Source organism: Ranitomeya variabilis, chromosome 1 (assembly GCF_051348905.1).
Source record: "Ranitomeya variabilis isolate aRanVar5 chromosome 1, aRanVar5.hap1, whole genome shotgun sequence".
NCBI classification, from domain to species: Eukaryota; Metazoa; Chordata; class Amphibia; order Anura; family Dendrobatidae; genus Ranitomeya; species Ranitomeya variabilis.
The window spans coordinates 552463651-552752008 of NC_135232.1; the positions used below are offsets into that span (position 1 = coordinate 552463651).

A 288358-nucleotide genomic window follows, 5' to 3' on the forward strand; every position below is an offset into this window, starting at 1 on the left:
AGGTGAACAGAGAAAGTGAAGCACACAAGTCCAGTACCACCAGTGACCACCGGGGGAGCCCAAAAACCAAATTCACAACAGTACCCCCCCCTCAAGGAGGGGGCACCGAACCCTCACAAGAACCACCAGGGCGATCAGGATGAGCCCTATGAAAGGCACGGACCAAATCAGAGGCATGAACATCAGAGGCTGTCACCCAAGAATTATCCTCCTGACCGTAGCCCTTCCACTTGACCAGATACTGAAGTTTCCGTCTGGAAACACGGGAGTCCAAGATCTTCTCCACAACATACTCCAATTCACCCTCAACCAACACCGGAGCGGGAGGCTCAACGGAAGGCACAACCGGTACCTCATACCTGCGCAATAATGACCGATGGAAGACATTATGGATAGAAAAAGATGCTGGGAGGTCCAATCGAAAGGACACGGGGTTAAGAATCTCCAAAATCTTATACGGGCCGATGAACCGAGGCTTAAACTTAGGAGAAGAAACCCTCATAGGGACAAAACGAGAAGACAACCACACCAAGTTCCCAACACGAAGACGAGGACCAACACGACGACGGCGGTTAGCAAAATGCCGAGTCTTTTCCTGGGACAACTCCAAATTGTCCACCACCTGTCCCCAAATCCGATGCAACCTATCCACCACAGTATCCACTCCAGGACAATCCGAAGACTCCACCTGACCGGAAGAAAAACGAGGATGAAACCCCGAATTGCAAAAGAAAGGAGAAACCAAAGTGGCAGAACTAGCCCGATTATTGAGGGCAAACTCCGCCAACGGCAAAAAGGCAACCCAGTCATCCTGATCTGCAGACACAAAACACTTCAAATAAGTCTCCAAGGTCTGATTAGTTCGCTCAGTCTGGCCATTAGTCTGAGGATGGAACGCAGACGAAAAAGACAAATCAATGCCCATCCTAGCACAGAACGCCCGCCAAAATCTAGACACGAACTGGGTCCCCCTGTCAGAAACGATATTCTCCGGAATACCATGCAAGCGAACCACATTTTGAAAAAACAGAGGAACCAACTCGGATGAGGAAGGCAACTTAGGCAAGGGCACCAAATGAACCATCTTTGAAAAACGGTCACACACCACCCAGATGACAGACATTTTCTGAGAAACAGGGAGATCAGAAATAAAATCCATAGAGATGTGAGTCCAAGGCCTCTTCGGAATAGGCAAAGATAACAACAATCCGCTAGCCCGAGAACAACAAGGTTTGGCCCGAGCACAAACATCACAAGACTGCACAAAAACTCGTACATCTCGAGACAGGGAAGGCCACCAGAAGGACCTAGCCACCAAATCCCTGGTACCAAAGATCCCGGGATGACCTGCCAACACAGAAGAATGAACCTCCGAGATGACTCTACTGGTCCAATCATCAGGAACAAACAGTCTACCAGGCGGGCAACGATCAGGTCTATCCGCCTGAAACTCCTGCAAAGCCCGTCGCAGGTCTGGGGAAACAGCAGATAATATCACCCCATCCTTAAGGATACCTGTAGGTTCAGAATCACCAGGGGAATCAGGCTCAAAACTCCTAGAAAGGGCATCCGCCTTCACATTTTTAGAACCTGGTAAGTATGAGACCACAAAATTAAACCGAGAGAAAAACAACGACCAGCGCGCCTGTCTAGGATTCAGGCGCCTGGCAGACTCAAGATAAATCAAATTCTTGTGATCGGTCAATACCACCACCTGATGTCTAGCCCCCTCAAGCCAATGACGCCACTCCTCAAAAGCCCACTTCATAGCCAAAAGCTCCCGATTACCAATATCATAATTTCGCTCGGCGGGCGAAAATTTTCGAGAAAAGAACGCACAAGGTCTCATCACGGAGCAGTCGGAACTTTTCTGCGACAAGACCGCCCCAGCTCCGATCTCGGAAGCATCGACCTCAACCTGAAAAGGAAGAGTAACATCAGGCTGACGCAACACAGGGGCGGAAGAAAAGCGGCGCTTAAGCTCCCGAAAGGCCTCCACAGCAGCAGGGGACCAATCAGCAACATCAGCACCCTTTTTGGTCAAATCAGTCAAAGGTTTAGCAACATCAGAAAAACCAGTTATAAATCGACGATAAAAATTAGCAAAGCCCAAAAATTTCTGAAGGCTCTTAAGAGAAGAAGGTTGCGTCCAATCACAAATAGCCCGAACCTTGACAGGATCCATCTCAATGGAAGAGGGGGAAAAAATGTACCCCAAAAAAGAAATCTTTTGAACCCCAAAAATACACTTAGAACCCTTCACACACAAGGAATTAGCCCGCAAAACCTGAAAAACCCTCCTGACCTGTTGGACATGAGAATCCCAGTCATCCGAAAAAATCAAAATATCATCCAGATACACGATCATAAATTTATCCAAATATTCACGGAAAATGTCATGCATAAAGGACTGAAAGACTGAAGGGGCATTTGAAAGACCAAAAGGCATTACTAAATACTCAAAATGGCCCTCGGGCGTATTAAATGCGGTTTTCCACTCATCCCCCTGCTTAATTCGCACCAAATTATACGCCCCACGGAGATCAATCTTAGAGAACCACTTAGCCCCCTTTATTCAAGCAAACAAATCAGTAAGCAGTGGCAGAGGATACTGATATTTGACTGTAATTTTATTCAAGAGTCGATAATCAATACACGGCCTCAAAGAGCCATCTTTTTTAGATACAAAGAAAAAACCGGCTCCTAAGGGAGATGAAGAAGGACGAATATGTCCCTTTTCCAGGGACTCCTTAATATATTCTCGCATAGCAGCATGTTCAGGTACAGATAGATTAAATAAACGACCCTTTGGAAATTTACTGCCCGGAATCAGATCTATGGCACAATCGCAATCTCTGTGAGGAGGTAGTGAACCAAGCTTAGGCTCCTCAAAAACATCACGATAATCAGATAAAAATTCCGGAATCTCAGAGGGAATAGATGACGAAATGGAAACCAAAGGTACGTCCCCATGAGCCCCCTGACATCCCCAACTTAACACAGACATTGCTTTCCAGTCAAGGACTGGGTTATGAGATTGTAACCATGGTAATCCGAGCACCAAAACGTCATGTAGATTGTACAACACAAGGAAGCGAATCATCTCCTGATGGTCTGGATTCATACGCATAGTCACTTGTGTCCAGTATTGTGGTTTATTACTAGCCAATGGTGTAGAGTCAATACCCTTCAGAGGTATAGGAACTTCCAGAGGCTCTAGATCAAACCCACAGCGCCTGGCAAAGGACCAATCCATTAGACTCAAAGCGGCGCCAGAGTCGACATAGGCATCCGCGGTAATTGACGATAATGAACAAATCAAGGTCACAGACAGAATAAACTTAGACTGTAAAGTGCCAATTGAAATAGACTTATCAGCCTTTTTTGTACGTTTAGAGCATGCTGATATAACATGAGTTGAATCACCACAATAGAAGCACAACCCATTTTTTTGCCTAAAATTCTGCCGTTCGCTTCTGGACAGAATTCTATCACATTGCATATTTTCTGCAGCCTTCTCAGAAGACACCGCCAAATGGTGCACAGGTTTGCGCTCCCGCAAACGCCGATCAATCTGAATAGCCATTGTCATGGACTCATTCAGACCTGTAGGTGCAGGGAACCCCACCATAACATCTTTAATGGCATCAGAGAGACCCTCTCTGAAATTCGCCGCCAGGGCGCACTCATTCCACTGAGTAAGCACAGACCATTTACGAAATTTTTGGCAGTATATTTCAGCTTCATCTTGCCCTTGAGATAGGGCCATCAAGGCTTTTTCAGCCTGAATCTCTAAGTTAGGTTCCTCATAAAGCAACCCCAAAGCCAGAAAAAACGCATCCACATTGAGCAACGCAGGATCCCCGGGTGCCAATGCAAATGCCCAGTCTTGAGGGTCACCCCGCAGCAAGGAAATTACTATCCTAACCTGCTGTGCGGGATCTCCAGCGGAGCGAGATCTCAGGGAAAGAAATAATTTACAATTATTTTTGAAATTCAGGAAACGAGATCTATCCCCGGAGAAAAATTCTGGTATAGGAATTCTAGGTTCAGATATAGGAGCATGAATAACAAAATCCTGTAAATTTTGAACCTTCGTAGCAAGATTATTCAAACCTGTAGCCAAACTCTGAGCATCCATTTTAATCAGGTGAGATCAGAGCCATTCAAGGATTAGAAGGAGAGAGAGAGACAAAGGCTGCAATTAGAGCAGAAATGCAACTAAGTCAACTATAGAGCAAGCTCAGAGGGAAAAAAAAAAAAAAAATCTGCAGACTTCTTTTTCTCTCCTTTCTTCTGCCAACGGTTTTAACCCTTAGTCCGGCCATACTGTCATGGTTTCCAATGGCAAGGGGACGTCAGAGAACATAAATAACAAAACAGCTCTTGGGTGATGGAATCTCGAGCTGACCGTGAGCTAAACCTATCACACAACTAACAGTGGCCGGGTGACGTACCTACGTTTTATCCCTAGACGCCCAGCGCCAGCCGGAGGACTAACTAACCCTAATAGAGGAAAAGACAGACCTGGCTTACCTCTAGGGAAATTTCCCCAAAAAGGAGACAGAAGCCCCCCTCATATATTGACGGTGAGTTCAGAGGAAAAGACATACGCAGTATGAAGGTAGGTTCAGCAAAGCGAGGTCCGCTTACTAGATAGCAAGAAGATACAATAGGGAACTTCACGGTCAGCTGAAAACCCTATTAAAATACCATCCCGAAATTACTTTAAGACTCATGTGTCAACTCATGACACCGGAGTGGCAATTTCGGCCCACAAGAGCTTCCAGCTACAGAAAAATAACATAACTGTGAACTGGAACAAAAATGCAAAACAAACTTAGGACTAAGAGTCCAACTTAGCTGATAGTAGTCTAGAAGCAGGAACATGCAACAGAAAGGCTCTGGTTACATTGATGGCCGGCACTAGAATAACTGAGCAGCAAGGCTAAATAGGATACTCCCATATCCTGATGGAAACAGGTGAACAGAGAAAGTGAAGCACACAAGTCCAGTACCACCAGTGACCACCGGGGGAGCCCAAAAACCAAATTCACAACAACCACCGCACCATGACCAGACCACATATTAAAACCACAGTGATCGAATAATATCACATACAAGGAACAAATACCGCTACACCATGTCAAGACCACATATTACCACCACTTGGTGACCAAATAGCACATACAAGGGAGGACAAATACCGCAACACCATTTACAGACCACATATTACCACCACATAGTGACTGAATACTACAATACTGATCAGTAATAAAAAAAACAACACAATACTATCACCATAAGTGCCAGTATTCACAGGAGATCTGTATTTAGTATGCAGTGTCTGTGTAGAGGTTATACAGCGATCACTGGTGACATTATACACAGGACCTCTGTACATAGTATACAGTGTATAGTGTCAGTGCATAGGTAACACTGACTCACCAGTGACGTCTCTAGGTGAAGTCCTTCATCCTTCATCCAGCACAGACCGCCATCATTTCCAGTGTGTCCAACATATTACCCCCAGTGTGTCCAGCAATCTGCCTCAGTGTGTCCAGCATTGCCCCCAGACAGTTTGTCCAGCAATCTGCCCCAGTGTGTCCAGCATTGCCCCCAGGCAGTGTGTCCAGCAATCTGCCCCAGTGTGTCCAGCATATTACCCCAGTGTGTCCAGCAATCTGCCCCAGTATGTCCAGCATATTGCCCCAGTGTGACCAGCAATCTGCCCCAGTGTCTGACTCCAGCATATTGCCCCCAGTGTGTCCAGCAATCTGCCCCAGTGTGTCCAGCATTGCCCCCAGACAGTGTGTCCAGCAATCTGCCCCAGTGTGTCCAGCAATCTGCCCCACTATGTCCAGCATATTGACCCAGTGTCCAGCAATCTGCCCCAGTGTGTCCAGCATTGCCCCCAGACAGTGTGTCCACCAGCAATCTGCCACAGTGTCTCCAGCATTGCCCCCAGACAGTGTGTCCAGCAATCTGCCCCAGTGTGTCCAGCATTGCCCCCAGACAGTGTGTCCACCAGCAATCTGCCACAGTGTCTCCAGCATTGCCCCCAGACAGTGTGTCCAGCAATCTGCCCCAGTGTGTCCAGCATTGCCCCCAGACAGTGTGTCCAGCAATCTGCCCCAGTGTATCCAGCATATTACCCCAATGTGTCCAGCAATCTGCCCCAGTATGTCCAGCATATTGCCCCAGTGTGTCCAGCAATCTGCCCCAGTGTCTGACTCCAGCATATTGCCCCCAGTGTGTCCAGCAATCTGCCACAGTGTGTCCAGAATTGCCCCCAGTGTGTCCAGCAATCTGCCCCAGTGTGTCCAGCAATCTGACCCACTATGTCCAGCATATTGCCCCAGTGGCCAGCAATCTGCCCCAGTGTGTCCAGCATTGCCCCCAGACAGTGTGTCCACCAGCAATCTGCCCCAGTGTGTCCAGCATTGCCCCCAGGCAGTGTGTCCAGCAATCTGCCCCAGTGTGTCCAGCATATTACCCCAGTGTGTCCAGCAATCTGCCCCAGTATGTCCAGCATATTGCCCCAGTGTGACCAGCAATCTGCCCCAGTGTCTGACTCCAGCATATTGCCCACAGTGTGTCCAGCAATCTGCCCCAGTGTGTCCAGCATTGCCCCCAGACAGTGTGTCCAGCAATCTGCCCCAGTGTGTCCAGCAATCTGCCCCACTATGTCCAGCATATTGACCCAGTGTCCAGCAATCTGCCCCAGTGTGTCCAGCATTGCCCCCAGACAGTGTGTCCACCAGCAATCTGCCACAGTGTCTCCAGCATTGCCCCCAGACAGTGTGTCCAGCAATCTGCCCCAGTGTGTCCAGCATTGCCCCCAGACAGTGTGTCCACCAGCAATCTGCCACAGTGTCTCCAGCATTGCCCCCAGACAGTGTGTCCAGCAATCTGCCCCAGTGTGTCCAGCATTGCCCCCAGACAGTGTGTCCAGCAATCTGCCCCAGTGTATCCAGCATATTACCCCAATGTGTCCAGCAATCTGCCCCAGTATGTCCAGCATATTGCCCCAGTGTGTCCAGCAATCTGCCCCAGTGTCTGACTCCAGCATATTGCCCCCAGTGTGTCCAGCAATCTGCCACAGTGTGTCCAGAATTGCCCCCAGTGTGTCCAGCAATCTGCCCCAGTGTGTCCAGCAATCTGCCCCACTATGTCCAGCATATTGCCCCAGTGGCCAGCAATCTGCCCCAGTGTGTCCAGCATTGCCCCCAGACAGTGTGTCCACCAGCAATCTGCCCCAGTGTGTCCAGCATTGCCCCCAGGCAGTGTGTCCAGCAATCTGCCCCAGTGTGTCCAGCATATTACCCCAGTGTGTCCAGCAATCTGCCCCAGTATGTCCAGCATATTGCCCCAGTGTGACCAGCAATCTGCCCCAGTGTCTGACTCCAGCATATTGCCCACAGTGTGTCCAGCAATCTGCCCCAGTGTGTCCAGCATTGCCCCCAGACAGTGTGTCCAGCAATCTGCCCCAGTGTGTCCAGCAATCTGCCCCACTATGTCCAGCATATTGACCCAGTGTCCAGCAATCTGCCCCAGTGTGTCCAGCATTGCCCCCAGACAGTGTGTCCACCAGCAATCTGCCACAGTGTCTCCAGCATTGCCCCCAGACAGTGTGTCCAGCAATCTGCCCCAGTGTGTCCAGCATTGCCCCCAGACAGTGTGTCCACCAGCAATCTGCCACAGTGTCTCCAGCATTGCCCCCAGACAGTGTGTCCAGCAATCTGCCCCAGTGTGTCCAGCATTGCCCCCAGACAGTGTGTCCAGCAATCTGCCCCAGTGTATCCAGCATATTACCCCAATGTGTCCAGCAATCTGCCCCAGTATGTCCAGCATATTGCCCCAGTGTGTCCAGCAATCTGCCCCAGTGTCTGACTCCAGCATATTGCCCCCAGTGTGTCCAGCAATCTGCCACAGTGTGTCCAGAATTGCCCCCAGTGTGTCCAGCAATCTGCCCCAGTGTGTCCAGCAATCTGCCCCACTATGTCCAGCATATTGCCCCAGTGGCCAGCAATCTGCCCCAGTGTGTCCAGCATTGCCCCCAGACAGTGTGTCCACCAGCAATCTGCCCCAGTGTCTCCAGCATTGCCCCCAGACAGTGTGTCCACCAGCAATCTGCCTGTTGTGAACTCTGTTTTCAGGCTCCCTCTTGTGGTCACAGGTGGTATTGTGTGACTTTTGTTTTGGGCTCCCCCTGGTGGCTTTGTTTGTTATCCTGCGGGTCTGTGGCTGATCAGCTGCCTCGTTATTCACTTGGGAGTTTCCTATTTAGCTCTGTTTCACTTCCACTTGTTGCCGGCTGTCAATGTATTCAGTGCTATTCTGAATACTCCTGATTATCTTCGGTTTCAGTCTCTTCAGGAGAAGCTAAGTTCTGTTTAATTATTTTTTGCTCATCAGTCTGCAATATGATTTCTGTGTATGATGAGTTTAGTCCAGTTTGCTAATATGTGATTTCTTGCTCTGGTTTGCTCTGGGATACAGAGTTGCTTCCCTCGCACCGTTAGTTGGTGCGGGGGCTCGAGCAATCTCTGCGTGGATATTTTGAATAGGGTATTTAATTGACCGCACAGTTCCCTTTCTATTTTCTGCTATCTAGTGTTAGCGGGCCTCATTTGCTAAATCTAATTTCATCTCTGCGTTTGTGCTTTCCCCTTAACTCACCGTTAATATTTGTGGGGGGCTATTCTATATCTTTGGGGTCATTTCACTGAGGCAAGTGAGGACTTTCGTTCCCTCTAGGAATAGTCAGTTTCTCAGGCCGTGACGAGACGTCTAGGATTTTCAGGTAACGTTCCACGGCTGCCTATAGTTGTTTGCGGATAGGATCAGGTTGCGGTCAATTCAGTTACCACTTCCCAGAGTTTGTAGTCGGTTTAGTTACTTAGCTAGTCCTACTTGCGATCCTTGCCACTAGGATCATAACATCTGCCCCGGTGTGTCCAGAATTGCCCCCAGACAGTGTGTCCAGCAATATGCCCCAGTGTGTCCAGCATTGCCCCCAGACAGTGTGTCCACCAGCAATCTGCCCCAGTGTGTCCGGCATTGCCCCCAGACAGTGTGTCCAGCAATCTGCCACAGTGTGTCCAGCATTGCCCCCAGTCTGTCCAGCAATCTGCCCCAGTGTGTCCAGCATTGCCCCCAGACAGTGTGTCCACCAGCAATCTGCCCCAGTGTGTCCAGCACTGCCCCCAGACAGTGTATCCAGAAATCTGCCCCAGTGACTCCAGCATTGCCCCCAGTGTGTCCAGCAATCTGCCCCAGTGTGTCCAGCATTGCCCCCAGTGTGTCCAGCAATCTTCCCCAGTATCTCCAGCATTGCCCCCAGTGTGTCCGACTCCAGCAATCTGCCCCATTGTCTCCAGCAATCTGCCCCAGTGTCTCCAGCATTGCCCCAGTGTGTCCAGCAATCTGCCCCAGTGTGTCCAGCATTGTGGCCTGCCCGGGCCCCCCGGATTTCCATTAGCAAAAAAAAACCAAAAAAAAACGAGTTCTCCTCACCTGACCTGTGCGCTCCAGTGGCGAGCGCCCTCCAGCAGCGCGCACTCGCCAGCGACTGACAATGACGTCAGACGCCGGTGACATGTGCGCTGCGCCTGCGGCTGACTTCAGCTGCCAGCGTCCAATTGGCTGGCGGCTGTTGCTAACTACTGATGTGCGGGCGTGCGCCCGCACGTCAATAGGTGAAACTGCCGCAGCGCCGGTAGGGGCCCGGTGAACAGATGAAACGGGGCCCGATGCGGGCCCCCTCTCTGCACACCGGGTCCATATGCCAGTCAGGGCAGTAATGCCCTGACTGGCGGCATGCAATCTGAGCGGTAGCCGAGGGCCCCCCCACACCGCTGGGCCCTGGGCTACCGCCCAGATTGACCCTATTATAATCCGCCCCTGACTGTACAGGTTATACAGGGATCACCAGTGACATTATACACAGGAGCTCTGTATATAGTATACAATGTATAGTGTCAGTGTGCAGGTAACAAATGTAAGAATAATGGTGTGCACTCGAGTCAAGGACACGGAGGTGCTGGTGAAACGGACCGTGTGGTCTTAGTCAATCATGTAGAGAAATTCACCGCACACTCATTTTTTATGATGCAAAAAAAGGGTTTGTGCCAAATTTATTTAAACACGATATACAGAAGATTGCCACATTGATACTTGTAGAGAGAACCCAACGTTTCGACCCTCCCGGGTCTTATTCATGGGGTTGCTAGAAGGGTAAAAACAACAGTATAAACAACAGATTGTCATATAACAATATTCTATACAATGATAACAAAATAACATAAGGAAAAAATAAAGAAACAAAAAACAAAACAACACCAAAAAATTACGAGTAAGATTAAATAAGGCAGCCAGAGGTGGTGAGGGACTAACAATAGGAAGCAACGAAGATCAGCATCTGACAATATGTTAGGTCGGGTAAGGTATAGTAGGTAAAAATACATTTTCATTACCTCAAATCCTTGGTATATATATATATATATATATACACAAAACAGTGGCAGTGGTAAAGGATAAGTAAACGATCCCTTCCAGGCATAACCTGTCATTATGATAAGATATTAATTATAATAAACTGTATGGATGAACAGTATATATAGAAAAAGGAATATTGCTAATGTAGTAGGGAAAAGGACAAGAACCCCTAGTGGTCAAAGGAGAATGTATTGGGTATGTTATTCAAGTCCCCATAGTAGCGGTCATGTACACGGTGTGATAGGACATATAGGTAAGGTCCCATAGGGTGTGACCCTGAATAGAGGAAACAGGAGAGGGGTCCTACTATATAGGGCAGTAAGGTGTCTACTGGTACAAGACTGGTCCCATAAAGTGCGTCCAAGATAGTCAAAATATAGAGTATGGTGAAATGCATAGCAGAAGGAAGGGGGAGAAACAAAGGGGGGGGAAAAAAAAACAAAACCATATAGTACCTTGTTGTAGGGCCAGATATAGTTTCTGTGTCCTAGGTAGATGGAGCCTGTTTGTGAGGGCCGTCGCAATATGGAGTGGCCTGTCAGTTGAAAGGTTTATAAATATAAGTAAAGTGCATGGCGACTGACTAGGGAAGGAGGAGAGGGGGGACTGTAAGCGGCTGCAGTACCTGTATAGGCTCGTGTCGTGCTTGCTGTTAGCGGCGCTCCCGCGCCTTGCTGTGGAAGTGAAGTGGGGAAGAGCTGGTGTGCGTCCTAGAAATACCGCCGCACCGGAAGTGTGTACTCCCGGACCGGAAGTGGCGCGGTGTAAACCGCGCATGCGCGATCGGCGCTGTTACACTAGTGTGGGCAAAACCTGCCCAATGAAGGGAGTGTAGGAGCGCTGTGTCCGGCGCAATGGGAAAGCGTTTGTATAGTAAAAAGAGGAGGATACAAAGCGCCTGCCTTGTAGATGGTTAGTTGGAGGGTGGATGACATCTGATATGGGAATGGTAGTAGTAAGTCCAGAAGATGGGGGGTGGACATGTATGGGCAGCTAGTTATCAGAATGTAGGTGGAGTATGAAACAGAATAGGATGTTGAAAAAAATGGCAAAAAATAAAAAATAAAAAATAAAAAAGAATAATGAAATAAAAAATAAAAAATCTGAATAAAAAATGGGGGAAAAAAGACCGCAATATGGAGGACTCACCTACTGAGTTGTGGACTCAACGTGTCTGGAAGGAAAAAGTAGAAAGAGTTAAAGTCACATTATAATAGCCAGTCTATTTCCCTATTGAGACCCTTAGGGGTTAGAGTCTCAAGTTTGTGAATCCAGAATGTTTCCCTAAGTTTCAATTGGCGGACATGATCACCCCCTCTCCTGGGTCTGCGTACCTGTTCAATAACTTGGTATTTCAATTGGGCCACTGTGTGTCTCATTTTGATAAAGTGTGCAGGGATAGGTAGCCACTAGCCAGGTTTTACTACAGCGGATGGTCGACTTATGGCTGGCTATTCGGTCCTTTACGTGTTGGGTTGTTTCACCTACGTATAGGAGGCCGCATGGGCACTTTATAACGTAGATGACAAAGTTGGAGTTGCACGTGTGGTATCCCCGGATGGGGTATGATTTGCCTGTTCTTGGATGTGTGACACAGTCGGATTTAGTTACATTCGAACAAGAGGCACAGTTGAGGCAGGGGAATGTCCCTTGTCGGCGTGGGGCAAGTACACTCTGATTCCCGGTGGAGCGCATACTGCCGATGTCCGCTCGGACTAGTTTGTCTTTAATGTTGGGGGCCCTCCTATTACACATGAGGGGTGGTGTTGTAAAGCTCGCGATATGGGGGTAAGCTTTCCCTAAAAGAGGCCAATGTTTTTTAATGACAGTTTCTATTTTGGGCATAAAGGGGTGAAAAGTGTGAACAAAAGGTACCCTATCTTTGGTGGAGTTTCTCGGAGCTGGTGATTGTGGTTGGAGGACCCGTGATTTTTCTTGATCAAGCAGACGCTGAGGGTAGTTTCTTTCCCTGAATTTTTCTGACATGGTGTCTAAACGTAAAGGGAGTGTGGCTGGGTCGGACACAATCCTGGCTACCCTGGTGAATTGGGAACGGGGAAGGCTGTTACGTGTGGCTTTTGGATGGCTGCTAGAGTAGTGTAGGAGGCTGTTACAGTCTGTTGGTTTAGAGTATAGATCAGTTGAGAGGTGGCCCTCATTGTCCTTCTGTATTAGAGTATCTAGAAAGGAAATCCTCCTGGTGTCATATTGGATAGTGAATTGGAGTTCGGGGTAGATAGAGTTGAGGGTCTGATGGAATGTCTGAAGTATGTCAATTGGTCCGGTCCAAACGAAGAAGATGTCATCTATGTAGCGAAGATAGTGTTTGACATATTGTTTGTACCTATCGTCTGTGTAGATAAAGCTTTCCTCAAATGAGTTCATGTACGCATTTGCATACGCCGGTGCGACGTTAGAGCCCATTGCAGTCCCCTGGCGCTGTACATAGTAGGTATCCTCATAGAGGAAGAAATTTTCGTACAGGACTAGTTTTAGCAAATCAATACAGAGACGTACGGAATTGGTGGGTCTGTCCGAATTTTCAAGTAATAGTTTGGATGCTGTAATGACTTTCTCATGGGTAATAGATGTATATAGACTATTGACGTCCATGGTGACCAAAAAACTATCCGGAGGTACGGTGTCATGTTGTCTAATTAAACTGAGAAAATGGCCCGTATCCAATACAAAGGATTTAGTAGTTTTGATCAATGGTGTGAGGATTTTTTCTAGAAAAACAGCAAAGGGTGAGAGGATAGAGTCTGTCGATGCCACTATGGGGCGACCGGGGGGGTTAGAGAGGGATTTATGTATTTTAGGAAGGACATAAAATACTGGGGTTATTGGATGGGGAATAGAGAGGAACTTGGCCGTTTGTTGGTCAATAGTGTCATTATCAAGGTAGGTATTGATGACAGACTGGATTTTTTTGCGGACTTCTGAAGTAGGGTCTCTAGGGATGATACTATAGGTACCAGTGTCAGACAGTTGGCGTCGTATCTCGGTGGAGTATAGTGTGTGATCCATGATGACTATAGCCCCGCCCTTGTCTGCTGGCTTAATGACAATGGACCAATTGTTTTGTAATGAGATAAGAGCCTGTTTCTCTGAAGATGATAGGTTTGTACGTGTAGGGAATAGACCTAGGCGTTGTTGGTGGGATAAATCCTTAACCTCCCTGTCTATAAAAGAAATAAATGTTTCGATGGCATGAAAAGTCTGTGGAGGATTGAAGGAACTGGGGTTCCTCAATCCCAATGATGCGAGGGGGATTTCCGCAACAGAGACGTCCCCGCTAGGAGACACTCTGTTCTCGGAACTTCCCGCCAAAGTCCCAAAGTGAGTCTTCAGTCTCACCAGACGATAGAGTCTCTGTAAATCCCTCTCCAGCTGGAAATTGTCCCAGATGGGGGTGGGGCAAAATGATAGTCCTTTCTGTAGCAAGTTGAGTTCCGCAGGGGAGAGCGTATAACCTGAAATATTAACAACTAGGTTAGGTGTCTTACCTGTGACCGGGTTGCCATTCTTCCTCGATCTTCTTGTTGGTCGATACGCTGGTATCCTCCCCTGCGGCCTTTCGGTAAAAAACGTGATCTGTTTGAACCGGTTGATGAGTCGCTTTCCGCACTGAAGGAGCCTGTTTTGCGTTGATATGGACGGCGCCAAGAATTGTTGCCTGTAGTATCGCTCCATCTGTAAACCCTGTTGTGGGTATAGTCGTCGTTGTCACGTTGAAACTTCTGGCGTTTTTTGTCCTCTAGAAACTTCTGGTGGTCCGCGAGGATTCTATCTGTTTTTTCTTTAAGATTGGTCCAGTCCGTTGAGGCCAAGGTTGAAGATAGTTGGGTTTCGATGGCTCGAATGCTGTCCTTAGTTTCAGCAATTGCTTTTTGCAAAAATTCAATAGTCAAAATAATAACATTATTATTTTGACTATTGAATTTTTGCAAAAAGCAATTGCAGAAACTAAGGACAGCATTCGAGCCATCGAAACCCAACTATCTTCAACCTTGGCCTCAACGGACTGGACCAATCTTAAAGAAAAAACAGATAGAATCCTCGCGGACCACCAGAAGTTTCTAGAGGACAAAAAACGCCAGAAGTTTCAACGTGACAACGACGACTATACCCACAACAGGGTTTACAGATGGAGCGATACTACAGGCAACAATTCTTGGCGCCGTCCATATCAACGCAAAACAGGCTCCTTCAGTGCGGAAAGCGACTCATCAACCGGTTCAAACAGATCACGTTTTTTACCGAAAGGCCGCAGGGGAGGATACCAGCGTATCGACCAACAAGAAGATCGAGGAAGAATGGCAACCCGGTCACAGGTAAGACACCTAACCTAGTTGTTAATATTTCAGGTTATACGCTCTCCCCTGCGGAACTCAACTTGCTACAGAAAGGACTATCATTTTGCCCCACCCCCATCTGGGACAATTTCCAGCTGGAGAGGGATTTACAGAGACTCTATCGTCTGGTGAGACTGAAGACTCACTTTGGGACTTTGGCGGGAAGTTCCGAGAACAGAGTGTCTCCTAGCGGGGACGTCTCTGTTGCGGAAATCCCCCTCGCATCATTGGGATTGAGGAACCCCAGTTCCTTCAATCCTCCACAGACTTTTCATGCCGTCGAAACATTTATTTCTTTTATAGACAGGGAGGTTAAGGATTTATCCCACCAACAACGCCTAGGTCTATTCCCTACACGTACAAACCTATCATCTTCAGAGAAACAGGCTCTTATCTCATTACAAAACAATAGGTCCATTGTCATTAAGCCAGCAGACAAGGGCGGGGCTATAGTCATCATGGATCACACACTATACTCCACCGAGATACGACGCCAACTGTCTGACACTGGTACCTATAGTATCATCCCTAGAGACCCTACTTCAGAAGTCCGCAAAAAAAAATCCAGTCTGTCATCAATACCTACCTTGATAATGACACTATTGACCAACAAACGGCCAAGTTCCTCTCTAATCCCCATCCAATAACCCCAGTATTTTATGTCCTTCCTAAAATACATAAATCCCTCTCTAACCCCCCCGGTCGCCCCATAGTGGCATCGACGGACTCTATCCTCTCACCCTTGGCTGTTTTTCTAGAAAAAATCCTCACACCATTGATCAAAACTACTAAATCCTTTGTATTGGATACGGGCCATTTTCTCAGTTTAATTAGACAACATGACACCGTACCTCCGGATAGTTTTTTGGTCACCATGGACGTCAATAGTCTATATACATCTATTACCCATGAGAAAGGCATTACAGCATCCAAACTATTACTTGAAAATTCGGACAGACCCACCAATTCCGTACGTCTCTGTATTGATTTGCTAAAACTAGTCCTGTACGAAAATTTCTTCCTCTATGAGGATACCTACTATGTACAGCGCCAGGGGACTGCGATGGGCTCTAACGTCGCACCGGCGTATGCAAATGCGTACATGAACTCATTTGAGGAAAGCTTTATCTACACAGACGATAGGTACAAACAATATGTCAAACACTATCTTCGCTACATAGATGACATCTTCTTCGTTTGGACCGGACCAATTGACATACTTCAGACATTCCATCAGACCCTCAACTCTATCTACCCCGAACTCCAATTCACTATCCAATATGACACCAGGAGGATTTCCTTTCTAGATACTCTAATACAGAAGGACAATGAGGGCCACCTCTCGACTGATCTATACTCTAAACCAACAGACTGTAACAGCCTCCTACACTACTCTAGCAGCCATCCAAAAGCCACACGTAACAGCCTTCCCCGTTCCCAATTCACCAGGGTAGCCAGGATTGTGTCCGACCCAGCCACACTCCCTTTACGTTTAGACACCATGTCAGAAAAATTCAGGGAAAGAAACTACCCTTAGCGTCTGCTTGATCAAGAAAAATCACGGGTCCTCCAACCACAATCACCAGCTCCGAGAAACTCCACCAAAGATAGGGTACCTTTTGTTCACACTTTTCACCCCTTTATGCCCAAAATAGAAACTGTCATTAAAAAACATTGGCCTCTTTTAGGGAAAGCTTACCCCCATATCGCGAGCTTTACAACACCACCCCTCATGTGTAATAGGAGGGCCCCCAACATTAAAGACAAACTAGTCCGAGCGGACATCGGCAGTATGCGCTCCACCGGGAATCAGAGTGTACTTGCCCCACGCCGACAAGGGACATTCCCCTGCCTCAACTGTGCCTCTTGTTCGAATGTAACTAAATCCGACTGTGTCACACATCCAAGAACAGGCAAATCATACCCCATCCGGGGATACCACACGTGCAACTCCAACTTTGTCATCTACGTTATAAAGTGCCCATGCGGCCTCCTATACGTAGGTGAAACAACCCAACACGTAAAGGACCGAATAGCCAGCCATAAGTCGACCATCCGCTGTAGTAAAACCTGGCTACCTATCCCTGCACACTTTATCAAAATGAGACACACAGTGGCCCAATTGAAATACCAAGTTATTGAACAGGTACGCAGACCCAGGAGAGGGGGTGATCATGTCCGCCAATTGAAACTTAGGGAAACATTCTGGATTCACAAACTTGAGACTCTAACTCCTAAGGGTCTCAATAGGGAAATAGACTGGCTATTATAATGTGACTTTAACTCTTTCTACTTTTTCCTTCCAGACACGTTGAGTCCACAACTCAGTAGGTGAGTCCTCCATATTGCGGTCTTTTTTCCCCCATTTTTTATTCAGATTTTTTATTTTTTATTTCATTATTCTTTTTTATTTTTTATTTTTTGCCATTTTTTTCAACATCCTATTCTGTTTCATACTCCACCTACATTCTGATAACTGGCTGCCCATACATGTCCACCCCCCATCTTCTGGACTTACTACTACCATTCCCATATCAGATGTCATCCACCCTCCAACTAACCATCTACAAGGCAGGCGCTTTGTATCCTCCTCTTTTTACTATACAAACGCTTTCCCATTGCGCCGGACACAGCGCTCCTACACTCCCTTCATTGGGCAGGTTTTGCCCACACTAGCGTAACAGCGCCGATCGCGCATGCGCGGTTTACACCGCGCCACTTCCGGTCCGGGAGTACACACTTCCGGTGCGGCGGTATTTCTAGGACGCACACCAGCTCTTCCCCACTTCACTTCCACAGCAAGGCGCGGGAGCGCCGCTAACAGCAAGCACGACACGAGCCTATACAGGTACTGCAGCCGCTTACAGTCCCCCCTCTCCTCCTTCCCTAGTCAGTCGCCATGCACTTTACTTATATTTATAAACCTTTCAACTGACAGGCCACTCCATATTGCGACGGCCCTCACAAACAGGCTCCATCTACCTAGGACACAGAAACTATATCTGGCCCTACAACAAGGTACTATATGGGTTTTTTTTTTTTTTCCCCCCCCTTTGTTTCTCCCCCTTCCTTCTGCTATGCATTTCACCATACTCTATATTTTGACTATCTTGGACGCACTTTATGGGACCAGTCTTGTACCAGTAGACACCTTACTGCCCTATATAGTAGGACCCCTCTCCTGTTTCCTCTATTCAGGGTCACACCCTATGGGACCTTACCTATATGGCCTATCACACCGTGTACATGACCGCTACTATGGGGACTTGAATAACATACCCAATACATTCTCCTTTGACCACTAGGGGTTCTTGTCCTTTTCCCTACTACATTAGCAATATTCCTTTTTCTATATATACTGTTCATCCATACAGTTTATTATAATTAATATCTTATCATAATGACAGGTTATGCCTGGAAGGGATCGTTTACTTATCCTTTACCACTGCCACTGTTTTGTATATATATATATATATACCAAGGATTTGAGGTAATGAAAATGTATTTTTACCTACTATACCTTACCCGACCTAACATATTGTCAGATGCTGATCTTCGTTGCTTCCTATTGTTAGTCCCTCACCACCTCTGGCTGCCTTATTTAATCTTACTCGTAATTTTTTGGTGTTGTTTTGTTTTTTGTTTCTTTATTTTTTCCTTATGTTATTTTGTTATCATTGTATAGAATATTGTTATATGACAATCTGTTGTTTATACTGTTGTTTTTACCCTTCTAGCAACCCCATGAATAAGACCCGGGAGGGTCGAAACGTTGGGTTCTCTCTACAAGTATCAATGTGGCAATCTTCTGTATATCGTGTTTAAATAAATTTGGCACAAACCCTTTTTTTGCATCATAAAAAATGAGTGTGCGGTGAATTTCTCTACATGATTGACTAAGACCACACGGTCCGTTTCACCAGCACCTCCGTGTCCTTGACTCGAGTGCACACCATTATTCTTACATTTATGACTTATTGCTTGGTGTAGCACCAGTCTACCAGATGACATCCGACATCTTTGCATACGATGCTGCAACCAGCTCCAGCATCTTATCCCAAGTTACGAACTCGAGTGAGTTCCTGAAAACCCCTTCTCATGAACTAAGAACGAGGGACTACGAGAAGGAGCAACGAAAGTTAGTCTCTTATGACCTACACAGTATCACTCTAGCGGAATATCACAAACAGGGCAAGATCCCGAGGGGTCTTAGGTGCAGCTTACGCCCTACACTTTTTTCTGATAACCCCGATTTTTGCGATAAATATAAGAGAATACTAAACAAGTGCTCTTTGGACATTATTATTTTGACTATTGAATTTTTGCAAAAAGCAATTGCAGAAACTAAGGACAGCATTCGAGCCATCGAAACCCAACTATCTTCAACCTTGGCCTCAACGGACTGGACCAATCTTAAAGAAAAAACAGATAGAATCCTCGCGGACCACCAGAAGTTTCTAGAGGACAAAAAACGCCAGAAGTTTCAACGTGACAACGACGACTATACCCACAACAGGGTTCACAGATGGAGCGATACTACAGGCAACAATTCTTGGCGCCGTCCATATCAACGCAAAACAGGCTCCTTCAGTGCGGAAAGCGACTCATCAACCGGTTCAAACAGATCACGTTTTTTACCGAAAGGCCGCAGGGGAGGATACCAGCATATCGACCAACAAGAAGATCGAGGAAGAATGGCAACCCGGTCACAGGTAAGACACCTAACCTAGTTGTTAATATTTCAGGTTATACGCTCTATCCCGGCGGAACTCAACTTGCTACAGAAAGGACTATCATTTTGCCCCACCCCCATCTGGGACAATTTCCAGCTGGAGAGGGATTTACAGAGACTCTATCGTCTGGTGAGACTGAAGACTCACTTTGGGACTTTGGCGGGAAGTTCCGAGAACAGAGTGTCTCCTAGCGGGGACGTCTCTGTTGCGGAAATCCCCCTCGCATCATTGGGATTGAGGAACCCCAGTTCCTTCAATCCTCCACAGACTTTTCATGCCGTCGAAACATTTATTTCTTTTATAGACAGGGAGGTTAAGGATTTATCCCACCAACAACGCCTAGGTCTATTCCCTACACGTACAAACCTATCATCTTCAGAGAAACAGGCTCTTATCTCATTACAAAACAATAGGTCCATTGTCATTAAGCCAGCAGACAAGGGCGGGGCTATAGTCATCATGGATCACACACTATACTCCACCGAGATACGACGCCAACTGTCTGACACTGGTACCTATAGTATCATCCCTAGAGACCCTACTTCAGAAGTCCGCAAAAAAATCCAGTCTGTCATCAATACCTACCTTGATAATGACACTATTGACCAACAAACGGCCAAGTTCCTCTCTAATCCCCATCCAATAACCCCAGTATTTTATGTCCTTCCTAAAATACATAAATCCCTCTCTAACCCCCCCGGTCGCCCCATAGTGGCATCGACGGACTCTATCCTCTCACCCTTGGCTGTTTTTCTAGAAAAAATCCTCACACCATTGATCAAAACTACTAAATCCTTTGTATTGGATACGGGCCATTTTCTCAGTTTAATTAGACAACATGACACCGTACCTCCGGATAGTTTTTTGGTCACCATGGACGTCAATAGTCTATATACATCTATTACCCATGAGAAAGGCATTACAGCATCCAAACTATTACTTGAAAATTCAGACAGACCCACCAATTCCGTACGTCTCTGTATTGATTTGCTAAAACTAGTCCTGTACGAAAATTTCTTCCTCTATGAGGATACCTACTATGTACAGCACCAGGGGACTGCGATGGGCTCTAACGTCGCACCGGCGTATGCAAATGCGTACATGAACTCATTTGAGGAAAGCTTTATCTACACAGACGATAGGTACAAACAATATGTCAAACACTATCTTTGCTACATAGATGACATCTTCTTCGTTTGGACCGGACCAATTGACATACTTCAGACATTCCATCAGACCCTCAACTCTATCTACCCCGAACTCCAATTCACTATCCAATATGACACCAGGAGGATTTCCTTTCTAGATACTCTAATACAGAAGGACAATGAGGGCCACCTCTCGACTGATCTATACTCTAAACCAACAGACTGTAACAGCCTCCTACACTACTCTAGCAGCCATCCAAAAGCCACACGTAACAGCCTTCCCCGTTCCCAATTCACCAGGGTAGCCAGGATTGTGTCCGACCCAGCCACACTCCCTTTACGTTTAGACACCATGTCAGAAAAATTCAGGGAAAGAAACTACCCTCAGCGTCTGCTTGATCAAGAAAAATCACGGGTCCTCCAACCACAATCACCAGCTCCGAGAAACTCCACCAAAGATAGGGTACCTTTTGTTCACACTTTTCACCCCTTTATGCCCAAAATAGAAACTGTCATTAAAAAACATTGGCCTCTTTTAGGGAAAGCTTACCCCCATATCGCGAGCTTTACAACACCACCCCTCATGTGTAATAGGAGGGCCCCCAACATTAAAGACAAACTAGTCCGAGCGGACATCGGCAGTATGCGCTCCACCGGGAATCAGAGTGTACTTGCCCCACGCCGACAAGGGACATTCCCCTGCCTCAACTGTGCCTCTTGTTCGAATGTAACTAAATCCGACTGTGTCACACATCCAAGAACAGGCAAATCATACCCCATCCGGGGATACCACACGTGCAACTCCAACTTTGTCATCTACATTATAAAGTGCCCATGCGGCCTCCTATACGTAGGTGAAACAACCCAACACGTAAAGGACCGAATAGCCAGCCATAAGTCGACCATCCGCTGTAGTAAAACCTGGCTACCTATCCCTGCACACTTTATCAAAATGAGACACACAGTGGCCCAATTGAAATACCAAGTTATTGAACAGGTACGCAGACCCAGGAGAGGGGGTGATCATGTCCGCCAATTGAAACTTAGGGAAACATTCTGGATTCACAAACTTGAGACTCTAACCCCTAAGGGTCTCAATAGGGAAATAGACTGGCTATTATAATGTGACTTTAACTCTTTCTACTTTTTCCTTCCAGACACGTTGAGTCCACAACTCAGTAGGTGAGTCCTCCATATTGCGGTCTTTTTTCCCCCATTTTTTATTCAGATTTTTTATTTTTTATTTCATTATTCTTTTTTATTTTTTATTTTTTGCCATTTTTTTCAACATCCTATTCTGTTTCATACTCCACCTACATTCTGATAACTGGCTGCCCATACATGTCCACCCCCCATCTTCTGGACTTACTACTACCATTCCCATATCAGATGTCATCCACCCTCCAACTAACCATCTACAAGGCAGGCGCTTTGTATCCTCCTCTTTTTACTATACAAACGCTTTCCCATTGCGCCGGACACAGCGCTCCTACACTCCCTTCATTGGGCAGGTTTTGCCCACACTAGCGTAACAGCGCCGATCGCGCATGCGCGGTTTACACCGCGCCACTTCCGGTCCGGGAGTACACACTTCCGGTGCGGCGGTATTTCTAGGACGCACACCAGCTCTTCCCCACTTCACTTCCACAGCAAGGCGCGGGAGCGCCGCTAACAGCAAGCACGACACGAGCCTATACAGGTACTGCAGCCGCTTACAGTCCCCCCTCTCCTCCTTCCCTAGTCAGTCGCCATGCACTTTACTTATATTTATAAACCTTTCAACTGACAGGCCACTCCATATTGCGACGGCCCTCACAAACAGGCTCCATCTACCTAGGACACAGAAACTATATCTGGCCCTACAACAAGGTACTATATGGGGTTTTTTTTTTTTCCCCCCCTTTGTTTCTCCCCCTTCCTTCTGCTATGCATTTCACCATACTCTATATTTTGACTATCTTGGACGCACTTTATGGGACCAGTCTTGTACCAGTAGACACCTTACTGCCCTATATAGTAGGACCCCTCTCCTGTTTCCTCTATTCAGGGTCACACCCTATGGGACCTTACCTATATGTCCTATCACACCGTGTACATGACCGCTACTATGGGGACTTGAATAACATACCCAATACATTCTCCTTTGACCACTAGGGGTTCTTGTCCTTTTCCCTACTACATTAGCAATATTCCTTTTTCTATATATACTGTTCATACATACAGTTTATTATAATTAATATCTTATCATAATGACAGGTTATGCCTGGAAGGGATCGTTTACTTATCCTTTACCACTGCCACTGTTTTGTATATATATATATATATACCAAGGATTTGAGGTAATGAAAATGTATTTTTACCTACTATACCTTACCCGACCTAACATATTGTCAGATGCTGATCTTCGTTGCTTCCTATTGTTAGTCCCTCACCACCTCTGGCTGCCTTATTTAATCTTACTCGTAATTTTTTGGTGTTGTTTTGTTTTTTGTTTCTTTATTTTTTCCTTATGTTATTTTGTTATCATTGTATAGAATATTGTTATATGACAATCTGTTGTTTATACTGTTGTTTTTACCCTTCTAGCAACCCCATGAATAAGACCCGGGAGGGTCGAAACGTTGGGTTCTCTCTACAAGTATCAATGTGGCAATCTTCTGTATATCGTGTTTAAATAAATTTGGCACAAACCCTTTTTTTGCATCATAAAAAATGAGTGTGCGGTGAATTTCTCTACATGAGTGTGCAGGTAACACACTGACTCACCGGTGACATCTCTAGTTGAAGTCCTTCATCTTTGGTTTTCTTTTTCATCCAGCACAGACCACCATCACTTCTTCCAGCCAGGACTCGTCTCTGCATAAATAACACAGCTACCTAGAACACTGCTTCCAGAGCACATTCCTCACTTGTTCCCTTTCTTCTACACTACACATTTGAATACAGACGTGCACCCACAATCAATATATAATTGGTTATTATTCAACCTCATAGATTGTAAGCTTGCGAGCAGGTCCCTCATTCCTTTTGGTATCTGTTGATCTGTGTGTTTATTGTTATGCTTAATGTCCATTGTCTGTACAAGTTCCCTCTAAAATGTAAAGTGTTGTGGAATATGTTAGCGCTATAGAAATAAAATTATTATTATTATTATTATCCCACCATTCCAAATATAATTTATAATCCACCACTGTGAACCCACTAATTATAAATAGCCACTTTCCCCATTTAATATATAAATTAGCACCTGTACTCTTTCCCCCAATTCATTACCAGTCACTTCATCCTCAACGCCCCCCACTATGTACCTCCCGCTCTAACCCTAACCCCGATTCATTATATTTACATGCCCCTCCGGCCCCTATTCATTGTCATGTCTTTCTCTCCCATCCTCTATTCATTATCAACTGCTCTACCCAACATTAAATACATCATTTACTCTCCACCCTCAAAATTCATTTGTTCTCCCCTAGATCATCATTTGCTCTCCCCACCCCCCTTCAATTCATCATTTGCTCTCCCCATCCCCACCATCAATTAAATTGCTGTCCCCCTGTCCCTCATACTGAATTCATCATTTGCAGTTCCCCGTCCTCTACCCACTTCATCTTTTGCAGTCCCCCCACTTTAATTTGAAGTCCCCTTACTTCATCCATTGCAGTTCCCCATCACCTCCTCACTTCATCTGCAGTGCCCCTTCATCATTTGCAGCCCCCTATCCTTCTTCCATTTCATTATGTGCAGTCCCCCTAAGACACACTTCATCATGTGCAGTCCACCTTACCCCCCACTTCATCATGTGCAGTCCCCCTTAACCCCAATTCATCATGTGTAGTCCCACTTACCCCCAATTCATCATGTGCAGTCCCCCTTACCCCCAATTCATCTTGTGCAGTCACCCTTATCCCCACTTCATGTGCAGTCCCCCTTATCCCCCATTTCATCATGTGCAGCCTCACTCCCCCCACTTCATCATGTGCAGTCCCCCTTACCCCCCCACTTCATGTGCAGCCCCACTCCCCCTTCATCAGGTGCAATCCCCCTTAACCCCCACGTCATCATATGCAGTCTCCTTTAACCCCAAAACTCCATCATGTGCAGCCCCACTTACCCACCATTCCATCATGTGCAGTCTACTTTAACCCACAAACTCCATGATGTGCAGCCCCACTCCCCCTAATCATGTGCAGCCCCACTTACCCCCGCTCCATCATGTGCAGTCTTTAACCCCCAAACACCATCATGTGCAGCCCCACTCCCCCTTCATGACATGCAGCCACACTTACACCCCACTCCATCATGTGCAGTCTCCTTTAACCTCCCAAACTCCATCATGTGCAGCCCCACTCCCCCTTCATCACGAACAGCCACACTTACCCCATACCTACCAACTTTTGCAGAAGGCAAAGAGGGAGAAAGTTTGCAGCACGCGCAGCGGCAGATTTTAGGCCACACCTCTGACCACACCCATTTCACAACTATTCACACTCATATCCACGCCCCAACCACACCCATTTAGCACTGCTGATCACACTGTTTCATAGACAATAATTATAAACAGAAAAAATATGGCCACAAAGTGCTCCATACTGTATAATGGCCACTTAAGATGCTGCGTACTGTATAATGGCCACACATGATGCTCAATACTGTATAATGGCCACACATGATGCTCAATACTGCATAATGGCCACACAATGCTCCATACTGTATAATGGCCACACAGTGTTCCATACTGTATAATGGCAACACATGATGCTCAATACTGTATAATGGCCACACATGATGCTGCGCACAGTATAATGGCCCAACATGATGCTACGTACAGTATAATAGCTCCACGTAATGCCCCATATAGTATAATGTGCCCACATGATGCCCCATACAGTATAATGGCCCCACATGATGCTCCATACTGTATAATGGCCACACATGATGCTCAATACTTGTTGTGATTTTGCTTTTTGCTCCCTCTAGTGGTCATTATTGAATTGACTCTGGAGCGTCTGTCTTTTTCTTTATCCTCACCTGTTATGACCCCAATGGCGAGGGTCTCAGAGGAACGTGGAAGTCTGCAGAATACAAAAATCCAGCTCATAGGGCAGTGGTAACTGGGTTGACCATATATCTACTCCTAACGCCAACACTAGAAGTAGCCGGGGATCATTCCTACGTTGATTCTAGATGACACGCGCCAGCCAGAGAATCTAGCTACCCCTAGTAGAGGAAAACAAAGACCTTTCTTGCCTCCAGAGAAGGGGACCCCAAAGCTGGATAGAAGCCCCCCACAAATAATGACGGTGAGGTAAGAGGAAATGACAAACACAGAAATGAACCAGGTTTAGCACAGAGAGGCCCGCTTACTGATAGCAGAATAAAGAAAGGTAACTTATATGGTCAACAAAAACCCTATCAAAATCCACACTGGAAATTCAAGAACCCCCGAACCGTCTAACGGTCCGGGGGGAGAACACCAGTCCCCTAGAGCTTCCCGCAAAGGTCAGGATATAGATTTGGAACAAGCTGGACAAAAATACAAAACCAAAACAAATAGCAAAAAGCAAAAGGCAGACTTAGCTGATATAACTGGAACCAGGATCAGTAGACAAGAGCACAGCAGACTAGCTCTGATAACTACGTTGCCAGGCATTGAACTGAAGGTCCAGGGAGCTTATATAGCAACACCCCTAACTAACGACCCAGGTGCGGATAAAAGGAATGACAGAAAAACCAGAGTCAAAAAACTAGTAACCACTAGAGGGAGCAAAAAGCAAATTCACAACAGTACCCCCCCCTTAGTGAGGGGTCACCGAACCCTCACCACGACCACCAGGGCGATCAGGATGAGCGGCATGAAAGGCACAAACTAAATCAGCCGCATGAACATCAGAGGCGACCACCCAGGAATTATCCTCCTGACCATAGCCCTTCCACTTGACCAGGTACTGAAGCCTCCGCCTGGAGAGGCGAGAATCCAAGATCTTCTCCACCACGTACTCCAACTCGCCCTCAACCAACACCGGAGCAGGAGGCTCAGCAGAAGGAACTACAGGCACAATGTACCGCCGCAACAAGGACCTATGAAATACATTGTGAATAGCAAACGACACAGGAAGATCCAGACGAAAAGATACAGGATTAAGGATTTCCAATATCTTGTAAGGCCCAATAAAACGAGGTTTAAATTTGGGAGAGGAGACCTTCATAGGAACAAAGCGGGAAGAAAGCCACACCAAATCCCCAACGCGTAGTCGGGGACCCACACCGCGGCGGCGGTTGGCAAAGCGCTGAGCCTTCTCCTGTGACAACTTCAAGTTGTCCACCACATGATTCCAGATCTGCTGCAACCTATCCACCACAGAATCCACCCCAGGACAGTCAGAAGGCTCCACATGACCCGAAGAAAAGCGAGGGTGGAAACCAGAGTTGCAGAAAAAAGGCGAAACCAAGGTGGCGGAACTAGCCCGATTATTAAGGGCAAACTCAGCCAACGGCAAGAATGTCACCCAATCGTCCTGATCAGCAGAGACAAAACACCTCAAATAAGCCTCCAAAGTCTGATTGGTTCGCTCCGTCTGTCCATTAGTCTGAGGATGGAAAGCAGACGAAAACGACAAATCAATGCCCATCCTACTACAAAAGGATCGCCAGAACCTGGAAACGAACTGGGATCCTCTGTCTGACACAATATTCTCAGGGATGCCGTGCAAACGAACCACGTTCTGGAAAAACACAGGAACCAGATCGGAAGAGGAAGGCAGCTTAGGCAAAGGAACCAAATGGACCATCTTGGAGAAGCGATCACATATCACCCAGATAACGGACATGCCCTGAGATAGCGGAAGATCAGAAATGAAATCCATGGAGATATGTGTCCAAGGTCTCTTCGGGACAGGCAAGGGCAAGAGCAAACCGCTGGCACGAGAACAGCAAGGCTTAGCTCGAGCACAAGTCCCACAGGACTGCACAAATGACCGCACATCCCTTGACAAGGAAGGCCACCAAAAGGACCTGGCCACCAGATCTCTGGTGCCAAAAATTCCCGGGTGACCTGCCAACACCGAGGAATGAACCTCGGAAATGACTCTGCTGGTCCACTTATCCGGGACAAACAGTCTGTCAGGTGGACAAGACTCAGGCCTATCAGGCTGAAATCTCTGCAACACACGTCGCAGATCCGGAGAAATAGCTGACAAGATAACTCCATCTTTAAGAATACCAACAGGATCAGCGACTCCAGGAGCATCAGGCACAAAGCTCCTAGAAAGAGCATCGGCCTTCACATTCTTTGAACCTGGTAAATACGAGACAACAAAATCAAAGCGGGAGAAAAACAATGACCAGCGGGCCTGTCTCGGATTAAGGCGTTTAGCAGACTCGAGATACATCAGATTTTTGTGATCAGTCAAGACCACCACACGATGCTTAGCACCCTCGAGCCAATGACGCCACTCCTCAAATGCCCATTTCATGGCCAACAACTCCCGATTGCCCACATCATAATTTCGCTCGGCAGGCGAAAACTTCCTAGAGAAAAAGGCACAAGGTTTCATAACAGAGCAACCAGGGCCTCTCTGCGACAAAACGGCCCCTGCCCCAATCTCCGAAGCATCCACCTCAACCTGAAAGGGAAGTGAGACGTCAGGCTGGCACAAAACAGGCGCCGAAGTAAACCGGCGTTTCAACTCCTGGAAAGCCTCCACGGCAGCAGGAGCCCAGTTAGCTACATCGGAGCCCTTCTTGGTCATATCCGTCAAAGGTTTCACAATGCTAGAAAAATTAGCGATAAAACGACGGTAGAAGTTAGCGAAGCCCAAGAACTTCTGAAGACTCTTAACTGACGAGGGCTGAGTCCAATCAAGAATAGCTCGGACCTTGACTGGGTCCATCTCCACAGCAGAAGGGGAAAAAATGAACCCCAAAAAGGGAACCTTCTGTACACCAAAGAGACACTTTGAGCCCTTGACAAACAAAGAATTTTCACGCAAAATTTTAAAGACCAACCTGACCTGCTCCACATGCGAATCCCAATTATCAGAAAAAACCAAAATATCATCCAGATAAACAATCAAAAATTTATCCAGATACTTCCGGAAAATGTCATGCATAAAGGACTGAAAAACTGAAGGCGCATTGGAGAGCCCAAAAGGCATCACCAAGTACTCAAAATGACCTTCGGGCGTATTGAATGCGGTTTTCCATTCATCACCTTGCTTAATGCGCACAAGGTTGTACGCACCACGAAGGTCTATCTTGGTGAACCACTTGGCACCCTTAATCCGGGCAAACAAGTCAGACAACAGCGGTAAAGGATACTGAAATTTGACAGTGATCTTATTTAAAAGCCGATAATCAATACAAGGTCTCAAAGATCCGTCCTTTTTTGCCACAAAAAAGAATCCCGCACCAAGAGGGGAAGAAGACGGACGAATATGTCCTTTCTCCAGAGACTCCTTGATATATGAACGCATAGCGGTATGTTCAGGTACCGACAGATTAAACAGTCTTCCCTTAGGAAATTTACTGCCTGGGATCAAATCTATAGCACAGTCACAGTCCCTATGAGGAGGCAGTGCACTGGACTCAGACTCACTGAAGACATCCTGATAATCAGACAAATACTCCGGAACTTCCGAAGGCGTAGAAGAAGCAATAGACACAGGCAGGGAATCCTCATGAATACCACGACAGCCCCAACTTGAGACTGACATAGCCTTCCAGTCCAGGACTGGATTATGGGTCTGTAACCATGGCAGCCCCAAAACGACCAAATCATGCATTTTATGTAAAACCAGGAAACGTATCACCTCGCGGTGTTCAGGAGTCATGCACATGGTAATCTGAGTCCAATACTGCGGTTTATTTGCTGCCAATGGTGTAGCATCAATACCCCTAAGAGGAATAGGATTTTCTAATGGTTCAAGAGTAAATCCACAGCGCTTAGCAAATGAGAGATCCATGAGACTCAGGGCAGCACCTGAATCTACAAACGCCATGACAGGATAAGATGACAGTGAGCAAATCAAAGTTACAGACAGAATAAATTTAGGTTGCAAATTACCAACGGTGACAGGACTAACAACCTTAGCTATACGTTTAGAGCATGCTGAGATAACATGTGTAGAATCACCACAGTAGTAGCACAAGCCATTCCGGCGTCTATGAATTTTCCGCTCATTTCTAGTCAGGATTCTATCACATTGCATTAAATCAGGTGTCTGTTCAGACAACACCATGAGGGAATTTGCGGTTTTTCTATCACATTGCACCGAATTAGGTGTCTGTTCAGACAACACCATGAGGGAATTTGCGGTTTTGTGCTCCCGCAACCGCCGGTCAATTTGAATAGCCAGTGCCATAGTATCATTCAGACCTGCGGGAATGGGAAAACCCACCATAACATTCTTAATGGCTTCAGAAAGGCCATTTCTAAAATTAGCGGCCAGTGCACACTCGTTCCAATGTGTCAGCACGGACCATTTCCGAAATTTTTGGCAATACACTTCAGCCTCGTCCTGCCCCTGAGACATAGACAGCAAGGCCTTTTCTGCCTGAATCTCAAGATTGGGTTCCTCATAAAGTAAACCGAGCGCCAGAAAAAACGCATCAAGATCAGCCAATGCCGGATCTCCTGGCGCCAGCGAAAAAGCCCAATCCTGAGGGTCGCCCCGTAAGAACGAAATAACAATTTTTACTTGCTGAGCAGAATCTCCTGATGAACAGGGTCTCAGGGACAAAAACAATTTACAATTATTCACGAAATTCCTAAACTTAAACCTGTCTCCGGAAAACAGTTCAGGAATCGGTATTTTAGGTTCTGACCTAGGATTTCTGATAACATAGTCTTGTATGCCCTGCACACGAGTAGCCAGCTGGTCCACACTTGTAATCAAGGTCTGGACATTCATGTCTGCAGCAAGCATAGCCACTCTGAGGTAAAGGGGAAGGAGAAAGAGAAAAAAAAACAAAAAAAAAAAAAACTCAGAATCTTCTTTCTTATAATCCCTCTTCTGCAATGCATTAAACATTTAATACTGTCCTGGCAAACTGTTATGACCCCAATGGCGAGGGTCTCAGAGGAACGTGGAAGTCTGCAGAATACAAAAATCCAGCTCATAGGGCAGTGGTAACTGGGTTGACCATATATCTACTCCTAACGCCAACACTAGAAGTAGCCGGGGATCATTCCTACGTTGATTCTAGATGACACGCGCCAGCCGGAGAATCTAGCTACCCCTAGTAGAGGAAAACAAAGACCTTTCTTGCCTCCAGAGAAGGGGACCCCAAAGCTGGATAGAAGCCCCCCACAAATAATGACGGTGAGGTAAGAGGAAATGACAAACACAGAAATGAACCAGGTTTAGCACAGAGAGGCCCGCTTACTGATAGCAGAATAAAGAAAGGTAACTTATATGGTCAACAAAAACCCTATCAAAATCCACACTGGAAATTCAAGAACCCCCGAACCGTCTAACGGTCCGGGGGGAGAACACCAGTCCCCTAGAGCTTCCCGCAAAGGTCAGGATATAGATTTGGAACAAGCTGGACAAAAATACAAAACCAAAACAAATAGCAAAAAGCAAAAGGCAGACTTAGCTGATATAACTGGAACCAGGATCAGTAGACAAGAGCACAGCAGACTAGCTCTGATAACTACGTTGCCAGGCATTGAACTGAAGGTCCAGGGAGCTTATATAGCAACACCCCTAACTAACGACCCAGGTGCGGATAAAAGGAATGACAGAAAAACCAGAGTCAAAAAACTAGTAACCACTAGAGGGAGCAAAAAGCAAATTCACAACACTCACCTGGGCCGTTAGTTCTGGGGCGTTGCTATATAAGCGCCTTGGACCTTCAGTTCAATGCCTGGCATCGTTGAAATCAGAGCTAATCTGTTGTGCTCTTGTCCTTTGATCCTGGTTCCTGTATTTCAAGCTAAGTCTTCTTCCTTGCTTTTTTGCTTTTGTTTTGTTTTGTATTTTTGTCCAGCTTGTTCCAATCTGTATCCTGACCTTTGCTGGAAGCTCTAGGGGGCTGGTGATCTCCCCCCGGACCGTTAGACGGTTCGGGGGTTCTTGAATCTCCAGCGTGGATTTTTATAGGGTTTTTGTTGACCAGATAAGTTATCTTGCTTTATTCTGCTATTAGTAAGCTGGCCTCTCTTTGCTGAACCTGGTTCATTTCTGTGTTTGTCATTTCCTCTTACCTCACCGTTATTATTTGTGGGGGGCTTGTATCTTGCTTTGGGGTCCCTTTCTCTGGAGGCAAGAGAGGTCTTTGTTTTCTTCTCCTAGGGGTAGTTAGATTCTCCGGCTGGCGCGAGTCATCTAGCGATCACCGTAGGCATGATTCCCGGCTACTTCTAGTGTTGGCGTTAGGAGTAGCTATTTGGTCAACCCAGTTACCACAGCCCTATGAGCAGGATTTTTGTATTTTGCAGACTTACACATTCCTCTGAGACCCTGTCCACTGGGGTCATAACAGTATGCCAGGCCAGTATTAAATGTTTAATGCATTGCAGAAGTGGGATTATAAGAAAGAAAATTTTGAGTTTTTTTTTTTTCCTCTCTCATTTTTTTTTTTTTTTTTCTTTTCCCCTTTACCTCAGAGTGGCTTAAGCTTGCTGCAGACATGAATGTCCAGACCTTGATTACAAGTGTGGACCAGCTTGCCGCTCGTGTGCAGGGTATACAAGATTATGTTACCAGAAATCCTAGGTCTGAACCCAAGATTCCGATTCCTGAACTGTTTTCAGGAGACCGATTTAAGTTTAGGAATTTCAGGAATAATTGTAAATTGTTTTTGTCCCTGAAACCTTGTTCGTCTGGAGACTCTGCTCAACAAGTAAAAATTGTTATTTCATTCTTACGGGGTGACCCTCAAGATTGGGCTTTTTCGCTGGCGCCAGGAGATCCGGCATTGGCTGATATTGATGCGTTTTTTCTGGCGCTCGGTTTACTTTATGAGGAACCCAATCTTGAGATTCAGGCAGAGAAAGCCTTGCTGGCTATGTCTCAGGGCCAGGACGAGGCTGAGGTGTATTGCCAAAAATTTCGGAAATGGTCCGTGCTGACACATTGGAACGAGTGTGCACTGGCCGCTAATTTTAGAAATGGCCTTTCTGAGGCCATTAAGAATGTTATGGTGGGTTTTCCCATTCCCACAGGTCTGAATGATACCATGTCCCTGGCTATTCAAATTGACCGGCGGTTGCGGGAGCGCAAAACCGCAAATTCCCTCATGTTGTTGTCTGAACAGACACCTGATGTTATGCAATGTGATAGAAAAACCGCAAATTCCCTCATGGTGTTGTCTGAACGGACACCTGATTTGATGCAATGTGATAGAATCCTGACTAGAAATGAGAGGAAAATTCATAGACGCCGGAATGGCTTGTGCTACTACTGTGGTGATTCTACACATGTTATCTCAGCATGCTCTAAACGTATATCTAAGGTTGTTAGTCCTGTCACCGTTGGTAATTTGCATCCTAAGTTTATTCTGTCTGTAACTTTGATTTGCTCATTGTCATCTTATCCTGTCATGGCGTTTGTAGATTCAGGTGCTGCCCTGAGTCTTATGGATCTCTCATTTGCTAAGCGCTGTGGTTTTATTCTTGAACCATTAGAAAATCCTATCCCTCTTAGGGGTATTGATGCTACGCCATTGGCAGAAAATAAGCCGCAGTATTGGACACAGGTTACCATGTGCATGACTCCTGAACACCGCGAGGTGATACGTTTTCTCGTTCTACATAAAATGCATGATTTGGTTGTTTTGGGGCTGCCATGGTTACAGACCCATAATCCAGTCCTTGACTGGAAGGCTATGTCAGTGTCTAGTTGGGGCTGTCTTGGTATTCATGAGGATTCCCTGCCTGTGTCTATTGCTTCTTCTACGCCTTCGGAAGTTCCGGAGTATTTGTCTGATTATCAGGATGTCTTTAGCGAGTCCAGGTCCAGTGCATTGCCTCCTCATAGGGAATGTGACTGTGCAATAGATTTGATTCCGGGCAGTAAGTTTCCTAAGGGCAGACTGTTTAATCTGTCGGTACCTGAACATACCGCTATGCGTTCATATATCAAGGAGTCTCTGGAGAAAGGACACATCCGTCCGTCTTCTTCCCCTCTTGGTGCGGGATTCTTTTTTGTGGCTAAAAAGGACGGATCTTTGAGGCCTTGTATTGACTATCGGCTTTTAAATAAGATCACTGTCAAGTTTCAGTATCCTTTGCCGCTGTTGTCTGACTTGTTTGCCCGGATTAAGGGTGCCAAGTGGTTTACCAAGATAGACCTTCGTGGTGCGTACAACCTTGTGCGCATTAAGCAAGGGGATGAATGGAAAACCGCATTCAATACGCCCGAAGGTCATTTTGAGTACTTGGTGATGCCTTTTGGGCTCTCTAATGCCCCTTCAGTTTTTCAGTCCTTTATGCATGACATTTTCCGGAACTATCTGGATAAATTTTTGATCATTTATCTGGATGATATTCTGTTTTTTTCTGATAATTGGGACTCGCATGTGGAGCAGGTCAGGATGGTCTTTAAAATTTTGCGTGAAAATTCTTTGTTTGTCAAGGGCTCAAAGTGTCTTTTTGGTGTACAGAAGGTTCCCTTTTTGGGGTTCATTTTTTCCCCTTCTGCTGTGGAGATGGACCCAGTCAAGGTCCGAGCTATTCTTGATTGGACTCAGCCCTCGTCAGTTAAGAGTCTTCAGAAGTTCTTGGGTTTCGCTAACTTCTACCGTCGTTTTATCGCTAACTTTTCTAGCGTTGTGAAACCTCTGACGGATATGACCAAGAAGGGCTCCGATGTGGTTAATTGGGCTCCTGCCGCCGTGGAGGCCTTCCAGGAGTTGAAACGTCGGTTTACTTCGGCGCCTGTTTTGTGCCAGCCTGATGTCTCGCTTCCCTTTCAAGTTGAGGTGGATGCTTCAGAGATTGGAGCAGGGGCCGTTTTGTCGCAGAGAGGCCCTGGTTGCTCTGTTATGAGACCTTGCGCCTTTTTCTCTAGGAAGTTTTCACCTGCGGAGCGAAATTATGATGTGGGCAATCGGGAGTTGTTGGCCATGAAATGGGCATTTGAGGAGTGGCGTCATTGGCTCGAGGGTGCTAAGCATCGTGTGGTGGTCTTGACTGATCACAAAAATCTGATGTATCTCGAGTCTGCTAAACGCCTGAATCCTAGACAGGCCCGCTGGTCATTGTTTTTCTCCCGTTTTGACTTTGTTGTCTCGTATTTACCAGGTTCAAAGAATGTGAAGGCCGATGCTCTTTCCAGGAGCTTTGTGCCTGATGCTCCTGGAGTCGCTGAACCTGTTGGTATTCTTAAGGATGGTATTATCTTGTCAGCTATTTCTCCAGATCTGCGACGTGTGTTGCAGAGATTTCAGGCTGATAGGCCTGATTCTTGTCCACCTGACAGACTGTTTGTGCCTGATAAGTGGACCAGCAGAGTCATTTCCGAGGTTCATTCCTCGGTGTTGGCAGGTCACCCAGGAATTTTTGGCACCAGAGATCTGGTGGCCAGATCCTTTTGGTGGCCTTCCTTGTCTAGGGATGTGCGGTCATTTGTATAGTCCTGTGGGACTTGTGCTCGAGCTAAGCCTTGCTGTTCTCGTGCCAGCGGGTTGCTCTTGCCCTTGCCTGTCCCTAAGAGACCTTGGACACATATCTCCATGGATTTAATTTCTGATCTTCCGGTGTCTCAAGGCATGTCTGTTATCTGGGTTATATGTGATCGCTTCTCCAAGATGGTCCATTTGGTTCCTTTGCCTAAGCTGCCTTCCTCCTCCGATCTGGTTCCTGTGTTTTTCCAGAACGTGGTTCGTTTGCACGGCATCCCTGAGAATATTGTGTCAGACAGAGGATCCCAGTTCGTTTCCAGATTCTGGCGATCCTTTTGTAGTAGGATGGGCATTGACTTGTCGTTTTCATCTGCTTTCCATCCTCAGACTAATGGACAGACGGAGCGAACTAATCAGACTTTGGAGGCTTATCTGAGGTGTTTTGTCTCTGCTGATCAGGACGATTGGGTGACCTTCTTGCCGTTAGCTGAGTTTGCCCTTAATAATCGGGCTAGTTCCGCCACCTTGGTTTCGCCGTTTTTCTGCAACTCTGGTTTCCACCCTCGTTTTTCTTCGGGTCATATGGAGCCTTCTGACTGCCCTGGGGTGGATTCTGTGGTGGATAGGTTGCAGCGGATCTGGAATCTTGTGGTGGACAACTTGAAGTTGTCACAGGAGAGGGCTCAGCGCTTTGCCAACCGCCGCCGCGGTGTGGGTCCCCGACTACGTGTTGGGGATTTGGTGTGGCTTTCTTCCCGCTTTGTTCCTATGAAGGTTTCCTCTCCCAAATTTAAACCTCGTTTTATTGGTCCTTACAAGATATTGGAAATTCTTAATCCTGTGTCCTTTCGCCTGGATCTTCCTGTGTCGTTTGCTATCCACAACGTATTTCATAGGTCCTTGTTGCGGCGGTACGTTGTGCCTGTGGTTCCCTCTGCTGAGCCTCCTGCTCCGGTGTTGGTTGAGGGCGAGTTGGAGTACGTGGTGGAGAAGATCTTGGATTCTCGTCTCTCCAGGCGGAGGCTTCAGTACCTGGTCAAGTGGAAGGGCTATGGTCAGGAAGATAATTCCTGGGTGGTCGCCTCTGATGTTCATGCGGCCGATTTAGTTCGTGCCTTTCACGCCGCTCATCCTGATCGCCCTGGTGGTCGTGGTGAGGGTTCGGTGACCCCTCACTAAGGGGGGGGTACTGTTGTGATTTTGCTTTTTGCTCCCTCTAGTGGTCATTAGTGAATTGACTCTGGAGCGTCTGTCTTTTTCTTTATCCTCACCTGGGCCGTTAGTTCTGGGGCGTTGCTATATAAGCGCCTTGGACCTTCAGTTCAATGCCTGGCATCGTTGAAATCAGAGCTAATCTGTTGTGCTCTTGTCCTTTGATCCTGGTTCCTGTATTTCAAGCTAAGTCTTCTTCCTTGCTTTTTTGCTTTTGTTTTGTTTTGTATTTTTGTCCAGCTTGTTCCAATCTGTATCCTGACCTTTGCTGGAAGCTCTAGGGGGCTGGTGATCTCCCCCCGGACCGTTAGACGGTTCAGGGGTTCTTGAATCTCCAGCGTGGATTTTTATAGGGTTTTTGTTGACCAGATAAGTTATCTTGCTTTATTCTGCTATTAGTAAGCTGGCCTCTCTTTGCTGAACCTGGTTCATTTCTGTGTTTGTCATTTCCTCTTACCTCACCGTTATTATTTGTGGGGGGCTTGTATCTTGCTTTGGGGTCCCTTTCTCTGGAGGCAAGAGAGGTCTTTGTTTTCTTCTCCTAGGGGTAGTTAGATTCTCCGGCTGGCGCGAGTCATCTAGCGATCACCGTAGGCATGATTCCCGGCTACTTCTAGTGTTGGCGTTAGGAGTAGCTATTTGGTCAACCCAGTTACCACAGCCCTATGAGCAGGATTTTTGTATTTTGCAGACTTACACATTCCTCTGAGACCCTGTCCACTGGGGTCATAACAATACTGTATAACGGCCAAACAGTGTACCATACTGTATAATAGCCCCACATGATGCTGTGCACAGTATAATGGCCCCACATGATGCTGCGTACAGTATAATAGCTCCACGTAATGCCCCATATAGTATAATGTGCCCACATGATGCCCCATACAGTATAATGGCCCCACATGATGCTCCATACTGTATAATGGCCACACATGATGCTCAATACTGTATAACGGCCAAACAGTGTACCATACTGTATAATAGCCCCACATGATGCTGTGCACAGTATAATGGCCCCACATGATGCTGCGTACAGTATAATGGCTCCACGCGATGCCTCATACAGTATAATGTGCCCACATGATGCCCCATACAGTATAATGGCCCCACATGATGCTCCATACTGTATAATGGTCCCACATGATGCGGCATACAGTATAATGGCCCCACATGATGCTGCGTACAGTATAATTGCCCTATATGATGCTGCATACTGTATAATGGCTCCACATGATGCTGGGTACTGTATAATGGCCCCACATGATCCTCCATTCTGTATAATGGCCCCACAGTGCTCCATACTGTATAATGGCCCCACATGATGCTCCATACTGTATAATGGCCACACAGTGTTCCATACTGTATAACGGCCACAAATGATGCTCAATACGTTATAATGGCCACTCAGTGCTCCATACTGTATAATGGCCCCACATGATGCTGCGTACAGTATAATGGCCCCACATAATGCTGCGTACAGTATAATGGCTCCACGTAATGCCCATAGAGTATAATGTGCCCACATGATGCCCCATACAGTATAATGGCCCCACATGATGCTCCATACTGTATAATGGCCACACATGATGCTTAATACTGAATAACGGCCACACAGTGCTCCATACTGTATAATGGCCCCACATGATGCTGCGTACAGTATAATGGCTCCATGTAATGCCCCATACAGTATAATGTGCCCACATGATGCCCCATACAGTATAAAGGCCCCACATGAAGCTCAATACAGTATAATGTATTTGAGATTCTTACCCATATGGCTTGTGCTGAAGTCTGTATCCTCTATGCTCAATAGTATGTGAATAAAGAAAACTCTTTTTTACGGATTCGGTGAAGCTGGACATTCTTTTCTTTTTGGACAGTATAATGGCCCCACATGAAACTCCATGCTGTATAATGGCGCCACATGATGCGGCGTACAGTATAATGCCCCACATGATGCTGTGTACAGTATAATGGTCCCATATGATGCTGCATACTGTATAATGGCTCCACATGATGCTGGGTACTGTATAATGGCCCCACGATGCTTCATTCTGTGTAATGGCCCAACATGATGCTCCATACTGTGTAATGGCCACACAGTGCTCCATACTGTATAATGGCCCCACATGATGCTGCATATAGTATAATGGCTCCACATAATGCTGGGTACAGTATAATGGCCCCAGATGATGCTGGGTACAGTATAATGGCTCCACATAGTTACCCCACCCCCATCATTGGCCTCACACCCCCATCATTGCCTTCTCCCTCACCCCATCATTGCCTTCTCTATCACTACATGCACACACACACACACCTCTCACCATGCTCCCTAGCAGCATCCGGCAGCTTCCTCTCCAATGGCGCTGAATGATGCCATCCAGCCGCGCCGCTGACTGCTCACATCGCTGCAGCTCCGGTACGCCACTGATAAAGACCTCTCCATGTCTCCTGTGCCAGTCAGTGTCAGAGCGAGGAGTAATATCTGCTCCGATCCGACACAGCCAGCAATCGCTCTAGCAGTTTAAAGCGCCGGACATTTGGTCTGAGGCCATGCAGGAAAAGGAGGATTCCAGCCGGGACAGCGGGACAGAGTCTCATAATCGGGACTGTCCCGCTGGATCTGGAATGGTTGGGAGTTATGCACACTCTGCTCTGTACACCTCGTACACACACACGGCTACACCCTGTACACCTCGTACACACACATGACTCCGCTTCGTACACCTTGTACACACATGGCTCCGCTCCTTATACCTCGTACACATGCGGCTCCACTCCGTACACCTCGTACACACGCAGCTCCGCTCCATACACCTCATACACATACAGCTCTACTACATCCACAATGTAAACCCCTCCTGACCCCACACATAAACTTACCCTCATCCAGCACCATGACAACCAGAACAGCAGAGTCCTGCATACACTGAGGCCCCTGATCATGTGACCCCTGACTCCTTGCCTCCTGTGACCTAATCACAGGTCCTGTGTGCACACAGCAGCCATATATGTGGTGTGCGACTCTGCAGTTGGAAGTATGAGGCTTTTCTCACGTTTGTGTTCATTCCCGATCCCATAAACATTGGGTCGCTTTTCCATCCTCGTGAGTAACCGGTTTTGATCCATTTAAGTTTCATGCTTTGGTTCTTTACTATCCGAATGTTGTACAAAAGCTGCAGAGGAAGTTTCTCGACATCTCTTAGCAACCAGTCTGTGAATAATGGAGCACAGTGCAGTGTGGTAAAAGTAAGATCCCGGCCGGGACAGCCGGACAGAGTCTCAAAATCGGGTCTGTCCCACTGTTCCCAGTTGGGAAGTCTGCTTACCCCACCACTCCATCATGTGCAGTCTCCTATAACCCCACAAACTCCATATGTGCAGCCCCACACACCCTCCACTCCATCATGTGCAGTCTTCCTTAACTCCCAAACTCCATCATATGCAGTCTCCCTTATACCCCCCACTTCATCACTTGTAGTTCCCCTCACCGATTGAATTCATTTTATAAAGAAAACAAAAAAAGTTTTTCATACTTACCTCACAGTCGCTCCCCTGCAGCGCCTCTCTGCTTCCAGCGTGCGGGTCCGGGACATGTTGGTGCGTAATACTGTGATGCGGCTGTGTCTGCTGCCGGCCACATCACAGTACAGCTGTTATGACCCCAATGGCGAGGGTCTCAGAGGAACGTGGAAGTCTGCAGAATACAAAAATCCAGCTCATAGGGCAGTGGTAACTGGGTTGACCATATATCTACTCCTAACGCCAACACTAGAAGTAGCCGGGGATCATTCCTACGTTGATTCTAGATGACACGCGCCAGCCGGAGAATCTAGCTACCCCTAGTAGAGGAAAAACAAAGACCTTTCTTGCCTCCAGAGAAGGGGACCCCAAAGCTGGATAGAAGCCCCCCACAAATAATGACGGTGAGGTAAGAGGAAATGACAAACACAGAAATGAACCAGGTTTAGCACAGAGAGGCCCGCTTACTGATAGCAGAATGAAGAAAGGTAACTTATATGGTCAACAAAAACCCTATCAAAATCCACACTGGAAATTCAAGAACCCCCGAACCGTCTAACGGTCCGGGGGGAGAACAGCAGCCCCCCTAGAGCTTCCAGCAAAGGTCAGGATATAGATTAGGAACAAGCTGGACAAAAATACAAAACCAAAACAAATAGCAAAAAGCAAAAGGCAGACTTAGCTGATATAACTGGAACCAGGATCAGTAGACAAGAGCACAGCAGACTAGCTCTGATAACTACGTTGCCAGGCATTGAACTGAAGGTCCAGGGAGCTAATATAGCAACACCCCTAACTAACGACCCAGGTGCGGATAAAAGGAATGACAGAAAAACCAGAGTCAAAAAACTAGTAACCACTAGAGGGAGCAAAAAGCAAATTCACAACAGTACCCCCCCCTTAGTGAGGGGTCACCGAACTCTCACCACGACCACCAGGGCGATCAGGATGAGCGGCATGAAAGGCACGAACTAAATCGGCCGCATGAACATCAGAGGCGACCACCCAGGAATTATCCTCCTGACCATAGCCCTTCCACTTGACCAGGTACTGAAGCCTCCGCCTGGAGAGGCGAGAATCCAAGATCTTCTCCACCACGTACTCCAACTCGCCCTCAACCAACACCGGAGCAGGAGGCTCAGCAGAAGGAACTACAGGCACAATGTACCGCCGCAACAAGGACCTATGAAATACATTGTGAATAGCAAACGACACAGGAAGATCCAGACGAAAAGATACAGGATTAAGGATTTCCAATATCTTGTAAGGCCCAATAAAACGAGGTTTAAATTTGGGAGAGGAGACCTTCATAGGAACAAAGCGGGAAGAAAGCCATACCAAATCCCCAACGCGTAGTCGGGGACCCACACCGCGGCGGCGGTTGGCAAAGCGCTGAGCCTTCTCCTGTGACAACTTCAAGTTGTCCACCACATGATTCCAGATCTGCTGCAACCTATCCACCACAGAATCCACCCCAGGACAGTCAGAAGGCTCCACATGACCCGAAGAAAAGCGAGGATGGAAACCAGAGTTGCAGAAAAAAGGCGAAACCAAGGTGGCGGAACTAGCCCGATTATTAAGGGCAAACTCAGCCAACGGCAAGAATGTCACCCAATCGTCCTGATCAGCAGAGACAAAACACCTCAAATAAGCCTCCAAAGTCTGATTGGTTCGCTCCGTCTGCCCATTAGTCTGAGGATGGAAAGCAGACGAAAACGACAAATCAATGCCCATCCTACTACAAAAGGATCGCCAGAACCTGGAAACGAACTGGGATCCTCTGTCAGACACAATATTCTCAGGGATGCCGTGCAAACGAACCACGTTCTGGAAAAACACAGGAACCAGATCGGAAGAGGAAGGCAGCTTAGGCAAAGGAACCAAATGGACCATCTTGGAGAAGCGATCACATATCACCCAGATAACGGACATGCCCTGAGATAGCGGAAGATCAGAAATGAAATCCATGGAGATATGTGTCCAAGGTCTCTTCGGGACAGGCAAGGGCAAGAGCAAACCGCTGGCACGAGAACAGCAAGGCTTAGCTCGAGCACAAGTCCCACAGGACTGCACAAATGACCGCACATCCCTTGACAAGGAAGGCCACCAAAAGGACCTGGCCACCAGATCTCTGGTGCCAAAAATTCCCGGGTGACCTGCCAACACCGAGGAATGAACCTCGGAAATGACTCTGCTGGTCCACTTATCCGGGACAAACAGTCTGTCAGGTGGACAAGACTCAGGCCTATCAGCCTGAAATCTCTGCAACACACGTCGCAGATCCGGAGAAATAGCTGACAAGATAACTCCATCTTTAAGAATACCAACAGGATCAGCGACTCCAGGAGCATCAGGCACAAAGCTCCTAGAAAGAGCATCGGCCTTCACATTCTTTGAACCAGGTAAATACGAGACAACAAAATCAAAGCGGGAGAAAAACAATGACCAGCGGGCCTGTCTCGGATTAAGGCGTTTAGCAGACTCGAGATACATCAGATTTTTGTGATCAGTCAAGACCACCACACGATGCTTAGCACCCTCGAGCCAATGACGCCACTCCTCAAATGCCCATTTCATGGCCAACAACTCCCGATTGCCCACATCATAATTTCGCTCGGCAGGCGAAAACTTCCTAGAGAAAAAGGCACAAGGTTTCATAACAGAGCAACCAGGGCCTCTCTGCGACAAAACGGCCCCTGCCCCAATCTCCGAAGCATCCACCTCAACCTGAAAGGGAAGTGAGACGTCAGGCTGGCACAAAACAGGCGCCGAAGTAAACCGGCGTTTCAACTCCTGGAAAGCCTCCACGGCAGCAGGAGCCCAGTTAGCTACATCGGAGCCCTTCTTGGTCATATCCGTCAAAGGTTTCACAATGCTAGAAAAATTAGCGATAAAACGACGGTAGAAGTTAGCGAAGCCCAAGAACTTCTGAAGACTCTTAACTGACGAGGGCTGAGTCCAATCAAGAATAGCTCGGACCTTGACTGGGTCCATCTCCACAGCAGAAGGGGAAAAAATGAACCCCAAAAAGGGAACCTTCTGTACACCAAAGAGACACTTTGAGCCCTTGACAAACAAAGAATTTTCACGCAAAATTTTAAAGACCAACCTGACCTGCTCCACATGCGAATCCCAATTATCAGAAAAAAACAAAATATCATCCAGATAAACAATCAAAAATTTATCCAGATATTTCCGGAAAATGTCATGCATAAAGGACTGAAAAACTGAAGGCGCATTGGAGAGACCAAAAGGCATCACCAAGTACTCAAAATGACCTTCGGGCGTATTGAATGCGGTTTTCCATTCATCACCTTGCTTAATGCGCACAAGGTTGTACGCACCACGAAGGTCTATCTTGGTGAACCACTTGGCACCCTTAATCCGGGCAAACAAGTCAGACAACAGCGGTAAAGGATACTGAAATTTGACAGTGATCTTATTTAAAAGCCGATAATCAATACAAGGTCTCAAAGATCCGTCCTTTTTTGCCACAAAAAAGAATCCCGCACCAAGAGGGGAAGAAGACGGACGAATATGTCCTTTCTCCAGAGACTCCTTGATATATGAACGCATAGCGGTATGTTCAGGTACCGACAGATTAAACAGTCTTCCCTTAGGAAATTTACTGCCTGGGATCAAATCTATAGCACAGTCACAGTCCCTATGAGGAGGCAGTGCACTGGACTCAGACTCACTGAAGACGTCCTGATAATCAGACAAATACTCCGGAACTTCCGAAGGCGTAGAAGAAGCAATAGACACAGGCAGGGAATCCCCATGAATACCACGACAGCCCCAACTTGAGACTGACATAGCCTTCCAGTCCAGGACTGGATTATGGGTCTGTAACCATGGCAGCCCTAAAACAACCAAATCATGCATTTTATGTAAAACCAGGAAACGTATCACCTCGCGGTGTTCAGGAGTCATGCACATGGTAACCTGTGTCCAATACTGCGGTTTATTTGCAGCCAATGGTGTAGCATCAATACCCCTAAGAGGAATAGGATTTTCTAATGGTTCAAGAGTAAAACCACAGCGCTTAGCAAATGAGAGATCCATGAGACTCAGGGCAGCACCTGAATCTACAAACGCCATGACAGGATAAGATGACAGTGAGCAAATCAAAGTTACAGACAGAATAAATTTAGGTTGCAAATTACCAACGGTGACAGGACTAACAACCTTAGCTATACGTTTAGAGCATGCTGAGATAACATGTGTAGAATCACCACAGTAGTAGCACAAGCCATTCCGGCGTCTATGAATTTTCCGCTCATTTCTAGTCAGGATTCTATCACATTGCATTAAATCAGGTGTCTGTTCAGACAACCCCATGAGGGAATTTGCGGTTTTTCTATCACATTGCACCGAATTAGGTGTCTGTTCAGACAACACCATGAGGGAATTTGCGGTTTTGCGCTCCCGCAACCGCCGGTCAATTTGAATAGCCAGTGCCATAGTATCATTCAGACCTGTGGGAATGGGAAAACCCACCATAACATTCTTAATGGCTTCAGAAAGGCCATTTCTAAAATTAGCGGCCAGTGCACACTCGTTCCAATGTGTCAGCACGGACCATTTCCGAAATTTTTGGCAATACACTTCAGCCTCGTCCTGCCCCTGAGACATAGCCAGCAAGGCCTTTTCTGCCTGAATCTCAAGATTGGGTTCCTCATAAAGTAAACCGAGCGCCAGAAAAAACGCATCAAGATCAGCCAATGCCGGATCTCCTGGCGCCAGCGAAAAAGCCCAATCCTGAGGGTCGCCCCGTAAGAACGAAATAACAATTTTTACTTGCTGAGCAGAATCTCCAGATGAACAGGGTCTCAGGGACAAAAACAATTTACAATTATTCACGATATTCCTAAACTTAAACCTGTCTCCGGAAAACAGTTCAGGAATCGGTATTTTAGGTTCTGACCTAGGATTTCTGATAACATAGTCTTGTATGCCCTGCACACGAGTAGCCAGCTGGTCCACACTTGTAATCAAGGTCTGGACATTCATGTCTGCAGCAAGCATAGCCACTCTGAGGTAAAGGGGAAGAAGAAAAAAAAAAAAAAACAACTCAGAATCTTCTTTCTTATAATCCCTCTTCTGCAATGCATTAAACATTTAATATTGGCCTGGCAAACTGTTATGACCCCAATGGCGAGGGTCTCAGAGGAACGTGGAAGTCTGCAGAATACAAAAATCCAGCTCATAGGGCAGTGGTAACTGGGTTGACCATATATCTACTCCTAACGCCAACACTAGAAGTAGCCGGGGATCATTCCTACGTTGATTCTAGATGACACGCGCCAGCCGGAGAATCTAGCTACCCCTAGTAGAGGAAAACAAAGACCTTTCTTGCCTCCAGAGAAGGGGACCCCAAAGCTGGATAGAAGCCCCCCACAAATAATGACGGTGAGGTAAGAGGAAATGACAAACACAGAAATGAACCAGGTTTAGCACAGAGAGGCCCGCTTACTGATAGCAGAATAAAGAAAGGTAACTTATATGGTCAACAAAAACCCTATCAAAATCCACACTGGAAATTCAAGAACCCCCGAACCGTCTAACGGTCCGGGAGGAGAACACCAGCCCCCCTAGAGCTTCCAGCAAAGGTCAGGATATAGATTTGGAACAAGCTGGACAAAAATACAAAACCAAAACAAATAGCAAAAAGCAAAAGGCAGACTTAGCTGATATAACTGGAACCAGGATCAGTAGACAAGAGCACAGCAGACTAGCTCTGATAACTACGTTGCCAGGCATTGAACTGAAGGTCCAGGGAGCTTATATAGCAACACCCCTAACTAACGACCCAGGTGCGGATAAAAGGAATGACAGAAAAACCAGAGTCAAAAAACTAGTAACCACTAGAGGGAGCAAAAAGCAAATTCACAACAAAACGCCCCCCCCCGAAAAAAAGAAATTCATGAATTGCTGGTTTTTGGTCATTCTGCCTCACAAAAATCGGAATAAAAAGCGATCAAAAAATGTCACTTGCCCGAAAATGATACTAATACAAACATAAACTCGCCCCGCAGAAAACAAGACCTCACATGACTATGTGGACCAAAATATGGAAAAATTATAGCTCTCAAAATGTGGAGACGCAAAAAACATTTTTTGCAATAAAAAGTGTCTTTTAGTGTGTGACAGCTGCCAATCATAAAAATCCGCTAAAAAACCCGCTATAAATAATACATCAAACCCCCCTTCATCACCCCCTTGGTTAGGGAAAAATAATAAAATAAAAAAAAGGATTTATTTCCATTAGAGTTAGTGATGAGGGTACAGTCAGGGTTAGGGCTACAGTTAGGGTTGGGGCTAAAGTTAGGGTTGGGGCTAAAGTTAGGGTTAGGGTTGGGGCTAAAGTTAAGGTTGGGGCTAAAGTTAGGGTTGGGGCTAAAGTTAAGGTTAGGGTTGGGGCTAAAGTTAGGGTTGGGGCTAAAGTTAGGGTTGAGGCTAAGGTTAGGGCTAAAGTTAGGGTTAGGATTTGGATTACATTTACGGTTGGGATTAGGGGTGTGTCAGGGTTAGGGGTATGGTTAGGGTTATGGTTGGGATTAGGATTAGGGGTGTGTTGGAGTTAGGGGTTTGGTTACGGTTGGGATTAGGGTTAGGGGTGTGTTCGGGTTAGGGTTGGAGTTAGAATTGGGAGGTTTCCACTGTTTAGGCACATCAGGGGCTCTCCAAACACGACATGGCGTCCGATCTCAATTTCAGCCAATTCTGCGTTGAAAAAGTAAAACAGTGCTCCTTCCCTTCCGAGCTCTCCCGTGCGCCCTTGGGAAAATAAAAATTTGGGGGCCTAAAAAACCATTTTTATTGGAAAAAAATGATTTTTTATTTTCACGGTCTGCGTTATAAACTGTAGTGAAATACTTGATGGTTCAAAGTTCTCACAACACATCTAGATAAGTTCCTTGGGGGGTCTAGTCTCAAATATGGGGTCACTTGTGGGGGGGTTCTACTGTTTAGGAACATCAGGGGCTCTCCAAATGCAACGTGACGCCTGCAGACCAATCCATCTAAGTCTGCATTCCAAATGGCGCTCCTTCCCTTCCGAGCTCTCCCGTGCACCCAAACAGGGGTTTACCCCAACATATGGGGTATCAGCATACTCAGGACAAATTGGACAACAACTTTTGGGGTCCAATTTCTCTTGGAACCCTTGGGAAAATAAAAAATTGGGGGCTAAAAAATCATCTTTGTGGGAAAAAAAGGATTTTTTATTTTCACGGCTCTGCGCTACAAACTGTTGTGAAACACATGGGGGTTCAAAGTTCTCACAACACATCTACATAAGTTCCTTGGGGGGGTCTAGTTTCCAATATGGGGTCACTTGTGGGGGGTTTCTACTGTTTAGTTACATAAGGGGCCCTCATGTGTCCTGTGCTCCCCATGTGTCCTGCACACCCCAACCCCCCTAATGTATGTAGCGCTAGCATCCCTGCACGCGGCCCCTTTCTTCCGACAGGGACGCTGACACATTCACCACTGTGACCCCCATCCCACATAAGAGGGGGCACAGGACAAAAGAGGGGGAACAGGATACATGAGGGGGCGCAGGACACACGAGGGGGTGCAGGACACATGAGAGGGGGCGCAGGACACATGAGGGGGCACAGGATACATGAGGGGGCGCAGGACACATGAGGGGGCACAGGATACATGAGGGGGCGAAGGACACATGAGAGGGTGCGGGACACATGAGAGGGCACAGGACACATGAGAGGGTGCAGGACACATGAGAGGGCGCAGGACACATGTGCAGCGCCCCAGAGTCCTGGTCGTTGCAGTACTGATGCTCCGCAGCTAAGGGGGGTATTGGTACGTCTGATGGCACTGAAGGAGTTCACCTGACCAGGTATCACAGACACCAATACACTTCACAGTCTGGCCTCCAGGGGGAGCTAAGGGTGCTATGTATTAGGCCACTCCTCACAATCTGGTAAAACTGGGGGTTAGATAGGAAGTTAGAGAGAAGCTGACTGGGTTGGAACCAGGCAACATCCTGTGGCAGAGGGTGTTGCAGGGGAAGATTCAGGGGGGTCCCTGTCAGGGGTGGGATCCTGACAGAGGCCTAGCGAACAGAAAGAACGTTACGGGACCGCTCCTGCACTTCATTGCGGCGGTACCCCAAGAAAGGACAAGAAGCGAGGTTTATTGTGAAGAGTGAGAAACGAGATCAACGCAACAAGGAGAAACACCAGAAGGAATCGTGATGTAAGACGAGGCAACATCCTACTGAGGCGCGTAGCCGGTGGCCGGAAACGCCGAGGAAGTATTGAGCTCCAGGCCTTACTTCAAACCTACGGCAGGACAGTCAGTTATAGGTGGGCTGTCTCACCCAAATCACCTAAGCAGACATAGGGGGCAACAGTTGGAGAGGGGTGACTCTAGGGTCCCGGAAGACCTCCAGGCCTACCCGTCATACGGGTGCGTCCTAGCCATATCATCTGGGGGACGAAGAAGAACATCAGAATCAGTTGTGAGGGAACTTCAGAAACAGACACAACAGTTGTGAGGACTATCCCGTGGTGCTAAGCAGGGAAGGACTACAACACACAAGCGCTAGAAGGTAGGCACAGATTTCCACCTGCAAAGGGAACTCTGGAGGTGCCATTGGACCGGCCGGTCTCAGACAGCCCTGTTAACCGTATTCCGGATTGAGGATCCTGAAGCCTTCAGTAAAGAGGTAAAGAGACTGCAACCTGGTGTCCTCGTTATTCATCGCGACCTGCACCACACCACAACATCATCACTCTCCACTTTCACTGGACGCCCCTCAGCAGGGTCACGGACCGGGTCTAGCCACCGTGACAACCCCAGAACCGAGACAGAGAGGCCCAGTACCGGGTACTCCTCGGCCCTGCAGCAGTGGGGGCGCTCCACATGAGTGAGCGCAGGACACATGATGAGGCACAGGACACATGATGAGGCACAGGACACATAAGTGAGCGCAGGACACATGAGAGGGTGCAGGACACATGAGAGGGCACAGGATACATGAGAGGGTGCAGGACACATGAGAGGGCGCAGGACACATAAGAGGGTGCAGGACACATGAGAGGGCGCAGGACACATGAGTGAGCGCAGGACACATGATGAGGCACAGGACACATGAGAGGGTGCAGGACACATTAGGGGGTGCATGACACATGAGGGGGAAAAGGATACATTAGGGGCGCATAACACATGAGGGGGCGCAGGACACATGAGGGGGCACAGGACACGAGTGGGCGCAGGACACGAGGGGGCGCAGGACACATGACGGGGAGCCGGAAACATTAGGAGGCGCATGACACATGAGGGGGCGAAGGACACGAGAGGGGAACAGAATACATGAAGGGATACAGGACACATGAGGGGGTGCAGGAAACATCAGGGGGTGCAGTACCTATGAGGGGGCACAAGATACATGAGGGGTACAGGAGACATGAGGGGGTGCAGGACACATGAGGAAACGCAAGATACATGAGGAAGGCGCAGGATACATGAGGGGGCACATGATATATGAGGAGGCGCAAGACACATCAGGGGGCACAGAATACATGAAGGGATATAGGACCTATGAGGGGGCCCAGGATACATGAGGGGGCGCAAGACACATGAGGGGGCAAAGAATACATGAAGGGATACAGGACCTATGAGGGGGCGCAGGATACATGAGGGGGCGCAGGAGCTATGAGGGGGCGCAGGATACATGAGGGGGCGCAGGAGCTATGAGGGGGCGCAGGATACATGAGGGGGCGCAAGACACATGAGGGGGCGCAGGACACATGAGGGGTCACAGGTTACATGAAGGGATATAGGACCTATGAGGGGGCCCAGGATACATGAGGGGGCGCAAGACACATGAGGGGGCACAGAATACATGAAGGGATACAGGACCTATGAGGGGGCGCAGGAGCTATGAGGGGGCGCAGGAGCTATGAGGGGGCGCAGGATACATGAGGGGGCGCAAGACACATGAGGGGGCGCTGGATACAGGAAGGGGCGCAGGATACAGGAGAGGGTGCAGGAAGCATCGGGGGCGCAGGAGACATGAGAAGGCGCACAGCACATGAGGTGGCACAAGACACATGAGGGGGTGCAGGACACATGAGGGGGCGCAGAAGAGATTTGTAACGCATCGGTAATGGAAAGGTTAATTGTCGGAATGTTGGGGGCGTGCTGGGGGCGGGGCCTCTTACTGTCCTGCCGCGTCCCGCACATGATGGAGTCGCTCCCGGTGTCTGCGGTCCTGATCCTCTGCCTGAGTCTGAGTGGAGAGTGCGGCCGCCCCGAGCAGTACGGTGAGCGTTGACCGGGAAGGGTGCTGCCCCCTGTATACATCTCACTGTACTCTGACTGCCCCCAGTATATACTGTATATGCCTAAATGTATACTGACCTCCTCCGCTATATACTGTATACATCTCACTGTACACTGACTGCGCCAGTATATACTGTGTACACCTCACTGTACACTGACTGCCCCAATATATACTGTATATGCCTAAATGTATACTGACCTCCTCCGCTATATACTGATACATCTCACTGTACACTGACTGCGCCAGTATATACTGTGTACACCTCATTGTATACTGACTGCCCCAATATATACTGTATACACTGACTGCCCAATATATACTGTATACGCCTAAATGTATACTGACCTCCTCCGCTATATACTTATACATCTCACTGTACACTGACTGCCCCAGTATATACTGTATATGCCTAAATGTATACTGACCTCCTCCGCTATATACTGTATACATCTCACTGTACACTGACTGCCCAATATATACTGTATACGCCTAAATGTATACTGACCTCCTCCGCTATATACTGTATACATCTCACTGTACACTGACTGCGCCAGTATATACTGTGTACACCTCACTGTACACTGACTGCCCCAATATATACTGTATATGCCTAAATGTATACTGACCTCCTCCGCTATATACTGTATACATCTCACTGTACACTGACTGCGCCAGTATATACTGTGTACACCTCATTGTATACTGACTGCCCCAATATATACTGTATATGCCTAAATGTATACTGACCTCCTCCGCTATATACTGATACATCTCACTGTACACTGACTGCGCCAGTATATACTGTGTACACCTCATTGTATACTGACTGCCCCAATATATACTGTATACACTGACTGCCCAATATATACTGTATACGCCTAAATGTATACTGACCTCCTCCGCTATATACTTATACATCTCACTGTACACTGACTGCCCCAGTATATACTGTATATGCCTAAATGTATACTGACCTCCTCCGCTGTATACTGATACATCTCACTGTACACTGACTGCGCCAGTATATACTGTGTACACCTCATTGTATACTGACTGCCCCAATATATACTGTATACACTGACTGCCCAATATATACTGTATATGCCTAAATGTATACTGACCTCCTCCGCTATATACTCATACATCTCACTGTACACTGACTGCCCCAGTATATACTGTATATGCCTAAATGTATACTGACCTCCTCCGCTATATACTGATACATCTCACTGTACACTGACTGCGCCAGTATATACTGTGTACACCTCATTGTATACTGACTGCCCCAATATATACTGTATACACTGACTGCCCAATATATACTGTATATGCCTAAATGTATACTGACCTCCTCCGCTATATACTGATACATCTCACTGTACACTGACTGCGCCATTATATACTGTGCACACCTCATTGTATACTGACTGCCCCAATATATACTGTATACGCCTAAATGTATACTGACCTCCTCTGCTATATACTGATACATCTCACTGTACACTGACTGCCCCAGTATATACTGTATATGCCTAAATGTATACTGACCTCCTCCGCTATATACTGATACATCTCACTGTACACTGACTGCGCCAGTATATACTGTGTACACCTCATTGTATACTGACTGCCCCAATATATACTGTATACACTGACTGCCCAATATATACTGTATACGCCTAAATGTATACTGACCTCCTCCGCTATATACTTATACATCTCACTGTACACTGACTGCCCCAGTATATACTGTATATGCCTAAATGTATACTGACCTCCTCCGCTATATACTGTATACATCTCACTGTACACTGACTGCCCAATATATACTGTATACGCCTAAATGTATACTGACCTCCTCCGCTATATACTGTATACATCTCACTGTACACTGACTGCGCCAGTATATACTGTGTACACCTCATTGTATACTGACTGCCCCAATATATACTGTATATGCCTAAATGTATACTGACCTCCTCCGCTATATACTGTATACATCTCACTGTACACTGACTGCGCCAGTATATACTGTGTACACCTCATTGTATACTGACTGCCCCAATATATACTGTATATGCCTAAATGTATACTGACCTCCTCCGCTATATACTGATACATCTCACTGTACACTGACTGCGCCAGTATATACTGTGTACACCTCATTGTATACTGACTGCCCCAATATATACTGTATACACTGACTGCCCAATATATACTGTATACGCCTAAATGTATACTGACCTCCTCCGCTATATACTTATACATCTCACTGTACACTGACTGCCCCAGTATATACTGTATATGCCTAAATGTATACTGACCTCCTCCGCTGTATACTGATACATCTCACTGTACACTGACTGCGCCAGTATATACTGTGTACACCTCATTGTATACTGACTGCCCCAATATATACTGTATACACTGACTGCCCAATATATACTGTATATGCCTAAATGTATACTGACCTCCTCCGCTATATACTCATACATCTCACTGTACACTGACTGCCCCAGTATATACTGTATATGCCTAAATGTATACTGACCTCCTCCGCTATATACTGATACATCTCACTGTACACTGACTGCGCCAGTATATACTGTGTACACCTCATTGTATACTGACTGCCCCAATATATACTGTATACACTGACTGCCCAATATATACTGTATATGCCTAAATGTATACTGACCTCCTCCGCTATATACTGATACATCTCACTGTACACTGACTGCGCCATTATATACTGTGCACACCTCATTGTATACTGACTGCCCCAATATATACTGTATACGCCTAAATGTATACTGACCTCCTCTGCTATATACTGATACATCTCACTGTACACTGACTGCCCCAGTATATACTGTATATGCCTAAATGTATACTGACCTCCTCCGCTATATACTGATACATCTCACTGTACACTGACTGCGCCAGTATATACTGTGTACACCTCATTGTATACTGACTGCCCCAATATATACTGTATACACTGACTGCCCAATATATACTGTATACACCTAAATGTATACTGACCTCCTCCGCTATATACTGATACATCTCACTGTACACTGACTGCGCCAGTATATACTGTGTACTCCTCATTGTATACTGACTGCCCCCAATATATACTGTATACACTGACTGCCCAATATATACTGTATACGCCTAAATGTATACTGACCTCCTCCGCTATATACTGATACATCTCACTGTACACTGACTGCGCCAGTATATACTGTGCACACCTCATTGTATACTGACTGCCCCAATATATACTGTATACACTGACTGCCCGAATATATACTGTAAACACCTAAATATATACTGACCTCCTCCGCTATATACTGATACATCTCACTGTACACTGACTGCCCCCAGTATATACTGTATATGCCTAAATGTATACTGACCTCCTCCGCTATATACTGATACATCTCACTGTACACTGACTGCGCCAGTATATACTGTGTACACCTCATTGTATTCTGACTGCCCCAATATATACTGTATACGCCTAAATGTATACTGACCTCCTCCGCTATATACTGATACATCTCACTGTACACTGACTGCGCCAGTATATACTGTGTACACCTCATTGTATACTGACTGCCCCAATATATACTGTATACACTGACTGCCCCAATATATACTGTATACGCCTAAATGTATACTGACCTCCTCCGCTATATACTGATACATCTCACTGTACACTGACTGCGCCAGTATATACTGTGCACACCTCATTGTATACTGACTGCCCCAATATATACTGTATACACTGACTGCCCGAATATATACTGTAAACACCTAAATATATACTGACCTCCTCCGCTATATACTGATACATCTCACTGTACACTGACTGCCCCCAGTATATACTGTATATGCCTAAATGTATACTGACCTCCTCCGCTATATACTGATACATCTCACTGTACACTGACTGCGCCAGTATATACTGTGTACACCTCATTGTATTCTGACTGCCCCAATATATACTGTATACGCCTAAATGTATACTGACCTCCTCCGCTATATACTGATACATCTCACTGTACACTGACTGCGCCAGTATATACTGTGTACACCTCATTGTATACTGACTGCCCCAATATATACTGTATACACTGACTGCCCCAATATATACTGTATACGCCTAAATGTATACTGACCTCCTCCGCTATATACTGATACATCTCACTGTACACTGACTGCCGCAGTATATACTGTATGTGCCTAAATGTATACTGACCTCCTCCGCTATATACTGATACATCTCACTGTACACTGACTGCGCCAGTATATACTGTGTACACCTCATTGTATACTGACTGCCCCCAATATATACTGTATACACTGACTGCCCCAATATATACCGTAAACACCTAAATATATACTGACCTTCTCCGCTATATACTGATACATCTCACTGTACACTGACTGCGCCAGTATATACTGTGTACACCTCATTGTATACTGACTGCCCCAATATATACTGTATACACTGACTGCCCGAATATATACTGTAAACACCTAAATATATACTGACCTCCTCCGCTATATACTGATACATCTCACTGTACACTGACTGCCCCCAGTATATACTGTATATGCCTAAATGTATACTGACCTCCTCCGCTATATACTGATACATCTCACTGTACACTGACTGCGCCAGTATATACTGTGTACACCTCATTGTATTCTGACTGCCCCAATATATACTGTATACGCCTAAATGTATACTGACCTCCTCCGCTATATACTGATACATCTCACTGTACACTGACTGCGCCAGTATATACTGTGTACACCTCATTGTATACTGACTGCCCCAATATATACTGTATACACTGACTGCCCCAATATATACTGTATACGCCTAAATGTATACTGACCTCCTCCGCTATATACTGATACATCTCACTGTACACTGACTGCCGCAGTATATACTGTATGTGCCTAAATGTATACTGACCTCCTCCGCTATATACTGATACATCTCACTGTACACTGACTGCGCCAGTATATACTGTGTACACCTCATTGTATACTGACTGCCCCCAATATATACTGTATACACTGACTGCCCCAATATATACCGTAAACACCTAAATATATACTGACCTTCTCCGCTATATACTGATACATCTCACTGTACACTGACTGCGCCAGTATATACTGTGTACACCTCATTGTATACTGACTGCCCCAATATATACTGTATACGCCTAAATGTATACTGACCTCCTCCGCTATATACTGATACATCTCACTGTACATTGACTGCGCCAGTATATACTGTGTACACTTCATTGTATACTGACTGCCCCCAATATATACTGTATACACTGACTGCCCGAATATATACTGTATACGCCTAAATATATTCTGACCTCCTCCACTATATACTGATACATCTCACTGTACACTCACTGCCCCCAGTATATACTGTGTACACCTCATTGTATACTGACTGCCCCAATATATACTGTATATGCCTAAATGTATACTGACCTCCTCCGCTATATACTGATACATCTCACTGTACACTGACTGCGCCAGTATATACTGTGTACACCTCATTGTATACTGACTGCCCCGATATATACTGTATACACTGACTGCCCCAATATATACTGTATATGCCTAAATGTATACTGACCTCCTCCGCTATATACTCCTCTCACTGTACACTGACTGCGCCAGTATATACTGTGTACACCTCATTGTATACTGACTGTCCCAATATATACTGTATACACTGACTGCCCCAATATATACTGTATGCGCCTAAATGTATACTGACCTCCGCTATATATTGATACATCTCACTGTACACTGACTGCGCCAGTCTATTCTGTGTACACCTCATTGTATACTGACTGCCCCCAATATATACTGTATACACTGACTGCCCCCAGTATATACTGTATATGCCTAAATGTATACTGACCTCCTCCGCTATATACTGATACATCTCACTGTACCCTGACTGCGCCAGTATATACTGTGTACACCTCATTGTATTCTGACTGCCCCCAATATATACTGTATACACTGACTGCCCCAATATATACTGTATACGCCTAAATGTATACTGCCTCCTCCGCTATATACTGATACATCTCACTATACACTGACTGCGCCAGTATATACTGTGTACACCTCATTGTATACTGACTGCCCCAATATATACTGTATACACTGTTGGCCCCAATATATACTGTATACGCCTAAATGTATACTGACCTCCTCCGCTATATACTGATACATCTCATTGTACACTGACTGCGCCAGTATATACTGTGTACACCTCATTGTATTCTGACTGCCCCCAATATATACTGTATACACTGACTTCCCCAATATATACTGTATATGCCTAAATGTATACTGACCTCCTCCTCTATGAACTGATACATCTCACTGTACACTGACTGCGCCAGTATATACTGTGTACACCTCATTGTATTCTGACTGCCCCCAATATTTACTGTATACACTGACTGCCCCAATATATACTGTATACGCCTAAATGTATACTGACCTCCTCCGCTATATACTGATACATCTCACTGTACACTGACTGCGCCAGTATATACTGTGTACACCTAATTGTATACTGACTGCCCCAATATATACTGTATATTCCTCACTATACACTGACTGCCCCAATATATACTGTATACGCCTAAATGTATACTGACCTACTCCGCTATATACTGTATACACCTCACTGTACACTGACTGCCCCAGTATATACTGTGTACACCTCATTGTATACTGACTGCCCCCAATATGTACCGTATACACCTCACTGTACACTGACTGCCCCCAATATATACTGTATACACCTCACTGTATACTGACTGTTCCCGGTATATAGTGTGTATACCTCACTGTATACTGACTGCCCCCAATATATACTGTATACACCTCACTGTGTACTAACTGTTCCCAGTATACACTGTGTACACATCACTGTACACTGACTGCCCCGGTATATAGTGTGTATACCTCACTGTATACTGACTGCCCCCAATATATACTGTATACTCCTCACTGTATACTGAGTGACAGTTCCCGGTATATTCTGTGTACACCTCACTGTACACTGACTGCCCCCTGTATATTCTGTATACACCTCACTGTATACTGACTGCACCCTGTATATACTGTATACACGCACTATATGCTGTATACACCTCACTGTATACTGACTGCCCTCGGTATATACTGTATACACCTCACTGTATACTAACAGTCCCCTGTATTCACTGTATACACCTCAATATACACTGCCCCCAGTATATACTGTATACACCTCACTGTATACTGACTGCCCCCTTAAGGGGATGTGTCACGGCGGCGACCTGATCCGCGGCCCTGGGCACCCATATAAAAAGGGAAAGTCTTTAAAGGGATTTGGTGAATAGAGTTTATGTTCGTGATGCCACCTGTGGTATTCGGTCAGTGGGGGCCGACGCTGCTTTAAGGGGTCCTCTGGGGTGATGTTACAGCAGCTAGGTGGTATACCTTCCCACAGGAGAAGTATATCCCCAGGGCTTCCCGGTGTGTAGATGGAAGATGGTGAGGAGTGCAGTGAAGAACGAGGACACAGGGTTGCAGTCTCTTTACTTGGTTTACTGAAGACTTCAGGCAGCCACAGTCCAGGGTACCAGATCACAGGCAAGGCAGGGTCCGGCCGGGTTGTAAGTGAATCCAGAGTTCCCCTTTACCAGGTGGAGTTAACCCCTTAAGCCCCAAGGGTGGTTTGCACGTTAATGACTGGGCCAATTTTTACAATTCTGACCACTGTCCCTTTATGAGGTTATAACTTTGGAACGCTTCAACGGATCTTGGTGATTCTGACATTGTTTTCTCGAGACAAATTGTACTTCATGATAGTGGTAAAATTTCTTTGATATTACCTGCGTTTATTTGTGAAAAAAATGGAAATTTGGCAAAAATTTGGAAAATTTCGCAATTTTCCAACTTTGAATTTTTATGCCCTTAAATCACAGAGATATGTCATACAAAATACTTACCGTGTATACTCGAGTATAAGCCGACCCCCCTAATTTTGCAACAAAAAACTGGGAAAACGTATTGACTCGAGTATAAGCTTAGGGTGGAAAATGCAGCAGCTACTGGTAAATGTCAAAAATATAAATAGATACCAATAAAAGTAAAATTAATTGAGACATCAGTAGGTTAAGTGTTTTTGAATATCCATATTGAATCAGGAGCCCCAATATATACTCCATACAGTTCATTATAGCCCCATAAGATGCCCCATATAATGCTCCATGCAGTTCGTTATGGCCCCATAGATGCTCCATATAATGCTCCATGTAGTTCTTTAAGGCCCCATAGATGCCCCATAAATGCTCCATGCAGTTCATTATGGCCCCATAAGATGCCCCATATAATGCTCCGTGCAGTTCATTATGGCCCCATAAGATGCCCCATATAATGCTCCATGCAGTTCTTTATGGCCCCATAGATACCCCATATAATTGTCACGGCCGGGGAGACTAGGTGGGCGAGAGCTAATAACCCGGGCCCCTGCAATTTCCCTAAGACTAGGGAAATACTGACTGGCCCTCTACCTGAAGTTTACACTGATGGTGTGCATGTTCAGGCCTCGAACCTCACCCTGACTCAACCCTGAGCTGGAAACCTCCGCCCTCCACACATTGAATGCAATACACCAATACCCACAATTAGCACAGACAAGGATAAAGGAAAATATATATCACGCAGCAGTCACTCAGGAATACACTATAAGGGTATGTGCACACGTCCGGATTTCTTGCAGAAATTTCCTGAAGAAAACCGGAAATTTTCTGCAAGAAATCCGCATTTTTTTTTTTTGCGTTTTTTTTCGCGTTTTTTTTAGCATTCTGCAAGCGTAATTAGCTTGCAGAATGCTAAAGTTTTCCAAGCGATCTGTAGCATCACTTGGAAAACTGACTGACAGGTTGGTCACACTTGTCAAACATACTGTTTGACAAGTGTGACCAACTTTTTACTATAGATGCAGCTTATGCAGCATCTATAGTAAAAGATAGAATGTTTAAAAATAATTTAAAAAAAAAAAAAAAATGGTTATACTCACCCAGACATCTCATCAGCGGCGTCCGTTCCTCTTCCTATAGCTGGTGTGTGCGCGCAGGACCTTCCATGATGTCGCGGTCACGTGAGCGGTCACATGACCGCTCACGACCAATCACAAGACAGTGACGTCATCGGCAGGTCCTTCACCGCAAAGCAGCTATAGGAACCGAAGCGGCAGCATGCAGCGGTGAGGCGGGAAGACATCGAGGGTGAGTATAGGACTATTTTTTATTTTAATTCTTTTTTTTTTACCAATTATATGGTGCCCAGTGCGTGGAGGAGAGTCTCCTCTCCTCCACCCTGGGTACCAACCGCACATAATCTGCTTACTTCCCGCATGGTGTGCACAGCCCCGTGCGGGAAGTAAGCAGATCAATGGACTCCTAGGTGTGTGGAATCCTCGCAATTCCGCATTTTTAATGAACATGTTGCTTTTTTTTCCGCGATGCGATTTTTTCGCGGAAAAAATCGCAACATTTGCACAAAAAATGCGGAATACACTGTAAATAATAGGAGGCATATGTTAGCGTTTTTTTCGCGTTTTTATCATGTTTTTATAGCGAAAAAAACGCTAAAAATCCTGAACGTGTGCACATGGCCTAAATGTGCAGGGCAAAATAAACACAAATATAGGAAGGAGTAAATAAGACAAAGGAAAATACACCACCAGCAACGATTCTCCTACAACCAGCTCTCCACTCCAAACCGAGATAACAAATGCGCAAGACAGAAGCTATAATCGGTGACACCCAATGATCAGGAGAACTATTTAAAGCAATGGGCAAGGCCCAGCTACCAATCCGAGGATCAGGTAAATTAACCCCGGAACGGCTAGACAAAATCTAGCCGACGCCAATGAGCACATAGTGGTCAAAAGCGGAACTACCGCTGTCTGTCGGACGACCTGGTCTGAACGGCGTCCGACATGACAGTACCCCGCCTTCTACGAGGGACCCCAGGGCCCTCACGGCTTATAGGACCCGGCTTGTCCGGATGGTGACGATGAAAAAACCTGATTAGCCGATCCGCATGAATGTCCGAGGCTGGTACCCAGGACCTCTCCTCAGGCCCATAACCACGCCAGTGTACCAAGTACTGTAAAGTGCGGCGCACTACACGAGAGTCAACCACCTTGGAGACTTCAAATTCCAGGTTACCATCCACCAAGACTGGAGGTGGCATAGGCGCCGCGTCCACAGAACCCACCACCTTCTTCAGAAGAGACCTGTGGAACACGTTGTGTATCTTATACACCGTAGGGAGCTCCAGTCGGTATGCTACTGGATTAATGGCGGCGGTGACCCTAAATGGACCAATAAACCGTGGACCCAATTTAAGGGACGGTATTTTGAGTCTTATGTTTTTTGTGGATAACCACACCCAGTCATCCACACTCATGTCCGGACCTGGCACACGCCTACTCTCAGCCACACGTTTGTACCTAGTACCCACACTCAACAGGCGCTGTTTAACTCTCCTCCAGACTGACGACAATTGTGCTCCTAACTGGTCCTCCTCCGGAACGCCGGAAGAGCCCCTCTGACTCAAAGTACAAAATTGAGGATGTAGCCCGTAAACACAAAAAAACGGAGATTCCCCAGATGACTCCTGGCGATGATTATTGATGGCAAACTCAGCCAAAGGAAGAAAGGTAGACCACTCCTCCTGGTTATCAGAGACAAAGCAGCGAAGGTACTGTTCCAAATTTTGGTTCATACGCTCAGTCTGACCATTTGATTGAGGATGAAATGCCGAAGAATGGGACAACTTGATCCCCAGCCGTGAGCAAAATGCTTTCCAAAATTTTGCCACAAACTGAGACCCCCTATCAGACACGATGTCAGACGGAACCCCATGAAGTCTGACCACCTCCTGCACAAATACCTGAGCCAGAGTCTTAGCGTTAGGCAACGAAGGCAAAGACACAAAGTGCGACATTTTTGAAAATCGATCAACAATCACCAAGATGACCGTGTTCCCAGCTGATGAAGGCAAATCAGTGATGAAATCCATGGAGATTTCCGTCCATGGTTCACTAGGTACCTCGAGAGGAAGTAGTGTGCCAACAGGACGGGAGCGGGGCGTCTTAGCCCTAGCGCACGTGGTACAAGCTGACACGTATGAGACCACGTCCTGTCGAATCTTGGGCCACCAAAACCGATGTGACACCAACTCCAAGGTACCTCTAACCCCTGGGTGGCCAGCCAGGACAGTATCATGATGCTCCGCCAAAACCTTCAAGCGGAGATGAAGCGGTACAAAAGATTTGTTGATGGGAAGCTCAGATGGTACCTCCTCCTGAGCCTCGGCAATCTCAGCCTCAACCTCGGTAGTGAGAGACGAAACCACAACACCCTTTTGGAGGATGGGTACTGGATCCTCCCGAGGTTCTCCCCCCGGAAAACACCTAGACAGAGCATCTGCCTTAGTGTTTTTAGACCCCGGTCTGTAGGTGGCAACAAAATTGAACCGCGTGAAAAACAATGCCCAGCGAGCCTGCCTAGGAGACAGACGCTTGGCAGACTCCAAATAAAGCAAATTCTTATGGTCGGTAATAACGGTGACCTGATGAATCGACCCCTCCAAGAAGTGTCGCCATTCCTCAAAGGCCAATTTGATTGCCAACAACTCTCTGTTGCCGATATCGTAATTACGTTCGGCGGACGACAGTTTCTTGGAAAAATAGGCGCACGGACGCAAACCGCTCAAGGATGAGCCTTGTGACAGCACCGCCCCCACACCAACCTCAGATGCATCGACTTCCACCACATAAGGTTTCGATACATCTTGCTGCACCAGAATGGGGGCCGAAACAAACCTGTTCTTAAGAGATTCGAATGCACACACAGCCGCCTCAGGCCAAACGGAGAAATTGGTACCCTTTTTAGTCATGTCAGTTAGCGGTTTAGCAATGGTGGAAAAATCCTTGATAAATTTCCTATAGCAGTTAGAAAACCCAAGGAACCGCTGAAGTGCTTTCAGGTTATCAGGCCGTTCCCAATGCAACACCGCTTGCACCTTAGCGGCGTCCATTTTAAAACCCGAAGCAGACACAATATAGCCCCAAAAAGGCAACTCCTGTACCGAAAACACACATTTCTCCAGTTTTGCATACAGCTTATTCTCTCTGAGAAGCTGTAACACCTGCCTGACATGATCTAAATGAGTGTCACGGTCGCAAGAATATATGAGGATGTCATCAAGGTACACAATAACGAATTTCCCCAAAACATGCGAGAACACATCATTTATGAAATGTTGGAACACTGCAGGTGCGTTTATCAACCCAAATGGCATCACCAAATTTTCAAAATGACCCTCAGGGGTATTAAAAGCCGTCTTCCACTCATCACCTTGACGGACTCTTATAAGGTTGTACGCCCCCCTGAGGTCAAGCTTGGTAAACCACTTAGCACCTGTCACCTGGTTGAACAAATCCGGTATCAAAGGCATAGGGTATGGATCACGAACCGTAATCTGGTTTAACTCCCGGAAATCCAGACACGGCCGTAGTCCACCATCTTTCTTCTTAATGAAGAAGAACCCTGCAGCCACCAGAGAGGATGAAGGCCTGATGTGCCCTTTGCTCAAACTTTCAGCAATGTAATCCTTTAGCGCTTGTCTCTCCGGACCGGAGATGTTAAACATCCTTGCTTTAGGCAATTTAGCCCCTGGTTTAAACCTGATAGTACAGTCATAGGGACGATGTGGTGGCAACTCTGAACAACCCTTCTCAGAGAACACATCCACAAAATCCAGAAGTGACTCAGGGACGCTTGAAGTAACAGCAGCAACACATGTGGCCAAGCAATTCTCCTGGCAGAAATCACTCCACTGAATTATGTCCTGAGTTTTCCAGTCTATCACCAGGTTGTGTGTAGTCAACCATGGAAAACCCAGAACCAATTGTGCCGGAAGACTCTTGAGCACCTTACATGTAACCTGCTCAGAATGAAGAACCCCAATGTGGAGTTTAATCTCAGACACAAATTCAGTAATCTCCCCCTGTGGGAGAGGAGCAGAATTGATGGTGACCACGCGGATAGGATGAGGCAGCTTTTCGATCCTAAAACCAGCAGTGCGCGCAAACTCCTCATCAATGAGATTTGTGGCAGAACCACTATCCACAAAAACAGTGATTGGCAGCTCTCTGCCAGCGACAACAACTTTGGCAGGGAGCAAGCACTGAGATACCATCATGGAGGACATACACAAGCTCAGATTGGACTCCTCCACCCCCTCTGAGCTGAGTCTTTCCGCCGTTGCATTTTTCTTTGACAGCAGAGGACAGATATTAATAAAATGACCAGTTTTACTGCGGAAAAAACAGGCTCCCTGTTCTTCCCAAGGCTTCCCAAGTACAGGAGCCTGATGCTTAACATGTGATACCCCTGCGATTTGCCTAGATTCCTTGGGCTCACCTGCAGCAACCTCACGTGAACCTGAACCTCCTCCCACAGGCGGCGTCTCATGCTCTCCCAGACGCAAACGGCGATCAATACGGATAACAAGACTCATAGCGGAATCTAGTAAAGTAGGAGTCTCGTACATCAGGAGGGCTTTTTTAACCCTATCAGAAACTCCATGAATAAAATGACTCCGCAGCGGGGAATCATTCCACTGAGTGTCGACTGCCCAGCGGCGGAACTCAGAACAGTAATCCTCTGCTACTCGCTCCCCCTGGCAAATAGTGTGTATCTTAGATTCTGCTAGAGCCATTCTGTCAGGCTTGTCGTAGATGTTTCCAAGGGCAGGAAAAAAACTCCACAGAGTCAAATGCAGTAGAATCAGATGGCAAAGAAAACGCCCATGCTTGGGGATCCCCGCTTAATAATGACAACACCAGACCTATGCGCTGAGCCTCATTACCGGATGAGGTCGGACGCATCCGAAAATATAGTTTGCAATCTTCACGAAAAGTAACAAATTTACAGCGTTCCCCAGCAAATTTTTCAGGCAAAGGATACTTAGGTTCAGCAACTCTATCTGTAACAACGGCTTGTACATTAGACACTGCTAGACCCTGTTGCTGCACTGCCCCCCTCAACTCAGTGACCTGCAGGAACAGCGCCCTCAACTGGCGGTTTATGGAAATCATGGGATCCATGGAAATAATGTTGGCCGATTATAATGTCACGGCCGGGGAGACTAGGTGGGCGAGAGCTAATAACCGGACCCCTGCAATTTCCCTAAGACTAGGGAAAGACTGACTGGCCCTCTACCTGAAGTTTACACTGATGGTGTGCATGTTCAGGCCTCGAACCTCACCCTGCCTCCTGACTCAACCCTGAGCTGGAAACCTCCACCCTCCCTCCAGTGAATGCAATACACCAATACCCACAATTAGCACAGACAAGGATAAAGGAAAATATATATCACGCAGCAGTCACTCAGGAATACACTATAAATGTGCAGGGCAAAATAAACACAAATATAGGAAGGAGTAAATAAGACAAAGGAAAATACACCACCAGCAATGATTCTCCTACAACCAGCTCTCCACTCCAAACCGAGATAACAAATGCGCAAGACAGAAGCTATAATCGGCGACACCCAATGATCAGGAGAACTATTTAAAGGCAATGGGCAAGGCCCAGCTACCAATCCGAGGATCAGGTAAATTAACCCCGGAACAGCTAGACAAAATCTAGCCGACGCCAATGAGCACATAGTGGTCAAAAGCGGAACTACCGCTGTCTGTCGGACGACCTGGTCTGAACGGCGTCCGACATGACAATAATGCTCCATACAGCTCATTATGGCCCCATAGATGCCCCATATAATGCTCCATGCAGTTATGGCCCCATAGATGCCCCATATAATGCTCCATACAGTTATGGCCCCATAGATGCTCCATATAATTCTCCATGCTGTTCTTTATGGCCCCATAGATGCCCCATATAGCATTGTGCGCAATTTAATGCTGCTGCACTAAAAAAAAAAAAATGACATACTCACCTCTCGTCGCTGCTCCTCAGCGTCCCGTCTCTCCGCACTGACTGTTCAGGCAGAGGGTGGCGCGCACACTAATACGTCAACGCGCCCTCTGACCTGAACAGTCACAGCAAGAGGACGGGAAGACGGAGCGTCGGTGGAACGAGGGAAGGTAAATACGGTATACTCACCTACTCCTGGCGCGGTCCCTGCATGTTCCACAGTGTACAGCTCGGCAGCTTCTTCCTGTAGTGAGCGGTCACATGGTTGCGCTCATTACAGTAATGAATATGCTGCTCCACCCCTGTGGGAGTGGAGTCCATATTCAATACTTTAATGAGCGGTACCACGTGACCGCTGAAGAGGGGAAGAACTTGAAGCTGCCGCGCCGAACACCGTGGGACATGCGGGGACCGCGTCAGGAGCGCCGGGAGTAGGTGAGTATTTGACAGGCGTCACTCCCCCTCACCCGCCGAACCCCAGCTTTACATGACTCGAGTATAAGCCGAGAGGGGCATTTTCTGCCCATTTTTTGGGCTGAAAATCTCGGCTTATACTCTAGTATATACGGTAATAAGTAACATTTCCCACATGTCTGCTTTACATCAGCACAATTTTGGAAACAAAATTTTTTTTTGTTAGGGAGTTATAAGGGTTAAAAATTGACCAGCAATTTCTCATTTTTACAACACCATTTTTTTTAGGGACCACATCTCATTTGAAGTCATTTTGAGGGGTCTATATGATAGAAAATAGCCAAGTGTGACACCATTCTAAAAACTGCACCCCTCAAGGTGCTCAAAACCACATTCAAGAAGTTTATTAACCCTTCTGGTGCTTCACAGGAATTTTTGGAATGTTTAAAAAAAAATGAAAATTTAATTTTTTTTCACAAAAAATGTACTTTAGCTCCAATTTGTTTTATTTTACCAAGGGTAACAGGAGAAAATGGACCCCAATAGGTTGTTGTACAATTTGTCCTGAGTACCCCGATACCCCATATGTGGGGGTAAACCACTGTTTGGGCGCATGGCAGAGCTCGGAAGGGAAGAAGCGCCATTTGACTTTTCAATGCAAAATTGGCTGGAATTGAGATGGGACGCCATGTTGCTTTTGGAGAGCCACTAATGTGCCTAAACATTGAAACCCCCCACAAGTGACACCATTTTGGAAAGTAGACCCCCTAAGGAACTTATCTAGATTTGTGGTGAGCACTTTGAACCAAAAAATACTTCACAGAAGTTTATAATGTAGAGCTGTAAAAATAAAAAATAATATTTTTTCACAAAAATGAATTTTTCGCCCCCAATTTTTTATTTTCCCAAGGGTACTAGAAGAAATTGTACCCCAAAAGTTGTTGTGCAATTTGTCCTGAGTACGCTGATACCATATGTGGGGGTAAACCACTGTTTGGGTGCATGGCAGAGGTCAGAAATGAAGGAGCAAAATTGGCTGGAATTGAGATGGGATGCCATGTTGCGTTGGGGAGCCCCTGATGTGCCTAAACATTGAAACCCCCCACAAGTGACACCATTTTGGAAATAGGCCCCCTAACGATCTTATCTAGATGTGTTGTGAGAGCTTTGAACCCCCAAGTGTTTCACTACCGTTTATGACGCAGAGCCGTGAAAATACAAATTCTTTTTTTTCCACAAAAATAATTTTTTAGCCCCCAGTTTTGTATTTTTCCAAGGGTAACAGGAGAAATTGGACCCCAAAAGTTGTTGTCCAATTTGTCCTGAGTACGCTGATACCCCATATGTGGGAGGGAACCACCGTTTGGGCGCATGGCAGAGCTCAGAAGGGAAGGAGCGCCATTTGGAATGCAGACTTAGATGGATTGGTCTGCAGGCGTCACGTTGCATTTAGAGAGCCCGATGTACCTAAACAGTAGAAACTCCCCACAAGTGACCCCATATTGGAAACTAGACCCCCAAGGAACTTATCTAGATGTGTTGTGAGAACTTTGAACCATCAAGTATTTCACTACAGTTTATAACGCAGAGCCGTGAAAATAAAAAATAATTTTTTACCTACAAAAATGTTTTTTTTAGCCCCCCCAAATTTTCATTTTCCCAAGGGTAACAAGAGAAATTGGACCCCAAAAGTTGTTGTCCAATTTGTCCTGAGTACACTGATACCCAATATGTTAGGATATACCCCTGTTTGGGTGCATGGGAGAGCTTGGAAGGGAAGGAGCACTGTTTTACTTTTTCAACGCAGAATTGGCTGGAATTGAGATCGGAATCCATGTCGTGTTTGGAGAGCCCTGATGTGCTTAAACAGTGGAAACCCCCAATTCTAACTGACACCCTAACCCAAACACACCCCTAACCCTAATCCCAACCACACCCCTAACCCTAATCCCAACCATAAATGTAATCCTAACCCTAATGGGAAAATGGAAATAAATACATTTTTTTTATTTTTTATTTTTCCCTAACTAAGGGGGTGATGAAGGGGGGTTTGATTTACTTTTATAGCGGGTTTTTTAACGGATTTTTATGATTGGCAGCCTTCACACACTAAAAGACGCTTTTTATTGCAAAAAATATTTTTTGGCATTGCCACATTTTGAGAGCTATATTTTTTCCATATTTTGGTCCACAGAGTCATGTGAGGTCTTGTTTTTTGCGGGACGAGTTGATATTTTTATTGGTAACATTTTCGGGCACGTGACATTTTTTGATCGTTTTTTATTCCGATTTTTGTGAGGCAGTATGACCAAAAAACAGCCATTCATGAATTTCTTTGGGGGGGGGGGGGGGAGCGTTTATACCGTTCCACGTTTGGTAAAATGGATAAAGCAGTTTTATTCTTCGGGTCAGTACGATTACAGCGATACTTCATTTATATCATTTTTTAATGTTTTGGCGCTTTTATACGATAAAAACTATTTTATAGAAAAAATAATTATTTTTCCATCGCTTTATTCTGAGGACTATAACTTTTTTATTTTTTCGCTGATGATGCTGTATGGCGGCTCGTTTTTTGCACGACAAGATGACGCTTTCAGCTATAACATGGTTATTTATATCCGTCTTTTTGATTGCGTGCTATTCCACTTTTCGTTCGACGGTATGATAATAAAGCGTTGTTTTTTTCTCTTTTTTTTTTTTTCCGAAGGGATTAACTAGTGGGACAGTTTTAAAGGTCGGGTCATTACGGATGCGGCGATACTAAACCTGTGTACTTTTATTGTTTTTTTTTTTTTATTTATTTAGATAAAGGAATGTATTTATTGGAACAATATATATATTTTTTATTATTTATTTAGGAATTTATTATGATTATTATTTTTTACACATGTGAGTATTTTTTTTTTACTTTGCCCCGGGGGGGGGGGGGTGTCAGATCGCTGATCTGACACATTGCTGTGCACTGTGTCAGATCAGCGATCTGACATGCACGGCAGGGAGGCCTCGCGGCGCCTGCTCTGAGCAGGCGCTGGTAAGCCACCTCCCTGCAGGACCCGGATGCAGCCCCGCGGCCATTTTGGATCCGGGGCCTGCAGGGAGAAGAAGGTAGGAGACCCTCAGAGCAACGCGATCACATCGCGTCGCTCCGAGGGTCTCAGGGAAGCCCCCTCTCTGCGCGATGCTTCCCTATAACGCCGGAACACTGCGAGCATGTTTGATAGCAGTGTGCCGGGGGCGGTCCGTGACCGCTCCTGGCACATAGTGCCGGATGTCAGCTGCAATAGTACTATGCCGTCACTGGGAATTAAGTCCCAGGTCATCTTGACCGGATAGTACGTCCAATGGGATTAAGGGGTTAAAAGCCTTCCTCTAGCGCGGTGGTGTTGTAGTCCCTTACTGCCTATGGCTTCACATAAGGTCCTCACAGTTCCTCTCTCTGTCCCCCATATAGGATAGGACATGACCCATATGAATGGTGTCTTGAGCCTTTTTACAGGGACTCTAGCACGCCCCGGGCTCTATAGGTGTCACTGTGCCTCCTGGGTATTAAGGCAGACAGGTAACTTACAGTTCAGCTGTCCTGCCGGTCTCTGATGTAAGTCGTAGAGTCCTTACAACCTCGGTGGTCCGGCTACCGGTATTCTGCACCTCAGAAGGAGGCAACCTGATCTTAGCTGGTCTTCCCTGATGTTACTCTCCTGTGCTTCGCTCTCCTGCACGCTCACTGAACAATGTTCGACTTTCTGTATGTCTCTTTTCAGGAGCTGTAGTACTTCAGACTACACGGCCCCTTCAGACCTTCTTCCTGCCTCAGACTGCTCCAGTCTACTTCCTGGCACTTTCTGACGATCTCAGCAAAACTGACTTCTCTTTCCCTCCAAACCACAATATATATAGGGGAGTCACCTAGAAATAGGATCAAAAGCTCCCCCTTGTGGCCTGGAGTGTGAACACGTGTGTATGGTGGTTACCTGATGAGAGTTATCCTTCATCGCTTCCAAACGTAACATCACTCTCCCCGTGAGGAAAGCAATACTACTGTGACGACCAGGACCCTGGGGCGCCACATATACACCTCACTGTATGCTGACCGCCCCTGTATATACTGTATGCATAGCTCACTGTACACTGACTGCCCATGGTATATTCTGTATACACCTCACTATATACGGACTGCACCAGTATACACTTCACTGTATACTGACTGCCCTCGGTGTATGTTGTATACACCTCATTTTATAGTGACAGCACCTTTTGTATACTGTATACACCTCACTGTAAACTGACTGCTCACAGTATATACTGTGTATACATCACTGTACATTGACTATCCCCAGTGTATACTGTGTACACCTCACTAGACACTGACTGCTCCCAGTTTATACTGTATGCACCTCACTTTATGCTGACTGTCCCTTTATATACCGTATATATGTCACTGTACACTGACTGCTCTTTTTATGTCCTGTATACATATCACTATACAATGACTGCCCACGCTACATATTGTATACAGCTTACTGTATACTGACTGCCCCCTGTATATACTGTATTCACCTCACTATATACTGACTGCATCCTGTATATACTGTATACACCTCACTGTATACTGACTGCTCCCGGTATATACTGTATGCAGCTCACTGTACACTGACTGCCCACGGTATATACTCTATACACCTCACTTTATAGTGACCGCACCTTGTATATACTGTATACACCTCACTGTACACTGACTGCCCCCAGTATATACCTCAATGTACACTGTCTGCCCTAGTATATACTGTATACACCTCACTGTACACTGACTGCCTCCTTTATACACCTCACTGTGCAATGATTGCCCCGGTATATACTGTATACAACTCACTGTATACTGACTTCCCCAGATATATGCTGTATACACCTCACTGTACATTGACTGCCCCCGGTATATACTGTATACACCTCACTGTATACTGACTGCACCCTGTGTATACTGTATACACATCACTGTATACTGACTATTCTCGGTATTTACTGTATACACCTCACTGTACACTGACTGCCCCCGGTATATTTTTTATACCCTCACTGTATTCTGACTTCCCTCTGTATATACTGTATACACTTCACTGTACACTGACTGTCCACGGTATATATTGTATATATCTAACTGTATACTGGCTGTACCCCATATTTGCTATGTACATATTTTTTGTACACTGAATGCCCTCGGTATATACTGTATTCACCTCAGTGTAGACTGCCCCTAGTATAAACTGTATACACCTTACTTTATAGTGACTTCACCTTGTATACAGTGCCTTGCGAAAGTATTCGGCCCCCTGGAACTTTTCAACCTTTTCCCACATATCATGCTTCATTCATAAAGATACCAAATGTAAATTTTTGGTGAAGAATCAACAAGTGGAACACAATTGTGAAGTTGAATGAAATTTATTGGTTATTTTAAATTTTTGTGGAAATTCAAAAACTGAAAAGTGGGGCGTGCAATATTATTCAGCCCCTTTACTTTCAGTGCAGCAAACTCACTCCAGAAGTTCATTGTGGATCTCTGAATGATCCAATGTTGTCCTAAATGCCTAATGATAAATATAATCCACCTGTGTGTAATCAAGTCTCCGTATAAATGCACCTGCTCTGTGATAGTCTCAGGGTTTTGAAGCACAGAGAGCATCATGAAGACCAAGGAACACAACAGGCAGGTCCGTGATACTGTTGTGAAGAAGTTTTAGGCTAAGTGCACACGTCCGGAATTGCCGCAGAAATGTCCGCGGCAATTCAGAAACTCCCTGCCGCGGGAAAAACGCATGCGGAATTGGCATGCATTTTCCCGCTAAACACTAGCGTTTTACAAGCGTAATTAGCTTGCAGAATGCCTTCGTTTTCCAAGTGATCTGTAGCATCATTTGGAAAACTGATTGACAGGTTGGTCACACTTGTCAAACATAGTGTTTGACAAGTGTGACCAACCTTTTACTATTGATGCTGCCTATGCAGCATCACTAGTAAAAAGATCTAATGTTAAAAATAATTAAAAAAAGAAAAAATCGTGATATTTTCACCTTCCGGCATCACCGGCAGTCTTCCCACTTCTTGCGATGCTCGCGTTCCCATTAATGCCTAGCGGCAATGACCCCAGATGATGTAGCGGTCTCGCGAGACCGCACGTCATCGCAAGTCATTGCCGCAAAGCATGCTTGGAAACGCGAGCATCGTGAGGAGCGGGAAGACTGCCGGGGACGCCGGAATGTGAGAATATCATGATTTTTTATTTGAAATCTTTTTTTTTTTTTTTTTAATTATATGGTTCCCAGGGCCTGGAGGAAGGTCTCTTCTCCTCCACCCTGGGTACCAACCGCACATGATCCGCTATGCCCACCATGCGGGAAGTAAGCGGATCAATGCATTCCTGTGTGTGCGGAATCCCGCGATTCTGCACAGAGAATGAACATGCTGTGCTTTTTTCCGGAATGCGATTCCGCCGCGGAAAAGAACTCGGCATGTGCACAAAAAATGCGGAATGCAGGGGCGTGGCCTGTCTGCACATGGAGTAGGTCGCACAGTGCGGGAGCTCCGTGTGCAGGAACCTTACAGCGGCTCAAAACTCCTACCTGTCGGCTCCTCCGCTCCAATAAATCACCGACGCCAGTACCTGCCTTAGCGGTGAGTGTATTGGGAAATCTAAGACCGGCTCCCACAGCTCCTCCAGTCCAACCTGTGGACTTTTTCGCTGCCTCCCCCCAGCCGCCCCAGAGTCCCAAGATGGCGCCGCCTTCCCCCAGGGCTTCTCGTGCTGCAAGCAGAGCCTCGCAGTCATCATCATCAGCCGCAGCTGCTGCTGTGTCTCCAGATAGCCCTGTCACTGCGTCCCTCCTTAGAGACATGCTGGGGGACCTTCGTACTTCCCTCCAAGAGGACATGCGCTCCATGCTGGCAGATTTAAGAGGCGATGTGGAGGAAATTGGGAACCGCACAGACCGCTTGGAGCACAAAGTGGCGGAATTGGTAGCCTCTCATAAGGATCTCTGGGATGCACATGATAACCTTCACTTAATGGCTACCAAAATGCATTCCAAGACCCTGGACCTGGAGGATAGGTCCAGGAGAAATAACATTAAACTCAGGAGCATAGGAGAAGCAGTTGTGGCGGCGGATTTGAAAGGCTTTCTCCAGGACTTTATTCTTACGGTCCTCCCACATCATGCAAAAAAAGATGTGGTAATTGACCGCATTCATCGCATCCCTAAACCGCCGAACCTGGGCCCCTCTGTTCCTAGGGATGTACTGGCTCGTATTCATTTTTTCGAAATGAAGGAGGACTTCCTGCAGGCCTTGAGGGCCAAGCCATCTCTGCCGGATTCCTTTGCTAACATTGCTGTGTTTCCTGACTTATCCCCGGGTACTCTAGCCCTTCGTAAAGCGTTTACTCCTTTTATCTCAATTCTACGAGAAAAGGGCATTTTGTACCGCTGGGGCTTCCCCACTAAGCTCCTTATCCGTAAAGATGGCTCAGTAACTACCTGTCTAACACCTGCACAAGCGGCGAAAGTTTTGTCCAAATGGGGCCTGGCACCTCCTGGCTCCCCCTCGTCTACAGCCTCCCCAAGATCTGAAAAGAACGAGAATGGCAAGCGTCACATTGATCCAGAGTGGAAGGTTGCCTGAGAATTGCTACTACAATGGTTCCTGGCTATTTTCCCGTCTTCACTGATTACTTCGTTCAAGGTTTTTTTCTTTTGAATAACAGTTCCTATGCTGGCTATCCTTTGTCCTTTTTTTCTGGATAGCCCTAGCATATTGCCCCACAGGTGAACTGTTTTCTCTTTTTTCACCTATGGACTCAGGATTTTCCTGAATGGTTCTCTATTGTTTGTTAATTATCTGTTTGTGGTGTCTCCCCTCACCCCACATTCCCTTTCCCTTATGTTTTTTTTTCACAGGTTAGTACAGCTCGGAGGTCCACGTCCTTATTGTCTGCAGCAGCGGTCTTCTGGAGAATGTACTGTTATCATATCTCCTTTAGTTTTTTCCGATGAGTATCTCACTATATTCAATTAATGTAAATGGACTCAATCGGTCGTTTGGCGCCAATTAGCTAAAGTTCGCCAGGATATCATATGTTTGCAAGAAACGCATTTGGTAGAGCGTGACAATGTGAGAATGTATTCGGGTTTATACCCTCATCAATTCTTTTGCTAACAGTACCGTGAAAAAAGCTGGGGTAGCTATCTTCTTTAGTAAAGCTAATTCCTTTCAATTGATACGCTCTGTGGCGGATCCCCTGGGCAGATATATTATAGTTCTGTGTCTGATAAACAATGCCCCTTACACTATTGCCTCTATCTATGCCCCTAACTTTGGTCAGCTAAAATTTCTTAACAATTTTTTCCAAATTCTCGGTTCTATTCAACATGGTCATAAACTAATCGCAGGGAACTTCAATATCCCTATGTCTAAGCATCTTGACTGCTCAGTCTCGTCTCTCTCCAGAGGCGAAGCGGACCCACTTATTAATTTTTACCATCTTCATGACATTTGGAGATACTTACACTGTAATGAAAGAGACTACTTTTTTTGTCGCCTCGACATGGCTCTTATAGCAGAATTGATTACTTGTTGGTGGATGACGTGGCCCTTCCCCACTGCACTTCTGCCACCATAGGCAATATTACTTGGTCAGACCATGCCCTGGTTTCACTGTCTCTAAGGGATCCTCTCGCCATCAGGCCTCCCTCGCAGTGGCGCCTTAACGAGCATCTTCTGGAGGACCAATCTAATTCTCGGCTCATTGAGGATGCCCTGCAGGAGTTTTTTGCCACTAATGATTCTGCAGACGTTGCTGATGATACGTTGTTGGTTGCTCACAAAGCTGTGGCTCGTGGCCTCTTTCTTAAGATGGCCGCAATAACTAAACGGAAGTACAATTTGGCCTTACAATTGGCCCTAGACGAACTAGCCCGCCTTGAAGCTGCCCATTCTCAACAGCTTCTTTCTGAGCTTAATAACGCTCGCCTTTAGGTCCGTCAGATGCTTCTCCATAGAGCGGAGAACGGTTTGTGGAAGGTCAAAGCCAAATTTTACTCAATGGGCGATCGAGCGGGCGCTATGTTGGCTAGAAGCGTTAAAAAAAGAGAAGCTCAATCTAAAATTCCATTCCTGCTTAAACCTGATGGTTCCCGTGTATACAACCCCATCCATATAGCTGAGGATTTTGCCTCCTATTACTACTCCCTCTACAACCTTAAATCAGACTCAGATACCCCCCAGCCCTCCCCGGACCTGATATCCGCTTTTTTAGCGAAAGCCAACCTCCCAATGTTTAACGCGGATCAATTGTCTTTTCTTAATGCCTCAATTATAGAGGCCGAAATCCTACAAATAATCAGAGAGGCTAAAAAGCGTACCTCCCCGGGCCCAGATGGTTTTTCCTTTCCTTATTACGCCCAATTTTTTCCTGTCCTTTCCCCTTACCTCCTGTGGTTATTTAACTATTGGTTAATGGCTGGCAATATTAAAGCTGATGGCCTGGAGGCTTCTATAGCAGCACTTCCTAAGCCAGGGAAGCCTATGACTTCCCCGGGGAATTTTCGCCCTATAGCTCTCTTGAACTGTGACGTAAAAATTTACGCTAAAATTTGGGCTAATAGACTGCAAACGTACTTCCTTCACTTATACACCCTGATCAGGTCGGGTTTGTACCGGGTAGGCAAACTAGGGATGGCATGAGGCGGCTGATTGATCTCTTGGATGTTGTGGAGAGGGGGAGTCTTCCCAGTGTATTCCTGTCACTTGACGCTGAAAAAGCGTTTGACAGGGTGCACTGGGGATATATTGAACTGACTCTTCGAAAGTTCGGCCTGATTGGTCAGATTTCTTCAGCTATTATGGCTTTGTATTCTAATCCGTGCGCCTCTGTACGCTCAGCTGGCTTTAAATCCCGATTATTCCCTATATCCAGCGGGACTCGCCAGGGCTGCCCCCTCTCCCCTCTCATCTTTGCTTTAATCATGGAGCCTCTTGCTGCCATAATTCGTCAGTGCCCGGATGTGGGCGGTGTGATGGTTGGGGGTATCGAGCATAAGATAGGTTTATATGCTGATGACGTAGTCTTGACGTGTTCTAATCCCCTCGACTCCTTGAACGCAATCACTTTGATCCTTCACCAATTCTCTGCGGTCTCCTACTATAAACTCAATTTAACTAAATCTACGATCTTTCCCTTGTTTCTCCCGGTCCCTCTTCAATTACAGATTCAGGCTAATTACTCTTTCATCTGGTCCCCTCTTGGTTTTTCTTATTTAGGCATCCAAATAACCAAATTAGCTGACATTGTCCGTCTTAATTGTGAGGCAACTCTTCTAGATATTAAAAAATGCTTGGATCAACTCTCTACCTCTTCCTTATCATGGATGGCAAGAATTCAAACATCCAAAATGCTGGTTCTACCCAAAATTATATACTTATTTCGTTGTCTACCCCTAACCATCCCCTCTAAATACTTATCAGCCTTTCAAACGTTTATCGACCGATTTACCGTATTTTTCGGACTATAAGACGCACTTTTTTTTCCTCCAAATTTGGGAGGAAAGTGTGGGTGCGTCTTATAGTACGGATATAGCATGTGGGGAGGGGGGCAGCAGCGAGTGGGATCGCTCTGTTATCCCACTTCAGGATGTCCCCGCTGCCCGGAATCAGCTGCTGGGGAAAGCACATGGCCCCGCTGATTAAGTGCAGTGAATATTTATTAGCTGCTCCCCGCCCACCGATCAGCTGAGCGGTGAGCCGGGAGCAGCAAATGAATGCTGCACTTAAGCAGGGACACACAGTTTCCCCAGCACTGATTCCGGGGAGAATCTGTGTGTCCGGGGGAAGAGGAGGCAGCAGGGGCCAGGAGATCGCTGTCTACCTGCCTGTGCTGGACGCTGAGCTGTCTGGTGCACAGGGAGGACCTGTGTGATGTCAGAAGTGGGCGGGCTGGAGCATCACATGGCAGCTCAGAGCCCTCCCTCTTCTGACATCATCACAGGTCCTTCAGACTCCCACCTAGAATCTGCAGCTTCCTCTTATGTCCTGCGCTGTGGAAAGGCAACAACAACAGGGAGGGCTCTGTGTGTGTGCAGCCATGGGATGCTCCAGCTTTTACCTCACAACAGTGTGGCTGGCTGCCACAATTAAGAGGTCAGTCTTTACAAAACACAATAAAGCACTCTGCCACTCCTTTGGTGAACTATAACTCCCAGCATGTCATAGGATCTGCAGGACATGCTGGGAGTTATAGTTCTCCCATGGGATTTTAAAGCAGCACTCCAGTGTTATTTTGCAGTGCTGGAGTGGTGCTTTCACTATAAGCCCTGTGCACCCATTCTTAGGGCTCATTTCCACATGCGAGGCACACGTCCGTATCTCGCATGTGGAAACCAAACTGTGGAGCCAGCATTCCAGAGCGGAGCGTGCGGCCGCATAGGAACACATGGAGCTGCACAGCTCCGCTCCAAAGTGCCGGAGCCAGAGCTTGGTTTCCACATGCAAGATACGGACGTGTGCCTCGCATGTGGAAATGAGCCCTTATACTCACCCTCCAGCGTCTTCATATCGTACTTCACAGACACCACACTGGTCCCGCAGCTTCCAACATAATAACATACTATTATATATAATAACACCACATATAATAGTATGTTATTTATGTTATTAAATATTTTACCACATTTTTTTTGCTTCAAATATTTTTTTCCCTATTTTCCACCTCTAAAACCTGGGTGCGCCTTATAGTCTGGTGCGTCTTATAGTCCGAAAAATACGGTATATGGAACAAAAAACCTCACAGAATTAAGCGCCTAATTATGTCCCTGCCATACAATGGGGGTGGGGTGGGCGCCCCTAGGGTCCAGGCTTATTATAGGGCCGCAATTTTAGAACCTCTGAAATTATGGTGGGAGGGGCATTCTCCCCTCCCTTGGTTCATAATTGAGTCATTCCATGCCCCCATGCTACTCCAGGTCTCCTCGGGTGACCATTACCTCAGAACAATGAAAACTGCTTTGAAACTTTGGGCGGCCCTATGCCCCACTCACTTCCCATTTTTGTATCATTATGTCTCCTTGCAAGCTTTAGAACATGTGATTGACAATATCTCCCTCGCTTCTTAGAAAGCATGTGGGCTAATGCGGGTGGCTGACCTATATGGCTCGGAGGGTCTCTTTGAATTTGCAGACTTAAGCACTCGATACCCCTTGTCCGCCAAAGATTTTTTTTCACTACCTCCAAGTGCTTAGCTTTTTGAGGTCCCGCAAATTGTTTGGTATACCATTATCTTTAATAGAATCTCCGGCTCATCGATTTTTTTAGACCTTGCACCTTTTTACCTCACGGCATCTCTATTTTATATAAAGCGCTACTGACTTGTGGTGTAGCGGACAAGCTTCCCTTGGTTTCTTGGGAGTCTTCCCTCGCCTTCGTGGCATCTCTGGATGACTGGCATAATGCTATGATTCACCCCTCTAAATTTTCCTCATGCCTTGGGCATCTTGAGCAATCTAAAAAGATTCAGCTCCAATGGTATATCACTCCCGTTAGATTGGCTAAATTTCATCATGCTTCCTCTCCTCTTTGCTGGAAGGATTGTAATTCCATGGGATCTCTTGCCTATGTTCGGTGGAGCTGTCCGCGCATCCAAGTTTTTTGGCGCCAGGTTGAATCTATTATTGCTGAGGTAGCACATCTCCCTTTCGCCTTGAATGGTCCTTTGGCGGTCCTGGGTATCTCCTTACTGGACCTCCCTCCCCCCCTGCAGCCTATAGTCTCTAACATCCTGGTAGCAGCTAGACTTTGTATCGCCAAATATTGGAAATCTCCTACTATTCCGACTAGGACTGAACTTATATCCAAAATCAACCTTCATTTCAGTTATGAATCTATTACTGCTGATTGTCTTACAAAAAAACCCAAGGTTCTTTCTTGGTGGGACTTATGGATCTCGTCGTCGTCTGTGTCTCCTATTGCTTTGGCTCATAACCATTAGAATTGTTTCCTCTTTGATGTTGTTCTTCATGATTATGCCCTCCTGGATGTGCCCTCGTGGGCCCTTGACTTATTTTCTGCTATTTATACCCCCTTTCCCCTTTTTTTATGTACCCTTTCGTTTCCCTGGTTGGGAATGTTCTCTTTGTATGCCTTTTTTGACTCCTCAATAAAAATTTGAATGGTTAAAAAAAAAAAATGCAGAATGCATTCTAATAATAGGATGCTTAATGTATGCGTTTTTTCATGTTTTTATTGCGAAAAAACACGAAAAAAAACCCACAAAAATTCCTGAACCTGTGCACATAGCCTAAAGCCGGATTTGGATACAAAATGATTTCCAAAATTTTAAACATCCCAAGTAGCACTGCACAAGTGATCATATTTAAATGGAAGGAGTATCATACCACTGCAAATCTACCAAGACCCGGCCGTCCCTCTAAACTTTCATCTCAAACAAGGAGAAGACTGATCAGAGATGCAGCCAAGAGGCCCATGATCACTCTGGATGAACTGCAGAGATCTACAGCTGAGGTGGGACAGTCTGTCCATAGGACAACAATCAGTCGTACACTGCCCAAATCTGGCCTTTATGGAAGAGTGGCAAGAAGAAAGCCATTTCTCAAAGATATCCATAAAAAGAGTCATTTAAAGTTTGCAACAAGCCACCTGGGAGACACACCAAACATGTGGAAGAAGGTACTCTGGTCAGATGAAACCAAAATCGAACTTTTTGGCAACAATGCCAAACAATATGTTTGGCTTAAAGGCAACACAGCTCATCACCCTGAACACACCATCCCCACTGTTAAACGTGGTGGTGGCAGCATCATGGTTTGGGCCTGCTTTTCTTAAGCAGTGACTGGGAAGATGGTTAAAATTGATGGGAAGATGGATGGAACCAAGTACAGGACCATTCTTGAAGAAAACCTGTTGGAAGTCTGCAAAAGACCTGAGACTGAGACGGAGATTTGTATTCCAACAAGACAATGATCCCAAACATAAAGCAAAATCTACAATGGAATGGTTCACAAATAAATGTATCCAGGTGTTAGAATGGCCAAGTCAAAGTCCAGACCTCAATCCAATCGAGAATCTGTGGAAAGAGCTGAAAACTGCTGTTCACAAACGATCTCCATCAAACCTCACTGAGCTCGAGCTGTTTGCCAAGGAAGAATGGGCAAGAATTTTAGTATCTCGATGTACAAAACTGATAGAGACATACCCCAAGTGACTTGCAGCTGTAGTAGCAGCAAAAGGTTGTGCAACAAAGTATTACGGTAAGTTAAAGGGCCAAATAATATTGAACACCCCACTTTTCAGTTTTTGAATTTCTCCTAAAATTTAAAATGACCAATAAATTTCATTCAACTTCGCAATTGTGTTCCACTTGTTGATTCTTCACCAAAAATTTACATTTGGTATCTTTATATTTGAAGCATGATGTGTGGGAAAAGGCTGAAAAGTTCCAGGGAGCCGAATACTTTCGCAAGGCACTGTATACACCTCACTGTATACACCTCACTGTATACTGTGGGCAGTCAGTCTACAGTGAGGTGTATACAGTCTACAGTGAGGTGTATACTGTATACACCTCACTGTAGACTGACTGCCCACAGTATATACGGTATACACTTCACTGTACGTTGACTGCCCCTGTATATACTGTATACATATCACTGCACACTGACTGCCCCGCTGTATACTGTATACACCTCACTGTACACTGGCTGCCCACAGTATATACTGTAAACGCCTTTATGTATATTGACCTCCTCCATTATATTCTGTATACACCTCACTATATACTGACTGCCCCCGCTATATACTGTATGCACCTCACTGTACACTCACTGCACCTGGTATATACTGTATACATCTCACTGCACACTGCCTGCCCCCAGTTTATACTGTATACATTTCACTATATACTAACTGCCCTTGGTTTACACCTCCCTATACTCTGACTGCCCTCGGTATATACTGTATACACTTCAATGTATAGTGACTGCATGGTGTATATACTGTATTCACCTTACTGTACACTGATTACCCCCAGTATATACTGTTGTCACGAATCGGGGGGGGACCTTTGGCCAGCGTACGGCTATCACATGTGCAGGGGGCTTATCTTAGTTATCCCACCACTGCTACAATGTGATGAAAACACAAACAAGGCTATTGACCTATCAATTTACAGCAGGGGCTTATTTTAGTTGTCCCACTGCTGCTACAATATATCACGAACTGCAGGGATTTATGTATATCCCGTTTTCCAGTTCCGCTTCGGAACTTGCAGCTCTTCGGCTCCCCCCTTACCCACAGGTCAGTCAGGGAACTACACTTAGGATAATTAGTCGCCGAACGGGCCGCTTCACTGTGGACTGGCTAGCAGGCATGCTGCAGCAAGGGAATTATAAATGCTCAGGCTGCAGCCAGACGATAGCTTCTAAAACCCCGTTCCGTCACTGCCAGCTGTACTCACCTGGACCAGCTTAGATTTCTCCACAGAGGGGTTCGAGCCAACCCAAATTAGCATAATTAGCTTCAGGCACTTAGGGTACGTTTTAGAGCCAGGGAAATGAAGCTAGCAAATATTACAACTTTTACTCCAAAAAGGTTGGCAGTGTTTACAAAAGGTATATAAAGATTTTGCACTATGAGACACTTAAATATGTACAAGCAATTATAAAAAAAACAGGGAGTAAAGAAGATTAATACTCACATTCTGCTTAGATCATTTCCGGCCAACCATGCTGGTGGGAGGAGCCAGATATCCCAATTCATCAGGGGGTCTTGGTGCAGTGAGATCCCAGGCAGGAATGAAGGCTGGGTTGAGTGGCAGTAACTTATACTTGTAGGCTGTGGCATCACTAAAGGGGGTTGAGTTACCTCCACCCTCCCCTAGCTGCCCGGGTGCTCAAATGAGTCTGAACTCGGACTAGGTAGTTCACACGGTTCAGAAGAAAATCATTTCTCAGGTTCTGTTGGAGCTAAAGTTTAGCGACCGGTGCCGCAGTGAAGCTCTATTAACGCACGATCCAAATATGTGTTTGGCATATTCCTGTCATACACTGGCGGCGCATTATGGCTCATTTAATAACTCCCCCCTTTTCAGCAAACACATGGGTTTAGACAAAAGAAACTTGCACACACTCCTGGCTAATTTACATTCCGACGGGAGGGGGGAAAGAGCAGAGAGGAGTTTCAAGGCTGCCCGCTGGAGTTTCAAGTTACATAGGGATTGTGCCCTAGGTCAGCGAAGGCGGTGGGAAGGGGAAGGAGGGTTGGAGCCCACAGCGTGTGTGATAACAAGGGAAAATGAAAAATCATACTCCATTTTATACATTAACGTGACAACTATATATGCCTCAATGTATACTGACCTCCGATATATACTGTATACGCCTCATTAGATACTGATTGCCGCCAGTATACAGTATACACCTCACTGTATGCCTACTGCCCCCTGTATATACTGTACACACGCCACTGTACACTGACTGCCTATAGTGCATACTGTACACACGTCACTGTACCCTGACTGCCCCCTGTTTATACTGTATATAACTCACTGTATATTGAGTGCCCCTGGTATGTACTGTATACACCTCACTGTATACTGACTGCCCCTGTATATACTGTGTACACCTCACTATATACTGTCTGCCTCCGGTATATAATGTATACACTTCACTGTTCACTGACTGCCCTGGTATATTCTGTATACACCTCACTGTATACTGATTCACCCTGTGTATACTGTGTACACATCACTGTACACTGACTGTCCACAGTACATACCGTATAGACGTAACTGTACACTGACTGCCTCCAGTATGTGCTGTATACTGCAATGTATACTGACCTCCTCCGTTATACTCTGTATATTGTATTCACCTCACTGTATACTGCCTGCCCCTGTTTATACTGTATTCACCACACTGTGCACTAACTGCCCTTGGTTTATACTGTATACACCTCACTGTACACTGACTGCCCCCGGTATATACTGCATAGACCTCAGTGTACACTGACTACCCTCAGTATATACCGTATACACCTCACTGTACACTGACTTCCCTTATACAGTACAGACCAAAAGTTTGGACACACCTTCTCATTTAAAGATTTTTCTGTTTTTTCATGACTATGAAAATTGTAAATTCACATTGAAGGCATCAAAACTATGAATTAACACATGTGGAATAACATACTTAATAAAACATTGTGAAACAACTGAAATTATGTCTTATATTCTAGGTTCTTCAAAGTAGCCACCTTTTGCTTTGATGACTGCTTTGCACACTATTGGCATTCTCTTGATCAGCTTCAAGAGGTAGTCACCGGGAATAGTTTTCACTTCACAGGTGTGCTCTGTCAGGTTTAATAAGTGTGATTTCTTGCCTTACAAATGGGGTTGGGACCATCAGTTGTGTTGTGCAGAAGTCTAGTGGATACACAGCTGATAGTCCTACTGAATAGACTGTTAGAATTTGTATTATGTCAAGAAAAAAGCAGCTAAGTAAAGAAAAACGAGTGGCCATCATTACTTTAAGAAATGAAGGTCAGTCAGTCCGAAAAATTGGGAAAACTTTGAAAGTGTCCCCAAGTGCAGTTGCAAAAACCATCAAGCGCTACAAACTTGCTCACATGAGGACCGCCCCAGAAAAGGAAGACCAAGAGTCACCTCTGCTTCTGAGGAGAAGTTTCTCCGAGTCACCAGCCTCAGAAATCGCAGGTTAACAGCAGCTCAGATTAGAGACCAGGTCAATGCCACACAGAGTTCTAGCAGCAGACACATCTGTACAACAACTGTTAAGAGGAGACTTTGTGCAGCAGGCCTTCATGGTAAAATAGCTGCTAGGAAACCACTGCTAAGGACAGGCAACAAGAAGAAGAGACATGTTTGGGCTAAAGAACACAAGGAATTAGACCAGTGGAAATCTGTGCTTTGGTCTGATGAGTCCAAATTTGAGATCTTTGGTTACAACCACCGTGTCTTTGTGCGACGCAGAAAAGGTGAACAGACCGTAAAGCATAGAGGAGGAGGTGTGATTGTGTGGGGGTGCTTTGCTGGTGACACTGTTGGGGATTTATTCAAAATTGAAGGCATACTGAACCAGCATGGCTACCACAGCATCTTGCAGTGGCATGCTATTCCATCCGCTTTGCGTTTAGTTGGACCATTTATTTTTCAACAGGACAATGACCCCAAACACACCTCCAGGCTGTGTAAGGGCTATGTGACCAAAAAGGAGAGTGATGGGGTGGTATGCCAGACCTGAACCCAATCGAGATGGTTTGGGTGAGCTGGACCGCAGAGTGAAGGCAAAAGGGCCAACAAGTGCTAAGCATCTCTGGGAACTCATTCAAGATTGTTGGAAGACCATTTCCGGTGACTACGTCTTGAAGCTCATCAAGAGAATGCCAAGAGTTTGCAAAGCAGTCATCAAAGCAAAAGGTGGCTACTTTGAAGAACCTAGAATATAAGACATATTTTCAGTTGTTTCACACTTTTTTGTTAAGTATATACACTCACCGGCCACTTTATTAGGTACACCTGTCCAACTTCTTGTTAACACTTAATTTCTAATCAGCTAATCACATGGCGGCAACTCAGTGCATTTAGGCATGTAGACATGGTCAAGACAATCTCCTGCAGTTCAAACCGAGCATTAGTATGGGGAAGAAAGGTGATTTGAGTGCCTTTGAACGTGGCATGGTTGTTGGTGCCAGAAGGGCTGGTCTGAGTATTTCAGAAACTGCTGATCTACTGGGATTTTCACGCACAACCATCTCTAGGGTTTACAGAGAATGGTCCGAAAAAGAAAAAAAATCCAGTGAGCGGCAGTTCTGTGGGCGGAAATGCCTTGTTGATGCCAGAGGTCAGAGGAGAATGGGCAGACTGGTTCGAGCTGATAGAAAGGCAACAGTGACTCAAATCGCCACCCGTTACAACCAAGGTAGGCCTAAGAGCATCTCTGAACGCACAGTGCGTCGAACTTTGAGACAGATGGGCTACAGCAGCAGAAGACCACACCGGGTACCACTCCTTTCAGCTAAGAACAGGAAACTGAGGCTACAATTTGTACAAGCTCATCGAAATTGGACAGTAGAAGATTGGAAAAACGTTGCTTGGTCTGATGAGTCTCGATTTCTGCTGTGACATTCGGATGGTAGGGTCAGAATTTGGCGTAAACAACATGAAAGCATGGATCCATCCTGCCTTGTATGGAGCATCTTTGGGATGTGCAGCCGACAAATCTGCGGCAACTGTGTGATGCCATCATGTCAATATGGACCAAAATCTCTGCGGAATGCTTCCAGCACCTTGTTGAATCTATGCCACGAAGAATTGAGGCAGTTCTGAAGGCAAAAGGGGGTCCAACCCGTTACTAGCATGGTGTACCTAATAAAGTGGCCGGTGAGTGTAATTCCACATGTGTTAATTCATAGTTTTGATGCCTTCAGTGTGAATTTACAATTTTCATAGTCATGAAAATACAGAAAAATCTTTAAATGAGAAGGCGTGTCCAAACTTTTGGTCTGTACTGTATACCTTATACTGTGATGGGGTATGCGACAGAGCAGGATGAGACACCAGGCCGATAAACAATCAAACGAGATTTATTAGAACAGGGAGCTGGGCAGCACAAATGAGGGTAATGCTACAGCGTCCGTAATGAGTCCACAATGAGTCCTCACAAAGGGAGCCAACCCGGGGGAGCCACCCAGTAATACAACACCAGGGAAATATAGAAATAGTCCTTGGATGAGTTCAATGGATCCAGCGGATGAGGGATACAACGCAGTCCCACGTGTCAGCTTCAAACAATAAGCACAGTCACCAGGATCTCGCCTCAGCATAAGATCCTAGCCCTTCGCAGGTCACCACCAACTGGCTCCATCGTAGTAAGCGTCCATTGTCCCCAGAGACTCTGCTCAACCAAGTGAGTGGATTGTGATCAGTAACCACCGTGAATTCTCTTCCATACAGATATGGCCTTAGTTTCCTGTGGGCCCATACTACATCCAGGCATTCCTTTTCAACGGTTGCATAGGCCACTTCTCGATCCAGCAGTTTCCTGCTGAGGTAGTCAATGGGGTGCTCCTCCCCAGCTGCATTCACCTGGCTGAGTACAGCCCCCAGTCCATATGAAGAGGCATCCGTCTGTACAATAAACCTCCTCTTGTAGTCCGGAGCAGCCTGAGCAGGGTCACAGACTAGGGCTTCCTTCAGCAGATTAAAAGCCTCATCACAGGCTGGAGCCCGGGTCAAGGTTTTCTTGGTGACGTCTGTAAGATGCAGGGCTGTGGAGCCGGAGTCGTGTAGTCGGAGTCGGAGCCCATTTTGTTGGAGTCGGAGGTTTGGCTTACCGACTCCACAGCTCTGGTAAGAGGCTTGGCCACAGTGCTGAAATGAGAAACAAATTTTCCGTTATAACTGGCAGTGCCCAAAAAAGCCTTTACTTGTTTCTTCGTTTGGGTTGCAGACCAATCTCTAATAGTCTGGATTTTGGCAGGTTCGGGACGTGACTTCCCTTCTACTCTATGCCCCAGGTACTGGACTTCACCCATCCCCAATTGGCATTTATCAGGTCGAATGGTTAGGGCTGCTGCAAGAATCTGGTCAACAGCAACTGCTACTTGGTTCATATGTTCCTCCCACGTCTGGCTGAAAATGTTTATATCATCCAAGTAGGCACAAGCAAAGTGGCCACATTCCCGGAGGATCTGGTCTACCGTTCTCTGAAAGGTTGCAGGGGCATTCTTCATTCCAAAAGGCATGTTTAGAAATTCATACAGACCAAAAGTGGTTATGAAAACCGACCTTTCTCTCCCTCCCTCCGTTAGAGGGATTTGCCCATATTCCTTACTGAGATCCAACGTAGTGACATATCGGGCCCCAGCGATCCGGTCTAGAAGTTCATCAATATGGAACATTGGATAAGGATCAATAATGGTATGGTCATTTAGTTGTCTATAGTCCACACAAAATCGAGTACTCCCATCTTTCTTGGGTACTAACACCACAGGAGGGGCCCAAGGGTTATGGGAGGCCTGAATGACCCCAAGCTGTAACATCTCCTCCAGTTCCTGCTGCATGGTGTTTTTAACTGATTCTGGTACCCGGTAAGGAGCCTGCTGTATGGGACGGATGCCCGGAGTGTCCACATGATGTTGGGTTACTGTGGTTTGACCCGGTCGGGATGAGAAATCAGCATGTCGCTTATGAAGCACCCCCAGCATTTGATTTTTCTGTAAAGAATGCAGGTGATTTCTCAGAGGAACCTGTTCCACAGTGGATGGGACTCTTGAGGCTTCCACAAGATCAGGTAGTGAGTCCTTCTCCTCCTGACTCTATTTTGAAGCACTGGTGGGGTCCGGTCATGGTAGTCCTTAGTCATATTCAGATGGACAGTCTTTTGTCTTAAACCCTGATCATCTAAAGCAAGGAGGTAATTGGTGTCATTAAGTTTTCTGAGAACCCGGAAGGGACCCTCCCGTGTTGTCTACAATTTATTTTGCCCATGGGGAAAAACCATTAAGACATATTGTTCTTCTGCAAACTCCCTATAGCGTACTTTGTGGTCATACCATGTCTTCTGTCTGGTTTGAGTCATCCGCACATGATCCTGAGCAAAACTAGTAAGTTGAGCCAGGGTTTCCCAAAGCTTTAGGACATATGGAACAGCAGGGGTTTCGGTATCTTCAACTTGCCCCTCTCTTAGCAGGGTTAAAAGTCCACTGACCGTTCATCCATAGAGTAGCTCAAAGGGGGAAAACCCAGTGGACTCCTGGGGAACTTCCTGATAGGCAAATAGGTAGGTACTTCTAGTCTGCATCCATCCCATAGGGGTTGAGCCGCATATTCATCACTGTAATGAGCGGTACCACGTGACCACTCATACAGGAAGAAGCTGCGGCGCTGAGAGGAAGCATCAAGGGAGCCGGGTGAGTATTTTATTTCCAGCGGGCGGGCGCACAGGTGGTGGGAGGGGGGTGGTGACAAGGATCTTCATTTTAAACACACAAAAAATAAAAAAACAATGATTTTTCATTCCTTCTCTCCAGCGAATGCTGCTGGGAAGAAGGAATGAATTCCGGCTTCAGCACCAGATGCAGGGGACAGCGCTTATCTCTAGCGCTGTCTCCTGCACGGTCCCTGTGGTACCCAGTCGGCACACGGCTGCCGCACGTGTGCCACACTGATGTGCCACGTGAGCTCACGGACACACGGACACGGATAACTCCGGTACCGATTTTTCCGGTACCGGAATTATCTGGACGTGTGAGACTGGCCTGAGTGCGGGTTTTCCCTTGATGGCCAGCAGTAGGAATGTTATGAGCAAGGTGTAATAGGGGAAACTCTGTATTTCTGAGGGATAATCAGCTGTTTGCTATAAGCCTAGGGTTTACTAGGGAGTCAGTGTTGGTGACCCGATATAGGAGTCCATTTTCCCTGGTAATTTTTTCCCCTAACTACCCTATTTAAGCCTAGTTTCTAAAACTAGCTAGGGTAGGGTCTGTCTCTACCTCTTGTCTAAACTGAACTTTATCCAAAGAGACACTCATATGATCCCCACAAGAACACTCACCGGCTGCGAAGGCAGTTCTGATGGTCATATTTCCATTGATGGGCTGAGCACGTCCACATCTGTGGCTCTCCTGGCTTGACTTTGGGTTACCGCACCAACAAAGTGGCATTGAAGATTCCCCACATCATTTCCTATAAGAACGTCTGCAGGAAGTCCGCTCATCACACCGATTATGCATTGTTTTGCCCCAAGGCCATAATCCAGGGCCACACTCGCTCTTGGAATATATCTCTGAGTACCTCCAGCCAATTCAATGGCAATCCTTGGTCCCTTTTGAATTGCTTCTGGTCGAATTACTCGGGGATCGGCTATGGTGAGTAAAGCCCCAGTGTCACGAAAGCCAACAACTTTTTGGCCATCCAGCACGACCTCCTGTAGATGTTAGTTCTGAAGATCAGAAGAACAGGTGGCTGTGGCTTGCACCCCATAGACTCCTTGTAGGGGAGCCAATATATCAGAGTCACTGGCAAATCACCAGGGAGTGAATCCAGCTCTTCTCCTGTTGCTGATGTCTGTAGATAATGGATAGGTAAAGGTGGTCTGTAGTTGTTCTGCCTCCGAACATCTGGACAGTGGGCTTGCAGATGACCAGGCTGCCCACATCCATAAAACTTGTGTTCTATGATCTTCCTCCATGTCGTATTCCCAAAGATAAGGCTTGAGTAATGGGAGGCACATTCACACAGGGTTCGCCATGAGTTGGTAATCTAGTGGGACGGTGAACATTGGAGGCCGAAGGACAAGGGGCCGCCAGTGTTGGGAAGCTGGAGATTTTTTTTCTCACCGACTAGTAGTTTTTTCTACTGAAGCTTGATGGTGGGAGCCTCATCAGCTAGAATAGCAGCTCGTTCCATTGACGCTGGTTTCCTCTCGCGCACCTATTCCCAGATCTCAGCGAGGCATTTGAACTGCTCTTTTAGTATGACCTGGAGGACAGTATCCCAAGTTAAGGCCCCTTCTCCCTCCAGCCAGCGAGGACATACTTATTTGAGCCTGTGGGCATACATCTTGAAAGACACTTCCCCATCACAGGCTAAAGAGCGGAACTGAGTTCTGTAAGTTTCAGGGGTTATGGCATAATGTTCTAGAATGGCCTCTTTTACCTCCCCATACTCACAGTTCCACCGGGGGTCCATATAGGCTTCAGCAGCTCCACCCTCTAAGAGCCCCACTAGATGTCTGACTTGCTCCCTTTCTGGGACTTCCTTTAATCGACATTGATGTTCGAAGTCCTTGTACCACACAACCCACTGACTTTTTTGGGTATTTACCTGCAACTCCTGTCTTTCCTCCCTTTGCTGTGGGAATCCTTCTTCAGTGCCATCTTGCAGGCAAGCTCCTTCTAAAGTCTTAATTAGTTACTCCTTGGTCAGTCCTTTATAGCAGACTCCTAATTCACTGGCCTTTGTTTGTAGGCTCCCCACAGTACAGTTCTTTAATCCTAAGGTTCCGGTTCCAGACATTGATGGGCTGCTGTCCATTCCTTTTGCTCTGATACCACCGCTCCCACCAGTTTGTGAAGGGTATGGGACAGAGTAGGAAGAGACACCAGGCTGATAAACAATCCCAAAAGATTTATTGGAACAGGGAGCTGGGAGTACAAATAAGGGTAATGCTACAGTGTCCGTAATGAGTCTACAATGAGCCCACACAAAGGGAGCCGACCCGGGGGCTCCACCCGGTAATCCGACGCTAGGGAAATATAGAAATAGTCCTTGGATGAGTTCAATGGATCCAGCGGATGACGGATACAATGCAGTCGCACGTGGCAGCTTCTAACAACACCGGCCTCTCGCCTCAGCATAAGATCTTAGCCCTTCGCAGGTGACCACCAACTGACTCTTCCAAAAACATGAGTCTATTGTTCTGTGTCCTGGGACCAGCCCATCGATGGGGGAGGTTCACACCAACTTTTAACATGTGGCTACATTGAGAAATTTCCAGAAGCTACCGGCTCCGTTCTGTCTTACAGGTTTGTGTATTGGATGACTGCCATCCTGAAAAGAACAAATACAGAATCCCCCACTAGATGCAGTACAAGGGTGGTGGTCCTAGGCCTGATTACATTACAGCTCCCCCAAAAGGAATGTAATTTAGGGGAAAAAGAGGGTCCATTCAAAAAAACTAAAATAATCAATATTTATTCAAATTATTAAAACAGATTAAAAATTCAAGCAGAACTAACATATAGTGGCACACACCAATCAAAAAAGATATTTTTATAATTAATTCAAGTATTGTATATACGGTAATCAATCCAAGTGGACTTTGACTCATGAGATTTAATGAAATATGTCACTCAAAACAGTCCTCTTTTGTAGCTGCCAGGATACCGCCCACCATTACCATATTAAATGCACGTGCAAACAAATAGTAGGGCTTTCCTATTCCCGACCTTACATAAAGCCGGAGAGATTTTTCCCTCAACAGATGGAACAAAAATGATCCATATAATACTTATAAATACTCACATAGAGTGCCTGAGAGCCCAAAAAAATGAAGATGTAGAGATGTAGGTGCCACCACCCCGACGACGCCGTTTCGCCAAATGCTTCTTCAAAAAGGGGGCGATCGCCCCCTTTTTGAAGAAGCATTTGGCGAAACGGCGTCGTCGGGGTGGTGGCACCTACATCTCTACATCTTCATTTTTTGGGGTTTTGTTCCATCTGTTGAGTGAAAAATCTCTCCGGCTTTATGTAAGGTCGGGAATAGGAAAGCCCTACTATTTGTTTGCACGTGCATTTAATATGGTAATGGTGGGCGGTATCCTGGCAGCTACAAAAGAGGACTGTTTTGAGTGACATATTTCATTAAATCTCATGAGTCAAAGTCCACTTGGATTGATTATATACAATACTTGAATTAATTATAAAAATATCTTTTTTGATTGGTGTGTGCCACTATATGTTAGTTCTGCTTGAATTTTTAATCTGTTTTAATAATTTGAATAAATATTGATTATGTTCGTTTTTTTGAATGGACCCTCTTTTTTCCCTAAATTACATTCCTTTTGGGGGAGGTGTTAGTTTCTATGCAATTTGCGGATATATTCTCATACAATTATTGAAGACCGTGTTTATAAATCTGATTACATTACAGGCCTGGAACAAAGGCCAGGGCAGTGACACTATGTTACATATACACCTCACTGTACACTGCCCCCGGTATATAGTGTATACACCTCAGTGTACACTGACTGCCCCTGGTATATGCTGTATATATCTCACTGTATATTGACTGCCCCGGTAAATACCATTTACATCTCACTGTACACTGTCTGCCTCCGGTATATACAAGTTCTTCTCAGTAAATTAGAATATCATCAAAAAGTTAATTCATTTAATTTATTCAGTACAAAAAGTGAAACTCATATATTATATAGACCAAAACCAGAAAAAACTTGGCACTCTGAAGGAAATTTTGGCGTGCAATGAAAATGTTTATTGATGTGCATCCATAAAGGCAAGTTGAACGTTTTTGGTCCACATCCGGACCTTCATCAGAACAAATATACTGGTATTGAGAGAAACATGTATCCTGTCTCTATCAGTTCCAAATTACGTTTTGGGGTAGCCTGGATGCAGACGGGAATCCTGTATGAGTCAGAGCATGGGGAGAGTGACGGAAGTCATAAAGCGATATATTTATGGATGCACATCAATAAACATTTTCATTGCACGCCAAAATTTCTTTCAGAGTGCCAAGTTTTTTCTGGTTTTGGACTGCTTTGGGTTAGATATCCTACTCGAACACCTATCTCACACATTACGAGTGCCGTAGTGCTCCATTTCAACATATATTATATAGAGTCATTACAGACAGAGTGATCTACAGTATTTCAAGTGTTTATTTCTGTCAATGTTGATGATTATTTCTTACCGCCAATGAAAACCTAAAAGTCATTATCTCAGTAAATTACAATAATTAACAAAAAACCTGCAAAGGCTTCCTAAGCATCTAAAAAGGTCCCTTAGTCTGATAGCTCCACAATCACGGGGAAGACTGCTGACTTGAAAGTTGTCCAGAAGGCAGTCATTGTCACACTCCACAAGGAGGGTAAGCCACAAAAGGTCATTGCTAAAGAAGCTGGCTGTTTACAGAGTGCTGTATCCAAGCATATTAATGTAAAGTTGAGTGGAAGGAAAAGTGTGGTAGAAAAAGGTGCACAAGCAATCAGGATAAGCCTTGAAAGGATTGTTAAGAAAAGGCCATTCAAAAATTTGAGGGAGATTCACAAGGAGTGGACTACTGCTGGAGTCATTGCTTCAAGAGCCACCACACACAGACATATCCAGGACATGGGCTACAAGTGTCTCATTCCTTGTGTCAGGCCACTCATGACCAATAGACAACGCCAGAAGCGTCTTACCTGTGCCAAGGAGAAAAAGAACTGGACTGTTGCTCAGTGGTCCAAGGTGTTGTTTTCAGATGAAAGTAAATTTTGCATTTCATTTGGAAATCAAGGTCCCAGAGTCTGGAGGTAGAGTGGAGAGGCACACAATCCAAGCTGCTTGAGGTCTAGTGTAAAGTTTCCACAATCAGTGGTTTGGGGAGCCATGTCATCTGCTGGTGTAGGTCCACTGAGTTTTATCAAGACCAAAGTCAGCGCATCCGTCTACCAGGAAATTTTAGAGCACTTTATGCTTCCCTTTGCCAACAATTGCTTGGAGTTGGAAATGTCAGCAGGACTTGGCATCTGTCCACACTGCCAAAAGAACTAATACCTGGTTTACAAACAACAGTATCACTGTGATTGATTGGCCATCAAACTCACATGACCTTAACCCCATAGAGAATCTATGGGGTATTGTTAAGAGGAAGATGAGTGACACTAGATCCAACAATGCGGACGAGCTGAAGACTGCTATCAAAGCAACCTGGGCTTCCATAACACCTCAGCAATGCCACAGGCTGATCGCCTCCATGCCACACCGCACCTATTGATGCAAAAGGCGCCCCGACCAAGTATTGAGTGCATTTACTGAACATAAATTTCAGTAGGCCAACATTTCAGATTTTAAAATAATTTTTCAAGCTGGTGTTATAAAGTATTCTAATTTACTGAGATAATGACTTTTGGATTTTCATTGGCTTTAAGCCATAATCATGAACATTAACAGAAATACACACTTGAAAATAGATCACTCTGTTTGTAATGACTATATAATATAGAAGTTTCACTTTTTGTATTGAAAAACTGAAATAAATTAACTTTTTGATGATATTATAATTTAGTGAGAACGACTTGAACGTTTTACACCACACTGTATACTGACTTCCTCCGTTATATATTGTATACATCTCACTGTACACTGTCTGCCTCTGGTATATACTGTATACACTCCCTGCGATGAGTATATTGGGTCCCAGTTGTATCCGTTGCTGTTGGTTGTATTCCCCTGTTCACATTGTATATCGCTGATGACCACCTTTGATGTCATCTCGCAGTGGTGGACCTGATGGCGGTCAGCGAGTCTCGTCACATGAGCAGCGTGGTGGAAAAGATCCGCTCTGAGTTGCTGGCCATTAATGACATTTATTTCCTGTCCACACTCCGTCTTCCCACTAAAAGTGGCGGTGTTCTTTTCGGTATTTACTCCAAGAAAGATAATACCAAATGGTTGGAGGTGTCTGTAGTGGGGAAGGTCAACCGAGGTAAGTCAAAGAGCTGACCCATCGGGGTTGGAGACGGGGTGAGGATCTGATCGTCGGGGCTGGGGACAGGGTGAGGTACTGACCATCTGGGGACTGGGTGAGGAATTGACTGTTGAGGCTGGTGACGAAGTGAGAAGCTGACCGTGGGGGCTGGGGACAGGGTGAGGAGTTGATTGCCGGAGGTGAGGAGTTGACTGGTGGGGCTAGAGACGGAGTGGGGAACTGACCAGCGGGGCTGAGGTTGGTTTTCGGAGCTGACTGGCAGGGTGGGACTAGGGTTGGGGTGCAGAGATGACCATCGGGGCTGTGTGTAGGCTCGGATCTGACCTGTAGGGCTGGAGTGGTGGCGCAGAGCTGATTGGCGGGGCTGGGGTTGGGGTGCTGAGCAGACCGGCGCTGAGGTGCTGAGGTTGAGGCACGGAGCCAACTGTTGAGACTGGGTGCAGTTGTGGAACTGACCGGTGGGGCTGAGGTTGGGGCGCAGAGCTGACATATAGGGCTGAGGTTGGTGGACGGAGCTGACCGGCGGGGCGGGGCTAGGGAGGATGTGTGGAGCTTGCTGGTGGGGCCTGCACTCCGAAGCACGAAGCTGATCTGATCAGGGGTTGGGGTTCAGAGCTCACCAGCAGGGCAGACTAGAGTTGGGGTGAGGAGCTGACCAATGGAGCTGGGTGGATGCGCTGAGATGACCAGCGAGGCTGAGTTTGTGCCGCGAGGCTGACCGGTGAGACTGAAGTTTGGGCGGAGCTGACTAACAGAGCTGGTTGGAGGCATGAAGTTTTAGGATGGGGCAGGGCTGGTGGCGGGAAGCTGACTGGCAGGGCTGGGATCAGAGCATAAAGCTGACTGGCGGAGTTGGAGTCAGAGCGCGGAGCTGAACTGATCGGTGGAGCTGAGGTTTTTGGTGTGGAGCTGACCGACTGGGGTGGTGGCTCGGGGCTAGGGTTGGGATAGGCAGCTCACCGGTGGGGGAGTAAGGTATACTTGCAGAGCTGACCGCGAGGTCTGAGGCTGAGCTTGGAGCTTGGGCGGGGTTGCGGAGATGACTGGCGGCGTTGCTGAGATTGAGGCACGAAGCTCCCCAGTGAGGGCTGGGGTTGAGGGCGCAGAGTGTTATGATCTGGTGGCCTAAGAGCAGCATGAGACGTACTCTGGAGAAGGTGGTACCTGTACTGACCGCAGACCCTGAACTTAACACCGCAACTAGAAGTAGCCGTGGAATGTACCTAGCGCTCCCTAGACATCTCGACACAGCCGGAGGACTAATTACCCCTAGAGATAGAAAAGGGAAAACTATCTTGCCTCAGAGAAAATTCCCAAAGGACAGACAGCCCCCCACAAATATTGACTGTGAGAGGAGAGGGAAAAAACATACACAGACTGAAATCAGAATTTAGCAAAGGAGGCCACTTCTAGCTAAATAGAAAGGATAGGACAGAGTACTATGCGGTCAGTATTTAAACACTAGAAAATATCCACCACAGAAAATACAAAAACTCCACAGCTAACTAAAGACATGGAGGGTATATCTGCATCTCCAGAGATACCAGCTTGGCTAAACAAATCCTTATACAGACCAAGCTGGACAAGACAAAAAAACATGGAAAAGAACTGAACAATAAGGCCCCAGCATGTGGACAGCCAAAAAATCAAGGCTAGAACTTATCTTTGTTGAAAAGAACTGCAAAGCAGGAGAGACTAGGCAGAGATGTGAATCCTCCAGGAACAATGGACAACTGGCACTGACTAAAGGGTGAAGCAAGACTAAATAGCCCAGTCAGATTTGCAGAAACACACCTGATAAATGCTGCGATTCAGAGACAGCAGCACTACCACTTACAACCACCGGAGGGAGCCCAAGAGTAGAATTCACAACAGCAGAGCTGGAGGTTGGGGCGTGGAGCAGACCTGCGGAGCTGGGGTTGGTGCATGGAGCTGACCATTGGGGCTGAAATTGGGGCGTGGAGCTGACCGGCGGGGATGGTATTGGGGAGCAGAGCTGTCCAGGCGGGCTGGGTGGATGCATGGAGCTGACCGGTGGGGCTGATGGGGTGTGGCTCTGACCGGCAGACTAGGTTGGAGGTGTGGAGCTTACTGATGGGTTGGGGGTTAGGGCGCCAAGCTGACTGGCAAGGATGAGGTTGGGCCGTGGAGCTGACCATCCGGGCTGGTGTTGGGACGTAGAGCTGACTGGCAGGGCTGGGGACGAGGCGCGGAGCTGATTTGACCGTTGGGGCTGTGGACAGCTGCTGAGCTGCTTTCTTCTTGCAGTGTTGGTGCGCTACATGCGTGAAGACTCGAGGGTGCACTCAGTGAGCTTACAGAACGCCAACCTGTCTGATGGGAATGCTCACTCTATCATCCTGAGGCTGAGTGGCCTGCAGGGCGACACCCTGTCCCTGGAGCTCTACATAGACTGTAAGCAGGTGGACACCAGCCTGGGGCTTCCCGAAATGATGATCATCCCCCAATTTGAGGTGGAATCTGGAGAGATTCGCTGTGGACACAAGGCGTACCAGAGGATGCAGGTATGTGGGGTCAGGGACCTCCACAATCAGGCATTGTAGATGATGAAACTGGGCATCGTGATCCCCACATCTGGGGGTGAGGATCTGGGAGTTATTTCCTGCTCAGTGACTGGGGTCCAGCATCACGGTGTCCAAGGTGCTATTACCTGGGGCACTCCTGTGTGTCCGGGGTCCTGCTCCTCTTTCTTGGGGTGCTCTTGTGGTTCGGGTCCTGCTCCTTCTTCCTGGGAGCACCCCAGGAAAGAGGAGCATGACCGAGACCCACAGGAGCGCCCCAGGAAAGAAGAACAGGGAGGTGCTCCTGTGTATCCGAGGCTCCTGCTCCTCTTTCCTGGGGCGCTCCTTGGTGTCTGGGGGTCCTGCTACTGTTTCCTGGCACGCTTCTGTGTGTCTGACGTCCTGCTCCTCCCAATACCTGGGGCGCTCCTGTTTGTCTGCCATCCTTCCCCTGTTTCCTGGGGTGCTCCTGTGTGTCCGGGGTCCTGCTCTTTCCTGGGGTGCTTCTGTTTGGGGTCCTGCTACTCTTTCTTGGGGTGCTCCTGTGTGTCCGGGGTCCTGCACCTGTCTTGGGATGTTCCTGTGAGTCCGGGTCATGCTCCTCTTTCCTGGGGCTCTCTTGTGGGTCCGGGCCCTGCTCTTCTTTCCTGGGGCGCTCCTTTGTGTCCGGGGTCCTACTCCTCTTTCTTGGGGCGCTCCTGTGGGTCCGGGTGATGCTTCTCTTTACTGGGAGCACCCCAGGAAAAGAGGAGCATGACCTGGACCCACAGGAGCACCCCAAGAAAGAGGAGCATGACCTGGACCCATAGAAGCACCCCAGGAAAGAGGAACAGGGGGGTGCTCTTGTGTGTCTGGGGTCCTGTTTCTCTTTCCTGGGGCGCTCCTTTGTGTCCGGGTCCTAATCCTTCCACTACCTGGGGTGTGCCCTTGGGTCTGGGTCCTGTTCCTCTTTCCTAGGGCGCACCTGTGTGTGCGGGGTTCTGCTTCTCTTTCCTGAGGAGCTCGAGTGTGTCTGGGGTCCTGCTCTTCTTTCCTGAGGCTCTTCTGTGGGTCCAGGTTCCTGCTTCTCTTACCTGGGGCGTTCTTGTGGTTCAGGGATCCTGCTCCTCTTTCCTGGGGCGCTTCTGTGGGTCCAGGTTTTTGCTCCTCCTCTTTCCTGGAGCGCCCCTGTGGGTCCGGGGTCCTGCTCCTCTTTCCTGGTGTGCTTCTGTGTGTCCGGGGTTTTGCTCCCCTTTCCTGAGGCACTTCTGTGGGTCCGGGTTCCTGCTGCTCCTCATACCTGGCGCGCTCCTGTGTGTCCGGGGTCCTGCTCCTCCTCTTACCTGGGGCGCTCATGTGGGTCTGGGGTCCTGCTCCTCTTGGGGTCACTGTTAATGGTTTGTGTTTGGGGTCCTGTGCCATGTTTTCCCCACTTACTCTGTGCACTTGTTATTTTCCGTCTAGGGTTCGGTGGAGTCTATGAAGTTGGTTCTTGGGGGGTCCCTGAGCCGCGTAGGACCCCTGAGTGAGTGTCCGTTCCAGGATGATGCCTCCATTCACAATACAGGTAGAGTGGAGGGGTGCAGGCTGGGGGATCTGTAGATGCCACTCACCCACATCTCTACTTTGTCTCCTGACAGTGAACGGTGTTGTGAACTCCATCCTGGGTGAGTGTGGCTTCCTGCGCAGTCTTCTTTACCTGCGCAGTCCTCTTTACCCGCGCCGTCCTTTCCCCTCATTGTCTTCTGCCCGTGCCATCCTCTACCAGAGCAGTCCTCTACCCACACCGTCCTCTCCCCCGCCATCCTCTCCCATCCTCTTTACATTATACTCTTAAAATACTTCTCACAGTCTCTTCTGCTTTCTCAGGAGAGCACACAAAGGCCTTAATCACCCAGATGACCCTGTTCAATAAGGTCCTGGCCGAACTGAGAGAGGACATCCGAGACCAGGTGAGGGGCAAGGATAGGGGATAAAGAAATTAGTACAGGTGGGGAGGATTTAGAAATTAGTACTGGTGGGTGGGGGGTACAGATATTAGTACAGGTTTTGGGGATACAGATATTAGTATAGGTGGGGGATACAGATATTAGTACAGGTGTGGTTATACAGATATTAGTACAAGTGAGGGGATACAGATATTGGTACAGGTGGGTGAGGGGTACAGATATTAGTACAGGTGGGGGTACAGATATTTGTACAGATAGGGGATACAGATATTAGTACAGGTGGGGGGATACAGATATTAGTACAGGTGGGGGGATACAGATATTAATACAGGCGGGGGATACAGATATTAGTACAAGTGGGGGATTCAGATAGTGCAGGTGGGGCATGCAGATATTAGTACAGCTGGGAGGGATACAGATATTAGTACAGGTGGAGGGGATACAGATATTAGTACAGATAAGGGATACAGATAGCAGTACATGTGGGGGGATACAGATATTAGTACAGGTGGGGGATACAGATATTAGTACAGGTGGAGGATGCAGATATTAGTACAGGAGGAGGGGATACAGATATTAGTACAGATAGGGGATACAGATAGCAGTACAGGTGGGGGGATACAGATATTAGTACAGGTGGGGGATAAAGATAATAGTACAGGTGGAGGATGCAGATATTAGTACAGGTGGAGGGGATACAGATATTAGTACAGATAGGGGATACAGATAGCAGTACAGGTGGAGGATGCAGATATTAGTACAGGTGGGGGGGACAGATATTAGTACAGATGGGGGATACAGATATTAGTACAGGTGGGGGATACAGATATCGGGACAGGAGGGTGGGGGATACAGATGTTAGTACAGGCAGGGATACAGATATTAGTACAGGTGGGGGATACAGATATTGGTATAGATGGAGGGGGATACAGATATTAGTACAGGTGGGGGATACAGATATTAGTACAGGTGGAGGATACAGATATTAATTCAGGTGGGGATACAGATATTAGAACAGGTGGGGGTACAGATATTTGTACAGATGTGGATACAGATATTAGTACAGGTGGGGGATACAGATATTAGTACAGGTGGGGGGGATACAGATATTAGTTCAGGTGGGGGATACAATATTAATACAGGCAAGGGATACAGATATTAGTACAGATGGAGGGATTCAGATATTGGTACAGGTGGGTGGTGGGCTACAGATATTAGTACAGATGGGGGATGCAGATATTAGTACAGGTGGGGGGATACCGATATTAATACAGGCGGGGATACATATTAGTACAAGTGGGGGATACAGATAGTACAGGTGGGGGATACAGATATTGGTACAGCTGGGGGGATACAGATATTAGTACCGATAGGGGATACAGATATTACTACAAGTGGGGGATGCAGATAGTACAGGTGGGGCATACAGATATTAGTACAGCTGGGAAGGATACAGATATTAGTACAGGTGGAGGGGATACAGATATTAGTACAGATAGGGGATACAGATAGTAGTACCGGTGGGGGGATACCGATATTAGTACAGGTGTGGGATACAGATATTAGTACAGGTGGGGGATACAGATATTAATACAGGCGGGGGATACAGATATTAGTACAAGTGGGGGATACAGATAGTACAGGTGGGGCATACAAATATTAGTACAGCTGGGGGGATACAGATATTAGTACAGGTGGAGGGGATACAGATATTAGTACAGATAGGGGATACAGATAGCAGTACAGGTGGGGGGATACAGATATTAGTACAGTAGTACAGATGAGGGATACAGATATTAGTACAGGTGGAGGATGCAGATATTAGTACAGGTGGGGGGGACAGATATTAGTACAGATGGAGGATACAGATATTAGTACAGGTGGGGGGATACAGATCTTAGTACAGGTGGAGGATACAGATATTAGTACAGGTGGGGGATACAGATACTAGTACAGGTGGGGGATACAGATATTAATACAGGCGGGGATACAGAAATTAGTACAGGTGGGGAATACAGATATTAGTACAGGTGGGGAATACAGATATTAGTACAGGTGGGGAGGTACAGATATTAGTACAGGTGGGGGGTATACAGATATTGGTATAGGTAGGGGGTACAGATATTGGTATAGGTAGGGGTTACAGATATTGGTACAGGTGGGGGATACAGATATTGGTACAGGGGGGCGATACAGATACTAGTACAGGTGGGGGGATACAGATATTAGTACAGGTGGGGATACAGATATTAATACAGGCGGGGATACCGTTATTAGTACAGGTGGGGAATACAGATATTAGTACTGGTGGGGAGGTAGAGATATTAGTACAGGTGGGGGGTATACAGATATTGGTATAGGTAGGGGGTACAGATTGATATAGGTGGAGGGTATACAGATATTGGTATAGGTAGGGGAGATACAGATATTAGTACAGGTGGGAGATACAGATATTGGTACAGATGGGGGATACAGATATTAGTACAGGTGGGGGGATACAGATATTAGTACAGGCGGTGGATACAGATATTGGTATAGGTGGGGGTATACAGATATTAGTACAGGGTGGAGGATACAGATATTAGTACTTGTGGGGGGATACAGATATTGGTATAGGTAGGGGGTATACAGATATTAGTACAAGTTGGAGTACAGATATTGGTATAGATGGGGGTATACAGATATTGGTATAGGTGGGGGTATGCAGCTATTGGTACAGGTGGGGTGAGGACATATATTGGGCTGTCAGGAGTCTTGTTGATGTCTCTTTCCTCAGGTGAAGGAGATGTCTCTCATCCGGAACACCATCATGGAATGTCAGGTGTGCGGTAAGTGTATACAGCGCCACTACCCAATATGTCATGCAACGCTATGGGCAAATCCCGCAAACCTGAAGATAACGTCCACTCCCCTTTCTTGTTATGTCATGGACTCCCACCATTGCCTTGCTGTGGTCATGCTCCCCCTTCCTTATTTTTGTCAGTCCCCCTTGCCTTTCTGTCATCACTATCCCCTTTGCCCCACATCGTGGTCCCCCTCCCACCTTCCTTTCTCTCCCATCACTGTTCCCACTCGCTTGGCTCTCCCGTCACTGTCCTTTTCACGCCTTGCTCTTTTGTCACGGTTCCCCTATGCCTCGCTTTCTCATCATTGTTGGTTCCATTCCCACACCCGCCTCGCCCTCTTGCCACGGTCGTTCACCCCTTTCTCTCTTTTCTTCACTGTCGGTCCCCTCTTCCCACTCTCTCATCACGGTCCTCCCCATCTCGCTCTCTTGTTATGGTGCTCCCCCTCACTTTGCGCTCTCATCATAGTCTGTCCCTTGCTTCCTTGTTCTCTCCTCATTGTCGACTACCCCCTCTCGCTCTGTTGTGACAGTCGCCCCCCCACCTCCTTCATGTCTCGTCACAGTCTCCCCCCTTGCTCTGTTGTCACGGTCGCTCCCCCCACCTCCTCGATATCTCACCACAGTGACCCCCCTCGCCCTGTTGTCATGGTCTCCCACCCCCACCTCCCCGATATCTCGTCAGTCACCCCCCTCTGTCGTCACGGTTCCCCCCACCTCCTCGATATCTTGACACAGTCGCCCTCCCCCCCAACCCCACGCTCTGTCATCACGGTCACTCCCCCCACCTCCGTGATATCTCGTCACAGTCCCCCCACCTCCTTGATATCTTGTCATGGTCGCCCCCCACCTTTTCGATATCTCGTCATAGTCGCTTCCTCCACCCACCTCCTCGATATCTTGTCACAGTCACCCCCCAACGCCTCGATATTTCATCACAGTCGCTCCCTCCCACATTTTTGATATCTCATCACAGTCGCTCCCCACCTCCACCTCCTCGATATCTCGTCACGGTCGCCCCCTCCTCGATAACTCATCACGGTCGCCACCCACCTCCTCGATATCTCATCGCGGTCGCCCCCCACCTCCTCGATATCTCATCGCGGTTGCTCCCACCTCCTCGATATTTCGTCACGATACCCATCCTCTCATCTCAATATTTCATTAAGGTTGCCCCCCTTACCGCCTCGATATTTCATCACGGTGGCCGCCCCTACCTCCCCGACATCTCGTCTTGGTCGCACCCCCCCATCTCACCTCCTCGATATCTCGGATAAGCTATGCAAATTGATTAAATACTCGAAGAATCAGAGATGACCTCATGCCACCTTCCCCCTGACCTATGGATGATGGGCTTAAGGACAGTTGTGAACTATAAAAGGGGGATCTGCCTCTGTTCCCAGAGAGATTCTACAGGATTCCAGGTTAAGGGACCATTGCCCTAGCTTGAGTAATACAGATCTGCTCCATTGACCATCACAGAACCCTCAAGGACATTTGGAGAATCCAGGTTGGGACAATCGGGTCACCTGGCCCCATAGAGACGTTCAGAGAAGCCAGGTTGGGAAAATCAGGTCACCTTGCCACATACCTCAATGTACTGTCAGCTTCCTAAGCTTCTCTGTGGGAGCCTGCCAAAAGCGGGTTGCCACTGGTGGGGATTGTCGGCCCTTGAACCCCCGAAGTCACAGCACAGCTGCTCTAATTCCGGTGAGTCAGCAGAAGGGTGAGAAACTGTAATTTGCACTGTACAATGTGTTATTGTCTGTTGGTGGTTCAATAAATTCTTGACACACTGTTTTACCCTCACACTGTGTTGTCTGAGAAGTATTATGTCCACGGGGAAGGAGTATGGGCATTTAGTGGGATGAGCCCTAGTCCATGTGGTCTTTCCAAAGACAGACGGGCCAGTGGAACAGAGCACATTTGGTGGCCACAGTAAGATACTACTCAGTCTGGCGGATCTGGGGAGCTACAGGGACTGGTATTTTTAGACAATGTACTAGGGCTCCATAACCAGGGAGGCAGGAAACTGTCCCAGCAGACAATAGGTGAGATATACACAGCAGGTTACGGATGCAACTATGTCCAACCCCACCAGCTTGGCCTTAAGAAGAGGTCCTGGATGGATATACATCCTCAACAAGTAACAGAAACTACAGGAGTTGTGTCAGTTTTGATGGATCGGATACAGGACCACTGACAGTCTGTCAGATTTGAATCAGGAATTGGTCCTTTGGGATGCCCAGAACGTCGTGAAGGACTGTGAGTTGGACCAAGAAGAATTGACCTGCCTTGCCAATCAAGGATGCAATGTCAATCTGGAATCAAGTGCCTAGTCCAAAGCAACCCGAATCCAGGAGTTGTTGGTCACATTGGGACCTGGAGCTTCAAGCGGGAGAAGGAGCTAGAGGAGTTGTTCTATTGGTACTTGCAGTTCCGTACCATCAAGCTAAAGGATCGCGGTAAGGCGGTGCCACACCATTTGCCTTAATCAGCTTCCAGGAAACACGGGATGCGGAGGATGTCATTTGTGGACCCGATGGATAAGAGTTCGGTTCTCGTTGATTATTTGTGGAGTTATCCAGGTCAAGCCGAGTATGATGAGAAGAATGACCGGAAGCCTATCACGTCTAGCTAATTAAGGTGGGGTGGAATGTGATACAACATTTATTCTTATTTAGGCCAGATGTATTTCTTAGTAGGTCAGCAGATGTAAGCCATTGTTCATATGTGCCTGAACGTTGACTCTTGAATTGATGTTTGTTGCAGGTTATTGTACTGCTATCCTTGGAGGACAGAGATGCAGGGTCATTGAACAATTGATGTTTGCTAATATGTTTAATACCCAATGTACCAGTCAATGCAGCTTGTTGACCTACAAACATTAAAAGATAAACTATTCTAATTGATTGAATACTCGAACAATAAGAGATTACCTCATCGCATCTTCTTCCTGACAAGTGGATGATGGTCTGAAGGACAGTTGTGAACTATAAAAGGGGGATCCTCCTCTGTTCCGAGAGAGATTCTACAGGATGCCAACTTAATCCCTTAACCCCCAGAGCTTTTTTCGGTTTTGCGTTTTCGTTTTTCGCTCCCCTCCTTCCCAGTGCCATAACTTTTTTATTTTTAAGTCAATATGGCCATGTGAGGGCTTATTTTTTGCGGGACAAGTTGTACTTTTGCACGACACCATTGGTTTTACCATGTCGTGTACTTGAAAACAGGAAAAAAATTCCAAGTGCGGTGAAATTGCAAAAAATGCAATCTCACACTTGTTTTTTGTTTGGCTTTTTTGCTAGGTTCACTAAAAGCTAAAACCGACCTGCCATTATGATTCTCCAGCTCATTACGAGCTCGTAGACACCAAATATGTCTAGGTTCTTTTTTATCTAAGTAGTGTACAAACATTCCAAACTTTGCATAAAAAAATATTGCACAATTTTCCAATACCCATAGCGTCTCCAATTTTTGTGATTTGGGGTTGGGTGAGGGCTTATTTTTTGTGTACTGAGCTGATGTTTTTAATGGTGCAGATATGATCTTTTGATCGCCCGTTATTGCATTTTAATGCAATGTTGTGGCAACCTGAAAAAACATAATTCTGGCGTTTTGAATTTTTTTTATTGCTACACCGTTTTGTGATCAGGTTAATCCTTTTTTTATTTCTGAACGCGTCGATACCAAATATGTGTAGATTTTTTTGTTTGTTTGTTTTATTTTGAATGGGCGAAAGGGGGTGATTTGAACTTTTATATATTTTTTAAAAAATTTTTTCATATTTTTAAAAACTTTTTTTGTTTGTTTGTTTTATTTTGAATGGGCGAAAGGGGGTGATTTGAACTTTTATATATTTTTTTAAAATTTTTTTCATATTTTTAAAAACATTTTTTTTTACTTTTGCCATGCTGCAATAGCCTCCATGGGAGGCTAGAAGCTGGCACAACTCGATTGCCACTGCCTCATAGAGGCGATGCTCAGATCGCCTCTATGTAGGAGAATTACAGCATTGCTATGTGCGCCGACCACAGGGTAGTGCTCACAGCAATCTGGCATCAACTACCATAGAGGTCCGCAGGAGATCTCTGGTTGTTATACCGATGCACCAATGACTCCCGATCATGTGATGGGGGTCAGTGTTGCGCTCATTTCCGGCCGAATGGCTGGAAGCGCTTGTTAAATGCTGCTGTCAGAGTTTGACAGCGGCATTTAGCTAGTTAATAGGTGCGGGCAGATCGCGATTCCGCCCGCGCCTACTGTGGGCACATGTCAGCTGTTCAAAACTGCTGACATGTCCTGGCTTTGATTCTCACTGTCGGAGCCCCAATCAAAGCGGGAGTTCTGCCATCGGACGTACTATTCCGTCCGATGGCAGGGGTTGATGTGGGAACCTATATAGAAAGTTTTAGGAGAAACTCAAGAGGTTTCACACGTTTGCCAGTTTGATCAAATCAGAGAGTCCATTGATCAGAGACAAGGACACACAACAAGTGTCTGTTAAGGTACCTTCACACTGAACAACTTAACAACGATAACGACAGCGATCCGTGACGTTGCAGCGTCCTGGATAGCGATATCGTTGTGTTTGACACGCAGCAGCGATCAGGATACTGCTGTGACATCGTTGGTCGGAGCTAGAAGGCCAGCACCTTATTTCGTCGCTGGATCACCCGCTGACATCGCTGAGTCGGCATGTGTGACGCTGATTCAGCGATGTCTTCACTGGTAACCAGGGTAAACATCGGGTTACTAAGCGCAGGGCCGCGCTTAGTAACCCGATATTTACCCTGGTTACCAGTGTAAATGTAAAAAAAACCAAACACTACATACTCACATTCCGGTGTCTGTCGCGTCCCCCGGCGTCCGCTTCCCTGCACTGTGTCAGCGCCGGCCGGCCGTAAAGCAGAGCACAGCGGTGACGTCACCACTCTGCTTTACGGCCGGCGCTTACACAGTGCAGGGAAGCGGACGCCGGGGAACGCGACAGACACCGGAATGTAAGTATGTAGTGTGTGGTTTTTTTTACATTTACACTGGTAACCAGGGTAAACATCGTGTTACTAAGCGCGGCCCTGCGCTTAGTAACCTGATGTTTACCCTGGTTACCCGGGGACTTCGGCATCGTTGGTCGCTGGAGAGCTGTCTGTGTGACAGCTCTCCAGCGACCACACAACGACGAAACAGCGACGCTGCAGCAATCGGCATCGTTGTCTATATCGCTACAGCGTCACTTAATGTGACGGTACCTTTAGTGTACTGGCTTGTCTGAGTCACAGATGCCCAGTGACAAGTTTTTATTACAACCACAAAGATAAGGAGAAGTGGGAATGGCTTCTGAGGGTATGTGTCCACGTTCAGGTTTGCTTCAGGCTTTGGTCAGGATTTTATGCAGGTAAAATCCTGACCAAAAATGCACCTGAGGTCACTGGCAGGTCACCTGCGGTGTTCCTGCGTGTTTTGCTCATTGTAGCAACATGCTGCGTTCTGAAAAAACGCAACCCATGTGCGTTTTTGCTGGAAAAACGCATGCGTTTTTTAATGCACAGTGGAGACGGGATTTCATTAAATCCCCTCCACTATGCTGTAACATCTGGACGCTGCGTTTTTGACGCTGTGGCTCAGCGCTGCGTCAAAAACGCAGCGTTTCCTGAATGTGGACACATACCCTTACATTACATTACTTAAGACAGAAGATATTTAAGTTGTGAATAGCAAAATCGTATATTATAGATTCTGTTAAATTCGTTTCAAACTAGTACTACCCATCTTACTATACTTTCAGAAACAAAGGTATGTTTTTTTTATTGTAATTTTTATATTGAAATTTTTCAATTGTTACAGGAAAAGAAAAAAAATTAGGAATTTTAGATTTTTCACTATCATTTATAGGTTAATGACAAATCTTGTAATATAGTAGTAGTTAAACATTTTCAAGTAGATAAAGAGTAAAATGTTACAAACACACAGACAAATGGAAAGTGTGTGTGTGGGGGGGGTAATTATGTGGAAAGTAACGACCTAGTTACAATTGTGCTCAAAAGTTTACATACCCCGGTAGAGTTTTTGTTTTTTGGCCTTTTTCCAGAGAATATGAATGATAACACCAAAATTTTATCTTCACGCATGGTTAGTGGTTGGGTGAAGCCATTTATTGTCAAATTGCTGTGTTTTCTCTTTTTATATCATAATAGCCCAAAACATCCAAATGACCCTGATCAAAAGTTCACATACCCTGGTGATTTTGGCCTGATAACATGCACAGAAGCTGACACAAATGGGTTTGAATGGCTACTAAAGGTAACATCCTCACCTGTGACCTGTTTGCTTGTAATCAGTGTGTGTGCATAAGGCTATGTGCACACGTTGCAGATTTGCCTCTGGAATTTTTTGTGCGGATTCTGCATCTCTTGGCAGAAAAGGCAGGTGCAGATTTGATGCGTTTTTTATGCGGATTTTGTGCGGATTTACTGCGGATTTCATGTGTTTTTACCCCTGCGGATTTCTATAATGGAATGGGTACAAAAACGCTGCAGATTCGCACAAATAAATGACATGCTCCTTCTTTTCATCCGCAGCGTTTTCCATTTCCAATTCTCCGCACCATTAGCACAGCATTTTTTCCCCATTGATTTACATTGTACTGTAAATCGCTTGCGGATCTGCAGCATTTTTGCACGGAAAAACCGCTGCGGATCCGCAGTAAATCCGCAACGTGTGCACATAGCCTCAAAGCTGAGTGAGTTTCTGGGATCCTGACAGACTCTTGCAACTTTCAACCTGTCACTGACGTTTTCTAGATTTTGAGTCATGGGGAAAGCAAGAGAATTGTCAACAGATTTATGGGAAAAGGTAGTTGAACTGTATAAAACAGGAAAGGGATAGAAAAGATATCCAAGTAATTGATAATGCCAGTCATCAGCGTTCAAACTGTGATTAACAAATGGAAAATCAGAGGCTCTGTGTAAACAAAACCACGGTCAGGTAGACCAACAAAAATGTCGTCCGCAACTGCCAGGAAAATTGTTCGGGATGCAAAGAAAAACCCACAAATAACATCAGCTGAAATACTGAACTCTGAAAACTAGCAGTGTGGCCGTTTCAAGATGCACAATAAGGAAGCACTTGATGAAAAATGGGCTGCATGTTCAAATCGCCAGAAGAAAGCCATTACTACGCAAATGCCACAAAGTATCTCACCTACAATATGGAAAACAGCACAGAGAAAGCCTCAAAACTTCTGGAACAAGAAGTGATGGAGGCTGGAGTGATGAGACCAAAATTGAACTTTTTGGCCACAACCATAATTTGGAGAGAGGTCAACAAGGCCTTTCATGAAAGGAACACCATTCCTACTGTAAAGCACGGAGGTGGATCGCTGATGTTTTGAGGATGTGTGTGCTGCAAAGGCACAGAAAACTTGGTCAAAGTTGAAAGAAAGATGAATGCAGCACATCGTCAGCAAATACTGGAGGCAAATTTGCAATCATCAGCCCAGAAGCTGCGCATGAACCTCATCCACAACTACCACAAAATAATTCAAGCTGTCATTGACGTTAGAGGGGATAATACTCGGTATTAAGAAATGGGGTGTGTGAACTTTTAGTCAGGGACATTTGGATGTTTTGGGTTGTCATTATGATTTAAAAACAGAAAACACAGTTACTTGAAAATAAATGGCTTCACCGAACCACTAACCATGTGTGGAGAAAAAATTTTGGTGTTATCATTCATATTCTCTGAAAAAGGCCAAGAAAGCAATAATATATAAACTTTTAAACTTTTGAGCACAACTATATAGCCATCTCATAGAGGTCATTTATAGGTGCTTCTCACAAAATTAGAACCTCATCAGAAAGTTAATTTATTTCAGTTCTTCAATACAAAAAATGAAACTCATATAGAGTCATTACAAACAGAGTGATCTATTTCAAGTGTTTTATTTCTGTTAATGTTGATGATTTTGGCTTACAGCCAATGAAAACCTAAAATTTCAGTAAATTAGTATGCTTTATAACACCAGCTTGAAAAATGATTTTAAAATCCGAAATGTTGGCCTACTGAAATGTATGTTAAGTAAATGCACTCAATACTTGGTCGGGACTCCTTTTGCATCAATTACTGCATCAATGTGGCGTGGCATGGAGGCGATCAGCCTGTGGCACTGCTGAGGAGTTGTGGAAGCCCAGGTTACATTGTTGGGTCTGGTGTCTCTCATCTTCCTCTTGACAACACACCATAGATTCTCTATGGGGTTAAGGTCAGGCAAGTTTACTGACCAATCAAGCACAGTGATAGTGTTGTTTGTAAACCAGGTATTGGTACTTTTGGCAGTGTGGACAGGTGCCAAGTACCACTGGACAATGACATTTCCATCTCCAAAAAGCTTGTCGGAAGAGGGAAGCATGAAGTGCGCTAAAATTTCCTGGTAGATGGCTGTGCTGATTTTGGTCTTGATAAAGCACAGTGAACCTACACCAGCAGATGACATGGCTCCCCAAACCATCACTGATTGTGGAAACTTCACACTAGACGTCAAGCAGCTTGGATTGTGTGCCTCTCCACTCTTCCTCCAGACTCTGGGACCTTGATTTCCAAATGAAATGCAAAATTTACTTTCATCTGAAAACAACACCTTGGACCACTGAGCAACAGTCCAGTTCTCCTTGGCCCAGGTAGGACGCTTCTGGCGTCTGTTGGTCATGACTGGCTTGATACAAGAAATGCGACACTTGTAGCCCATGTCCTGGATACATCTGTGTGTGGTGGCTCTTGAAGCAATTACTCCAGCAGCAGTCAACTCCTTGTGAATCTCCCCCAAGTTGTTGAATGGCCTTTTCTTAACAATCCTTTCGAGGCTGCGGTTATCCCGGTTGCTTGTGCACCTTTTTCTACCTGTGAGGACTCTGAACATTTTTATTACCTTTTGTGCATTACTGCCCTTTTCCAAGATGGCGTCTTTGGTCTCATGTGCACTGTGTCTTCCTGCTATAAAACTCCACCCCAGCCTTCAGTCTGTGCTAGAGTATTCTGCCTTGCATCCAGCTCCTGACTCTGGTGACTCCCTGGCTATATACCTGCTCCTGTGAACCTGTGTGGTTATCCTGCTACTCTGCTCTGAGTTCCTGCTGCATACACCAGTTTCCAGTAATCCTCCTTCATCTGCTGCTCGTGTTTACTTCCATCTGCATTTGCTGGACATGTAAGCTGTTGCTGGTCTGCTTAAACCTGAGATTATCACCCAGGCCTTCCTGGTTGAGATAAGACATTGCTTGAACTGCCTTATAAGCATATCTATCTGTGTTTGGACTAAAACAAGGACTTATTCGTGTCAAGTATCCTCAAGAATAACTGTGCTTCATAGACTTTCTGCGTGATTGCATTTTCCTCTGAAGTTCCCTATAGACTGCTAAGCTGCGTTTAATATTTAGACCAAGTGTTGTGGACTTGAGTTTCTCTCTGCACCTGTTTGAATCACCGTGTGATAATATAGACTTTACCACTTATAAAACTGTGTCCTGTAGTTGTCTTGTTCCACGCAAAGAGTCTCCTGAGTTATCCCCCCTATAATTATTACACTACCACACTTTTTCCTTCCAATCAACTTTCCATTAATATGCTTGGATACAGCATTCTGTGAACTGATGGCTTCTTTAGCAAAGAACTTTTGTGGCTTACTCTCCTTGTGGAGTGTGTCAATGACTTCCTTCTGGACATCTTTCAAGTCAGCAGTCTTCCCCATGATTGTGGAGCTACTGAAACAGACTAAGGGACCTTTTTAAAGGCTTAGGAAGCCTTTGCAGGTGTTTGTTGTTAATTATTCTAATTTACTGAGATAATGACTTTTGGGTTTTCATTGGCTGTAAGCCATAATCATCAACATTAATAGTAATATACATGCACAACATGTTGCATTTTGTTGCGGTCGGCGCAGCGTCAAAACGACGCATGTGGAGGCATCCGCATACAGTCGCATGGCCTGCATACTCAATGTTAAAGATAGGTTCGCAGGACGCATGCTGACGTAGGCAGAGCTGAATGTAAGAGGTGCGGCAGTGGGCGGGGCTTAACGGAGGAACTATGCAGCCCTCCGCAGCTCTGCCCTACGCAAGTGTGAAACCAGCCTTAGCGAGGAGTTGAAGTATCACCCAGAATGGTTTAGTCAGTGGACAGTCCCAAAAAATGTGAAAAATAGAACCTCTTAACAGGACGCAATGCCAGCAAAGGGAAGAAATAGATGGGTCAGTTTTATGTAAAAATTCAGGCGTATGGTACCACAGATGAAGGATTTTGTACGGATTTTCTTTGTATGAAATACAAGATGCAGTCTTGGCTGCTCTGGTCCAAACAAAGGAATTTTTAACACGCGGACACCTCTGAGGCTCTGTAATTTGCACCATCTTGTGTATTTGCTGGAACTGTTCTATGTTTTATTGTCTGTTGGTGGTTCAATAAATTCTTACCATACTGTGTTGTCGGAGTAGTATAATACCCATGGGGAAGGAGTACCAGCATTCTGTGTGATGAGCCCTGGTCCATGCGGTCTTTCTAAAGGCAGGCGGACAAGAGCACCCACTGACCCTCATGTCTCCACACTCCCCTTTTTGATCTCTTGTCATTGTCGATCTCCCCCTACTCGCTTTCTCGTCATGGTCGGTCCCCTCCCCCGCCTCACTCTCGTCATGGTCAGTCCCCACTCCCTCCTCGCTCTCTCATCATTGTTGGTCCCCTCCTCGCTCTCTTGTCATGGTCAGTCTGCTTCCCCGCCTCGCTTTTTCATCGCAGTCGGTACTTCTCTTCCACCTCGTTATCTCGTCACGGTCAGTTGCCCCCGCCTCTTTCTCCCGTCACACTCGGTCCCTCTCACACCTCACTCTCTCATCACGGTTGATCTTCACCTCCCTGTCTGGTTACGGTCGATTCTCAGTCGATCTTCCCCACCTCGCTCTCTTGTCATGGATCCCCCACACTTCTCGCTCTCTTGTCGTGGTCTGTTTCCCCCCACCTTGCTCTCTAGTCACGAATACCGCTACCGCGCTCTAGTCACATTCACTTTTTTCCCCTCAGGGTTTCATGAGCACCGCTCCCGCTGTAACCCCAACCCGTGTTTCCAGGGTGTGGATTGTATGGAGACATATGAGTACCCTGGATATCGCTGTGGCCCCTGCCCCCCGGGGTCCATTGGTAATGGCACACACTGTGCAGACATTGATGAGGTGTGTCTTGGGCGAGGGTTGTAGGTGGGGGTTTGGGGGGGATTTGTACCCTGATGCTCCTCTTTCACCCACAGTGCTTTCACGCCAATCCTTGTTTTACCGGCTCCAAATGCATCAATGCTTCTCCGGGCTTCCGCTGTGAGGCCTGTCCTCGTGGTTACAGGGGCAACTCTGTTTCTGGAGTGGGCGTCGACTATGCTAAGGCTAGCAAACAAGTGAGCCCATAATATGTGTGCACGGCATGCGGGAAAGCTGGAGTGTGGGGCTTGTGGTGCAGAACTCTGATATGCGGTGTGTGGGGCTTTGGTGTGCTGGACTCATCTTTTATCCTTCTCTCATCTTCTCTTCTACTCTCATCTTCTCCTCTCATCTTCGCTGCTCCTATCATCTTTTCTGCTCCTCTCATCTTCTTCTCTCCGCTCATCTTCTCCGCTGCTCTCATCTTATCCGTTCCTCTCATCTTATCCTCTCATCTCTTCTCCGCTCCTCTCATCTCTTCACTGCTCCTCTCATCTTATCTGCTCTTCTCATCTCTTCTCCGCTCCTCTCATCTTATCCTCTCCTCTCATCTCTTCTCCGCTCCTCTCATCTTCTCCACGCCTCTCATCTTTTTCTGGGCCTCTCATCTTCTCCGCACCTGTCATCTTCTCTGCGCCTCTCATCTTTTCCGCTCCTCACATCTTTTCTGTGTCTCGTGTCTTATTCTAGGTTTGCACAGACATTGATGAGTGTAATGACGGGAATAATGGCGGCTGTGCCGCAAACTCCATCTGTACGAATACAATGGTAAGTCTCCGTGTCTGCTCCCCCTTCCACTTCACCGCCATCATACTCATTCTGGGCCCTTCTTTTCCAGGGCTCTTACAAGTGTGGCCCTTGTAAGCCAGGCTTTGTCGGGAACCAGTCTTTGGGATGTGCACCCAAGAAATCGTGTGCGGGGCCAGCGTTCAATCCCTGCCATGTTAACGCGCATTGTGTGTTCGAGAGGAACGGGGATGTAACCTGTGCAGTAAGAGCCGCGGGTCACATCTGCAGCCCCCTAACTCGATTCTACCACCCACTTCTACATCTTATGCAACTGTTCTCTTCTTTCGCCACAGTGCAATGTTGGATGGGCTGGGAACGGATATACGTGTGGCCGCGACACGGACATAGATGGCTACCCTGACGAGCCCATGCCGTGTATCGACAACCACAAACACTGCCGCCAGGTACAGAGAGTGGAGGCGGGGCTCCGCTGTGTAGACTCTGCATGTCCCTTCTTGCCCTGTGTCCCAACTCCATCTGGGCCCGCTGTGTAGTGTCCTTTGGTTCCTTCCTGCCCTTTATCCCAACTCTGGCTGGGTCTCGCTCTGTAGTGTCCGATGGTCCCTTCCTGCCCTGTATCCCAACTTTGGCTGGGCTTTGCTGTGCAGTGTCTGGTGTGGTCCCTTCCTGCCCTGTGTCCCCACTCTGTCTGGGCCCCGCTCTGTAGGGTTCAACGGTCCCTTTGTGCCCTGTCTTCCCGCCCTGCTGTGTAGTGTCTGGTGGTCCTTTTCTGCCCTGTGTCCCCACTCTGGGCCACGTTGTGTAGTGTCTGGTGGTCTCTTCCTGTTCTGTCTCCCCACTCTGTCTAGACCTCATCTAGTCTCCAGAGGCCCCTTCCTGCCCTGTGTCCCCACTCTGTCTGGGCCACACTGTGTAATGTCTGGTGGTCCTTTCCTGCCCTGTATTCCCAATCTGTCTGGGACTCGCTGTGTAGTGTCTGGTGATTCCTTCCTGCCCTGTACTCCAACTCCGGCTGGGCCTTGTAGTGTCCAGTGGTCCCTTCCTGCCCTGTGCCCCACTCTGCCTGGGCCCCGCTCTGCCTGGGTCCCGCTGTGTAGTGTACGTTGGTCCCTTAGTGCCCTGTATTAGCACTCTGGGCCTCGCTGTCTAGTCTCAAGTGGTCCCTTCCTACCCTTTTCCTCCACTCAGTCTTGGCCCCGTTGTCTAGTCCTTGCTGCTCTGTCTCCCCGCTCTGTCTTGGGGGCACCACTGCCCTGTGTCCCTGCTTCGTCTGGGGGGACCGCTGTGTAGTATCCTGGGGTCCTTTCCTACCCTGTCTTATTGCTTTTTCTGGGCCCCACTGTGTAGTCTCTGGGGGGGGGTCTCTTCCTGCCCTTTCTCCCCACCCCAGATGCTACATAGTGGTGCTCTTTTTTTCCCTGTCTCCCTGCACTGTCTGGGAGCCCTTCACTGTGTAGTTTCTGAGAGTCCCTTCCTGCCCTGTCTCCCCGCCCGTCTGGGGGACACAGCTGTGTAGTCTCCGGTGGTCCCTTCCTGCACTGTGTACCTGCTCAGTCTGGGGGGAACGGCTAGGTAGTCTCCTGGGGTCCTTTCCTGCCCTGTCTTATTGCTTTTTCTGGGCCCCACTGTGAAGTCTCTGGGGGGGTCTCTTCCTGCCCTGTCTCCCAAGCCCAGACGCTACACAGTGGAGCTCTTTTTGCCCTGTCTCCCCACACTGTCTGGGGGGACCTCCACTTTGTAGGTTCTTGAGGTCCCTTCCTGCCCTGTCTCCCCACCCATATGGGGGGCACCACTGTGTAGTTTCCGGTGGTCCCTTCCTGCCTGCCGGCTCCTGTCAGGTGCTGCTGTGTAGTATCTGATGGTCCCTTCTTGCCATGTGTCCCCGATGCGCTCCATCTGGGCCCAACTGTGTAGCCTCTGTCTCCCCGCCCTGTCTGAGGGACCTCCACTGTGTAGTCTCCGGGGGTCACTTCCTGCCTCCACACTCTGTCTGGCCCCCTGCTACATTACCATGTTCCTCCTCCTTCCTCACAGGATAACTGCAGGCTTACCCCAAACTCTGGGCAGGAGGACGCAGATAATGACGGGATCGGGGATCAGTGCGATGAGGACGCCGATGGCGATGGGATTAAGAACGTAGAGGTAACCAGGGGTCTGGATGTGGGGGGGTCACTGTGCCTCCCATTGGGGGTCTCTTCTCAGTCCACTCTCATCTTCCAGGATAACTGCAGACTCGTCCCTAACAAAGACCAGCAGAACTCTGACACCGACTCGTATGGAGATGCCTGCGACAACTGTCCCAATGTGCCCAACAATGACCAAAAGGACACTGATGCCAACGGAGAGGGGGACGCCTGCGACAACGACACCGATGGGGATGGTGAGTGTCAAGGAACCAGTGCTCACAACAGCCTGAAAGCTCCTTCGTGAGGGAGATCACATCCACACTGGAAATCTGACAGTTTGCAGATGGTGGAGGATGTGGCAGTCTGTAAATGTAGGGTGAAAGGAACAGCCATGCTCACTGATGAGTGTGCTCCCACATCTATACTTGTAGAGGATAGTGTCTGCCCTCCTGACCAGGGCCGGCTCCAGGTTTTCGTAGGCCCTGGGCGAAAGAGTCTCAGTGGGCTCCTTAAACACATACCACAATTTATGATGCACAGATATGGCAAAGAAATATAGGTATAGTACAATGCCAAAGATTTCACTTCTTACATTACATGAGTGATATCTATTGTAAACTCTACAATAGCTCAGAAACCAGACAGTATATTCCTCCATACAGTATTATGGGCACCACATAGCGCAGCATACAGTATTATGGGCACCGCATAGTGCTCCATACAGTATTATGGGCACCACATATTCCTCCATACAGTATTATGGTCACCACATAGTCCTCCATACAGTATTATGGGCACCACATAGTCCTCCCCACAGTATTATGGGCACCACAGAGTGCTCCTTACAGAATAATGAGCCCAATATAGTGCTCCATACAGTATTATGGGCACCACATAGTCCTCCCTACAGTATTATGGGCACCACATAGCGCTCCACACAGAATAATGAGCTCCATATAGTGCTTCATACAGAATAATGAGCCCCACATAGTCCTCCAAAGAGAATAATGAATGAATATGAATATATTGCTCCATACAGTATTATGGGTACCACGCACTCCTTCATACAGTATTATGGGCACGCCATAGTCTTCCATACAGTATTATGGGCACCACATAGTCCTCCATACAGTATTATTGGCACCACATAGTCATCCATACAGTATTATGGGCACCACATAGTGCTCCATACAGAATAATGGACCTCATAGAATGCTCCATACAGAATGATGGACCCCATATAATGCTCCATACAGAATCATGGACCCCATATACTGATCTGTACTGAATAATGGGCCCCATATATTGCTCCATACAGTATAATGGACCCCATATAATCTTCCATACAAAATAATGAGCCCCATATAATGCTCCATACTGAATAATGTGCCTCATATAATGCACAATGCATAAAAAATAAATAATCAAATACTCATCTCTCCTTGTTCCATGCTTGCTGCAGCTCCGGTCTCCTCAGCATCTTCTGACTCTCTGCACTGCTCTGCGCAGAGGGCACGCTGTAGTGATGTTATCGCGCTCTGTCATGAGCCGTCACAGAATCAGAATGTGCGGAAGAGAACGGAGCTGCAGAGGAACAGGGAGAGGTGAGTATTTCAAACCATTTAAAACATGACTGGGCCAATCGACTCACGGGCCCCATGGCATGCAGGGTCGCCTATGGCGAGTGGGCCCCCTTGCTTTCTCAGGGCCTCGCTTGCTCAGGTGACATCGGCCCTGCTCCTGACAATGTTTGTTCATGCTCGCAGAGACACGGGGGATGAGGTCTTGGGTTCAAATCCCAGACCTGGACCAGAATAGAATGTGGCAGTGCCCGATCAGATGCTCCAGTACGTAATCTCCCAATAAGCTCAGGTCTGTGGACCTGAGGGAAGGACACTAGTATCAGTGACCTCTTCTCCCAGGACTGGTCCACACAATGGCCACACTAGGCTGAGCATTTTCCTGCGCTTACGTAAGGGTTTACCGTAGCATCCTGCTACAAGCAGTAGTGTCACGGGTATGACAGAAGCTGCAGACAGTCGCACTGCATCTAGCTGCAGAAGGTCTCTGCATTTGGCCTTGCAGACACCTTCTTAACCCTTCTGACTCTTTGACCCAGTGGCAACCTTAATCCGGCTTTAATTGACACACCTGGACTGGGTGTTTATAGACTTCCTGTCTGCTGCTGGTAGGTTAAACAAGAAAAAAATGGAGTACCAAGATCCACCAAAAAGTAAAATCATAATAGTTTATTTATTGAAAATCATACTTATAAGGCACCGAAAAGAGTTACAAAAAACATATCAAGACATGAGTTTTTCTGAGATTGAGAACAAAGGTGCAGCAATCACGTGCAGTCAGACCAAGCAGCAGGGTAGGATAAAGTAAACCCTCCTAAAGTGCCAGTGCTTCAAGTGTAGTTTACATACCCATATTAGTGGTAAGAATAGCCATAAGGATGCTAGTATAATCACAGTGAAATCCAATAGTATGAATATAAGCTACCACATCCCTTGGCACCCACTCAGAGTATGAATATACAGTTAGTGTTCCTTACCCATAGCTGTGGAGTCCGCACCACGTGTACCCCTACGCGCGTTTCGCGTGGGCTTCGTCAGGGGGCTGCTGCTGGTAGGTGCCTGTGATATTTCCTTTTTCCCCTGTTGAGGCTTGGAGCTATAGCAGTCGGCTATCTTCCTCTTTGGTACTGCTGGAAGTTGTCTGTGTTACATCTCTGAGTCTACTCAAGATAAGTGTTCCCCTTGTTTGTCTATCCCAGCTCTCTTTAGTGGTAGTGGGAATTGACTAGTGCTTATCCCGTCCTTCCCTAAGCAGGGCTTATTGCCGGGGTCAGACAGGGATTAGGTTCCTGGTCGGTGATAGGTGCAGAACCTATATAGGGATGTTTAGGGCAGACAGGGTGACTTTAGATCTGCCTAGGAGTCTCCACTCACCCCTTCCCCTCATCCCTTTGTGTTGCACTTAGTCTTTCCTACACTGTGCATGACCAGTAGTCAGGGGGTAAATGCCCATTCAGCAGCACAGTGCAAGGCTGTGAGCCCAGGTCCCTCTACTGGACGTCGGGCCCTGCACACCAGTAGCCATGGCAGGTCCATAGTTAGGGCTCTGGCACAGTGGAGCAGATATTGGTTCTGCTGCTGTGGTGATGCCCTCGTCCAACTCGGGATCTACTCCATGCTCGGGAGACTGATGGTAGACATTGGAAGCCACCTTGTGTCGTCACGTATGGATGTGCATCCTCCAGGAGCTGGCTGATCAGAGCAACAAGAACAGAGGCATTTTTTATATCCCTGCCGTGATCTATTGTCACGGATGTGTCAGAGGCTACAGACAGTTGCACTGCACCTGGCTGCAGAAGGTCTCAGCGGTTGGCCTTGCAGACTAGTGGCCACCTCCCCTGGCCTTAATGATGTCACCTGGATCTGGGTGTTTATAACGCCCAACGTTCTGTTAGGAGTTGCTGGTGTTATTTTCTATTTGCATTTCCCTGTTGAGGCTTGGAGCAGTAGCTGTCAGCTTTCGTCCTTTTTGGAGTTTGGAGGACGTAGGTGTTTCTCTCTTAGTCTTCTCAAGCGAAGTGTTCCATTGTTTCGTTTGTTTATCCCAGTTGTCTTTAGCTTTAGTGAGGATTGACTAGCACTCATCCTGTCCCCCCTGGTGCAGGGCTTATTGCCAGGGTCAGGCTGGGATTAGGTATCCTGCTCGGTGATAGATGCGGAACCTATATACTGTAGGGACGATAGGACAGACAGGGTGAGGTTAGATCGGTCTAGGAGTCTCCACTCCCCCCTTCCCTAGTGTTTGGTTCCCCTTCCCTTATCCTTTTGTGTTGCACTTAGTATGTCCTACACTGTGCGTGACATCTATATACACCTACTTTCGTTTATATACGTGCACTGCTGTAGTGATATATACCCGTATATGCTTGTATATCTATGCTCCTGCGTACTGCTATAGCTGTATATACTGTACATCCATGTGTGTTCTGGTATATCTCTGCTCCTGTGTACAGCTATAGATATTGTGACAGTCACTGGTGAAGGGATGGAGGGGAGATATGTGTCACTGTTCATAATGGCGTCAGTGATGTGAAACCAGAGTAGTTTCCTCCAGCATACTACATGATGTGAGGGTTAAATTAAAGTTATATTATCGGCTGGTTTTTATGTGGACATTCATAGAGCGGATGGGAGAATGTCCACCTTATCTCCACCTACAGAGCTGAGCACTGCCGTGCGCTGATAGGACCTTGGTGAGGACACATAGCGACCCTCGCATATAACATCGGTCACTGCCTCACAATGTATGTATATCCATGTGTATACATACTACTCAAAAAAATAAAGGGAACACTAAAATACCACATCCTAGATATCACTGAATGAAATATTTCAGTTACAAATCTTTATTCATTACATAGTGGAATGTGTTGAGAACAACAAAACATAAAAATTAATCAATGTAAATCAAAATTAATATCCCATGGAGGTCTGGATTTGGAATGATACTCAAAATCAAAGTGGAAAAACAAATTACAGGCTGATCCAACTTCAGTGGAAATGCCACAAGACAAGGAAATTATGCTCAATAGTGTGTGTGTGTGTGTGTGTGTGTGTGTGTGTGTGTGTGTGGCCTCCATGTCCTGTATGACCTCCTTAAAACACCTGGGCATGCTCCTGATGAGGCGGCAGATGGTCTCCTGAGGGATCTCCTCCCGGACCAGGACTAAAGCATCTGCCAACTCCTGGACAGTCTGTGATGCAACGTGACATTGGCGGATAATGCAAGACATGATGTCCCAGATGTGTCAGTTGGATTCAGGTCTGGGGAACGGGCGGGCCAGTCCATAGCTTCAATGCCTTCATCTTGCTGGAACTGCTGACACACTCCAGCGACATGAGGTCTGGCATTGTCCTGCATTAGGAGGAACCCAGAGCCAACCGCACCAGCATATGGTCTCACAAGAGGTCTGAGGATCTCATCTCGGTACCTAATGGCAGTCAAGCTACCTCTGGCGAGCACATGGAGGGCTGTGCAGCCCTCCAAAGAAATGCCACCCCACACCATTACTGACCAACTGCCAAAACTGTCAAGCATAACCCCCATCTGTGGACGTCGGGCACTCAGACCATCCTCATGGAATCGGGTTCTAACCGTTTGTGCAGACACATGCACATTTGTGGCCTGCTGGAGGTTATCTTGCAGGGCTCTGGCAATGGTCCTCCTGTTCCTCCTTGCACAAAGGCTGAGATAGCGGTCCTGCTGCTGGGTTGTTGCCCTCCTACGGCCCCCTCCACGTCTCCTGGTGTACTGGCCTGTCTCCTGGTAGTGCCTCCAGCCTCTGGACACTACGCTGACTGACACAGCAAACCTTCTTGCTACAGCTCGCAATGATGTGCCATCCTGGATGAGCTGCACTACCTGAGCCATTTGTGTGGGTTGTAGAGTCCTTCTCATGCTACCACGAGTGTGAAAGCACAACTAACATTCAAAAGTGACCAAAACATCATCCAGAAAGCATTGGTACTGAGATGTGGTCTGTGGTCCCCACCTGCAGAACCACTCCTTTATTGAGTGTATCTTGATAATTGCCATTACACCTCGTACACACGTGGCTCCGCTCGGTACCCCTCGTACACACGCTGCTCCGCTCGGTACACCTCGTACACACGCGGCTCTGCTCGGTACACCTCGTACACACGCGGCTCCTCTCGGTACACCTCGTACACGCAGCTCCGCTCGGTACGCACGTGGCTCAGCTCGGTACACCTCATACACACGCGACTGCGCTTCGTACACCTCGTACACACGCGGCTGCGCTCCGTACACCTTGTACACACGCGCCTCCGCTCCGTACACCTCTTACACATGTGGCTCTAATCTGTACACCTCGTACACACGCGGCTCCGATCCGTACACCTCGTACACACGCGGCTCCGATCCGTACACCTCGTACACACGCGGCTCCAATCCGTACACCTCGTACACGCGCTGCTCCGATCCGTACACCTCGTACACACGCGGCTCTGCTCCGTACGCCTCGTACACACGCGGCTGTGCTCCGTACGCCTCGTACACACGCGGCTCCACTCCGTACAACTCACACACACGGCTCCGCTCACACACTTCTCCGCTCCGTACACCTCATACACACACTGCTCTGCTACATCCACACTGTAAACCCCTCCTGACCCCACACATAAACTTACCCTCATCCAGCACCATGACAACCAGCAGAGTCCTGCATAAACGGAGCCCCTGATGATGTGACCCCTGACTCCTCCCCTCCTGTGATCCCCTCACAGGTCCTGTGCGCACAGAGCAGCCATTCGAAGTTTCCCGACGTTTCTTGGCAACCAGTCAGTGATCACAGTCAGTGCAGTGCGGGAAAAGTACGATCCCGGCCGTGACCACGGGGGAGACTGTCAAAATCGGGACTGCCCCGCTGGGTCCGGGAAGGTTGGGAGGTCTGGTATATATACTGATGTGAGTGCTTGAATATCTCTGCTCCTGTACTCCTCTATAGGTGTGTGTGTGTATGTATACGTATATCTATCTATCTATCTATCTAATTGTCTAAGGGGTACTTCCTTCTTTCTGTCTGCAACTTCTGTCACGGAAATCCCGCGTCGCTGATTGGTCTCGCCAGTTGCCTGTCATGGCTGCCTCGACCAATCAGCGACGGGCATAGTCCGATTAGTCCCTCCCCCTACTCCCCGCAGTCAGTGCCCGGCGCCCGCTCCATACTCCCCGCAGTCAGTGCCCGGCGCCCGCTCCATACTCCCCGCAGTCAGTGCCCGGCGCCCGCTCCATACTCCCCGCAGTCAGTGCCCGGCGTCCGCTCCATACTCCCCACAGTCAGTGCCCAGCGCCCGCTCCATACTCCCCGCAGTCAGTGCCCGGCGCCTGCTCCATACTCCCCGCAGTCAGTGCCCGGCGCCCGCTCCATAATCCCCGCAGTCAGTGCCCGGCGCCCGCTCCATACTCCCCGCAGTCAGTGCCCGGCGCCCGCATACTCCCCTCCACCCACCGCTCACACAGGGTTAATGCCAGCGGTAACGGACCGCGTTATGCCGCGGGTAACGTTACCGCTGCTATTAACCCTGTGTGTCCCCAACTTTTTACTATTGATGCTGCCTATGCAGCGGCAATAGTAAAAAAAGTCTAATGTTAAAAATAATAAAAAAACAAAAAACCTGCTATACTCACCCTCCGTAGTCCAACGATGCGCTCGCGGCTGCCGCCATCTTCCGTTACCAGAGATGCTTTGCGAAATTACCCAGAAGACTTAGCGGTCTCGCAAGACCGCTAAGTCATCTGGGTAATTTCGCAATGCATCCTGGAAACGGAAGATGGCGGCAGCCGCGCGCATAGGGACAGCTGGATCCCAGGGGGTGAGTATATAACTATTTTTTGTTTTAATTATCTTTTTTTTAACACGTATATGTGCCCACACTGCTATATACTACGTGTGCAGTGTTATATAGCGCGTGGGATGCGTTATATACAGCGTGCCTGCTATATACTACGTGGCCAGTGTTATATACTACGTGGCCAGTGTTATATACTACGTGGGCAGTGTTATATACCGCGTGGGCAGTGTTATATACCGCGTGGGCTGCGTTATATACCGCGTGGGCTGCTATATACTACGTGGGCAGTGTTATATACTACGTGGGCAGTGTTATATACCGCGTGGCTGCTATATACTACGTGGCCAGTGTTATATACTACATGGGCAGTATTTTATACCGCGTGGGCAGTGTTTTATACCGCATGGGCTGCGTTATATACCGCGTGGCTGCTATATACTACGTGGCCAGTGTTAGATACTATGTTATGTACTGCGTGGCCCGTGCTATATATTACGTGGCCACTGTTATATACTGCATGGCCTGTGTTATATACTACGTCGCCTGTGTTATATACTGCGTGGCTGCTATATACTGCGTGGGCTGTGTTATATACTATTTGGGCTGTGTTATATACTGCGTGGCCACTGTTATATATTGCGTGGCCTGTATTAACGCATTGGGTATTCTACAATATGTATGTATTTATGTATATAGCAGGCACATAGTATATAGCACAGGCCACGTAGTATTTGTCTGCTATATACTACATGGCTCCTATATACTACGTGGCCTGTGCTATATACTATGTGGCTGCTATATACATACATACATACATATTCTAGAATACCCGATGCGTTAGAATCGGGCCACCATCTAGTCTACTATATAATTGTCTAAGGGTCACTTCCGTCTGTCCTTCTGTCACCGTTATTCGTTCGCTGATTGGTCTCGGCAGCTGCCTGTCATGGCTGCCGCGACCAATCAGCGACGCGCACAGTCCAGAAAAAAATGGCCGGAACTCGGCTTCAGGAAAATGGCCGCCGCGATCTCGATCTGCGCACGCGCGGCATCCCGCGGCCATTTTCCTGAAGCCGAGCACTACCATCTGCACAGGATCCCAGGAAGAGGAGAGGCGGGACGCGGAGGAGCGGCGACAAGAATGGTGAGTATGATACACTACAAGGGGCCCTCGGATCGTTAGGTGAGTATGTTTATTTTTTATTTTTTGGACCTGTCACTGGGCAATATCCTACGTGGCTCTGCTGTATACTACAAGGCTGGGCAATATACTACGTGGCTGGACAATATACTACAAGGCTGGGCAATATACTACAAAGCTGTGCAATATACTATGTGGCTCTGTGCAATATCCTACGTCGCTGTGCTGTATCCTATGTAGCTGGCCAATACACTACGTGGCAGGGCAATAAACTACGTGGCTGGGCAATATACTACGTGGCTGGGCAATATACTACGTGGCTGGGCAATATACTACGTGGCTGGGCAATATACTACGTGGCTGGGCAATATACTATGTCGCTGGGCAATATACTACGTGGCTGGGCAATATACTACGTGACTGGGCAACATACTACGTGACTGGGCAATATACTACGTGGCTGGGCAATATACTACGTGGCTGGGCAATATACTACGTGACTGGGCAATATACTACGTGGACATGCATATTCTAGAATACCCGATGCGTTAGAATCGGGCCACCATCTAGCATATATATAATTGTCTAAGGGTCTGTTTGTCTGTAACTGAAATCCCACGTCGCTGATTGGTCACGCCCGGGCCGGCCTCGACCAATCAGCGATCGTAAATAAACTACATACATATACTAGAACGAGAATAACATGAAGGACAGTCTGTGAGGGGAAAGAATAACATGGAGGACAGTCTGTGAGGGAGAGAATAACATGGAGAACAGTCTGTGAGGGAGAGAATAACATGGAGGACAGTCTGTGAAGGAGAGAATAACATGGAGGACAGTGTGTGAGGGAGAGAATAACATGGAGGACAGTCTGTGAGGGAGAGCATAACATGAAGGACAGTCTGGGAGGGAGAATAACACGAAGGTCAGTCTGTGAGGGCGAGAATAACATGGAGGACAGTCTGTGAGGGAGAGAATAACATGGAGGACAGTCTGTGAAGGAGAGAATAACATGGAGGACAGTGTGTGAGGGAGAGAATAACATGGAGGACAGTCTGTGAGGGAGAGAATAACATGGAGGACAGTCTGTGAGGGAGAAAATAACATGGAGGACAGTCTGTGAGGGAGAAAATAACATGGAGGACAGTCTGTGAGGGAGAGAATAACATGGAGGACAGTCTGTGAGGGAGAGAATAACATGGAGGACAGTCTTTGAGGGAGAGAATAACATGGAGGGCAGTTTGTGTGGGAGAGAACAACATGGAGGACAGTGTGTAAAAATGTTCCCCTTTTTTAAGTTTATCATATGGTAAAATAAATGGTGTCTTTGAAAGCTATAAATGCATGTAGAAAAGCCGCGGAGACACCATCACGTGTTTCTCAACGCAAGCAATGAATAGCCAGGTCTTTCACCGGGAAGGAACAACCACGGGAAGGGCAGCATCCAAGAAAGGAAAACCACCTATGCCAAAACATGGTATCCATCCACAGACAGCTGTTTCGGGGTATTTGCCCCTCATCAGTGTGGAGGAGGAAACTGGCTATTAGGAGCAGTGCCTAGTGAAAAGACTATAAACATGAGGATGAATGACCTCGGGGAGATCAAAACATCCAACACCGCGGAGACACCATCACGTGTTTCTCAACGCAGTGATCCAGAACACTGCCCCCATCCCTTATGGGAAATATGCAAATGCAGGTAGAAAAGCCGCGGAGACAACATCACGTGTTTCTCAACGCAAGCAATGAATAGCCAGGTCTTTCACCGGGAAGGAACAACCACGGGAAGGGCAGCATCCAAGAAAGGAAAACCACCTATGCCAAAACATGGTATCCATCCACAGACAGCTGTTTTGGGGTATTTGCCCCTCATCAGTGTGGAGTAGGAAACTGGCTATTAGGAGCAGTGCCTAGTGAAAAGACTATAAACATGAGGATGAATGACCTCGGGGAGATCAAAACATCCAACACCGCGGAGACACCATCACGTGTTTCTCAACGCAGTGATCCAGAACACTGCCCCCATCCCTTATGGGAAACATGTTTTGGCATAGGTGGTTTTCCTTTCTTGGATGCTGCCCTTCCCGTGGTTGTTCCTTCCCGGTGAAAGACCTGGCTATTCATTGCTTGCGTTGAGAAACACGTGATGGTGTCTCCGCGGCTTTTCTACATGCATTTGCATATTTCCCATAAGGGATGGGGGCAGTGTTCTGGATCACTGCGTTGAGAAACACGTGATGGTGTCTCCGCGGTGTTGGATGTTTTGATCTCCCCAAGGTCATTCATCCTCATGTTTTATAGTCTTTTCACTAGGCACTGCTCCTGATAGCCAGTTTCCTACTCCACACTGATGAGGGGCAAATACCCCGAAACAGCTGTCTGTGGATGGATACCATGTTTTGGCATAGGTGGTTTTCCTTTCTTGGATGCTGCCCTTCCCGTGGTTGTTCCTTCCCGGTGAAAGACCTGGCTATTCATTGCTTGCGTTGAGAAACACGTGATGGTGTCTCCGCGGCTTTTCTAAATGCATTTGCATATTTCCCATAAGGGATGGGGGCAGTGTTCTGGATCACTGCGTTGAGAAACACGTGATGGTGTCTCCGCGGTGTTGGATGTTTTGATCTCCCCGAGGTCATTCATCCTCATGTTTGAAAACTATAAGCCATCCTGTAGAAAACAAGCTGTCATACAGCGATAGATGACTAATAACGTTTTGACTCTTAAAATAAAGACAGGAGAAAAACAATAGCAGTGTGTCCAATGGGTTAAAACATAAATGTAAGCACCAATGTTTATATGAATACTAGATGGTGGCCCGATTCTAACGCATCGGGTATCTACTATATAATCGTCTAATTCTGTCTGTTTGTCTGTAACGGAAATCCCGCGTTGCTGATTGGTCTCGCCAGCTGCCCGCTACCAATCAGCGACAGGCGCAGTCCGTCCGCGAATTGGCTCGGGATTTGAACCACGCTTCGCTGATTGGTCATGCCCGGCCGGCCACAACCAATCAGCGATATTGGCTCGAGATTTAAACCCCGCTGCTCTGATTGGTCGCACCCGGCCGGCCCCGACCAATCAGTGATATTGGCGCAGGATTTAAACACCGCTTCACTAATAATCTATATATTTTACACGGAAAATCCTGTGTATTCATTGCATTATTCTTAAATCTTCATAAATAAACTACATACATATTCTAGAATACCATATATATATAGTGGTATGGCGACTGGTCATGTGATTAATGGGTGGTATGTATCGAAGAGGTGGCTGGCCCTGTGATGGAAGCCTGGGTATGTTTTGCTCAGCAGATCTACTGCTGAGGGATTTGTTTTACATTGGGAAGGCTTCCAGGTGACTTGGAGAGCTGGGTGGGTCCAGTCACCTACATACCCACCCGAAGGGGTTTGTCTGAACATCTAAGATGTTTGTGTGTTTGAGGTCCTGCGGTGATGTCATGATCACCTGACTAGCCATGTGATAGGTTCCTGGGTGTGGTTACAATTATGTAATGGAGGTGTGTTTGGCACATGGGAGCAAGTGCTGGCTAGTCTGAACCAGAGCAAGGAGGCCTGTGAGATATCTCCGGAGTGGACGGTCAGATAACCGTGAGTGATACTGACTGGGGTAAGTGAGAGATGTCTGTGGGATACCTCTGAGGCCGACACCAACAGGTAATGGACAGGGATCCGTGTTATACTGACTGGGGTCAGAGAGAGAGACCGTGTTTACTCTATTGGATACCTCTGAGGATAAGAGGCATCCGGGAACCTGTGTGATGGACGCCAACAGGTAACGGACTGTAATCTGTGTTATGCTGACTGGGGTCAGTGAGGGACTGTGGTTCCACTGTAAAGCCGAATGTGTACAGACTGTGTTCAGGTTGTTGCATAATACCAAGTTCCTGAGGTTGCGGTTTCTGCTGATGTCGAAATAAACCAAATAGACTGTTTTTGTAAGGCTACTTTCACACATCAGGTTTTTTGGTTTCAGGCTAAATCCGGCGAATTTGCAAAAAAATTGATCCGGCGTAAATTATGAAAAACTGATGCACCGGATCCGTTTTTTAGCTGGATCCAGCTTTCTTTTGGTTTTTTGACTTCCTGATTGCGGGGACAAGAGAGAGAGAGAGAGAGAGATTTTTCCCATGCCAGAATTGAAAACAAAGCTTCTGGGCATGCTCAATGTGTAAAAAACGGATTCGGTAGCCGGAACCGTTCATTCACACACCCGTTCCATGCTTTTATTGCCGGAAACGTTCCTTCAGGCTTTTTCGCCGCACAGAAAAAACGTTGCAGTGAATGCTTTTTGTGTCCGGCAAAAAAGCCTGAAGGGATGGATCCGGCACAAAATGGATGAAACGCATGTCTTTCAGGCACAATCCGGCGCTAGTACAACTCTATGGGAAAAAAACGGATCCGGCGTAAAAAAAAATCCGTTTTTTTCAAAAATTGCTGGATTGTGCCTGAAACAAAAAACCTAATGTGTGAAAGTAGCCTAAGAAAACCGTGTCTGTGTGCGTTTATCCCATTGCCAAGCGAGTGTCCCTTAAGACACGCAGTAAGCGCTATCTTGCAATATATACACTGCTCAAAAAAATAAAGGGAACACTTAAATAACAGAATATAACTCCAAGTAAATCAAACTTCTGTGAAATCAAAGTGTCCACTTAGGAAGCAACACAGTTTGACAATCATTTTCACATGCTGTTGTGCAAATGGAATAGACAACAGATGGAAATTATTGGCAATTGTCAAGACACACTCAATAAAGGAGTGGTTCTGCAGGTGGGGACCACAGACCACATCTCAGTACCAATGCTTTCTGGCTGATGGTTTGGTCACTTTTGAATGTTGATTGTGCTTTCACGCTCGTGGTAGCATGAGAAGGACTCTACAACCCACACAAGTGGCTCAGGTAGTGCAGCTCATCCAGGATGGCACATCAATGCGAGCTGTGCCAAGAAGGTTTGCTGTGTCTGTCAGCGTACTGTTCAGAGGCTGGAGGCGCTACCAGGAGACAGGCCAGTACACCAGGAGACGTGGAGGGGGGCCATAAGAGGGCAACAACCCAGTAGCAGGACCGCTACCTCAGCCTTTGTGCAAGGAGGAACAGAAGGAGCACTGCCAGAGCCCTGCAAAATGACCTCCAGCAGGCCACAAATGTGCATGTGTCTGCAGAAACGGTTAGAAGCCGACTCCATGAGGATGGTCTGAGTGCCTGATGTCCACAGATGGGGGTTGTGCTCCTAGCTCAACACTGTGCAGGACGCTTGGCATTTGCCACAGAACACCAGGATTGGCAAATTCACCACTGGCGCCCTGTGCTCTTCACAGGTGAAAGCAGGTTCACACTGAGCACATGTGACAGAGTCTGGAGATGCCATGAAGAACGATCTGCTGCCTGCAGCATCCTTCAGCATGACCGGTTTGGCAGTGGGTCAGTAATGGTGTGGGGTGGCATTTGTTTGGAGGGCCGCACAGTCCTCCATGTGCTCGCCAGAGGTAGCATGACTGCCATTAGGTACCGAGGTGACCATAATGCTGGTGCGGTTGTCCCTGGGTTCCTCCTAATGCAGGACAATGCCAGACCTCATGTGGCTGGAGTGTGTCAGCAGTTCCTGCAAGATGAAGACATTGAAGCTATGGACTGGTCCGACTGTTCCCCAGACCTGAATCCGATTGAACACATCTGGGACATCATGTCTCGCACCATCCATCAACGTCACATTGCACAGTAGACTGTCCATGTGTTGGCGGATGTACAGCCTTGAGTCTTCTTGGGAATGATGCAACATGTTTTTGACACCTGGATTTGGGGATCCTCTGCCATTCTTCCTTGCAGATCCTCTCCAGTTCCATCAGGTTGGATGGAGAACATTGGTGGACAGCAATTTTCAGGTCTCTCCAGAGATGCTCAATTGGGTGTAGGTCAGGGCTCTTGCTGGGCCAGTCAAGAATGGTCACAGAGTTGTTCTGAAGCCACTCCTTTGTTATTTTAGCTGTATGCTTAGGGTCATTGTCTTGTTGGAAGGTGAACCTTTGGCCAAGTCTGAGGTCCAGAGCACTCTGGAAGAGGTTTTCATCTAGGATATCTCTGTACTTGGCCGCATTCATGTTTCCTTCAATGGCAACCAGTTGTCCTGTTCTTGCAGCTGAAAAAAATCCCCATGGCATGATGCTGCCACCACCATGTTTCACTGTTGGGATTGTATTGGGCAGGTGATGAGCAGCGCCTGGTTTTCTCCACACATACCGCTGAGAATTATCACGAAAAAGGTCTATCTTTGTGTCATCAGACCAGAGAATCTTATTTCTCATAGTTTGGGAGTCCTTCATGTGTTTTTTTTTTCTCTTTTGCAAACCCTCTGCAGGCTTTCATATGTCTTGCACTGAGGAGAGGCTTCCATTGGGCTACTCCGCTATACAGGCCTGATTGGTGGAGGTCTGCAATATAGTTGACTTTGTGGAACTTTCTCCCATCTCCCTACTGCATCTCTGGAGCTCAGCCACAGTGATCACAGTGAACTTCTTCCATTTAAGGATTATGGAGGCCACTGGGCACTTAGGAATCATGAGTACTGTAGAAATTCTGTTGTAACCTTGGCCAGATCTGTGCCTTGCCACAATTCTGTCTCTGAGCTCCTTGGCCAGTTCCTATGACCTCATGATTCTCATGATTTGGTCTGACATGCACTGTGAGCTGTGAGGCCTCATATAGACAGGTGTGTGTCTTTCGAAATCAAGTCCTATCAGTTTAATTAAACACAGTTGGCCTCCAATGAAGGAGTAGAACATCTCAAGGAGAATCACAAGGACATGGACAGAATGTGACTTAGGGTACCGTTACACAAAACGATTTACCAACTATCACGACCAGCGATACGACCTGGCCGTGATCGTTGGTAAGTCGTTGTGTGGTCGCTGGAGAGCTGTCACACAGACAGCTCTCCAGCGACCAACTATGCCGAAGTCCCCGGGTAACCAGGGTAAACATTGGGTTACTAAGCGCAGGGCCGCGCTTAGTAACCCGATGTTTACCCTGGTTACCATCGTAAATGAAAAAAAAAAAAAAACGTACATACTCACATTCCGGTGTCCGTCAGGTCCGGCCGGCACTCACAGTCAGTGCGGGAAGCAGACGGCGAGGGACCTGACGGACACTGGAATGTGAGTATGTACTGTTTGTTTTTTTTTACATTTACGATGGTAACCAGGGTAAACATCGGGTTACTAAGCGCGGCCCTGCGCTTAGTAACCCGATGTTTACCCTGGTTACAAGCGAACGCATCGCTGGATCGGTGTCACACACACCGATCCAGCGATGACAGCGGGAGATCCAGTGACAAAATAAAGTTCCAAACGATCTGCTACGACGTACGATTCTCAGCAGGGTCCCTGATCGCTGCTGCGTGTCAGACACAGCGATATCGTATGGATATCGCTGGAACGTCACGGATCGTACCGTCGTAGTGACAAAAGTGCCACTGTGAGACGGTCCCCTTAAATATGAGTGTCTGAGCAAAGGGTCTGAATACTTATTTTTTAAAATCACATAGTTTTTATTAAAGCATATGATGACACGCCAGTAACACTGTCTGACAATTTCCAGACAGGTACAATGAAAACAAAACCGATTTAATACATTTTCATATTATGAAAACAACGAATTTACCCCAATCCCCTGCCCGTTATCCAATAAAACCATCTGACAACATCTACTCTTGAAAAGTGATGGCAAGCTTTACAAAAGCCCACCTATACATGTAAAAGTTCCTCCAGAAGCAACTAAACGACACCCATTCTATTCTGCAATAATTCAGCAGACGCCACGCCTGGGTAATCCATCCATCCGCCCCACACATTTTCCAATTTTTTATTTTGACCTCTCTTGCTGTATGTATTTTTTTCCATAAGGACAATAAAATTTATTATGTTAATAAATTCCCTTTTCCCTGGCGGTTTTTCATCCAACCAATGCATCGTAATAAGCTTTCTCGCAGCATACAACAATATCGCAATAATCAACCTTCCACGTTCATCCGTAGCAATATCATCCATACAACCCAGAAGGCAAGTCAGCTGGTTATGCACCACATTTACTCCTGTCACCTCTTGAATCAAGTTAAGCACCTTCACCCAAAAGGGTTGTAGGCGAGTGCACGACCACATCGTATGTATCAAACCTGCATCCTTCCTCTCCGCACCTTGGGTATTTTGAGTCACCTCTCAGTCCTGCCTTCCTCATCCATGCCGTGGTCCTGTACACCCTATACACCAGGTATAACTCCAACACCCTCAGCCTCACTCAAGGACGCCCTGGGGATGTATTGAAGTATAGACTCCCACTGGGACATCGACAAGGGACCCAAGTCTGCCACCCATTTTTCCTTTATCTTTAATGGGTGGTGCTTCAATAAAAAGGTATCCATCTGACCGGATCTGAATACTTATGACAATGTGATATTTCAGTTTTTCTTTTTTATTAAATTTGCAAAAATTTCTGCATTTCTGTTTTTTTTCAGTCAAGATGGGGTGCAGAGTGTACATTAATGAGAAAAAAAATTTTTTTTTTTAATTTACCAAATGGCTGCAATGAAATTTTGCAATGAAAATTTTAAAGGGGTCTGAATACTTAACGTACCCACTGCATATATGTGCGAGTGTGTATATACAGTTATATGAAAAAGTTTGGGCACCCCTATTAATCTTAAGCTTAATGTTTTATAAAAATAGTTTTTTTTTGCAACAGCTATATCAGTTTCATATATCTAATAACTGTTGGACACAGTAATGTTTCTGCCTTGAAATGAGGTTTATTGTATTAACAGAAAATGTGCAATCTGCATTCAAACAAAATTTGACAGGTGCATAAGTATGGGCACCTCACCGGAAAAGTGACATTAATATTTAGTAGATCCTCCTTTTGCAAAAATAACAGCCTCTAGTCGCTTCCTGTAGCTTTTAATGAGTTCCTGGATCCTGGATGAAGGTATTTTTGACCATTCCTCTTTACAAAACAACTCCAGTTCAGTTAAGTTTGATGTTCGCCGAGCATGGACAGCCCTCTTCAAATGATCCCACAGATGTTCAATGATATTCAGGTCTGCGGACTGGGATGGCCATTCCAGAACAGTGTAATTGTTCCTCTTTTTTTTTTTTTTTTCGCATTGATTTGCATTGTACTGTAAATCGCGGTGCAGTTCTGCAGCGTTTCTGCAGCAGAAATATCTGCTGCAGTTCTGCACCAATTCTGCACTAGATCTGCATCGTGTGCACATACCCTTATTGTTTCCGTCAAGTCCCTCGCCATCCGCTTCCCGCACTGACTGACTGCCGGCCGTAAAGTAAAAGCAGAGCACAGCGGTGACGTCACCGCTGTGCTCTGCTTTCACTTTACGGCCGGCACTCAGTCAGTGCGGGAAGCGAACGGCTAGGGACCTGACGGACACCGGAATGTGAGTATGTACTGTTTTTTTTTTTTTACATTTACGATGGTAACCAGGGTAAACATCGGGTTACTAAGCGCGGCCCTGCGCTTAGTAACCCGATGTTTACCCTGGTTACCCGGGGACTTCGGCATCGTTGGTCGCTGGAGAGCTGTCTGTGTGACAGCTCTCCAGCGACCACACAACGACTTACCAACGATCACGGCCAGGTCGTATCGCTGGTCGTGATCGTTGGTAAATCGTTTTGTGTAACGGTACCCTTAAGCAGGGACATGTACAGACAATAAATTCAATACAAGTTAAGACAATTTAAACAGTGACATTAGGGGTGAGGTCCCTGCTCGCAAGCTTACAATCTACAAGGAAATGGGGGGACACAATAGGTGAAAAGTGCTTGTTATTTCAGGTCTGGCAATTATAATAAATAGGAATTTTCATATAAAGCTGCATGATCCGGTCATCAGCCCGTGTGTTTAAGTGCAATAGTCAAGTATCAAGTGCAGTTATCATGTGCATGGAGGATATGGAGACAGATGAATAGTAGGGTTCAGATTCAGAATAATGTTTGGAAGGAGGGAACAGGGCAAAGTTAGTTTACTGAGTAGTTGATGTAAGCTTGTTTGAAGAGATGGTTTTTCAAAGCGCGCTTGAATAGGTTGGGGCTAGGTATCAGTCTGATCGTCTGGGGAAGTGTATTGCAGAGAGCTGGTGCAGCACGAGAGAAGCCTTGGAGGTGCGAGGTTCGGATTACGGGTGATGTTAGTCTTAGGTCATTTGTAGAACGGAGGGCACGTGTAGGGTGATAGACAGAGATGAGAGAGGAGATATAAGGCGGTGCAGAACTGTGGAGAGCTTTGTGGGTGAGAGAGATGAGTTTATACTGGACCCTGTAGCGAATGGGTAGCCAGTGTAATGACTGGCACAAGATGGAGGCATCGGTGAAGCGGCTGGACAGAAATATGACCCTGGCTGCCACATTCAAGGTGAATTGGAGAGGAGAAAGTTTGGTAAGAGGCAGACCGATCAGAAGAGAGTTGCAGTAGTCCAGACGAGAATGAATAAGGGCGACAGTAAGAGTCTTAGCAGTTTCAAAGGTGAGAAAAGGTCGGATTCTGGAGATGTTTTTAAGATGCAGGTGACAAGAGCGAGTGAGTGATCGGATATAGGGGGTAAAGGAAAGTTTGGTGTCGAATTTGACCCCAAGACAGCGGGCATGCTGCTTGGGAGTTATGGTTGAGCCCTCCAGGGTAATTTTGATGTTGGGTAGAGTGAGGTTAGTAGAAGGGAGAAACACAAGAAGTTCTGTTTTGGAGAGATTTAGTTTCAGATAGAGGGAGGACATGATGTTAGTGACAGCAGACAGACAATCCTTGGTATTTTGAATTAGGGTAGGGGTGATGTCAGGAGAAGAAGTGTATAATTGGGTGTCATCAGCATAGAGATGATACTGGAACCCAAATCTGCTGATTGTTTGTCCAATAGGGGCCGTGTATAGAGAGAAGAGGAGGGGGCCTAGGATTGAGCCCTGCGGAATCCCGATAGGGGACAAGGAGAGGAAGAGGAGCCGGCAAAAGATAGTGAAGGAGCGGTCAGAGAGGTAGGAGGAGAACCAGGAGAGGGCTGTGTCCTTGAGGCCTATGGTGGAGCATAGTGAGAAGAAGCTGGTGATCCACAGTGTCAAATGCAGCAGAGAGATCCAGGAGAATCAGCAGAGAGCAATGACCTTTGGATTTAGCTGTTATTAGATTATTAGAGACTTTAGTGAGGGCAGATTCAGTGGAGTGTAAAGAGCAGAAACCAGATTGTAAGGGGTCAAAAAGAGAGTTATCCGAGAGATAGCAGATTAGATGGGAGTGGACCAAGCGTTCCAGGAGTTTAGAGATGAAGGAAAGGTTAGAGACAGGTCTGTAGTTAGCAGTGCAGTTCTCGTCCAGGGATGGCTTTTTAAGTAAAGGGGTTATGATTGCATGTTTAAATGAGGAAAAGATACCGGAAGAAAGAGAGAGGTTAAATATTTTAGTCAGGTGAGTGGTGACCACTGGTGAGAGAGACTGCAAGAGATTTGCAGGTTGTAGGCCGAGCAGAAGTGAGGAGCTTGGAAACTTCTTCTTCTGAAACAAGCTCAAAGATGTCTAGTAAGCTTGAGGTGCGGCAGGGAAGGGGATCCAGGCACTGAGGAGATTGGGCTGAGATATCCTGATGGATGTGGTTGATTTTTTTTATAGGAAATAAGTGGCCAGATCCTCACCACTGAGATTGGTGATGGGGGCCTGTACTTTAGGTTTCAGGAGGGAGTTTAAGGTTTCAAAAAGTCGTTTTGGGTTGTTGGATAGTGAGGTGGAGGGTGGTGAAGTAGGATTGTTTAGCCATATAAAGTGCAGAGTTATATGTTTTAAGCATGAACTTATAGTGGTTGATGTCTTCTGCTAAGAGAGATTTTCTCCCTTCTGCTCTGCACACCTTGAGCAACGCTGAAGAAAGCGTGTTTGCATAGTGTGCCAGGGCTGCCGTTGTCTGTGTCGGGTCTTTCTGCGTGTAGAAGGTGCTGCTTCATCTAGGGCATTCTTCAGTGTATTATTAAAGTGTGACAATGCTAAGTCTGGACAGGAGAGGGAGGAGAGTGTCCATAAGCTGCTGGGTATTAATGGTACGTGTATTCCGATAAGTATGGTAAGTGGGGGTGTCCTGGGTGAGGAGACAATTCTTGACAGAGAAGGAAAGAAGGTTGTCATCCGAGAGCGGGAGAGGGGAGTTAGTAAAGTCGTGCAGCAATCCAGAATTGGAGAAAACCAGGTCCAGAGTATTCCTGTCCTCATGCGTAGGAGAATTAGTAAACCGTGAGAGGCCGAATGAAGAAGTTAGAGAAAGAAGATGAGAGGCAGATTGGGAGAGGGGATCATTGATGGGGATGTTAAAGTCTCCCATGATGAGGGTGGGGATGTCACAGGATAGAAAGTGAGTAAGCCAGGTGGCAAAGTGGTCTAGAAACAGGCGGGAGGAGCCTGGAGGGCGATAAACAACCGCCACTTGCAAGGAGAAGGGCTTAAAGAGTCTGACGGCGTGGATTTCAAAGGAAGGAAATGTAAGTGAGGGAACCTGGGGGATGACCTGGAAAGCACATTGTGATGAAAGGAGCAAACCAACACCTTCACCCTTTCTGTTCTCAGGTCTGGTGGTATGTGAAAATTTCAGCCCACCAAACGAGAGAGTGGCAGCGGCGGTGGTGCTGGAACCAGGTTTCTGTAATAGCCAGAAGGTTAAGGGAATTAGAGAGGAAAAGATCGTGAATGTATGTTAGTTTGTTAAACACAGACCGTGCATTCCAGAGAGCACAGTAGAAAGCGATAGGAGAAGGCATGCACTGAATTTTAATAAGATTAGCAGGGTTTCTATATGCAGCTGGAGGAGAGTAATGTATGCTGGTGGAGGGAGGCCCAGGGTTGGGGGAGATGTCTCCTGCAACTAGTAGAAGGAGAAAAAACAGAAAGAGCAGGTGGTGGGATGATTTGTATGAACGTTTTGAGTGCTGCATGGAGGTAGTGGCTGGTTTGGAGTGGGTAAGAAATGTCGGTAGAGCCTCAGAGTTATACATGGGAGAGGGGAGAAGGGAGGGGTGGATATAGAGAGGGTGCCCAGAATGTGTTAAAGGGCGGGCTAGTTGTGAGAAAGCAGAAGTAAAAACAAATAAGAAGCAGATTGATATGATCAATGCATAATGTAGTATGACTGGCCAAGAAGCATGATTGTTTGGAAAACTTATGCACCTTACCTGTCTTCTGCCCTGTCCAATTGCCATTGTCTAACTGCCAAGCACTTGATCCTGTTGCACTTAATATCTGTTGCACGCGCGAATGCTATCCCAGCCAGACTAAATATATATGAAATGAAATGACTGCTAGCATCAGAAACCAAATGGCCACAATCAGCAATTAACCAATTAGCATAAGGCCAGAGCAGGCATTACTATGCAGGGTAAACAACCAATGCTGAACAAAGCCATAAAACTGGGAAAAAAGGGGAAAAAAGATAGCTTTGAACACTTTAAATCTGAAACGAAAAACAGAGAAAAAAAAACAACAACACAGGAGTGATGGATAAATTACCATGAGCAAAGCTTGCTAGATATGGTTCTGTTCACACTAGCAGTCAGCACACAAATGGATGATGGATAAATTACCTGTGCATTGAGTTTCAACTCACTCCAAATATTTTCTATTGGGTTCAGCTCTGGAGACTGGCTAGACCACTACAGGACCTTGAAATGCTTCTTGCAGAGCTATTTCTTAATTTCCCTGGCTGTGTGTTTCAGGTCATTGTCATGCTGGAAGATCAGGCCATGATCAATATTCAATGCTCTTACTAAGGGATAAAGGTTGTTGGCCAATATGTCACTATACATGACCCTCTACATCTTCCCTTCAGTGTAGTACAATCGTCCTGTCCCCTTTGCAGAAAAGCACCCCCAAAGTATGATGTTTCCCCCACCATGCTTCATTGTTGGGACGGCGTTCATGGGTTTGTACTCATCCTCCTTCTCCCTCAAACATGGTGAGTGGAGTTGATACCAAAAAGTTCTATTTTGGTCTCATCGGACTACATGACCTTCCCCCATGCCTCCTGTGGATTATGCAGATGGTCATTGGCAAACTTCAAACAGGCCTGACAAGTGCTGGCGTTAGCAGGGGGACCTTGCGTGCCCTGCAGGATTTTAATTCATGATGGCGTAGTGTGTTACTAAACAGTAATGTCTGAGACTGTGATCACAGCTTTCTTCAGGTCATTGACCAGGTCCTACCATGTAGTTCTGGGCTATTTCCTGACCTCTCAGAATCATCCTTACCCCATGAAGGGAGATCTTGCATGGAGGCCCATACCAAGGAAGATTGACAATCATCTGGTATTTCTTCCATTTTCTAATAATTGTGTCAACAGTTGTTTCTTCTTGCCAAGTTGCTTGCCTATAACCTGTAGTCCATCCCAGCTTGTGCAGGTCTATGTGATTGAGTGTATGGACAGGTGTCTTTTATACAGGTAACGAGTTCAAACAGGTGCAATTAATGCATGTAATGAGTGCGGAGTTGGAGGCTTCTTGCAGAAAAGCTAACAGGTCTATGAGAGAATTCTTGCTGGTTGGATGGTGATCAAATACTTATTTCATGCAATAAAATACAAATTAATTATGTAAAAATCATAAAATGTGATTTTCTCTTTTTTTTTTTTTTTTACATTTATTTATTTATTTTATTTTTAGATTTGGTCTCTCACAGGTGAAGTGTACCTACGATAAAAATTACAGACCTCTCCATTCATGAAGTATCGTTTCTCCTTGCGGAGAGTGACATGATAAGCATGTCGAGGTGAGGAGACTTAAAGGTACCTTCACACTAAGCGACTTTGCAGCGAGAACGATGACGATCCGTGACGTTGCAGCGTCCTGGATAGCGATCTCGTTGTGTTTGACACGCAGCAGCGATCTGGATCCCGCTGTGATATCGCTGGTCGGAGCTAGAAGTCCAGAACTTTATTTTGTCGCTGATCACCCGCTGTCATCGCTGGATCGGTGTGTGTGACACCGATCCAGCGATGTGTTCACTTGTAACCAGGGTAAATATCGGGTTACTAAGCGCAGGGCCGCGCTTAGTAACCTGATATTTACCCTGGTTACCATTGTAAAAGTAAAAAAAAAACACTACATACTCACCTTCTGATGTCTGTCACGTCCCCCGCCGGCGGCTTCCCTGCACTGAATGTGTCAGCGCCGGCCGGCTGTAAAGCAGAACACAGCGGTGACGTCATTCAGTGCAGGGAAGCCGCCGGCGGGGGACGTGACAGACATCAGAAGGTGAGTATGTAGTGTTTTTTTTACTTTTACAATGGTAACCAGGGTAAATATCGGGTTACTAAGCGCGGCCCTGCACTTAGTAACCTGATGTTTACCCTGGTTACCCGGGTGCTGCAGGGGGACTTCGGCATCGTTGAAGACCGTTTCAACGATGCCGAAGTCGTTCCCCTGATCGTTGGTCGCTGGAGAGAGCTGTCTGTGTGACAGCTCCCCAGCGACCTAAACAGCGACGCTGCAGCGATCGGCTCGTTGTCTATATCGTTGCAGCGTCGCTGAGTGTGACGGTACCTTTAAGTCGCAATGCTCCTCTGGGAAATATGCAAATTGTCTCTTCAGAGTGGAAGAGGACTAGAACTCTAGTGCCACCTATTGGAAGTAGCAATCCTAACAGTCAAAGGTGGCACTAGAGTTCTAGTCCTCTTCCTCTCCCTCTCTGAAGAGACAATTTGCATATTTCCCAGAGGAGCATTGTGGCTTTAAGTCTCCTCACCTCGACATGCTTCTCATGTCACTCTCCGCAAGGAGAAACGATACTTCTTGGATCCCGGTCAGACGCCTCTCAGTCAGCCAAACCAGATCTCCACTTTGCACTGACGAGGGGCAGTACCCCGAAACACAGTGTCTGCAAATTGAGATTCTGGTTTGACTATTATCCGAAGTCATGTGACAAGGCTTGTTAAAGGGTCGACATTGACTGTTAGGATTGCTACTTCCAATAGGTGGCACTAGAGTTCTAGTCCTCTTCCTCTTTGATGAGACAATTTGCAGACCTCTCCATTGAAACTTGAACATATATAAGTGGTGATAGCGGACACCTCTGTCTCCTATCATTAGTAATATAGATATATCTGATATCATATATAAGTGGTGATAGCGGACACCTGTCTCCTATCATTAGTAATATAGATATATCTGATGTCATATATAAGGGGTGATAGCTGACACCTCTGTCTCCTGTCATTAGTAATATAGATATATCTGTGTTTCCGGTGACCTTGGAGCCGCATGAAACTTTCTCTGGAGTAAGTGGAAACTATACTGACCGCAGATCCTGAACTAACACCGCAACTAGAAGTAGCCGTGGGGTGTGCCTAACAAACCCTAGACACCTCGACACAGCCGGAGGACTAAATACCCCTATAGATGGAAATAGGAATACTACCTTGCCTCAGAGCAGAACCCCAAAGGATAGGCAGCCCCCACGAATATTGACTGTGAGTAGGAGAAGAAAAGACACACGCAGACAGAAAACAAGATTTAGCAAAAGAGGCCACCCTAGTTAAATAGGAAAGGATAGGACAGAATACTAGGCGGTCAGTATTAAAACCCTTCAAAAAATATCAACAGCAGATAATACAAAAAATTCCACAATCTAACTAAAGACGTGGAATGAATATCTGCAACCCCAGAGAATCCAACAAGACTGAGAAAATACTGACACAATCTAAGCTGGACAAGAAAACACAAAAGAATAGCACTGAATCATGAAGCACACAGCATGTGCGCCACAGAAACAAAACCAGACACTTATCTTTGCTGATTTGGCAGAAAGGCAGGAGGAACCAGGCAGAGGTCCAACACCTCCCAACAACAATTGACAACTGGCAAGGACTAATGAATCCTGCACACCTAAATACCCCAGTCAGAACTGCAATCAGCAGAAACACCTGACCAGGACTGCAACTCAGGGACAACTGCATTACCACCTACCACCACCGGAGGGAACCCAAAAGCAGAATTCACAACATATCTGGTGTCCTATATAAGTGGTGATAGCGGACACCTCTGTCTTCTGTCATTAGTAATATAGATATATCTGGTGTCATATATAAGTGGTGATAGCGGACACCTCTGTCTCCTGTCATTAGTAATATAGATATATCTGGTGTCATATATAAGTGGTGTAGTATAGTGACCCCTGTGGCAGCTAGGGGGCGCTGTGTGTGCTCCTTGGGATATGCATTGAGGCATATCTGTTGTGATAATGGTAGTAAAACAGTGACTGGCAGTGTAGTGAATGACCGATATGTGTCGCAGAGGGAGTCTGTGTGGTAAGTCTGATGCAATGTTGTTGTGGGACCTGTAGTCCCTCAAGAGTGTGTATATCTATGGTGTAGTTGTAAGGCTACGTTCACATTTGCGGTCGGCGCCGCAGCGTCGCCGCATGCGTCATGCGCCCCTATATTTAACATGGGGGCGCATGGACATGCGTCGCACTTGCGTTTTGCGCCGCATGCGTCCCTGCAGCGCCCGCGTCCGGGCGCAGAGGACGCAGCAAGTTGCATTTTTGCTGCGTCCAAAATCAATGAAAAAAAGGACGCATGCGGCGCAAAACACAGCGTTGTGCATGCGTTTTGCTGCGTTTTTGTTTGCGTTGTGCGTTGCGGCGCCGACGCTGCGGCGCACAATGCAAATGTGAACGTAGCCTTAGGGAGACTTACTAGGCTAGTTGTGTGAGATGGGCGGGACAATCTAGCCACACATCCACACTCCCACTTGTGGGAGTGGTTAGTACTATATAATGTGACTGAGGTCTGGTCACGTGGGCTCTGAGTGTGGATCTGAATGGTCTGTGCTGGAAGGTCCTGGAGAGAGCCCCATGTGTTGGGAGTGGTGGCTCCCTGGAGAGCACATGGCGGGGGCTCTGGACCTCGCACAGACCAGGTTGTGGAACGGATGGAGATCTGTGTTGTACTGACCCGGGTCAGAGTGAGAATGTCTGAAGGATGCCTCTGAGGAAGAGAGGTATCCAAGAACCTGTGCGGCAATGGCAGGTAACGAATGGAGATCCGTGTTGTACTGACCGGGGTCAGAGTGTGAACGTCTGAAGGATGCCTCTGGTGTAGAGAGGTATCCGAGAACCTGTGCGGCACCAACAGGTAATGGATGGAGATCCGTGTGATATGCTAACCGGGGTTAGAAGAGAGAGACATTGTGTATGGGGCACCTCTGAGGCCAAGAAGTGTCCACGAACTGTGGAAGGTTGCCAATGGGTAACGGTCTGAAAACCGTGTGTAATGCTGACCGGGGTCAGAGACGAACTGTGGTGAAGTTGAATATGTCCAGATGGTGTTCAAACTGTTACTAAGTTCCTGAGGATGTGGTTTATGTTGTGAGAAATAAACCTAAAAGACTCTGTTTTGATAGAAATCCGTGCCTGAGTGTGTTAATCCCGTGCCAAGCGAGTGTCCCCCAAGACACGTAGTAGGCACTATGCTACAGTGGTGATAGCGGACACCTCTGTCTCCTACCATTAGTAATATAGGTATATCTGGTGTCATATATAAGTGGTGATAGCGGACACCTCTGTCTCCTATCTTTAGTTATATAGATATATCTGGTGTCCTATATAAGTGGTGATAGCGGACACCTCTGTCTCCTGTCATTAGTAATATAGATATATCTGATATCATATATAAGTGGTGATAGCGGACACCTCTGTCTCCTATCATTAGTAATATAGATATATCTGATATCATATATAAGTGGTGATAGCGGACACCTCTGTCTCCTATCATTAGTAATATAGATATATCTGATATCATATATAAGTGGTGATAGCGGACACCTCTGTCTCCTGTCATTAGTAATGTAGATATATCTGGTGTCATATATAAGGGGTGATATCGGACACCTCTGTCTTCTGTCATTAGTAATATAGATATATCTGGTGTCATATATAAGGGGTGATAGCGGACACCTCTGTCTCCTGTCATTAGTAATATAGATATATCTGGTGTCATATATATGGGTGATAGCGGACACCTCTGTCTCCTGTCATTAGTAATATAGATATATCTGATATCATATATAAGTGATGATAGCGGACACCTCTGTCTTCTGTCATTAGTAATATAGATATATCTGGTGTCATATATAAGTGGTGATAGCGGACACCTCTGTCTCCTGTCATTAGTATTATAGATATATCTGGTGTCATATATAAGTGGTGATAGCGGACACCTCTGTCTCCTATCATTAGTAATATAGATATATCTGGTGTCATATATAAGTGGTGATAGCGGACACCTCTGTCTCCTATCATTAGTAATATAGATATATCTGATGTCATATATAAGTGGTGATAGCGGACACCTCTGTCTCCTGTCATTAGTATTATAGATATATCTGGTGTCATATATAAGTGGTGATAGCGGACACCTCTGTCTCCTATCATTAGTAATATAGATATATCTGATATCATATATAAGTGATGATAGCGGACACCTCTGTCTCCTGTCATTAGTATTATAGATATATCTGGTGTCATATATAAGGGGTGATAGCGGACACCTCTGTCTCCTATCTTTAGTTATATAGATATATCTGGTGTCATATATAAGTGGTGATAGCGGACACCTCTGTCTCCTATCATTAGTAATATAGATATATCTGGTGTCATATATAAGGGGTGATAGCGGACACCTCTGTCTCCTGTCATTAGTAATATAGATATATCTGGTGTCATATATAAGTGGTGATAGCGGACACCTCTGTCTCCTATCATTAGTAATATAGATATATCTGGTGTCATATATAAGGGGTGATAGCGGACACCTCTGTCTCCTATCATTAGTAATATAGATATATCTGGTGTCATATATAAGGGGTGATAGCGGACACCTCTGTCTCCTGTCATTAGTAATATAGATATATCTGGTGTCATATATAAGGGGTGATAGCGGACACCTCTGTCTCCTATCTTTAGTTATATAGATATATCTGGTGTCATATATAAGGGGTGATAGCGGACACCTCTGTCTCCTATCTTTAGTTATATAGATATATCTGGTGTCATATATAAGTGGTGATAGCGGACACCTCTGTCTCCTGTCATTAGTAATATAGATATATCTGGTGTCATATACAGGTCCTTCTCAAAAAATTAGCATATAGTGTAAAATTTCATTATTTACCATAATGTAATGATTACAATTAAACTTTCATATATTATAGATTCATTATCCACCAACTGAAATTTGTCAGGTCTTTTATTGTTTTAATACTGATGATTTTGGCATACAACTCCTGATAACCCAAAAAACCTGTCTCAATAAATTAGCATATTTCACCCGTCCAATCAAATAAAAGTGTTTTTTAATAACAAACAAAAAAACCATCAAATAATAATGTTCAGTTATGCCCTCAATACTTGGTCGGGAATCCTTTGGCAGAAATGACTGCTTCAATGCGGCGTGGCATGGAGGCAATCAGCCTGTGACACTGCTGAGATGTTATGGAGGCCCAGGATGCTTCAATAGCGGCCTTCAGCTCATCCAGAGTGTTGGGTCTTGCGTCTCTCAACTTTCTCTTCACAATATCCCACAGATTCTCTATGGGGTTCAGGTCAGGAGAGTTGGCAGGCCAATTGAGCACAGTAATACCATGGTCAGTAAACCATTTACCAGTGGTTTTGGCACTGCGAGCAGGTGCCAGGTCGTGCTGAAAAATGAAATCTTCATCTCCATAAAGCATTTCAGCATTTCCCCAGGTCAAGCCACTTTTGAACCATAAACAGCGGCAGAAGCGCCTGACCTGGGCTACAGAGAAGCAGCACTGGACTGTTGCTAAGTGGTCCCAAGTACTTTTTTCTGATGAAAGCAAATTTTGCATGTCATTCGGAAATCAAGGTGCCAGAGTCTGGAGGAAGACTGGGGAGAAGGAAATGCCAAGATGCCTGAAGTCCAGTGTCAAGTACCCACAGTCAGTGATGGTGTGGGGTGCCATGTCAGCTGCTGGTGTTGGTCCACTGTGTTTCATCAAGGGCAGGGTCAATGCAGCTAGCTATCAGGAGATTTTGGAGCACTTCATGCTTCCATCGGCTGAAATGCTTTATGGTGATGAAGATTTCATTTTTCAGCACGACCTGGCACCTGCTCACAGTGCCAAAACCACTGGTAAATGGTTTACTGACCATGGTATTACTGTGCTCAATTGGCCTGCCAACTCTCCTGACCTGAACCCCATAGAGAATCTGTGGGATATTGTGAAGAGAAAGTTGAGAGACGCAAGACCCAACACTCTGGATGAGCTTAAGGCCGCTATTGAAGCATCCTGGGCCTCCATAACATCTCAGCAGTGTCACAGGCTGATTGTCTCCATGCCACGCCGCATTGAAGCAGTCATTTCTGCCAAAGGATTCCCGACCAAGTATTGAGGGCATAACTGAACATTATTATTTGATGGTTTTTTTGTTATTAAAAAACACTTTTATTTGATTGGACGGGTGAAATATGCTAATTTATTGAGACAGGTTTTTTGGGTTATCAGGAGTTGTATGCCAAAATCATCAGTATTAAAACAATAAAAGACCTGACAAATTTCAGTTGGTGGATAATGAATCTATAATATATGAAAGTTTAATTGTAATCATTACATTATGGTAAATAATGAAATTTTACACTATATGCTAATTTTTTGAGAAGGACCTGTATAAGGGGTGATAGCGGACACCTCTGTCTCCTGTCATTAGTAATATACACTCACCGGCCACTTTATTAGGTACACCTGTCCAACTTCTTGTTAACACTTAATTTCTAATCAGCCAATCACATGGCGGCAACTCAGTGCATTTAGGCATGTAGACATGGTCAAGACAATCTCCTGCAGTTCAAACCGAGCATCAGTATGGGGAAGAAAGGTGATTTGAGTGCCTTTGAACGTGGCATGGTTGTTGGTGCCAGAAGGGCTGGTCTGAGTATTTCAGAAACTGCTGATCTACTGGGATTTTCACGCACAACCATCTCTAGGGTTTACAGAGAATGGTCCGAAAAAGAAAAAAAATCCAGTGAGCGGCAGTTCTGTGGGCGGAAATGCCTTGTTGATGCCAGAGGTCAGAGGAGAATGGGCAGACTGGTTCGAGCTGATAGAAAGGCAACAGTGACTCAAATCGCCACCCGTTACAACCAAGGTAGGCCTAAGAGCATCTCTGAACGCACAGTGCGTCGAACTTTGAGGCAGATGGGCTACAGCAGCAGAAGACCACACCGGGTACCACTCCTTTCAGCTAAGAACAGGAAACTGAGGCTACAATTTGTACAAGCTCATCGAAATTGGACAGTAGAAGATTGGAAAAACGTTGCTTGGTCTGATGAGTCTCGATTTCTGCTGCGACATTCGGATGGTAGGGTCAGAATTTGGCGTAAACAACATGAAAGCATGGATCCATCCTGCCTTGTATGGAGCATCTTTGGGATGTGCAGCCGACAAATCTGCGGCAACTGTGTGATGCCATCATGTCAATATGGACCAAAATCTTCCAGCACCTTGTTGAATCTATGCCACGAAGAATTGAGGCAGTTCTGAAGGCAAAAGAGGGTCCAACCCGTTACTAGCATGGTGTACCTAATAAAGTGGCCGGTGAGTGTAGATATATCTGATGTCATATATAAGTGGTGATAGCGGACACCTCTGTCTTCTGTCATTAGTAATATAGATATATCTGGTGTCATATATAAGTGTTGATAGCGGACACCTCTGTCTCCTGTCATTAGTAATATAGATATATCTGGTATCATATATAAGTGGTGATAGCGGACACCTCTGTCTCCTGTCATTAGTAATATAGATATATCTGGTATGATATATAAGTTGTGATAGCGGACACCTCTGTCTCCTATCATTAGTAATATAAATATATCTGATATCTACTATATAATTGTCTAAGGGTCACTTCCGTCTGTCCTTCTGTCTGTCACGGATATTTATTGGTCGCGGCCTCTGTCTGTCATGGAAATCCAAGTCGCTGATTGGTCGCAGCAAAAAGGCCACGACCAATCAGCGACGGGCACAGTCCGGCGGCAAAATGGCCGCTTCTTCCTCACCGCAGTCAGTGCCCGCTCCATAATCCCCTCCAGTCAGCGCTCACACTGGGTTAATGGCAGCGGTAACGGACCGCGTTATGCCGTGGTGTTACGCACTCCGTTACCGCTGCTATTAACCCTGTGTGACCATCTTTTTACTATTGATGCTGCCTATGCGGCATCAATAGTAAAAAGATCTAATGTTAAAAATAATTTAAAAAAATAAAAAATCGTTATTTACTCACCGTCTGTCGGCCCCTCGGATCCAGAACCGGCTTTTCCCGCTCCTCGCGATGCTCCGGTGACCGCACCATGCATTGTGGTCTCGCGAGATGATGACGTAGCGGTCTCGTGAGACCGCTACGTCATCATCTCGTGAGACCGCAATGCACTCTTGGGACCGCAGCGTGCGAGGAGCGTCTGTAACCGCTTCGCCTGGAACCGGGGCCAACGGAAGGTGAGTATATAGCTATTTTTTATTTTAATTCTTTTTTTTTTAACAGGGATATGATGCCCACATTGCTATATACTGCGTGGGCTGTGCAATATACTACGTGGGCTGTGCAATATAATACGTGGGCTGTGCAATGTACTAGGCTGTGCAATGTACTACGTGGGCTGTGCAATGTACACTGTGTTCCAAATTATTATGCAAATTGGATTTGAGTGTCATAAAGATTTAATTGTTTTGTTTTTCAAATAAACTCGTGGATGGTATTGTGTCTCAGGGCTCAATGGATCACTGAAATCAATCTTAAACACATGAGATAATTGGCTTTCCAGGTGATTCTAATTAAAGGAAAACTACTTAAAAATGATGTTCCACATTATTAAGCAGGTCACAGTTTTCAAGTAACATGGGAAAGAAAAAGGATCTCTCTGCTGCTGAAAAGCATCAAATAGTGCAATGCCTTGGTGAAGGGATGAAAACATTAGAAATTTCCCGAAAACCTAAGCGTGATCATCATACTGTTAAGAGATTTGTGGCTGTATCTGAGCACAGATGTGTTTGTGCTGATAAAGGCATAATGAGGAAGATTTCTGCCAGGCAAGTTCATTGGATTAAGAGAGCAGCTGCCAAAATACCATTACAAAGCAGCAAACAGTTATTTGAAGCTGCTGGTGCCTCTGGAGTCCCTTGAATCTCAAGGTGTAGGATCCTTCAAAGGCTTGCTGTGGTGCATAAACCTACTATTCGGCCACCCCTAAACAGTGTTCACAAGCAGAAATGGTTGTATTGGGCCCACACATACATGAAGACTAATTTCCAAACAGTCTTGTTTACTGATAAGTGTTGAGCAACCCTAGATGGTCCAAATGGATGGAGTAGTGGATGGTTGGTGGATGGCCACCATGTCCCAACAAGGCTGCAACAACAGCAAGGGGGTGGAGGAGTCATGTGTTGGGCCGGAATCATGGAGAAACAGCTGGTAGGGCCCTATAAGGTTCCTGAGGTGTGAAAATGACCTCTGCAAAGTACATAGAGTTTCTGACTGACAACTTTCCTCCATGGTATAAAAAGCAGAAACATGCCTTCAGGAGCAAAATCATCTTCATGCATGACAAAGCACCATCTCATGCTGCAAAGAATCCCTCTGAGTCATTGGCTGCTATGGGCATAAAAGGAGATAAACTCATGGTGTGGCCACCATCTTCCCCTGACCACAACCCTATAGAGAACCTTTGGAGTATCATCAAGCAAAAGATCTATGAGGGTGGGAGGCAGTTCACATCAAAACAGCAGCTCTGGGAGGCTATTCTGACTTCATGCAAAGAAATACAAGCAGAAACTCTCCAAAACCTTACAAGTTCAATGGATGCAAGAATTGTGAAGGTGATATTAAAGAAGGGTTCCTATGTTAACATGTAACTTGGCCTGTTAGGATGTTTTGGAGTTAAATAGCTTTTTTGTTCAGTGAATGTGACCTCCTAATGCTGCAAATTCCACAAATGAGCATTTTCAGTTCTTTAAAACATATCAAATGTTTAGAAATTCTACTGTGCCTAATAATTTGGAACAGTGCATTTTAAGTTTTTATTCATTTTGGAGATTATGCTGTTATCATTGGGAGATTTCTTCAATAAAATTCGATGTATACTCTAACGGGTGATTACTTTTATTAGACTGACTGTGATTTGCACCAACCATTTAGGAAAATCAGAGAAAAATGTCATTTGCATAATAATTTAGAACATAGTGTACTGCGTGGACTGTGCAATATACTACGTGGGCTGTGCTATATACTGCGTGGGCTGTGCTATATACTATATATTTGCAAGTATGTCTAAGTAAGCACTGAGTTGAACCTTGTAGAACTGGTGTGCTCCAGGCAAGGATACCAATTCTTTAGTACAGGGAATAATTGCTTAAGCCATGCACTAATGCTCTAATAGAAATTCTTCTATCCCACCTCTCTGCCACCATTTTGTCACGTACCCGCTTCTCTGCTCGTGACTTGGGGTTGCTCCTGCAAGGGTTAATCTATCTCCTCTCCCTCTTTGTGACTGGATCCTGGCTATTTTACCAAGAAATCCATCATTTTTCTTTGAACACTATTCGTGTAATCTGTCTTTCTCAGAGTAAATATACAGTGTCATGCTGCAATTGGCATGTCTGTTCATAGGAGTCAGAAGTTGTGAAGTGTCTCAGCAAGGCCCCCTGGGGTGACTGGAGCCAGGACACTGCCTTTCTCAGGATAACATATGTTGTGACCTTTGTGAGAGCTGCAGTCTCAGGACAGATGTTAATTTACTGCTGGTCATACATCCATACATATAAAGTTAGGTCCATATATATTTATATATTTGGACAGAGACAACATTTTTCTAATTTTGGTTATAGACATTACCACAATGAATTTTAAACAAAACAATTCAGATGCAGTTGAAGTTCAGACTTTCAGCTTTCATTTGAGGATATCCACATTAAAATTGGATGAAGGGTTTAGGAGTTTCAGCTCCTTAACATGTGCCAGACTGTTTTTAAAGGGACCAAAAGTAATTGGACAGATTAAATAATTTTAAATAAAATGTTCATTTTTAGTACTTGGTTGAAAACCCTTTGTTGGCATGACTGCCTGAAGTCTTGAACTCATGGACATCACCAGATGCTGTGTTTCCTCCTTTTTGATGCTCTGCCAGGCCTTCACTGCGGTGGTTTTCAGTTGCTGTTTGTTTGTGGGCCTTTCTGTCTGAAGTTTAGCCTTTAACAAGTGAAATGCATGCTCAATTGGGTTGAGATCAGGTGACTGACTTGGCCATTCAAGAATATTCCACTTCTTTGCTTTAATAAACTCCTGATTTGGCTTTGTTTTGGGTCATTGTCCATCTGTAGTATGAAACGACGACCAATCAGTTTGGCTGCATTTGGCTGGATCTGAGCACACAGTATGGCTCAGAATACCTCAGAATTCATTCGGCTGCTTCTGTCCTGTGTCACATCATCAATAAACACTAGTGACCCAGTGCCACTGGCAGCCATGCATGCCCAAGCCATCACACTGACTCCGCCGTGTTTTACAGATGATGTGGTATGCTTTGGATCATGAGCTGTACCACGCCTTCGCCATACTTTTCTCTTTCCATCATTCTGGTAGAGGTTGATCTTGGTTTCATCTGTCCAAAGAATGTTCTTCCAGAACTGTGCTGGCTTTTTTAGATGTTTTTTAGCAAAGTCCAGTCTAGCCTTTTTATTCTTGATGCTTATGAGTGGCTTGCACCGTGCAGTGAACCCTCTGTATTTACTTTCATGCAGTCTTCTCTTTATGGTAGATTTGGATATTGATACGCCGACCTCCTGGAGAGTGTTGTTCACTTGGTTGGCTGTTGTGAAGGGGTTTCTCTTCACCATGGAGATTATTCTCCGATCATCCACCATTGTTGTCTTCTGTGGGCTCCCAGGTCTTTTTACATTGATGAGTTCACCTGTGCTTTCTTTCTTTCTCAGGATGCACCAAACTGTAGACTTTGCCACTCCTAATATTGTAGCAGTTTCTCGGATGGGTTTTTTCTGTTTTCGCAGCTTAAGGATGGCTTGTTTCACCTGCATGGAGAGCTCCTTTGACCGCATGTTTACTTCACAGCAAAACCTTCCAAATGCAAGCACCACACCTCAAATCAACTCCAGGCCTTTTATCTGCTTAATTAAGAATGACATAACGAAGGGATTGCCCACACCTGTCCATGAAATGGCCTTGGAGTAAATTGTCCAATTACTTTTGGTCCCTTTAAAAACAGGGTGGCCCATGTTAAGGAGGTGAAACTCCTAAACCCTTCATCCAATTTTAATGTGGATACCCTCAAATGAAAGCTGAAAGTCTGAACTTCAACTGCATCTGAATTGTTTTGTTTAAAATTAATTGTGGTAAAATTAGAAAGATGTTGTCTCTGTCCAAATATATATGGACCTAACTGTATGTGTGTGTGTGTGTATGTATGTATGTATGTGTATATATATATATATATATATACCGTATATATATATATATAATAATAGTTCACTACAGTATGTATATAGCTTTGAGCATACTTCTTTATCTCTGCTCCTGTGCAGGAATCCCCAATACTCTAGATAATTGTGGGAAAGTCCCGAACCCCCTGCAGAGTGATCGCGATCTGGATGGAGTGGGAGATGCCTGCGACAGCTGCCCGGAGACTAGTAATCCCACCCAGGTAATAATGCCGTGTATACCCACCTATGTGGTAATACCCACTGGTAGCTGTATACTACTGTGTCTCCCACTTTTTCTTGCAGTCGGATGCAGACAGTGATTTGGTGGGCGATATGTGTGACACCAATCAGGACAGGTGAGTCCTGTAGATTTGGGGGTCTCTTGAGATGCTGCCTCCTGTACTCACCGTTCACCCCATCTATCACCATCAGGGACGGTGATGGACACCAGGACACCAAGGACAACTGTCCCGACGTTCCCAACAGCTCCCAGCTGGACACCGACAACGATGGGGTCGGGGACGAATGTGACCAGGATGATGATAATGATGGAGTCCCCGACTACGTCCCCCCGGGACCTGACAACTGCCGACTCATCCACAACCCCAACCAGAAGGACAGTGACGGTGAGTGGAAGTCAGAGTGAGCGGGTGGGCGGGGCCAGCAGAGGTAATATGCTATATATACGCAGGGGACAGCATTGGAGACGTCTGCGAGATTGACTTTGACAACGACTCTGTGGCGGACTCGTATGACGTGTGCCCTGAGAGTGCAGAGGTGACCCTCACCGACTTCAGGGCTTACCAGACCGTCATTTTGGACCCCGAGGGAGATGCACAGATAGACCCCAACTGGGTGGTGCTGAACCAGGTAATCTCTGCGACTGTCAGTTCTGTGACCACTGGGTGTCAGCCATTACTCTCTGGTGTCAACCTCTCCTTCATGTCTTCTTCACAGGGCATGGAGATTGTGCAGACCATGAACAGCGATCCGGGCCTGGCAGTGGGTAAGTGACACGACACAGGACCACTGATGGGTTACAGCCACCACCAGGACTCACCTCCCCTCCCCCGCAGGGTACACTGCCTTCAATGGTGTGGACTTTGAGGGGACGTTCCACGTGAACACGGTGACGGATGATGACTATGCCGGCTTCATCTTCAGCTACCAGGACAGTGCCAGCTTCTATGTGGTCATGTGGAAGCAGACGGAGCAGTCATACTGGCAGGCAACACCCTTCAGAGCCGTGGCCGAGCCAGGCCTGCAGCTGAAGGTGAGCAGTCTGGGGAACTACAAGTCCCAGCAGTGCTTTATGGTGGAGAGACCTACAACCATCATCCACTGTTTGCAGTATATGTGACATCCTGCCATGCAGTGCCCCTTCATAACGTGCGTGATCCCTGAAAGTGGACACAACTCCCCCAATAATGGCCACGACTACCTCGATAGTGGGCACAACCCCCCCACTCCTCTTATATTGTGCACAACTCACTGATAGTGGAGATGACCCCCTCCCCCCTGTAACGGGGGCCAGGGTGGTAGCCGTACCGAGGGATTGCTGCTACTTCCTCATCACACCCCGACGCTCCACTACAGAAATATCATATCCATTTTGTGGTGTGCTGTGTGTGTCACGTAGTTCACCCATCTGTAAGTCAGAATCCTTCACAGAATACAGGGCTCCAATCCGTCGCAGACACACACAAATGTTATCAAAGTCCAGATTAATTTTCAATAAAACTTTACTCAATTCGTGCATCTTCATAACAGACTTAATCCAACAATCTTCAAAAGACATAAGAACTTCTCCTCCTGCACTTTCCCTGGTCTTTTCCTTCAGCTTATCTTCTAGCACTGTGGTTTCCAGACCCGCAGTCCCCTGGGAATTCCAGCTTTCTGATACTAGGTGCTCCCCGTCCACTTTCCCCATCAAATTAGGTTGCCTCTGCAATTCCTGTTCGGACCTTAAGTCCCGGACATCACGGGAGGTAACCCACAGACAAGCCACCGACCCTTCCAGACTGCCTCGCTTTTCACGTGCTTCAAGATCTAACATTTCCAGACCTGCTTCCCTCAGTGCTTCTTCTGTCTCTTTTAACTGTAACTCACCACACAACTACCACCACTCCTTCTAGAACAATTCTCCTCACACTGCTCTGGCTCCTCCCACTACCTGAAAATTACCTCAGAAAGGCACTCTCCCTGCCACTACACTGACTCCGCCCCCTTTCTCACCTGTCACTACTCTGACTGAAACTAGTTCTCAACACAATCTAATCTCCTACTCTACAGTGCCCCCTTAACACTAACCCACAACTACACTGCCATAACCCTTACCAATGCTGACCTACTACTGCCACTGACTGTCCCTATTCATGTCCCTAACACACAGATATCAGAACATTGTCAGCCATGATCATATTAACCCCTTCCCGACCTTTGACGCCACGTAGGCGTCATGAAAGTCGGTGCCAATCCGACCTGTGACGCCTATGTGGCGTCATGGAGGGATCGCGTCCCTGCAGATCGGGTGAAAGGGTTAACTCCAATTTCACCCTATCTGCAGGGACAGGGGGAGTGGTATTTCAGCCCAGGGGGGGTGGCTTCACCCTCCCCGTGGCTACGATCGCTCTGATTGGCTGTTTTACTTTCAACAGCCAACCTATGAAAATGGTGAAATATTACAATCCAGCCATGGCCGATGCTGCAATATCATCGGCCATGGCTGGAAACCCTGATCTGCCCCCCCAACCAACCGCCACCGATCTGCTCCCCAGTCCTCCTTTCTGCCCCGTACTGTGGTCCTCTCCCCTCTGTCCTCCTGTCCGCTCCCCCGTCCTCCTGTCCGCTCCCCCCGTGCTCCGATCTCCCCCCCCCCCGTGCTCCGATCTCCCCCCCCCCCGTGCTCCGATCTCCCCCCTCATACTTACCGAGCCTCGCGGTGTCCGTCCGTCTTCTTCATGGGTGCCGCCATCTTCCAAAATGGCGGGCGCATGCGCAGTGCGCCCGCCGAATCGGCCGGCAGATTCGTTCCAGGTACATTTTGATCACTGTGATAAAACCTATCACAGTGATCAAAATAAAAAAATAGTAAATAAACCCCCCCTTTATCACCCCCATAGGTAGGGACAATAATAACATAAAGAAAATATTTTTTTTTTCTCCCCCCACTAGGGTTGGGGTTAGGGTTAGGGCTAGGGTTAGTGTTAGGGCTAGGGCTAGAATTAGGGTTAGAACTAGAGTTAGGGTTAGGGTTAGATTAGGCTATGTGCACACATGGTGCGGATTTGGCTGCGGATACGCAGCCGATTGGCCGCTGCGGATTCGTAGCAGTTTTCCATCAGGTTTACAGTACCGTGTAAACCTACTGAAAACCAAATCCGCTGTGCCCATGGTGCGGAAAATACCGCGCAGTAACGCTGTGCTGTATTTTCCGCAGCATGTCAATTCTTTGTGCGGATTCTGTTTTACACCTGTTCCTCAATAGGAATCCGCAGGTGAAATCCGCACAAAAAAACACTGTAAATCTGCAGGTAAAACGCAGTGCCTTTTACCTGTGGATTTTTCAAAAATGGTGCGGAAAAATCTCACACGAATCCGCAATGTGGGCACATAGCCTTAGGGTTAGGGTTGGAATTGGAGTTAGGGTTGGAATTAGGGCTAGGGTTGGAAATAGAGTTAAGATTAGGCTTGTGGTTAGGGTTATGGTTAGGGTTAGGGGTGTGTTGGGGTTAGGGTTGTGGTTAGGGTTGGGATTAGGGTTGGGATTAGGGTTAGGGGTGTGTTGGGTTAGGGTTGTGGTTAGGAGTGTGTTGGGGTTAGGGTTATATCTAGAGTTGGGATTAGGGTTTGGGGTGTGTTGGGGTTAGTGTTGGAGTTAGAATTGAGGGGTTTCCACTGTTTAGGCACATCAGGGGGTCTCCAAACGCAACATGGAGCCACCATTGATTCCAGCCAATCTTGCGTTCAAAAAGTCAAATGGTGCTCCCTCCCTTCCTAGCCCCGACGTGCGCCCAAACAGTGGTTTACCCCCACATATGGGGTACCAGCATACTCAGGACAAACTGGGCAACAATTATCGTGGTCCAATTTCTCATGTTACCCTTGCGAAAATAAAAAATTGCTTGGTAAAACATAATTTTAGAGGAATTAAAAATTATTTTTTATTTTCACGGCTCTGCGTTATAAACTTCTGTGAAGCACCTGGGGGTTCAAAGTGCTCACTATGCATGTAGATAAGTTCCGTGGGAGGCTCTAGTTTCCAAAATGGGGTCACTTGTGGGGGAGCTCCAATGTTTAGGCACACAGGGGCTCTCCAAACGCGACATGGTGCCCGCTAAAGATTGGAACCAATTTTTCATTAAATAGTCAAATGGCGCTCCTTCCCTTCCGAGCCCTGTTGTGCGCCCATACAGTGGTTCCCCTCCACATATGGGGTATCGGCGTACTCAGGACAAATTGTACAATAACTTTTGGGGTCCAGTTTCTCTTTTTACCCTTGGGAAAATAAAAAAAATGTTGCTAAAAGATCATTTTTGTGACTAAAAAGTTAAATGTTCATTTTTTCCTTCCATGTTGCTTCTGCTGCTGTGAAGCACCTGAAGGGTTAATAAACTTCTTGAATGTGGTTTTGAGCACCTTGAGGGGTGCAGTTTTTAGAATGGTGTCACTTTTGGGTAGTTTCAGCCATACAGACCCCTCAAACTGACTTCAAATGTGAGGTAGTCCCTAAAAAAAATGGTTTTGTAAATTTCGTTGTAAAAATGAGAAATCGCTGGTCAAATTTTAACCCTTATAACTTCCTAGCAAAAAAAAATTTTGCTTCCAAAATTGTGCTGATCTAAAGTAGACATGTTGGTAATGTTATTTGTTAACTATTTTGTGTCACATACAGTTAGGTCCATATATATTTGGACAGAGACAACATTTTTCTAATTTTGGTTATAGACATTACCACAATGAATTTTAAACAAAGCAATTCAGATGCAGTTGAAGTTCAGACTTTCAGCTTTCATTTGAGGGTATCCACATTAAAATTGGATGAAGGGTTTAGGAGTTTCAGCTCCTTAACATGTGCCACCCTGTTTTTAAAGGGACCAAAAGTAATTGGACAGATTCAATAATTTTAAATAAAATGTTCATTTTTAGTACTTGGTTGAAAACCATTTCTTGGCAATGACTGCCTGAAGTCTTGAACGCATGGACATCACCAGACGCTGTGTTTCGTCCTTTTTGATGCCCTGCCAGGTCTTCACTGTTGTGGTTTTCAGTTGCTGTTTGTTTGTGGGCCTTTCTGTCTGAAGTTTAGTCTTTAACAAGTGAAATGCATGCTCAATTGGGTTGAGATCAGGTGACTGACTTGGCGATTCAAGAATATCCCACTTCTTTGCTTTAATAAACTCCTGGGTTGCTTTGGCTTTATGTTTTGGGTCATTGTCCATCTGTAGTATGAAACGACGACCAATCAGTTTTGCTGCATTTGGCTGGATCTTAGCACACAGTATGGCTCTGAATACCTCAGAATTCATTCGGCTGCTTCTGTCCTGTGTCACATCATCAATAAACACTAGTGACCCCGTGTCACTGGCAGCCATGCATGCCCAAGCCATCACACTGCCTCCGCTGTGTTTTACAGATGATGTGGTATGCTTTGGATCATGAGCTGTACCACGCCTTCGCCATACTTTTCTCTTTCCATCATTCTGGTAGAGGTTGATCTTGGTTTCATCTGTCCAAAGAATGTTCTTCCAGAACTGTGCTGGCTTTTTTAGATATTTTTTAGCAAAGTCCAGTCTAGCCTTTTTATTCTTGATGCTTATGAGTGGCTTGCACCGTGCAATGAACCCTCTGTATTTACTTTCATGCAGTCTTCTCTTTATGGTAGATTTGGATATTGATACGCCGACCTCCTGGAGAGTGTTGTTCACTTGGTTGGCAGTTGTGAAGGGGTTTCTCTTCACCATGGAGATTATTCTGCGATCATCCACCACTGTTGTCTTCCGTGGGCATCCAGGTCTTTTTGCATTGATGAGTTCACCAGTGCTTTTTCTTTCTCAGGATGTACCAAACTGTAGATTTTGCCACTCCTAATATTTTAGCAATTTCTCGGATGGGTTTTTTCTGTTTTCGCAGCTTAAGGATGGCTTGTTTCACCTGCATGGAGAGCTCCTTTGACCGCATGTTTACTTCACAGCAAAACCTTCCAAATGCAAGCACCACACCTCAAATCAACTCCAGGCCTTTTATCTGCTTAATTGAGAATGACATAATGAAGGGATTGCCCACACCTGTCCATGAAATAGCTTTGGAGTCAATTGTCCAATTACTTTTGGTCCTTTTAATAACTGGGTGGCACATGTTAAAGAGCTGAAACTCCTAAAGCCTTCATCCAAATTTAAATGTGGATACCCTCAAATGAAAGCTAAAAGTCTGAACTTCAACTGCAACTGAATTGTTTTGTTTAAAATTGATTGTGGTAATGTCTATAACCAAAATTAGAAAAATGTTGTCTCTGTCCAAATATATATGGACCTAACTGTAACTCTCGTTTAACAGAATAAAAATGAAAAATTTGAAAATTGCGAAATTTTCAAATTTTTTGCCAAATTTCCATTTTTTTCACAAATAATTTTTGCGTTTATCGACCTAAATTTACCACTAACATGAAGCCCAATATGTCACGAAAAAACATTCTCAGAACCGCTAGGATCCGTTGAAGCGTTCCTGAGTTATTACCTCATAAAGGGACACTGGTCAGAATTGCAAAAAACAGCCAGGTCATTAAGGTCAAAATAGGCTGGGTCATGAAGGGGTTAAACAGTGTCAACTATCATAAACTACACAGGGCACAGCAAACACAAAATATACCCAGTTTCATTAGGTAGGCATGCACAGGAATGCAGGGCTCAAGCCAGCCGCCTGCACACCTGTTATGGACTGGTGGTTTAGGAGCAACATGGGACGAGCTCTGGAGGAGGTGGTACCTGTACTGACCGCAGTTCCTGAGCTTAACACAACACTAGAAGTAGCCGTGGGATGTTCCTGTCACTCCCTAGACACCTCGTCACAGCCGGAGGACTAACCACCCCTAAAGATAGAAACAGGAAAGCTATCTTGCCTCAGAGAAAAATTCCCAAAGGATAGACAGCCCCCCACAAATATTGAAAGAATGCCAACAGGCTCAAGGACTCCAGGAGAATCAGGCAAAAAACTCCTAGAGAGGGCATCAGCCTTAACATTCTTAGATCTGGAAGATACGAGACCACAAAATCAAAACGGGAGAAAAACAGGGACCATCGAGCCTGTCTAGGGTTCAGCCGCTTGGCCGACTCGAGGTAAATCAGATTCTTATGATCGGTCAAGACCACAACGCGGTGCTTGGCTCCCTCAAGCCAATGTCGCCACTCCTCAAATGCCCACTTCATAGCCAACAACTCCCGATTGCCGACGTCATAATTGCGCTCCGCAGGCGAAAACTTTCTGGAAAAAAAGGCACACGGTTTCATCAAAGAACCATCAGAATTCCTCTGAGACAAAACGGCCCCTGCCCCAATCTCAGAAGCGTCAACCTCAACCTGAAAACGAAGAGAAACATCCGGCTGACGCAACACAGGGTCAGAAGTGAATCGGCGTTTAAGCTCCTGAAAGGCCTCAACAGCCGTAGAGGACCAATTCGTCACATCAGCGCCTTTCTGCTCTAGTCAAAATCCTATCACATTGCATAGGCTCAGGACTCTGCTCAGAGGATACCGCCATATGGTGCACAACTTTGCGCTCGCGCAGGCGCCGATCAATCTGAATGGCTAGAGACATAGATTCGCTCAAATCAGCAGGCGTGGGGAACCCCACCATAACATCTTTAAGGGCTTCAGAAAGACCCTTTCTGAAAATTGCAGATAAAAGGCCTCCTCATTCCATTTAGTGAGCACAGACCATTTTCTAAATTTCTGGCAGTATAATTCTGCCGTTTCCTGACCCTGACATAGGGCCAACAAGGTTTTTTCTCCATGATCCACAGAATTAGGTTCGTCATACAATAATCTGAGCGCTTGAAAAAATGCGTCTACATTAAGCAATGCCGGATCCCCTGATTCAAGGGAGAATGCCCAGTCCTGAGGGTCACCACGCAGCAGCGAGATGACAATTTTAACCTGCTGAATGGGATCACCAGAGGAACGGGGGTTTCAAAGCAAAAAAACAATTTGCAGTTATTTTTAAAGTTCAAAAAGTTAGATCTGTCCCCAAAAAACAAATCAGGAGTAGGAATTCTAGGCTCTAAAGCCGGAGTCTGGACAACATAATCTTGGATACTCTGTACTTGCAGCAAGTTGATCCACACGAGAAAACAAACCCTGAACATCCATGCCAGCGCCAAAATCCTGAACCACCCAGAGATTAAGAGGAAAAAAAAGACAAAACAGACTGCAGAAAAAAAAATGACTCAGAACTTTTTTTTCCTTCTTTTGAGATGCATTTAATTCATTTTTGGCCAGTTGTACTGTTATGGACTGGTGGTTTAGGAGCAACATGGGACGAGCTCTGGAGGAGGTGGTACCTGTACTGACCGCAGTTCCTGAGCTTAACACAACACTAGAAGTAGCCGTGGGATGTTCCTGTCACTCCCTAGACACCTCGTCACAGCCGGAGGACTAACCACCTCTAAAGATAGAAACAGGAAAGCTATCTTGCCTCAGAGAAAAATTCCCAAAGGATAGACAGCCCCCCACAAATATTGACTGTGAGTGGAGAGGGAAATGACATATGCAGAATGAAACCAGGATGAAGCAAAGGAGGCCACTCTAGCTAGACAGATAGAATAGGACAGAATACTGTGCGGTCAGTATTAAAAAACTAGAAAACTCCACCACAGAGTTTACAAAAATCTCCACACCTGACTAAAGGTGTGGAGGGCAAATCTGCATACCCAGAGCTTCCAGCTTAACTGAAATAATCCATACTGACAAGCTGGACTAGAAAAAACATAGAAAGTGCAGAACGATAAGGTCCACAAAATGTGGACAGCAAAAGAACCAAGCAAGGACTTATCTTTGCTGAACTGGTCAGAACATCAGGGAAATCCAAGCAGAGATGTGAATCCAACCAGGAACCATTGATCACTGGCACTGGCTGAAGGATAGAGCCAGGCTTAAATAGCCGAGCCAGAATAGACGATCAGTGGAAGCAGCTGCTGACTGCTAAATCCAAGGAGCAGCCGTTCCACTTAAAACCACCGGAGGGAGCCCAAGAGCGGAATTCACAACACACACCCCCTTACACCCTGATAGTGGATACGGCTCCACTGATATTGTGCACGACCCCCCCTCAATAGTGGACACGACTCTGCCACTCCAACAGTGGACTTGACCCCACTGATATTGTGCACAACCCTCCCAGTAGTGGACACGACTCCGTCCCCCCAGCAGTGGACACGACCACCCTTATATTGTGCACAACCCCCCAGTAGTGGACACAACTCCGCCCCCCCACAGTAGTGGACACGGCCCCATTGATACATGCATGACCCCCCAATTGTGGAAACGATCCCCCTGATATTGTGCACAACCCCCTCGATACTGGACCCCCCCCGGTATTGTGCACGACCTCCCCAATAGAGGACACGACTCCTCTGATATTGTGCTCTACCTCCCTGGTAGTGTGCATGACCCCTATAATAATGTACACAACCCCTTCGATATTGGCCTCAACTACCCCAATAGTGTGCACGACTCCAATAATGGACGTGAACCTCCCCCTGATAGTGTGCCCGACGATCAGTAATGGACACAACCCTCCTTCCAATAGTGGACACGACCTCCCTAATAGTGTGCATGACCCCACCCTGATAGTGGATACGACCCCCCACTATAGTGGATACAGCTCCTCTGTTACTGTGCACAGCTCTTCGATTTTGTGTACGACCCCCAATAATGTACACAACCCTCCCCCCGATACTGTGTACGATTCACAATAATGGGCTCGATACCCCCCCAATAGTGTGCTCGACATCCAATATTGAATACGACTCCCTTGAAATTGTGCTCGACCAGCGATAATGGGCACAACCCCCCCCAATAGTGTGCACGACCCTCAATAATGGACACAATCCTTCCCCGCTGATAGTGGACTGGACTCCCCCGATGTTGTGCACGATGCACAATAATGGACACGACTCCCTCGATAGTGTGCACAACCCACAATAATGGGCACGATTGTCACGACTCTGTTGTCAGATGAACCGGGACTAGGGGCTCCTTCCCTGTCCCTAACGCTAGGGGTTGCCCTAGCTTGACCTGTTCCCCGGATTACTTCAGATGGTGAAGATGCCACATACCTTGCCTTAACTCCTGAATCTGCCCTCCATCTGTACCTTTCCTCCACCCAGGTAAGAGGGGAGTAGTTGTTCACCATGGTACACCAACCAGACAAAAGGTAACATGAACAGGGGAAATGGAAAATACCACTCATACAAATAACTTCCAAATTGGGGGAACTCCAAATAAACCCTCACTAGAAGACCATAAAATGTAACTTTTATTTCTATTAATTAAAATAAAGAATATACAAAGGGTATAAAACATTTTGTCTCTAATGTGTCTCAGAAGTCTGCAGTTATTTTCTGCAGTATTCCTGCTAATTTACTGTATATTTAGAAAGTGTAAGGCACCCAGTATACTAATACATATTGGCGGAATAGGACAACAAATTTTAGCACCAGCGTCCCACGCTGTCCCTACTATACACTTTAATAAGAAGGTGAAGTTCTTCTATTCAGCTCAGGAGTAGGAGCAATCTTCTGGCTCCTCTCTGTTGCAGTAACCCCCTGACAACGACCCTCCACCCCAATAGTGGACACGACTCCCCTGATATTGTGCACAACTTCCCGACAATGTGCACGACCCCCAATAATGGACATGACCCTCAATAACATACATGACTCCTCCAATAATATACTCTTCCCCTCCAATAATATACACAACCCCTCCAATAATGTACACAATCCGTCCAATAATATGCACGACCCCTCCAATAATATACGCAATCCCTCCAATAATATACATGACTAGTGATGAGCGAACGTGCTCGTCACTACTCGGTACTCGCCCGAGTATCACAATGCTCGGTGTACTCGGCGAGCACTAAGTATTTCCGGGATTATTCGGTGGGAGCTCGGGTCTCCGTCCTGCAATTCTGGCGCTCTTTAGAGGGTCAATGACAGTGCAGGGATTGTCTGCCATGCACTGTAATACCGAAGCCATCTTTGTTGTGGTATTACAGTGATTGGCTAGCCACACAGCGTTATCAGGTTTATAAGAGACCTGGCGCAGCCCTGCTCGCTGCATTCTGAACCGGACTTAGCGAGTGTAGGGAGATTCTGAGATAGGGTCAGAATCGCCCTTTTAATAGTTAGTGTAGGTGTGCAACTGTTCAGTCCACAACTCCTGTGAAACCAACAGTCCTTTTTAGGGCTAATTCTTGGGTCCTGAGATTGCAGCGCTAGGTTGGCAGGGAAGTCTATGTGCACATATCAGTTTAAGGCCTGCAGGCACTATATGTGAGTACATAGCTCTGACTGCAAACCTCCAAAAGCTCCATTACTGTCTGCTGCTGCTTATTTAACCCCTTCATGTCCCAGCCTATTTTGACCTTAATGACCTGGCCGTTTTTTTGCAATTCTGACCAGTGTCCCTTTATGAGGTAATAACTCAGGAACGCTTCAACGGATCCTAGCGGTTCTGAGATTGTTTTTTCGTGACATATTGGGCTTCATGTTAGTGGTAAATATAGGTCGATAATTTCTGAGTTTATTTGTGAAAAAAACAGAAATTTGGCGAAAATTTTGCAATTTTCACATTTTTAATTTTTATTCTGTTAAACCAGAGAGTTATGTGACACAAAATAGTTAATAAATAACATTTCCCACATGTCTACTTTACATCAGCACAATTTTGGAAACAACATTTTTTCTTGCTAGGAAGTTATAAGGGATAAAATTTGACCAGTGATTTCTCATTTTTGCAACAACATTTACAAAACCATTTTTTTTAGGGACCACCTCACATTTGAAGTCAGTTTGAGGGTTCTATATGGCTGAAAATACCAAAAAGTGACACCATTCTAAAAACTGCACCCCTCAAGGTGCTCAAAACCACATTCAAGAAGTTTATTAACCCTTCAGGTGTTTCACAGCAGCAGAAGCAACATGGAAGGAAACAATGAACATTTAACTTTTTAGTCACAAAAATGATCTTTTAGCAACAATTTTTTTATTTTCCCAAGGGTAAAAGGGGAAACTGGACCACGAACGTTGTTGTCCAATTTGTCCTGAGTACGCTGATACCTCATATGTGGGGGTAAACCACTGTTTGGGCGCACGGCAGGGCTTGGAAGGGAAGGAGTGCCATTTGACTTTTTGAATGAAAAATTGGCTCCAATCTTTAGCGGACACCATGTCGCGTTTGGAGAGCCCCCGTGTGCCTAAACATTGGAGCTCCCCCACAAGTGACCCCATTTTGGAAACTAGACCCCCCAAGGAACTTATCTAGAAGCATAGTGAGCACTTTAAACCCCCAGGTGCTTCACAAATTGATCCGTAAAAATGAAAAAGTTCTTTTTTTCACAAAAAAATTATTTTAGCCTCAATTTTTTCATTTTCACATGGGCAACAGGATAAAATGGATCGAAAATTTGTTGGGCAATTTCTCCTGAGTACACCGATACCTCACATGTGGGGGTAAACCACTGTTTGGGCATATGGTAAGGCTCGGAAGGGAAGGAGCGCCATTTGACTTTTTGAATGAAAAATTATCTCCATCGTTAGCGGACACCATGTCGCGTTTGGAAAGCCCCTGTGTGCCTAAACATTGGAGCTCCCCACAAGTGACCCCATTTTGGAAACTAGACCCCCCAAGGAACTTATCTAGATGCATAGTGAGCACTTTAAACCCTCAGGTGCTTCACAAATTGATCCGTAAAAATGAAAGAGTATTTTTTTTTTTTCACACAAAATTTCTTTTAGCCTCAATTTTTTCATTTTCACATGGGCAACAGGATAAAATGGATCCTAAAATTTGTTGGGCAATTTCTCCTGAGTACGCAGATAACTCATATGTGGGGGTAAACCACTGTTTGGGTGCACGGCAAGGCTCGGAAGGGAAGGCGTGCCATTTGACTTTTTGAATGGAATATTAGCTCCAATCGTTAGCGGACACCATGTCGCGTTTGGAGAGCCCCTGTGTGCCTAAACATTGGAGCTCCCCTACAAGTGACCCCATTTTGGAAACTAGACCCCCGAAGGAACTTATCTAGATGCATAGTGAGCACTTTAAACCCCCAGGTGCTTCACAGAAGTTTATAACGCAGAGCCGTGAAAATAAAAAATAATTTTTCTTTCCTCAAAAATTATTTTTAGCCCAGAATTTTTTATTTTCCCAAGGGTAACAGGAGAAATTGGACCCCAAATGTCGTTGTCCAGTTTGTCCTGAGTACGATGATACCCCATATGTGGGGGTAAACCACTGTTTGGGAGCACGGCAGGGCTCGAAAGGGAAGGCACGCCATTTGGCTTTTTGAATGGAAAATTAGCTCCAATCATTAGCGGACACCATGTCGCGTTTGGAGAGCCCCTATGTGCCTAAACATTGGAGCTCCCCCACAACTGACACCATTTTGGAAACAAGACCTCCCAAGGAACTAATCTAGATGTGTGGTGAGCACTTTGAACCCCCAAGTGCTTCACAGAAGTTTATAACGCAGAGCCATGAAAATAAAAAATAATTTTTCTTTTCTCAAAAATGATTTTTTAGCCCACAATTTTTTATTTTCTCAAGGGTACCAGGAGAAATTGGACCCCAAAAGTTGTTGTCCAGTTTCTCCTGAGTACGCTGATACCCCATTTGTGGGGGTGAACCACTGTTTGGGCACACGTCGGGGTTCGGAAGGGAAGTAGTGACGTTTTGAAATGCAGACTGATGGAATGCTCTGCAGGCGTCACATTGCGTTTGCAGAGCCCCTGATGTGCCTAAACAGTAGAAACTCCCCACAAGTGACCCCATTTTGGAAATTAGACCCCCAAGGGAACTTATCTAGATGTGTGGTGAGCACTTTGAACCCCCAAGTGCTTCACAGAAGTTTATAACGCAGAGCCGTGAAAATAATAAATGTGTTTTCTTTCCTCAAAAATATTTTTTTAGCCCAGAATTTTTTAATTTTCCCAAGGGTAACAGGAGAAATTTGACCCCAAGGGTTGTTGTCCAGTTTCTCCGGAGTACGCTGATACCCCATATATGGGGGTAAACCACTGTTTGGGCACATGCCGGGGCTCGGAAGGGAAGTAGTGACGTTTTGGAATGCAGACTTTGATGGAATGGTCTGCGGGCATCATGTTACGTTTGCAGAGCCCCTGATGTGCCTAAACAGTAGAAACCCCCCACAAGTGACCCCATTTTGGAAACTAGAACCCCCAAGGAACGTATCTAGATGTGTAGTGAGCACTTTGAACCCCCAAGTGCTTCATAGAAGTTTGCAACGCAGAGCCGTGAAAATAAAAAATAATTTTTCATTCCTCAAAAATTATGTTTTAGCAAGCAATTTTTTATTTTCACAAGGGTAACTGGAGAAATTGGACCCCAATAGTTGTTGCCCAGTTTGTCCTGAGTACACTGATACCCAATAGGTGGGGGTAAACCACTGTTTGGGCACAAGTCGGGGATCGGAAGGGAAGTAGTGACGTTTTGAAATGCAGACTTTGATGGAGTGGTCTGCAGGTGTCACATTCCCTTTGCAGAGCCCCTGATGTGCCTAAATAGTAGAAACCCCCCACAAGTGACCCCATTTTGGAAACTAGACCCCCCAAGGAACTTATCTAGATGTGTAGTGAGCACTTAGAACCCCCAAGTGCTTCATAAAAGTTTGCAACGCAGAGCCGTGAAAATAAAAAATAATTTTTCATTCCTCAAAAATTATGTTTTAGCAAGCAATTTTTTATTTTCGCAAGAGTATCAGGAGAAATTGGACCCCGATAGTTTTTGTCCAGTTTGTCCTGAGTACGCTGGTACCTCATATGTGGGGGGTAAACCACTGTTTGGGCACAATGCAGATTTTGATGGAATGGTCTGCGGGTGTCAAGTTGCATTTGCAGAGCCCCTGATGTGCCTAAAGAGTAGAAACCCCCCACAAGTCACCACATTTTGGAAACTAGACCCCCCAAGGAACATATCCAGATGTGTGGTGAGCACTTTGAACCCCCAAGTGCTTCACAAAAGTTTATAACGCAGAGCCGTGAAAATTAAAAATAATTTTTCATTCCTCTAAAATTATGTTATAGCAAGCAATTTTTTATTTTCGCAAGGGTAACAGGAGAAATTGGACCCCAATAATTGTTGCCCAGTTTGTCCTGAGTATGCTGGTACCCCATATGTGGGGGTAAACCACTGTTTGGGCGCACGGCGGGGCTCGGAAGGGAGGGAGCACCATTTGACTTTTTGAATTCAAGATTGGCTGGAATCAATGGTGGCGCCATGTTGCGTTTGGAGACCCCTGATGTGCCTAAACAGTGGAAACCCCTCAATTCTAACTCCAACACTAACCCCAACACACCCCAAACCCTAATCCCAACTCTAGATATAACCCTAACCCCAACACACCCCTAACCACAACCCTAACCCAACACACCCCTAATCCCAACCCTAACCCCAATCCCAACCCTAACCACAACCCTAACCCCAACACACCCCTAACCCTAACCACAAGCCTAATCTTAACCCTATTTCCAACCCTAGCCCTAATTCCAACCCTAACTTTAATTCCAACCCTAACCCTAAGGCTATGTGCCCACATTGCGGATTCGTGTGAGATTTTTCCGCACCATTTTTGAAAAATGCGCAGGTAAAAGGCACTACGTTTTACCTGTGCATTTACCCCGGATTTCCAGTGTTTTTTGTGCGGATTCCTATTGAGCAGGTGTAAAACGGAATCCGCACAAAGAATTGACATGCTGCGGAAAATACAACACAGCGTTTCCGCGCGGTATTTTCCGCACCATGGGCACAGCGGATTTGGTTTTCAGTAGGTTTACACGGTACTGTAAACTTGATGGAAAACTGCTACGAATCCGCAGCGGCCAATCCGCTGCGGATCCACAGCCAAATCCGCACCATGTGTGCACATAGTCTAATCTAACCCTAACTCTAGTTCTAACCCTAATTCTAACCCTAGCCCTAACCCTAACCCTAGTGGGGAAGAAAAAAAAATCTATATTTTCTTTATTTTTATTATTGTCTATTATTGATAAAGGGGGGGGTTCATTTACTATATTTTTTATTTTGATCACTGAGATAGGTTTTACCACAGTGATCAAAATGTACCTGGAACGAATCTGCCAGTCGGCAGATTCGGCGGGCGCACTGCGCATGCGCCCGCCATTTTGGAAGATGGCGGTGCCCATGAAGAAGACGGACACCGCGAGGCTCGGTAAGTATGAGGGGGGGAGATAGGAGCACGGGGGGGGGATCGGAGCACGGGGGGGTGGATTGAAGCACGGGGGGAGCGGACAGGAGGACGGGGGAGCGGACAGGAGGACGGAGGGGAGCGGACCACAGTACGGGGCAGAAAGGAGGACTGGGGAGGCGATCGGTGACGATGGGGGGGGGCAGATTAGGTTTTCCAGCCATGGCCGATGATATTGCAGCATCGGCCATGGCTGGATTGTAATATTTCACCATTTTCATAGGTGAAATATTACAAATCGCTCTGATTGGCTGTTTCACTTTCAACAGCCAATCAGAGTGATCGTAGCCATGGGGGGGTGAAGCCACCCCCCGTGGGCTGAAGTACCACTCCCCCTGTCCATGCAGATCGGGTGAAATTGGAGTTAACCCTTTCACCCGATCTGCAGGGAAGCGATCATTCCATGACGCCACATAGGCGTCACAGGTGGGATTGGCACCGACTTTCATGACGCCTACGTGGCGTAAAAGGTCGGGAAGGGGTTAATATATACCTAGCTGCAGTTATCCGTGGCATTTTTTTTTCCCTTCGCGTTATACCTGCTCCTTTTATTCTAAAGCAATCCATAGCCCCCTTATTTCAACATTTTTTTCTTTTTGGCCCAGGCACCAGATGTGAGCGCGCCAAAAAATCACAGCCAACTTGTTGACACAATTTAGTTGTCCAAAAAAATCAAGGCCACATTTAGAGATCAGTCTGTTATCTGAGGCTGATGGCTGGTGAATCTGTGGTGGTGGAAAAATCATAGCTTCGCATGCATAAGTTGCCTAGTTCTGTCTGCTAGCCTTGTTCCACTCTTTTTTTTTTTTTTGTTAAAAATTCTCCAAAAAAAAAAAAAAAAAAATACAGTCTGCTATGTCACACTTTTTTTTTTTTTTTTTTTTTTTAATTCTCCGAAAATCCCCCAAAATGTATACAGTCTGTTATGTCAGGCTGAGGCCTGTTGTATCTGCGGTGGAAAAATCATATCTTCACAGGCATAAGTTGCGTAGTTCTGTGTGCTAGCCTTGTTCAACTTTTTTTTTTTTGTCTTTTTCAAAAATTCACCAAAAAACAAAAAAAATGTATACAGTCTGTTTTGTCAGGCTGAGGCCTGGTGTATCTGTGGTGGAAAAATCGTAGGCATACGTAGCATGTTTCTGTTTGCTAGCCTTGTTCTACTTTTTTTTTTTCAAAATTTCACATACAACAGAAAAAATAATTATACAGCCTGTTATCTGTGGCTGCGGCCTGTTGTATCTGTGGTGGAAAAAATCGTAACTTCAAAGGCATTCTTATCAGATATACACTATGTGCAGAATTATTAGGCAAGTTGTATTTTAGAGGATTATTTTTATTATTGATCAACAACTATGTTCTCAATCAATCCAAAAGACTCATAAATATCAAAGCTTAATATTTTTGGAAGTTGGAGTGTTTTTTTTTTTTAGATTTGGCTATCTTAGGAGGATATCTGTTTGTGCAGGTAACTATTACTGTGCAGAATAATTAGGCAACTCAATAAAAACCAAATATATTCCCATCTCACTTATTTATTTTCACCAGGTAAACCAATATAGCTGCACAAAATTTAGAAATAAACATTTCTGACATGCAAAAACAAAACTCCCAAAAATTAGTGACCAATATAGCCACCTCTCTTTATGATGACACTCAACAGCCTTCCATCCATAGATTCTGTCAGTTGCTTGATCTGTTTACGATCAACATTGTGGGCAGCAGCCTCCACAGCCTCCCGGACACTGTTCCGAGAGGTGTACTGTTTTCCCTCCCTATAGATCTCTCATTTTATGAGGGACCACAGGTTCTCTATGGGGTTCAGGTCAGGTGAACAAGGGGGCCATGTCATTATTTTTTCTTCTTTGAGACCTTTACTGGCCAGCCACGCTGTGGAGTAGTTGGAGGCATGTGATGGAGCATTGTACTGCATGAAAACCATGTTTTTCTTGAACGATACCGACTTCTCCCTGTACCACTGCTTGAAGAAGTTGTCTTCCAGAAACTGTCAGTAGGTCTGGGAGTTGAGCTTCACTCCATCCTCAACCCGAAGAGGTCCCACAAGTTCATCTTTGATACCAGCCCATAGCAGTAACCCACCTCAACTTTGCTGGCGTCTGAGTCGGAGTGGAGCTCCCTTCCCTTTACTGATCCAGCCTCTGGCCCATCCATCTGGCACATAAAGAGTCACTCTCATTTCATCAATCCATAAAACCTTTGAAAAGTCAGTCTTAAGATATTTCTTGGCCCAGTCTTGACGTTTTATGTTTCTTGTTCAAAGGTGGTCGCTTTTCAGCCTTCCTTACCTTGGCCATATCCCTGAGTATTGCACACATTATGCTTTTTGTTACTCCAGTAACGTTGCAGCTCTTAACTATGGCAAAACTGGTGGCAAATGGCATCTTGGCAGCTTCATGCCTGATTTTCCTCAATTCATGGGCAGTTATTTTGCGCCTTTTTTGCCCAACACGCTTCTTGTGACCCTATTGGCTATTTGCCATGAAACGCTTGATTGTTCGGTGATCACGCTTCAAAAGTTTGGCAATTTCAAGACTGCTGCATCCCTCTGCAAGACAAGTCACAATTTTGGACTTTTCATAGCCCATCAAATCTCTCTTCCGACCCATTTTGCCAAAGGAAAGGAAGTTGCCTAATAATTAAGCACACCTTATATAGGGTTTTGATGTCATTAGACAACACCCGTCCTCATTACAGAGATGCATATCACCTGATTTACTTAATTAGTAGTTGGCTCTCAAGCCTGAACAGCTTGGAGTAGGACAACATGTATAAAAAGTATCATGTGATCAAAATACAACTTGCCTAATAATTCTGCACACAGTGTAATTTTGCTCCAAATAAATACATTTGTGTTGAGCTTTTGAAATAGTTCAGTAGTCCATTTAAAATCGGCAAGGCAAGGGACGGGGTAGTGGACGTGATGCTGATGGTGCATGCAGAGGATGAGGCTGTGGCCAAGCTGAAAGTGGGCCACAACAAAGACCCACATTTTCTCGCTCGACCTTCCTGTCCCAATTTCTAGGGGATCGCAACACACCCTATTGAAGCCAGAGCAGTGTTAAACAGTTGTTGGTTAGATAGTGGATAATGCTTCCAGTCACTTAGCCACCACCACCATGTCTTCCACACGGTCAAGTCTGAGTAGCCTTGAGTGTGGACTGGATATTCCTCCCCCTGATCCTCCTTCCTCCCACCATGCTTAGTGCCCTGAGGCAACTGATCCCACATTTGGACACTCCGAAGACCTGTTCAGTTTTCCCTTTCAAGATTCCGGACTCTTGGCCGGTCAGCTTTAAGTAGGGCCAGATGAGATCGCATGTAGCAATGGCCAAAGCTTTGACCAGCCATGGTCACACCAAGGCAATGGTGGGTAAGTGTCACAAGAGGTGGACGATGATGAGACACAATTGCCAGAAAGTCAGGAGGAGGAGCAGGGTGCAGATGTGGAAGACCAGGTGGTGGATAACATAGTGACTGACCCAACCTGGCAGGAGGACATGCAGAAGGAGGACAGCAGCACACATGGGGAAGGAGGCATATCACCCCAATAGGCAGGAAGAAGCAGTGTGGTGGCCACAGACAGAAGGCGTGCATTCGTTCCCCTTAACACCAAAATGAGGGAAGTTTCCATTCCAACTGTTAGATCTTCCCGAATCTGGTTATTTTTTAAAGACTCTGCCGATAACCCCAAACAGGCCATTTGCAGCACCTGCCATGCCCGCATCAGCATTGGTAGCAAAACTACCAGCCTGACCACCACCAGCATGATCAGGCACATGGCAGCAAAGCACTCGACTTTGTGGGCCATACCCCAGGCTCCAGGAACACTGTCTGCAGGTGACACTACTGCTTCTTCCTCTTTTGCGTAGAAGCCAATCCCCAGTCCACTGTGCATGTGAAGATGCCTCTATCCCTGCAGCTGTTGTTGCCCACAGTCAAGCAGCACCATCATCAAGTCCGTCCACGTCCTTGTCTCAGCACAACCTTCAGTTGTCTATAGCCCAGTCATTGTAACGCAAGAGGAAATACCCAGCCAACGCCCGACAGGCCACAGACCTAAATTCTAACATTTCTCTTCTGCTTGCGCTCGAAATGTTGCCTTTTAGGCTTTTTGAGACGGAAGCTTTCCGCAACCTGATGGCGGCGGCTGTCCCAAGGTACTCGGTCCCCATTCACCACTATTTCTCCTGGTGTGCCATACCTTCATTACACCAGCATGTGTCCCACAACATTACCCATGCCCTCAACAATGCAGTTACTGGTAAAGCCCACCTAACCACGGACACATGGACAAGTGCTTGTGGGCAGGGACGGTACATCTCACTGACGGCACACTGGGTTAACATAGTGGAAGCCGGGACCCAGTCGGACCTTGGGATGTTGGGATGGAACACATCCTCCCCGCGCTGAGGATTGCGGGCCCTACATCAATCAGGGTTGCCCCCACATTCTACAGCTCCTGCACCTCCTCCTCTTCAGCCTCCATGTCTGTAATCAATACATCAGTCAGAAGCTGGAAGCACTGCAGCACTGCCTCAGCCAAGCGGCAACAGGCTGTGCTGAAGCTAATCTGCATAGGTGACAAACCGCACAATGCAGAAGAGTTGTGGACAGCGATGAAAGAGCAGTCAGATATTTGGATGACACCGCTGAACCTACAGCCAGGCATGGTCGTGTGTGAGGCAAGGTGAGCTCAGACACGTACCTTGCCTGGCCCATGTGCTTAACCTCGTGGTTCTGCTGCCGGATCTGCTAGTGAAAGTACGCCATCTGTCTGCCCATTTTAGAAAGTCAGCTACAGCTTCAGCTGCCCTTGCCGTGCTTCAGCAGCGTTTGCAGCTTCCGGCTCACCGACTGGTGTGTGATGTCCCCATGTGCTGAAACTCTACGCTTCATATGTTGGAAAGGATTTGTGAGCAGAAGAGGGCAGTTGTTGACTACCAACATCAACAAGGCCGTCAATATACAGTTCAGACTCCACACATAAGACCTCAGAAGTGGACATGGATGTCAAACATATGTACCATCCTACAAAACTTTGAGGACTGCACCAAGATGGTGAGCGGTAATGATGCCATAATTAGCCTCACCATCCCGCTTCTCAGCATTCTGAAAACCTCTCTGCTCACAATTAAAGAGGATGCATTGCAGGCAGAGCAGGAGGACATGGAACAAGGAACTATACAGTGGGAACACACCCAGCCCAGCCTCATGTCTTCCCAACGTGGATTGGTAGGCAATGAGGAGGAAGAGCAGGAGCTACTTTCATGCTCTATAGACGGTACTACAAGCACAGCTGTCAAACAGCCTGTTCAGCGGGGATGGCCTGAGGACAGGGAGGAGGAGGAGGATGAGGAGGAGGACGACACCATGGTCAGTCTTCCTTTTGGTGAGGACAAAGAAGTCTTGCCTGTTAGCAGTCTGGCACGCATGGCTGACCTCTCCCCAACCACACATGGCTATCTGCTTCCTGATTTTGTCTGTATGGTGTTATCCTCTTCCATATCCTCATCCTCATCATCCACAATCAGTACAACACCAGGATGAACGTATTCCGTGATGCAAAAGTCACTAAATTTTTGTGCAAGGGTGTTTTTCTCATGCCCATTACTAATTAGAAACCAAAATAAACTCCCCCAGGGGGAACTGTCATCAAAATGAGATGTACATATATTTATCCCATTTTATTCTTATATATTCCAGCTTTAACATCTCTGCACCGTCCTTTTATGACCCAGTGTATATCTCCACAATATGAAAATATTGAAATACTATTAGATATATTTTTTTTATATCCCTGTCTCTAAGCTGTTGCTAGGGACAAACATATCTCGTTGGACACAATCTGGCATCATATAAATGAACCTGTGTTCGACCCTCCCTTTGTTATTTACTTTCATCTGTGAATTCACATCCTTTTTTTTTTTTATTTCAGTATGATTTATCTTTGTCTCCTCATTCTCCACCACTAGATCACCAGGCTTAACGTCTTCTGTGCCGCTACAGGCAGTCCAATTTTTGGCAAGGGTGTCTATGATGGCCATAGTATATTTTTAAAAAATGTATCCCCCTTGGGGAAATATTTATCAGCCCATATACTGCGTGTATGGGCATTACAAGTCTAGGAGACACACTCCTTTACATTGTGCCTATTTTTTCATGAGGCCTTCAGCAATGTCTCCTCATTCTCCACCACTAGATCACCATTCACCAGGCTTAACGTGTTCTGTGCTGCTATAGGCAGTCCAATTTTTGGCAAGGGTGTCTTTGCTGGCCATAGTATATTTTAAAAAAATGTCTCCCCCTTGGGGAAAAGTTTGTCAGCCCATGCACTGCGTGTATGGGCATTACAAGTCTAGGAGACACACTGCTTTACATTGAGCCTAGTTTTTCATGAGGCCTTCAGCAATATCTCCTCATTCTCCACCACTAGATCACCACGCTTAACGTGTTCTGTGCTGCTACAGGCAGTTCAATTTTTGCCAAGCCTGACTATGATGTCCATAAAAGATTTTTTTTAAAAGGTTCCCCCATGGTGAAATTTTTCTCATCCCATGCACTTTGTGTATGGGTGTTACAAGCCTAGTAAACCCACTCCTTATCATTGGGCCTAGTTTTTAATTTTGCTAGTTGGGCAGGGGAGTCGATGTGCACATATCCACATAATTGCAAGGCTTGCAGGCACTGTATGTGAGTGTATAGGTCTCCCTGGATACATCAAAAGGCTGCATTACTGTCTGCTGCTGCGTATTTTATATATACCTAGCTACAGTTATCCTTGGCAATTTTTTTTTATTATTAAGATTATACCTGCTCATTTTGTTATAAAGCAATCCATAGCCCCCTTTTTTCGATATTTATTTGCTTGGTCATGCTGCGGACTACAGCCAGGTCATTGCAATGCAAGAGCGTGAAAATATACTTTTTTACCTATTTTTTGGGGGGGGCCAAGGCATCACATGTGAGTGGGACTAATAATCTGTCCTTTTTTGGGGGGTACTATCTAATATTTTGTAGTGTCTTATAACATTTTTGGAAACCATTTTGCTCTCCCAAAAAACTTTAGCTGGCCCCCCAAAAATTAGCTACAGTTATTATATTTATCACTGTGTGTTGTACACTACACGCATCGCATATCATTGCGCTAAATATCTTAAAATTTTAGTACTCCAATTTTATTTTTGGGTGTCATAGCCAACTTTTTGACAAAATTTTGGTGCGCCAAAAAAAAAAGGGCACATTTTGATCAGTCTGTTATCTCTGGCTGACGCCTGGTGTATCAGTGGTGTCAAAATTCGTGCTTTGCAGGCATATGTTGCATTCTTCTGTCTGCTACCTTTGGTCTACTCAGTATTGTTTTAGAAAATTAAAAACAATATATACAGTCTGTTTTTCTCCGTCACACGCCTGGTGTATCTGTGGTGTAAAAACCTTCTGTTTGCAGGCATACGTTGCATTGTTTTGTGTGCTAGCCTTGGTGTACTCAGTATTCATTGTTTTTACGAAAAAAAAAAAATTATAAAGAAAATGTATACAGTCTGTTATGTCAGGCTGAGGCCTGGTGTATCTGTGGTGGAAAAATCATAGCTTTGCAGGTATAAGTTGCATAGTCCCGCCTGCTAGCCTTGTTCAGCTTTTTTTTTTCAAAAACTCACCAACCCCCCCCCCCCCAAAAAAAAAGTCCTTGACGTCAGCCAACACTGCCCGGTTCATCTTGATGCGCATTTGCTGTGTGATCTTGAACAGGTTCTGCAGAAGAGCGTTCGCCGTGTTTTAATTTCTCTGGGTGTAAAAGAGCAGCCAATTATTCATATCTCGGGGGCTGATCAGAACGGGACCCCTCTGCTCTCGCAACCGATCAGCAAACTGTGGATTATATTCAGCAGATTTGTCTTTTTGCATGATTTATTTCCGGATGTGCAATTCTCCCTTCGAACTGTAGCAGTTCGGTATCGAAATTCAGCCCACCGGCAACGTAGCTCTTTCTGAACGCTCTCATCCTTGTGTATGTAGTTCATGAACTTAAAGAAGAAAATGTCCAGCTTCACCGAATCCGTGAAAAAAAAGGTTTCTTTATTCACAAACTTGTAACATAGAGGATAAAAACTTCAGCACAAACCATATGGGTGTGAGTCTCAACTCGTTTCTGGAGACTAAGCTCCCTTAATCATGACCACGGATTCAGTGAAGCTGGACATTTTCTTCTTTTGGATCCTATACACCTGGACACAGTGGGTCCGTGCTCCCGAAGTTCAGCTTATGCATCACGGGTGAGCTGGTTTATGCTCCTTCAGTTCATGAACTTCCCAACTTGACGCTCCCTCTGTTCTAGTGGTAAGCGGGTGTGAACGGCCAGGTCTTTCATGATGTTGAAGTCGTTTCTCATTCTGTCGGTCAGACCTGTTACAGAACTCTGGCACCGGTACGATGGCTCCGTCTGTGGCTCCCGGCTTGGGCCTCCGGGGGATGTTCACGATTAGCGGCTGGATCATGTCTTTCACTTGTTCGTTGTATTGGTTCTTATAGTAGTCCACAAAGCTGATCTCTCTTCCTTCTGCCTTCTTGAAGGTGGACGCTGTAGTAATGTTCCAGGCGATCTCGTCTATACGGTAGGTTTTAGTGTTGGACTTGGTGAGGACGATCTGTCCGATTAGCTCCTGGCAGCAGGCATCCTGGAACCTCTGAGGGCCACACGAGGAGTAGAGGCTGCTCATGATGTCGTGTACAGTCTCGTTCCTGAGGACTTTATGGCTGACATCAATGCTCAACATGATGCTGGACTCGTACTGGAGGATGGAGGTGGAAAACCCCGGGCAGATGGCAAGTCGGTGGGCTCTGACTTCAGTGGCATTGCTCGGGTTATAATAGTTGCGTCCTATCTGCTTCATATCCATTATTTCCAGGAGTCTTCGGAAAATGATGTTATAGAAATGGAAGCAGGTGGGCGAGGTCAGTGGAAGCTCGTTGGTCAGGGTGATATCCGCACATTCTCTCCATTTCGAGTTTGGCTGAACACCTCAGTGACCTCATTCAGTCTTTTTGGTAAAAACAACACGGTTCCATCAAACGCCCACGCCTTCCTGATAGTTTCTTCATGCTGGTACAGGAGGCCATACCGCAAACGCTTGGACTCCATGGCGGGTTTGAAGTCAACGTGATACTGGTACAGGGCCCACTGTGGTCGGGACATCAGCTTGATGTGGTTGGTCACAAGAGCAATCTTGGTTCCAGAGGCGCTAGCTTTCAATTTTTGGACGTTTTCGATAGTCTGCTGCGTGTTCACCCCGACATCATGGAAGTCATGCTTACGGCCGCCCCGTTCTCCGATAGACAGTTCTGCAAGTCCAGCTGACACCTGCAGAACCTCGAGTGATGGTCTCTCTGCTGCCACTGCCGGCGGAGCTCTCTGGCGCCCACTTCCGATGAGCTAAGGCTCAGGCGCTGCCTGCCAAGATTTGACTGCTGGCCGGGGTCCTTGGGGCTGCTGTACCTGTCCAGGTGGTCTTTGTCGGGCCTGCTCCTGCACATAAGCTCGGCCGTGGGCCCGGGATCTTGCTTGCCAGCTCATATTTTACTTCGTACACAAACTACGCACTAGTGTGTATTGTGCCTAGTTTTTAATGAGGCCTTCATCAATGTTTCCTCATTCTCCACCACTAGATCACCATAGTGAACATGTTGTATGCTGCTACAGCCATTTAGTTTTTGGGCAAGGGAGTCTGATACTACCCATAAATAATTTTTTAAAACTGTAACCCCCATGGGGAAATGTTTGACAGCCCATGCACTTAGTGTATGGGCATTATAAGTCTAGGAGACACACTCCTTTACATTGGTCCTAGTTTTTAATGAGGCCTTCCTCCACCTCTCATCATTTTCCACCACTAGATCACCAGGGTTCACGTCTTCCATGCTGCTACAGACAGTCAATTTTTTGGCAAGGGTGTCTGTAATCCCAATCAAATATTTTTTAAAAATGTACCCCCATGGGAAAATGTTTGTCAGCCCATACACTAAAGGTACCGTCACACTAAACGATATCGCTAGCAATCCGTGAGGTTGCAGCGTCCTGGCTAGCGATATCTTTGTGTTTGACACGCAGCAGCGATCAGGATTCTGCTGTGATATCGCTGGTCGTTGATTAAAGTTCAGAACTTTATTTGGTCGTCAGATCGCCGTGTATCGTTGTGTTTGACAGCAAAAGCAACGATACCAGCGATGTTTTACAATGGTAACCAGGGTAAATATCGGGTTACTAAGCGCAGGGCCGCGCTTAGTAACCCGATGTTTACCCTGGTTACCAGTGTAAAATGTAAAAAAACAAACACTACATACTCACCCTCTGATGTCTGTCACACGTCCCCCGCCGTCCGCTTCCTGCACTGACTGAGAACCGGCCGTAAGTGAAAGTACAGCACAGCGGTGACGTCACCGCTGTGCTGTTAGGGCCGGCACTCAGTCAGTGCAGGAAGCGGACGCCGGGGGACGCGAAGGTGAGTATGTACTGTTTGTTATTTTACGTTTTACACTGGTAACCAGGGTAAACATCGGGTTACTAAGCGCGGCCCTGCGCTTAGCAACCCGATGTGTACCCTGGTTACCCAGGGACCTCGGCATAGTTGGTCGCTGGAGAGCGGTCTGTGTGACAGCTCTCCAGCGACCAAACAGCGACGCTGCAGTGATCGGCATCGTTGTCTGTATCGCTGCAGCGTCGCTTCGTGTGACGGTACCTTTAGTGTATAGGCATTACGAGTCTAGGAGACCCGCTGCTTTAAATTGGGCCTAGGTTTTAATGAGGCCTTCCTCCACCTCTCATCATTTTCCACCACTAGATCGCCAGGGTTCACGTGTTCCGTGCTGCTACAGACAGTCAATTTTTTGGCAAGGGTGTCTGTGATCCCCATATTTTTAAAAAATTTACCCCCCATGGGGAAATGTTTGTCGGCCCATACACTTGGTGTATGGGCATTATGAGTCTAGGAGACCCGCTCCTTTGTAATGGGACAGTTATTTTATGAGGCCCTCCTCCATGTTTCTTCCAAGGGGGATTGGGGTGCATGCAAATTTGGGTCAAGGCAGCCCTTGCATTCAATGCATAAGGAAACAGTATGGCAGGACCAACTGAAGAATGTGAAGTGGGTTTTCCTGTGGACATCCAGTACCTGAGTTCATTGGCTTATTGGGGTGCATATGACATGATAGCAGGGCAGGCCTTGCATTCAATGCAACATTTTTTCAGGAAGCCCTCATGTACCTCTCGTGAAAGGGGTATTGGGGTGCGTTGTAATTGTTGGCAACCCAGCCACTCACTGCATAGGCAATAAAAGCATAGGAAACCCACTGTGTAATAATGGCCCTTTAAGAATATTAATGCCACCTAATGCCCCTCTAAAAATAGGCTTTGTGACTTTAAGAGTCCCTCCTTCATAAATGAAACAAGATGGGTCTGCTTATGTGTTACACACCACATGGCCAGCTAGGGGTGTTAAATGTTACAATTACATTTCCCAGTGAATGCATTTGTAGTGGTTGAAAGCAGTTGTTAACCCCTTCATGACCTTGGGATTTTCCATGTTCGTTTTTCACTCCCTCCCTTCCCAGAGCCATAACTTTTTTATTGTTCCGTCAATTTGGCCATGTGAGGGCTTATTTTTTGTGAAACAAGTTGTACTTTTGAACGACATCATTGGTTTTAGCATGTCGTGTACTAGAAAACTGTAAAAAAATTCCAAGTGCGGTGAAATTGCAAAAAAAGTGCAATCCCACACTTGTTTTTTGATTGGCTTTTTTACTAGGTTCCCTAAATGCTAAAACTGACCTGCCATTGTGATTCTCCAGGTCATTACAAGTTCATAGACACCAAACATGTCTAGGTTCTCTTTTATCTAAGTGGTGAAAAAAATTCCAAACTTTGCTAAAAAAAAAAAATTGCGCCATTTTCCGATACCCGTAAGCGTCTCCATTTTTCATGATCTGGGGTCGGGTGAGGGCTTATTTTTTGCGTGCTGAGCTGGCGTTTTTAATGATACCATTTTGGTGCAGATACGTTCTTTTGATTTAATGCAATGTCACGGCGACCAAAAAAACGTAATTCTGGCGTTTCTAATTTTTTTCTCGCTATGCCGTTTAGCGTTCAGGTTAATCCTTTTTTTTTATTGATGGGGCAATTCTGAACCCAGCAATACCAAATACAGGTCCTTCTCAAAAAATTAGCATATAGTGTTAAATTTCATTATTTACCATAATGTAATGATTACAATTAAACTTTCATATATTATAGATTCATTATCCACCAACTGAAATTTGTCAGGTCTTTTATTGTTTTAATACTGATGATTTTGGCATACAACTCCTGATAACCCAAAAAACCTGTCTCAATAAATTAGCATATTTCACCCGTCCAATCAAATAAAAGTGTTTTTTAATAACAAACAAAAAAACCATCAAATAATAATGTTCAGTTATGCCCTCAATACTTGGTCGGGAATCCTTTGGCAGAAATGACTGCTTCAATGCGGCGTGGCATGGAGGCAATCAGCCTGTGACACTGCTGAGATGTTATGGAGGCCCAGGATGCTTCAATAGCGGCCTTAAGCTCATCCAGAGTGTTGGGTCTTGCATCTCTCAACTTTCTCTTCACAATATCCCACAGATTCTCTATGGGGTTCAGGTCAGGAGAGTTGGCAGGCCAATTGAGCACAGTAATACCATGGTCAGTAAACCATTTACCAGTGGTTTTGGCACTGTGAGCAGGTGCCAGGTCGTGCTGAAAAATGAAATCTTCATCTCCATAAAGCATTTCAGCCGATGGAAGCATGAAGTGCTCCAAAATCTCCTGATAGCTAGCTGCATTGACCCTGCCCTTGATGAAACACAGTGGACCAACACCAGCAGCTGACATGGCACCCCACACCATCACTGACTGTGGGTACTTGACACTGGACTTCAGGCATTTTGGCATTTCCTTCTCCCCAGTCTTCCTCCAGACTCTGGCACCTTGATTTCCGAATGACATGCAAAATTTGCTTTCATCAGAAAAAAGTACTTGGGACCACTTAGCAACAGTCCAGTGCTGCTTCTCTGTAGCCTAGGTCAGGCGCTTCTGCCGCTGTTTATGGTTCAAAAGTGGCTTTACCTGGGGAATGCGGCACCTGTAGCCCATTTCCTGCACACGCCTGTGCACGGTGGCTCTGGATGTTTCCACACCAGACTCAGTCCACTGCTTCCTCAGGTTCCCCAAGGTCTGGAATCGGTCCTTCTCCACAATCTTCCTCAGGGTCCGGTCACCTCTTCTCGTTGTACAGCGTTTTCTGCCACATTGTTTCCTTCCAACAGACTTACCATTGAGGTGCCTTGATACAGCACTCTGGGAACAGCCTATTTGTTGAGAAATTTCTTTTTGGGTCTTACCCTCTTGCTTGAGGGTGTCAATGATGGCCTTCTTGACATCTGTCAGGTCGCTAGTCTTACCCATGATGGGGGTTTTGAGTAATGAACCAGGCAGGGAGTTTTTAAAAGCCTCAGGTATCTTTTGCATGTGTTTAGAGTTAATTAGTTGATTCAGAAGATTAGGGTAATAGGTCGTTTAGAGAACCTTTTCTTGATATGCTAATTTATTGAGACAGGTTTTTTGGGTTATCAGGAGTTGTATGCCAAAATCATCAGTATTAAAACAATAAAAGACCTGACAAATTTCAGTTGGTGGATAATGAATCTATAATATATGAAAGTTTAATTGTAATCATTACATTATGGTAAATAATGAAATGTAACACTATATGCTAATTTTTTGAGAAGGACCTGTATGTGTAGGTTTGATTTTTTTTTTATTGATTCATTTTGAATGGGGCGAAAGGGGGGTGATTTAAACTTTTAGATTTTTTTTATTTTTTTCACATTTTTTTTTTTTACTTTTTGTTTAACTTTTGCAATGCTTTCAATAGCCTCCATGGGAGTCTAGAAGCAGGCACAGCTCGATCGGCTCTGCTACATGGCAGCGATCACCAGATCATCAGTGTTTGACAGCGGCATTTAACTAGTTAATAGCGGCTGGTGAATCGTGATTTCACCCACCGCTATTGCGTGCACATGTCAGCTGTTCAAAACAGCTGACATATCCCGGCTTTGTGATGCGGGCTCACCGCCGGAGCCCTGCATCAAAGCGCGGTATCTGACCTCGGACGTACTATCCCGTCCGAGGTCAGAAAGAGGTTAAAGTTGAAAAACGCTTCAAGAACGCTGTGTCTGAACATAGCCCAAGTGGGGGAGAAACATTTTGGTCTGGGGTTAATTATTTTGCCTTATATACAAATCATTAGCCTGGAAAGGATGTACCTTAACATATTTCCCAGCAAAATCCATTTTGGTTTCGTTTTGGTGCACCTGTAAAAATGGCGTGAAACTGACAACATTGCTTACAGCTGTGAACTAGGAGTCAGGAATGCTTCCAGGGGCGATCCCTATGATGTTCCTGTGTCATTTGAGCAGTGTTTCCATCAATTTCAGATGTTTTTAGCCCTTAGAAGGACCCCCGGGTGGGATCGCGGTAAAAATACTCGGGTCTCCCATAGACTTACATTGGACTCGTTGCTCGGGTTGAGTACCCCAGTATTCCAATTTGCTCGATCCGAGCAACGAGCACCCGAGCATTTTAGTGCTCGCTCATCACTATACACTACCTCTCCAATAATATACACAATCCCTCCAATAATGTACACGACCCCTCCAATAATATACACCACCCCTCCAATAATATATATGACCCCTCCAATAATATACACAATCCCTCCAATAATATATACGACCCCTCCAATAATATACACCACCCCTCCAATAATCTACACCACCCCTTCAATAATATATACGATCCCTCCAATAATATACACCAACCCTCCAATAATATATACGACCCCTCCAATAATATACACCACCCCTCCAATAATATATACAACCCCTCCAATAATATACACCACCCCTCCAATAATATATATGACCCCTCCAATAATATACACCACCCCTCCAATAATATATACGACCCCTCCAATAATATATACGACCCCTCCAATAATATATACGACCCCTCCAATAATATACACCACCCCTCCAATAATATATACGACCCCTCCAATAATATACACAATCCCTCCAATAATATACACCACCCCTCCAATAATATATACGACCCCTCCAATAATATACACCACCCCTCCAATAATATATACGACCCCTCCAATAATATACACCACCCCTCCAATAATATATACGACCCCTCCAATAATATATACGACCCCTCCAATAATATACACCACCCCTCCAATAATATATACGACCCCTCCAATAATATACACCACCCCTCCAATAATATATACGACCCCTCCAATAATATACACCACCCCTCCAATAATATATACGACCCCTCCAATAATATACACCACCCCTCCAATAATATATACAACCTCTCCAATAATATACACCACCCCTCTAATAATATATACGACCCCTCCAATAATATATACGACCCCTCCAATAATATACACCACCCCTCCAATAATATATACGAACCCTCCAATAATATACACCACCCCTCCAATAATATATACGATCCCTCCAATAATATACACCACCCCTCCAATAATATACACCACCTCTCCAATAATATACACCACCCCTCCAATAATCTACACCACCCCTCCAATAATATATACGATGCCTCCAATAATATACACCACCCCTCCAATAATATATACGACCCCTCCAATAATATACACCACCCCTCCAATAATATACACCACCCCTCCAATAATATATACAACCCCTCCAATAATATACACCACCCCTCCAATAATATATATGACCCCTCCAATAATATACACCACCCCTCCAATAATATATAGAACCCCTCCAATAATATACACCACCCCTCCAATAATATATACGATCCCTCCAATAATATACACCACCCCTCCAATAATATATACGACCCCTCCAATAATATACACCACCCCTGCAATAATATACACCACCCCTCCAATAATATACACCACCCCTCCAATAATATATACGACCCCTCCAATAATATACACCACCCCTCCAATAATCTACACCACCCCTCCAATAATATATACGATCCCTCCAATAATATACACCAACCCTCCAATAATATATACGACCCCTCCAATAATATACACCACCCCTCCAATAATATATACAACCCCTCCAATAATATACACCACCCCTCCAATAATATATATGACCCCTCCAATAATATACACCACCCTTCCAATAATATATACAACCCCTCCAATAATATACACCACCCCTCCAATAATATATACGATCCCTCCAATAATATACACCACCCCTCCAATAATATATACGACCCCTCCAATAATATACACCACCCCTGCAATAATATATACGACCCCTCCAATAATATACACCACCCCTCCAATAATATATACGACCCCTCCAATAATATACACCACCCCTCCAATAATCTACACCACCCCTCCAATAATCTACACCACCCCTCCAATAATATACACCACCCCTCCAATAATATATACGACCCCTCCAATAATATACACCACCCCTCCAATAATATATACGACCCCTCCAATAATATACACCACCCCTCCAATAATATATACAACCTCTCCAATAATATACACCACCCCTCTAATAATATATACGACCCCTCCAATAATATATACGACCCCTCCAATAATATACACCACCCCTCCAATAATATACACCACCCCTCCAATAATATATATGACCCCTCCAATAATATACACAATCCTTTCCTGTGTATAATCTGCAGCCCCCCTTCTCTAGGCAGTGAAATCTAAGACCGGTCCTGGAGAATATATGCGAAACGCTCTATGGCACACAGGACACACTGCTGACCAGGTGCAACTACTGTGGAAGGACCCCCGAAACGTCGGCTGGAAGGATAAGACATCGTACCGCTGGCAACTCATTCATCGGCCCCAGGTGGGCTATATTAGGTCAGTTACTTCCCCCAACCCTAAGGGGCTCCCTCAGGTCAATCCCTGCCTCGAGTGGGGGGGGGGGACTCTATGTATATCTGTACATGTAACGGCCCGGGCACCTATTTCAGTTCATGTGCCGGCCCCAGGGGCTATATCATACATGTACGGTAATGTTGTTCCCATCCTTTTTCTATCTTACAGAAATGTTTCCATTTTGGTCCCATCATATAGTAATGTGCCATCCTTATACCTTTCTCATAGAAATGTCCCCATCCTATTCCCATCTTATAGAAATGTCCCCATCCAGGTCCCATCTTATGGTAATGTCCCCATCCTGGTCCCATCTTATAGTAATGAACCCATCCTGGTCACATATTATAGTAATGTCCTAATTCTTGTCCCCATCTATTAGAAATATCCCCAACATAATTCAGTTTTTCCAGTAATGTCTCTCCTGATCCAATCCTATGGTAATATCCCCATCCCTGTCGCATCTTATAGTTATTACCCTATCCTGGTCGCATCTTATAATAATGTCCCTATCCTGGTCCTATCGTATAACATTTCCAGCTTGGTCCCATCATATAGTAATGTCCCCATCCTTGTTTCATCTTATAGTACTGTCCCCATCCTGGTCCCATCTAATAGTAATGTCCCCATCCTGATCCCATCTTATAGTAATGTCCCCATCCCTGTCCCATCTTATTGTAATGTCCCAATCCTGCTCCCATCTTATAATAATGTCCCCATCCTGCTCCCATCTTATAATAATGTCCCCATCCCTGTCCCATCTTATTGTAATGTCCCCATTCCTGTCTTATCTTATTGTAATATCCCCATCCTGGTCCCATCTTATCGTAATGTCCTCATCCTGGTCCCATCTTACAGTGCTGGTCCCATCTTATAGTAACTCATCCATCCTGGTCCCATCTGATAGAAATGTCCCCATTCTGGTTCTCATCTTATAGTAATGACCCCATCCTTGTCCCATCTTTTAGAAATGTCCTCATTCTGGTTCTCATCTTATAGTAATGTCCCCATCCTTGTCCCATCTTACAGAAATGTCCCCATCCTGCTCCCATCTTATTGTAATGTCCCCATCCCTGCCCCATCTTATTGTAATGTCCCCATCCCTGTCCTATCTTATAGTAATATCCCCATCCTGGTCCCATCTTATCATAAAGTCCCCATCCTGGTCCCATCTTATAGTACTGTCCCCATGCTTGTCCCATCTTATATTAACTCATCCATCCTGGTCCCATCTGATAGAAATGTCCCCAATCTGTTTCCCATCTTATAATACTGTCCCCATCCTTGTCCCATCTTATAGAAATGTCCTCATTCTGGTTCTCATCTTATAGTGATGTCTCCATCCCTGTCTCATTTTATCTTTGTTTCCATCCTGGTCCCATCTTATAGTAATGTCTCCATCCTGGTGCCATCTTATAGTAATGTCCTCATTCTAGTCCCATCATATAGTAACGTCCCAATCCTGATCTCATCTTATAGTAATGTCTCCATACTGGTCCCATCTTTTAGTAATGTCCCCATCCTGGTCCCATCTTATAGTAATGTCCCCATCTTGGTCCCATCTTATATTAATGTCCCCATTCTGATCCCATGTTATAGTAATGCACCCTTCCTGGTCCGATCTTATAGTAATGCACCCATCCTGGTCTCATCTTATCATAATATCCCCATTCTGGTCCCATCTTATAGTACTGTCCCCATCCTGGTCTCATCTTTTAGTAATGTCCCCATCCTGGTCCCATCTTATAATAATGTCCCCATCCTGGTCCTATCTTATAGTAATGTCTACATCTTGGTTCCATCTTATATTAATGTTCCCATCCTGGTCCTATCTTATAATAATGCACCCATCCTGGTCCCATCTTATCATAATGTCCCCATCCCTGTCCCATCTTATTGTAATGTCTCAATCTTGATCCCATCTTATAGTAATGTCCCCATCCTAGTCCCATCTTATAGTAATGTCCCCATCCCTGTCCCATATTATAATAATGTCCTCATCCCTGTCCGATCTTATATTAATATCCCCATCCTGGTCCCATCTTATCATAATGTCCCCGTCCTGTTCCCATCTTATAGTACTGTCCTCATCCTGGTACCATCCTATGGTAATGTCCCCATCGTTATCCCATCTTATAGTAGTGCACCCATCCTGGTTCCATCTTATGGTACTGTCCCCATCCGGTTCCCATCTTATATTAACTCATCCATCCTGGTCCCATCTGATAGAAATTTCCCCATCCTGTTTGCCATCTTATAATACTGTCCCCATCCTTGTCCCATCTTATAGAAATGTCCTCATTCCGGTTCTCATCTTATAGTAATGTCCTCATCCTGGTCCCATCTTATAGTAATGTCCCCATCCTGGTTTCCTCTTACAGTAATGCCTCCATCCTGGTCCCATCTTATAGTAATGTCCCCATCCTGGTCCCATCTTATAGTCAAGTCCCCATCCTGGTCCCTTGTTATAGTAATGTCTACATCTTGGTTCCCATCTTATAGTAATGTCCCCATTCTGGTCCCATCTTATAGTAATGCACCCATCCTGGTCCCATCTTGTAGTACTGTCCCCATCCTGGTCTCATCTTTTAGTAATGTCAATATCCTGGTAGCATCTTATAGTAATGTTCCTATCCTTTTCCCATATTATAGTAATGCATCAATCCTGGTCCCATCTTATAGTAATGCACCCATCCTGGTCTCATCGTAATGCTCCCATCCTGGTCTCATCTTAACATAAGGTCCCCATCCTGGTCCTGTCTTATAGTACTGTTCTCATGCGCGTCCCATCTTATGGTAATGTCCCCAACATTGTCCCATCTTATAGTAATGTCTCCATCCTTGTCCTATCCTATAGTAGTGCACCCATCCTTGTGCCATCTTATAGTAATGCACCCATCCTGGTCCCATCTTATAGTAATGCACCCATCCTGGTCCCATCTTATGATACTGTCCCCATTCTGGCTCTCATCGTAATATTCACATCCTGGTTCTCATCTTATAGTAATGTCCCCATCCTGTTTCCCATCTTATAATACTGTCCCAACCCTTGTTCCATCATATAGAAATGTCCTCATTCTGGTTCTCATCTTCTAGTAATGTTCCCATCCTGGTCCCATCTTATAGTAATGTTTCCATCTTGGTCCCATCTTATGTAATGTGCCCATCCTGGTCCCATCTTATAGTAATGTCCCCATCCTGGTCCCATCTTATAATAATAATAATAATTTTTATTTATCTTATTTTATTTATCTTATGGTAATGTCCCCATCGTTTTCCCATCTTATAGTAATATCTCCATCCTTGTCCCATCCTATAGTAGTGCACCCATCCTTGTCCCATCTTATAGTAATGCACCCATCCTGGTCCCATTTTATGGTACTGTCGCCATCCTGGTCCCATCTTAGAGTAAATCATCCAAATTGGTCCCATCTTATAGTAATGTCCCCATTCTGGTTCTCATCTTATAGTAATATCCACTTCCTGGTTCTCATCTTATATTAATGTCCCCTTCCCTGTCCCATCTTATCATAATGTCCCCATCCTGGTCCCATCTTATAGAAATGTTCCAATTTTGGTTCTCATCTTATAATACTGTCCTCATCCTAGTCCCATCTTATAAAAATGTCCTTATTCTGGTACTCATCTTATAGTAATGTCCCCATCCCTGTCTTTTCTTATTGTTATGTTTCCATCCTGGACCCATCTTATAGTAATGTCCCCATCCTGGTCCCATCTTATAGTAATGTCCCTATCCTGGTTCCATCTTATAATAATGTCCCTATCCTGGTTCCATCTTATAATAATGTCCCCATCTGGTCCCATCTTATAGTAACTCATCCATCCTGGTTCCATCTTAGCGTAATGTCCCCATCCTGGTCCCATCTTATAGTTCTGTCCCCATCCTGGTTCCATCTTATAGAAATGTCCCCATTATCGTTCTCATCTTATAGTAATGTCTCCATCTTAGTCCCATCTTATAGTAATGTCTCCATCCTGGTGCCATCTGAGAGTAATGCACTCATTCTGGTCCCATCTTATAGTACTGTCCAATCCTGGTCCCATCTTACAGTAATGCACCCACCCTGGTCTCATCTTATAGTGATGCACCCATCCTGGTTCCATCTTATGGTACTGTCCCCTTCCTTGTCCCATCTTATAGTACTGTCCCAATCCTGGTCCCATCTTATAATAATGCACCCATTCTGGTTCCATTTTATAATGATGTCCCGATTCTGGTTTTCTCTTATATGAATGTCCCAATCCTGATCCCGTCTTTATAGTACTGTTCTTATCCCAGTTCCATCTTATAGAAATGTCCATATTTTGTTTTTATAGTACATCCCCATCTTGATTTCCATCTTATAGCAATGACCCCATCCCTGTCCCATCTTAGCGTAATGTCCCCATACTGGTCCCATCTTATAGAAATGTCCCCATTCCTGTTCTCATTTTATAGTACTGTCCCCATCCCTGTCCCATCTTATCGAATTGTCCTCTTCCTTGTCTCATCTTAGTAAATCATCCATCCTGGTCCCATCATATTGTATTGTCCCCATTTTGGTCTCATCTTATAGTAATGCACCCATCCTGATCCCTGTTATGATCCTTAGTGGTTGAGGATCACAAATTACTCCAGCTAAGTAACAAACATAGGACAAGCTCTAGGGAGGTGGCAAACTGGACTGACCGCAAATCTGAACCTATCCAAACACACTAGAAGTAGCCGGTGAACGTGCCTAAAAATCCTAGACGTCTCGAGCCAGCCTGAGGAACTAACTACCCCTAGAGAGAAAGAAAGACCTCTCTTGCCTCCAGAGAAATAATCCCCAAAGATATAGAAGCCCCCAACAGATAATAACGGTGAGGTAAGAGGAAGGCACATACACAGGGGTGAAAGCAGATTCAGCAAATGAGGCCCACTAATACTAGATAGCAGAAAATAGAAAAGGGAATCTCTGCGGTCAGTAAAAAACCCTTACAAAATATCCACTCTGAGATTTCAAGAACCCCCACACCAACTAACGGTGTGGGGGGAGAACCTCAGTCCCCTAGAGCAACCAGCAAGCGAGGAAATCACATTTTAGCGAGCTGGACTAAAAACATAATGAACACTGATAATCAAAAAATGATCAAACAAAAACTTAGCTTGTCTTGGAGAGACTGGGAGCAAGGTAGACACAAGGAATCTGAAGAGCACTGAATACATTGATAGCAGGCAAGGAACTGAGTATCCAGGTGAGCTAAATAGGAAACCAACCAAGGATAACGAACCAGCTGATGCTGCAACCTGCAGAAAGACAACACTACACAGTACCGCTTGTGACCACTAGAGGGAGCCCAAAAATAGAGTTCACAACAGTACCCCCCCCCTTGAGGAGGGGTCACCGAACCCTCATCAAGACCCCCAGGGCGATCAGGATGAGCCGCGTGGAAGGCACGAACCAAATCGGCCGCATGAACATCAGAGGCGACAACCCAGGAATTATCCTCCTGACCATAGCCCTTCCACTTAACCAAATACTGAAGCCTCCGTCTAGAGATACGAGAATCCAAAATCTTCTCCTGCTTAATGCGCACAAGGTTATACGCACCACGGAGATCTATCTTGGTGAACCAACTGGCACCCTTAATCCGAGCAAACAAATCAGACAATAGTGGCAAAGGATACTGAAATTTGACTGTAATTTTATTCAGAAGACGATAATCTATACAAGGTCTCAAAGAACCGTCCTTCTTGGCCACAAAAAAAAATCCTGCACCAAGAGGGGAAGAGGATGGGCGAATATGTCCCTTCTCCAAAGACTCCTTTATATAACTCCGCATCGCGGCATGCTCTGGTATAGACAAATTAAAAAGTCGTCCCTTAGGGAATTTACTACCAGGAATTAAATTTATAGCACAGTCACAATCCCTATGAGGGGGCAGGGCACTGGACCTGGGCTCATCAAATACGTCCTGGTAGTCAGACAAAAACTCAGGGACCTCAGAAGGAGTGGAAGAAGCAATAGACACCAATGGAGTATCGCCATGAATTCCCTGACAACCCCAACTTGACACAGACATAGCTTTCCAATCTAAAACTGGATTATGAGCTTGCAGCCATGGCAGACCCAAAACGACAACATCATGCAAATTATGCAGAACGAGAAAGCGAATCACCTCCTGATGTACGGGAGTCATGCACATGGTCATTTGCGTCCAACACTGAGGCTTATTCTCAGCCAATGGCGTAGCATCAATTCCCCTCAGAGGAATAGGAAATTCCAAAGGCTCCAGGACAAAACCACAGCGCCTGGCAAACGACAAATCCATCAGATTCAGGGCAGCACCCGAATCCACAAAAGCCATAACCGGGTAGGACGACAAAGAACAAATCAAAGTAACAGACAAAATAAATTTAGGCTGTATAGTACCAATGGTGACAGGTTTAGCGATTTTTTTTTTAAGCGTTTAGAGCATGCTGAGATAACATGAGTAGAATCACCACAGTAAAAGCACAACCCATTTTGACGTCTATGACTTTGTCGCTCAATTCTGGTCAGAGTTCGGTCACATTGCATAGACTCAGGTCTCTGTCCAGAAAATACCGCCAAAGGATGAGCAGATCTGCGCTCCCGCAAACGCCGATCAACCTGAATGGCTAAAGCCATAGAATCACTCAGACTTGTAGGGGTGGGAAACCCCACCATAACATTCTTAACGGCCTCAGAAAGACCTTCTCTGAAATTTGCAGCCAGGGCACACTCATTCCATTGAGTAAGCACCGACCATTTCCGAAATTTTTGACAATACACCTCTGCTTCATCCTGACCTTGAGAGATAGCCAGTAACGCTTTTTCTGCCTGATTCTCAAGATTAGGCTCCTCATAAAGCAGTCCAAGAGCCAGAAAAAATGCATCTACATTAAGCAATGCAGGATCTCCTGGCGCCAGAGAGAAAGCCCAATCTTGAGGGTCGCCACACAACAAGGAGATAACAATTTTAACTTGCTGAGCGGAATCACCAGAGGAACGAGGTCTCAGAGATAGAAATAACTTACAATTATTCTTAAAATTTTGAAACCTAGATCTATCTCCAGAAAACAACTCAGGAATGGGTATCTTTGGTTCTGACATAGGGCTACGAATAACAAAATCCTGAATACTTTGCACCCGTGCAGTAAGATGATCCACACTAGAAGTCAGAGTCTGAACATTCATGTCTGCAGCTGAGCTCAAAACCACCCAGAGTTCAAGGGGATGAAAGAAGCTAAACAGACTGCAGCAAAGGAAAAGCGGGAGGAAAAAAAAAAAAAGTACTCAGGTCTTCTTTTTATCCCACTTCTGCGATGCATTAAACACTCTTGGGGCCTGCTATACTGTTATGATCCTTAGTGGTTGAGGATCACAAATTACTCCAGCTAAGTAACAAACATAGGACAAGCTCTAGGGAGGTGGCAAACTGGACTGACCGCAAATCTGAACCTATCCAAACACACTAGAAATAGCCGGTGAACGTGCCTAAAAATCCTAGACGTCTCGAGCCAGCCTGAGGAACTAACTACCCCTAGAGAGAAAGAAAAGACCTCTCTTGCCTCCAGAGAAATAATCCCCAAAGATATAGAAGCCCCCAACAGATAATAACGGTGAGGTAAGAGGTAGGCACATACACAGGGGTGAAAGCAGATTCAGCAAATGAGGCCCACTAATACTAGATAGCAGAAAATAGAAAAGGGAATCTCTGCGGTCAGTAAAAAACCCTTACAAAATATCCACTCTGAGATTTCAAGAACCCCCACACCAACTAACGGTGTGGGGGGAGAACCTCAGTCCCCTAGAGCAACCAGCAAGCGAGGAAATCACATTTTAGCGAGCTGGACTAAAAACATAATGAACGCTGATAATCAAAAAATGATCAAACAAAAACTTAGCTTGTCTTGGAGAGACTGGGAGCAAGGTAGACACAAGGAATCTGAAGAGCACTGAATACATTGATAGCAGGCAAGGAACTGAGTATCCAGGTGAGCTAAATAGGAAACCAACCAAGGATAACGAACCAGCTGATGCTGCAACCTGCAGAAAGACAACACTACACAGTACCGCTTGTGACCACTAGAGGGAGCCCAAAAATAGAGTTCACAACAGATCTCATCTTATCATAATGTCTCCATCCTGGTGCCATCTTATAGTAAATCATCCATCCCCGTCCTATCTTATAGAAATGTCCCCATTCTGGTTCTTAGCTTATAGTAATGTCCCTACCCTTGTCCCATCGTATAGAAATTTTCCAATTTTGGTTCTTATCTTATAGTACTGTCCCCATCCTTGTCCCATATCATAGAAATGCCCTCATTCTGGTTCTCATCTTATCGTTATGTTTCCATCCTGGTTCCATGTTATAGTAATGTCCCCATCCTGGTCCCATCTTATATTAATGTCCCCATCTGGTCCCATCTTACAGTAACTCATCCATCCTGGTTCAATCAATAGTAATGCACCCATCCTGGTCTCATCATAATGTCCCCAACCTGGTCTCATCTTATAGTAATGCATCCATCCTGGTCCCATCCTATAGTACTGTCCCCATCCCTGTTCCATCTTAGCGTAATATCTCCATACTGGTCCCATCTTATAGAAATGTCCCAATTCTGGTTCTCATTTTATAGTACTGTCCCCATCCTGGTCCCATCTTATAATAATGTCCCCATCCCTGTTCCATCTTATTGTATTGTCCCCATCCTGGTCCCATCATATTGTATTGTCCCCATCCTGGTCTCATCTTATAGTAATGCACCCATCCTGGTCCCATCTTATCATAATGTCCCCATCCTTGTCCCATCTTATAGAAATGTCTCCATTCTGGCTCTCATCTTATAGTATTGTCCCCATCCTGGTCCCATCTCATCATAATGTCCCCATCCTTGTCCCATCTTATAGAAATGTCTCCATTCTGGCTCTCATATTATAGTATTGTCCCCATCCTGGTCCCATCTCCTAGTACTGGCCCCATCCTGGCCCCATCTTATAGTAATGTCCCCATCCTGGTCCCCTTCTTGTAATAATGTCCTTTTTTTGGGCTGTTTATACATTCACAAAAAATTCTTCTAACATCGCTCTCTTGGCAACCAGCGTCCTTTTCTTTCACAGTTAGGGCGCTTAGTAATGACATCATGTTTGGCCGCTTTGGGACGCTGATGTCAGATGCTGGCCTTTGACTCCCTGGATTTGATTGTGTTAGGAGCCGGTGGGCCGCATAATGGAGCCTTAGGGTCTGCATGTTTGAGACCCTTGATGTATGTTATACATGTACTCGAGGCGCTATAGCTCAGGGGGCTATATCTTTATCAGTACATATATCGGTCCCGAAGAGCTATATTGATATTAATTCTTGTCCTAGCTCAAGGGGCTATATCTATATCAGTACGTGTACCAGCTCCGGGGGGCTATATCTATATCAGTACTAGCCCGTGGGGGACTATATCGGGCATTGCCTGGCGTCCCTCTGTTAAAGGTAGTGCTGGGGTGCGTCTCTTTTTGTGAGGTGTTGGGTTGCGGCCCTTTTTGTGACGTGGAAGGGTGCGCCCCTTTCTGTGACATGTTGGGATGTGGCCCTTTTTGTGACATTTTGGTATAAGGCCCTGTTTGTTATATGTTCGGGTGTAGCTCTTTCTGTGACATGTTGGGGTGTGGCCCTTTTTGTGAAGTGTTGGTGTGCGGCCCTTTTTGTGACGTGGTAGGGTGCGGCCCTTTTTGTGACACGTTGGGGTGTGGCCCTTTTTGTGAAGTGTTGGTGTGCGGCCCTTTTTGTGACGTGGTGGGGTGTGGCCCTTTTTGTGACACTTTAGGGTGCGGCCCTTTTTGTGACATGTTGGGGTGTGGGCCATATTGTGACACTTTAGGGTGCGGTCCTTTTTGTGACATGTTGGGGTGTGGCCCTTTTTGTGACACTTTGGTGTAAGCCCGTTTGTGATGTGTTGGTGTGTGGCCCTTTTTGTGACGTGTTGGGGTGCAGCCCTTTTTGTGATGTGGTGGGATGCGGCTCTTTTTGTGACCCTTTGGGATGCGGCCCTTTTTGTGACTTGTTGGGGTAAGGCCCTGTTTATGATGTGTTGGGTTGTGTCTCTTCTTGTGACGTGTTGGGGTGTGCCCCTTTTTGTGACGCTTTGGTGTAAGGCCCTCTTTGTGGTGTGTTGGGGTGCGGCTCTTTTTGTGACTTGTTGGGGTACGGCCCTGTTTGTGACGTGTTGGGGTATGGCTCTTTTTGTGATACTTTTGTGTAAGGCCGTTTGTGACATGTTGGGGTGCACCCTCTCTTGTGACACTTTGGGGTGCGACCCTTTCTGCGATACATTGGGGTGTGTGTTGTGAATTCTGCTTTTGGGTTCCCTCCGGTGGTGGTAGGTGGTAATGCAGTTGTCCCTGAGTTGCAGTCCTGGTCAGGTGTTTCTGCTGATTGCAGTTCTGACTGGGGTATGAAGGTTTCTTCCCCTAAGTTTAAGCCTAGGTTTATTGGTCCTTATAGGATTTCTGGGATTATTAATCCGGTGTCTTTTCGATTGGCGCTTCCGGCCTCTTTTGCTATCCATAATGTCTTCCATAGATCTTTATTGCGGAAATATGTGGTGCCCGTTGTTCCCTCTGTTGATCCTCCAGCTCCTGTGTTGGTTGATGGGGAGTTGGAGTATGTGGTTGAGAAGATTTTGGATTCTCGTTTTTCGAGGCGGAGGCTTCAGTACCTTGTCAAATGGAAGGGTTATGGCCAGGAGGATAATTCTTGGGTTTTTGCTTCTGATGTCCATGCTGCTGATTTGGTCCGTGCCTTTCATCTGGCTCGTCCTGATCGGCCTTGGGGGCGCTGGTGAGGGTTCGGTGACCCCTCCTCAAGGGGGGGTACTGTTGTGATTTCTGCTTTTGGGTTCCCTCCGGTGGTGGTAGGTGGTAATGCAGTTGTCCCTGAGTTGCAGTCCTGGTCAGGTGTTTCTGCTGATTGCAGTTCTGACTGGGGTATTTAGGTGTGCAGGATCCATTAGTCCTTGCCAGTTGTCAATTGTTGTTGGGAGGTGTTGGACCTCTGCCTGGTTCCTCCTGCCTTTCTGCCAAATCAGCAAAGATAAGTGTCTGGTTTTTTTTTCCTGTGGCACACATGCTATGTGCTTCACAATTCAGTGCTATTCTTTTGTGTTTTCTTGTCCAGCTTAGATTTTGTCAGTATTTTCTCAGTCTTGTTGGATTCTCTGGGGTTGCAGATATTCATTCCACGTCTTTAGTTAGATTGTGGAATTTTTTGAGTGGCCTTTTTTGCTAAATCTTGTTTTCTGCCTGCGTGTGTCTTTTCTTCTCCTACTCACAGTCAATATTCGTGGGGGCTGCCTATCCTTTGGGGTTCTGCTCTGAGGCAAGGTAGTATTCCTATTTCCATCTATAGGGGTATTTAGTCCTCTGGCTGTGTCGAGGTGTCTAGGGTTTGTTAGGCACTCCCCACGGCTACTTCTAGTTGCGGTGTTAGTTCAGGATCTGCGGTCAGTATAGTTTCCACCTACTCCAGAGAAAGTTTCATGCGGCTCCAAGGTCACCGGATCATAACAGGTGTGGCCCGTTTTTACAATACGTGTTTGGATAAGGCCCTATTTGAAACGCTTTGGGGTACAACCCGTCTCTCAGGCCGCTCCTGCTCATTTCATGGCCCCCCTTCTTCCGTGCAGCCATTAGAGGGTTAATCTTCAGTATTTGGGGGAATCGTCCTCTTCTTGTTTCTTAAGGTGATGACATCAGCGAGGTTGGAGACCGCCAAGTTCTTGTGGTCATCACCATGGTAACACAATCCCTATGAGGAATGCTGCAGGATCGGAGCCAGGGCCTTTCATATGGAAACGCACTGGACAATGCTGGTCCTCTGAGAACAACTTTGTGCTGGAGTCCTGGGGGTGACCCCAAGGTACGGCTTCCCGCAGGGCTGCCAGGGCTGAGGTCATGGGATGAGAGCGCAGGAGACGTGTGTAGGCACATTAAGCAGTTGCAGCATGGACGCTCATGGCTTTCCCATGCCTCCCACAGGGTGAAGCTGTATGAGGGCGTGGACCTGGTGGCCGACTCCGGGGTCGTCATAGACACCACCATGCGTGGGGGCCGACTGGGAGCATTTTGCTTCTCCCAGGAGAACATCATCTGGTCCAACCTGCAGTACAGGTGTAATGGTGAGTGGGGGTGCATCACTCTGCCAGACCGCAAGAGGGGGGCTTCTTGTTGCTAAATGGTGCTCAGGGGTGCATCTCGCTGGCGGACGGAGAGTGGGGTGCGTCTCTGGTGGACAGTGAGTGGAGATGCGTCACTCTGATGGACGGTGAGTGGGGTGCGTCTCTTTGATGAACAGCGAGTGGGGTGTATCTCTCTGATGGACGGCGAGTGGGTTGCGTCTCTCTGATGGGCGGTAAATGGTGATGCGTCTCTCTGATGGTGGGCGAAAGGATGTGTCTCTCTGATGTACGATGAGTGGGGTGCATCTCTGATGGACAGTGAGTGGGGTGCATTTCTCTGATTGACGGCGAGTGGGTTGCGTCTCTGATGGACGGCGAGTGGGTTGCATCTCTCTGATGGACGGCGAGTGGGTTGCGTCTCTCTGATGGACGGCGAGTGGGTTGCGTCTCTGATGGACGGTGAGTGGTGATGCGTCTCTCTGATGGTGGGCGAAAGGGTGCGTCTCTCTGATGGACAGTGAGTGAGGTGTGTCTCTCTGATGGACGGTGAGTGGGGTGTGTCTCTCTGATGGACGGCGAGTGGGTTGCGTCTCTGATGGACGGTGAGTGGTGATGCGTCGCTCTGATGGTGGGCGAAAGGGTGCGTCTCTCTGATGGACAGTGAGTGAGGTGCGTCTCTCTGATGGACGGTGAGTGGGTTGCGTCTCTCTGATGGACGGCGAGTGGGTTGCGTCTCTGATGGACGGCGAGTGGGTTGCGTCTCTGATGGACGGTGAGTGGTGATGCGTCACTCTGATGGTGGGCGAAAGGGTGCGTCTCTCTGATGGACAGTGAGTGAGGTGCGTCTCTCTGATGGACGGTGAGTGGGGTGTGTCTCTCTGATGGACGGCGAGTGGGGTGCTTCTCTCTGATGGACGGCAAGTGGGGTGCGTCTCTCTGATGGATGGCGAGTGGGGTGTGTCTGGTGGACGGCGAGTGGGGTGCGTCTCTGATGGATGATGGGCACAAGAGTGCGTCTCTGATGGACGGTGAATGGGGTGAGTCTCTCTGATGGATGGCGAGTGGGGTGCATCTTTTATGGACGGCGAGTGGGGTGTGTCTCTCTGATGGACAGTGAGTGGAATGCGTCTCTCTGATGAATGGTGAGTGAGATACGTCTCTGGACAGTTAGTGAGGTGTGTCACTCTGATGGACGGTGAGTGGGGTGTGTCTCTGATGGATGGAAAGTGGGGTGCGTCTCTGATGGACGGTGAGTGGGGTGGGTCTCTGATGGACAGTGAGTGGGGTGCGTCTCTCTGAATGGTGAGTGAGGTGAGTCTCTGATGGACGGTGAGTGGTGATGCGTCGCTCTGATGAATGGTGGGCGCAAGAGTGCGTCTCTCTGATGGACAGTGAGTGGAGATGCGTCACTCTGATGGACGGTGAGTGGTGATGCGTCGCTCTGATGGATGATGGGCGCAAGAGTGCGTCTCTCTGATGGACGGTGAGTGGGATGCGTCTCTTTGATGGACAGTGAGTGGGGTGCGTCTCTGATGAATGGTGAGTGAGGTGCATCTCTGATGGACAGTGAGTGAAGAAGCGTCACTCTGATGGACGGTGAGTGGTGATGCGTCGCTCTGATGGATGGTTGTGTCTCTGATTGACGTTGAGAGGGGTACGTCTCTCTGATGGCCAGTGAATGGGGTGCGTCTCTCTGATGGACGGCGAGTGGGGTGCGTCTCTCTGATGGATGGTGAGTGTGGTGCGTCTCTCTGAGGACAATGAGTGCAGATGCGTCACTCTGATGGATGGTGAGTGGTGATGCGTCGCTCTGATGGATGGTGGGCGCAAGGATGTGTCTCTCTAATGGACGGCGAGAGAGGTGCGTCTCTGATGGACGGCGAGTGGGGTGCATCTCTCTGATGAATGGTGAGTGAGGTGCATCTCTGATGGACACTGAGTGAAGAAGCGTCACTCTGATGGACGGTGAGGGGTGATGTGTCGCTCTGATGGATGGTTGCGTCTCTGATGGACGTTGAGAGGGGTACATCTCTCTGATGGCCAGTGAATGGGGTGCGTTTCTCTGATGGACAGTGAATGGGGTGCGTCTCTCTGATGGACGGCGAGTGGGGTGCGTCTCTCTGATGGATGGTGAGTGGGGTGCGTCTCTCTGATGGATGGTGAGTGGGGTGCGTCTCTCTGATGGACAGTGAGTGGAGATGCATCACTCTGATGGATGGTGAGTGGTGATGCGTCGCTCTGATGGATGGTGGGCGCAAGGGTGTCTCTCTCTGATGGACGGCGAGTGGGGTGCGTCTCTCTGATGAATGATGAGTGAGGTGCGTCTCTTTGATGGACGGTGAGTGGTGATGTGTCGCTCTGATGGACGGTGAGTGGTGATGCATCGCTCTGATGGTCCGTGGGCGCAAGGGTTCGTCTTTCTGATGGACGGTGAGTGAGATGCGTCTCTCTAATGGACGGTGAGTGGGATGTGTCTCTCTGATGGACGGTGAGTGGGGTGCGTCTCTCTGATGGACGGTGAGTGGTGATGTGTCGCTCTGATGGATGGTGAGTGGTGATGCGTCACTCTGGTGGACGGTGGGCGCAAGGGTGCGTCTCTGATGGACGGCGAGTGGGGTGTGTCTCGGTGAGTGAGGTGCATCTCTGATGGACGGTGAGTGGTGATGTGTCGCTCTGATGGATGATGGGCGCAAGAGTGCGTCTCTCTGATGGACGGTGAGTGGGGTGCGTCTCTCTGATGGACGGCGAGTGGGGTGTGTCTCTCTGATGGATGGCGAGTGGGGTGTGTCTCTCTGATGGATGGCGAGTGGGGTGTGTCTCTCCGGTGGAGGGCGAATGGGGTGCGTCTCTCTGATGGACAGTGAGTGGAATGTGTCTCTCTGATGAATGGTGAGTGAGATACGTCTCTGATGGACAGTGAGTGAGGTGTGTCATTCTGATGGACGGTATGTGGGGTGCATCTCTCTGATGGATGGTGGGCGCAAGAGTGCGTCTCTCTGATGGACAGTGAGTGGAGATGCGTCACTCTGATGGATGGTGAGTGGTGATGCGTCGCTCTGATGGCTGATGGGCGCAAGAGTGCGTCTCTCTGATGGACAGTGAGTGGAGATGCGTCACTCTGATGGATGGTGAGAGGTGATGCGTCGCTCTGATGGCTGATGGGCGCAAGAGTGCGTCTCTCTGATGGACGGTGAGTGGGATGCGTCTCTTTGATGGACAGCGAGTGGGGTGCGTCTCTCTGATGAATGGTGAGTGAGGTGCATCTCTGATGGACACTGAGTGAAGAAGCGTCAGTCTGATGGACGGTGAGGGGTGATGTGTCGCTCTGATGGATGGTTGCGTCTCTGATGGACGTTGAGAGGGGTACATCTCTCTGATGGCCAGTGAATGGGGTGCATTTCTCTGATGGACAGTGAATGGGGTGCATCTCTCTGATGGACGGCGAGTGGGGTGCGTCTCTCTGATGGATGGTGAGTGGGGTGCGTCTCTCTGATGGACAGTGAGTGGAGATGCATCACTCTGATGGATGGTGAGTGGTGATGCGTCGCTCTGGTGGATGGTGGGCGCAAGGGTGTGTCTCTCTGATGGGCGGCGAGTGGGGTGCGTCTCTCTGATGAATGATGAGTGAGGTGCGTCTCTGATGGACGGTGAGTGGTGATGTGTCGCTCTGATGGACGGTGGGCGCAAGGGTTCGTCTTTCTGATGGATGGTGAGTGGGGTGTGTCTCTCTGATCAACGGCGAGTGGGGTGTGTCTCTGAATGGTGAGTGAGGTGCATCTCTGATGGATGGTGAGTGGTGATGTGTCGCTCTGATGGATGGTGAGTGGTGATGCGTCGCTCTGATGGTCTGTGGGCGCAAGGGTTCGTCTTTCTGATGGACAGTGAGTGAGATGCATCTCTCTGATGGATGGTGAGTGGAGTGCGTCTCTCTGATGGACGGTGAGTGGTGATGTGTCGCTCTGATGGATGGTGAGTGGTGATGCGTCGCTCTGATGGACGGTGGGCGCAAGGGTGCATCTCTGATGGACTGCGAGTGGGGTGTGTCTCTCTGAATGGTGAGTGAGGTGTATCTCTGATGGATGGTGAGTGGTGATGTGTCGCTCTGATGGTCCGTGGGCGCAAGGGTTCGTCTTTCTGATGGACGGTCAGTGGGATGCATCTCTCTGATGGACGGTGAGTGGGGTGCGTCTCTCTGATGGGGACGGTGAGTGGGGTGCTTCTCTCTGGTGGACGGTGAGTGGGGTGTGTTTCTCTGTTGGACTGCGTGCGGGGGTGCGTTGATCTGATGGACAGTGGGCGCAGAGGTGCGTCGCTCTGCCGGGTGATGTGCGGGGCGCTTCAGGCCGGACCACGCTCACGTCTCCTCTCTCGCAGACACCATCCCCGAAGACTTTGAGCCGTACAGACGGATCGTGTTGGATGGACGGGAATGAGCTCCCCCACTCTGTGGTCACCGCCGCGCCCCGGGGTCCGTACATTCCATGTGTGGAGAGTCGACATTGCGTAGAGGACCCCCATCTTTGTGTGCGAAGTCGCTGCTGTGAGCGTGATGTGGAGGCCAGACATGTGGATATGAGACTGGAGCTGCTCCGTCAACAAGAGGGCGAGACGCCCGTGTAACGTCCGTCTGAAGCCCCACACCCACCATAAAGTCTGGAGGATAACGGCTGTCTGCTGTGTGCTTCATATACAGGACCTGCAGAGTATATAAGCTGTGGTAGAAAGGTGTCGGGATTCGCAGAGCATCGCAGCTGTGGTAGAAGGGTGTCAGGACCCGCAGAGCATCGTAGCTGTGGTAGAAGGGTGTCAGAACCCGCAGAGCATCGTAGCTGTGGTAGAAGGGTGTCAGAACCCGCAGAGCATCGTAGCTGTGGTAGAAGGGTGTCAGAACCCGCAGAGCATCGTAGCTGTGGTAGAAGGGTGTCAGAACCCGCAGAGCATCGCAGCTGTGGTAGAAGGGTGTCAGGACTCGCAGAGCATCGCAGCTGTGGTAGAAGGGTGTCAGGACTCGCAGAGCATCGTGGCTTTGTTTGTGGAGAGTCTCTGCTGACCCCTCTGACTATAATGGAGGTGAGGTCTTCAGTCCTGGACCGTTGGCAGATGGTGGCCAGCTCTGATGATTCATGTGGACAGTATGTGGGTGTTGCTGACCCGGATGAAGAGGTATCGTAATGCTCTGTAGTTTGATGGGGCGATGCTCTGTAGTGTGATGATCTGCAGTGTTCCGGGGCGATGCTGTGCAGTGTGATTTGGCGATGCTCTGCAGTGTGATGGGGCGATTCTCTGCAGTGTGATGCTCTGCAGTAAGATGCGCGAGGTCCAAGGTGATGCTCTGCGGGGTGTCATGGGGCGATGCTCTGCGGTGTGTCACGGGGCGATGCTCTGCTATCTGATGTTTGGGATTTGCAGGTCAGGAAGTCAGAACCATTGAGGTTGCACCGAGTAGCCCATTTTTGCAGGTACACAGGACTCTTGCAGAGGAATGTGGGGTGCCGGGGAGATGCAGTGTATGGCCGGTGCGGTGGGTCGTAACCAGTCTTGGCCCGGGCTTCTGTTACTTTTGGCTAGTTGCCCATCTTACTCCAGATGATGGGAGTATTCATGCGGATACTACGCACAGTAGAGATCTGTCACAGTTTAACCACCGACATCCAAAGACGAGACGTCCAGCAACGCAGGAGGCCGGGACGAGTGCAATATTGGAAGAAAGACCACAACACTGCACACCTTCCCGATCCTTCTGCATTCCTAGAGCCCACACTATATCCCCGGATTATATGTAACACGCACAGCTCTGTTACATCACCCTGGATTACATGTAACACGCACAGCTCTGTTCCATCACACTGGATTATATGTAACACGCACAGCTCTGCTCCATCACCCTGGATTACATGTAACACGCACAGCTCTGCTACATCACACTGGATTACATGTAACACGCACAGCTCTGTTACATCACACTGGATTATATGTAACACGCACAGCTCTGCTCCATCACCCTGGATTACATGTAACACGCACAGCTCTGCTCCATCACCCTGGATTACATGTAACACGCACAGCTCTGCTCCATCACCCTGGATTACATGTAACACGCACAGCTCTGTTACATCACACTGGATTATATGTAACACGCACAGCTCTGCTCCATCACTCTGGATTACATGTAACACGCACAGCTCTGCTCCATCACCCTGGATTACATGTAACACACACAGCTCTGCTCCATCACACTGGATTACATGTAACACGCACAGCTCTGTTACATCACCCTGGATTACATGTAACACGCACAGCTCTGCTCCATCACTCTGGATTACATGTAACACGCACAGCTCTGCTCCATCACCCTGGATTACATGTAACACGCACAGCTCTGCTCCATCACCCTGGATTACATGTAACACGCACAGCTCTGTTACATCACACTGGATTATATGTAACACGCACAGCTCTGCTCCATCACCCTGGATTACATGTAACACGCACAGCTCTGCTCCATCACCCTGGATTACATGTAACATGCACAGCTCTGTTACATCACACTTTATTATATGTAACACGCACAGCTCTGCTCCATCATATTGGATTACATGTAACACGCACAGCTCTGTTACATCACACTGGATTATATGTAACACGCTCAGCTCTGCTCCATCACCCTGGATTACATGTAACACGCACAGCTCTGCTCCATCACCCTGGATTACATGTAACACGCACAGCTCTGTTACATCACACTGGATTACATGTAACACGCACAGCTCTGCTCCATCACCCTGGATTACATGTAACACGCACAGCTCTGTTACATCACACTGGATTACATGTAACACGCACAGCTCTGCTCCATCATATTGGATTACATGTAACACGCACAGCTCTGCTCCATCACCCTGGATTACATGTACAGCTCTGTTACATCACACTGGATTATATGTAACACGCACAGCTCTGCTCCATCATATTGGATTACATGTAACACGCTCAGCTCTGCTCCATCACCCTGGATTACATGTAACATGCACAGCTCTGCTCCATCACCCTGGATTACATGTAACACGCACAGCTCTGTTACATCACACTGGATTACATGTAACACGCACAGCTCTGTTACATCACACTGGATTACATGTCACACGCACAGCTCTGCTCCATCACCCTGGATTACATGTAACACGCACAGCTCTGCTCCATCATATTGGATTACATGTAACACGCACAGCTCTGCTCCATCACACTGGATTATATGTAACACGCACAGCACTGCTCCATCACACTGGATTACATGTAGCACGCACAGCTCTGCTCCATCACCCTGGATTATATATAACACGCATAGTTCTGTTACATCACACTGGATTATATGTAGCACGCACAGCTCTGCTCCATCATATTGGATTACATGTAACACGCACAGCTCTGCTCCATCACACTGGATTATATGTAACACGCACAGCTCTGCTCTATCACACTGGATTATATGTAACACGCACAGCTCTGCTCCATCATATTGGATTACATGTAACACGCACAGCTCTGTTACATCACACTGGATTATATGTAACACGCAAAGCTCTGCTCCATCACCCTGGATTACATGTAACACGCACAGCTCTGCTCCATCACCCTGGATTACATGTAACACGCACAGCTCTGTTACATCACCCTGGATTACATGTAACACGCACAGCTCTGCTCCATCACCCTGGATTACATGTAACTCGCACAGCTCTGCTACATCACCCTGGATTACATGTAACACGCACAGCTCTGCTCCATCACCCTGGATTACATGTAACACGCACAGCTCTGCTCCATCACCCTGGATTACATGTAACACGCACAGCTCTGTTACATCACACTGGATTATATGTAACACGCACAGCTCTGCTCCATCATATTGGATTACATGTAACACGCACAGCTCTGTTACATCACACTGGATTATATGTAACACGCTCAGCTCTGCTCCATCACCCTGGATTACATGTAACACGCACAGCTCTGCTCCATCACCCTGGATTACATGTAACACGCACAGCTCTGCTCCATCACCCTGGATTACATGTAACACGCACAGCTCTGTTACATCACACTGGATTACATGTAACACGCACAGCTCTGCTCCATCACCCTGGATTACATGTAACACGCACAGCTCTGCTCCATCACCCTGGATTACATGTAACACGCACAGCTCTGCTCCATCACACTGGATTATATGTAACACGCACAGCTCTGCTCCATCACACTGGATTACATGTAGCACGCACAGCTCTGCTCCATCATATTGGATTACATGTAACACGCACAGCTATGTTACATCACACTGGATTATATGTAACACGCACAGCTCTGCTCCATCATATTGGATTACATGTAACGCACAGCTCTGCTCCATAACCCTGGATTACATGTAACACGCACAGCTCTGCTCCATCATATTGGATTACATGAAACACGCACAGCTCTGTTACATCACACTGGATTACATGTAACACGCACAGCTCTGCTCCATCATATTGGATTACATGTAACACGCACAGCTCTGTTACATCACACTGGATTATATGTGACACGCTCAGCTCTGCTCCATCACCCTGGATTACATGTAACACGCACAGCTCTGCTCCATCACCCTGGATTACATGTAACACGCACAGCTCTGTTACATCACACTGGATTACATGTAACACGCACAGCTCTGCTCCATCACCCTGGATTACATGTAACACGCACAGCTCTGCTCCATCACCCTGGATTACATGTAACACGCACAGCTCTGTTACATCACACTGGATTACATGTAACACGCACAGCTCTGCTCCATCATATTGGATTACATGGAACACGCACAGCTCTGCTCCATCACCCTGGATTACATGTAACACGCACAGCTCTGCTCCATCATATTGGATTACATGTAACACGCACAGCTCTGTTACATCACACTGGATTACATGTAACACGCACAGCTCTGCTCCATCACCCTGGATTACATGTAACACGCACAGCTCTGCTCCATCACCCTGGATTACATGTAACACGCACAGCTCTGCTCCATCATATTGGATTACATGTAACACGCACAGCTCTGCTCCATCACACTGGATTATATGTAACACGCACAGCTCTGCTCCATCACACTGGATTATATGTAACACGCACAGCTCTGCTCCATCACCCTGGATTACATGTAACACGCACAGCTCTGCTCCATCACACTGGATTACATGTAGCACGCACAGCTCTGCTCCATCACCATGGATTACATGTAACACGCACAGCTCTGCTCCATCATATTGGATTACATGTAACACGCACAGCTCTGCTCCATCACACTGGATTATATGTAACACGCACAGATCTGCTCCATCACACTGGATTACATGTAAAACGCACAGCTCTGCTCCATCATATTGGATTACATGTAACATGCACAGCTCTGTTACATCACACTGGATTATATGTAACACGCACAGCTCTGCTCCATCATATTGGATTACATGTAACGCACAGCTCTGCTCCATAACCCTGGATTACATGTAACACGCACATCTCTGCTCCATCACCCTGGATTACATGTAGCACGCACAGCTCTGCTCCATCATATTGGATTACATGTAACACGCACAGCTCTGTTACATCACACTGGATTACATGTAACACGCACAGCTCTGCTCCATCATATTGGATTACATGAAACACGCACAGCTCTGTTACATCACACTGGATTACATGTAACACGCACAGCTCTGCTCCATCACCCTGGATTACATGTAACACGCACAGCTCTGCTCCATCACCCTGGATTACATGTAACACGCACAGCTCTGTTACATCACACTGGATTATATGTGACACGCTCAGCCCTGCTCCATCACCCTGGATTACATGTAACGCGCACAGCTCTGTTACATCACACTGGATTACATGTAACACGCACAGCTCTGCTCCATCACCCTGGATTACATGTAACACGCACAGCTCTGCTCCATCACCCTGGATTACATGTAACACGCACAGCTCTGTTACATCACACTGGATTACATGTAACACGCACAGCTCTGCTCCATCACCCTGGATTACATGTAACACGCACAGCTCTGCTCCATCACCCTGGATTACATGTAACACGCACAGCTCTGTTACATCACACTGGATTACATGTAACACGCACAGCTCTGCTCCATCATATTGGATTACATGTAACGCACAGCTCTGCTCCATCACCCTGGATTACATGTAACACGCACAGCTCTGTTACATCACACTGGATTATATGTGACACGCTCAGCCCTGCTCCATCACCCTGGATTACATGTAACACGCACAGCTCTGCTCCATCATATTGGATTACATGTAACACGCACAGCTCTGTTACATCACACTGGATTATATGTGACACGCTCAGCTCTGCTCCATCACCCTGGATTACATGTAACACGCTCAGCTCTGCTCCATCACCCTGGATTACATGTAACACGCACAGCTCTGCTCCATCACCATGGATTACATGTAACACGCACAGCTCTGTTACATCACACTGGATTACATGTAACACGCACAGCTCTGCTCCATCACCCTGGATTACATGTAACACGCACAGCTCTGCTCCATCACCCTGGATTACATGTAACACGCACAGCTCTGTTACATCACACTGGATTACATGTAACACGCACAGCTCTGCTCCATCATATTGGATTACATGTAACGCACAGCTCTGCTCCATAACCCTGGATTACATGTAACACGCACAGCTCTGCTCCATCATATTGGATTACATGTAACACGCACAGCTCTGTTACATCACACTGGATTATATATAACACGCACAGCTCTGCTCCATCATATTGGGATTACATGTAACGCACAGCTCTGCTCCATAACCCTGGATTACATGTAACACGCACAGCTCTGCTCCATCATATTGGATTACATGAAACACGCACAGCTCTGTTACATCACACTGGATTACATGTAACACGCACAGCTCTGCTCCATCACACTGGATTACATGTAACACGCACAGCTCTGCTCCATCACCCTGGATTACATGTAACACGCACAGCTCTGCTCCATCACCCTGGATTACATGTAACACGCACAGCTCTGTTACATCACACTGGATTATATGTGACACGCTCAGCTCTGCTCCATCACCCTGGATTACATGTAACACGCACAGCTCTGCTCCATCATATTGGATTACATGTAACACGCACAGCTCTGTTACATCACACTGGATTATATGTGACACGCTCAGCTCTGCTCCATCACCCTGGATTACATGTAACACGCACAGCTCTGCTCCATCACCCTGGATTACATGTAACACGCACAGCTCTGTTACATCACACTGGATTACATGTAACACGCACAGCTCTGCTCCATCACCCTGGATTACATGTAACACGCACAGCTCTGCTCCATCACCCTGGATTACATGTAACACGCACAGCTCTGTTACATCACACTGGATTACATGTAACACCCACAGCTCTGCTCCATCATATTGGATTACATGGAACACGCACAGCTCTGCTCCATCACCCTGGATTACATGTAACACGAACAGCTCTGCTCCATCACACTGGATCACATGTAACACGCACAGCTCTGTTACATCACACTGGATTACATGTAACACGCACAGCTCTGCTCCATCACCCTGGATTACATGTAACACGCACAGCTCTGCTCCATCACCCTGGATTACATGTAACACGCACAGCTCTGCTCCATCATATTGGATTACATGTAACACGCACAGCTCTGCTCCATCACCCTGGATTACATGTAACACGCACAGCTCTGCTCCATCACACTGGATTACATGTAGCACGCACAGCTCTGCTCCATCACCATGGATTACATGTAACACGCACAGCTCTGCTCCATCATATTGGATTACATGTAACACGCACAGCTCTGCTCCATCACACTGGATTATATGTAACACGCACAGCTCTGCTCCATCACACTGGATTACGTGTAGCACGCACAGCTCTGCTCCATCATATTGGATTACATGTAACATGCACAGCTCTGCTCCATCATATTGGATTACATGTAACACGCACAGCTCTGCTCCATCACACTGGATTATATGTAACACGCACAGCTCTGCTCCATCATATTGGATTACATGTAACACGCACAGCTCTGTTACATCACACTGGATTATATGTGACACGCTCAGCTCTGCTCCATCACCCTGGATTACATGTAACACGCACAGCTCTGCTCCATCACCCTGGATTACATGTAACACGCACAGCTCTGTTACATCACACTGGATTACATGTAACACGCACAGCTCTGTTCCATCACCCTGGATTACATGTAACACGCACAGCTCTGCTCCATCACCCTGGATTACATGTAACACGCACAGCTCTGTTACATCACACTGGATTACATGTAACACGCACAGCTCTGCTCCATCATATTGGATTACATGTAACGCACAGCTCTGCTCCATCACACTGGATTACATGTAACACGCACAGCTCTGCTCCATCATATTGGATTACATGTAACGCACAGCTCTGCTCCATCACACTGGATTACATGTAACACGCACAGCTCTGCTCCATCATATTGGATTACATGTAACACGCACAGCTCTGTTACATCACACTGGATTACATGTAACACGCACAGCTCTGCTCCATCATATTGGATTACATGAAACACGCACAGCTCTGTTACATCACACTGGATTACATGTAACACGCACAGCTCTGCTCCATCACCCTGGATTACATGTAACACGCACAGCTCTGCTCCATCACCCTGGATTACATGTAACACGCACAGCTCTGCTCCATCACACTGGATTACATGTAGCACGCACAGCTCTGCTCCATCACACTGGATTACATGTAACACGCACAGCTCTGCTCCATCACCCTGGATTACATGTAACACGCACAGCTCTGCTCCATCACACTGGATTACATGTAACACGCACAGCTCTGCTCCATCACACTGGATTACATGTAACACGCACAGCTCTGCTCCATCACACTGGATTATATGTAACACGCACAGCTCTGCTCCATCACACTGGATTATATGTAGCACGCACAGCTCTGCTCCATCACACTGGATTACAAGTAGCACGCACAGCTCTGCTCCATCACCCTGGATTATATGTAACACGCACAGCTCTGCTCCATCACACTGGATTACATGTAACACGCACAGCCCTGCTCCATCACCCTGGATTATATGTAACACGCACAGCTCTGCTCCATCACCCTGGATTATATGTAACACGTACAGCTCTGCTCCATCATATTGGATTACATTTAACATGCACAGCTCTGCTCCATCACCCTGGATTACATGTAACACGCACAGCTCTGCTCCATCATATTGGATTACATGTAACACGCACAGCTCTGCTCCATCACACTGGATTATATGTAACACGCACAGCTCTGCTCCATCACCCTGGATTACATGTAACTCGCACAGCTCTGCTCCGTCACACTGGATTACATGTAACACGCACAGCTCTGCTCCGTCACACTGGATTACATGTAACACACACAGCTCTGCTCCGTCACACTGGATTACATGTAGCACGCACAGCTCTGCTCCATCACCCTGGATTATATGTAACACGCTCTGCTCCATCACACTGGATTATATGTAACACGCACAGCTCTGTTACATCACACTGGATTACATGCAACACGCACAGCTCTGCTCCATCACTGGATTACATGTAACACGCACAGCTCTGCTCCATCATATTGGATTACATGTAACACGCACAGCTCTGCTCCATCACCCTGGATTACATGTAACACGCACAGCTCTGCTCCATCACACTGGATTATATGTAACACGCACAGCTCTGCTCCGTCACACTGGATTACATGTAACACGCACAGATCTGCTCCATCACCCTGGATTATATGTAACACGCACAGCTCTGCTCCATCACACTGGATTACATGTAACACGCACAGCTCTGCTCCATCACACTGGATTATATGTAACACGCACAGCTCTGCTCCATCACACTGGATTACATGTAACACGCACAGCTCTGCTCCATCACACTGGATTACATGTAACACGCACAGCTCTGCTCCATCACACTGGATTACATGTAACACGCACAGCTCTGCTCCGTCACACTGGATTATATGTAGCACACACAGCTCTGCTCCATCACACTGGATTACATGTAACACGCACAGCTCTGCTCCGTCACACTGGATTATATGTAACACGCACAGCTCTGCTCCGTCACAGTGGATTACATGTAACACGCACAGATCTGCTCCATCACCCTGGATTATATGTAACACGCACAGCTCTGCTCCATCACACTGGATTACATGTAACACGCACAGCTCTGCTCCATCACACTGGATTACATGTAACACGCACAGCTCTGCTCCATCACACTGGATTACATGTAACACGCACAGCTGTGCTACATCACACTGGATTATATGTAGGACGCACAGCTCTGCTCCATCACACTGAATTACATGTAACAGGCACAGCTCTGCTCCATCACACTGGATTACATGTAGCACGCACAGCTCTGCTCCATCACCCTGGATTACGGTATATGTAACACGCACAGCTCTGCTCCATCACCCTGGATTATATTTAACACGCACAGCTGTGCTACATCACACTGGATTATATGTAGCACGCACAGCTCTGCTCCATCACACTGAATTACATGTAGCACGCACAGCTCTGCTCCATCACCCTGGATTACGGTATATGTAACACGCACAGCTCTGCTCCATCACACTGGATTATATGTAGCACGCACAGCTCTGCTCCATCACACTGGATTACATGTAACACGCACAGCACTGCTACATCACCCTGGATTATATTTAACACACATAGGCCTGCTACATCACACTGGATTACATGTAACACGCACAGCTCTGCTCCATCACACTGGATTACATGTAACACGCACAGCTCTGCTCCATCACCCTGGATTACATGTAGCACGCACAGCTCTGCTCCATCACCCTGGATTACATGTAGCACGCACAGTTCTGCTCCATCACACTGGATTACATGTAACACGCACAGCTCTGCTCCATCACCCTGGATTATATGTAACACGCACAGCTCTGCTCCATCACACTGGATTACATGTAACACGCACAGCTCTGCTCAATCACACTGGATTACATGTAGCATGCACAGCTCTGCTCCATCACCCTGGATTATATGTAACACGCACAGCTCTGCTCCATCACCCTGGATTATATGTAACACGCACAGCTCTGCTCCATCACACTGGATTACATATAACACGCACAGCTCTGCTCCGTCACACTGGATTACATGTAACACGCACAGCTCTGCTCCGTCACACTGGATTACATGTAACACGCACAGCTCTGCTCCGTCACACTGGATTACATGTAACATGCACAGCTCTGCTCAGTCACACTGGATTACATGTAACACGCACAGCTCTGCTCCATCACCCTGGATTATATGTAACACGCACAGCTCTGTTACATCACACTGGATTACATGCAACACGCACAGCTCTGCTCCATCACACTGGAATACATGTAACACGCACAGCTCTGCTCCATCATATTGGATTACATGTAACACGCACAGCTCTGCTCCATCACACTGGATTATATGTAACACGCACAGCTCTGCTCCATCACCCTGGATTACATGTAACACGCACACAGCTCTGCTCCATCACACTGGATTATATGTAACACGCACAGCTCTGCTCCATCACACTGGATTATATGTAACACGCACAGCTCTGCTCCATCACACTGGATTATATGTAACACGCACAGCTCTGCTCCGTCACACTGGATTACATGTAGCACACACAGATCTGCTCCATCACCCTGGATTATATGTAACACGCACAGCTCTGCTCCATCACACTGGATTACATGTAACACGCACAGCTCTGCTCCATCACACTGGATTATATGTAACACGCACAGCTCTGCTCCATCACACTGGATTACATGTAACACGCACAGCTCTGCTCCATCACACTGGATTACATGTAACACGCACAGCTGTGCTCCATCACACTGGATTACATGTAACACGCACAGCTCTGCTCCATCACACTGGATTACATGTAACACGCACAGCTCTGCTCCATCACACTGGATTACATGTAACACGCACAGCTCTGCTACATCACACTGGATTACATGTAACACGCACAGCTCTGCTCCATCACACTGGATCACATGTAACACGCACAGCTCTGCTCCATCACACTGGATTATATGTAACACGCACAGCTCTGCTCCGTCACACTGGATTACACGTAACACGCACAGCTCTGCTCCATCACCCTGGATTATATGTAGCACGCACAGCTCTGCTCCATCACACTGGATTACATGTAACACGCACAGCTCTGCTCCATCACACTGGATTATATGTAACACGCACAGCTCTGCTCCATCACCCTGGATTATATGTAACACGCACAGCTCTGCTCCATCACCCTGGATTATATGTAATACGCACAGCTCTGCTCCATCACACTGGATTACATGTAACACGCACAGCTCTGCTCCATCACACTGGATTACATGTAACACGCACAGCTCTGCTCCATCACACTGGATTATATGTAACACGCACAGCTCTGCTCCGTCACACTGGATTATATGTAACACGCACAGCTCTGCTCCGTCACACTGGATTACATGTAACACGCACAGATCTGCTCCATCACCCTGGATTATATGTAACACGCACAGCTCTGCTCCATCACACTGGATTACATGTAACACGCACAGCTCTGCTCCATCACACTGGATTATATGTAACACGCACAGCTCTGCTCCATCACACTGGATTACATGTAACACGCACAGCTCTGTTACATCACACTGGATTACATGTAACACGCACAGCTCTGCTACATCACACTGGATTACATGTAACACGCACAGCTCTGCTCCATCACACTGGATTATATGTAACACGCATAGCTCTGCTACATCACATTGGATTACATGTAACACGCACAGCTCTGCTCCATCACACTGGATTATATGTAACACGCACAGCTCTGCTCCATCACACTGGATTACATGTAACACGCACAGGTCTGCTCCATCATATTGGATTACATGTAACACGCACAGCTCTGCTACATCACACTGGATTACATGTAACACGCACAGCTCTGCTCCATCACACTGGATTATATGTAACACGCATAGCTCTGCTACATCACATTGGATTACATGTAACACGCACAGCTCTGCTCCATCACCCTGGATTATATGTAACACGCACAGCTCTGCTCCATCACACTGGATTACATGTAACACGCACAGCTCTGCTCCGTCACACTGGATTACATGTAACACGCACAGCTCTGCTCCGTCACACTGGATTACATGTAACACGCACAGCTCTGCTCCGTCACACTGGATTACATGTAACACGCACAGCTCTGCTCAGTCACCCTGGATTATATGTAACACGCACAGCTCTGTTACATCACACTGGATTACATGCAACACGCACAGCTCTGCTCCATCACACTGGATTACATGTAACACGCACAGCTCTGCTCCATCATATTGGATTACATGTAACACGCACAGCTCTGCTCCATCACACTGGATTATATGTAACACGCACAGCTCTGCTCCATCACCCTGGATTACATGTAACACGCACACAGCTCTGCTCCATCACACTGGATTATATGTAACACGCACAGCTCTGCTCCATCACACTGGATTATATGTAACACGCACAGCTCTGCTCCATCACACTGGATTATATGTAACACGCACAGCTCTGCTCCGTCACACTGGATTACATGTAGCACACACAGATCTGCTCCATCACCCTGGATTATATGTAACACGCACAGCTCTGCTCCATCACACTGGATTACATGTAACACGCACAGCTCTGCTCCATCACACTGGATTATATGTAACACGCACAGCTCTGCTCCATCACACTGGATTACATGTAACACGCACAGCTCTGCTCCATCACACTGGATTACATGTAACACGCACAGCTGTGCTCCATCACACTGGATTACATGTAACACGCACAGCTCTGCTCCATCACACTGGATTACATGTAACACGCACAGCTCTGCTCCATCACACTGGATTACATGTAACACGCACAGCTCTGCTACATCACACTGGATTACATGTAACACGCACAGCTCTGCTCCATCACACTGGATCACATGTAACACGCACAGCTCTGCTCCATCACACTGGATTATATGTAACACGCACAGCTCTGCTCCGTCACACTGGATTACACGTAACACGCACAGCTCTGCTCCATCACCCTGGATTATATGTAACACGCACAGCTCTGCTCCATCACACTGGATTACATGTAACACGCACAGCTCTGCTCCATCACACTGGATTATATGTAACACGCACAGCTCTGCTCCATCACCCTGGATTATATGTAACACGCACAGCTCTGCTCCATCACCCTGGATTATATGTAATACGCACAGCTCTGCTCCATCACACTGGATTACATGTAACACGCACAGCTCTGCCCCATCACACTGGATTACATGTAACACGCACAGCTCTGCTCCATCACACTGGATTATATGTAACACGCACAGCTCTGCTCCGTCACACTGGATTATATGTAACACGCACAGCTCTGCTCCGTCACACTGGATTACATGTAACACGCACAGATCTGCTCCATCACCCTGGATTATATGTAACACGCACAGCTCTGCTCCATCACACTGGATTACATGTAAGACGCACAGCTCTGCTCCATCACACTGGATTATATGTAACACGCACAGCTCTGCTCCATCACACTGGATTACATGTAACACGCACAGCTCTGTTACATCACACTGGATTACATGTAACACGCACAGCTCTGCTACATCACACTGGATTACATGTAACACGCACAGCTCTGCTTCATCACACTGGATTATATGTAACACGCATAGCTCTGCTACATCACATTGGATTACATGTAACACGCACAGCTCTGCTCCATCACACTGGATTATATGTAACACGCACAGCTCTGCTCCATCACACTGGATTACATGTAACACGCACAGGTCTGCTCCATCATATTGGATTACATGTAACACGCACAGCTCTGCTCCATCACACTGGATTACATGTAACACGCACAGCTCTGCTCCATCAGACTGGATTACATGTAACACGCACAGCTCTGCTCCATCACACTGGATTACATGTAACAAGCACAGCTCTGCTCCATCACACTGGATTATATGTAACACGCACAGCTCTGCTCCATCACACTGGATTACATGTAACACGCACAGCTCTGCTCCATCACACTGGATTATATGTAACACGCACAGCTCTGCTCCATCACCCTGGATTATATGTAACACGCTCTGCTCCATCACACTGGATTATATGTAACACGCACAGCTCTGTTACATCACACTGGATTACATGCAACACGCACAGCTCTGCTCCATCACACTGGATTACATGTAACATGCACAGCTCTGCTCCGTCATATTGGATTACATGTAACACGCACAGCTCTGCTCCATCACACTGGATTATATGTAACATGCACAGCTCTGCTCCATCACCCTGGATTACATGTAACACGCACAGCTCTGCTCCATCACACTGGATTATATGTAACACGCACAGCTCTGCTCCATCACACTGGATTATATGTAACACGCACAGCTCTGCTCCATCACACTGGATTATATGTAACACGCACAGCTCTGCTCCGTCACACGATTACATGTAGCACGCACAGCCCTGCTCCATCACCCTGGATTATATGTAACACGCACAGCTCTGCTCCATCACCCTGGATTATATGTAACACGCACAGCTCTGCTCCATCACACTGGATTACATGTAACACGCACAGCTCTGCTCCATCACACTGGATTACATGTAACACGCACAGCTCTGCTCCATCACACTGGATTATATGTAACACGCACAGCTCTGCTCCATCACACTGGATTACATGTAACACGCACAGCTCTGCTCCATCACACTGGATTACATGTAACACGCACAGCTCTGGTCCATCACACTGGATTACATGTAACACGCACAGCTCTGCTCCATCACACTGGATTACATGTAACACGCACAGCTCTGCTACATCACACTGGATTACATGTAACACGCACAGCTCTGCTCCATCACACTGGATCACATGTAACACGCACAGCTCTGCTCCATCACACTGGATTACATGTAACACGCACAGCTCTGGTCCATCACACTGGATTACATGTAACACGCACAGCTCTGCTCCATCACACTGGATTACATGTAACACGCACAGCTCTGCTACATCACACTGGATTACATGTAACACGCACAGCTCTGCTCCATCACACTGGATCACATGTAACACGCACAGCTCTGCTCCATCACACTGGATTATATGTAACACGCACAGCTCTGCTCCGTCACACTGGATTACATGTAACACGCACAGCTCTGCTCCATCACCCTGGATTACATGTAACACGCACAGCTCTGCTCCATCACCCTGGATTATATGTAACACGCACAGCTCTGCTCCATCACACTGGATTACATGTAACACGCACAGCTCTGCTCCATCACACTGGATTATATGTAACACGCACAGCTCTGCTCCATCACCCTGGATTATATGTAACACGCACAGCTCTGCTCCATCACCCTGGATTATATGTAACACGCACAGCTCTGCTCCATCACACTGGATTACATGTAACACGCACAGCTCTGCTCCATCACACTGGATTACATGTAACACGCACAGCTCTGCTCCGTCACACTGGATTATATGTAACACGCACAGCTCTGCTCCGTCACACTGGATTACATGTAACACGCACAGATCTGCTCCATCACACTGGATTATATGTAACACGCTCTGCTCCATCACACTGGATTATATGTAACACGCACAGCTCTGCTCCATCACCCTGGATTATATGTAACACGCACAGCTCTGCTACATCACACTGGATTACATGTAACACGCACAGCTCTGCTCCATCACACTGGATTACATGTAACACGCATAGCTCTGCTACATCACATTGGATTACATGTAACACGCACAGCTCTGCTCCATCACACTGGATTATATGTAACACGAACAGCTCTGCTCCATCACACTGGATTACATGTAACACGCACAGGTCTGCTCCATCATATTGGATTACATGTAACACGCACAGCTCTGCTCCATCACACTGGATTACATGTAACACGCACAGCTCTGCTCCATCACACTGGATTACATGTAACACGCACAGCTCTGCTCCATCACACTGGATTACATGTAACACGCACAGCTCTGCTCCATCACACTGGATTATATGTAACACGCACAGCTCTGCTCCATCACACTGGATTACATGTAACACGCACAGCTCTGCTCCATCACACTGGATTACATGTAACACGCACAGCTCTGCTCCATCACCCTGGATTATATGTAACACGCACAGCTCTGCTCCATCACACTGGATTACATGTAACACGCACAGCTCTGCTCCATCACACTGGATTATATGTAACACGCACAGCTCTGCTCCATCACACTGGATTACATGTAACACGCACAGCTCTGCTACATCACACTGGATTACATGTAACACGCACAGATCTGTTACATCACACTGGATCACATGTAACACGCACAGCTCTGCTCCATCACACTGGATTACATGTAACACGCACAGCTCTGCTCCATCACAATGGATCACATGTAACACGCACAGATCTGTTACATCACACTGGATCACATGTAACACGCACAGCTCTGCTCCATCACACTGGATTACATGTAACACGCACAGATCTGTTACATCACACTGGATTACATGTAACACGCACAGCTCTGCTCCATCACACTGGATTACATGTAACACGCACAGCTCTGCTCCATCACACTGGATTACATGTAACACGCACAGATCTGTTACATCACACTGGATCACATGTAACACGCACAGCTCTGCTCCATCACACTGGATTACATGTAACACGCACAGATCTGTTACATCACACTGGATTACATGTAACACGCACAGCTCTGCTCCATCACACTGGATTACATGTAACACGCACAGCTCTGCTCCATCACACTGGATTACATGTAACACGCACAGCTCTGCTCCATCACCCTGGATTACATGTAACACGCACAGCTCTGCTCCATCACACTGGATTACATGTAACACGCACAGCTCTGCTCCATCACACTGGATTACATGTAACACGCACAGCTCTGCTCCATCACACTGGATTACATGTAACACGCACAGATCTGTTACATCACACTGGATTACATGTAACACGCACAGCTCTGCTCCATCACACTGGATTACATGTAACACGCACAGCTCTGCTCCATCACACTGGATTACATGTAACACGCACAGCTCTGCTCCATCACACTGGATTACATGTAACACGCACAGCTCTGCTCCATCACACTGGATTACATGTAACACGCACAGCTCTGCTCCATCACACTGGATTACATGTAACACGCACAGCTCTGCTACATCACACTGGATTACATGTAACACGCACAGATCTGCTCCATCACACTGGATTACATGTAACACGCACAGCTCTGCTCCATCACACTGGATTACATGTAACACGCACAGCTCTGCTCCATCACACTGGATTACATGTAACACGCACAGCTCTGCTCCATCACACTGGATTACATGTAACACGCACAGCTCTGCTCCATCACACTGGATTACATGTAACACGCACAGCTCTGCTCCATCACACTGGATTATATGTAACACGCACAGCTCTGCTCCGTCACACTGGATTACATGTAACACGCACAGCTCTGCTCCATCACACTGGATTATATGTAACACGCACAGCTCTGCTCCGTCACACTGGATTACATGTAACACGCACAGATCTGCTCCATCACACTGGATTATATGTAACACGCTCTGCTCCATCACACTGGATTATATGTAACACGCACAGCTCTGCTCCATCACACTGGATTACATGTAACACGCACAGCTCTGCTCCATCACACTGGATTACATGTAACACGCACAGCTCTGCTCCATCACCCTGGATTATATGTAACACGCACAGCTCTGCTCCATCACACTGGATTACATGTAACACGCACAGCTCTGCTCCATCACACTGGATTACATGCAACACGCACAGCTCTGCTCCATCACACTGGATTACATGTAACATGCACAGCTCTGCTCCGTCATATTGGATTACATGTAACACGCACAGCTCTGCTCCATCACACTGGATTATATGTAACATGCACAGCTCTGCTCCATCACCCTGGATTACATGTAACACGCACAGCTCTGCTCCATCACACTGGATTATATGTAACACGCACAGCTCTGCTCCATCACACTGGATTATATGTAACACGCACAGCTCTGCTCCATCACACTGGATTATATGTAACACGCACAGCTCTGCTCCGTCACACGATTACATGTAGCACGCACAGCCCTGCTCCATCACCCTGGATTATATGTAACACGCACAGCTCTGCTCCATCACCCTGGATTATATGTAACACGCACAGCTCTGCTCCATCACACTGGATTACATGTAACACGCACAGCTCTGCTCCATCACACTGGATTACATGTAACACGCACAGCTCTGCTCCATCACACTGGATTATATGTAACACGCACAGCTCTGCTCCATCACACTGGATTACATGTAACACGCACAGCTCTGCTCCATCACACTGGATTACATGTAACACGCACAGCTCTGGTCCATCACACTGGATTACATGTAACACGCACAGCTCTGCTCCATCACACTGGATTACATGTAACACGCACAGCTCTGCTACATCACACTGGATTACATGTAACACGCACAGCTCTGCTCCATCACACTGGATCACATGTAACACGCACAGCTCTGCTCCATCACACTGGATTACATGTAACACGCACAGCTCTGGTCCATCACACTGGATTACATGTAACACGCACAGCTCTGCTCCATCACACTGGATTACATGTAACACGCACAGCTCTGCTACATCACACTGGATTACATGTAACACGCACAGCTCTGCTCCATCACACTGGATCACATGTAACACGCACAGCTCTGCTCCATCACACTGGATTATATGTAACACGCACAGCTCTGCTCCGTCACACTGGATTACATGTAACACGCACAGCTCTGCTCCATCACCCTGGATTACATGTAACACGCACAGCTCTGCTCCATCACCCTGGATTATATGTAACACGCACAGCTCTGCTCCATCACACTGGATTACATGTAACACGCACAGCTCTGCTCCATCACACTGGATTATACGTAACACGCACAGCTCTGCTCCATCACCCTGGATTATATGTAACACGCACAGCTCTGCTCCATCACCCTGGATTATATGTAACACGCACAGCTCTGCTCCATCACACTGGATTACATGTAACACGCACAGCTCTGCTCCATCACACTGGATTACATGTAACACGCACAGCTCTGCTCCGTCACACTGGATTATATGTAACACGCACAGCTCTGCTCCGTCACACTGGATTACATGTAACACGCACAGATCTGCTCCATCACACTGGATTATATGTAACACGCTCTGCTCCATCACACTGGATTATATGTAACACGCACAGCTCTGCTCCATCACACTGGATTACATGTAACACGCACAGCTCTGTTACATCACACTGGATTACATGTAACACGCACAGCTCTGCTACATCACACTGGATTACATGTAACACGCACAGCTCTGCTCCATCACACTGGATTATATGTAACACGAACAGCTCTGCTCCATCACACTGGATTACATGTAACACGCACAGGTCTGCTCCATCATATTGGATTACATGTAACACGCACAGCTCTGCTCCATCACACTGGATTACATGTAACACGCACAGCTCTGCTCCATCACACTGGATTACATGTAACACGCACAGCTCTGCTCCATCACACTGGATTACATGTAACACGCACAGCTCTGCTCCATCACACTGGATTATATGTAACACGCACAGCTCTGCTCCATCACACTGGATTACATGTAACACGCACAGCTCTGCTCCATCACACTGGATTATATGTAACACGCACAGCTCTGCTCCATCACACTGGATTACATGTAACACGCACAGCTCTGCTCCATCACACTGGATTACATGTAACACGCACAGCTCTGCTCCATCACCCTGGATTATATGTAACACGCACAGCTCTGCTCCATCACACTGGATTACATGTAACACGCACAGCTCTGCTCCATCACACTGGATTATATGTAACACGCACAGCTCTGCTCCATCACACTGGATTACATGTAACACGCACAGCTCTGCTACATCACACTGGATTACATGTAACACGCACAGATCTGTTACATCACACTGGATCACATGTAACACGCACAGCTCTGCTCCATCACACTGGATTACATGTAACACGCACAGCTCTGCTCCATCACAATGGATCACATGTAACACGCACAGATCTGTTACATCACACTGGATCACATGTAACACGCACAGCTCTGCTCCATCACACTGGATTACATGTAACACGCACAGATCTGTTACATCACACTGGATTACATGTAACACGCACAGCTCTGCTCCATCACACTGGATTACATGTAACACGCACAGCTCTGCTCCATCACACTGGATTACATGTAACACGCACAGATCTGTTACATCACACTGGATCACATGTAACACGCACAGCTCTGCTCCATCACACTGGATTACATGTAACACGCACAGATCTGTTACATCACACTGGATTACATGTAACACGCACAGCTCTGCTCCGTCACACTGGATTACATGTAACACGCACAGCTCTGCTCCATCACACTGGATTACATGTAACACGCACAGCTCTGCTCCATCACCCTGGATTACATGTAACACGCACAGCTCTGCTCCATCACACTGGATTACATGTAACACGCACAGCTCTGCTCCATCACACTGGATTACATGTAACACGCACAGCTCTGCTCCATCACACTGGATTACATGTAACACGCACAGATCTGTTACATCACACTGGATTACATGTAACACGCACAGCTCTGCTCCATCACACTGGATTACATGTAACACGCACAGCTCTGCTCCATCACACTGGATTACATGTAACACGCACAGCTCTGCTCCATCACACTGGATTACATGTAACACGCACAGCTCTGCTCCATCACACTGGATTACATGTAACACGCACAGCTCTGCTCCATCACACTGGATTACATGTAACACGCACAGCTCTGCTACATCACACTGGATTACATGTAACACGCACAGATCTGCTCCATCACACTGGATTACATGTAACACGCACAGCTCTGCTCCATCACACTGGATTACATGTAACACGCACAGCTCTGCTCCATCACACTGGATTACATGTAACACGCACAGCTCTGCTCCATCACACTGGATTACATGTAACACGCACAGCTCTGCTCCATCACACTGGATTACATGTAACACGCACAGCTCTGCTCCATCACACTGGATTATATGTAACACGCACAGCTCTGCTCCGTCACACTGGATTACATGTAACACGCACAGCTCTGCTCCATCACACTGGATTATATGTAACACGCACAGCTCTGCTCCGTCACACTGGATTACATGTAACACGCACAGATCTGGTCCATCACACTGGATTATATGTAACACGCTCTGCTCCATCACACTGGATTATATGTAACACGCACAGCTCTGCTCCATCACACTGGATTACATGTAACACGCACAGCTCTGCTCCATCACCCTGGATTATATGTAACACGCACAGCTCTGCTCCATCACACTGGATTACATGTAACACGCACAGCTCTGCTCCATCACACTGGATTACATGTAACACGCACAGCTCTGCTCCATCACACTGGATTATATGTAACACGCACAGCTCTGCTCCATCACACTGGATTACATGTAACACGCACAGCTCTGCTCCATCACACTGGATTACATGTAACACGCACAGCTCTGCTCCATCACCCTGGATTATATGTAACACGCACAGCTCTGCTCCATCACACTGGATTATATGTGACACGCACAGCTCTGCTCCATCACACTGGATTACATGTAACACGCACAGCTCTGCTCCGTCACACTGGATTATATGTAACACGCACAGCTCTGCTCCATCACCCTGGATTACATGTAACACGCACAGCTCTGCTCCATCACACTGGATTACATGTAGCACGCACAGGTCTGCTCCATCATATTGGATTACATGTAACACGCACAGCTCTGCTCCATCACACTGGATTACATGTAACACGCACAGCTCTGCTCCATCACACTGGATTACATGTAACACGCACAGCTCTGCTCCATCACACTGGATTACATGTAACACGCACAGATCTGTTACATCACACTGGATCACATGTAACACGCACAGCTCTGCTCCATCACACTGGATTACATGTAACACGCACAGCTCTGCTCCATCACACTGGATTACATGTAACACGCACAGATCTGTTACATCACACTGGATCACATGTAACACGCACAGCTCTGCTCCATCACACTGGATTACATGTAACACGCACAGATCTGTTACATCACACTGGATTACATGTAACACGCACAGCTCTGCTCCATCACACTGGATTACATGTAACACGCACAGCTCTGCTCCATCACACTGGATTACATGTAACACGCACAGCTCTGCTCCATCACCCTGGATTACATGTAACACGCACAGCTCTGCTCCATCACACTGGATTACATGTAACACGCACAGCTCTGCTCCATCACACTGGATTACATGTAACACGCACAGCTCTGCTCCATCACACTGGATTACATGTAACACGCACAGATCTGTTACATCACACTGGATCACATGTAACACGCACAGCTCTGCTCCATCACACTGGATTACATGTAACACGCACAGATCTGTTACATCACACTGGATTACATGTAACACGCACAGCTCTGCTCCATCACACTGGATTACATGTAACACGCACAGCTCTGCTCCATCACACTGGATTACATGTAACACGCACAGCTCTGCTCCATCACCCTGGATTACATGTAACACGCACAGCTCTGCTCCATCACACTGGATTACATGTAACACGCACAGCTCTGCTCCATCACACTGGATTACATGTAACACGCACAGCTCTGCTCCATCACCCTGGATTACATGTAACACGCACAGCTCTGCTCCATCACACTGGATTACATGTAACACGCACAGATCTGTTACATCACACTGGATTACATGTAACACGCACAGCTCTGCTCCATCACACTGGATTACATGTAACACGCACAGCTCTGCTCCATCACACTGGATTACATGTAACACGCACAGCTCTGCTCCATCACACTGGATTACATGTAACACGCACAGATCTGTTACATCACACTGGATTACATGTAACACGCACAGCTCTGCTCCATCACACTGGATTACATGTAACACGCACAGCTCTGCTCCATCACACTGGATTACATGTAACACGCACAGCTCTGCTCCATCACACTGGATTACATGTAACACGCACAGCTCTGCTCCATCACACTGGATTACATGTAACACACACAGCTCTGCTCCATCACCCTGGATTATATGTAACACGCACAGCTCTGTTACATCACACTGGATTACATGTAACACGCACAGCTCTGCTCCATCACCCTGGATTACATGTAACACGCACAGCTCTGCTCCATCACACTGGATTACATGTAACACGCACAGATCTGTTACATCACACTGGATTACATGTAACACGCACAGCTCTGCTCCATCACACTGGATTACATGTAACACGCACAGCTCTGCTCCATCACACTGGATTACATGTAACACGCACAGCTCTGCTCCATCACACTGGATTACATGTAACACGCACAGCTCTGCTCCATCACACTGGATTACATGTAACACGCACAGCTCTGCTCCATCACACTGGATTACATGTAACACGCACAGCTCTGCTACATCACACTGGATTACATGTAACACGCACAGATCTGTTACATCACACTGGATCACATGTAACACGCACAGCTCTGCTCCATCACCCTGGATTACATGTAACACGCACAGCTCTGCTCCATCACACTGGATTATATGTAACACGCACAGCTCTGCTCCATCATATTGGATTACATGTAACACGCACAGCTCTGCTCCATCACCCTGGATTATATGTAACACGCACAGCTCTGCTCCATCACACTGGATTACATATAACACGCACAGCTCTGCTCCATCACACTGGATTACATGTAACACGCACAGCTCTGCTCCATCACACTGGATTACATGTAACACGCACAGATCTGTTACATCACACTGGATTACATGTAACACGCACAGCTCTGCTCCATCACACTGGATTACATGTAACACGCACAGCTCTGCTCCATCACACTGGATTACATGTAACACGCACAGCTCTGCTCCATCACACTGGATTACATGTAACACGCACAGCTCTGCTCCATCACCCTGGATTACATGTAACACGCACAGCTCTGCTCCATCACACTGGATTATATGTAACACGCACAGCTCTGCTCCATCACACTGGATTACATGTAACACGCACAGCTCTGCTCCATCACACTGGATTACATGTAACACGCACAGATCTGTTACATCACACTGGATTACATGTAACACGCACAGCTCTGCTCCATCACACTGGATTATATGTAACACGCACAGCTCTGCTCCATCACACTGGATTACATGTAACACGCACAGCTCTGCTCCATCACACTGGATTACATGTAACACGCACAGCTCTGCTCCATCACACTGGATTACATGTAACACGCACAGCTCTGCTCCATCACACTGGATTACATGTAACACGCACAGCTCTGCTCCATCACACTGGATTACATGTAACACGCACAGCTCTGCTACATCACACTGGATTATATGTAACACGCACAGCTCTGCTCCATCACACTGGATTACATGTAACACGCACAGCTCTGCTCCATCACACTGGATTACATGTAACACGCACAGATCTGTTACATCACACTGGATTACATGTAACACGCACAGCTCTGCTCCATCACACTGGATTACATGTAACACGCACAGCTCTGCTCCATCACACTGGATTACATGTAACACGCACAGATCTGTTACATCACACTGGATTACATGTAACACGCACAGCTCTGCTCCATCACACTGGATTACATGTAACACGCACAGCTCTGCTCCATCACACTGGATTACATGTAACACGCACAGCTCTGCTCCATCACACTGGATTACATGTAACACGCACAGCTCTGCTCCATCACACTGGATTACATGTAACACGCACAGCTCTGCTCCATCACACTGGATTACATGTAACACGCACAGCTCTGCTCCATCACACTGGATTACATGTAACACGCACAGCTCTGCTACATCACACTGGATTACATGTAACACGCACAGATCTGTTACATCACACTGGATCACATGTAACACGCACAGCTCTGCCTTGTGTTACATGGATTATATGTGACACACACCACTGCTCCATCACACTCGTACTAAATGTAACTTGTACAGCTCTGCTATGTTACATCCGGATTATATGTACCACGCACAGCTCTGCTATGTCGTACCCGGATTATTACATAATGGTCACCCCGGGGTGCAGCGGCCTTTGTCGCACTTGCTGACCTGGTGGGCCTACTCTACCCCCTGGTTCGCCCGCACTACGCTTGGGTGGGCCCTTTCTACAACCGGATGAGTCCACTCTAATCCCGGGTGGGTCCGTCCTATTCCTAAATGGGCCTGCTCTATGCTCGCTGTGGGTTGTCGCCCTCCTTGTGGATTGTGATGTTTGGATTTCGGGTCCTCTTTGAATATTGAGTCTGGAAGAGGCACCACACACTACCATGGCAACCAGTGCCCGGCAACGGCCCCGGAATGTGGCCAACAAAGTCCCAGTAACTGGGCTGTCACCGCATGTCAGGAGAAAATCCTCCCTGAGCAGTGGAGTGCAGCCCCCAGTATCTACCCCGCGTCCTGCACTGGTACACTGCAACAGCACCTCCGCCCTTGTGAGCATTTGTGATTAGCACAGAGTGGCACCTGGGCTGCGGAGCTTAGGGTCCATTTGACCCATTAGACAATACCAATATTATTACCGACCTGTGAGGGCTCGAGGCCTGCGAGAAACTTTTACCGGGGCCACAAACTTCAGTTAACATCCCTGCCCCACCTAAGTGGTGAGGAGGAATTCTGGGACACACACTCTGCAGGGTAACCTCAGCACAAAGGGCCATGCAGGAAGGTCAGAAGGGGGCGTCACCAGTAGTGAGAAGGTCTACTGCCCCAAGACCTGGGATGATGGACTTCTAGAAAGGGCACATGGCCTCAGGCCGGGGAATGAGAGGGTGATGCTGAGACACATGGACTCGGAACGGGAAATGAGGGTGTTATAGTGAGGAGGACACGTGGACTCCGGCTAAGGGCTGATGGGTTTTAGTGGACAACCCCTTGGCTCAGACCCGGGATGATGGACTTACTGTGAAACGTGGGTGGGATTGGAGCCGGGATGATAGGCTTATAGTGAGGACATGTGGGCTCAGACCCAGGATGATTGATTTATAGTAAGAACAGGTGTCCTCAGACCTGGGGATGATGGGCTTATATGGGGGACACTTGTGTTCAGCCCCACAATGATTTGTTTATAGTGAGGACACATGGGCTAAGACCCAGGATGATGGAGTTATAGTAAAGACACGTGGGCTCAGACCCGGGATGTTGGGTTTATAGTGAGCACACATGGGTTCAGATTCGAGATGATGGAGTTATAGTAAAGACACGTGGGCTCAGACCCGGGATGTTGGGCTTACAGTGAGGACACGTGGGCTCAGACCCGGGATGTTGGGCTTACAGTGAGGACACGTGGGCTCAGACCCGGGATGTTGGGCTTACAGTGAGGACACGTGGGCTCAGACCCGGGATGTTGGGCTTACAGTGAGGACACGTGGGCTCAGACCCGGGATGTTGGGCTTACAGTGAGGACACGTGGGCTCAGACCCGGGATGTTGGGCTTACAGTGAGGACACGTGGGCTCAGACCCGGGATGTTGGGCTTACAGTGAGGACACGTGGGCTCAGACTCGGGATGTTGGGCTTACAGTGAGGACACGTGGGCTCAGACTCGGGATGTTGGGCTTACAGTGAGGACACGTGGGCTCAGACCCGGGATGTTGGGCTTACAGTGAGGACACGTGGGCTCAGACTCGGGATGTTGGGCTTACAGTGAGGACACGTGGGCTCAGACCCGGGATGTTGGGCTTACAGTGAGGACACGTGGGCTCAGACCCGGGATGTTGGGCTTACAGTGAGGACACGTGGGCTCAGACCCGGGATGTTGGGCTTACAGTGAGGACACGTGGGCTCAGACCCGGGATGTTGGGCTTACAGTGAGGACACGTGGGCTCAGACCCGGGATGTTGGGCTTACAGTGAGGACACGTGGGCTCAGACCCGGGATGTTGGGCTTACAGTGAGGACACGTGGGCTCAGACTCGGGATGTTGGGCTTACAGTGAGGACACGTGGGCTCAGACTCGGGATGTTGGGCTTACAGTGAGGACACGTGGGCTCAGACCCGGGATGTTGGGCTTACAGTGAGGACACGTGGGCTCAGACTCGGGATGTTGGGCTTACAGTGAGGACACGTGGGCTCAGACCCGGGATGTTGGGCTTACAGTGAGGACACGTGGGCTCAGACCCGGGATGTTGGGCTTACAGTGAGGACACGTGGGCTCAGACCCGGGATGTTGGGCTTACAGTGAGGACACGTGGGCTCAGACCCGGGATGTTGGGCTTACAGTGAGGACACGTGGGCTCAGACCCGGGATGTTGGGCTTACAGTGAGGACACGTGGGCTCAGACCCGGGATGTTGGGCTTACAGTGAGGACACGTGGGCTCAGACTCGGGATGTTGGGCTTACAGTGAGGACACGTGGGCTCAGACTCGGGATGTTGGGCTTACAGTGAGGACACGTGGGCTCAGACCCGGGATGTTGGGCTTACAGTGAGGACACGTGGGCTCAGACTCGGGATGTTGGGCTTACAGTGAGGACACGTGGGCTCAGACCCGGGATGTTGGGCTTACAGTGAGGACACGTGGGCTCAGACCCGGGATGTTGGGCTTACAGTGAGGACACGTGGGCTCAGACCCGGGATGTTGGGCTTACAGTGAGGACACGTGGGCTCAGACCCGGGATGTTGGGCTTACAGTGAGGACACGTGGGCTCAGACATGGGATGTTGGGCTTACAGTGAGGACACGTGGGCTCAGACCCGGGATGATGGGTTTACAGTCAGGACACATGGGTTCAGATTCAAGATTATGGGCTTATAGTAAGGACACGTGGTCTCAGACTCGGGATGATGGGCTTATAGTGAGGACACATGGACTCAGAACCAGGCAATGGGGGTCTATTATAAGGACACCACTTTCATACATTGCGGAGCGATTGGTGCTTCCCCCAGCCCTCAGACCCCATGAAGTGATCAGTGCCCCCTTTGGTCCATGGTCCCATCCTCTTTGCCCTCAGGTACTGAAATGCACCGGATGGGCCCTGACCGGGGGGGCTGTTGATTGAGGGTCTTACCTCATGGTCTGCGCTGCGTCCTCTGTGCTGGGGACTTGGGAGAGGAGAAGATTTCTTTGGCCAGGGCACAATTCAGCTCCATGCGAGGTGGGCCCGCCCCTCTGCCCACAATGGAGAGCTTCAATCCTCCAGATCCATTCATGCGAAAAGACCCTCCCCAGCCAAAGAGGGTGCATCAACTGGAAGGAGGAGACCCCCAAGTAACCCCGCAACTTCAGCCTCACACTGTAGATCCCTGAACAGCTGCAGGATAACTCCCAATAGACTCCTGTCCTGGCTGATCTGCACATCATTATTGTCAGGGAGGCAGCAAAAGAGTGGTTAATGTTCAGTGGTCAGTGCTTGATAACCCCCAGTACATCCCCACATATAACCCAGTGTGCCCCCACTACACCCCCCACATACTGTACAGTAGAATTTACACCTCCACATATAACCTAGTGTGCCCTCCCAGTACACCCCCCACATATAACCCAGTGTGCGTCCCCAGTACACCCCCATATATAACCCAGTGTGCCCCCAGTATACCCCCCACATATAACCCAGTGTGCCTCCCCAGTACACCCCCATATATAACCCAGTGTGCCCCCAGTATACCCCCCACATATAACCCAGTGTGCCCCCAGTACACCCACACATATAACCCAGTGTACCCCCAGTACACCCACACATATAACCCAGTGTACCCCCCAGTATACCCCCCTCATATAACCCAGTGTGCCCGCCAGGACACCACCACATACTGCCCAGTGTGCTCCCAGTACACCCCCACATATAACCCAATGTACCCCCAGTACACTCTCCACATACTGCCCAGTATGCCCCAAAAACTTCCACATATGGCCCATTGTACCCCCAGTACACCTTCACATATAGCCCAGTATGCCCCCAGTACACCTTCACATACAGCCCAGTATGTCCCAGTGCACCCCCAAATATAGCCCAGTTTGCCATCAATATAGCCCACTGTGACCCCCAGTACAGACCCACATACAGCCCACTATGACCCCAATAGTACACACCCACATACAGCCCAATGTGCCCCGAATACCCTTACATACCGCCCAGTGTGCCCACCAGGACACCACCACATACTGCCCAGTGTGCTCCCAGTACACCTCCACATATAACCCAATGTACCCCAGTACACTCCCCACATATTGCTCAGTTTGCCCCCCAGTACACCCCCACATACTGCCCAGTATGCCCCCCCGTAAACCCCCACATATGGCCCAGTGTACCCCCAGTACTCCTTCACATATAGCCTAGTATGCCCCCAGTACACCTTCACATATAGCCCAGTATGTCCCAGTGCACCCCCAAATACAGTCCAGTTTGCCACCAGTACAGCCCACTGTGACCCCCAGTACAGACCCACATAGAGCCCACTACGACCCCAATAGTACACACCCACATACAGCCCAATGTGTCCCCCCAGTACACCCCACATACGGCCCAGTGTGTGTCCCCAGTACACCCCACATACTGCCCAGTGTGACCCCAGTACACCCCCACATTCATCCGAGTGTGCCCCCCGTACACCTCTAAAAACAGTCCAACATGCCCTACAGAATACCCCTTTATAAGTCCCAGGGTTCCCCCCCAGTACACCTCCACAAATGGCCCAGTGTGCCCCCAGTAACCCCCACATGCGGCCCAGTGTGCCCACCAGTTCACCTCCCTATACAACCAATGTGCCCCCAGTACACCACACATACGGCCCAGTGTGCCCCCCAAGTACACCCCTACATACAGACTAGTGTGCCCCCAGTACAGCCCACATACGGCCCAGTTTGCCCCCCAGTACACTCCTACATATGGACCAGTGTGCACCCCAGTACAGCCCCACATACGGCCCAGTGTGCCATCCAGGACACCTCACACATACGACGCAGTGTGCCCCCAGTACACCCTCACATACCACCCCGGATGCTCCTCATTACAACTCCACATAAGGCCCAGGGTGCCCCCCAATACACCCCCACATACAGTCCAGTACAGCCCCCACATACAGCCCAGTGTAACCCCAGTACAACATCCCAAAAAGGGCCCAGTGTGCCCCACATACAGCCCAGCGTGGCCCCCGATATACCCCCACATATGGCCCAGTATGCCCTCCAGTACACCCCCACATACAGCCCAGTGAGACCCCAGTAACCCCACATACGGCCTAGTGTGCCCCCAGTACACCTCCACATATGGCGCAGTGCGCCCCTTGTGCAACCCCACATATAGCCCGGGGCGCCCCCAATACACCCCCTACTTACGGCCCAATGTGAAGCCAGTACAACAACCCACAAAGGGCCCAGTGTGCACCCTGGTGCACCCCTACATATAGTCCAGTGTACCCCCAGTACACCCCCACATATGGCCGTGTGCCACCCCAGTAAAACCCCAAACTACAGGACAGTGTGTCCCCACAGTACATCCCACATACAGCCAAGTGTTGCCCCAGTCCACCCCACATATGTCCCAGTGTGCCCCCAGTACATCCCACAGTGCAGCCCCACATGCGGCTGGGTGTGCCCCCAGTACACCCCCACATACGGCCCAGTGTACCCCCAGTACACCTCCAGATAAGACAGTGTGCCACCCAGTATAACCCAACATACAGCCCAGTGTGTCCTGAAAGTACAACCCCACATGCAGCACAGTGTGCCCCAGTACACCTCCACATATGGCCCAGTGTGCCCCTATTGCACCCCCACATATGGCCCAGTATGCCTCCCATTACACCCCAACATACGGCCCAGTGTACCCCATTACACCCCACACATGGCCCAGTGTGCAAGCATGTACACTTCCACATACAGCCCAGTGTGCCCCCTGTATAATACACTGTGACCCCACAGTACACTCCCACATACAGCCCAGTGTGCCCCCTAGTACACCCCCACATATGGCCAATTGTGCCCCCAGTAACCCTATACATGGCCCAGTGTGCCCCCCAATAGTCCTCCACATACGGCGCAATGTGCCCCTTATACACCCCCACATATGGCCCAGTGTGCCCCTTATACACACCCACATACGGCCCAGTGTGCCCCAGTACAACCCCCACATACTGCCCAGAGTGACCTCAGTACACCTCATAAGACCCAGTGTGCCCTCAGTACAACACCCCTCATACGGCCCAGTGTGCCCCACATATGGCCAAGTGTGCCCTCCAGTACACCCCCACATATGGCCCAGTGTGCCCCCACAGTACATCCCCACATACAGCCTAGTGTGCCCCCTATTACACCCTCATATACGGCCCAGTATGACCCCTACTACACCCCAAAATACAGCACATTGTGCCACCCTATACGACCTCACATACGGCCCAGGGTGCCCCCAGTACACTCCCACATATGGCCCAGTGTGCCCCCAGTACACCTCCACATACAGCCCAGTCTGCCCCTATTACACCCTCACATATGGCCCAGTATGCCTCCCATTCCACCCCACATACAGCCCATTGTGCCACCCCATACAACCCCACATATGTCCCAGTCTGCCCCCTATTACACCCCCACATACAGTGCCTTGCGAAAGTATTCAGCTTCCTGGAACTTTTCAACCTTTTCCCACATATCGTGCTTCAAACATTAAGATACCAAATGTAAATTTTTGGTGAAGAATCAACAACAAGTGGAACACAATTGTGAAGTTGAACGAAATTTATTGCTTATTTTAAATTTTTGTGGAAATTCAAAAACTGAAAAGTGGGGAGTGCAATATTATTCGGCACCTTTACCTTAATACTTTGTTGATCCACCTTTTGATGCGATTACAGCTGCAAGTCGCTTGGGGTATGTCTCTATCAGTTTTGTACATTGAGAGACTGAAATTCTTGCTCATTCTTCCTTGGCAAACAGCTCGAGCTCAGTGAGGTTTGATGGAGATCGATTGTGAACAGCAGTTTTCAGCTCTTTCCATAGATTCTCAATTGGATTGAGGTCTGGACTGTGACTTGGCCATTCTCACACCTGGATACGTTTATTTGTGAACCATTCCATTGTAGATTTTGCTTTATGTTTGGGATCATTGTCTTGTTGGAAGACTAATCTCCTTCCCTGTCTCATGTCTTTTGCAGACAACAGGTTTTCTTCAAGAATGGTCCTGTATTTGGTTCCATCCATCTTCCCATCAATTTTAACCATCTTCCCTGTCCCTGCTGAAGAAAAGCAGGCCCAAACCATGATGCTGCTACCACCATGTTTGACAGTGGGGATGGTGTGTTCAGTGTGATGAGCTATGTTGCCTTTACGCCAAACATATGTTTTGGCATTGTTGCCAAAAAGTTCGATTTTGGTTTCATCTGACCAGAGCACCTTCTTCCACATGTTTGGTGTGTCTCCCAGGTGGCTTGTTGCAAACGACACTTTTTATGGATATGTTTGAGAATTGGCTTTCTTCTTGCCACTCTTCCATAAAGGCCAGATTTGTACAGTGTACGACTGATTGTTGTCGTATGGACAGACTGTCCCACCTCAGCTGTAGATCTCTGCAGTTCATCCAGGGTGATCATGGGCCTCTTGGCTGCATCTCTGATCAATCTTCTCCTTGTTTGAGATGAAAGTTTAGAGGGACGGCCGGGTCTTGGTAGATTTGCTGTGGTAGGATACTCCTTCCATTTCAATATGATTGCTTGCACAGTGCTCCTTGGGATGTTTAAAGTTTTGGAAATCATTTTGTATCCAAAGCCGACTTTAAACTTCTTCACATCTGTATCGCGGACCTGCCTGTTGTGTTCCTTGGTCTTCATGATGCTCTCTGTGCTTCAAACAGAACCCTGAAACTATCACAGAGCAGGTGCATTTATACGGAGACTTGATTACACACGTGGATTATATTTATCATCATTAGGCATTTAGGACAACATTGGATCACTCAGAGATCCACAATGAACTTCTGGAGTGAGTTTGCTGCACTGAAAGTAAAGGGGCCGAATAATATTGCACGTCCCACTTTTCAGTTTTTGAATTTCCACAAAAAATTAAATTAACCAATAAATTTCGTTCAACTTCACAATTGTGTTCCACTTGTTGTTGATTCTTCACCAAAAATTTACATTTGGTATCTTTATGTTTGAAGCATGATATGTGGGAAAAGGTTGAAAAGTTCCAGGGAGCCGAATACTTTTGCAAGGCACTGTATGACCCAGTATGCCTCCCAATGCACCCCACAAATAGCAAAGTGTGCCAGCCAATACACTTCCACATACAGCCCAGTATGCGCCCCAGTACACCCCCACATACAGCCTATTGTACAGCCACATATAGCCCAGTTGTTCCCATGTGCCAGTAGAACTCCGCTAAATACCCAGTGTGCCCTCCAGTAAACCTCAAGTACCTCCCAGTGTGCCACCCAGCACACCTTACATACAACCCAGTGTGCACGAAGTGCACCCCCACATACAGTGCAGTGTGCCCCCCAGTATAACCCAACATACAATCCAATCTGCTCCCACATATGGCCCAGTGTGTCCCTTAGCAACCCTGCACATACAGCCCAGTCTGACCACCAGAACACCCCCACTTACGGCCTAGTGTGCCCCCCCCAGTACAACTCCACATAAGGCTCAGGCTGCTCCCAATACACCCACACATACGGCCCAGTATGACCCCAGTACGACCCCCCACATGGCCCAGGGTGCTCCCCAGTACGACCCCCCACATATGGCCCAGTACAACCCAACCCACAGCCTTAGTGTGTGCCCACAGGGCATCGCAACATACGGCCCAGTGTGGACCCACATACAGCCCAGTTTGTCCCCCAGTACACCCCCACATATGCCCTCAGTGCACCCAACTGTCACGATAATGTAAAAATGTCAATGTGAGATTAGTTCTAGAAGGTACCATGGCACAGACACACACTGCAGATTCGACCCCCCTTCTTTTCTCTGCTTGTAGCACAGTGGAATTCAAGCCACTTGTTTCCCCCCCTCCCCCAGGAATGTCTTTGTTTGCCCTGTGAAGCAAAAACGGAAAGAGTAGAAAAGAGGAGTGCATTTCCTAACTCAGCCCACTGAGTGATGTCACGACAAGAGGGCTTGTCTTCACCCTGTTGAGTTGTGTGAGTCTTTTGTCCGGGGTCTAGCTGCTGGTCAGATGTATGATGCATATAGATATATGGCTGTCTTTCTCCTCCACAGCACACGGCCAGCCATGAAATAAGATGACATAACGAAATGTAAGTGTTCTTTTCAACGTTAATCCCCTTTTATTTGTAATTGTATTGTACATATGATTTGTCTTCTTTATAATATATTTTTTAGTTTGTAAACACTGCCTACTTTTTTTGGAGTAAAATATAAAATTACTAGCTTGTCTCTCCGTGCTCTATAACGAACTGTCGCGTCCTCTGAGGTGAATTACGCTACTGATTTGGGTTGGCTCCGGACCCATTAACCATTAATAGAATCGAACCTGGTGGCAGCATACTTTGTTCAGTGCGTTTGGGAGGCTCAGTGTTTACTAGTCCTGAGACAATTGTGTGTACTTGCGATTACCCCCTCCCTTTCTCTTTGTTTTTCTATCCTATCTTTTATTTGGAAATGTTGGCCACAAAAAGAGACGGCTGGTATAAGCAGCATGACAAGGACACTCTTATTGCCCTTTGCGGGGTGATGCAGATTGACGCCACAGGCAAAAACAAAAGCCAAATGGCCGCGGCTCTGGTGCAACGGGAAATCGCTAAGAACCCAGCGGATGCAGAAGCCGGCCCAAGCGAAAATGGTGCTGCAGCAGAGGTCCAACCACTGAATGCCGGCCCTACTAGCAACCAGGGCGGATTGGACCTGACTCCCCTCCCTGATCAAATGCTGATGATAGCGATGGGAAATTGCATGTGTTACCTCACAATGCTTTACTGATTAATGATGTATCTGATAACCATTTTTCTGAAAATGCCGAAGATAATACGGATAATGCGGATGATGAAAATGTGCATGTGTTACCTGCTAACCATTTGTGTCCCAAGTATGATGTGTTCACAGGTGCAGGAGTGCTCAGCCACGTCACTCTGCGGGGTGGGATGGCTGAGAAACCTCTAACAGGAGCAAGCCATGGTGCTATGGGGAATGGGGAGATGTATGGGAACCGTGAGGAAGATGATGCCGTGCAACTGACCAGTGCCACAGATGAAAGTAACTGCCCCATAAGTAGCACTGCTCCTGGAATGTTGGGGGTGGATGTGGAGGTAGTACCCATAGCAGCGCCGGCTGATGGGTCTGTGCAAATCACCGGGGAGACAGCCTACTGTCATGGTTCCCAATGGCAGGGGAACGTCAGGACACATAAAAAACGGACAAGCTCTTGGGTGATGGAATCTCGAGCTGACCGTGAGCTAAACCTACCACACAACTAATAGTGGCCGGGGGGTGTGCCTAAGTTTTATCCCTAGACGTCTCTCGCCAGCCGGAGGACTAACTAACCCTAGTAGAGGAAAAAACAGACCTGGCTTACCTCTAGGGAAATTCCCCCGAAAAGGAGACAGAAGCCCCCCACATATATTGACGGTGAGTTCAGAGGAAAAGACATACGCAGTATGAAGGTAGGTTCAGCAAAGCGAGGTCCGCTTACTAGATAGTAGAAAGATACAAAAGGGAACTGCACGGTCAGCTGAAAACCCTTTTAAAATACCATCCTGAAATTACTTTAAGACTCATGTGTCAACTCATGACACCGGAGTGGTAATTTCAGCCCACAAGAGCTTCCAGCTACAGAGAATGATATAACTGTAAACTGGAACAAAAAATGCAAACAAACTTAGGACTAAGAGTCCAACTTAGCTGATCAGTAGTCTAGGAGCAGGAACATGCAACAGAAAGGCTCTGGTTACATTGATGGCCGGCAAGGCAATGACTGAAGAGCAGGAATAAATAGGAACTCCCCACTACTGATGAAAACAGGTGAACTGAGAAAGAAAACACACCCGAGTCACTAGTACCACTAGCCACCACCAGAAGGAGCCCAAAAGCAGATTCACAACAGTACCCCCCCCTCAAGGAGGGGGCACCGAACCCTCACAAGAACCACCAGGGCGATCCGGATGAGCCCTATGAAAGGCACGAACCAAATCAGAGGCGTGAACATCAGAAGCAGTTACCCAAGAATTATCTTCTTGACCATAACCCTTCCACTTAACCAGATATTGTAGTCTCCGTCTGGAAATACGGGAGTCCAAAATTTTTTCCACAACATACTCCAATTCACCCTCAACCAGCACAGGAGCAGGAGGCTCGGTAGAAGGAACAACCGGCACCTCATACCTCCGCAACAACGACCGATGGAAGACATTATGGATAGCGAAAGATGCCGGAAGGTCTAAACGAAAGGATACAGGGTTAAGAATCTCCAAAATCCTATAAGGACCGATGAACCGAGGCTTAAACTTAGGAGAAGAAACCCTCATAGGGACAAAACGGGAAGACAACCACACCAAGTCCCCAACACGAAGACGAGGACCAACACAACGACGGCGGTTGGCAAAATGCTGAGTCTTCTCCTGGGACAACTTCAAATTGTCCACCACCTGTCCCCAAATCCGATGCAACCTATCCACCATAGTATCCACTCCAGGACAATCCGAAGACTCCACCTGACCGGAAGAAAAACGTGGGTGAAACCCCGAATTGCAAAAGAAAGGAGAAACCAAAGTGGCAGAACTAGCCCGATTATTGAGGGCAAACTCTGCCAACGGCAAAAAGGCAACCCAGTCATCCTGATCCGCAGACACAAAACACCTCAAATAAGTCTCCAAGGTCTGATTAGTTCGCTCCGTCTGGCCATTAGTCTGAGGATGGAACGCAGACGAAAAAGACAAATCAATGCCCATCCTAGCACAGAATGCCCGCCAAAATCTAGACACGAACTGGGTCCCCCTGTCAGAAACGATATTTTCCGGAATACCATGCAAGCGAACCACATTTTGAAAAAACAGAGGAACCAATTCGGATGAGGAAGGCAACTTAGGCAAAGGTACCAAATGAACCATCTTTGAGAAACGGTCACACACCACCCAGATGACAGACATTTTCTGAGAAGCAGGGAGATCAGAAATAAAATCCATAGAGATGTGAGTCCAAGGCCTCTTCGGAATAGGCAAAGATAACAATAATCCGCTAGCCCGAGAACAACAAGGCTTGGCCCGAGCACAAACATCACAAGACTGCACAAAAACTCGTACGTCTCGAGACAGGGAAGGCCACCAGAAGGACCTAGCCACCAAATCCCTAGTACCAAAAATTCCAGGATGACCTGCCAACGCAGAAGAATGAACCTCCGAGATGACTCTACTGGTCTAATCATCAGGAACAAACAGTCTACCAGGCGGGCAACGATCAGGTCTATCCGCCTGAAACTCCTGCAAAGCCCGTCGCAGGTCTGGGGAAACAGCAGATAATATCACCCCATCCTTAAGGATACCTGTAGGTTCAGAATCACCAGGGGAATCAGGCTCAAAACTCCTAGAAAGGGCATCTGCCTTCACATTTTTAGAACCTGGTAGGTATGAGACCACAAAATTAAACCGAGAGAAAAACAACGACCAGCGCGCCTGTCTAGGATTCAGGCGCTTGGCAGACTCAAGATAAATCAGATTCTTGTGATCGGTCAATACCACCACCTGATGTCTAGCCCCCTCAAGCCAATGACGCCACTCCTCAAAAGCCCACTTCATAGCCAAAAGCTCCCGATTACCAATATCATAGTTTCGCTCGGCGGGCGAAAATTTTCGAGAAAAGAACGCACAAGGTCTCATCACGGAGCAGTCGGAACTTTTCTGCGACAAAACCGCCCCAGCTCCGATCTCGGAAGCGTCGACCTCAACCTGAAAAGGAAGAGCAACATCAGGCTGACGCAACACAGGGGCAGAAGAAAAGCGGCGCTTAAGCTCCCGAAAGGCCTCCACAGCAGCAGGGGACCAATCAGCAACATCAGCACCCTTTTTAGTCAAATCAGTCAAAGGTTTAGCAACATCCGAAAAACCAGTTATAAATCGACGATAAAAATTAGCAAAGCCCAAGAATTTCTGAAGGCTCTTAAGAGAAGTAGGTTGCGTCCAATCACAAATAGCCCGAACCTTGACAGGATCCATCTCAATGGAAGAAGGGGAAAAAATGTACCCCAAAAAAGAAATCTTTTGAACCCCAAAAATACACTTAGAACCCTTCACACACAAGGAATTAGCCCGCAAAACCTGAAAAACCCTCCTGACTTGTTGGACATGAGAGTCCCAGTCATCCGAAAAAATCAAAATATCATCCAGATACACAATCATAAATTTATCCAAATATTCACGGAAAATGTTATGCATAAAGGACTGAAAGACTGAAGGGGCATTTGAAAGACCAAAAGGCATTACTAAATACTCAAAATGGCCCTCGGGCGTATTAAATGCGGTTTTCCACTCATCCCCCTGCTTAATTCGCACCAAATTATACGCCCCACGAAGATCAATCTTAGAGAACCACTTAGCCCCCTTTATTCGAGCAAACAAATCAGTCAGCAGTGGCAAAGGATACTGATATTTGACTGTAATTTTATTCAAGAGTCGATAATCAATACACGGCCTCAAAGAGCCATCTTTTTTAGACACAAAGAAAAAACCGGCTCCTAAGGGAGATGAAGAAGGACGAATATGTCCCTTTTCCAGGGACTCCTTAATATACTCTCGCATAGCAACATGTTCAGGTACGGATAAATTAAACAAACGACCCTTTGGAAATTTACTGCCTGGAATCAGATCTATGGTACAATCGCAATCTCTGTGAGGAGGGAGTGAACCAAGCTTAGGCTCCTCAAAAACATCACGATAATCAGACAAAAATGCCGGAATCTCAGAGGGAACAGATGATGAAATGGAAACCAAAGGTACGTCCCCATGAGCCCCCTGACATCCCCAGCTTAACACAGACATTGCTTTCCAGTCAAGGACTGGATTATGAGATTGTAACCATGGCAATCCGAGCACCAAAACATCATGTAGATTGTACAACACAAGGAAGCGAATCACCTCCTGATGGTCTGGAGTCATACGCATAGTCACTTGTGTCCAGTATTGTGGTTTATTACTAGCCAATGGCGTAGAATCAATACCCTTCAGAGGTATAGGGACTTCCAGAGGCTCTAGATTAAACCCACAGCGCCTGGCAAAGGACCAATCCATAAGACTCAAAGCGGCGCCAGAGTCGACATAGGCGTCCGCGGTAATTGACGATAATGAACAAATCAAGGTCACAGATAGAATAAACTTAGACTGTAAAGTGCCAATTGAAACAGACTTATCAACCTTCTTTGTGCGTCTAGAGCATGCTGATATAACATGAGTTGAATCACCACAATAGAAGCACAACCCATTTTTTCGCCTAAAATTCTGCCGTTCGCTTCTGGACAGAATTCTATCACATTGCATATTCTCTGGCGCCTTCTCAGAAGACACCGCCAAATGGTGCACAGGTTTACGCTCCCGCAAACGCCGATCAATCTGAATAGCCATTGTCATGGACTCATTCAGACCTGTAGGCGCAGGGAACCCCACCATAACATCCTTAATGGCATCAGAGAGACCCTCTCTGAAATTCGCCGCCAAAGCGCACTCATTCCACTGAGTAAGCACAGACCATTTACGAAATTTTTGGCAGTATATTTCAGCTTCATCTTGCCCTTGAGACAGGGCCATCAAGGCTTTTTCAGCCTGAATCTCTAAATTAGGTTCCTCATAAAGCAACCCCAAAGCCAGAAAAAACGCATCCACATTGAGCAACGCAGGATCCCCTGGTGCCAATGCAAATGCCCAATCTTGAGGGTCACCTCGCAGCAAGGAAATTACAATCTTAACCTGTTGTGCGGGATCTCCAGCGGAGCGAGGTCTCAGAGAAAGAAATAATTTACAATTATATTTGAAATTCAAAAAACGAGATCTATCTCCGGAGAAAAATTCTGGTATAGGAATTCTAGGTTCAGATATAGGAGCATGTACAACAAAATCCTGTAAATCTTGAACTTTTGTGGCAAGATTATTCAAACCTGTAGCCAAACTCTGAGGATCCATTTTAAGCAGGTGAGATCAGAGCCATTCAAGTGTTAGAAGGAGAGGGAGACAAAGACTGCAATTAGAGCTGAAATGCAACTGATTCAACTATAGAGCAAGCACCAAGGGGAAAAAAAAAAAAAAAATTTGCAGACTTCTTTTTCTCTCCTTTCTTCTGCCAACAGTTTTAACACTTGGCCGGCCATACTGTCATGGTTCCCAATGGCAGGGGAACGTCAGGACGCATAAAAAACGGACGAGCTCTTGGGTGATGGAATCTCGAGCTGACCGTGAGCTAAACCTACCACACAACTAATAGTGGCCGGGGGGCGTGCCTAAGTTTTATCCCTAGACGTCTCTCGCCAGCCGGAGGACTAACTAACCCTAGTAGAGGAAAAAACAGACCTGGCTTACCTCTAGGGAAATTCCCCCGAAAAGGAGACAGAAGCCCCCCACATATATTGACGGTGAGTTCAGAGGAAAAGACATACGCAGTATGAAGGTAGGTTCAGCAAAGCGAGGTCCGCTTACTAGATAGTAGAAAGATACAAAAGGGAACTGCACGGTCAGCTGAAAACCCTTTTAAAATACCATCCTGAAATTACTTTAAGACTCATGTGTCAACTCATGACACCGGAGTGGTAATTTCAGCCCACAAGAGCTTCCAGCTACAGAGAATGATATAACTGTAAACTGGAACAAAAAATGCAAACAAACTTAGGACTAAGAGTCCAACTTAGCTGATCAGTAGTCTAGGATCAGGAACATGCAACAGAAAGGCTCTGGTTACATTGATGGCCGGCAAGGCAATGACTGAAGAGCAGGAATAAATAGGAACTCCCCACTACTGATGAAAACAGGTGAACTGAGAAAGAAAACACACCCGAGTCACCAGTACCACTAGCCACCACCAGAAGGAGCCCAAAAGCAGATTCACAACAGCCTACATAGCTGCTGTCACCCGCAGTCAGAGTGCCCAGAACACAGATAAACGTCTTGCCTTCTGGACCGTCCTCAGTCACAGGAGCGACTGAACCAGAGATGGACCCAGAGCAGGTCCCAGAGGGTTCCCGTGGGGAAGGGACCCTGACGTCGCTTCTGGCTGCCCCTAGCCAGGAGTTCCAGGCCGCTCTGCACTCAGATGCGAGCCTGGAGGATTTGAGCCACCTCGCCGAGACGCCCACCTCCGTGACTGATGAGAGGGTGTTCTGGGAATGAGGGAGGTTGTACCGGGAGACAGCACCTGGAAAATCGCAAAAGGAGTGGTTAAGGGAGAGACAGATGGTCGTACCACGCAAATTCAAGGGGGAGTTGTTGCGGATTGCCCATGAGATCTCGCTCGCTGGACGCTTGGGGATCAGCAAAACTAAGGCCCGGCTGTCTCAACACTTCTATTGGCCCAAGATGGGGACAGATGTGACAAACTACTGCCGCACCTGTATCACCTGTCAAAGAGTGGGGAAGGCGGGGCCTGCTCTTAAGGCTCCCCTGATCCCTTTGCCAGTGATAAAGGAACCTTTCCAGAGGATCGCGGTGGACATTGTGGGCCCGTTGGCCGTCCCCAGCAGCTCTGGAAAGCAATACGTCCTCACTGCGGTAGACTACGCTACCTGGTACCTAGAGGCTGCAGTGTGCCCAATAGCCAGTACATAGCAGGCAGCCTTTCTGGCGACTAATTACCCTAGGTGCAGTACCCTGACTGACCTGAGTGTAAAGAGGGTGCTCCAGAGAGCTGCAAGTTCCAAACCGGAAGTGGGATATAGATAAATTCCCTTCAGAAGGAATTAGGGGCAAACAAACAACCCCGGTTCTTGACAAATTGGTGTGAGTGGTGGGTATGATAAAGGTATTTTCCCCGTAAACCGTGACAGATTGGTGGGATCCCAGTGGGATTCGTGATACACACCCACACATATGGCCCAGTATGCCCTCCAGTACACCCACACATACAGTCCCGTGTGCCCCCAGTACACTTCCACATACAGCCCAGTGTGCCCCCATGTACACCCCATATACGGTCCAGTGTTACCCTCCATTACACCTCTACACACAGCCCAGTGTGCCCCTCATACACCCTCACCCCATTACTCCCCCATATATGGCCCATTGTGCCCCCAGTACACATTCATATATAGCCCAGTGTGCCCCATTAGATCCCACATATGACCAAGTGTGCCCACAGTACACTCCCACATACAGCCCAGTGTGCCCACCAGTACACCTCCACAAACTGCCAAGAGTGCGCCACATTCAGCACACTGTGAACCCCATTACAACACCACATATGGCCCAGTGTGCCCCCCACCCCACATACAGCTCAGAATACCCGAGTACACCTCCCACATATGGCCCAGTGTAGCCCTCAGTACACTTCCACATACGGTCCAGTGTGCCCCCCAGTACACCCCACATATGGTCCAGTGTGACCCTCCAGTACACCCCCACATACAACCCAGTGTGCCCCTCCCCCAGTACACCCCCACATATAGCGCAGTGTGCCCCATTACACCCCCACATACAGCCAAATGTGACCCTCCGGTACACCCACATACGTACCAGTGTGCCCCCAGTGCACCTCCACATACGTACCAGTGTGCCCCCAGTGCACCTCCTCAGACAACCCAGTGTGCCCCCTATTACACCCCAACATATGGCCCAGTGTGATCCCCAGTACAAACTCACATACATACAGCCCAGTGTGCCCCCATAACAACCTAACATACAGTCCAGTGACCCCCAGTACAACCCAACATACAGCCCAGTGTGCACCCCGGTATAGTCAACTGTGAACCTCCTCCAGTACACACCCGCATACAGCTCCGCTGCTCCCTTCAGAACACTCCCATATATGGCTCAATATGCCCTCCAGTACACCCCCAGATACAGTCCCATGTGCCCCCGCTACATACCCACAAACAGCCCAGTGTGCCCCCAAGTACACCTCCCACATACAGCCCAGTGTACCCCCAGTACACTTCCACATACAGCCCAGTGTGCCCTCCAGTACAAACCCACATACATCCCAGTGTTCCCCCTATTACACCCTCAACATATCACCCAGTGTGTCCTCCAGTACACTCCCACATACAGCCCAGTGTGCCCAGTAGTACACCTCCACAAACTGCCCAGAGTGCCCCACATACAGCCCACTGTGACCCCCATTACACCATCACATATGGCCCAGTGTGGCCTACAGGACACCCCCACTTACAGCCCACTGTGAGTCCCCAGTACACACCCACATACAGCCCAGTATTTACCACAATGCTGCCACACACACGACCCAGTGTCCCCCACTACACCCCTATAAACAGCCCAATGTACTCCCCCACATATGCGCCAGTGTTCCCCTGTACCCCTACATACAGCCCATCGTGCCTCCCAGTACATCCCACATACATCCCACTGTGGCCCCCAGTAAACCCCACATACCTCCCAGTGTGCCACCCAATACACCCCCACATACAGCCCATGTAAATAGGAGAAAAACTGGAGTAATCAATAAATCAATAAATAGGTAAGAAACTACAAAATTTATTTCAAAAGGTCAAAAAACATATGCTATAAAATTGTCAATCAGGACAAGTACACAGAAGTACATACAATGATAAAGTGCATATGGGAGTTCTAAGATAATGCATCCATCTAATTTTATTTGGATGCTTGTCCATATACTAGGTAAGTAGAGCCAAATGGAGCATAGTAAGTCGAGCCCAGGTACAATATAATGATGCTGAGATCCACAAAAACAAAGGGGGCTATATAACAGATTAAAGCCAGATAAAGCAGGGTAGATCAGGGTAAATCAGAATAAATCAAGCCCAACTATAGTTTAATCATGTGGGGATCCGCAAAGAAACAAGGGCTATAAAGTTAATTAAAGGCAGAACTTACCAAGCCCAGTGCACAGAACTAAATAAGATGGTGGTGAGCCCCAAATGATGGCGGGTGACCCCGACGCACGTTTCGTGTCTATGCCAGACACTTCCTCAGGGGGTGTAATGGTGGTGTGAGTTGAAGGACCTTATATTGCCATGGCGATAGGTCACAAGGTGCATCACATGGTTGTGATCACCCTATGAGAGGCGGCACCTGGGTCACGCACAGGAGGCCAATGGTGACACCCGACTGAATGTCGGACGTGGGGGACAACAATGCGCATGCGCACGGCCGTATGTAAACAAAGGGGAGTATCTAGACATACAAAATGTGCCACAATAACAGATAATATCAATACATATAGAGTCCAACTTCATTGTCGCCATAATATAATGACATGAGGGTTCTAATATAAATAAAAGAAGCGACACACTTTATAGGCATAGCAAAATGATGGCACAATGTATTTCTCCGCTTGTTTTCAATGTCGAATTGCACGGCAGAATGTTCAAAATAGGATCCAAAGAAGGGACGCATAATCACATAATACAGCTAAAAAATAAGGAAAAAATAGCAAAAGTTAAAATAATAAAACCACACACAAAGGAACCATCAGTGGGTGAATATATGAGGATAAGTCAGGAGAAGAAGAGCGAATTATTCATAGAAATGAAGCAAAGCTTAAAGACTCATTCAGGCCCTTAGGGGCTACAGTATCCAACCTAACGATCCATTTTGCCTCTCTTTGGGCTAAAACTTTCTTATAATTGCCCCCTCTAATACCTAGATGGATAATATCTATCCCCCTGATTTTCAGTGTTTTGGCATCACAATTGTGATATGCCTTGAAGTGGCGGGGGATGGTTTTTAATTGGAGGGGGTCGACCACTGTCTTGGCCGCGCAAATGTCCCGCACATGCTCACGTACGCGAATGCGTAATTCTCTGGAGGTTAGACCTATATATATTTTAGAACATCCGCAGGTAGCGTAGTATATAACATTACTGCTACCGCAGGATATTCTTTGCCTTATCTGAAATTGTTGTAGTCCGTCTGAAGATTGAAAAAAGGAGCAGCGCAGGCAAGACAGTGGACGCAAGGAAAGCAGCCTGGAGTAGGGCCCTTAGTACCGAAAGGATTAGCCATTTTGGGTATATAGTGGCTATTGACAAGGAAATCATTCAAATTTTTAGACCTTCTTGAAGTCATTAGCGGAAAGTCGCCAATGGCAGGACCCAGGGAGGACTCAGCCCCAAGGACAGCCCAATGTTTGGCCAAAATGTCTCTCATTTTATACCATTCGTGATTGAATGTGGAGATAAAACGAATCTTCTGACAGACACTGTCGGTTGGTGTTTCATTGTTGCGTGGATATAGTAGATCACCGCGAGGGGTCCTTCTAGCTCTGTCGTATCCTTTCCTTATACACCTGTTACTGTACCCTCTGTTCTGAAAGCGAGTTTTCAAATCTAGGGCTTGTTTCTCAAATCGGTCATTGGTAGAGCAGATCCGCCTCATCCTCAGGAACTGTCCGACCGGGACAGCCCGAATAGCAGCAGGATTATGTGATGAACTAGCATGTATAAGAGAGTTCACTGATGTTGGCTTTCTGTAGACATCTGTCTGAACCGATCGATTAGTATCGATCAGCAGAGAGATGTCCAGAAAGTCAATAGTAGCCGAACTATATTTATAGCTCAATTTGATGTTAAGTGTATTATTATTCAAAGATGTCATATATTCCTCGAGCTGATCCACCGTCCCGTCCCACAACATCAGTACATCATCTATAAATCGTAGCCAGCACAGCACATGGGGGGCGGCCTGCACGCCCTCGCCGCCAAACAAAGATCTCTCCCAGTCACCCAAGAAGAGATTAGCATACGAAGGCGCACAGGCCGCGCCCATGGCCGTGCCGTGCCTCTGTAGGTAGTAATTATCTTTAAATACAAAGAAGTTGTGGGTAAGGACAAAGTGCATCAGCTCGAGGATCAGGCTGCAGATCGAGCTGTCCAGGTCGGAGGCCCCGAGGAAGAGGCGGACCGCATCTAAACCGTACTTATGATCGATACAGGTGTATAAGGATTCAACGTCTGCAGTAACTAGAAGGACATTATCATCCACAAGGACGCCGTCAACCCGTGCCAGGACGTCCGTTGTGTCATGGATATATGATGGTAAGGATTCCACTAATGGTTTCAGATAGAAGTCTATAAACTTACAAATTGGATCACAAAGACCCTCTATTCCGGACACAATAGGACGTCCGGGTGGGTTGAGGGCGTCCTTGTGGACTTTAGGCAAAAGATAGAAAGTAGGTATTGTAGGTGATCTTACCGTTAGACCCTCAAAAACTTCCTTTGTGATTACGTCATTTTCTAAAGCAGGAATTAATATATGTTGGAGTTCACGTGAGAAGGAGGTAACAGGATTATAAGATAATTTTGTATATGTAAGAGGATCCCTCAATTGACGAAAGGCCTCACGTTCATATAGAGTGGTAGGCCAGACGACAATGTTCCCTCCCTTGTCCGCCCGTTTAAATACCACATCAGATAGTGATTGTAGTTCGGTAATAGCCCGGCGTTGTACAGATGTCAAGTTGTCAAATCTGCGTCTTGTGGACAATTTCTTGAAATCCTCAGTAACAAGTTTAGTGAAGATTTCAATAGCCGGGCTTATGGACAAGGGAGGGAACCTTGCCGACCTTGGTAGAATAGCACGTGGAAACCTACCTTGACATGAGAAGGCCTGTTCGTCGAGGAGACTCTCCAGATTATGAAGTACCTCCCTCTCAGTGTCGTCCAACGGTTCAGTTGATTGATTTTTATTATGAAGTTTTCTTAATAGGAGTTTCCGAGAAAATAAATGAAGATCTTTTAAGGCTGAAAAATAATCAAAGGAGTTAGTGGGGGAAAAAGTAAGACCTTTTTCCAAAACCTGCAGTTGTGTATCAGAAAAGACGTGTGTGGATAGATTGAGTACCTGAGGTCCTCCCCGGGTGCCGCCAGAGGCAGACCCCCCGCCAGTCCCTGTGATCTTATTTTTAGTAGATTGTCTTGTAGTAATCCTCTTATTAGATGGATCAGGAGGAAGAGAATTATTTGATTGAGAGGCTTGAGATGGAGTTTCCTCATCATATGAATAATTTGACTTGGTTGAGGCTGACCTTGATCTGGAACGTGAATAGTTCCTTTGTTGCTGACGAGAGCGATCGTTCGGATTGCGCCATCTATACACTTTACATGATATTTTATCTTGAACGTCTCTCTTGAATTTTTTTGTTTTTGTTGTTTGAATTTCATTAGCTAGTTTCTGAAGTTCAGCGTCAACCTCCTCGTTAAGTTTTTTCAAAGCATCGCCTGTCATATCCTTTTGGAGTATAGTCTGGAGTGCTTCAATTTCCACTTCCAATGAGTTTAATGAGCTTTGATTCATATTCCTAAGGAGATCTAGAAAACCTTTGGAACAGGTATTTGCCAGTTCCTCCCATTTGTCTTTAAAGACATCGTCTTGTATGGGAAAAGCTGGGAAAAGCTGGGAAAAGCTGGGAAAACCTGAATCCGTAATCCACGGGGAATCAGCTCCTTCTGGATGTATTTATCCAGGAAAGCATGATTCCACCAGATACGAGTTCTCCTTTTAAGTAAATCTTTAAACTGGTATATGCTCTCTTCTAAATCCTTATTACAGCCATTAGTACCCGTGCCAGCGCTGTCCTGAAAGGTATCGTTTATCTGAGCATGCCAGGTATGGTCGCGCGCTCTGAAATCCATATATGGACTGGGGTAGACTGTAAAAAATACAGAAATATTAATTAACCCCTTTCTGCCATTGGACGTACTATTCCGTCCATGTGGGGTGGGCCCTAATTCCCAAGGACGGAATAGTACGTCCAGCACGATCGGCCGCGCTCACGGGGGGAGCGCGGCCGATCGCGGCCGGGTGTCAGCTGCCTATCACAGCTGACATCCGGCACTATGTGCCAGGAGCGGTCACGGACCGCCCCCGGCACATTAACCCCCGGCACACCGCGATCAAACATGATCGCGGTGTGCCGGCGGTAGAGGGAAGCATCGCGCAGGGAGGGGGCTCCCTGCGGGCTTCCCTGAGACCCCCGGAGCAACGCGATGTGATCGCGTTGCTGCGAGGGTCTCCTACCTCCTATCCCTGCAGGCCCCAGATCCAAAATGGCCGCGGGGCTGCATCCGGGTCCTACAGGGATTACGTCCGGGTGCCGTGCAGGTGCTTGTAAGCCTGCACGGCTGTAAGTGAGATCAGTGATCTGACAGAGTGCTGTGCACACTGTCAGATCACCGATCTGTAATGTCCCCCCCTGGGACAAAGTAAAAAAGTAAAAAAAAAAAATCCCACATGTGTAAAAAAAAAAAGAAAAAAAAATTCCTAAATAAAGAAAAAAAAAAAATTATTATTCCCATAAATACATTCCTTTATCTAAATAAAAAAAATCAAACAATAAAAGTACACATATTTAGTATCGCCGCGTCCGTAACGACCCCACCTATAACACTATATCACTAGTTAACCCCTTCAGTGAACACCGTAAAAAAAAAAAAAAAAACGAGGCAAAAAACAACGCTTTATTCTCATACCGCCAAACAAAAAGTAGAATAACACGCGATCAAAAAGACAGATATAAATAAGCATGGTACCGCTGCAAACATCATCTTGTCCAGCAAAAAACGAGCCACCATATAGCATCATCAGCGAAAAAATAAAAAAGTTATAGTCCTCAGAATAAAGCGATGCCAAAATAATTATTTTTTCTATAAAATAGTTTTTATCAAATAAAAGCGCCAAAACATAAAAAAAATTATAGAAATGAGGTATCGCTGTAATCGTACTGACCCGAAGAATAAAACTGCTTTATCAATTTTACCAAACGTGGAACGGTATAAACGCCTCCCCCAAAAGAAATTCATGAATAGCTGGTTTTTGGTCATTCTGCCTCACAAAAATCGGAATAAAAAGCGATCAAAAAATCTCCCGTGCCCGAGCATGTTACCAATAAAAACGTCAACTCGTTCTGCAAAAAACAAGACCTCACATGACTCTGTGGACTCAAATATGGAAAAATTATAGCTCTCAAAATGTGGTAACGCAAAAAATATTTTTTGCAATAAAAAGCTTCTTTCAGTGTGTGACAGCTGCCAATCATAAAAATCCACTAAAAAACCCGCTATAAAAGTAAATCAAACCCCCCTTCATCACGCCCTTAGTTAGGGAAAAATAAAAAAATTTAAAAAATGTATTTATTTCCATTTTACCATTAGGGTTAGGGCTAGCGTTAGGGCTAGGGTTAGGGCTAGGGTTAGGGTTAGGGTTGGGGCTAGGGTTAGGGCTAAGGTTGGAGCTAGGGTTAGGGTTGGGGCTAGGGTTGGGGCTAGGGTTAGGTTGGGGCTAGGGTTAGGGTTAAGGCTACAGTTAGGGTTGGGGCTAAAGTTAGGGTTAGGGTTGGGGCTAAAGTTAGGGTTAGGATTTCATCTACGGTTGGGAATAGGGTTGGGATTAGGGTTAGGGTGTGTCTGGGTTAGAGGTGTGGTTAGGGTTACCGTTGGGATTAGGGTTAGGGGTGTGTTTGGATTAGGGTTTCAGTTATAATTGGGGGGTTTCCACTGTTTAGGCACATCAGGGGCTCTCCAAACGCGACATGGCGTCCGATCTCAATTTCAGCCAATTCTGCGTTGAAAAAGTAAAACAGTGCTCCTTCCCTTCCGAGCTCTCCCGTGCGCCCAAACAGGGGTTTACCCCAACATATGGGGTATCAGCGTACTCGGAACACATTGGAGAACAACTTTTGGGGTCCAATTTCTCCTGTTACCCTTGGGAAAATAGAAAACTGGGGGCTAAAAAATAATTTTTGTGGAAAAAAAAATATTATTTGCATGGCTCTGCGTTATAAACTGTAGTGAAACAATTGGGGGTTCAAAGCTCTCACAACACATCTAGATGAGTTCTTTAGGGGGTCTACTTTCCAAAATGGTGTCACTTGTGGGGGGTTTCTACTGTTTAGGTACATTAGGGCCTCTGCAAACGCAATGTGACGCCTGCAGACCATTCCATCTAAGTCTGCATTCCAAATGGCACTCCTTCCCTTCCGAGCCCTCCCATGCGCCCAAACGGTGGTTCCCCTCCACATATGGGGTATCAGCGTACTCAAGACAAATTGGACAACAACTTTTGGGGTCCAATTTCTCCTGTTACCCTTGGGAAAATAGAAAACTGGGGGCTAAAAAATAACAGGTCAACAAAAAAATTTTTTTTTTCTGGTGTCCAAAATATTTTAATGAATTTGGGGTATTTTTGGGGTGCTGATTCTGAATATGCTATCAGTTTTGCCAGATTGGCTCAAGTTTTTGAGAAATGAACAAACTTTTAGAACACTAATTAACACAAAACTATATTGAGAACTGCTCAGTTCAAGTACTAATCCAAAGAAATTAATGAGATGATGCGTCGCATTTACCAACAAGTGCTATAAATAAGATACCAAAAATCTCAAAAACTTGAGCCAATCTGGCAAAACTGATTACATATTCAGAATCAGCACCCCAAAAATACCCTAAATTCGATGAAATATCTTTGGCACCAAAAATGCTGTTGACCAGTGTAATTTTTTTGGGAAAATTTTTATTTTTTATGTTCACGGCTAGGCGTTATAAACTGCAGTGAAACACTTGAGGGTTCAAAACTCTCACAACACATCTAGATGAGTTGCTTAGGGGGTCTACTTTCCAAAATGGTGTCACTTGTGTTTTTTTTTTACTGTTTAGGTACATTAGGGCTCTGCAAACGCAATGTGACGCCTGCAGACCATTCCATCTAAGTCTGCATTCAAAATGGCGCTCCATCCCTTCCGAGCCCTCCCATGCGCCCAAACAGTGGTTCCCCCCACATATGGGGTATCAGCGTACTCAGGAGAAATTGGACCCCAAAAGTTGTTGTCCAATTTGTCCTGTTACCCTTGGGAAAATACAAAACTGGGGGCTAAAAAATAATTTTTGTGGGAAAAAAAATGTTCGTTTTATTTTTATGGCTCTGCATTATAAACTTCTGTGAAGCAGTTGGTGGGTCAAAGTGCTCACTACACCTCTAGATAAGTTCCTTAGGGGGTCTACTTTCCAAAATGGTGTCACTTGTGGGGGGGTTTCAATGTTTAGGCACATCAGTGGCTCTCCAAACGCAACATGGCGTCCCATCTCAATTCCTGTCAATTTTGCATTGAAAAGTCAAACGGCGCTCCTTCCCTTCCGAGCTCTCCCATGCGCCCAAACAGTGGTTTACCCCCACATATGGGGTATCAGCGTACTCAGGACAAATTGTACAACAACTTTTGGGGTCCAATTTCTTCTCTTACCCTTGGGAAAATAAAAAATTGGGGGCGAAAAGATCATTTTTGTGAAAAAATATGATTTTTTATTTTTACGGTTCTGCATTATAAACTTCTGTGAAGCACTTGGTGAGTCAAAGTGCTCACCACACCTCTAGATAAGCTCCTTAGGGGGTCTTCTTTCCAAAATGGTGTCACTTGTGGGGGGTTTCAATGTTTAGGCATATCAGGGGCTCTCCAAACGCAACATGGCATCCCATCTCAATTCCAGTCAATTTTGCATTGAAAAGTCCAATGGTGCTCCTTCGCTTCCGAGCTCTGTCATGCGCCCAAACAGTGGTCTACCCCCACATATGGGGTATCGGCGTACTCAGGACAAATTGTACAACATCTTTTGGGGTCCATTTTCTCCTGTTACCTTTGGTAAAATAAAACAAATTGGAGCTGAAGTAAATTTTGTGTGAAAAAAAAGTTAAATGCTCATTTTTATTTAAACATTCCAAAAATTCCTGTGAAACACCTTAAGGGTTAATAAACTTCTTGAATGTGGTTTTGAGCACCTTGAGGGGTGCAGTTTTTAGAATGGTGTCACACTTGGGTATTTTCTATCATATAGACCCCTCAAAATGACTTCAAATGAGATGTGGTCCCTAAAAAAAAATGGTGTTGTGAAAAAAAGAAATTGCTGGTCAAATTTTAACCCTTATAACTCCCTAACAAAAAAAAATGTTGGTTCCAAAATTGTGCTGATGTAAAGTAGACATGTGGGAAATGTTACTTATTAAGTATTTTGTGTGACATATCACTGTGATTTAATTGCATAAAAATTCAAAGTTGGAAAATTGCAACATTTTCCAAATTTTCGCCAAATTTCTTTTTTTTTCACAAATAAACACAGGTAATATCAAATAAATTTTACCACTATCATGAAGTACAATATGTCACGAGAAAACAGTGTCAGAATCACCGGGATCCGTTGAAGCGTTCCAGAGTTATAACCTCATAAAGGGACAGTGGTCAGAATTGTAAAAATTGGCCCGGTCCATAACGTGCAAACCACCCTTGGGGGTGAAGGGGTTAAACAAAGGAACAAGAAACCCCGTTGCATATTTAGTATGCTAGAAGTGGGGATACTAAATAGTATCAACCCACATATGCATTTTTTTTATATTGACTCCGTATCATAACTATGTAAATAGGAGAAAAACTGGAGTAATCAATAAATAGGTAAGAAAGTACAAAATTTATTTCAAAAGGTCAAAAAACACATGCTATAAAATTGTCAATCAGGACAAGTACACAGAAGTACATACAATGATAAAGTGCATATGGGAGTTCTAAGATAATGCATCCATCTAATTTTATTTGGATGCTTGTCCATATACTAGGTAAGTAGAGCCAAATGGAGCATAGTAAGTCGAGCCCAGGTACAATATAATGATGCGGAGATCCACAAAAACAAAGGGGGCTATATAACAGATTAAAGCCAGATAAAGCAGGGTAGATCAGGGTAAATCAGAATAAATCAAGCCCAACTATATTTTAATCATGTGGGGATCCGCAAAGAAACAAGGGCTATAAAGTTAATTAAAGGCAGAACTTACCAAGCCCAGTGCACAGAACTAAATAAGATGGTGGTGAGCCCCAAATGATGGCGGGTGACCCCGACGCACGTTTCGTGTCTATGCCAGACACTTCCTCAGGGGGTGTAATGGTGGTGTGAGTAGAAGGACCTTATATTGCCATGGCGATAGGTCACAAGGTGCATCACATGGTTGTGATCACCCTATGAGAGGCGGCGCTGTCGGCGCGTGTGCAGTGCGTCCCCACAGGTCCTAACATCAAGGCAGGGCGTCAGGCATCACTGCGCATGCAAACCAGTATGCCTCCCAATACACCCCCCACATACGGCCCAGAGTGATTCACAGTGAACCCTTTCTTATGGCGCAGTGTGCCCACCATTACACCCCCACATATGGCCCAGTGTGACCCCAGTATCCCCACATATTGCAGTATGCTACCCATTACACACTCACATATGGGGCTAAAGGAATCGTGCTCCCAACATAGACCAAAAACCACCACAACAGAGAGTATTGCAGATATATTAATATGTATTTATTTATTTAGTGGCAAAAATATCAAACCATAAAATGTACAAAAATAATAAGGTTTATAAAATCAAGATAATATTAGTATGTATATACTTAAAAATCTGTTTGTGCACATACAGTGGGGCAAAAAAGTATTTAGTCAGTCAGCAATAGTGCAAGTTCCACCACTTAAAAAGATGAGAGGCGTCTGTAATTTACATCATAGGTAGACCTCAACTATGGGAGACAAACTGAGAAAAAAAAATCCAGAAAATCACATTGTCTGGTTTTTTTTATCATTTTATTTGCATATTATGGTGGAAAATAAGTATTTGGTCAGAAACAAAATTTCATCTCAGTACTTTGTAATACATCCTTTGTTGGCAATGACAGAGGTCAAATGTTTTCTGTAAGTCTTCACAAGGTTGCCACACACTGTTGTTGGTATGTTGGCCCATTCCTCCATGCAGATCTCCTCTAGAGCAGTGATGTTTTTGGCTTTTCGCTTGGCAACACGGACTTTCAACTCCCTCCAAAGGTTTTCTATAGGGTTGAGATCTGGAGACTGGCTAGGCCACTCGACCTTGAAATGCTTCTTACGAAGCCACTCCTTCGTTGCCCTGGCGGTGTGCTTTGGATCATTGTCATGTTGAAAGACCCAGCCACGTTTCATCTTCAATGCCCTTGCTGATGGAAGGAGGTTTGCACTCAAAATCTCACGATACATGGCCCCATTCATTCTTTCATGTACCCGGATCAGTCGTCCTGGCCCCTTTGCAGAGAAACAGCCCCAAAGCATGATGTTTCCACCACCATGCTTTACAGTAGGTATGGTGTTTGATGGATGCAACTCAGTATTCTTTTTCCTCCAAACACGACAAGTTGTGTTTCTACCAAACAGTTCCAGTTTGGTTTCATCAGACCATAGGACATTCTCCCAAAACTCCCCTGGATCATCCAAATGCTCTCTAGCAAACTTCAGACGGGCCCGGACATGTACTGGCTTAAGCAGTGGGACACGTCTGGCACTGCAGGATCTGAGTCCATGGTGGCGTAGTGTGTTACTTATGGTAGGCCTTGTTACATTGGTCCCAGCTCTCTGCAGTTCATTCACTAGGTCCCCCCGCGTGGTTCTGGGATTTTTGCTCACCGTTCTTGTGATCATTCTGACCCCACGGGGTGGGATTTTGCGTGGAGCCCCAGATCGAGGGAGATTATCAGTGGTCTTGAATGTCTTCCATTTTCTAATTATTGCTCCCACTGTTGATTTCTTCACTCCAAGCTGGTTGGCTATTGCAGATTCAGTCTTCCCAGCCTGGTGCAGGGCTACAATTTTGTTTCTGGTGTCCTTTGACAGCTCTTTGGTCTTCACCATAGTGGAGTTTGGAGTCAGACTGTTTGAGGGTGTGCACAGGTGTCTTTTTATACTGATAACAAGTTTAAACAGGTGCCATTACTACAGGTAATGAGTGGAGGAAAGAGGAGACTCTTAAAGAAGAAGTTACAGGTCTGTGAGAGCCAGAAATCTTGATTGTTTGTTTCTGACCAAATACTTATTTTCCACCATAATATGCAAATAAAATGATAAAAAAACAGACAATGTGATTTTCTGGATTTTTTTTTCTCAGTTTGTCTCCCATAGTTGAGGTCTACCTATGATGTAAATTACAGACGCCTCTCATCTTTTTAAGTGGTGGAACTTGCACTATTGCTGACTGACTAAATACTTTTTTGCCCCACTGTATCAAATTACATCATATGGCAGGCATATTATAGAATACATTTGTAAGGACTGCATATATATCTCCTACCAAGCACCCCATATAGCATATGAGTAAAAAGTGCAGAGGACAAAAAGCAAAAAAAGACCCTTTACTTTATAAAAAGTGCATAATATGTGCATACATCAATATGCAATCCAGTGTAGGAAAAAGGGGGCACTAAAAAGTGCAAATAGTGCAAAATGTGCAATTTATAAGGTGCTATGAGTATATAACATACAGAGTCACTTCTAATGTATAGGATTCGTTATAAGGCCTGCCAAATTGATATGGTGCACCCCTACACCCTTTTCCTACACTGGATTGAATATTGATGTATGCACATATTATGCACTTTTTATAAAGTAAAGGGTCTTTTTTGCTTTTTGTCCTCTGCACTTTTTACTCATATGCTATATGGGGTGCTTAATAATAATAATAATAATAATAATTTTATTTATATAGCGCCAACATATTCCGCAGCGCTTTACAACTTATAGAGGGGACTTATACAGACAACAGACATTACAGCATAACAGAAATCACAGTTCAAAACAGATACCAGGAGGAATGAGGGCCCTGCTCGCAAGCTTACAATCTATGAGGAAAAGGGGAGACACAAGAGGTGGATGGTAGGTGCTTGGTAGGAGATATATATGCAGTCCTTACAAATATATAATATGCCTGCCATATGATGTAATTTGATATGTGCACAAACAGATTTTTAAGTATATACAGTACAGACCAAAAGTTTGGACACACCTTCTCATTTAAAGATTTTTCTGTATTTTCATGACTATGAAAATTGTAAATTCACACTGAAGGCATCAAAACTATGAATTATATACTTAACAAAAAAGTGTGAACCAACTGAAATTATGTCTTATATTCTAAGTTCTTCAAAGTAGCCACCTTTTGCTTTGATGACTGCTTTGCACACTCTTGGCATTCTCTTGATGAGCTTCAAGAGGTAGTCACCGGAAATGGTCTTCCAACAATCTTGAAGGAGTTCCCAGAGATGCTTAGCACTTGTTGGCCCTTTTGCCTTCACTCTGCGTTCCAGCTCACCCCAAACCATCAGGTCCTCTGGCGTAGCACCCCATCACTCTCCTTCTTGGTCAGATAGCCCTTACACAGCCTGGAGGTGTGTTTGGGGTCATTGTCCTGTTGAAAAATAAATGATGGTCCAACTAAACGCAAACCAGATGGAATAGCATGCCGCTCCAAGATGCTGTTGTAGCCATGCTGGTTCAGCATTCCTTCAATTTTGAATAAATCCTCAACAATGTCACCAGCAAAGCACCCTCACACCATCACACCTCCTCCATGCTTCACGGTGGGAACCAGGCATGTAGAGTCCATGCGTTCACCTTTTCTGCTTCGCACAAAGACACGGTGGTTGGAACCAAAGATCTCAACTTTGGACTCATCAGACCAAAGCACAGATTTCCACTGGTCTATTGTCCATTCCTTGTGTTCTTTAGCCCAAACAAGTCTCTTCTGCTTGTTGCCTGTCTTTAGCAGTGGTTTCCTAGCAGCTATTTTACCATGAAGGCCTGCTGCACAGTCTTCTCTTAAAGGGAACCTGTCACCACGTTTTTGGAAGATGGGATAAAAATAGCGTTAAATAGGGGCAGAGGTGGGCGTTACATTAGTGTGTTTGTTATGCGTTTATTACCCACCTAAGTTGCCGAAATACCTTTGCAAAGTCTCCGTTTTCGCCTGTCAATCAGGCTGGTCTGGTCAAAAGGGCGTGTTGTCTTCCCCCAGATTTTGCGTAGTTTTCCATTGGTGGTGTAGTGGTGTGCACATGCCCAAGGTCCCGAATCCTCTGCCAGGGGATTTAAAAGAGCGCGCTGTTCGTTATTTCATTGGTGATCGGTGGGCGCGGCCATCTTCCTTTGGCCGCGCGTGCGCAGAAGCGGCGCTCTGCTGGCCGCGGCTTCAGGAAAATGGCCGTGGGATGCCGCGCGTGCGCAGATGGATATCGCGGCGGCCATTTTCCTGAAGCCGCGGCCAGCAGAGCGCCGCTTCTGCGCACGCGCGGCCAAAGGAAGATGGCCGCGCCCACCGATCACCAATGAAATAACGAACAGCGCGCTCTTTTAAATCCCCTGGCAGAGGATTCGGGACCTTGGGCATGCGCACACCACTACGCCACCAACGGAAAACTACGCAAAATCTGGGGGAAGACAACACGCCCTTTTGACCAGACCAGCCTGATTGACAGGCGAAAACGGAGACTTTGCAAAGGTATTTCGGCAACTTAGGTGGGTAATAAACGCATAACAAACACACTAATGTAACGCCCACCTCTGCCCCTATTTAACGCTATTTTTATCCCATCTTCCAAAAACGTGGTGACAGGTTCCCTTTAACAGTTGTTGTAGAGATGTGTCTGCTGCTAGAACTCTGTGTGGCATTGACCTGGTCTCTAATCTCTCTAATCTAAGCTGCTGTTAACCTGCGATTTCTGAGGCTGGTGACTTGGATAAACTTATCCTCAGAAGCAGAGGTCACTCTTGGTCTTTCTTTCCTGGGGCAGTCCTCATGTGAGCCAGGTTCTTTGTAGCGCTTGATGGTTTTTGCAACTGCACTTGGGGACACTTTCAAAGTTTTCCCAATTTTTCAGACTGACTGACCTTCATTTCTTATAGTAATGATGGCCACTCGTTTTTCTTTACTTAGAATTTGTATTATGGCAAGAAAAAAGCAGCTAACAGTCTATTCAGAAGGACTATCAGCTGTGTATCCACCAGACTTCTGCTCAACACAACTGATGGTCCCAACCCCATTTATAAGGCAAGAAATCCCACTTACTAAACCTGACAGAGCACACCTGTGAAGTGAAAACCATTTCCAGTGACTACCTCTTGAAGCTCATCAAGAGAATGCCAAGAATGTGCAAAGCAGTCATCAAAGCAAAAGGTGGCTACTTTGAAGAACCTAGAAAATAAGACATATTTTCAGTTGTTTCACACTTTTTTGTTAAGTATATAATTCCACATGTGTTAATTCATAGTTTTGATGCCTTCAGTGTGAATTTACAATTTTCATAGTCATGAAAATACGGAAAAATCTTTAAATGAGGTGTGTCCAAACTTTTGGTCTGTACTGTACATACTAATATTATCTTGATTTTATAAGCCTTATTATTTTTGTACATTTTATGGTTTGATATTTTCGCCACTAAATAAATAAATATTAATATATCTGCAATACTCTCTGTTGTGGTGGTCTTTGGTCTGACTATGTTGGGAGCACAATTCCTTTAGCTCTTTGTGGTGTTATCATCACACTATTAACACATTTGGTGGTCTCCGGGTATTGTAATATAATTTGGTAATAATAATTCCTTATATCATTGATTCTATATAGTGCCTTGATATCACTAGTGTGTTTTATTAATCACTCACATATGGCCCAGTGTGCCCTACAGTACCCCACCACATATGGCCCAGTGTGCCCCCATAAAACATACGGCCAAGTGTACCCCCCAGAACAACCCTACATAAAGCTCAGTGTACCACCAGTGGCAGACAATATGATCAGTGATAAAAAAAATTCCCCATTAAATGTCACCTGTTTAACCCAGCAGGAAGTACGGCGGCGTCTAATAGTCACTAAAATTGACAAATCTCTTGGCCCCCGAGTACTGCAGGAATTAAGTACAGTCATTGATAGACCATTATTTTTAATCTTTAAAAATTCCATAATAACAGGATCTGTACCACAGGACTGGCGTATAGCAAATGTGGTGCCAATATTCAAAAAGGGGACAAAAACTGAACTCGGAAGTTATAGGCCAGTAAGCTTAACCTCTACACTGTGTTCCAAATTATTATGCACAAAGAGTTTAGGAGTGATAAGGTTAGAATTTTTTTGTTTGTCATTTAAACTCATTGATGGTGATGTGTGTCAGGGCTCTTTATATCACTGAAAGCAATTGCAGATACCTGTGCAAATTAGTTTGGCAGGTGTGTCCAAATAAAGGCAAGACTACTTAAGAAGGCTGTTCCACATTATTAAGCAGCCTACATTTTTGGCCAAAATGGGAAAGAAAAAGGATGTGTCGTCTGCTGAGAAGCAACAAATTGTGGAGTATTTAGGTCAAGGCATGACTACAATCAACATTGCCAAGACACTTCATCGTGATCATCGCACAATCAAAAAGTATGTAGCTGATTCCCAGCACACACGTGTGCGTGCTGATAAGGAAAAATTGAGGACTCTTTCCAACAGGCAATTGCGTAAGGTTAAAAGAGCAGCTGCAAAAATGCCTTGTCATAGCAGCAGACAAGTTTTTGAAGCTGCTGGTGCCTCCAACGTCCCCAGAACAACAAGATGCAGGGTCCTTCAGAGGTTTGCAGCTGTGCGTAAGCCATCCTTTCGACCACCTCTATCCACTGCACACAAGCAGAAACAGCTTCAGTGGGCCAAACGATACATGAAGACTGACTTCCAAACTGTTTTGTTCACCGATGAGTGAAGTGCAACGCTCGATGGTCCAGATGGATGGAGTGGAGGATGGCTGGTTGATGGACACCCCATGAAAACACGGCTAAGGCGCCAACAAGGAGGAGGTGGAGTAATGTTTTGGGCTGGAATCATGGGGAGAGAGATTGTCGGCCCCTGTATGATCCCTGAAGGGGTAAAGATGAACTCCATGTAGTACATCGGGGCAGGGGGAGCGATAGATGAAAGGTAAGACGGGGCTTGTATGTATCAGCTCCTATATACAATATTGTGTCTTCTATCTTCTCTGGATTATGATTATTCATAGGGTAAAGAATGGTCCTTATTACAGATTAACTAATGGTCAGATTATGGGTATTACAGATTAATCATCATTTTACAGATTATTAGATATAACGTCCCAGTAATGGTCATCATTTCTAATAAATAGTCCTTATTATAAATCAGGAGTCCTTATAGTATTGATCTTTATTGCTCATTAATCGGTCAGTATTACAGATTATTAGATAGGACTTCAGATAAATGACCATTAGAGCCATTATTACAGAATATTATAGTCATTGGCTTCAAATTAATCGTAAATATTTCACAGATTAGAGCAGATTAGGAGTCATTATTAAGTACTAATGGCAGATTACAGGCCATTGTTACAGATTAAAGGTCAGTCTTACTATCCGTCAAGATGTTTCTTTTATTTTCTCTTTTGTTGTTAATGTACTTTATTCTGTCTCAAAAAGAATCATAAAGGCCATTCTTACAGCGTTAATATTAAGAAAATAAACAGTAATTATTACAGATTAAAGACCATTGTTCCTATAACTTGCCATTGCAATGCAGATCATAGCAGATCATTTGTTATTATTACACAATAAAGGACGTTCTGACAGATTACGTGCCATTAGTATGAAGAAATAGTCCTATTTAAGGTCGATGTTACAGATTAAAGGCCATTGTTAGTCTTACTATCTGCCATTGAAATGTTCATTATAACAGATTATTACATAGAATTACAGATTGAAGGACAGTTTTACAGATTAAATGCCAGTATTACAAATAGTCAATATTACAGATTAAAAGCAATTATTACAGATTATTACTTATTAGTGCAGATTAAAGGTTCTTATTACAGATTAAAGACCACTGTAATGAGTATTATTACAAACTAATAGTGTTTATTACAGATTAAATGTCATAATTACAGATTATAGCAGGGCAGGGTCCTCTCTCCTCCTGTACCAGTGGTGACTTGTATTGTTTAAGATTATTGTACTCGTTTTTATTATGTATACCCCTCCTCACATGTAAAGCACCATGGAATAAATGGCGCTATAATAATAAATAATAATAATAATAAAATAATCTATGTGGAGTTTCTAAAACAACACTTCCTGCCATGGTTCAAGAGGAAGAACCGTGCTTTCCGCAGCAAGATCATTTTCATGCATGATAATGCACCGTCTCATGCTGCAAAAAACACATCTGCATCTCTGGCTGCTATGGGCATAAAAGAGGACAAACTTATGGTGTGGCCACCATCTTCCCCTGACCTCAACCCCATTGAGAACCTCTGGAGCATCATCAAAAGGAGTGTCTATGATGGCGGGAGGCAGTTCACATCTAAGCAACAGCTCTGGGAGGGTATTCTGTCCACATGGAAAATACAGCAAAACAAGGCAGAGATGCTTACCTGCCTAGGCCACCAAACAAATGCACTCTCAGGATGCAGTGGACCCATGTGGTAGAAAAAACACAGGTGCAGCATAACCGATGAAGCAGCCACTCACAACCTACCAAATTAATGGAGGGGGTGGCTGCTTGGCACATTGCTGAACATAAAAAAATATTAACCAATACCTCACATAGAATTTTTTTTTTTTTTTCTGTGTTTTTTGCACTTTTTTTCCAGGGTGCAGTTGGGCCCATTTTTGTCTTGTAAACTGTGGTGTCTGTTCACATGGGGTGCATTTGGATAGCGCTGGGCAGGCCCGCCTGATCTAATAGAAGGGTGTCACTACTAGGCTTGCCTGGATGCTGTGCATCTCCATTGTGTGAACAGCGCCGCATACAAGTCTTTTATGTGCAGCAATGTGCCAAGCAGCCACCCCCTCCATCAATTTGGTAGGTTGTGAGTGGCTGCTTCATCGGTTATGCTGCACCTGTGTTTTTTCTACCACATGGGTCCACTGCATCCTGAGAGTGCATTTGTTTGGTGGCCTAGGCAGGTAAGCATCTCTGCCTTGTTTTGCTGTATTTTCTATTTTTGGAGGATCTTTGAATCCTCTTTTTGTGCTTTTGCTATTCTGTCCACATGCAAAACAATTGAAGCAGAAACCATCCAAAAACTGACAAATTCAATGGACGAGAGATTTCAGAAGCTTCTTTCGAACAAGGGGTTTTCACTCGAAAACTGTTTGATTTCATTTTGTAATAAGCTGATAATGCTTATAACTTCACAATTGACCATTTTTTTGTTCAAAATAAAAAAAATGGTTGAAAACTCTACTGTGCATAATAATTTGGAACATGCATTTTGAGTGTTTATTTTTTTTTAAAAGATACTGTTTTCATAGGCAGTTTGTTCCAAAACATTGCAATTATACTAGAATAGTAGATGACTTGAAAATAACAATGACTGCAATTCAGATAGGAAGTTTAGAGAAAATATAAGGAAATATTATTTGCATAATAATTTGGAACACAGTGTACTGTGGGTAAAATCCTGGAGGGCATTCTAAGGGATGCTATGCTGGAGTATCTGAAGAGGAATAACCTCATGACCCAGTATCAGCACGGGTTTACTAGGGACCGTTCCTGTCAGACTAACCTGATCAAATTCTATGAACAGGTAAGTTCCGGACTGGACCAAGGGAACGCAGTGGACGTAGTGTATATGGACTTTTCAAAAGCTTTTGATATGTTGCCACACAAAAGGTTGATACATAAAATGAGAATAATGGGGATAGGGGAAAATATGTGTAAGTGGGTTAAGAGCTGGCTCAGGGATAGGAAACAAAGGGTGGTTATTAATGGAGCACACTCGGACTGGGTCGCGGTTAGCAGTGGGGTACCAGGGGGGTTAGTATTGGGCCCTCTTCTTTTTAACATATATATTAATGACCTTTTAGGGGGCATACAGAGTAGAATTTCAATATTTGCAGATGACACTAAACTCTTCACAGTAATCAATACAGAGGAGGACAATTTTATATTACAGGATGATTTATGTGAACTAGAAGCTTGGGCTGATAAATGGCAAATGAGCTTTAATGGGGATAAATGTAAGGTCATGCACTTGGGTAGAGCAAATAAGATGTATAATTATGTGCTTAATTGTAAAACTCTGGGCAAAACTGTCAATGAAAAAGACCTGGGTGGATGACAAACTCACATTTAGTGGACAGTGTCAATGCTACAAAGGCAAATAAAATAATGGGATGCATTAAAAGAGGCATAGATGCTCATGAGGAGAACATAATTTTACCTCTATACAAGTCACTAGTGCGACCACACTTAGAATACTGTGTACAGTTCTGGTCTCCGGTGTATAAGAAAGACATAGCTGAACTAGAGCGGGTGCAGAGAAGAGCGACCAAGGTTATTAGAGGACTGGGGGGTCTGCAATACCAAGATAAGTTATTACACTTGGGGCTTTTTAGTTTGGAAAAACAAAGGCTAAGGGGTGATCTTATTTTAATGAATAAATATATGAGGGGACAGTACAAAGACCTTTCTGATCTTTTTAATCATAGACCTGAGACAGGGACAAGGGGGCATCCTCTACATCTGGAGGAAAGAATGTTTAAGCATAACAATAGACGCGGATTCTTTACTGGAAGAGCAGTGAGACTATGGAACTCTCTGCCGTATGATGTTGTAATGAGTAGTGATGAGCAAACGTGCTCGCCACTACTTGTTACTCACCTGAGTATCACAGTACTCGTCCTACTCGGTGAGCACCCAGCATTTTCGGGATTACTCGGCAGGAACTGGTGTCTCCACCCAGCATTTTTGGCAGACTTTAGATACCCAATCACACTGCAGGGATTGTCTGCAAGGCCATAAATTGCCGCAGCCATCATTGTTGTGGTCGTGCAGTGATTGGCTTGGCCACACAGCATCATCACGAGTATAAGAGGCCTTGGGCCGCCCTGCTCGCTGCATTCAGCTCCGGATTCAGCGAGTGTAGGGAGACCTGCTGCTGAGACAGGGGCAGAATTGTGCTTTTAATAGTTAGTGTAGGTCTGCAACTGTTCAGTCCACAAATCCTGAGAAACCAACAGTCCTTTATAGGGCTAATTCGTGGGTCCCGAGATTGCAGCGCTAGGTAGGCAGGGCACAGCATATCCACATCAGTGCAAGGCCTGCAGGCACTGTATGTGTGCACATAGCTCCCACTGCATCCCTCCCAAAGCTTCATAACTGCTGTTGCTTATTTACTATATACCTAGTGTCAAAGGGTCCTTCTCCGATACCACACAATCAACAGAGCAAGAGAATAGTGAACAATTCCAAAAGCTTTATTTAGGCAAAAACACGAAAGGTCCATATTCGATCCACCACACAAAGGATAAGATAGTCCAGAAGCCGAATGCAGTTCAGTAACCGGATAAATGTCCAAGGAGATAAGAGTCCAATAATCCAGCAGACAGAGGATAAAAATGGTTCATATGCTTCCCCTTCTCTCTGACGTGCTGTGTTCACATCATCATTCCACCCAAGACTGATCTGTGTCTCACCTCCCTGATTTTTACAAGTCTCCCTCCTCATTCACAGGTTAGGGGGGTGGGTCGCAGGGGCTCATTGTTTCAACAAGCAACTGTAGTTCAACATGTCATTAGCATATTAGCAAACAACATTATTCACTGACCCTGTGGAAAGATACCAGTACAGGACTTCGGGGGGGGGGGGGGGGGGAGGCTGATATCAGATGGCAAATAACAACTCATCCTACAAGAGAACACCACGATAATCAGTAAAATATAAATATACACAAACTGATACCCATATAACATATTGCATCATCACACCTAGCTGCAGTTTTCTTTTTTTTTTTTTAAATTCACCCAAAAAATGTTTTACACAGTCTATGTCAGACTGAGGCCTGGTGTATCTGTTTACAAATCATAGTTTTGCAGGCATACGTAGCTTAGTTCTGTGTGCTAGCCCGAAAAAATGTAATACAGTCTGTTATGTCAGGCTGAGGCCTGTTGTATCTGTGGTGGAAAAATCGTAGCTTCATAGGCATAAGTTTCATACTTCTGTGCTAGCCTTGTTCCACTCTTTTTCTCATTTTAAAAATTCTCCAACCCCCCCCCCCAAAAAAAAAATTGAATACAGTCTGTTATGTCAGGCTGAGGCCTGTTGCATCTGTGGTGGAAAAATCGTATCTTCGCAGGCATAAGTTTCATAGTTCTGTCTGCTAGCCTTGTTGTACTCATTTTTAATTTTTTGCCAAATTTCACATACAAGAGAAAAAAAAATACAGTCTGTTATCTATGGGGCCTGTTGTATCTGTGGTGGAAAAATCATAGCTTTGAAGGCATACTGATCAGATATAATTTAACTCCAAATAAATACATTTGTGTTGAGCTTTTGAAACAGTTCAGTACTCCATTTAAAATGGGCAAGTCAAAGGGCAAGGGACGGGGAAGTGGATGTGATGCTGATGGTGCATGCAGAGGATGAGGCCGTGGCCAAGCTGAAAGTGTGCCACAACAAAGACCCACATCTTCTCACTTGACCTTCCTGTCCCAGTTTCTAGGGGATAGCAGCATACCACTATTGAAGTTAGAGCAGTGTGAAACGGTTGTTGGTTGAATAGCGGATAATGCTTCCAGTCACTTAGCCACCACCACCATGTCTTCCACGCGGTCAAGTCTGAGTAGCCGTGAGTGTGGACCAGATATTCCTCACCCTGATTCTCCTTCCTCCCACCATGCCGAGTGCCCTGAGACAACTGATCCCACACTTGGACACTCCGAAGAGCTGTTCAGTTTTCCCTTTAAAGATTCTGGACTCTCGGCAGGTCAACTTGAAGTGGGGCCAGATGACATCGCATGTAGCGATGCCCAAAGCTTTGACCAGCCACGGTCACATGAAGGCGATGGTGGGAAAGTGTCACAAGAGGTGGACGATGATGAGACAAAATTGCCAGAAAGTCAGGAGGAGGAGCAGGGTGCAGATGTGGAAGACGAGGTGGTGGATGACATAGTGACTGACCCAACCTGGCAGGAGGACATACAGAGCGAGGACAGCAGCACACATGGGGAAGGAGGCATATCACCCCAACAGGCAGGAAGAAGCAGTGTGGTGGCCAGACAGAAGGCGTGCATCTGTTCCCCGTAACACCAACGTGAGGGAAGTTGCAATTCCAACTGTTAGATCTTCCCGAGTCTGGTTATTTTTTTAAAGACTGCTGATAACCCCAAACAGGCCATTTGCAGCACCTGCCATGCCCTCATCAGCAGGGGTAGAAAAACTACCAACCTGACCACCACCAGCATGATCAGGCACATGGCAGCAAAGCACCCGACTTTGTGGGCTGAACCCCAGGCTCCAGAAACACTGTCTGCATGGGACACCACTGCTTCCATTGTTTTGCATAGAAGCCAATCCCTAGTCCACTGTGCATGTGAAGATGCCTCTAGCCCTGCACCTGTTGCCCACAGTCAAGCAGCACCATCAAGCCCATCCACCTCCTTGTCCCTGCACAGCCATCAGTTGTCTATACCCCAGTCATTGGAACGCAAGCAAAAATACCCAGCCAGCGCCCCACAGGCCACAGTCCTAAATTCTAACATTTCTCTTCTGCTTGCACCCGAAATGTTGCGTTTTAGGCTCATTGAGACAAGCTTTTCGCAACCTGATGGCTGTGGCCGTCCCTTGGTCCCCAGTCGCCACTATTTCTCCCGATGTGCCGTACCGGCATTATACCAGCATGTGTCCCACAACATTACCCGTGCCCTCACCAATGCTGGTACTGGGAAAGTCCACCTAACCACGGACATGTGGACAAGTGCTTGTGGGCAGGGACAGTACATCTCACTAACGGCACACTGAGTTAACATAGTTGAAGCCGGGACCCAGTCGGACCTTGGGATGGAACATATCCTCCCCAAGGATTGCAGACCCTACGTCAATCAGGGTTGCCCCCACAGTCTACAGCTCCTGCACCTCCTCAGCCTCCATCTCTGAAATTAACACATCATTTAGAAGCTCTGCAGCACTGCCTCAGCCAAGCGACAACAGGCTGTGCTGAAGCTGATCTGCATAGGTGACAAACCGCACAATGCTTAAGAGTTGTGGACAGTGATGAAAGAAGTCAGATATTTGGATGACACCGCTGAACCTACAGTGAGGCATGGTCGTGTGTTACAATGGCCGGAACCTGCTGGCAGCTCTGAGGCAAGGTGAGCTCACACAGGTGCCTTGCTTGTCCCATGTGCTTAATCTCCTGGTTAAACATTTTCTGAAAAGCTACCTGGAGCTGCCAGATTTGCTAGTGAAAGTCCGCCGTCTGTTATCCCATTTTAGAAAGTCATCTACAGCTTCAGCTGCCCTTGCCGTTCTTCAGCAGCGTTGCCAGCTTCCGGCTCACCGACTAGTGTGTGATGTCCCCATGCGCTGGAATTCTATGCTGCATATGTTGGAAAGGATTTGTGAGCAGAAGAGGGCAGTTGTTGATTACCAACATCAACAAGGCCGTCGATATTCAGTTCAGACTCTACACATAAGACCTCAAGAGTGGACATGGATGTCAGACATATGTGCCATACTACAAAACTTTGAAGACTGCACCAAAATGGTGAGCGGCGAAGACGCCATAATTAGCGTCACCATCCCGCTTCTCAGCATTCTGAAAACCTCTCTGCTCACAATTAAAGAGGATGCATTGCAGGCAGAGCACGAGGACATGGATCAAGGAACCATATAGGGGGATTACACTCAGCCCAACCTCATGTCTTCCCATTATGGATTGGTAGGCAATGAGGAGGAGGAAGAACAGGAGCTACATTCATGCGCTATAGGCGGTACTACAAGCACAGCTGTCATACCGTCCATTCAGCGGGTATGGCCTGAGGACAGGGAGGAGGAGGACAGCATGGTCAGTCATCCTGTTGGTGAGGACTCGGAAGTCTTGCCTGTTAGCAGTCTGGCACGCATGGCTGACTTTGTTGCGCTGAGTTTCATGTGACCCTTGCATTATAAACATTTTTGGTGACACTCCTTACTGGTTGGTGACACTTCTAGACCCACTCTACAAGGAGAACTTTCAATCTCTTCTTCCAGAGGCAGAGAGATGTACTAGAATGTTGCAGTACCAGAGGGCCCTTGTAGCGGAATTACTTAGAAAATTCCCATGTGGGAACGGTGGCAGCAGACGTCAGAGTTTGTTGTACAACCAAGGAGTCCAAGCAAGAGAGACAGAAGTACAATCCAGCTCAGGCAGGGGAACAATGGCAAAGTTCTGGGAAAGTTTTCTCAGACCCACCCATCGTGCCAGGACAGAGGCAAGGGGTGCTGTCACAAGAAGTGCAATGTTTTGGAAGATGCCGAGGGAGTACCTTGCATATCGTACAAACATCCTCTGGGGTTACTCTGTGCCTTTTAATTATTGGGTATCCAAGCTGGACACGTGGCATTAACTGGCTCTCTTTGCCTTGGAGGTCCTGGCCTGCCCTGCTGCTAGCGTTCTGTCCGAGCGGCTTTTTAGTGCCTCTGTTGGAATTATAACAGATAAGCGCATCCGCCTGTAAACTGAAAATGCTGACAGGCTGACTCTTATAAAAATGAACAAGGGGCTGGATTGGGAAAGACTTCTGTACACCACCAAGTGAAAACAGCGAAACATAACCTCTAACACATTCTGTTTTTTGGAGAGATGTATTCTCATGCACCTCTTGTCAACCACACATGGGTGTACGATTCCAGATTTGGTCTGTTTGTTGTTATCCTCCTTATCCTCATCCTCATCATCCACAACCAGTAGAACACCAGGGTGAACGGATTCCTTGATGCCAAAGTCCCAGTTTTTTTTGTGCAAGGGTGTTTTTATGATGCCCTTTCCTAACTGGAAACCATAACAATTGTTACTCCCACAGGGGGAAATGTCATAAAAATGAGATGTACGACTATTATTCCCATTTATTCTTATATTTTCCTTATCTCTGGACAGTCCTCCAATGAGGTATTGTATACCTCTACAATACAGTAGAAAATAATTCAAAGACTTTTATATTTTTATTTACAGCCCTGTGTCTGAGCTCTTGCTAGGGGCAAACATTTCTCGTTGGACACATTCTGGCTTCAAATCTTTGAACCTGTGTTCGCCCCTACCTTTTCTTATTTACTTTCATCAGTGGAGTCACATTTTTTATGTGTTTGTTTTATTTCATTATGATTTATCTTTATGTCTCCTCATTCTCCACCACTAGATCATCAGGCTTAACATATCCTGTGCTGCTACAGGCAGTCCAATTTTTGGGTAAGGGTGTCTATGATCCCTATGAAATATTTTTAAACTAATTTTTCCCCATGGGCAAATGCTTGTCAGGCCATGCACGCCATTACAAGTCTCAGAGACCCACACCCCTAAATTGAGCCTACTTCTTAACTCGGTTTTCTGCAATGTCTCTTCCTTACCTGCCACTAGATGACCAGGGTTAGCGTGCTCTGTACTGTTATAGGCTAGTGAATTTTGGGTAAGGGGGGCTCTGATGGCAATAGTATATTTTTTTAAAAAGGTATCCCGTATCGGGAAATTGTTTGTCAGCTCATGTACTCCATTACAAGTCTCAGAGGCCCACACCCCTGCATTGGGCCTACTTCTTAACTCAGTTTCCTGCAATGTCTCCTTACCTGACACTAGATGACCAGGGTTAACGTGCCCTGTACTGTTATAGGCCTCTGAATTTTGGGCAAAGGTTTGTGATGGCAATAGTTTGTTTATTAAAAAGATACCCCCCATTGGGGAATTGTTTGTCAGCTCATGCACTCCATTACAAGTTTCAGAAACCCACACCCCCTACATTAGGCCTACTTCTTAACTCTGTTTCCTGCAATGTCTCTTCCTTATCTCCGACTACATAACCAGGGTTAATGGATCGCCCGCCAGGGCCGTGGGGCACTCGGTACCGGGTTCAGTACTTAAGGAAACGTGTCACGGCGGCGACCCGGTCCCCCATGGGCACCCATGTAAAAGGAATATTGATTGAAGTTTATGTTCATGACGCCACCTGTGGTATTTGGTCAGTAGGGACCGACGCTGCTTAAATGGGTCCTCTGGGGTGGTTATGGCAGCTAGATGGTATAACTTCCCACAGGTAAAGTAGGTCTCCAGGGATCCCGGTGTATAGGTGGAGATGGTGAGTGGTGCGGTAAGAATGGAGGACACAGGTTTGCAGTCTCTTTACCTGGTTTACTGTAGCTTCAGGCAACTGCAGTCCAGGGCACCAGATCACAGGTACAGGCATGGTCCGTCCGGCTTGGAAGCGAATCCAGAGTCCCCTTTACCTGGTGGAGATGAAAGCCTCAAAGCGCGGTGGTGTTGTAGTCCCTTACTGCCTATGGCTTCTGATAAGGTCCTCACAGTTCCTCTCTATCCCCCATATAGGTTAGGACACAAACCCGTATTACAGGTGACTCGAGCCTTTTTACAGGGTCTGTATCACAACCTGGGCCCTATATGTCACTGTGCATCCTGAGTGTAAAGGCGGACAGGTAACTTAAAGTCCAGCTGTCCTGCCGGTTTCTGCTATGCCTCTTAGAGTCCGGCACGGCCTCAGTCTTCCAGCTACCGGAATCTGCGCTAGCTAGGGAGGTAGCCAAATCACTGCTCTGCTCCCCTGCTGTCACTCTCATGTGCCTTTTCTCTCCTGCACACTTTCCACAAGTTGTTCTTTCCTTCTAATTTTCCTCTCTCCAGGAGCTGTAGTACCTCTGACTACACGGCCCCTTCTGACACTCGGTCCATCTGCCTCCGTCTCTATCCTCTGACAGAATGCTCTCTAACTTCCTCTCCAGCTAGAATATATAAGGGAAGTTCCCCATAATCCGGGTTCAGAGCTCCCCCTTCTGGCCTGGAGTATGAACGTGTTGTGTGTATGTGATTATCTGGTGAAAGGTATCCTTCATCGCTTCCAAGCGTGATATCACTCTCCTCGTGGGGAAAGCAATGCCACTGTGATGACCAGGACCCTGGGGTGTCACATTAACGTGCTCTGTACTGTTATAGGCCAGTGAATTTTGGGCAAGGGGGGCTGTGATGGCAATAGTATATTTTTTTTAAAAAGGTACCCCCATTGGTGAAACCACATCTTTGTTGGCAAAGACTTAATAACATTTGTGTACCTTAAAGAGCTCACTTGAAAAGTTCCTTTTTGTGTTGCCTGGTTGCTCACATTGGACACAATACACTTCATATAAATTTGATAGAGCAATACTGTTACTTTGGCTCAGTAGTTCATTACAAATATTTCTTTGTCCACTATACAGTATTAGTTTCTCTCCTTGAGAGCCATAACTTTGGCTGCATCAAATGGTAAGAGTTCAATGCAAAAAAGTGATGGGTGAATGCTTGTAGATGCAGAGGACTTAATCAATTTTGGCTGAGATAACTTGTATGAGGGAAACTGCATGTTCCTTCTTTCTTTCTAGGATAATAAACAGGAATAATAATAAATGCTCTTTTTATCTGTAAAGTAAATATTTGAAAAGATGTCAGATCATCTATTGTGTCTCCAATATTTACTACATAGCCGAACGGAACAGTTATGGAAAATTGAGCATGGTCACAGTTATTTTTTAGTACATCTTCACATTCTTGCAGTTCTCACTTTTATTTCCAGGATATATATTAGCAGCTATTTTTAACATTACTTACCTATAGATACTGGTCAAGAAGATTGTCATGATTATCCAGAGTACTCAATGTGTTAAGCTTAAGTTTTTCTAGAAAGGCTGAATATAGATATAATTGCTGTTAAGTGTAGTGTGAATATACAAATGGCGATTTTGAATCTAGATTGAAATATACCGAATGCATTCATACAATTACATAGCTGCATTTCTTGTAAAACATTTACAGGTGTGACAGACAATGCTCATACTGACACAATCTTGAGAAATGTTTGTTTATTCGCTTTACAAACAGTTCTAAGCTCTATGTGTCTGTTGTTTGGCATTGTAAAACATTATGGTTTACTGAACCTCTGCCTGTGGTGGTTTTATCTAAATCCTTCTGGCTTTTATATTCTAAGGGTTTATGGTCCCTCGTCTGATGACTCCATGATATTCCAGACCGATGATGTTTAAAAGCATCTTGGTGATGATGTAAGTATACTGTAAGTAGTTAATCTTTATATATACTTAATCATTATATGTGCCGTATATACTCGAGTATAAGCTGACCCGAGTATAAGCCGACCCCCCTAATTTTGCCACAAAAAACTGGGTAAACTTAATGACTCGAGTATAAGCCTAGGGTGGGAAATGCAGCAGCTACCGGTAAATGTCAAAAGTAAAAATAGATACCAATAAAAGTAAAATTAATTGAGACATCAGTAGGTTAAGTGTTTTTGAATATTCATATTGAATCAGGAGCCCCATATAATCCTGCATAAAGGTTAATAATGGCCCCATAAGATGCTCCATAGACACATTTGCCCAATATAATGCTGCACAAATGTTGATTATGGCCCCATAAGATGCTCCATAAAGATATTTGCCCCATATAGTGCTGCACAAACCTTGATTATGGCCCCATAAGATGCTCCATACAGACACTTGCCCCATATAGTGCTGCACAAATGTTGATTATGGCCCCAGACACTTGCCCCATATAGTGCTGCACAAATGTTGATTATGGCCCCATACAGACACTTGCCCCATATAGTGCTGCACAAACGTTATGGCCCCATAAGATGCCCCATACAGACACTTGCCCCGTATAGTGCTGCACAAACGTTGATTATGGCCCCAGACACTTGCCTCATATAATGCTGCACAAACTTTATGGCCCCATAAGATTCCCCATACAGACACTTGCCCCATATAGTACTGCACAAACGTTGATTATGGCCCCATACAGACATTTACCCCATATAATTTGCTGTTGCTGCGATAAAAAAATCACATACCTCTCCGTCGCTCAGGCCCCCGGCACTTTCAATATTCACCTGACTTCGTTCCAGGCTCCGCTCCATCTTCAGCGTCTTCTGTACTGGCGTTCAGGCAGAGGGCGTGCACTAACCACATCACCGCGCCCTCTGACCTGAGCGTCACTGCAGAAGACGCTGAAGACAGAGCGGCACCCGGAACGGGGAGCAGGTGAATATCGTGCAGCCCTCCCCCTCCCCACTATACTCACCTGCTCCTTGCACGGTGCAGTCTCTGCTTCCCAAGTGCCACAGCTTCTTCCCATACTGAGCGGTCACCGTTACCGCTCATTACAGTAATGAATATGTGGCTCCACCCTTATGGGAGGTGGAGCCGCATATTCATTACTGTAATGAGCGGTACCATGTGACTGCTCAGTACAGGAAGAAGCTGGGGCGCCGGGGAGTCAGGGACCTGCAGGGAACACGCCAGGAGCAGGTGAGTATAATTAGACAGCCCCCGCTCCCCCTCCCCTGCCGACCCCTGGGTATGACTCGAGTATAAGCCGAGAGGGGGACTTTCAGCCCCCAAAAATGGGCTGAAAATCTCGGCTTATACGGTATTTAATCCAAATATGTACATAACCTTTGTATGTTAACATGTACAAAAGTGTACGCACTCATACTATTCAATCATACTATTCCTTGTATTTTGTACTTTGAAATAAAATTGCAAGTATTAGCCTTCTTTAAAGCTGTATCTGAACCTTAGTGTTAAAAACTTTGCAAATAAAATTGCCAAATTCTCCTGTAAACTATTCTGCAAAGAGGGAACCATCATACCATTTAAAAAGAGAAAAAGTTGATCGTCCTTCAGTGTAGCTCTAAACATATTGTCGAGATTCCATTACCATTTGAAAACCAAGAAGACAGCTTGAGGTTTCATGGTACACAATTTTCTATTTTATTTTTTTCAAAGTAACAGTCTCTCCTGTCTCCAATCACGTCATTCAGACTGCATTGTTGGGTATTCTCAAAAGCTTAACTGAAAACAGACATCAATTTGTGTCACATTAGTAAACTTTATAGTCTTGCAAGGATTTAAAGTAATCTGTATCACTCGCTTTTGGACTGATTAGTGATATTTTTATCAGCCACAACTCTGAAGTGTTAGCAAGTTTTGGTGGAAGAGATACAGATTCTTTCCTTTTTTTCATTGAAGTTAGTTCTCCTTAAAGAAGTTGTCCACTACTATAACCTTTTTTTTTTTTTCATAAATCTTGCTATTATGTGCCACTGAAAACATCTACTGTGTTTATTTTAGCAATATTACCTTTTATCATGCTGTAGCAGCCCACTTTAGTGCTGGATTCAGCTCTCATGGGGTTAATCGACAACTTCCTTTCTCCTGAGTTATTGTGCTCTAATACTACAAGGTCCATGATGCATTGCACTGTCCTCTAAGCCTGAACTTAGCACACCCACTCCAAAACACACCCCAACCCCTGGCCCTCCTCTAGCTTCAAACAGATTTGTGATGTCATTTCTGTCCAACCTCCTCTTTTACATCTGTCCAACCCACACTCCATTACACACATAGGGAAAGATAGATAGATAGATAGATAGATAGATAGATAGATAGATAGATAGATAGATAGATAGATAGATAGATACATACAGATATATGTCTATTTCCATAGATATGTCCATATCCATGTTTCTAAACCCCTTCACCCCTGGAGCTTTTTTGTTTTCGTTTATCACTCCCCTTCTATCCAGAGCCATAATTTTTCCGTCAATATGGCCATGTGAGGGCTTATCTTTTGCGGGACAAGTTCTACTTTTGAACGACACCATTGGTTTTACCATGTCGTGTAGCAGAAAATGTGAAAAAAATTCAAAGTGCAATGAAATGGCAAAAAAAGTGCAATCCCACTCTTGTTTTTGGCTTGGCTTTTTTGCTCGGTTCCCTAAATGCTAAGGCTGTGTGCACACATTGTGGATTTGATTGCAGATCCGCAGCGTTTTTTGCCGCACTGAATTGCATCAAATCCGTAGTGTAGTGCACAACCAATGTAAGTCTATGGGAGCCGCAGACTTGTTTGTGCACATGCTGCGGAAAAGGCCGCACCGAAACGCAGCTTTTTTTTCTCGCAGCATGTCACTTAGGCTACGTTCACATTTGCGTTGTGCGCCGCAGCGTCGGCGCCGCAGCGCACAACGCAAACAAAAACGCAGCAAAACGCATGCACAACGCTGCGTTTTGCACCGCATGCGTCCTTTTTTTAATTGAATTTGGACGCAGCAAAAATGCAACTTGCTGCGTCCTCTGCGCCCAGACGCGGGCGCCGCAGCGACGCATGCGGCGCAAAACGCAAGTGCGACGCATGTCCATGCGCCCCCATGTTAAATATAGGGGCGCATGACGCATGCGGCGCCGCTGCGGCGCCCGACGCTGCGGCGCCCGCCGCTAATGTGAACGTAGCCTTATTTTGTGCGGAACTGCAGCGTTTCTGCACCTTTAGGCCATGTGCACACTCTGCGGCGTGCTCTGCGGGTTCTCCCGCAGCGGAATTGATAAATCTGCAGGGCAAAACCGCTGCGGTTATCCCTGCAGATTTATCGCGGTTTGTTCCGCGATTTCCGCTGCGGGATTACTCCTATACTATTGATGCTGCATATGCAGCAATATGCAGCATCAATAGTAATGTAAAAAATAATAAAAATTGGTTATACTCACCCTCTGATGTCCCGTTCTCCTCGGCGCTGCACCCGGCGGTCCAGTTCCAAAGATGCTGTGCCGAGAAGGACCTTCGTGACGTCACGGTCATGTGACCCAGGCGTCATCACGGTCATGTGACCGCGACGTCACCACAGGTCCTGCTCGCACACCAACCCTGATACCGGACGGCCGCGTGCAGCGCTGAGAGGTGAGTATAGCATCATTTTTTATTTTAATTCTTTTTTTTTACACTATTTATGCTTCCCAGGGCCTGTAGGAGAGTCTCCTCTCCTCCACCCCGGGTAGCAACCGCACATAATCTGCTTACTTCCCGCATCATGGGCACAGCCCCATGCGGGAAGTAAGCGGTTCAATGCATTCCTATGGGTGCAGAATCGCAGCGATTCTGCACAAAGAAGTGACATGCTGCGGGTTTTAAACCGCTGCGTTTCTGCGCGGTTTTTCCCGCAGCATGTGCACAGCGGTTTGCGGTTTCCATAGGGTTTATATGTTAATGTAAACGCAATGGAAACTGCTGCGGACCCGCAGCATCAAAATCGCCGCGGATCCGCAGTAAAAACCGCTATGTGTGAACATGGCCTTAGACTTTAATTGAGTCGGGCACATCCGCCGCAAAACTGCAGATGTAAAAAAGATCTGCAGTTTTGCTGCGGATGTGGGTCCGAGAAACGCAGCAGCTCGGGAGGATGGAAGTGTGTGGGCGGTGACGGTGTGCGTCTATGTGTGGGCGGGCGGGGTCTGCGGGCTGTTCGGATGTGTGCTGCGCTGTGCGGGACTGTTCAGGTGTGTGCGATGTCTGTGGGCTGTTCGGATGTGTGCGGGGCTGTGGGGGGGGTCTTTTGGGGTGTGTGTGCAGGCATCATCCGATGGAACTACAAGTACGCAGCATACAATCTGCAGCTCATTCGGATGTAATCCGGACAGTGGACACACACCCTACGCTATCCATACATCTATCAATAGATATCTATCCAGACACATCTACAGATAGATATATGAATAGATAGATGTATGCATCTATAGATCTATCTACAGTTAGGTCCATATATATTTGGACAGAGACAACATTATTCTAATTTTGGTTCTAGACATTACCACAATAAATTTTAAACAAAACGATTCAGATGCAGTTGAAGTTCAGACTTTCAGCTTTCATTTGAGGGTATCCACATTAAAATTGGATGAAGGGTTTAGGAGTTTCAGCTCCTTAATATGTGCCACCCTGTTTTTAAAGGGACCAAAAGTAATTGGACAGATTAAATAATTGTAAATAAAATGTTCATTTCTAGTACTTGGTTGAAAATCCTTTGTTGGCAATGACTGCCTGAAGTCTTGAACTCATGGACATCACCAGACGCTGTGTTTCCTCCTTTTTGATGCTCTGCCAGGCCTTCACTGCAGTGGTTTTCAGTTGCTGTTTGTTTATGGGCCTTTCTGTCTGAAGTTTAGTCTATAACAAGTGAAATGCATGCTCAATTGGGTTCAGATCAGGTGACTGACTTGGCCATTCAAGAATATTCCACTTCTTTGCTTTAATAAACTCCTGAGTTGCTTTGGCTTTATGTTTTGGGTCATTGTCCATCTGTAGTATGAAACGACGACCAATCAGTTTGGCTGCATTTGGCTGGATCTGAGCACACAGTATGGCTCTGAATACCTCAGAATTCATGTGGCTGCTTCTGTCCTGTGTCACATCATCAATAAACACTAGTGACCCAGTGCCACTGGCAGCCATGCATGCCCAAGCCATCACACTGCCTATGCAGTGTTTTACAGATGATGTGGTATGCTTTGGATCATGAGCTGTACCACGCCTTCGCCATACTTTTCTCTTTCCATCATTCTGGTAGAGGTTGATCTTGGTTTCATCTGTCCAAAGAATGTTCTTCCAGAACTGTGCTGGCTTTTTTAGATGTTTTTTAGCAAAGTCCAGTCTAGCCTTTTTATTCTTGATGCTTATGAGTGGCTTGCACCGTGCAGTGAACCCTCTGTATTTACTTTCATGCAGTCTTCTCTTTATGGTAGATTTGGATATTGATACGCCGACCTCCTGGAGAGTGCTGTTCACTTGGTTGGCTGTTGTGAAGAGGTTTCTCTTCACCATGGAGATTATTCTGCGATCATCCACCGCTGTTGTCTTCCGTGGGCACCCAGGTCTTTTTGCATTGATGAGTTCACCAGTGCTTTCTTTCTTTCTCAGGATGTACCAAACTGTAGATTTTGCCACTCCTAATATTGTAGCAATTTCTCGGATGGGTTTTTTTCTGTTTTCGCAGCTTAAGGATGGCTTGTTTCACCTGCATGGAGAGCTCCTTTGACCTCATGTTTACTTCACAGCAAAACCTTCCAAATGCAAGCACCACACCTCAAATCAACTCCAGGCCTTTTATCTGCTTAATTCAGAATGACATAATGAAGGGATTGCCCACAAGTGTCCATGAAATAGCCTTGGAGTCAATTGTCCAATTACTTTTGGTCCCTTTAAAAACAGGGTGGCACATGTTAAGGAGCTGAAACTCCTAAACCCTTCATCCAATTTTAATGTGGATACCCTCAAATGAAAGCTGAAAGTCTGAACTTCAACTGCATCTGAATTGTTTTGTTTAAAATTCATTGTGGTAATGTCTATAACCAAAATTAGAAAAAGGTTGTCTCTGTCCAAATATATATGGACCTAACTGTATATGTAGATCTGTCTATCCATTTCATCTATCATCTATCTGTCTATCTGTGTGTTTAAAGGAGTGTGGGTTGGACAAATGTAAAAGAGGAGGTTGGACAATAATGACATCACAAATCTTTTTTTTGTTCAATAATACATCTTTATTTACCTTTCAAAAACGCACCAAAACGCCTAAAAACCGCGCAAAAAACGCAACAAAAGCGAATTAAAAAATGCATCAAAACCGTGCAAAAAACTGCATAAAAAATGCATCAAAACTGAAAAAAATCGCATTAAAACCGCACCATAATTGCATCAACACTGCACCAAAAACTGCATCAAAACAGCGCAAAAACCGCACCAAAATCGCACCAAAAACTCCATCAAAACCACACCAAAACCACACTAAGAACTGCATCAAAACCGCACCAAGAACTGCATCAAAACCACACCAAAAACTGCATCAATACCGCACCAAAACTGCAAACTGCACCAAAACTGCAAAACTGCACCAGGTTTTGATGCAGTTTTTGGTGCAGTTTTGATGCAGTTTTTGGTGCAGTTTTGATGCTTTTTTTGGTGCGGTTTATGCGCGGTTTTAATGCCGTTTTTGGAAATAAGTAAATAAACGGAAAATGTGCATGATTTGAATGGAAGCATGCATGAAAAAAAGGATTCCAAGGCCGTATTCATCATTTCACAGCTCAATTTCATAGGTTTTTTTGCCGGATCCGTCGCTGTGCGTTTTTTCGCCGGACAGAAAAAACGTTCCTCTGTATGTGTTTTCCATCTGGCGGAAACAGCTTTTTTTGACGGATCCGGTAAAAATCGGATGAAACGTGTGGCCATCAGGCGCAATCCGGCGCAAATACAACTCTATGAGAAAAAAACGGATCCGGTGGAAAAAAATGGATCCGTTTTTTTCAAAACTTGCCGGATTGTGCCTCACAGCAAAAACCTGATGTGTGAACGCAGCCAAATATATGGATAGATACATCTATGTTTCTATAGATATATATATCTATAAATATATCTATAGATAGATATATCCATAGATATATAATAGAAAGGCCGATGTTTCTAAGGCCTCTTTCACACTAGCGCCGTGCACTGCACATCGCAATGCGTCGTTGTGGAGAAAAACGCGTCCTGCAAAGTTGTCTGCAGGATGCGTTTTTTCTCCATAGACTTTTATTAGCGACACAGCGCGACAGCCCCTTACCGATGCTAGTGTGAAAGCAGCCTAAGGCTACTTTCACACTTGCGTTTTTAGCAATCCGTCTTTTTGGGAAAAAAACGGATCCTGCAAATGTGCTCGCAGGATGCGTTTTTTACCCATAGACTTGTATTAGTGAGGGATCGCGATGGATTGCCACACGTCGCGTCAGTCGTGCAACGGATGCGTCGTGTTTTGGCGGACCGTTGGCACGTCCCTCGCGTCTGCCATTTTCTACCGCGCATGCGCGGCCAAAACTCCGCCCCCTCCTCCCCGGACTTCAGAATGGGTAGCTGATGCGTTGAAAAACTGCATCCACTGCCCACGACGTGCACAAATTTCACAACGTGCGTCAGTACGTAGGCCCGACGCATAGCGATGGACCCGTACCGACGCAAGTGTGAAACAGGCCTTAATGAGCGTTTAATTTAATAAAGAAACAGAAAAAAACGGCGTGGGCTCCCGCGCAATTTTCTGCGCCAGAGGGGGAAAGCCGACGGCCGGGGACCAATATTTGTAGCCTGCTATGAATATCAGCCCGCAGCTGTCTGTGTAGCCTTTACTGGCTATTAAAATAGGGGGACCCCCCAAAAAAATAACGTGGGGTCCCCCTATATTTTATAGCCAGAAAGGCTACGCAGACAGCTGCGGGCTGATATTCATAGTCTAGAGAGGGGCCATGGATATTGGTCCCCCCTCGGCTACAAATACCAGTCCGCAGCCGCCCCGGAAATGGCGCGTCTGTAAGATGTACATGTAAGATGTAAGATGCGCCAATTCCGGCACTGAGGCTGGTTTCACACTTGCGTTTTTGGACGCTGCGTTTTAGCGCTAAGAAACGCATGCGTTTTTTTTCCTATACTTAACATTAAAAACGCATGCGTTTTGACGCGTTTTCGGCAACGCATGCGTTTTTGAACGCGCGCGTTCATTTGCAGAAATGCAACCTGTAGTAATTTTTAGCGGTGTTTTTTTGCCGCAAAAAACCGCATGCGTTTATTTGCGGCAAAAAAATGCATTGCTGTCTATGTAAACGCATGCGTTTTTATAGGAAAAAAAACTGAAAAAACACTGAAAAACCACCCACCATCATCAGGGTAATAAAGGGATCCAAACCCTAACCCTACCCCTAACCGTTTAATGAACATTTTCTGACAGTCATAGTGCCACGATATTTCAGTGCCACGTATTTTAGTGCCACGTATATAAGTGCCACGTATGTAAGTGCCACGTATATAAGTGCCACGTATGTAAGTGCCACGTACCACGTATGTAAGTGCCACGTATGTAAGTGCCATGTATGTAAGTGCCACGTATGTAAGTGCCACGTAACACGTATTTCAGTGCCACGGATTTCAGTGCCACGGATTTCAGTGCCACGTATTTCAGCGCCACGGATTTAAGTGCCACCTATGTAAGTGCCACGTATTTCAGTGCCACGTATTTAAGTGCCACGTGCCACATATTTCAGTGACACGGATTTAAGTGCCATGTATGGAAGTGCCACGTGCCACGTATTTCAGTGCCACGTATTTAAGTGCCACGTATTTAAGTGCCACGTATGTAAGTGCCACGTGCCACGTATTTCAGTGCCACGTATTTCTGTCACGTTTGGGGCCTAACCCTAACCCTACCCCTAACCCTAGCTATTTCTATTTATAGTGGGTTTTCTTGTGGATTTTGATGATTGGCAGCTGTCACACTTCTCAGCATGCGTTTTAAAAACGCAAACGCATGAAAAAACGCATGTAAACGCCGCGTTTTTTTTCTACATGCAAAAACGCATGCGTCTAAAAAACGCAGCGTTTTACCGCGTTTACATGCGTTTTTTCACACATGCGTTTTTTTTTAAAACGCATGCAGATAAAAACGCAAGTGTGAAACCAGCCTTAGCCCCTCTCTTCCCACTCCCGTGTAGCGGTGGGATATGGGGTAATAAGGGGTTAATGTCACCTTGCTATTGTAAGGTGACATTAAGCCGGGTTAATAACAGAGAGGCGTCAATAAGACGCCTATCCATTATTAATCCAATACTAAAAAAGGGTTAATAAAACACGCACACATTAGGAAAAAGTATTTTAATATTCTTCATTTAACCATACTTACCATAATTCAGTGCCTGCAAAAAACGTAACATAATAAACCGTATACTACCTGTCCGCCGTAGTCCAATTAATAACGAGTGTCCCACGACGACCTCCCCTATAGAACAGTGACATCAGGTGATGTCACTGCTCTATAGAACCCTCAGTGACACACTGACAGGAGACAATGGCTCCTGCACTGCATCACTGAAGTTACTATAGTTCACTGGTCTCACTTTATGGCAAAAAGCTGCGTGGGAACTTTCTCATACAGCATGCCATAAAGTGAGACTAGGGACTATTTTCTCACAGGGGCGTAGGAATACATTGTGGGGAATACATTGTGGAAGGATACCTTCCTCCCCTCATTGTGTTTCTGGAGCCCCTGGAGAGTGGTTGCATCAGCAGAGGCTCCTGCTCTCCACGGGAGATCGTCGAGGGACACTCGTTTTAATTGGATTTCTGCGGATCAGGGAGTATAGTGTTTGTTTATTATTTTAATATTTTTTACAGATGACAATGGCTTCGGGGATCAAAGTGACAAGTGAAGGTGAGTATGTACTCTATGTTATATGTACTGTATGTCTGTATGTATGTACTGTATGTATGTACTGTATGCGCATGTCGTCGCATGCAGCATGTCGTCGCATGGCGCATGTCGTCGTATGTCGTCGCATGTCGCATGTCGTCGCATGGCGCATGTCGTCGCATGGCGCATGTCGTCGCATGCAGCATGTCGTCGCATGCAGCATGTCGGCGCATGCTGCATGTCGTCGCATGCTGCATGTCGTCGCATGGCGCATGTCGTCGCATCGTGCATGTCGTCGCATGGCGCATGTTGTCGCATGGTGCATGTCGTCGCATGGCGCATGTTCTGTATGTGTGTATGTACTGTATATATGTGTGTTTTTTTGTTTTTTTTTTACATTCAACACATTAGCCGGATGATGGGACTACTACTGTCCCATCATTGGCTAATGTGTCACTGACTGTTACTGTAGCAGGCAGAGCCCGATGGGACTTGTAGTCCCATCGGACAATGCCTGCACACAGAGAGACACACACACACACACACACCAAAGACCACCCCACCCCCCGCAGCAGACCCAGCACATACCGGCACCGGCAGCAGAGCCCTGGCCCCCACCCCCACATACACACAGAGAGACACACACTCACACACCAAAGACCACCCCACCCCCCACAGCAGACCCAGCACATACAGGCACCGGCAGCAGAGCCCCGGCGCCGGCCCCCACCCCCACATACCGGCGCAGAGCCCCGGCGCTGTACCCACATACCGGCGCTGGCACGCAGGGCACCGGCACCCACCCCCACATGCCGGCGCAGAGCCCCGGCCACCACCCCCACATACACACAGAGAGACACACACACACACACACCAAAGACCACCCCACCCCCCGCAGCAGACCCAGCACATACCGGCACCGGCAGCAGAGCCCCGGCGCCGGCCCCCACCCCCACATACCGGCGCAGAGCCCCGGCGCTGTACCCACATACCGGCGCTGGCACGCAGGGCACCGGCACCCACCCCCACATGCCGGCGCAGAGCCCCGGCGCTGTACCCACATACCGGCGCTGGCACGCAGGGCACCGGCGCCAGCCCCCACCCCCACATGCCGGCGCAGAGCCCCGGCGCCGTACCCACATTCCGGCGCTGGCACGCAGAGCACCGGCGCCGGCACGAACATACAGACCCCAGCGCCCGCACCTTCATCATCCCTGCCTAGCCCCGCCCGCCCCCAGCACAGCCCCGCAGGCAGCCACCAGCCCCGCCCACAGCCCAGTCACTCTTGATGAGTGACTGCTCTGACTGTGCGGCTGGGACACACCTGCTGCTGACGTCACGTCAATTTCCAGAGTCTGGAAATTGACGTGACGTCGGCGGAAATAAGCGGCGGCTGCAGCCTGGGGGTCACGTGACCCGGACTCAGCCGCCGCTACAGCGCCGCTCACAGGCGAAAACGGCAACAAAAGGTATTTGCACAATTCATCAGGGGCCCCGGGGGGATACATTGGGGGGTTAATTGAAAGTAGTGGACAACCCCTTTAACTCTGTGATTTTATGTGATTTTTTATTTGAACATTGAGAAATGGATTTGGTAGGGGAAAAACGCACTTTTCTGACATTTGAAAAAAAACTTTAGGATCCATGCTTGTTTAACGTCCACCATCTTGCAATGTACGATCTTTGCCTACAGTTTAACAGTTCCATGAATGCTTTTCGTTTCCATCAGAAGACGATTTCAGGGAAGCAACATTATTTTCTTTATCTGATACAATAACAGTCGGAAAAAAATATCATGATCTTCAAGTGTTTCTGTGGAGAAAACGCACACTTAGCATAGAGGTGTAATTAACCCCTTCATGACCGTGGGATTTTCCGTTTTTCCTTATTCGTTTTTCACTCCCCTCCTTCCCAGAGCCATAACTTTTCTATTTTTCCGTCAATTTGGCCATGTGAGGGCTTATTTTTTGCGGGACGAGTTGTACTTTTGAACGACATCATTGGTTTTACCATGTCGTTTACTAGAAAACGGGAAAAAAATTCCAAGTGCGGTGAAATTGCTAAAAAAGTGCAATCCCACACTTGTTTTTTGCTTGGCTTTTTTGCTAGATTCACTAAATGCTAAAACTGACCTGCCATTATGATTCTCCAGGTCATTACGAGTTCAAAGACACCTAACATGACTAGGTTATTTTTTACCTAAGTGGTGAAAAAAATTCCAAACTTTGCTAAAAAAAAAATTGCGCCATTTTCCGATACTCGTAGCGTCTCCATTTTTCATGATCTGGGGTCAGGTGAGGGCTTATTTTTTGCGTGCCGGGCTGGCGTTTTTAATGATACCATTTTGGTTCAGATACGTTCTTTTGATCGCCCGTTATTGCATTTTAATGCAGTGTCACGGCGACCAAAAAAACGTAATTCTGGCATTTCGGATTTTTTCTCATTACGCGTTTAGCGATCAGGTTAATGCTTTTTTTTATTGATAGATCGGGCGATTCTGAACGCGGCAATACCAAATATGTGTAGGTTTGATTTTTTTTATTGATTTATTTTGATTGGGGCGAAAGGGGGGTGATTTAAACTTTTATGTTTTTTTATTTTTTTCACATTTTTTTTAACTTTTTTTTTTTAACTTTTGCCATGCTTCAATAGCCTCCATGGGAGGCTAGAAGCAGGCACAGCACGATCGGCTCTGCTACATAACAGCGATCATCAGATCGCTGCTATGCAGCAGAAAATCAGGTGTGCTGTGAGCACCGACCACAGGGTGGCGCTCACAGCTGCCGGAGATCAGTAACCATAGAGGTCTCAAGGACCTCTATGGTTACAATACTGAAGCATTGCCGACCCCCGATCATGTGACGGGGGTCGGCGATGACGTCATTTCCGGTCGCCCGGCCGGATGCGGTAGTTAAATGCCGCTGTCTGCGTTTGACAGCGGCATTTAACTAGTTAATAGCGGCGGGTGAATCGCGATTTCACCCGCCGCTATTGCGGGCACATGTCAGCTGTTCAAAACAGCTGACATGTCCCGGCTTTGATGCGGGCTCACCGCGGAGCCCTGCATCAAAGCAGGGGACCTGACGTCGGACGTACTATCCCGTCCGACGTCAGGAAGGGGTTAATTTTTTTGGCGTGGAATGCCATTTACTTTTATATGTTTGAAATCTTGCACTGAAGCCCCATTAATAATCACTTGGGTAGATTAAGTAAGACCTTTTATGTCTATCATTGGTGACTTATGGATGTACAAAATGCATATAGTGAAGTGGATTTTCATGGGCCCATCCACTATGTACGTTCCAAGGTGTAACTGGGTGCATATGACTGACCATGCAGCAGGGCTGGCCTTGCTGCCAATTTGTAAAACAAAGGAG

General features: G+C 46.5%; 1 protein-coding gene across 2 annotated transcripts; it reads left to right on the top strand.

The window, feature by feature from the left end:
* Nucleotides 1-50070: 50070 nt before the first annotated feature.
* Nucleotides 50071-201997, top strand: THBS3 (thrombospondin 3). 2 transcript variants are annotated; one of them, XM_077255905.1, is made up of 23 exons: nucleotides 50071-50333; nucleotides 93921-94127; nucleotides 96399-96655; nucleotides 98096-98198; nucleotides 98272-98298; nucleotides 98501-98583; nucleotides 101357-101408; nucleotides 112493-112641; nucleotides 112716-112856; nucleotides 113350-113427; nucleotides 113498-113650; nucleotides 113742-113852; nucleotides 115444-115551; nucleotides 115630-115789; nucleotides 151718-151836; nucleotides 151919-151971; nucleotides 152048-152241; nucleotides 152307-152485; nucleotides 152573-152621; nucleotides 152692-152888; nucleotides 184973-185145; nucleotides 197196-197335; nucleotides 201710-201997. In XM_077255905.1, the coding sequence occupies exons 1-23, from the start codon at nucleotides 50177-50179 to the stop codon at nucleotides 201766-201768; spliced, it is 2949 nt and encodes a 982-aa protein (XP_077112020.1). In that variant the 5' UTR covers nucleotides 50071-50176; the 3' UTR covers nucleotides 201769-201997. The 2 variants fall into 2 exon arrangements, with proteins under 2 accessions (XP_077112020.1, XP_077112013.1); XM_077255898.1 differs by lacking the exon at nucleotides 98272-98298 and having other exon boundaries at nucleotides 50107-50333.
* Nucleotides 201998-288358: the final 86361 nt, after the last annotated feature.

Bases quoted from the DNA above. Each gene is read 5' to 3' on its own strand.
- THBS3 (XM_077255905.1), top strand. From the start codon at position 50,177: ATGGAAAGGTTAATTGTCGGAATGTTGGGGGCGTGCTGGGGGCGGGGC. The intron at 50,334-93,920 runs GTGAGCGTTGAC...GTCATCTCGCAG, and splicing joins CGGCCGCCCCGAGCAGTACG to TGGTGGACCTGATGGCGGTC. The intron at 152,242-152,306 runs GTGAGTGGAAGT...ATATATACGCAG, and splicing joins CAACCAGAAGGACAGTGACG to GGGACAGCATTGGAGACGTC.